Below are 288,358 nucleotides of genomic sequence, written 5' to 3'. Positions count from 1 at the left end.
ATTCATACTTATCACCCTTACCTTTATACAACGGGACCACACAAGCACTTGCCCAGTCAACTGGCACCATACCTTTCACAAAGCACACATTCAACGATCTTAATAACCAGTCAACAATAGTCGCTCCACCACCCTTCAGGCATTCCACAGCACACCCATCCAAACCTGCAGCCTTCCCTGTTTTCATCTCTTTTACTGCCTCCTGCACTTCCTCCATCGTGATCAAAGAATCAATCAATTCTCCCAACACATTTATTCCTTGCACCCTTCCATCCGCCACATTCTCAGCCTCTCTTTCCTCCTCTGCATTTAACAATCTTTCAAAATACTCTGCCCATCTCTTCCTTACTGCATCCATCTCAGTTAACATCCTTCCATTCTCTGCTTTTACTCGCTCTTCATTCCCAAACTCACCCTTTCGCACCCTTTTCACCTCCTTCAAAACATTTTCTTATTCTGTTGAAAATTCTCAGTCAACTGCCTACCTCACCTCTCATCTGCTGTCACTTTAGCATCACGCACAGCCCTTCTCGCCTTATTCCTATTTTCCTTATACCTCTCATATGACACCTCATCCTTCCTCTGCAGCCACACTTCATATGCACGTCTCTTCTCAGCCACAGCCATATTTACTTCCTTGCACCACCATTCACTTCCTTTTCTTACACCACCACCCACACGTCTCACACCACACACCTCTTCCGCATGCCCCACCACAGTACCCTTGAACAACTGCCATTCCTCCTCCACACTGCCATTTTCCTGATCTTCCACTGCATTCCACTCATTTTTCAATTTCTCCTGATACTCTATCATTGTCTCTCTTTTATCCAATTCACTCACTTTCAAAACCTCCCTGCCACACCTAACCCTCCTAGCTCTCACCCATCTCTTACCTACTCATAACTTTCCCTCCACCAGATAGTGGTCAGACATACCTTCACCCTCCCCTCTCAAAACTCTCACATCCAACAATCTTTCTATTATATTCCTGGACACAGCCACATAGTCCATCAATGCTCTATCAACAACCCTTCCACCCTCTTGTCTCACCCATGTATACTTATAAATAACTTTCTTCTCAAATGAGGTATTTTCAATCACCATCTCTCGGTCAACGCACATCCCTATATATATATATATATATATATATATATATATATATATATATATATATATATATATATATATATATATATGGATAGATAGTCATCTAACATTTATATCATAAGTAACGAAAAATTTCAATAGGAAGATATTTTGGGGCAAAGAGCCTGAGTTTGGGTCAGGGCCCCAGGCCCTCCAATAGGTACACCACTGTCTTTCCATCAACATTTCCTCCAGGCTTTGTATAAATTGGGTAAAAAAATAATTCAGCTGATTTTGCAAGGACGACATTTGACCAAATCCTGTGACTTTGACTTGTGACCTACTGTTGAAAGAGAAATGCTGTTTACTCAACAGCTGCCCCTTAACCTTTCCACCATTCTTTGTTAAAACTGGATGAAAACTAAGCTGCTTTGTTTACACACACACACACACACACACACACACACACACACACACACACACACACACAAACGCAGGCACGCACGCACGCACGCACGCACGCACGCACGCAAGCACGCACGCAAGCACGCGCACTGCTCAAATCATTCTGCTCACTTTTGTCCACGAGCGTAAGTGTAAAAGGCCAGTTTCTATATATGTTCATTTTGAGATGCATGAACGCATTGCGTTGAAAAGACGGGGGTCATAGGCAGAGTGATGCACACAGTATGGAAGACAACTCCAGCATTGAACTGTTGCATACATAAAGGGGTGAGAGAATGGGTAAACTTTTGAATTATACAGTTGAACAGAAGAGGAGTGAGTGTGTGCTGCCTGAATCTCATCTCTCCTATGTTGCTGGTCGGAATCGTGGTAAGTCTGTGTTTTGCCCTGCTAAAAACAAATTCATAGTGTTCTGGACTTTCTAAATCGAATTCTTCCCTCTCCTTCTGGCACCTTGCCAAAAACCTTTCTAACAATTTTATCTCATCTCATCATCTTTACCTCCTATTTTCCACTCTGATGATTCTGTAACTATTTCTTCTACTGAGATACCAGAACTCTTCGCTGTGACTTTCTACATCAGTTCCACCCTAGACGATTCTGTTGCTGTTCCTCCATCACTTCCCTCCTCTGACTTCCTTATGGCTGCCATTAACATTTCAATTAATGTATCTTCTGCCATCACTGGCCTCAATGCTAACAAGCCTTATGGGCCTGATGGGGTCTCTCTTGTTGTCCTCAAGATCTGTGCTTCTGTGCCTACACCCTGCCTAGCAAAACTCCTTCACCTTTGTCTGTCAACTTGTACCTTCCCTTCTTGCTGGAAGTTTGGTGTCATTAAACCTATCCCAGTGAAGTGTGACCATTCCTGGCCCTCAAGCTATCGGCCATTTGCTTTAATAGCCTGTATTTTGAAAGGTTTCGAGTCTGTTCTTACCAAAACAAAAACAATGCACCTCTCCTATCACAATAATCTTTCCAAATATCAGTATGGGTTCTGCCAGGGACGCTCCACTGGCCAACATCTCACCGACCTTTAAGACTTTTGGTTATCCTTCTTTCGGAACTTTGATGAAAGCTTTGCCATAGCACTTGAAATTTCAAAGACTTTCCATCGAGTCTGGCTTAAACCTTTAATTTCCAAGCTCCGCTCTTAAGGATTCTATCTTTCAATCACTGCTTCCAACTATAGCTTCTATCTGGTCGTTCTATAGCTGCTGTTGTAGACGGTCACTTTTTGTTCCCCTAGAGCTATCAAATACTGGTGTTCTTCAGGGCTTTGTCATATCACCAAGTCTCTTTCATCTATTCATCAGTTACTTAAGCCGTACAACTTACCCTATCCATTCATACACTGATGACCTCCTTTCACCTTTCACCCTTCCATTTGCATCTCACAGCATCTATCTCAGCAGTTACTTCGACAAACAAGGGATGAGGCTATGGCACACCTATTTCAGACTTGACTCATATCTCTGATTAGGATAAAAGTAATCTTGTTTTTCATGCATCAAAACCTCAGTACTTACATCTTTCAACCCGACAAAATCTTCTGCAGGAGTATTTTCTATTTTTAACAATATCCAACTTAATCCTGCATCATCTTTAAACATACTAGGTGTTTCATTCTCTCGTGGTTAATCTTGGAAATACCATAAAACCTCTCTTGTTAAATGTGCTTCCAAGAGATTAGGCCTAGGTATGTTAAGCAGACTCCATACCTTCTTTACACCTGCACAGTTGTTGACTTTATACACGGGGTCTATTCTATCCGGTGTAGAGTACAAGTCTCATGTGTCGGGAGGCTACGGCTCTGAACAAGGTGGAGTCAAAGGCTTTTCGTCCCATTAACTCTCCTTTTCTTACTAACTCCCTTCAACCTTCGTCTTTTAGTCGCACTGTTGCAACTTTATCCGTTTTCTGTTGCAACTTCAATGGTCACTGCTCCTCTGAACTATCAACTTGCATCCCTGCACCACCACAGCGAGTGCGTAGCACCCGTCTAGCAACAAATTTTCGTCCGTTTTCTGTCCAACTCTCTAATGCAGTAGTTAACTGTTACTCCCAATCCTTCAAGCATGCAATAGGTCTACACTGGAACTGTCTCCCTCTGCCTGTATTTTTTACTGCCTATGATCTCCAGTCTTTCAAACGCAGTGTGTCCAGGCATCTCGAAATCAAAGGATCCTGAATTTTTCTCTCCGTAATCATGTTATCATTTTTCTTGGAGGGAACAGTCTTCCGGACCCCTGGCATTTGGTTCCTTCTTCTTTGGATTGAAAAAAAAAAAAAAATGCGTGCTAGAATCCATTCGTAATGGCGGACGATTGTAGACAGATAGGTCAGAAGAACAATGCCAGTTGTAGTAGTAATAGTAAAGAGATAAAGATGCATCAGTGTGGCAAAGCCATAGAGCTTACATAGGAGTTTATGAGACAAAAAACTTTTAACTCCATCCTGTCTAAAAGAGTTGGATGTGGTGAGCCCACCCATACATGGGTAGTGTACATAGTACAAGGGTAAATTGTTTCCTGTACAGAGTCAATAGTTGTGCTGCGGCAAAGAAATCTATTACTGGGCATAGCATACTCATCCTCTTGGAAGCAGAATTTACATAGAGATAACGTGAGCATTCTACGATAGGTCCCGAGAACGTGAGCCCCCAAAGATACTCAAAGGAAGTTGTAAGTTGTATGCAGTTAAATATATTAACCCACTGGTGCCCAGCGTCCAAAATAATGGACAAAACTGGGCATTTTCAAAATTTAATAAAGAAGGAAACCCCGGGGTAGGGACCTATGAGCTTCGCGACTATGAGCCGATAGGGGGAGGACGGTACGCTTAATACTCATCCAGCAAAATCCCTCTCTCAGGAACTCTGTCCACTAATAAGTTAAAGGATATTCATGTGGTAGATTGTAATTTATGGGTCATATTGTATTAGTATGACATAGCTGTAGAAATGCACAGCGTAGCTGTTGGGAATTACGTTGTGGCTAAAACGGATTACTGGCCAGCACAGCATGATCTGAGATATTCGGAGTTGCTGCTTCTCTCACAGACAGTAGCAAACAATATTCCATACGACACTCACACCTGTATCAGTCAGCTCATTGAATCAAGAAACCCTTGCCTACTGAGTTTGTGTCAGCACCTGCACCTACTTCTGTCTACTCCTGTTACAAAATGGTGACTGGAAAAAGAAATCAATTTTGTTCCTGCAGTCTGACAAGCTTACTACATCCTTAAATACTTTGCAACTCAAGCAACCCTGCCATCACTGTCACTCACTGCAGTGTCTGTGCGTTTCCCGGGAGTCTGTTCCAGGATTTACCATCACTTATCTTGAAATTTCGTAACCTGTATTTTTTTTTCTTTTTTAGCTGCTACAGGTTATTTTTTGTAATTTTTCCTTTGGCCAATGCAGTAATTCATTGTGGTGTCCCTACCAGCCATCTTCAGGCACCCAGATCCAGAATCGCTCCCATGACATAAGAGGTGACGATGTTGTGACGTCACCTCCGCCACACCCATCGCTGCCTAGCAACGTGACACAACCTCATTAGACCGAGACCCGGTGGTGAATCACAGTTCCTGATGTGTATGAGTGCATGTGTGTTGCCAAGCCAGCGCATCTTCGTCCCGAGGACAGCTTTAACTTACAGCGTGGTGTGCGTACATATGTGTGCTCGCCAGCCCCAGTCTGGTATATCAGCGGTGTGTCTCTGCTAGTCATAACACCCTTGCAGGAGTTCATTTTTGAGAGATTCTCAGCTCATTATCACAGCAGTGAAACTTACGCAGCTTGAGCAAGTCCTTATCCTGAACAGTAGTGACAGTTTTAACAAGGAGGTCTCCATTGGCATTTTTTTCTCTTGTTCCACTTCACCAGCAAAGCCATCAATCACCTTGATAATGAAAGGACTGAGGCTGACCAAAGGAACAGAACCTACAGCATGAAGCTGAACAAAAGAAGCATTCTTAACAGAAATTTCAGGAGGAGTACGAGTCTGGGGCTGTTAAGACTGGGGCAGTCAGTCTGTTGAACAGCACTGAGATCGTCAGGACCACCTCCCCCAACAAGAGGGGAGAGACGGCACGGGCGTCCGTCACAGTAACCATGTACCCTTTGCACGGGAAGTGGGAAACAGGAGAAAACGTGCGATGGACAAGACAACTGGGGTAAAAGAGCTATGTCTGAGATTACCCACTCAAACCACTCTCGGGAGGCTGTATCTGTGTCATTTCACACCCAAGAGCGTTCGGTGAGGAGGAACCTCCAGGGGTCAGTAAACAAAGGTACTGTAATCTCTATAAATACATATGACACCTACTACATCTCTAAATAGGGAATCTGAATTAATAGATAAAACAAGTATTGTATCACTAGAGAAGGAAGGGATGGAAATGAGTATTAGCTAGCCTAACTTTACCATAACTCACGCTTAGGTGAACAGAAAATCTAATGCCAGTGGCGCAGTCCGGCATCTAGAGGATAGGAAGCAACACATGTCCACACTCTCCACCACCAGGCATCAAAGTCTGAAATTGTATATAAGTTTTGGTACAAAATTAGTTGCCAAAGATAATATTGATTGAAGGTAATGTTCTCTTAAAAAAAAAAAAATCTTTCACTTTTTTTTCCAGTGGCTTATGGCACAAACGCAGGACAACATATTTTCATGTCTGAATACTTCTAATACCACAGGAAAGGTTAATACTTAACAAAAAATTCAACACTTTCCTTAATCTCTTACAGAATATTATTGTATTTCTATTAAACTGTGTGGGTCTCATAGAGCTGGCCTACCGAAACTCAGCCACTGGGGGGGGGGGGGTCTGCCTATCTAGGGTTAAAAAGATCATGGCGACGTAACAACAGAAGTCACTGCTGCTGCATAAATTCAGACAGAACAATGATATATAACATCATCATCATCAGGACCTCCTTTCCCACCCAAGGGCAGGGTGAGGAGTAGCAATGTCCAAACTGGGCAAAATTGCCCAATCCAATGGGCCAAGCTTCCATTCACTCATCATTCAAGCCCCCGGAATCCTGGCTCTATCGGATAAGCCAAAAACATTCACCACGTTCTGTAGCTTCACATAATCGTATCCCACAGAGTCAATCCAGTCGCTGCCACGTTAAAAAGGGGTGCCAAAAATCCCTGATCATGCGCTTCTCACAAAACTCATCCAGCCAGCTCGATCTCCTGTCAGTTCCCTAGCCACATCGACTTCCAAACCTCTCTTCCTCACACATTCATCCACCATATCTCTCCGCCTTCTCCTTGGCCTACCTTGCCTCCTCCCTCCTTCAAATTCTTCACCACTCTGTTGTTATCCATTCTCTCCACATGACCATACCATCTCAGTACACTCTCTTCAATTCTTGTGTCCACCGACTTCCTCGCTCCACATCTTTCACGAATCACATTATTTCGTATCCTATCCACCCTCTGTACTCCACATACATTCCTATGTCCCATGAGAAGTGCAGAAGCCCGGGGCTAGGTAAGTTGGTACTGACATTTAAGATGAGAGTGACCAGCCTCACACATTCCTGAGCGGCGCTTACTTGAAAAATAAACCCCAACCACATCTTAGATATAAACCTACACACGCTCAATCCGACTGGAGCGCCATAATTACCCATTAATCACCAGGCGCCATAATCTGGTTATGTGGTTGCCAACCAGCATAGAAAATGCTTTCCTGGTGGACAGGAAATCGTTTGGCTTTTCACCCAGTGTCGAGTCACCCATAGGCAGAAGGAAGAGAAAAGAATGAAGGAAAGAATGACACAAGAGGCAAAATCACCCGGAGGCAAAACGAAGAAGGAAAGAATGAAGAAAAGAAAGACAGAGGAAGAAGGAAGGGAGGAAAGGGCATACACTCAAAGCAGCACTACATCGAGTGAGTGAATAGTGTGTGTATATATATATATATATATATATATATATATATATATATATATATATATATATATATATATATATATATATATATATATATATATATTGTTACGGAACAGAGAAAACTGTCCCGCAAAGTTCCAGGGTCAAAACAAAAGAGTTAGGTAAAATTACAAGTTAAAGTTTAATGCTCAAACTAACAACTAAACATTCAGGACTCGTAAGGATAATGTAATGGCAAAAACAGGTTAAATATATGGTTAATTGCAATAGCCGCTATTAACACGAAATTAGCAAGAGTAAATTTATCTAAGTCAGCCCTGATAAAATGAGAAAACCGGATAATGCTCAGTTAATGCAAGATATATTATTACAGATACAAAATATTATTACTACTGGCTGACAGCAAAAACTTTACACTAATCACAAAAACCTCACCAGGCCTACGAATTAACACCTTATGCTATACAGTACAAGAAAAAATGTAATAACACTTATACTCAAATTACACAGCAGCTAGATGGTTGGAGACTTCCTGAGCACTCACAAAAATAATGACAACTGTACAGGGGAGGACAGAGATGTGAACAAAATGAGGAGTAGATCTAAGTGGCCATTAATGCAGAGACTGAGCTCAATATATAGGGGCCGGCAGAGCTTGATACAACTTGTAAGAAGGACGCGCAAATGAAGCCATAGGGGACAAAGAGTTGACACTCCTGCTCTGAACAACAGAAAGAACGACTTTCTCTACTATAAGGGAGGAGGGGGGGAGTGAGGTAGAACACGCACTAGGGAAGCCACGAGGCGAATCGTGATCAAACATGCAGCATACTGTACGTTAGAATTATACAAAGGATGATGAAATCATAGGCTATGTAACACCTCCCCACAAAGAAAAAGAAATTTACAAAGGAAATTTCTTATTACTGTAAAACAATCTGTCTAAAGTCTAGATAAGCAATCTGCAATAACATTTTCTTTCCCCTTGATATGTTGTATGTCTAATGAATACTCCTGAAGAAGTAGACTCCATCTTGTCAATCTCTGATTTTTATCTTTAAACTTACTAAGGAATTTCAGTGGGTTATGATCGGTATAAATGACTATGGGGTCAAAACCAGAACACAAATAAAATGAAAAATGCTGTAAACCCAAAATCAAGGCCAAAAGCTCCTTCTCAATAGTTAAGTAGTTCTTTTGAGGTGGAGTGAACTTCTTACTGTAATAAGATACACGGTGTTCAATACCCTGATCATCCTCTTGCAGCAAAACAGCCCCAGCTCCTGTATCACTTGCATCAACAGCCATCTTAAAAGGCTTAGCAAAATTTGGAGTAGCGAGCACTGGCTGACTTAATAGGATAGCTTTAAGTTTGCTAAAAGAGGATTCACAGTTATCGGTCCAGACAAATTTAACTCCCCTTTTCAGTAGGTCTGTAAGTGGTGATACAAGAATTGAAAAGTTAAGAACAAATCTCCTGTAATAACCTACCAGTCCCAAAAATCTTTGTAGCTCTTTCCTACTTTTAGGTCTGGGAAGATCACTTATAACCTGAACCTTAGCTCCTGGTGGTGCAACATGTCCATCACCAATTACGTACCCAAGGTACTGAACTTTAGCTTGACCAAACTCACACTTCGATAAATTAGCAACAAGATTAGCCTGAACCAAACGCTCAAGAAATTTACTGACATGGCATAGGTGATCTTTCCAGTTGTCACTGAAGATTAATACATAATCAATATAAACAACACACCCTGCCAAACCCTCTGTTACAACATTCATGAGCTTCTGAAATGTGGCTGGTGCATTCTTCATACCATATGGCATTACAGAACATGCAAAAGTCTTTCCTAGTGTTACAAAACATGAGATCTCCCTAGCACGTTCAGTCATAGGTACTTGCCAGTATCCTTTTAACAAATCAAACTTACTTATGTACCTAGCCTTTCCGATCTTGTCTATGCAATCTTCCACGCGAGGGAGAGGGTAAGTGTCTGTTTTGGTTATCTGATTAACACGTCTGTAGTCGATGCAAAGCCGCTGTGACCCATCTGGCTTAGGGACTAGAGTGACAGGAGAACTCCACTCGCTCTGACACGGCTCAATCATCTTGTGGTCCAACAGGTAGCCAAGCTCCTTCTGGATGAGAGGAACTTTCACTGGGTTCACACGGTAAGTAGGCAGTTTAATTGGCCCCGCGTCTCCAACATCGACATCATGCATCAACACAGTGGTTCTTCCTGGAGTGGCACGGAACACTTGCGGGTACTCCTGCAGTAATGCCGAAAACTCCTGCCTTTCCTCGGGAGCTAGATGAGAAAGCTTAGTCTGGAGATCATTCATGATATCAGGATTCTTCCCCAAACTATCACTCAGGCTCATGCTGCATGGGAGAACTTCAGTTGCAGACTCGGGTGGAACAGCTACAGTGCACACTGGGTTATTTTCGTCCCGCCTGTGATATAACTTTAGCATGTTGATGTGACAAAGTTGCTTGTTCTTTCTACGATCTGGTGTGGCGATGACATAGTTGACATCACTGAGTTTCTTCTCCACGAAATAAGGACCACTAAACTTGGCTTGAAGAGGTTGCCCATGCACTGGTAGCAGAATCAAAACCTGATCTCCTGGCTGAAAGTGGCGCAACCTGGACTTCTTATCATACCAAGTCTTCATCTTCTCCTGAGCAGCTCCTAAATTCTCTCTCACCAGCTGTAAAGCAGTGGACAGCCGTTCTTTGAACTTCATCACATACTCCAGCAGGTTAACGTCATCTTCCTCCGACAGCCAGCATTCCTTGAGTAGCTTAAGGGGTCCTCTTACTTCATGGCCAAACAGTAGTTCAAAGGGTGAGAGGCCCAGTGATTCATTTGGAGATTCTCTTGCGGCAAATACGACGAATGGAAGACCTTTATTCCAGTCTTTCTGATGTTCCAAACAGTATTTCCTGAGCATCGATTTGAGTGTTTGATGATATCTCTCCAACGCTCCTTGGGTCTGTGGATGGTAAGCTGAAGACGTGATCTGGGTGACGCCCAACTCTTTCAGAGACTGCTTGAAAACATTTGACATGAAATTACTTCCCTGGTCTGACTGTACCTCCTTGAGTAGACCAAACTTTGTGAAGAACCCTAGCATTTCCTTAACCACGTTCTTTGCTGAGATATTTCTAAGTGGAATGGCTTCAGGATAACGAGTAGCCATATCAATCAGGGTCAACACATAAGAAAATCCTGAAGAAGTCTTAGGAAGAGGGCCCACAATATCCACCAACACACGGGTGAATGGCGCCGCAAAAGGAGGAATGGGAACTAGAGGTGCAACCTTTTCGGTCTGATTACACTTCCCCACAACTTGACAGGTGTGACAAGACTTACAATACCAGGAAACATCTCTGAAGATACCTGGCCAGTAGAAGTGTTTCAAAATGCGTGCCACAGTCTTCCTCACTCCAAGGTGTCCTGCCAAACTGGAATCATGAGCCACTCTAATGATATCCTGCCTACAAACACGAGGGATGACAACTTGATGTACAACCTCCCATTCACAGTCGGCTGATGCTGCTGGGGGTCTCCACTTTCTCATAAGTACTCCTGACTTTATATAATAACAAGTAGAAGCACCAGCTGACTCTTCCTCACTGCAAGCAGAGTTAGCTAGACCTTTCAACTCAGGGTCAGCAACCTGCAACTCAACCAACTCTTGACGAGACAAATTATCAACACTACGGGGTACTGCCTCATCTGGTGAGTGGTCCAAATTAGCAAGAAAAGTATCAGCTAGGATAACATCATCATCATCATTATCCTCTAAGTCGCTGGTAACTTTAGACTTAGTCCTAGTGACAGCACATGCAGAGAACACATCAGGGACATCACAATCCTGGGTCGCAGCCACTGGCTTATTAGACAACTGAGGAGCTGGACACACTTGACTTCCACCAATATCATTTCCAAGTAAGAAAGTTACGCCTGACATTGGGAGTGTCTCAACCAACGCAACCATAAAGGAACCATTAACAAAACCAGACTCTAAATTCACTCTGCACAGAGGGACAGGGAAGTAATTATTCCCTACACCTTGTAAGATTACAGTTTCATCAAAGGAATTAACATTAGAGCCTAGAACACTGGTCAGCATAAGGGATTGGCAAGCACCTGTATCACGATATATTTTAACTGATTTCCTGTCATTACTGTCCAGAGGACTGACAAAACCATCAGACAGGAAATTAGCACATGAACTCTTGAGAGTGTCACCCACGTTACTGCTCAAAAGAGGAGCTTCATCATGAGAATTTAATTTACCCCTCAAAGCAGGTTCAGTTAACTCAGTTAAAGAATTCTAGGAACTCTCAAGGGTGGACACTAGACCAAATGACTGAATATTTAAAGACTCCTCTTTGTTCACATCACGCTGTCTCCTGAAACATTTCTCCGTGGTATGACCAAGCTTACTACAATAAGTACATTTACTTTTCTGAAATCTAGAGGTGAAGCTGGTATTTACTTCCTGAGAAACATCATCTTTATTCTCTTTCCTGTTACCTGTACTCTGAGTAGAGGCAACGTACTTACTCTCAGCTTTCCTTTTTTCTTTAGAATATCTCTTGTGAGTGAGAACATATTCATCAGCTAAAACTGCAGCATCAGACAGATTATCTATTCTTTTCACATCAAGATATAGGCTTACATCATTATTAATACACCCTTTGAAGTCCTCCAGCAAAATCATCTGCTTAAATTTATCAAAATCAGAATCCACATTCTTAGAATTTAACCACTGCTCTAACAGATCTTCTTTGATTTTTGCATACTCAACATGGGATTGCTTATCTTGCTTATAAGTTGTCCTAAATTTTACTCTATAGGCTTCAGGAACAAGCTCATAGGCCTTAAAAATCAAGCTCTTAACTACATCATAATTATCAGATTGATCCTGAGGCAAAGATGCATGTTACTTGAGCTTTACCGGTGAGAACAGTTTGAAGGAGTACTGGCCAATACTTTTTGGGTCAATTAAAACCTGTAGCTTCCCTCTCAAACAACTGAAAATACTTTGTTAAATCAGATTCATTAAAAGGAGGGACAAGTTTAAAATTTTTAGCCACATCAAAATCATCAGAGCTAGATGATCCAGTTCCACATTGTTTCATGCGATACTCATGGTCTGCCTGAATCCTAACAAGTTCAACTTGTGCGTGAAACTCTGCCTCCTTAGCACGAGCCTCCTGTAGAGCTAGCTGTAACTTAGCTAATTCAGTCTGCGTTTGCTCATCTGGAGGAGTTACATTAAACAAGCTTTTATTAATTATGTCAACAATTTGATCTTTAGAATGATAAGAGCGAACAGCAATTCCCAATTGTTGAGCAACAAGCTTAAGTTCATTCTTTGTTCTGTTTTCTACATCACACACTGTTTGCACATTTGACAAAAAATCTTTGGCTTCATCAAGAGTAGTAATAGTAGACATCATGAATAAATCACAGTCACAAAATATCAAGCAATATCCTTATGATAATATCCTGAATATCCTGATAAGAGATCGCCAAATTTATGTTACGGAATAGAGAAAACTGTCCCGGAAAGTTCCAGGTTCAAAACAAGAGAGTTAGGTAAAATTACAAGTTAAAGTTTAATGCTCAAACTAACAACTAAACATTCAGGACTCATAAGGATAATGTAATGACAAAAACTGGTTAAATATATGGTTAACTGCAATAGCCGCTATTAACACGAAATTAGCAAGAGTAAATTTATAAGTATACATGGGAGAGACAGGAGGGTGGAAGGGTTGTTGATAGAGCTTTGATGGACTATGTGGTTGTGTCTAGGAATGTAATAGGAAGATTGTTGGATGTGAGAGTTCTGAGAGGGAGGGTGTAGGTATGTCTGACCACTATCTGGTGGAGGGAAAGTTAAGAGTAGGTAAGAGATGGGTGAGAGCTAGGAGGGTTAGGTGTGGCAGGGAGGTTTTGAAAGTGAGTGAGTTGGATAAAAGAGAGAAAAAGATAGAGTATCAGGAGAAATTGAAAGATGAGTGGAACCCAGTGAAAGATCGGGAAAATGGCAGTGTGGAGGAGGAATGGCAGTTGTTTAAGAGTCCTGTGGTGGGGCATGCAGAAGAGGTGTGTGGTGTAAGACGTGTGGGTGGTGGTGTAAGAAAAGGAAGTGAATGGTGGTGCGAGGAAGTAAATATGGCTGTGGCTGAGAAGAGACGTGCATATGAAGTGTGGCTGCAGAGGAAGGATGAGATGTCATATAAAAGGTATAAAGAAAAGAGGAATAGAGCGAGAAGGGCTGTGCGTGATGCTAAAGTGGCAGCAGATGAGAGGTGGGGTAGGCGTCTGACAGAGAATTTTCAACAGAATAAGAAAATGTTTTGGAAGGAGGTGAAAAGGGTGCAAAAGGGAGAGTCTGGGAAGAAAGAACGAGTAAAATCAGATGATGGAAGGATGTTAATTGAAATGGATGCAGTAAGGAAGAGATGGGCAGAGTATTTTGAAAGATTGTTAAATGTAGAGGAGGAAAGAGTGGCTGAGATTGTGGCGGATGGAAGGGTGCAAGGAATAAATGGGTTGAGAGAGTTAAATGATTCTTTGATCACGAAGGAGGAAGTGGAGAAGGCAGTAAAGGAGATGAAAACAGGGAAAGCTGCAGGTATGGATGGGTGTGCTGTGAAATGCCTGAAGGGTGGTGGAGTGACTATTGTTGACTGGTTAGTAAGATTGTTGAATGTGTGCTTTGAGAAAGGTATGGTGCCAATTGACTGGGCAAGTGCTTGTGTGGTCCCGTTGTATAAACGCAAGGGTGATAAGTATGAATGTACTAGCTTTAGGGGTATAAGTCTGTTGAGTGTTGTAGGTAAGGTGTATGGTTGAGTGTTAATTATGAGAGTTAGAGAGGGTACAGAGGGAGTGATTGGTGATGAGCAGTGTAGCTTTAGGAGAGGGAGGGGATGCGTTGATCAGGTGTTTGCTGTGAGACAAGTGTGTGAAAAGTATTTAGCGAAAGGCAAGGATGTGTTTTGGGGATTTATGGATTTAGAGAAAGCGTATGATAGAACTGATAGGGAGGCTTTGTGGACTGTTTTAAGATTGTATGGACTTGATGGTAGGTTACTAAAAGGGGTGAAAAGTTTTCACGTAAATAGTAGAGTGTGTGTAAGAGTGAGAAATGCTGTGAGTGATTGGTTTCCCGTGAGAGTGGGGCTGCGACAGGGATGTGTGATGTCGCCTTGCTTGTTTAATATTTACATGGATGGTGTTGTAAGGGAGGTGAATGCAAGAGTTTTAGGTGGAGGTCTGAGTCTGGTGAATATTGATGGTGGAGAGTGGAATCTGAAGCAGCTGCTGTTTGCAGATGATACTGCACTGGTGGCTGATTCAGAGGAGAGATTGAGACAGTTGGTAGAGGAGTTTGGAAGGGTGTGTGAAAGGAGGAAATTGAAAGTAAATGAGAATAAGAGTAAAGTGATGAAGTGTACGAGGTTGATAGATGGTAGGGGGATGAATATAGTTTTGAATGGTGAGTTGCTTGAGGAGGTAGATTGTTTTAAATATCTAGGGTCACATGTTGCTGTGGATGGAAGAATAGATGCAGAAGTGAAATTTAGAATAAATGAAGTAGGAAAGGTGCTGGGAGGAATGAAAAAAGTGTTTAAATGTCGTTCGCTTAGAATGGATGTAAAGAGAAGGCTGTATGAGGGTGTTGTGGTACCGACTGCGTTATATGGGGCTGAAACATGGAATATGGGTGTAGCAGAGAGGAAAAGTTTGAATGTAATGGAGATGAGGTGTCTGAGGGGTATGTGTGGAGTGACGCGTATGGATCGGGTGCGAAATGATGAAGAGCGAAGGAGAATGAAGTTGTTCGGGAGATGGCTGGTAGAGTTGAGCAGAAGGTGTTGAGATGGTTTGGGCATATGGAGAGAATGGATAATGAGCGACTGGTGAAAAAGATAACTAGATCTGATGTGAGAGGTGTAAGGCTGAGAGGAAGACCACGAATAGGATGGATAGACAGTGTGAAGAGAGCGTTGGATGTGAGAGGGATGTCTGTTGAGCAAGGAAGAGTGGCTGTGCGTGACAGAAATAAATGGAGAGAAATTGTGAATGAATAAGTGATGAGGCAGACCTGAGGGGATATTCTTCCGCTTTTGGTCTGATCAGCTAGTCAGGTCAGGTGCGGGTAAGGGGATGGGTCTGTTATGATGTGGCAGGGGTAAACCAGCTCTGCTGTCGGGCCCTGCTGCGGATGTCACTGATTGCATTGCGCAGTTGACCCTTGTGCGGTGTGGTGCGGTGAGGATCTGTCCGTTCTCCCCTTTGGGGCTAAGATGCGAATGAATGTGTTTGAATGGATGAGTAAATGAGGAGTGTGTCGTCCTGTCTCGGCTACCTCCCTTTCCTTGGGGGAAGCAGCCTAGGTATATAGATAGATAGAAATTTATCTAAGTCAGCCCTGATAAAATGAGAAAACCGGATAATGCTCAGTTAATGCAAGATATATTATTACAGATACAAAATATTATTACTACTGGCTGACAGCAAAAACTTTACACTAATCACAAAAACCTCACCAGGCCTACGAATTAACACCTTATGCTATACAGTACAAATTACACAGCAGCTAGATGGTTGGAGACTTCCTGAGCACTCACAAAAATAATAACAACTGTACAGGGGAGGACAGAGATGTGAACAAAATGAAGAGTAGATCTAAGTGGCCATTAATGCAGAGACTGAGCTCATTATAATATATAGGGTCCGGCAGAGCTTGATACAACTTGTAAGAAGGACGCGCAAATGAAGCCACAAGGGACAAAGAGTTGACACTCCTGCTCTGAGCAACAGAAAGAACGACTTACTCTACTATAAGGGAGGAGGGGGGGAGTGAGGTAGAACACGCACTAGGGAAGCCACGAGGCGAATCGTGATCAAACATGTAGCATACTGTACGTTAGAATTATACAAAGGATGATGAAATCATAGGCTATGTAACAATATATATATATATATATATATATATCTCCTCAGGGCTGCTTCATCATTTGCTCATTCACAATTTCCCTCCAGTCATTTCTATCACACACAACCACTCTTCCTTGCTCAACAGACATACCTCTCGCATCGAACGCTCTCTTCACACTGTCCGTCCATCCTATTCGTAGTCTTCCTCTCAGCCTTACACCTCTCACATCAGATCTAGTCATCTTTTTCACCAGTCGCTCATTATCTATTCTCTCCATATACCTAAACCATTGCAACATCCTCTGCTCAACTCAATCAGCCATCTCCCAAACAACTCCAGTTCTCTCTCGCGCTTCATAATTTCTCACTCGATCCATATGCGTCACTCCACACATAGGCTACCCCTCAGACACCTCATCTCCATTACATTTAAACTTTTCCTCTCTGCTACACCCATTATTCCATTTTTCTATTCCATATAATGCAGTCGGTACCACAACACCCTCATACAGCCTTATATTTACATCCATTCTAACACATCTAAACACTTTTGATTCCTCCCAGCATCTTTCCTACTTCATTCATTCTAAAGTTCATTTCTGCATCTATTCTTCCATCCGCAGTAACATGTGACCCTATATATTTAAAACACTCTACCTCCTCAAGCAACTCACCATTCAAAACTATATTCATCCTCCTACCATCTACCATCCTCGTACACTTCTACACTTTATCACTTTACTCCTATTCTCATTTACTTTCAATTTCCTCCTTTCACACAACCTTCCAAACTCCCCTACCAACTGTCTCAATCTCTCCTCTGAATCAGCCACCAGTGCAGTATCATCTGCAAACAGCAGCTGCTTCAGATTCCACTCGCTACCATCAACATTCACTAGACTAAGACATTCACTTAGGACTCTTGCATTCACCTCCCTCACAACACCATCAACATAAATATTAAACAACCCAAGTGACATCACGCATCTCTGCCGCAGCCCCACTCTCACGGGAAACCAATCACTCACAGTATTTCCCACTCTTACACACGCTCTACTATTTACATAAAAACTTTTCACTCCTTTTAGTAACCTACCATCAAGTCCATACAATCTTAAAACAGTCCACAAAGCCTCCCTATCAGTTCTATCATACGCTTTCTCTAAATCCGTGAACGCCCAAAACACATCCTTACATCTCGGAAAATACTTTTCACACACTTGTCTCACAGCAAACACCTGATCCACGCATCCCCATCCTCTCCTAAAGCCACAATGTTCATCACCAATCACTCCCTCTGTACCCTCTCTAACTCTCTTAAATAACACTCTACCATACACCTTACCTACAACCCTCAACAGACTTATACCCTTAAAGCTAGTACATTCATACTTATCACCCTTACATTTATACAACGGGACCACACAAGCACTTGCCCAGTCAACTGGCACCATACCTTTCTCAAAGCACACATTCAACGATCTTAATAACCAGTCAACAATAGTCGCTCCACCACCCTTCAGCCATTCCACAGCACACCCATCCATACCTGCAGCCTTCCCTGTTTTCATCTCCTTTACTGCCTCCTGCACTTCCTCCATCGTGATCAAAGAATCAATCAATTCTCCCAACACATTTATTCCTTGCACCCTTCCATCCGCCACATTCTCAGCCTCCCTTTCCTCCTCTGCATTTAACAATCTTTCAAAATACTCTGCCCATCTCTTCCTTACTGCATCCATCTCAGTTAACATCCTTCCATTCTCTGCTTTTACTCGCTCTTCATTCGCAAACTCACCCTTTCGCACCCTTTTCACCTCCTTCAAAACATTTTCTTATTCTGTTGAAAATTCTCAGTCAACTGTCTACCCCACCTCTCATCTGCTGCCACTTTAGCATCACGCACAGCCCTTCTCGCTCTATTCCTCTTTTCCTTATACCTTTTATATGACATCTCATCCTTCCTCTGCAGCCACACTTCATATGCACGTCTCTTCTCAGCCACAGCCATATTTACTTCCTTGCACCACCATTCACTTCCTTTTCTTACACCACCACCCACACGTCTCACACCACACACCTCTTCCGCATGCCCCACCACAGTACCCTTGAACAACTGCCATTCCTCCTCCACACTGCCATTTTCCTGATCTTCCACTGCATTCCACTCATCTTTCAATTTCTCCTGATACTCTATCATTGTCTCTCTTTTATCCAATTCACTCACTTTCAAAACCTCCCTGCCACACCTAACCCTCCTAGCTCTCACCCATCTCTTACCTACTCATAACTTTCCCTCCACCAGATAGTGGTCAGACATACCTCCACCCTCCCCTCTCAGAACTCTCACATCCAACAATCTTTCTATCATATTCCTGGACACAGCCACATAGTCCATCAAAGCTCTATCAACAACCCTTCCACCCTCTTGTCTCACCCATGTATACTTATAAACAACTTTCTTCTCAAATGAGGTATTTCCAATCACCATCTCTCGGTCAACGCACATCCCTATATATATATATATATATATATATATATATATATATATATATATATATATATATATATATATGGATAGATAGATAGTCATCTAACATTTATATCATAAGTAACGAAAAATTTCAATAGGAAGATATTTTGGGGCAAAGAGCCTGAGTTTGGGTCAGGGCCCCAGGCCCTCCAATAGGTACACCACTGTCTTTCCATCAACATTTCCTCCAGGCTTTGTATAAATTGGGTAAAAAAATAATTCAGCTGATTTTGCAAGGACGACATTTGACCAAATCCTGTGACTTTGACTTGTGACCTACTGTTGAAAGAGAAATGCTGTTTACTCAACAGCTGCCCCTTAACCTTTCCACCATTCTTTGTTAAAACTGGATGAAAACTAAGCTGCTTTGTTTACACACACACACACACACACACACACACACACACACACACACACACACACGCAGGCACGCACGCACGCACGCACGCACGCACGCACGCAAGCACGCACGCAAGCACGCGCACTGCTCAAATCATTCTGCTCACTTTTGTCCACGAGCGTAAGTGTAAAAGGCCAGTTTCTATATATGTTCATTTTGAGATGCATGAACGCATTGCGTTGAAAAGACGGGGGTCATAGGCAGAGTGATGCACACAGTATGGAAGACAACTCCAGCATTGAACTGTTGCATACATAAAGGGGTGAGAGAATGGGTAAACTTTTGAATTATACAGTTGAACAGAAGAGGAGTGAGTGTGTGCTGCCTGAATCTCATCTCTCCTATGTTGCTGGTCGGAATCGTGGTAAGTCTGTGTTTTGCCCTGCTAAAAACAAATTCATAGTGTTCTGGACTTTCTAAATCGAATTCTTCCCTCTCCTTCTGGCACCTTGCCAAAAACCTTTCTAACAATTTTATCTCATCTCATCATCTTTACCTCCTATTTTCCACTCTGATGATTCTGTAACTATTTCTTCTACTGAGATACCAGAACTCTTCGCTGTGACTTTCTACATCAGTTCCACCCTAGACGATTCTGTTGCTGTTCCTCCATCACTTCCCTCCTCTGAATTCCTTATGGCTGCCATTAACATTTCAATTAATGTATCGTCTGCCATCACTGGCCTCAATGCTAACAAGCCTTATGGGCCTGATGGGGTCTCTCTTGTTGTCCTCAAGATCTGTGCTTCTGTGCCTACACCCTGCCTAGCAAAACTCCTTCTCCTTTGTCTGTCAACTTGTACCTTCCCTTCTTGCTGGAAGTTTGGTGTCATTAAGCCTATCCCAGTGAAGTGTGACCATTCCTGGCCCTCAAGCTATCTGCCATTTGCTTTAATAGCCTGTATTTTAAAAGGTTTCGAGTCTGTTCTTAACAAAACAAAAACAATGCACCTCTCCTATCACAATAATCTTTCCAAACATCAGGATGGGTTCTGCCAGGGACACTCCACTGGCCAACATCTCACCGACCTTTAAGACTTTTGGTTATCCTTCTTTCGGAACTTTGATGAAAGCTTTGCCATTGCACTTGAAATTTCAAAGACTTTCCATCGAGTCTGGCTTAAACCTTTAACTTCCAAGCTCCGCTCTTACGGATTCTATCTTTCAGTCACTGCTTCCAACTCTAGCTTCCTATCTGGTCGTTCTATAGCTGCTGTTGTAGACGGTCACTTTTTATTCCCCTAGAGCTATCAATACTGGTGTTCTTCAGGGCTTTGTCATATCACCAAGTCTCTTTCATCTATTCATCAGTTACTTAAGCCGTACAACTTACCCTATCCATTCATACACTGATGACCTCCTTTCACCTTTCACCCTTCCATTTGCATCTCACAGCATCTATCTCAGCAGTTACTTCGACAAACAAGGGATGAGGCTATGGCACACCTATTTCAGACTTGACTCATATCTCTGATTAGGATAAAAGTAATCTTGTTTTTCATGCATCAAAACCTCAGTACTTACATCTTTCAACCCGACAAAATCTTCTGCAGGAGTATTTTCTATTTTTAACAATATCCAACTTAATCCTGCATCATCTTTAAACATACTAGGTGTTTCATTCTCTCGTGGTTAATCTTGGAAATACCATAAAACCTCTCTTGTTAAATGTGCTTCCAAGAGATTAGGCCTAGGTATGTTAAGCAGACTCCATACCTTCTTTACCCCTGCACAGTTGTTGACTTTATACACGGGGTCTATTCTCTCCGGTGTAGAGTACAAGTCTCATGTGTCGGGAGGCTACGGCTCTGAACAAGGTGGAGTCAATGGCTTTTCGTCCCATTAACTCTCCTTCTCTTACTAACTCCCTTCAACCTTCGTCTTTTAGTCACACTGTTGCATCTTTATCCGTTTTCTGTTGCAACTTCAATGGTCACTGCTCCTCTGAACTATCAACTTGCATCCCTGCACCACCACAGCAAGTGCGTAGCACCCGTCTAGCAACAAATTTTCGTCCGTTTTCTGTCCAACTCTCTAATGCAGTAGTTAACTGTTACTCCCAATCCTTCAAGCATGCAATAGGTCTACTCTGGAACTGTCTCCCTCTGCCTGTATTTTTTACTGCCTATGATCTCCAGTCTTTCAAACGCGGTGTGTCCAGGCATCTCGAAATCAAAGGATCCTGAATTTGGCTCTCCGTAATCATGTTATCATTTTTCTTGGAGGGAACAGTCTTCCGGACCCCTGGCATTTGGTTCCTTCTTCTTTGGATTGAAAAAAAAAAAAAAAATGCGTGCTAGAATCCATTCGTAATGGCGGACGATTGTAGACAGATAGGTCAGAAGAACAATGACAGTTGTAGTAGTACGAGTAATAGTAAAGAGATAAAGATGCATCAGTGTGGCAAAGCTATAGAGCTTACATAGGAGTTTATGAGACAAAAAACTTTTAACTCCATCCTGTCTAAAAGAGTTGGATGTGGTGAGCCCACCCATACATGGGTAGTGTACATAGTACAAGGGTAAATTGTTTCCTGTACAGAGTCAATAGTTGTGCTGCGGCAAAGAAATCTATTACTGGGCATAGCATACTCATCCTCTTGGAAGCAGAATTTACATAGAGATAACGTGAGCATTCTACGATAGGTCCCGAGAACGTGAGCCCCCAAAGATACTCAAAGGAAGTTGTAAGTTGTATGCAGTTAAATATATTAACCCACTGGTGCCCAGCGTCCAAAATAATGGACAAAACTGGGCATTTTCAAAATTTAATAAAGAAGGAAACCCCGGGGTAGGGACCTATGAGCTTCGCGACTATGAGCCGATAGGGGGAGGACGGTACGCTTAATACTCATCCAGCAAAATCCCTCTCTCAGGAACTCTGTCCACTAATAAGTTAAAGGATATTCATGTGGTAGATTGTAATTTATGGGTCATATTGTATTAGTATGACATAGCTGTAGAAATGCACAGCGTAGCTGTTGGGAATTACGTTGTGGCTAAAACGGATTACTGGCCAGCACAGCATGATCTGAGATATTCGGAGTTGCTGCTTCTCTCACAGACAGTAGCAAACAATATTCCATACGACACTCACACCTGTATCAGTCAGCTCATTGAATCAAGAAACCCTTGCCTACTGAGTTTGTGTCAGCACCTGCACCTACTTCTGTCTACTCCTGTTACAAAATGGTGACAGTGGAAAAAGAAATCAATTTTGTTCCTGCAGTCTGACAAGCTTACTACATCCTTAAATACTTTGCAACTCAAGCAACCCTGCCATCACTGTCACTCACTGCAGTGTCTGTGCGTTTTCCGGGAGTTTGTTCCAGGATTTACCATCACTTATCTTGAAATTTCGTTACCTGTATTTTTTTTTTCTTTTTTAGCTGCTACAGGTTATTTTTTGTAATTTTTCCTTTGGTCAATGCAGTAATTCATTGCAGTGTCCCTACCAGCCATCTTCAGTCACCCAGATCCAGAATCGCTCCCATGACATAAGAGGTGACGATGTTGTGACGTCACCTCTGCCACACCCATCGCTGCCTAGCAACGTGACATAACCTCATTAGACCGAGACCCGGTGGTGAATCACAGTTCCTGATGTGTATGAGTGCATGTGTGTTGCCAAGCCAGCGCATCTTCGTCCCGAGGACAGCTTTAACTTACAGCGTGGTGTGCGTACATATGTGTGCTCGCCAGCCCCAGTCTGGTATATCAACGGTGTGTCTCTGCTAGTCATAACACCCTTGCAGGAGTTCATTTTTTGAGAGATTCTCAGCTCATTATCACATCAGTGAAACTTACGCAGCTTGAGCAAGTCCTTATCCTGAACAGTAGTGACAGTTTTAACAAGCAGGTCTCCATTGGCATTTTTTTCTCTTGTTCCGCTTCATCAGCAAACCCATCAATCACCTTGATAATGAAAGGACTGAGGCTGACCAAAGGAACAGAACCTACAGCATGAAGCTGAACAAAAGAAGCATTCTTAACAGAAATTTCAGGAGGAGTACGAGTCTGGGGCTGTTAAGACTGGGGCAGTCAGTCTGTTGAACAGCACTGAGATCGTCAGGACCACCTCCCCCAACAAGAGGGGAGAGACGGCACGGGCGTCCGTCACAGTAACCATGTACCCTTTGCACGGGAAGTGAGAAACAGGAGAAAACGTGCGATGGACAAGACAACTGGGGTAAAAGAGCTATGTCTGAGATTACCCACTCAAACCACTCTCGGGAGGCTGTATCTGTGTCATTTCACACCCAAGAGCGTTCGGTGAGGAGGAACCTCCAGGGGTCAGTAAACAAAGGTACTGTAATCTTTATAAATACATATGACACCTACTACATCTCTAAATAGGGAATCTGAATTAATAGATAAAACACGTATTGTATCACTAGAGAAGGAAGGGATGGAAATGAGTATTAGCTAGCCTAACTTTACCATAACTCACGCTTAGGTGAACAGAAAATCTAATGCCAGTGGCGCAGTCCGGCATCTAGAGGATAGGAAGCAACACATGTCCACACTCTCCACCACCAGGCATCAAAGTCTTCAGATGAAACGCTTTTATATTTCCTATATTGTTAGTGAATGCATTGTGTAATACGAGACGCAAGCAGGCCATACCTAATGACCACAGGCGATATAAGAAAGGGTAAAATTAAACAAAAGCATTAGGAGGCCGAATACTAATCACCCGCCAAAATATCCTGTTAGCTAAGGTACAAGTTATCTGCAAACCGAATTTTAAGAAAATTAGCAAAATATAGAAATCAGTTAGTGCATTTCACAAAAAAACCATTCATATTGAATGAAATAAAAGCATTTGGAAGCAGAATCCTTATTGCCCAACAAAATAGGTTGTTTGCTAAGGAACAAACTACTTACAAATCAGATTTGAATATGAGATAGTTTGGCTACACACACACACACACGCACACGCACAAACGCACTCGCTTGCGTGTGTGTGTGTGTGTGTGTGTGTGTGTGTGTGTGTGTGTGTGTGTGTGTGTGTGTAATAGTTCATAATCAGACAGAATAAAATGAGTTCCTCCTTACCCCCCTCTCTCTGTCGTCACTACTTCCCTCCACAGTTCCCTTCCTTTCTTCCTCCTCTCCTTCCCCCCTTCTAATACTCTCTCTCTCTCTCTCTCTCTCTCTCTCTCTTACAGCGATTGATTGATTATTTAAATATAGTAAAAAAAAAATGATGGTGTAACCGCCAGAATCATATGTCGCCAGGCAACAAGGTAAAAGAAACAAAAAATGCATAGTCAAAACAAAGTTAATATTCTGTTGCGGAAATATATACTTAAAATGACAACAGAATAGTTAATTAAATATCAACTACCTATAAAAGTGGTAAAAAGCCCGTCTTCTGAAGAAATTTAAAAACATCAGAAAAATCGCCGTTGGCTCCTCGAAGCATCGAGGACAGACGTCTTCCTTCTAATGCCTATAAGGAATCACTGACGTAGGTCCCCCAGACTTGGGCACTCGACCAACACGTAACGGACAGTAAGGAGAACAATGCAGCAATCAAAATACGGCTGAATCCCACCACACATTAGGAACCCATGCATATGCCGTGAGTGCCCAATGCGAAGCCAGGCAAGAGTCACCTCCAATCGCAGAGGGAAGGAGGGAAGAACCCTCAGTACAACAACTCTCTGAAAAAATTATTTAATTTATTATGAGCAACAGCATCCCGCTGTCTCTGTCAACAAGTATGAATCGCGTACTTCAAGGAAGGTGTCATATCGGACGCGGGAAACGGGTAATTGGTAGGGGTCCATCGAGAAGACGTAGCTTTAGCTACTGTATCTGCCCTCTCATTGCCCTCCACACCAGCATGTGCGGGAACTCAACAGAAGTCCACACGACGGTCACGACGATCGAGGAGAAAAAGCCACTCAAAAATCGTTTTCAGCAAAACATGAACACCATTCTGTTCTTGTAATTGAACAACTTATGCATTATAAGATATCCAGAGTTTAACATTGAATGTTTTATTTAATTACTCCAATTAGAATAAGATGCAGGAGTGTTACACTGACACTTGAGAAATACAAAAGAGCACGAAAGGAGTACAGGAAATTGTGGGAAACACGTATTGTGTGCACAAGTGACAGTGTAAAAACAAACAACGGTAACCTTGTGTAGACATGCATGAATAGTTAATCTTTGAAAAGTCGATGTTTTCTACTGGCCGCATAATATAGCCTCGCATTACTGGGGATTAATTATGAAGATCTTGTGCATGGTAAATCAAAATTGAATGGTCTTTTTACATGCAGACCAAAAATTGATAACAATTTGTGAAAGTTTGGAGATACGAAGGTATACGAAGTATTTTTAAGAACATTTTTACTCTCAAATGCAGTGTTGCACCGTGCATTAAACTTCCTATATACTTAATAAAATAATAGTTGATGAATCAGCACTTTGCATCCTTTGGGATTATTGGTTCGATCCCTGTGTTTTTAGGAGGAAAGTGATGATTTAAATTTCGATACCATGATTTTCAATTCTACTGAAACAGCTTCTTTTACGGTGATTGTGGATCACTTCCACTGGCGATTTGTTATCAATGGAACGATCAAAAACCCAAACAGAGTAAACTTCACCTCATAATGCCATGGTAATTTTTCAAATAATATGAAAATAATGGGTCCTGTGTTCCACAACCTTATTGCGAAATATGACTGGGCTTCATAACATTGGAGTGAAGGATAAACATCATAACAAAAATAGATTTGACCATGTAAGTGACCTATTATTACAGTCTCTAAATGTCTAAGATAAACTGAATTACACCATTTCCATTGTCATGTCTGCTGTTGATCAGCTACTGGTACTGTGTAATCGAATTGTACCTGCTTGCATGGGCAAATCATCAGTGAATAAACCGACAACCGCACTGCTCCTGGCCAGGGAGGAGGGTGAATAAATACCCAGCAGGACGAAAAACAAGACCCGACAATGGGTAGATTAGTTTCTTAATCCAATTGGCCACAAGTTGGGATAGGTGGAGCTTGATAACATTGGTTGGCGGGCCATCTAGGAAAAAATCTCTGACTTCAAACTAGAATAGCCAGTCCTTATGCCCAGGTTCCCACACGTCTGTCCATAGGCTGGTTGATCCCTCCTCTGATTTGGGATGTTGAGTAGAAGTTTGCCTCTCCTCCATGTAAAAAACAACACCGTCATCATCACCAGGGAAAAAAGGAGAAAAGCTAAGGTCAGATGGTCTCGGGGGATCCCTCCACGAGTACTGGTGCGGCAGGACTCCTCAAGGTCTTGTCAGGCTGACACCAATCTTGAAGAGTTCCACAGGGATTACAGTAGCCGGTTGTTTGAGTAGGGTGGACCGCCTAGTCCCTCTTAATTTTTTAATGGATGCAATGGTGGTGCAGAGGTCATATGGATCCAAAGTTACACGGTTTTCCCCTCAGAGGGCTCTTCGGTTAGGGGCTTGGAACATCATAAGCATCTCAGAGGATGAGTCAGTGCCTTTGGTGTGGCGAGAGTTATGACTACAGGGTATTAGCATATCTGCATTAACTGAGATGAGGTAATTAGGCCATGGCAAGATCAGTAGCAACAGTTACACATACTAATGGCCTGGTTGTGACAATGATGTCCATCCTGGAGATACTGTTTTTTTTTTTTTTTTATGTGCACGACTCTGGGCATAGGCTTCACAGCCTGCTCCCAAGGTCCACTAGTCCTCCTACATATACACCTCTACATGTCACCACTTCGGCGCTAACACCCACCGTCCATATTGAATAAATGCTAGGGCTGTTTCATACAGGACTGGTGTATTGGTATCAGCGGGGGTAATTTTACGTGTTGGCGGGTCTTCTGGTAGATCGGTAAAGTCTGGTTTACATGAAATTCAAATCCTTAAACTGTTCCCTGCCCCAGCAGGGATTTGAACCTGGGTCCGGCAGGACTGCAGGCCACCTCTCTACCGATAGAGCCACCGCCTGTGTTGGGTTCTGCCTGCTTTACCTCTCCCATCAACAAGGTTACTTCGTTTGACAAGGCTGATGCATATATTGGGTTTCATCTCTCATAGTACTATGCACATTCTACTGAGATGAATGATCTCAAAGAAAAGAGTTGAACTATGCCAAACTCGACTCAGTTAGAAAACAATGCTCCTTGCAGAATGCAGAACTGATGTTAGGAGATATCATTGCAGTTAGTGCCACTGCCAAGGAAATCTTCAATGAATGTGTAAGTCCCCATTGCTCTGTGATCAGGAATTCCAAAAGTTATTATTTTCCTGGTCTCGTAGGTCAGTAAGCAGATCATCATTAGATCCTGTTTATAGTGGCCCGATCTTCAATATAGGACTTGGTATTCAAAAGTTAGAGGGGTTGCTTTGGAGATCTATTACATCGTTGCAAATACTCAGTGAATAATACTTTTTTTCTGAACCACAGGGTTTTCAGGAGCACAGAGATCTTTATTACGAATAACATATTTGTTGTTACTACTCTAAGGCTGCAATAAAACTGACAGCTTCCGAATTACTTCCTGTAACGGTTTCATCTTGAGGAACATATAAATGATGAGTGTGCATGTGATTATGATACAGTGTTAGTCTCGAAATGGTTTGTTGTGTTCAGTGGTGTTGAGGATTTTGTTGACAAATGGAATAACATACCTATTAGCATTTTATTCAGGCCGTAGGTAATGAACATGTTGTAGACTGCTTGATATGAAGGGAAAAAATTGCCTCACCGATGATGCCGTGTAATGCTGCCAGTCTGGCAGGGGACCAGGACCTGCATAGGCCTCTATCTTAAGTAGGAGTTTTGTTCAGACGCTCTACTTCAGACACACCTCTCAAGTGAACCATCAAGGTAGCAAATGTACTGTACGACTTGTGTCAGGGAGAGGCAAGTATAGAGCTCGCTGGCTAAGTATTTTGAGCAACTGTATATTGCAGAATTCCCCAGTGGGGAGCTTCTGCTTGCTATTATGCAACCAGTATCTGTTATCATACCAGTCAGTGATGCCGTGCTTTCTCTAGATGAAATCAGGAAGGCATTAGCTAGGTTGAAAATATTTAAGTGTCTGGTATGTTTTTATCACTGTGAAACCAATTTAAGTCGGCGGCAAAGGCATTACATGGTGATTACATGCAGTCATAGGAGATGTTTGTGGCCTGATATCATTTCTCCTAGCAGCAAAAGGAGCATGATCTTCCATGTTTGGAAAGAGAAAGAAACCAGTATGACTGTAATAACTACCCTAGTGTTATAGTCGTTTGTGATAAAAGGAAGGTTCTTGCACACATGGTAATGGATAGTATCCAGAACTATTTGCTAAACTTGCACAGTCCATAGCACACCAGATTCACACCCAGGTAATCTACAGTTGACCAAATCCCAGCACCTCGACTTCTTGTGGAACGTCGTTCTGAGTTTCAACAAGAACTGTCTGCAGCCTGCATCATTCTCACGAAGGTGTTTGAGTCTTTAAAATGGGAGGCACTATGTGAACTTCTCTGACTCAGTGGGATTCCCGCAGGTATTATCAGGCTGACAGCTGGTCTGTACTTAAAAATTAGGAGTATTGTCAGGTGTCAGGGGGGAAATTGGAATGCAGCGGGGATGTGTAATTATCCCCATACTTTTCTTGTCAACTAGTGCATGGATTATCTACTCGGCCGGGCTGTCAGAAAAAACTGACAGTCTTATGGTTTCTGATCTCACTTTTCTAATGACATAGTTATCCTCACAGAGTTGCATGACACACTCATGAGTGCTCACGTGGCATTTCACGTGTAGACAAACCCACTGGGATATAGGTCTCCTGGGCCAAGACGTAGGGTCAGAAATTTGATGGTGGGTTCTTGGATGACGATGTAGTTTGTTAAGGGATATGGTGAGAAAACAAAAGTCTTGGAAAGATTCACTTATCTTGGTAGTGTGATCCATAACATTTGTAGGTAATACGATAAGATCTCGCTTCGCATTGGCCAGACGTATGGTGTAATGATTCACCAAGTTTGAGTATTTGGGATTGCTGATATCTCAGGGTGCTGGTTCTCCCTGTCTGACTTTATGGTTAAGACATGGACACTAGACAGTCGCTTGGAGTAGTAAATTTATTTAAGATCATGAGATAACATTGGGACGCTCGGATACCTAACGAAGAACCGCATTTTGAGACTGAGTTAAGGCCCACTACATATGTAATATGTAAACACCAAATCTGGTTACATATATGTGGCACCTTTCCCCGAGACTGATAGGACTCACGAGGTGATTTCCATAAGAGTCATCGTAAGGTGAGGGAGACCAAAGAGAAGAAAGCAAAACCCACAACTAGAGCAAGTCGATCATTCCTACTGGAAGATCCTCAGAGGTGGTGAGTCATTGCTTAAACGATTGCAGGTGGACCTCCTCTGGGTGGAGTCGAAGGGCGAGTGCGGGTATGCAATGCGCGGCGTTCACCCAGAGTAATTCAGTCTAACTGAAATCCCACTAGCAGGTGACAACACAGGTGGTGAGTGTTGGTACCAAAGTCATCATCATCATCATCATTATCATCCGGACCTCCTTTCCTGCCTTAGGGCAAGGTGAGGACATTTAACTCGTTGATCTGATTATATTTCCTACTGCCTATAACTTCTAGTCTTTTAAAAGCAGTGGGCCCAGGCTTCTAGAAATGAATATCTTGAATTTGGCCGTCTTTTTTTCATGAAGGGAACAATCTTGAAGGATTCTGGCCTTTGGTTCCTTCTTCCCTGCCCTAAGAAAAGATGACTATAATCAGTTCAGAACATTCTTTTTAAGCTAAAAGGATTTTATGTACAGCTTTCACCAACTCTGTCACTACAGAATGTTTCCACTGATGTAAATGAAATGTCGGCAGGAGATAGTAAAATTAAACCAGTAGAACACGCCACCTGATTCTGGGAGTTAAGAGCTAATGAGAATTACTCCACATTGGCGTGTGGTAGGTTGTTTGCTGAACTCATGGCGCTACTCTCTCTGCCATGAAATTCGTGCATCTTCTTGCATAGGAATTTAATGTGCATATTAAATAATAACATTCAGCCGCATGTTATGTCACCGTATCCAGCAGAGACATAGCTTTCCTTAGGGCTTCACGTAAGACACCAATTGCAGAGGAAAATGATCACAGAATAACTACTTGAAAAATCATAATCCAACGAGAACACTGCCTTTAGCCTTTATCGCAACACAGGAGAGGTCTTTCACAGCTTTAGCTGTTCAGTCCTGCTACACTATTATATTTTATTCTTTGGTCTTGTTATAAGCATATTCCTTCCTCTCAGCAAATTTCTTGCCAGCCATATAATACCTCTGTTTATCTGATATCTTGTCTACTGAAATATAACTACTCTTGTCCATGTTTCTTTTCCTCTACGTGTCTATGTGATTGTAATATATTTTAAGTTTGCCTCTTATCTGACATCATTATGAAACATCACATCTAAATATTCCTTTATAGGTTTTACTAACTGCAATTTCAAATGGATATGTTTGAATAGGTAGGATACATATATATATATATATATATATATATATATATATATATATATATATATATATATATATATATATATATATATATATATATATATTGTTACATAGCCTATGATTTCATCATCCTTTGTGTAATTTTGACGCACAGTTGCTGCATGTTTGATCACGAGCGTGTTCTGCCTCAGTCCCCCCCTTCTACCGTTATAGTAGAGTAAGTCGACATCTCTGTTATACTTTGCGGGATTGTCATCTCTTTGTCCCCATGGCTTCATTTGCGCGTCCTCTTACAAGTTGTATCAGGCTCTGCTGGCCCCTATATAATGAGCTCAGTCTCTGTATCATTGCCACTTAAATCTGCTCCTCATTTTGTTCACATCTCTGTCCTCCCCTGTACAGATATTATTATTGTGAGTGCTCAAGAAATCTCCAGCCATCTAGCAGCTGTGTGTAATTTGAGTATAACTGTTGTTGCATTTTTTTTTGTACTGTATAGCATAAGTTTAATTTGTAGGCCTAGTGAAGTTTGTAATTTATGTAGGGTTCTTTGTCAGCCATTTTTGATAATAGTTTGTATCTGTAATTATTTATCTGGCATTCACTGAGTATTATCTGGTGTCTCATATTATCAGGGCTAACTTAGATAAATTTATTCTTGCTAATTTCGTGTTAATAGAGGCTATTGCAGTTAACCATATATTTAACCTGTTTATTTGCCATTACATTATCCTTATGAGTCCTGAATGTTTTGTTGTTAGTTTAAGCATTAAACTTTGACTTGTAATTTTACCTAACTCTTTGTTTTGAACCTGGAACTTTACGGGACAGTAGTGATTTTTAGTATTCTCACTTAAAGTGTACATTATCTTTCTCTGTTCCGTAACATAAATTTGGCGACCTCATATCAGGATATTCAGGATATTATCATAAGGATATTGTTTGATATTTTGTGACTGTGATATATTCATGATGGCTACTATTTCTACACTTGATGAAGCCAAAGATTTTTTGTCAAATGTGCAAACAGTGTGTGATATAGAAAACAGAACAAAGAATGAACTTAAGATTGTTGCTCAACAATTGGGATTTGTTGTTCGCTCTCATCAGTCTAAAGATCAAATTGTTGGCATGATTAATAAAAGCTTGTTTAATGTAACTCCTCCAAATGAGCAAACGCAGATTGAATTAGCTAAGTTACAGCTAGCTCTGCAGGAGGCTCGTGCTAAAGAAGCTGAATTTCAAGCACGTGCTAAGGAGGCTGAATCTCAGGCTAAGGAGGCGGAATCTCAGGTTCGGATTCAGGAGGCACAGATACAGGCTCAGGCACAAGTTGAACTTGCCAGGATTCAGGCAGACCATGAGTATCGCATGAAACAAGGTGGAACTGGATCATCTAGCTCTGATGATTTTGATGTGGCTAAAAATGTTAAACTTGTCCCTCCTTTTAATGAATCTGATTTAACAAAGTATTTTCAGTTGTTTGAGAGGGTAGCTACAGGTTTTAATTGGCCTAAGGAGTATTGGACAGTACTCCTTCAAACTGTTCTCACCGGTAAAGCTCAAGTAACTTATGCATCTTTGCCTCAGGATCAGTCTGATAATTATGATGTAGTTAAGAGCTTGATTCTTAAGGCCTATGAGCTTGTTCCTGAAGCCTATAGAGTAAAATTTAGGACAACTTACAAGCAAGATAAGCAATCCCATGTTGAGTATGCAAAAATCAAAGAAGATCTGTTAGAGCAGTGGTTAAATTCTAAGAATGTGGATTCTGATTTTGGTAAATTTAAGCAGATGATTTTGCTGGAGGATTTCAAAAGGTGTATTTATAAAGATGTAAGCCTATATCTTGATGAGAGAAGAATAGATAACTTGTCTGATGCTGCAGTTTTAGCTGATGAGTATGTTCTCACTCACAAGAGATATTCTAGAGAAAAAGGGAAAGCTGAGAGTAAGTACGTTGCCTCTACTCAGAGTACAGGTAACAGGAAAGAGAATAAAGATGATGTTTCTCAGGAAGTAAATACCAGCTTCACCTCTAGATTTCAGAAAAGTAAATGTACTTATTGTAGTAAGCTTGGTCATACTACGGAGAGATGTTTCAGGAGACAGCGTGATGTGAACAAAAAGGAGTCTTTAAATATTCAGTCAATTGGTCTAGTGTCCACTCTTGAGGGTTCCCAGAATTCTTTAACTGAGTTAACTGAACCTGCTTTGAGGGGTAACTTAAATTCTCATGATGGAGCTCCTCTTTTGAGCAGTAACGTGGGTGACACTCTCAAGAGTTCATGTGCTAATTTCCTGTCTGATGGTTTTGTCAGTCCTCTGGACAGTAATGACAGGAAATCAGTTAAAATATATCGTGATACAGGTGCTTGCCAATCCCTTATGCTGACCAGTGTTCTAGGCTCTAATGTTAATTCCTTTGATGAAACTGTAATCTTACAAGGTGTAGGGAATAATTACTTCTCTGTCCCTCTGTGCAGAGTGAATTTAGAGTCTGGTTTTGTTAATGGTTCTGTTATGGTTGGGTTGGTTGAGACACTCCCAATGTCAGGTGTAACTTTCTTACTTGGAAATGATATTGGTGGAAGTCAAGTGTGTCCAGCTCCTCAGTTGTCTAGTGAGCCAGTGGCTGCGGCCCAGGATTGTGATGTCCCTGATGTGTTCCCTGCATGTGCTGTCACTAGGGCTAAGTCTAAAGTTACTGGTGATTTAGAGGATAATGATGATGATGATGTTATCCTAGCTGACACTTTTCTTGCTAATTTGGACCACTCACCAGATGAGGCAGTACCCCGTAGTGTTGATAATTTGTCTCGTCAAGAGTTGGTTGAGTTGCAGGTTGCTGACCCTGAGTTGAAAGGTCTAGCTAACTCTGCTTACAGTGAAGAAGAGTCAGCCGGTGCTTCTACTTGTTATTATGTAAAGTCAGGAGTACTTATGAGGAAGTGGAGACCCCCAACAGCATCAGCCGACTGTGAATGGGAGGTTGTACATCAAGTTGTCATCCCTCGTGTTTGTAGGCAGGATATCATTCGAGTGGCTCATGATTCCAGTTTGGCAGGACACCTTGGAGTGAGGAAGACTGTGGCACGCATTTTGAAACACTTCTATTGGCCAGGTATCTTCAGGGATGTTTCCTGGTATTGTAAGTCTTGTCACACCTGTCAAGTTGTGGGGAAGTGTAATCAGACCGAAAAGGTTGCACCTCTAGTTCCCATTCCTCCTTTTGAGGCGCCTTTCACCCGTGTATTGGTGGATATTGTGGGCCCTCTTCCTAAGACTTCTTCAGGATTTTCTTATGTGTTGACCATGATTGATATGGCTACTCGTTATCCTGAAGCCATTCCACTTAGAAATATCTCAGCAAAGAACGTGGTTAAGGAAATGCTGGGGTTCTTCACAAAGTTTGGTCTGCCCAAGGAGGTACAGTCAGACCGAGGAAGTAATTTCATGTCAAATGTTTTCAAGCAGTCTCTGAGGGAGTTGGGCATCACCCAGATCACGTCTTCAGCTTGCCATCCCCGGACCCAGGTAGCGTTGGAGAGATATCGTCAAGCACTCAAGTCGATGCTCAAGAAATACTGTTTGGAACATCAGAGAGACTGGGATGGGGGTCTTCCATTCGTTGTGTTTGCTGCAAGAGAATCTCCAAATGAATCACTGGGCTTCTCACCTTTTGAACTACTGTTTGGCCATGAAGTAAGAGGACCCCTTAAGTTACTCAAGGAATGCTGGCTGTCGGAGGAAGATGACGTCAACCTGCTGGAGTATGTGATGAAGTTCAAAGAACGGCTGTCCACTGCTTTACAGCTGGCGAGAGAGAATTTAGGAGCTGCTCAGGAGAAGATGAAGACTTGGTATGACAAGAAGTCCAGGTTACGCCACTTTCAGCCAGGAGATCAGGTTTTGATTCTGCTACCAGTTCATGGGCAACCTCTTCAAGCCAAGTTTAGTGGCCCTTATTTCGTGGAGAAGAAACTCAGTGATGTCAGCTATGTCATCGCCACACCAGATCGTAGAAAGAGCAAGCAACTATGTCACATCAACATGCTAAAGTTATATCACAGGCGGGACGAAAATAATCCAGTCTGCACTGTAGCTGTTCCACCCGAGTCTACAAGTGAAGTTCGCCCATGCAGCATGAGCCTGAGTGATAGTTTGGGGAAGAATCCTGATATCATGAATGATCTCCAGACTAAGCTTTCTCATCTACCTCCTAAGGAAAGGCAGGAGTTTTCGGCATTACTGCAGGAGTACCCGCAAGTGTTCCGTGCTACTCCAGGAAGAACCACTGTGTTGATGCATGATGTCGATGTTGGAGACGCAAAGCCAATTAAATTGCCTCCTTACCGTGTGAACCCAGTGAAAGTTCCTCTCATCCAGAAGGAGCTTGGCTACCTGTTGGACCACAAGATGATTGAGCCCTGTCAGAGCGAGTGGAGTTCTCCTGTCACTCTGGTCCCTAAGCCAGGTGGGTCACAGAGGCTTTGCATCGACTACAGACGTGTTAATCAGATAACTAAAACAGACACTTACCCTCTCCCTCGTGTGGAAGATTGCATAGACAAGATCGGAAAGGCTAGGTACATAAGTGGGTTTGATTTGTAAAAGGGATACTGGCAAGTACCTATGACTGAACGTGCTAGGGAGATCTCATTTTTTGTAACATTAGGAAAGACCTTTGCATGGTCTGTAATGCCATATACAGATTGTTTTAGAGTAATAAGAAATTTCCTTTGTAAATTTCTTTTTTCTTTGTGGGGAGGTGTTACATAGCCTATGATTTCATCATCCTTTGTGTAATTTTGACGCACAGTTGCTGCATGTTTGATCACGAGCGTGTTCTGCCTCAGTCCCCCCCTTCTACCGTTATAGTAGAGTAAGTCGACATCTCTGTTATACTTTGCGGGATTGTCATCTCTTTGTCCCCATGGCTTCATTTGCGCGTCCTCTTACAAGTTGTATCAGGCTCTGCTGGCCCCTATATAATGAGCTCAGTCTCTGTATCATTGCCACTTAAATCTGCTCCTCATTTTGTTCACATCTCTGTCCTCCCCTGTACAGATATTATTATTGTGAGTGCTCAAGAAATCTCCAGCCATCTAGCAGCTGTGTGTAATTTGAGTATAACTGTTGTTGCATTTTTTTTTGTACTGTATAGCATAAGTTTAATTTGTAGGCCTAGTGAAGTTTGTAATTTATGTAGGGTTCTTTGTCAGTCATTTTTGATAATAGTTTGTATCTGTAATTATTTATCTGGCATTCACTGAGTATTATCTGGTGTCTCATATTATCAGGGCTAACTTAGATAAATTTATTCTTGCTAATTTCGTGTTAATAGAGGCTATTGCAGTTAACCATATATTTAACCTGTTTATTTGCCATTACATTATCCTTATGAGTCCTGAATGTTTTGTTGTTAGTTTAAGCATTAAACTTTGACTTGTAATTTTACCTAACTCTTTGTTTTGAACCTGGAACTTTACGGGACAGTAGTGATTTTTAGTATTCTCACTTAAAGTGTACATTATCTTTCTCTGTTCCGTAACAATATATATATATAGTGTTACGAAACAGAGAAAGATAATGTACACTTTAAGTGAGAATACTAAAAATCACTACTGTCCCGTAAAGTTCCAGGTTCAAAACAAAAGAGTTAGGTAAAATTACAAGTTAAAGTTTAATGCTCAAACTAACAACAAAACATTCAGGACTCATAAGGATAATGTAATGGCAAAAAACAGGTTAAATATATGGTTAACTGCAATAGCCTCTATTAACACGAAATTAGCAAGAGTAAATTTATCTAAGTCAGCCCTGATAAAATGACAATACACTGGATAATGCTCAGTTAATGCAAGATAAATTATTACAGATACCAAATATTATTAATAATGGCTGACAATAAAAACCTAACATAAATTACAAAAACCCCACTAGGCCTAAGAATTAACCTTATGCTACACAGTACAAGAAAAAATGCAATAACACTTATACTCAAATTACACAGCTGTTAGATGGTTGGAGACTTCCTGAGCACTCACAATAATAACAACTGTACAGGGGAGGACAGAGATGTGAACAAAATGAGGAGTAGATCTAAGTGGCAATAATGCAGAGACTGAGCTCATTATACAGGGGCCGGCAGAGCTTGATACAACTTGTAAGAAGGACGCGCAAATGAAGCTATAGGAGACAAAGAGTTGACAATCCTGCTCTGAACAACAGAAACAACGACTTACTCTACTATAACGGTAGAAGGGGGGACTGAGGTAGAACACGCTCGTGATCAAATATGCAGCATACTGTACGTTAGAATTACACAAAGGATGATGAAATCATAGGCTATGTAATAATATATACAGTGTCCCTTTAGGTAACTCCCACTTTATTCTTCACCATGTTCGACTGTTTACAGCAAGTCACTATTTACATCAAATTTTGTTTTATATCGTTACAATTAACGAATGATTTTCTAATTACTATATTTAGGTCAAAACAATTTCAATGCATGTTGCACTTATTCCTTTCTTCTGTTGGCATGAACCATTTTCTGAGAACTTCCAAGTGGCTTGCTATCTTCATCGGATCCATGGAATTGTCTCAGGCCAGGAAATGTTATTGAAGAATTACAAACCAGTTATATATTGTCCATTTCTCTCGATCAGATATGAAGGCTGATGAACTGAAGGGGTTGGTGGAATATGCTGGTGTTGGGCCTGTTACTGAGTGATGGTGTTGGGTATAAGCCATTTTTTTCATTTTTTGTTTCGCTTGCGCAGGTGTGCTTTCGTACTAATATGAAACTATGTTTCACAGGCAGGAATGGAGGTACTGTGTTTTACTGTGGGACGTCAATGAATCAAGCCAAATAATGATGCCGAGTTGACCAGAAGTAAAACGTGGCATTATAACCACTTCATTGTGATGGCATCCTTTATTAATTTGTCCTTATCATGAAACGATTTTATTCTGTTTTGGAGACGTATCTAATGTCTTTACCATCCAAGTCGGTTGAATATTGTCGTTTGGAGGTAGCAAGAACTGTTAAAAAATTGATCTCATTGACGGTGTTAATATGATATTAATAAAAACACACTGGTTATCAAGATGCCTGTAGGTACTTTTTCCCTACCACCAGTAAAGACTGGCTTGCATATGGTATTGTTGCTATATTAAGCTAGACTAAGAGTACGAATGAATCCTCACTCCTGTTTGCCTGTATGCCCAGGTTACATTGTCTGTAATCGGTCATACTCTTATTTTACTTCAGCGGCACTGCACCATATACTACAGAAATCAATGGGGAAAAGAAACACTCTGAAGGAACAATATACACAAATAACCATACGGATAAACTCAGTGTACAGTATAAGATGGGTCTCTGCAATGGCATACGTAGAACGTCACTGTATTTTTCCCGCTTTCGGAGGGTGTGGATGGTTTCTTCACGACCTGCTTTCATAAGTTATAGATAGTTAGAAATATCTCTGAACTGACCCTTCTGGGAGGGGATTAGGGTGTTATTCTTGGTGGACCCTGTTGGACAATAGTAAAAGATGCTGGTGGTCCTAATGCAGTTTGTCAAGTCATACCGTCGGTGCAGAACACAATGCGACTCTAGACACCATGCATATATTGTTTTCCTTCTGTGCCTTTTTCAGAAGATGTCTCAAGGTTCTGAAGATTGACCATTTGGGCTCAGGGGGACCAACTGGACATTCCCGGCAATAAAGGGTGCAATATGGCTGACATCAGCCAGCAAGTATACTTCTTTTCCAGTGCCTCCATCAATTGCAATAATAATACTGAGGTTAGACTCAAATTGTTTATGCTTGGCTATGAAGAGCTTATGTGGGTTAGTAACTGTCTGTGTCGCGGCAATAGAGTTGATGGGGCATCTCTGCTGCAGAGGGCAGATGCGACCTGCTTCTCATATGGGTCAGTAAGCTTGCTCAGTCTGTTCCCCGCAGCTCCTCTGGCTTCATTTATACCTACAACACAGTCCTGCTCTTTGCTCAGTCAAATCAGGTTCATACCATGGGGGCTCTGACATAGCTCCTTACACCACAACTAATTTATCCTAATACAAGGAGCTGTTGAAAAGAACGTCCTCATTTATCATCCATCGTATCCTACAGCTATCTCGTTCCTTGCCTTCCCCTTAAATTAGCTCGTACACTACTTAAAAGCTGGAGTCAGAATGGCTAGGATTTCCAATGCAGCTATCTCAGTGTCAAACCTTTATTCACCCCCCTGTCAGGGTGGAGAAGAGTACCTGTTGTAGATCTCCCATGAACAATGGAGTATAAACTCAATTTTCACTACACTGGTCCCTTCCCATTAAACGCCACTCACAACCTTTTTCAGGTCATTATGTATAAAAAGAATGGGCAGTTGGAAACACTGTGTAACCGTTACATATAAATGATATGCGCACAGAACTCTAAACAGAGATCCATGAACTAAACTAAAAAGCCACCCTTCCGCAAACCTCCCTATCCATCCAACCAGTCTCCAGTCAATGTAAAGCCCCTTGACTGACCTCCACGCCTATCCCACACGAAGTCCAGGGAATTGTACTTAACCACCACTGTATCAATAACACAAAACGGTAATGGGCAGATTAAGAAAACTGATGTATAGTTTATTTCACTTTGCCTCCCGTGTGCCGCATGAAATGATTAACGTGAGGGAGAGGGCAATTATTCCTCCCTCATCTTTCACCATCCATCATCTCTGATCTCTCTGGTCGTCCATCATTCCACCCCATAAACCAATAATTATCCTCTACCTTCATTTTATGTGGCCCTACCCTTTTACCTCCTGGGAAAATATGTAGAGAAATGAGAGGAAAGCAGAGTGATCATGAGAATGAATTTGTGCGAATCTGAGTAATAGAATGAAAAGAAATGAATTAGTGCAAGTCAGTATGGTTTTATGTATATGTGCATGTACTGCATGCATGAGAGAGAGAGAGAGAGAGAGAGAGAGAGAGAGAGAGAGAGAGAGAGAGAGAGAGAGAGAGAGAAATACATAAAACAAAAATAGTTTCTGATAAAAATAAAAATAAAAAATGTAAAAAGACTTCAGCTTTTCCTGTAGAAATGAATAGTTGAGAAAGCCTGAACTTAGACTCATACTCCCGTTGATTAAGGATGCTTCCTAACACCTTTTTCTTTGTGATTTATTTTGCTTACTGCATCGTACCGGTACTACTTTCTTGTAAGCAGTCTATATATACATACATACATACTTACACACACACATTATATATATATATATATATATATATATATATATATATATATATATATATATATATATATATATATATATATATATCAGCCGCTGAGGTCCACTGCAGGACCTGCCTATACCTACCGAAGCAGGGACGATACAGCCAATGTATCTCTACCCAGTGGCTTAGGCTGTCTGGTAGAGACTGTATGTAGGGTGAGAAGTGCTTGTGAGTGTGATTGTAGTGTTGTAATGGCTTTGGATGTGTGTGTAGTCAGTGAACCAAGTGTAATCGGCCCGCCTTAAGCCGACTGGGTGCAAGCATACTAGTATGCGACACTGGTTCAACCACAGCACCCCTTGTGTCCGCCAAAGTAGCAAGTGGCTAGGTGAACGCTTCCCAAAGTTTTTACAACACTGGTGGGAGGCGAACGCGTGCTCACCAGAGTGCGAAACACACACTCTACCACTGTACCACAGAGGCTCATATACATATATATATATATATATATATATATATATATATATATATATATATATATACGAGCTATGTACTGAAAAAAACGGCTAAGGAGTAAGTGTTTATGAGCTTCCCCATCTGACGAAATTATGGTCCTAGATCTGTGAGCTTCTCTCTGAACCTTTTTTATACTAACCTGGATATTGCTGATGATGTTTGCTTTCGCAGTATGTTTCCGCTGTCCAAGGCGAGAGAGAGGGAGTATGAGAAAAAAATTAATTTATGACAAACTAGGTTTTGAAACATTTTCATCCCAACTGAAATGCGGTCTGCTCAGATGTATGCAAGGGGTTTGTTGACAGAGACTCCGTCTTTGAACCTCGTGAGTCCGGATTACATAATTTTCTCATTTTCTTATTGCTACAAGGCGATTTTTTGCAATTAAGGAACTTCCTTCCTCTTTGAAGTGATTACTTAGGCTAAATCTGGTCTTTTCATTTGACACAGTCGATCGTCGTCCTAAGATAGTAAGAAAAAAGTCACTGGACTTATGGGAATAAAGAATCATGTATTTAAAAAACACTGACCAATGTAAGAATGTTTAAAAAAAAATTTGGCACTGACAGCAGGACTGTCAAAGTATTATACTTGGAATTAAAAACACCACATAAATGTAAACGCAGATCCGTTAACAGTTTAATAAGTCTAGAAATCTTATAATATCCGAGTTATCAGTAGGCGCAGTACCATTTACTATGCAGGGATAGCCCATTTGCAGGAAAGTCACTTACATTAGGCATAGGGACCCACACAATAAAACGCTTGCGAATCCCAGTTTTATGCATAAAAACTAAAAGATTTTTGCTATTTATGTTCAGCCTTACTCCAAAAAGTCCAGCTAACCATAGTACGAGTCGCGAACGCTGGAATAAATATGTTGATTTTGTTTGTCTTTGTTTTTTCTACTTTATCCGTTATAAATCCATAACAAGAAGTCGTACACGAATGTGTTAAGCACCAAAACACTTCGTAGCAACTATAGGTGTTTCCTACTTATTTAGAGCAGCATTAGAGTAATAGTATGAGTTACTGACTAAAGCAATCTATATCACTCGCATGTCTTTTGAGATATGTAAAACTCCATGGATTCCTGTTACTCTGATCCATGTAAGAAGAATGAGGGTCAAACGGTTCCGTGGTGCAACATTGGTCGACGATGAAATATACCTCTTTGGGAAAAACATGTTCATGTCCATCGGAAACAAAGGTATATGGGAAAAAAAAGACCTGTGAGAGAAAAATTGGTCCATGAGAAAAATAGATTAAATGCGGGAATAGTTCCACAAGGGAAAGTAGGCATGAGCTCTGTTCAGAAAGTATCCGAAATTGGTCTCTAAAAAAATAAATAGCTAACCTGTTGAACTAGGACACTCTTCCCTCTCAAAGTAGCTCCTTCTGACTTGACACACGTAGCCCACGCTCTTTCTACTGCATGAAACATTTTTCAAAGATGATTTTCAGTATCTCCTGCAGGTGTTTCGTCATATACGCCATGCTCTCGTCTCTCGGATGAATGTTACTCAAGTCATGTTGGAGTGTGGGAATCGTGATCCAGACTTTCTGAAGACTATTATCACTGGAAATGAGACAGGTGTACTGGTATGACCTAGGAACTAAAGCACAGTCATCCCAATGGAGGCATGGCAAAAAAAAAAAAAAAAAAAAAAACACGAAAGGTCTGCAGGAAGGTGAAATGCAGCCGCATGTGGACAGCTTTTTCCCGACCACCCTGGTGTTGCTCATCATCTATACACACCAGCAGGTAAGACTGTAAACACACATTACCACCTCAACGTTAACCGTCGTCTTCATGATGGAGTTTGGCAGAGGAGCAAGCTGGAAGCTGCACCATGACAATGCCCGTGCCCATTCTTCTCAACTGATTTAGGAATTATTGGCCAAACACAACATTCCGCAGGTCCAGCAGGCTTCCAACTCACCAGACTTGGATCCGTGTGACTTTTGGTTATTCCCCAAACACAAAACTCCATTGAAGGGTTCCCGATTTCAGACAAGAGAAGAGATCATGACGAATGCGATGATACACCTGCAGGGGATACTAAAAACCGACTTTGTAAAATGTTTCAGGCAGTGAAAAGAATGCTGGGCTACTTGTGTCAAGTCAGAAAGGGCCTACTTTGAGGGGGATTAGTGTCCTAGCTCAACAGGTAGCTACTTAATTTTTTAGAGCCTAAGGTCGGATACTGTGTGAACAGACTCACGGGGAGGGGAAATGTGTCATTCATAGACGATAGGTCCATGGATAAGAATAGGTCCATAGGAGAAAATAGATCCAAGGATGAAATGCACGTAGGTCCACGTGGAAAATAGTTTTATGTGGAAAAATAGGTCCGATGTAGAGAATAAGTTCACTGGGGGAAAAAATGATATAGAGGGGAAAAGTTTGTCAAGGAAGTAATATATCCTGGGGGAGGGAAGTGGTAGGTGGATGTTGGGAATCAGAGGGTGTAGCTGGAAATGGGTCTATGAACTAGCAGTAATTAATACATATTTGGCAGGGGGCATCCATTAAAATATGCCAAAAACTAGGGAAAAAAATCTAAAATTACTGTTAACATGCAGAGATTAAAATGAAAAGAAGAGACGTAAAAAGAACAGAATAAAGAAAGCATAAGGGATAGGAGGATATTGAGTGTTTCGTACCCATTACCACATTCCACCAGTAACAAATGGTTTCTGTTGACATGTAGAATGTAGTAATTGGTGTGGAACTCTAAATCTCCTCAAAGCCCAAATGCTTTTTTTGTTTCAGTGCATTTTCTTTTCTTATTTCTTTACTCAAATTTTTTACATCTCTAAATGTTAACAATCATTTAATATATATATATATATATATATATATATATATATATATATATATATATATATATAATCATCAGCCGTTTGAGTATCCATTGCAGCACCGGCCTATCCCGACCGAAGTCGGGACGATACAGCCAATGTATCCCTACCAAGTGGCTTAGGCTGCCTGGTAGAGATTGTATGTAGGGTGACAAGTGCTTGTAAGTGTATTTGTAGTGTTAGAGTGTCTTTGGATGTGTGTTTAGTCTGTGAACCAAGTGTAATCGGCCGCATAAGCCGACTGGGTGCAAGCATACTTTACAGTAAGCGACACTGGTTCAACCACAGCACCTCTGGTGTCCGCCAATGCAGTACGTGGCCACGTGAACACTCCCAAAGTTTATTACCCTGGCGTGGTGCGAACCCTGGACCACCTGTGTACGAACCGCACACTTTACCACTGTACCACAGAGGCTCCTTATATAAATATATATATATATATATATATATATATATATATATATATATATATATTGTTACATAGCCTATGATTTCATCATCCTTTGTGTAATTTTAACGCACAGTATGCTGCATGTTTGATCACGAGCGTGTTCTGCCTCAGTCCCCCCTTCTACCGTTATAGTAGAGTAAGTCGTCCTTTCTGTTGTTCAGACCAGGATTGTCAGCTCTTTGTCCCCTATGGCTTCATTTGCGCGTCCTTCTTACAAGTTGTATCAAGCTCTGCTGGCCCCTATATAATGAGCTCAGTCTCTGCATTATTCCCACTTAGATCTACTCCTCATTTTGTTCACATCTCTGTCCTCCCCTGTACAGTTATTATTGTGAGTGCTCAGGAAGTCTCCAACCATCTAGCAGCTGTGTAATTTGAGTATAAGTGTTATTGCATTTTGTTCTTATACTGTAGAGCATAAGTTGTTAATTTGTAGGCCTAGTGAGGTTTTTGTAATTCATGTAAGGTTCTTATTGTTAGCCATCATTAATAATATTTTGTATCTGTAATAATATATATGGCATTCACTGAGTATTATCTGGTATCTCATTTTAACAGGGCTGACTTAGATAAATTTACTCTTGCTAATTTCGTGTTAATAGAGGCTATTGCAGTTAACCATATATTTAACCTGTTTTTGCCATTACATTATCCTTATGAGTCCTGAATGTTTTGTTGTTAGTTTGTGCATTAAACTTTAACTTGTAATTTTATCTAACTCTTTTGTTTTGAACCTGGAACTTTACGGGACAGTAGTGATTTTTAGTATTCTCACTTAAAGTGTACATTATCTTTCTCTGTTCCGTAACATAAATTTGGCGACCTCTTATCAGGATATTCAGGATATTATCATAATGATATTGCTTGATATTTTGTGACTGTGATTTATTCATGATGTCTACTATTACTACGCTTGATGAAGCCAAAGATTTTTTGTCAAATGTGCAAACAGTGTGTGATGTAGAAAACAGAACAAAGAATGAACTTAAGCTTGTTGCTCAACAATTGGGAATTGCAGTTCACTCTCATCATTCTAAAGATCAAATTGTTGGCATGATTAATAAAAGCTTGTTTAATGTAACTCCTCCAACTGAGCAAACGCAGATTGAATTGGCTAAGTTACAGCTAGCTCTGCAGGAGGCTCGTGCTAAAGAAGCTGAATTTCAGGCAAATGCTAAGCAGGCGGAGTCTCAGGCTCGTATTCAGGAGGCTGATTTTCAGGCAAAGGCTAAGGAGGCGGAGTCTCAGGCTCGTATTCAGGAGGCACAGATACAGGCACAAATTGAACTTGCCAGGATTCAGGCAGACCATGAGTATCGCATGAAACAAGGTGGAACTGGATCATCTAGCTCTGATGATTTTGATGTGGCTAAAAATGTTAAACTTGTCCCTCCTTTTAATGAATCTGATTTAACAAAGTATTTTCAGTTGTTTGAGAGGGTAGCTACAGGTTTTAATTGGCCCAAAAAGTATTCGCCAGTACTCCTTCAAACTGTTCTCACCGGTAACGCTCAAGTAACTTATGCATCTTTGCCTCAGGATCAATGTGATAATTATGATGTAGTTAAGAGCTTGATTCTTAAGGCCTATGAGCTTGTTCCTGAAGCCTATAGAGTAAAATTTAGGACAACTTCTAAGCAAGATTAGCAATCCCATGTTGAGTATGCAAAAATCAAAGAAGATCTGTTAGAGCAGTGGTTAAATTCTAAGAATGTGGATTCTGATTTTGGTAAATTTAAGCAGATGATTTTGCTGGAGGACTTCAAGAGGTGTATTTATAAAGATGTAAGCCTATATCTTGATGAGAAAAGAATAGATAATTTGTCTGATGCTGCAGTTTTAGCTGATAAATATGTTCTCACTCACAAGAGATATTCTAGAGAAAAAGGGAAAGCTGAGAGGAAGTACGTTGCCTCTACTCAGAGTACAGGTAACAGGAAAGAGAATAAAGATGATGTTTCTCAGGAAGTAAATACCAGCTTCACCTCTAGATTTCAGAAACGTAAATGTACTTATTGTAGTAAGTTTGGTCATACTACGGAGAAATGTTTCAGGAGACAGCGTGATGTGAACAAAAAGGAGTCTTTAAATATTCAGTCAATTGGTCTACTGTCTACTCTTGAGAGTTCCCAGAATTCATTAACTGAGTTAACTGAACCTGCTTTGAGGGGTAAATTAAATTCTCATGATGGAGCTCCTCTTTTGAGCAGTAACGTGGGTGACACTCTCAAGAGTTCATGTGCTAATTTCCTGTCTGATGGTTTTGTCAGTCCTCTGGACAGTAATGACAGGAAATCAGTTAAAATATATCGTGATACAGGTGCTTGCCAATCCCTTATGCTGACCAGTGTTCTAGGCTCTAATGTTAATTCCTCTGATGAAACTGTAATCTTACAAGGTGTAGGGAATAATTACTTCTCTGTCCCTCTGTGCAGAGTGAATTTAGAGTCTGGTTTTGTTAATGGTTCCATTATAGTTGGGTTGGTTGAGACACTCCCAATGTCAGGTGTAACTTTCTTACTTGGAAATGATATTGGTGGAAGTCAAGTGTGTCCAGCTCCTCAGTTGTCTAGTGAGCCAGTGGCTGTGTCCCAGGATTGTGATGTCCCTGATGTGTTCCCTGCATGTGCTGTCACTAGGGCTAAGTCTAAAGTTACTGGTGATTTAGAGGATAATGATAATGATGATGTTTTCCTAGCTGACACTTTTCTTGCTACTTTGGATCACTCACCAGATGAGGCAGTACCCCGTAGTGTTGATAATTTGTCTCGTCAAGAGTTGATTGAGTTGCAGGTTGCTGACCCTGAGTTGAAAGGTCTAGCTAACTCTGCTTGCAGTGAGGAAGAGTCAGCTGGTGCTTCTACTTGTTATTATGTAAAGTCAGGAGTACTTATGAGGAAGTGGAGACCCCCAACAGCATCAGCCGACTGTGAATGGGAGGTTGTACATCAAGTTGTCATCCCTCGTGTTTGTAGGCAGGATATCATTAGAGTGGCTCATGATTCCAGTTTGGCAGGACACCTTGGAGTGAGGAAGACTGTGGCACGCATTTTGAAACACTTCTACTGGCCAGGTATCTTCAGGGATGTTTCCTGGTATTGTAAGTCTTGTCACACCTGTCAAGTTGTGGGGAAGTGTAATCAGACCGAAAAGGTTGCACCTCTAGTTCCCATTCCTCCTTTTGAGGCGCCTTTCACCCATGTGTTGGTGGATATTGTGGGCCCTCATCCTAAGACTTCTTCAGGATTTTCTTATGTGTTGACCCTGATTGATATGGCTACTCGTTATCCTGAAGCCATTCCACTTAGAAATATCTCAGCAAAGAACGTGGTTAAGGAAATGCTGGGGTTCTTCACAAAGTTTGGTCTGCCCAAGGAGGTACAGTCAGACCGGGGAAGTAATTTCATGTCAAACGTTTTCAAGGAGTCTCTGAAAGAGTTGGGCATCACCCAGATCACGTCTTCAGCTTACCATCCCCAGACCCAAGGAGCGTTGGAGAGATATCATCAAACACTCAAATCGATGCTCAAGAAATACTGTTTGGAACATCAGAAAGACTGGGATAGAGGTCTTCCATTTGTTGTATTTACCGCAAGAGAATCTCCAAATGAATCACTGGGCTACTCACCTTTTGAACTACTGTTTGGCCATGAAGTAAGAGGACCCCTTAAGTTACTCAAGGAATGCTGGCTGTCGGAGGAAGATGATGTCAACCTGCTGGAGTATGTGATGAAGTTCAAAGAACGGCTGTCAACTGCTTTACAGCTGGCGAGAGAGAATTTAGGAGCTGCTCAGGAGAAGATGAAGATTTGGTATGATAAGAAGTCCAGGTTACGCCACTTTCAGCCAGGAGATCAGGTTTTGATTCTGCTACCGGTTCATGGGCAACCTCTTCAAGCCAATTTTAGTGGTCCTTATTTCGTGGAGAAGAAACTCAGTGTCAACTATGTCATCGCCACACCAGATCGTAGAAAGAACAAGCAACTATGTCACATCAACATGCTAAAGTTATATCACAGGCGGGACGAAAATAATCCAGTCTGCACTGTAGCTGTTCCACCCGAGTCTGCAAGTGAAGCTCTCCCATGCAGTATGAGCCTGAGTGATAGTTTGGGGATGAATCCTGATATCATGAATGATCTCCAGACTAAGCTTTCTCATCTACCTCCCGAGGAAAGGCAGGAGTTTTCGGTATTACTGCAGGAGTACCCGCAAGTGTTCCGTGCCACTCCAGGAAGAACCACTGTGTTGATGCATGATGTCGATGTTGGAGACACAAAGCCAATAAAACTGCCTCCTTACCATGTGAACCCAGTGAAAATTCCTCTCATCCAGAAGGAGCTTGGCTACCTATTGGACCACAAGATGATTGAGCCCTGTCAGAGCGAGTGGAGTTCTCCTGTTACTCTGGTCCCTAAGCTGGGTGGGTCACACCGGCTTTGCATCGACTACAGACGTGTTAATCAGATAACCAAAACAGACACTTACCCTCTCCCTCGCGTGGAAGATTGCATAGACAAGATCGGGAAGGCTAGGTACATAAGTAAGTTTGATTTGTTAAAGGGATACTGGCAAGTACCTATGATTGAACATGCTAGGGAGATCTCATGTTTTGTAACACTAGGAAAGACTTTTGCATGTTCTGTAATGCCATATGGTATGAAGAATACACCAGCCACTTTTCAGAAGCTCATGAATGTTGTAACAGAGGGTTTGGGAGGGTGTGTTGTTTATATTGATGATGTATTAATCTTCAGTGACAACTGGAAAGATCACCTGTGCCATGTCAGTAAATTTCTTGAGCGTTTGGTTCATGCTAATCTTGTAGCTAATTTATCAAAGTGTGAGTTTGGTCAAGCTAAAGTTCAGTACCTTGGGTATGTAATTGGTGATGGACATGTTGCACCACCAGGAGCTAAGGTTCAGGTTATAAGTGATCTTCCCAGACCTAAAAGTAGGAAAGAGCTACAAAGATTTTTGGGAATGGTAGGTTATTACAGGAGATTTGTTCTTAACTTTTCAATTTTTGTATCACCACTTACAGACCTACTGAAAAAGGGAGTTAAATTTGTCAGGACCGATAACTGTGAACCTCTTTCAACAAACTTAAAGCTATCCTATTAAGTCAGCCAGTGCTCGCTACTCCAAATTTTGCTAAGCCTTTTAAGATGGCTGTTGATGCAAGTGATACAGGAGCTGGGGTTGTTTTGCTGCAAGAGGATGATCAGGGTATTGAACACCCTGTATCTTATTACAGTAAGAAGTTCACTCCACCTCAAAAGAACTACTCCACTATTGAGAAAGAGCTTTTGGCCTTGATTTTGGGTTTACAGCATTTTTCATTTTATTTGTGTTCTGGTTTTGACCCCATAGTCATTTATACCGATCATAACCCACTGCAATTCCTTAGTAAGTTTAAAGATAAAAATCAGAGATTGACAAGATGGAGTCTACTTCTTCAGGAGTATTCATTAGACATACAACATGTCAAGGGGAAAGAATGTTATTGCAGATTGCTTATCTAGACTTTAGACAGATTGTTTTAGAGTAATAAATTTCCTTTGTAAATTTCTTTTTCTTTGTGGGGAGGTGTTACATAGCCTATGATTTCATCATCCTTTGTGTAATTTTAACGCACAGTATGCTGCATGTTTGATCACGAGCGTGTTCTGCCTCAGTCCCCCCTTCTACCATTATAGTAGAGTAAGTCGTCCTTTCTGTTGTTCAGAGCAGGATTGTCAGCTCTTTGTCCCCTATGGCTTCATTTGCACGTTCTTCTTACAAGTTGTATCAAGCTCTGCTGGCCCCTATATAATGAACTCAGTCTCTGCATTATTGCCACTTAGATCTACTCCTCATTTTGTTCACATCTCTGTCCTCCCCTGTACAGTTATTATTGTGAGTGCTCAGGAAGTCTCCAACCATCTAGTAGCTGTGTAATTTGAGTATAAGTGTTATTGCATTTTGTTCTTGTACTGTATAGCATAAGTTGTTAATTTGTAGGCCTAGTGAGGTTTTTGTAATTCATGTAAGGTTCTTATTGTTAGACATCATTAATAATATTTTGTATCTGTAATAATATATCTGGCATTCACTGAGTATTATCTGGTATCTCATTTTAACAGGGCTGACTTAGATAAATTTACTCTTGCTAATTTCGTGTTAATAGGGGCTATTGCAGTTAACCATATATTTAACCTGTTTTTTGCCATTACATTATCCTTATGAGTTCTGAATGTTTTGTTGTTAGTTTGTGCATTAAACTTTAACTTGTAATTTTATCTAACTCTTTTGTTTTGAACCTGGAACTTTACGGGACAGTAGTGATTTTTAGTATTCTCACTTAAAGTGTACATTATCTTTCTCTGTTCCGTAACAATATATATATATATATATATATTTTATATATATATATATATATATATATATATATATATATATATATATCTCTATCTATCTATATATATATATATATATATATATATATATATATATATATATATATATATTTATCTCTCTCTCTCTCTCTCTCTCTCTCTCTCTCTCTCTATATATATATATATATATATATATATATATGTATATAAGTACTCCCTCCACTATCCGATGTAATTGAGCCAAAGGCATGTCCGGAAAGTGGGCCTCTGACTGGTGGACTGATACTTATGACCCTAACCCAGCCTAACTTTGAAAGCCACCTAAGTAACTCCCTACTGGACATGCATAGCACTTATTTAAACCTATTTAAGACCCTGTTCACACCAATAATGGACATAAAGCATGAAATAAATAAAAATGAACCAGAGAATGAGGAATTAGAAGTGAGTATGGAAAATACTTAGGCCTAGCAGTGTACAGGATACTGTACTTACAGCACATCTGTGGCCACCTCCTCTAACTCTCTAAGGCTCTGGTAGTTGTGAAAATGCTCTTGAAGCACATACAGTAATCCAGTGTTGTGCTACACTTAATTCCTTGCATTGTGAGTTATAATTGTTTAACACTGCACATTCTTCTTAATTGAACCACGCCAGTTTCAACCGCCACTTTGCACTCCACACTCACTCCACACTTAATCCTTTGCATTCTAAATTCTAATTTCTTAACACTGCACAACACTGTATATTCCCATTTGGTCTAGTGGCGAGGTATTGCTGTTTATTCACAGTTTATTCATAAAAAACGAGCACATGCGGCATCCATTACGATGGACGTCTTCCCTGAATGAAGGTTAGGCAGTAACTGGGGACAGGGTTGCCAGATTTGAACTTGGCCACATTACCAAACTCCCCAATTTTCATTACCAAATTTAATTTTTCATTGCCAAATTCTTAAAGGAAGCATTTTTTCATCACTAATTGTATGTACAAACCACTTAATTTGATGTACAAATGGAAATAATCACTCTCCTTGTAATCAGCAGCCTGTTTATTTTTGTCCTTTGTATACTAGCAGATTAATCAAAGAAAGCAGACAGTCCACCATCTCCATTCTCTATATCTTCATATATGTGAAAAATTTGTTTGGTAATGGATCATGCTGATTCACTACCATACAAACGTTTCAGTACCAAATTGGCCCACATTTGGTAATGAAAAATACCAAATGGCAACCGTGACTGTGGAGGGGGGGAAGGGGGAGAAAGGAAGGGGTGAAGGGGCAGTGGTGTAAACGGCTGCTTGGCGCCGAGCAGCACCGCGCGGCAATGTGAAATTACGGATGGGAAAAAAATTGGGTTTGGAGGGGATTTTTTTTTTCTTTTTTTGGCCATTTCTGGGTTCCGAAGGTCCAGGCCCACAATGTCCAGTAAGTGGGGAGTCCGGACAGTGGGCGTCCGGAAAGTACAGTGATTACTGTATATATATATATAGATAGATAGATAGATCTAGATAGATAGATAGATAGGTATAGATACAGATAGATAGATATAGATATATAGTTCTCCACTGAATATAACGAATAATGTGGCACAAAAATTACATTTCACCAGAAACTCTGTGGCAGGGAGGTGAGATTATTTGCCACAATCCTCCCAACCAAACATGAGTTCTAGTGCAAATGATCTGACGGGCGTTCCTGTTGGATCATTGTCTACTAAAGGTCCAACCTTACTGCCACCTGAGCTTACGGGCAGTGTGCCACCAAAAAAAAACAGGCACCATGTTGGCAAGTTAGAGACTGGGATATTAAACAATTTGAAATCCACAAAGATCTATGCATACAATGTAAGATGTCTTGCAGATGATTACAAACTTGATAACTTAATGACTGAACTGGAAAACATTATTTGGGATATTGTAGGTTTGAGTGAGACACACAGAAAGAAGAAAAAGTAATTAAGCTCGATGACAGCAACTACCTATTTTACTACAGAGGAAAGCAAAAGAGTTAGTGCTGCAAGATTTCTAACAAACAGATATCTTGCAGACAAAATTGTTAAATTCAGCAGTGTATCTGACAGAGCAGCACTGGTGGAAATTGGACTGCGTAAAAAATATACTCTGAAAGCAATACAAGTGTATGCACCAACTTCCCAGAGCTCAGATGAAGAAATTGAAACATTCTATGATGACATCTCCCAGATTATAGAAGAAGAAAAGACCATCTAATATACTATAGCAGTTGGCGTGCGTGCGTGCGTGTGTGTGTGTGTGTGTGTGTGTGTGTATTGGGCAGCCGAAACTACACATTCAAATAGCACCAAAATTGACACAGGAATCGCAAAAAAATCAATGATGTGAAAAAACTTGATCCCATCACGATTGTAAAACTTTTACTATATTTAATAAGCGATCACATTTTGACCAAAAAACTCTGCTCCCGAAGTGAGGCATTGGATCTCCGTAGAATTTTTTGCCCAGAGTTAGAACTAAAATAACCTGGGTTCCATTACTGAAGCTGCAAATAACGCGATCAATTGGTTAGATGCAAAAAAAACAAGTGACAATGGTACACTAGAACAGCACATAAACGCAGGAGCCCTCCACAGGAGCAAATGAGAGGGGCCCGAAGGGCCGACGAGCACTTGTATATACTATACTCATGGGAGACTTCAATGCAAAAGTTGGGAAATAAAAAAATGGAGAAGCATGCTTGGGAAAATTTGGAGTGGGAGAAAGGACCGAAAAGAGGAGAAATGCTGTTAAACTTTGCTGAAAAGTATACCATGAGAATAATGAACAAATCCTTTCAGAAAAGAACAGGGAGAAAGTGAACCTGGAGAAGCCCCAATGGATAAAAAGAAAAATGAAATCGAGTTCATTATAGCAGATAATAATAACCCTATTACAAAATGTAATAGTGTTAGATAGATAGATAGATAGACCATAGAATGGTGGGTTGCACAGCCAGATTCAATGTCAAAAAGTGAATGAAAGAAGATGATTATAGATAATAAGATAAGCCCAATAAAAGTTAACAAAAATAACGCAGCCTTTCAGTTGGAAGCAAGGAACAGATTTCAGGTTCTAAGTAATATTGAATGTGACATTGATCAGCTGAATGACAGACTAACAAAAGTGCTAAGAGAATCAGCGGAGGTAGTAGGAAAACCTAATAGGCTACAACCAAAGCCAAGAGTTATTCAGAAGACACTCGAGCTGCTTGAAAAAAAAAAAAAAAAAAGGAAATGAAAGTAAAAACAAAGAAAGACGAAACAGAGCGAGCGAAGTTAAATAAGCTTATCAACAAAAGACAAAGAGAAGAAAAAAGAAAGAGAAACATGGATCAGATAAGAAAAACATTAAAAGGGGAAAAAGTCCGACGTAAAGTGACACTAGGAAAGCAACAAATTACATCACTGAAAGACAAAAACGGTGGTCAATAAATCCAGAGATAAGATGTTGAAGAGAGTTGAAGAATTTTACAAAGAACTGTATGCATCAAAGACGGTAGTACCAATAGTTAACCTTGTAGTTGACACAAGTCAAATATCTGATGTAACACCAGACGAAGTAAATATTTGTCTTAAAACTAATAAAAGAGGGAAAGCTTCAGGAGAAGATGCAATAGTAGCAGATTTACTGTTGGATGCAGGAGTAGAAGTACAAAAAAGGGTTGCTCATGTATTTACTCAATGTATAGAAAAGAAGGAAATTCCCAAAAGATAGTGTAATGCAATAGTTATTTTACTTTACAAAAAGGTGACTCAAAAGATCTTAGTAACTATCTACCCTTTATCTTATTATCACTCATTTACAAACTCTTCAGTAAAGTCCTTACAAACAGAATAACTACAGATTTGAAGGAAAACCAACCTCGTGAACAGGGAGGATTCCGAAGCGGATATTCGACTACTGATTATCTACACACAGTTGATCAGCTCATTGAGAAAATTACAGAATATATTAAACATCTGTGCTTACGTTTTGTTGATTACGAAAAGGCTTTCGACTCAGTGAAACACATAGCAATTATTAATTCATTGCGAGAACAAGGAGTGAATGAGAACATTGTAAAACTGCTCGAAAAGCTATATAAAGAGGGAACTGCTGCAGTTAAATTATATAAGGACTCAGAGATTATTAAGAATGAGAAGGGCGTGCGTCAGGGAGATACAGTTTCACCAAAATTATTTACAGCATGCCTAGAAAGTATTTCCGGAAAGCTAGACTGGGAAAACAAAGGAGTGAACATAGATGGAGAAAAGTTAAACCATTTAAGATTTGCAGATGACTTTGTCCTAATCTCAGAAACAGCAGAGACACCGCAAAAAATGTTAAATGACTTGAACAGAGAAACGTCTCAAAGTAGGACTAAAGATGAACCAGAGTAAAACTAAACCAATGTTTAACCTACAAACACCAAAAAGCGTCATCAGAATAAGAGGAGAAATTCTTGAAGAAGTCGAGGAGTACAATTACTTGGGACAAACACTAAAATTAACGAAAGATAATGCCACGTTGAGTACACCGCTTCCCGTTCGATCAGCGAAGTTAAGCAAAGTTGGGTCTGGTTAGTACTTGGATGGGTGACCGCCTGGGAACACCAGATGCTGTTGGCATCCCTACATCAAGTGGGGTTGGTGGAGGATTAGTGCCCCTCCCTGTAAAACAATTAACTCTAAGCCCTTGGCCACCCTGTCTGGGATACATGGCGTCTGGCAATGGATGGATGGATAATGATAGCGAAATAAAAAGACGCATTATAATTGGATGGAAAGCTTTCGGTAAACATAGAAACATTATGAAAACTAGCTTGCCAGTTTATATGAAACGAAAAGTATATAACGAATGTATAATTCCAGCTAAAGGTGAATGTAGGGAAGAGTAAAGTGATGGTCTTTGAGAGAGGTGAAGTCAGTGAATGTACAGTGAGGTTGGATGGTGAGGAAATGGAAAATGTGAGTGCGTTTAAGTACTTGGGGAGTATGATGAGTAAGGATGGAAGATTGGAGGGTGAAGTGCTTGAAACGGTACAACAAGGAAGGAAAGTTGCTGGTTCCATGAAAGCAGTGATAAGAAACAGGGAAGTGAGCATGGAAGTGAAAAAGTTACTACATGACAGTATTGTGATACCAACCCCAACGTATGGAAGTGAAGCTTGGACGCTGTTGGAAGGACACAAGTCAAGAGTGAGAGCAGTGGAAATGAGTTATTTCAGAGGAGCCTGTGGAGTCACATGGAGAGACAGGCTGACAAATGAGGATATAAAGGAGTGTTGTGGTGTGGATGTGGATGTGATAGGATACGTTAAGAGGAACACATTGAGGTGGTTTGGCCATGTGGAGAGGATGTAGGGTGAGAGACTGACGAGGAGAGTGTATGTGAGTGAGGTGGAGGGGGGGAGAGGGAGGGGAAGGCCGAGGATGAGATGGAGGGATGGAGTGGAGAGGTATATGAGAGAACAGGGGTGTGAGTTGGGAGCAGGCCAGTGAAATGTCGGGGGACAGGGCGACGTGGAGGCGATTTGTTTGTGGCCACCCCGTGCAGGATTAAGGCGTCTGGCAATAGATAGATAGATAATTCCAGCTATGACGTATAGTTGTGAGTCCTGGAAGCTGACAGAATCGATGGAAAATAAATTAATCCGTTCTCAGAGAACCATGGAAAGGTCAGTGTTGGGAATATCTTTAAGAGACAGGAAAAAATCAACTGAGGCGAGAGAGCAGACTAAAGTCAAAGAGATTATGGAAGTTATAAAGGAACAGAAATGGAGGTGGGCAAGCCATGTAGCAAGAATAAGGGATAACCGAAGAAGCAAGAGGTTGATTGACTGGGCACAAAGAGATTGCAAGCGTAGCAGATAAGGGCCAGACAGGAGGTGGAGAGCTGGGATAGATAATTGCAGGGAAAACGTGGCAAATTGGCTTAGTCAAAGAATTAGTGGAGAAAGTTGGGGGAGGCCTTTGTTCAGCTGTGGACTTGTAATGGCTGATGATAATGATTATATATATATATATATATATATATATATATATATATATATATATATATATATATATATATATATATATATACTACTATCTATCTACTGCCAGACGCCATAATCCCGTAAGGGGTGGCCATTTGACTTTCAGTTAGTTGTTTTACGGGGAGGGACACTAACCCTCCACCAACCGACTTGCTGACACGTAGGGAACACGTATGGTTTGTGTTCCCTACGTGTCAACAAGTGGGTTAGTTATATGGTTACCACCCAGCGTTGTAAATGGTTTCTTGGCATACAGGAAACAATTTGGCTTGTCACTCAATGTAACGCCACCTGTAAAGGAAATAAAAGCAATAAGAAGTGACAGGAAAGATGGAAGAAATAGGAAGAGAGGAGGGCAGGCACAGAAAAAGAATGATAAAGGCTAAGGAAGGAGTAGGCAGCACTACATCAAGTGAGTGGATGATGGTCGCCACCACCTACCACAAAAGAAGAAAGTATATATATATATATATATATATATTGTTACGGAACAGCGAAAGATAATGTACACTTTAAGTGAGAATACTAGAAATCACTACTGTCCCGTAAAGTTCCAGGTTCAAAATAAAAGAGTTAGGTAAAATTACAAGTTAAAGTTTAATGCTCAAACTAACAACAAAACATTCAGGACTAATAAGGATAATGTAATGGCAAAAACAGGTTAAATATATGGTTAACTGCAATAGCCTCTATTAACACGAAATTAGCAAGAGTAAATTTATCTAAGTCAGCCCTGATAAAATGAAAATACACCGGGCAATGCTCAGTAAAGGCAAGATAAAGTATTACAGATACAAACTATTATTAACAATTGGCTGACGAGAAACTTTACATTAATCACAAAAAAACCTCACTAGGCATAAGAATTAACCCTATGCTACACAGCACAAGAAAAAATGCAACAACAGTTATACTCAAATTACACAGCTGCTAGATGGTTGGAGACTTCCTGAGCACTCACAACAATAACTGTACAGGGGAGGACAGAGATGTGAACAAAATCAGGAGCAGATCTAAGTGGCAATTAATGTAGAGACTGAGCTCATTATATAGGGGCCAGCAGAGCTTGATACAACTTGTAAGAAGGACGCGCAAATGAAGCCATGGGGACAAAGAGCTGACAATCCCGCTCTGAACAAAAGAAAGGACGACTTACTGTACTATAACGGTAGAAGGGGGGGACTGAGGCAGAACACGCTCGTGATCAAACATGCAGCATACTGTGCGTTAAAATTACACAAAGGATGATGAAATCATAGGCTATGTAAGAATAATATATATATATATATATATATATAGATATATAGCTATATATATATATATATATATATCTATATATTCATCATCCAAACCTTCATTGCCCCATGAGGAGCGTAGGAGCCCGGGGCTATGCAGGTGATCCTGACATTTAAGATGAGTGACCAGCCTCACTCATCCCTGAGTGGCATTACGTGAGCAATAGACCCCAACCATCCCTTGGATATAAACCTCCACCGGCTTAATCCGATTGGAGCACAATAATTACCCACTAAACCACCAGGCGCCAAAATTTGGTTATATGGTTACCACCCAGCGTAGTAAACGGTTTTCTGATGTACAGGAAACCATTTGGCTTGTCACTCAGTGTAGAGTCACTCACAGGCAGAAGGACGAGGAAAGAATGAAGGAATGAAGGACAGAAGAGGGAGTGTAAAGTCACACGTAGGCAGAAAGACGAAGAAAGACTGAAGGAAAGAAAGACAAGAAGATGGAAGGAAAGAAGAACGGAGCGGAAAGGGCAGACACACAAGAGCAGCACTACATTGAGTGAGTGGACGGTGAGTGCCCCCACATACAAATATATATATATATATATATATATATATATATATATTTGTATATATATATATATATATATATATAAATATATATATATATATATATATATATACACCCTCTCGCGCATGACAAGTTTCAGTAAGTTTTCTGGCGCACTTTTTTTGCGAAGTCGCCCAGCCCGGCTGCCCATGCGTGGCAAATAACACGTATTCTCTCCTTATTTTCGCCACCCAAACATCAATATACTGCCATGAAACCTATCTCATATTATTCATTGATGTTTGTTCTAGCTGATAAGCACCGCAAAAAAAAAAAAAAAAAAAAAAAATGGAAAACACGAATAAAACAACAGAAGGTGACTGTGAATAAACATTTTGCTACGTCACGTTCACTTCCCAACATCACCATTCGAATGTTTTCCATCATACAGGAAAATGTTATTAAAATTTTTGATAGAGAATTTCATCAGCTTTCTAGAGACAAATCCAGTTGTGATACGATTTGTAGTTTTCGAGAAAATAGCCAAAAACGAAAATCATTTTTGAAAAAAAATTCTAGGAGCTCTGATTCTGAACTTTTCCAGCACGTTATGTTTTTATTGCATAATATTATGCAGAATATCACCAGCATTCTAATGAGTTAAAAATGGTTTCGATACGCCTCATAGTTTTCAAGTAAACAGCCTAAAACGACTGGGAACTCACCTCCATACGTCACTTTCATGATGTGCACATAGCATATGCAATATTCCCGCCTACATAACGAATTCTTATCATAGATATTACATTGTTAGGTCTTGTACATACGTAGAATTTACTGCTCTTTATCATGGTTCTTACAGGAAATCGATATGTCCAATAGTTTTCGAGTAATTGGCCGATCAAGTGAGATTTTTCCTCGGAGCGCTTGCGAATTTTACCTCAAGCGAGGAAAAAAACATAGTCTGTTTCCCCGCCTTTTCCTACAAAATAATGCTTCCAAAGGCTTATAGTCTGGTAATGAACATACATAGAATTTACTGCTCTTCATCATGGTTCTTACTGGAAATCGATACGTCCAAAAGTTTTCAAGTAATTGGCCGACCAAGTGATATTATTCCTCCGAGCGCTTTCGACTTTTACCTCAAGTGAGGAAGAAAACAGTCTGTTTCCCCGCCTTTACCTACAAAAAAAATGCTCCCAAAGGCTTATATTTTGATACTGAACATACGTAGAATTTACTGCTCTTTATCATGGTTCTTACAGGAAATCGTTATTTCCAATAGTTTTTGAGTAATTGGACGACAAACGTAGAATACTCCTCCTCACCCGCACACAAGATAAAAAAACATTCTTTCCCTGCCTCACCCACGCGTACATATTATCGCTCGTTACGTTTAATATTTTCTTTTTTTACTCAAAGTGTACACGTAAAATATCATAAGGTTTTTGATGGTGCCCTCAGAAACTCGACATGACCACTAGTCTTTTTGTTAGGTACTGATACTGAAGCTGAAATTTCTTCCATCTCATGTGTGTATGTAAAAAACATTACTTATTCTTGTAAAAAATATTGAACTATAGAAATAGGTCAATATACAAATCAACAAAATACGGATAACTCATTTCCTCCAGAGATGTTGAGATACTGGCAGGAGACTGAACGAGTTGCTGAAAGATGAGGAGTTATGTAGTGTGTGTGTGTGTGTGTGTGTGTGTGTGGATGAATGTGCATGCGTGTGTGTGTCTGTCTGTGGCAGTGGCGTATTTTCTCCTCTCCTTGCGATACATTTGCCTAATACACATGCGATGCACACAATAGATTTCTCCACGAACATTCACTGCATGACATATTATATATATATATCTGGCTGTGGCATATTTCTTGTCTCTGATACTTGCACTATCTTTTCGCTAAGTCAGTCACTGCATTCAGTATTTCTCGGTGAACACTCGCTGCACTATTTTATATGTGTGTTTCACACTAAACCATATGCAATAACAAACGCTATCATATGGTTCCATCCCAACCTCCTCTCTTATTCCCTTCCCGACTGTATGGCGTACGTGACAGCCTATTTCCTTAGCGACTGTTGCATATCTCTATGGCATACATAATGCCAGCTATGGTAGGTCAGTTGTTTCATCAATCCAGGTACTATATGTTTCACAAATATAAGTATTGGCTTTACTGTAAAAAGGTAAGCTACTCACCATTTACGGGCAGGGTGAAGGAGAGTGGAAACCCCAGTATAACAAATCAGACTCCTGCCTGTATTTTTAACGGCTCATAACAGACCCCGATGCTTTACAAACAATATACCTATGTTCCATAGACACAATCACTTCACATTATAGTAAAAAAAACACTGTACAATCACAATAATTCAGTAATGGCTTCTGCCTCGGGTGGGAGGGGGGAAATGGCGGGTGTAAAAGGACAACTGACAGCCGCACAACCCTCCAGCCTGGCTACTCGTGAGATACTGAGGTTTTTCTGTTACGCAGAGTCTCATCAGAGCAGTCACAGTGCTGCAAATGCCTTACCACGGGAAAGCATGGCACTCGCCAGAACGCATCAAAATTTGACGCAAGTCGCCCAGAAACTTAATTTCTGGCAATTTTGTTTTGTGCTTAGGAATGCAATTCGTGTGACTATGATTCTTTAGAACAATCCACATGGAACGCAAATCGCGTGACTGTGCCTGAGAGGGTATATATATATATATATATATATATATATATATATACTTTACAGTGGTAAAGTGTGTGTTCGTACACTGAAGGACAAGGTTTCGCACCCTGCTAGGGTTATAAACTTTGTGAGCATTCTTCAGGCCACGTACTGCATCGGCAGACACAAGGGGAGCTGTGGTTGAACCAGTGTCGCATTCTGTAAAGTATGCTTGCACCCAATCGGTTCGCACGGGGCGATTACACTTGGTAAACGAGGTAGATCACGTGTAAAGTTTCGCTACTTTTAACTCTTTATATTTTTTCCCGTCCTCGTGCTGGAGGGTCTCGGGGGCGGGTATTGTTTTCATTCGTTTTTTTTTTTTTTTTTTTATCTGTCTGTCTGTTAACAACTTTACGTGAAAGCTACTGGTGTGATTTTGACTAAAATCACAGGGATAATATGCTATGACTTTCTAAGCACCTCATTAAATTTTGGACCATATTGGGTCAAGACCCAGGCTGTTGGCCAAAAAATGTAAAAAGAAAAAAACAGGTAAAAAATCGTTTTTCTGCCATAATCCCTTTCAGAATCATCATATGGACATGAAACCAAAACCTAAAGGAGCATCTTTCAAATCTGCAACCTACAACACGCCTCATTACATCAGGGGGGCACCCCCTAGTTAGCGGTTGGGGGGTCAATATCAGGTGGGTCGGGTATAAAATTTCAAATGGATATAAAATCGTAAATTGTCATCCGATTTACTCCAAATCTGATATGCGACATCTTTGACTAGATATTCTGTTGTGTTTACATGTTAACTCTGAAATGACTGCCAGGGACAGGTTTGCTGTGCCTTAACACCGCTTCTTGTCTTTACTATTAAAGCCAATGTGGTCAAATTTGGTCACAGTGTAGTTTAAGGTGTCTACTTTTATACAACAATGTGAAAGTCACTGAAATTCGTAAAAAGTAATGAGTATAGTTTAGAGTTAATATTGTGTCGAATAGTCAAAATTAGTGCCAAACTTTGAGAGCGATTTACCGCACAGCATAATAATAAAAAAGTATGGTATACTTACTGTTGCTGGTGTTTACCTAGTGTAATCACATAGAACATAATTCCCACCTAATTACTGAATGGCAAATAGATACAAATTTGATGATAATGATGGAGAATGATACCTGGAAATGGTATAAGCATAATACTACCACTACTTTGATAATAATAATGATAATCATCATCATCATCATCATCATAATCATCATCATCATCATAAAATACTATGTACAGCTACTCTCTACAACCTAGAATAGTTAATTTTTGACACTAGTAACAATATTATTATTTCCGGTATGAATGTATTGGCAATGGAATCATCATTTTAGATTGCACAGACTGAATAATGCCAGTACTCACCACCTTGTACTGCAGTGTAGTGTTGTGTTGTATTCCATAATCCATAATCATAGTCCATAATCGATCAAGGTCGTCATCAGGGAATGCTTCATTTACGCCGCCGCCTGCTAGCCCGGCAGCTAATCAGAGAGCACTGCACGACTGACTGAGTTATCATTGGCTCAGGCCGTACTGGCTGACAAAAAACTCGCGCTCAGGATGCTGGGAGATAGCATCGCTACTATACGCATACCAGACTAGGCACACGGGGTCAAAAACTTGTTAGAGTGAAAGAGTTACCTTGCTTCACGAGCGTTACAACATAATTTTCAGTGTTGTTTTGATAGAACAACCAACAACAACCTTTAGAGGAAGGGTCAGTAGGGATAAATGTCATATAACTAATTTCACGGTAAATGTTGGTTAGCACTGTTACCATGCTCAGCCCCTATATTCCTAGGTATGCATTTGAACTATTAAATTTGCCTTAAAAATTATCAGCTTTTATTGGGAACAGTAAAAAGCAGTTCCAGACCTATTCTACAGGAGCTTATAATCCATATTTTCTAGGTTAGTACAGCATTTTAATATAATGTAGTATCTAATAATGGCAGAAAAACTAGCCAAGCAGTTTACATTTGGGTGCTCGTGCCTCTTGGCCGAAAAAGAAGTCCCCCCCCCCCCCAACCTCCACATCCCATGGCCTAAGATTGTAAATATCCCACCTCATGAATTTCACTTAATGACCATCACGATTCCTAAGTTATTTATTAACATTCTCAACTAAACATGCTTTATAAGTATACACTAATTCATATTCATACAGACTCTTGTAAGTATGGAACTTACATAAAAGACCTACAAACTACACTTTACTAATTTTTACTTCAGCCCTATTCATCAGGTATAAGTATGAAAAAAAAATCAGTTAAATAATCTTTGTGAATATACATCAAGTTAAATAAAATCATCTAGGGGGTCCAAAGAAAGCACCTGCATCAGTCATGTAGGCTGTAGGGGACGGCAACTGACTTATTTCATATTTCCTCCTCATAAGTCAGGATGTAATTCATTGACACTGAATCTTCTAGACCAGCCAATAAGATGTCCCAGCTATAAGAATTATGACAGTTTATGAATGACTTATTGCATTACTGAATAGAACTTCACTTGGAATTTGGAAACTAGATGAGCGGTCAACTCTCAACTCTGTATCTTTCAGCATTTCTTTTGCAACACATTCTTATTTTTAGTTTTTACTCGGACACTAATTCCAGGGGTAACATCTATAACCCATTGTATCATGCTCTAATTCCTCCATCTATGTCACATTCTCTGTTCCTACGCAGTTGTTAAGCCGTTGATCTTTATGCCTAACCACGTATCACTAGGTTCTCCATAAGTCAGTTATGAGACCCTGATTCCAATCATTTTTGCATCAATAGCATAACAGTATTTGGCTCTTAATCCACCTGTATTACAAGTATTTTTTTTTTTTTTTTATCCACATCACTTTCTGGTCTTATACATACGTAATTTTCCGTTAGTTCTTCTAATCCCTGTCGGTACCTTCAATGAGTAGTAATAAATAAGCAAATAATACATCTGATAAATAATATGTTCCTTTTATTTATTTATTCATTTATTTGTCTATGTTTTCATTTTGTTTTATCATCATCATTATTTGATGTTTCATTCCTTTAATCACTCTGTCTCTTCTGTTCAGCTTTACCCTCCTCCCTTTCTGCTTTATTTACACAGGAACTTTCCTTCCCTGTTTGTTCCCTCCATTGTCCTTCACTGCTTTTCTCAACTACAGCTCTCCTCTCTTCCCCCTTTCCATCGTTGAAAACACTGAACCAGTTACTCATCAATATTCCCCTTTCCCTCTCACCCTCATACAGTCATATTCAGTACCTCCATGCAACATAACTACAGTGCAAGTGATGGGACATTTTAAGTCCTTAAATTACTTTTGCTGGAAGCAGCGAGTCGAACCATATTCTTTTATATACGTCATGTTCACTCTGCATGCTGTTCAAATGTCATTAACTATCACGCAAATTCCCGTGTTCTCTCTAGCTTACCATATTCATTTTACTATTTAAAATTACCAAAATACACTTTACTGACTCCTGTAAAGCAGTTTGCAAATTGAATTTCCTGGGTCACAGTTTGTTTTATAAGTACATGTCAAAATTCCTTGGCAACCTTCTGTTTATTGCAGGTCCACCTAGTCAGATGCTTTACCATCATTTTTCCTCAACAAATAGCACGTGAAATCTTCATTCCTTTGGATTAATTGCCTTTCCTTTATCACAGTCACCTTTCCCCAGACCTCTTCCCTCCTCAGACAACCTTGTCCCTCCCCAAGTTACTTGGTCCCTATCCTTACATATAGGTACTTTCTTTGACGCTGTGACCCTTTCATTGTTTCTCTTAGTTCTTCTATGACCTCCTGGATCATCTCCTGACACTCTGATGCCTCCCCTGACACTCGGTCCCCTTCTTTGACTCTCGGACCTTCCCCTGACACCCTGGTTCCTTCTGCTACACCCTGGTCTCTCTCTTGACACCTTTGGTCCTCTCCTGACAAGTTGATCTTGCCCCTGACACCTGGTCCCTCCTTTGTACCTCTGATTCCACCTCTGACACCCTCGTTTCTCCCCTGACACCCTGGTCCCTAACCCGATATCCTGGCGTCTCTTCTAATACCCTGGTCCCTCCCCTGACACCCTGCTCTCTCCCTTGACACCATCCTCCCTCACCTGTAACATGGGCCCCTCTCCTTAGGTACTGGTCCCTCTTCTGACACCTGATCCTTCTCCAAACACCCTGGTTCCTTCCCTGATACCCTGGTCTCGACCCTAACACCCTGTCTGGACCCTCCCCTGACAGCCTTGGCCCTAACACTGACACCCTAGTCCCTCCTTAAACACCTTGGTCTCTAACACATTGGTCCCTACCCCGATACATTGGCATCTGCTCTGACATCCTGGTTCCTCCCCTGACATCCTAGTTCCTCTTCTGACACCCTGGACTCTCCCTTAATACCCTGGTGCCTCCCCTAGAACACGATTTCCTTCACTGACACCCTGGTTCCTCAGCACCCTGCTCCATCCTCTGTAACCTGGGTTCTATTCCTGACATCCTGGTCCGTTTTCTGACACGCTGATCCCTCTCCTGACACCCCAGTTCCTCCCCTGACACCCTGGTTCTGGCCCGTCCCTGACAGCTTGGTCCCCTACTACGAGACCCTGATCCTTCCTTCAACACCCTAGTCCTTACCGTGGCAGCCTGGTCCCTCCCCTAACATCCTGGTCTCGCCGCTAACAGCATGGTTCCTCTCCTAACAATCTGGTCCCTCCTCTTACACCCTCATTAATCATCTGAAAACCTCTGGCTCTCCGCTGCCATATTAGTGACTTATTTCATTAAACCAGCAACAAGTAAGTTCCTCACAAATCATAGCATGTGACCTTTTTCGGTTGAAAGGGAATTTTTTATAAAAGAATATTACACTGCTTCTCGTCTATATACACCTAGCGTGAAACTAAATAAAGTTCCTGCATAGAGGAGCTCGACAACGGAAGGCGGTATTTCTTTCCCCACACCTTTCACCATCTATCATCTTACCTTTCCCCTCGTCCATCATTCTGTCCCATACTTCATTCTATTCATCACCACTGACTGGGTTCCTCTCCTCTTGCCTTCCGTTTACATCTCCTCCATCTTGATATCATATCCATTTACAGTACACTTTAGCTTCATTAATGCCTTTTTTACACATAATTATTATGTGGTAAACATAAAATAAATGTAAAAAGTCTTCATCTATTTATTACATAAACAAACTTCAAAAAAAAAAAAAAAAAAAAGCAAAATACGGATGTTCATGGGCAGCTAGATCACTACTCGTTAGAGAAACAGAACTTCAAAAACAAAAATAGTTTTCTTTTAATTCGGTTACTAAATCGGTGTGTAATCTTGGCAAAGAAATACAAAATGTCACAAGGGTTTCGGTGGCAACTCCGTCCTATGCAGTGTTTGTGTTAAGTGGGTGCATAAGAGATGAAGAGGTATTAAAAGTAAACTGCGAGTTATGCTGATTTCGTGTGTGCAGTGTATTGGGGAATGACTATAGAGATTATCAGGCATTAAGGGATTGATATTGCTGGTGAGTCTTCTGAGTATGTGGAAGTTTTGTTATTTAGGGAACATGTTATATGCAGGAGAGGGGGAGGGAATTAGTTCTGTACCAAGAAGGAATGGTTGGAAGAAGTTCAAGGAGCTGTTGCCTCTCTTGACAATGAAAGGATTTCCCCTCCGTGCTAAGGGATGTTTATATGCGGCATGTGTTACGAGTGTAATGCTGTATGGTAGTGTGACCCGGACAGAAAAGGAAGAGGATATTATATTATGTTGGTTCAAACGACAAGAAATGACAAAGATTAGATGGATGTGTAGTGCGTCCTTGAATGCGAAACCTGGAAGGACAAGGTTGGTGACTGAAGAGTTGAGAGGTCGGATGGGACCGGAGTGAACAGGTGCTCTGATGAGGGGGAGCAGATGGAGATGATACTGGCATGTGGAGAGGATGCACGATGACAAGAGGGTGAGGAAAGTGTGAAGCGTTGACGTCAGGGGGAGGGTTTCAAGAGGTAAACCGAGAAAGAGCTGGGACGATGACATAGAGTGTGACCCCTCAGGGATAGGGGACTGAAAAGGGAGGCTGTGAGGTAACCAGCAGCCAGAGAGACGCCATTAAGTGACCAAGGCCGACGCATGGAAGTATCTTGAAGCCATTATAAACGATAAGAACGGTATGAACAGGTCTTTTGTATCACATCTGGCTGCTTTTTATTATAGCAGATAACATGCATGCAACAGCTTTACTCAAATGATGGTTTGCAATAGAATGCACCTTTTTCTTAATAACTATTTATTCATTAACAATACACTTGCAGTTTGGATTTTTATGAATTCCCAACGTGAACTGAGGTACACTCTTGACTGCGGTCCACATCTCTCTCTCTCTCTCTCTCTCTCTCTCTCTCTCTCTCTCTCTCTCTATTTCCTGAAACCACTAATCCTGAATACTAATTACATAAGATTCTCTCTCTCTCTCTCTCTCTCTCTCTCTCTTCTCAAACCACTAATACTGAATACTAGTTACGTGAGATGCTCTCTGTCTCTCTGTCTGTCTGTCTGTCTCTCTCTCTCTCTCTCTCTCTCTCTCTCTCTCTTTCAGACACACACACACACGCGATCCACTGAGCCTCTCTACAAAGAGAGCTTCATTAATTACCGTTGATTAATTTTTGTAATTACCTCAACTGAATTACGTTGCTCATTATAATTTTTTTTTCTCCTGACAAGCGTTTTATTCAAACCTACGTTATTATGGAGTAATGGCAGGAAATATTAACATGCCTTATCAGCAAATAAAAATTGATGTTATGTGATCCTAGAGAAAGTATGTTTCTAATCTGTCAACAACATTTTATTGCATAAAACCAGAAGAACCACTTAAACAGTGCAACACTCGGTGCCTGCCCACTAACTCTTCCAATGGCCGAATATTTCATTGTACAGTCATGGTCATAAATAATCACTTATCATCGTTTACCCCGTACCTCAAGCTGGCTCCTTTATGCACGGCAAGCCACAGTGGAGTAAGAGGGGCTGAGAGGGAAGACCCCGAGAGAGAAGGGGAGGTAGGTGCGGAGACAAGTGATATTGCTGGGGTGGAGTGATGGAGTGGAGGGAGGGTAGCTACGGGGGAAGGAGGAATGAAATGTGAAGTGGTGGTCACATGATTTGTCTATTTTCATTCATTCAAGGCATGATATAAAGGAATTACTATTCGGTAAATAATGTTGCTTTACCCCTTGTATACCGGCGTCAGATAAACTTTAGATAGGTGGTGATATCAACGGCTGGCTCATGAGAGAAATATCCTGATGTGACACATCAAGTATTAGTTCAGAGCCATAGAGTCTGTGTGGGCCCAGACTGTCAACGCGGGGACGCCAGAGAACAAGAGGACACGGGCCCACCTCCTCCAACACAACACGGACAAGTGAGAGCTGTTCAGACGAAACCACCAAACCATCAACAGCATTGTTTCCTCGCTGCCGCGAAGACTGCAAGAGGTTACTAAGGCAGGAGGCCTCTGGACTACTTTCTAAAGCTTTCCAGGTTGCTTAATTGATGTATTGGCTTGAGATTGGCTACCTGCCGTGCTGAAAGTCATATATTACGTCCTCATCGACTCGAAATCCTAAAATGTGGTTGATTAATGATTTGATGACACATGGACGCAGAGACGTCGCTTTGCCTTATCCTCTTCAATTGATATAGATTTGTTTTTCGTTCTCGAAGCATCCATATGATTTTGCAGTTTAGGAAACACTGTTCGGAACCGGTATTTTAGATATAGATTTCACTGTCCCCTGCACTACACAAGTTCTCCAGTAAGATAAAGCTACCGCGAAGAGACCAGCAAGAAACCTAAAAAAGTCACGATGTTACCATTTCCGGACTACTGTAGAACCTTTGTTACTTACACCTCACATGGGTACCCAACATCATCATTATCATCATCACCACCGTTACTCTGTTTCCACAAGAGTTCCAGCAAGGACTAGAAACAATCACTTACTCAAGCACGTGTTTATCTTACCAAACAAGTGACAGGATAAATGACACCTTCTATCAGATAACACATTCGTTTTTAATTTGGCTGCTACCAGATAAATTTATATCGGAGAGCACCCATTTAGTAAAGATGTTACAGCACTAAGACCCAATGAATCATATAAGGGTTATATTAAGGAGGGCTCCTCTAATCTACTGTATATAAAAGGGTCTGGCGGCAGCAAGGGTATACTGACAAAACTCGGACTCAGTGGGTTGACAGATTCACTCATCCTTAACATTCCAACGAACTTTATTCTGTTCATTTTAAAATGGTTTCACATATTGTCCTTATCACCGTTTCCTTAATCCACTGACCACTAGGTAGTTCTCATGGTTAGTATATTCATCCAGCGTTATCCAAGATTATATTCTAACTAGAACAACTACTGTATATCAGAGCAAAGTAATTGTCTATCTATCTATCTATAGCCCGATGCCTTAATCCCGAAAAGGGTAGCCGCAGACGAAACGCCTCCAAGTCGCTCTATCATCCACCATGTGACTATTCTTCCCCCAATTCACCCTCCCCCTTCATATACCTCTCAACTCCATCCCTCCACCTCGTCCAAGGTCTACCCCTCCCTCTCCCTCCCTCCACCTCGCCTACATACACCCTCTTAATCAGTCTTTCATTCTCCATTCTCTCCAGATGTCCAAACCACCTCAGTGTATTTCTCCTAATCTTCTCAACCACATCCACATCCACCCCACAACGTTCCTTCACTTCTTCATTCGTCAACCTGTCCCTCCATGTCACTCCACATGCTCCTCTCAAGTAACTCATTTCCACTGCTTTCACTCTTGACTTGTTCCCCTCTTGCAAGGTCCACGCCTCGCTTCCATACGTCAGGGTAGGGATCACAATGCCATCATGCAGTGACTTCTTAACTTCCATACTCACCTCCCTATATCTCATCACTGCTTTCAGTGAACCAACAACCTTCCTTCCCTGCTGTACCCTTTCATCCCCCAAAGTTCCATTCTTACTCATCACACTACCCAAGTACTTGAATGCACTCACACTCTCCATAGCCTCACCATCCAACCTCATTGTACATTCTGTGACTTCATTACTCTCAAACACCATAACTTTACTTTTGTTTACATTAACTTTCAGCTTCCTCCTCCTACACACTGTCCCAAATTCATTCACCAAACCTTGCAACTCCCATTCATCTTCACTCAACAATACTGTACCATCAGCAAACAGCAACACCGGAATCATCCAAATCTCATCCTCATTCATTAGAGCCACCCCCACATCCACTGCCCTACTCTGCACCTCCTTTACAACCCCATCCATGTATATATTAAACAGCCATGGAGACATCACACGACCCTGTTTCAGTCCCACATTGAGATCAAAGAATTCACTCAGCTCACCATCCACTCGTATACAATGTGGCAGCCATTTGTTAAACTCATGATGAAAGTAAAATGAATTTGGTTTATCTACCAGTATCTGTAACCGATCTGCCTCTTAATATGCAGGCTATCGGCATCTGATGCTCGCAGTTGTCACATGCATGGCGGTGAGAAATGGATATTTGCGAACATGTTATAATAATACGGCTGAGAGTCTCCTTTCTTTACTTCCTCCTCTCTCTCCTTCGGCCATGCCTCTCCTTCTCGTTCACTTCCTTTGTATTTCAGTTTTTATTTGTTATCCTCACATTCTAACCAATTACCTTCTATTAATAATAGAAATGAGGATATTAACCATTTCGCTAGAAATTACCAATCAGTTTAATGTATTCTTGCTACCTCAGATGATAATTTTTATTCAACTTAAGGAAGACTTGTAATAATAAAGGGTTAATGAAAGTTTTATAAACCACTCCCGTTTGAAAATTAACAAAATCATCTGAAGAGAACAAAAATAAAACAAAACGCGCATCTTTGGCCTGATAGGTTGAAAGGGTTAACATGAGTATTGGAGAATCGAACTCGTGAAGGAAGTGGAGTTACGAAGCCAAGTCAGCCTAGGGGATTAAGGCTCAGTGGTTCTCAGTATGGTAACCGCCTACCAGAACATGGCTCAGTAGCTCCTAGTTCCGTAACCGCCTGTGGGAATATGGCTCCGTTGCCCCCAGTGTCGTAACCGCGTACAGGGATATGTCACAGTAACTCCCAGTGTCGTAACAGCCTGCGGGAATAGGGATCAGTGGCTGTCAGTGTCGTGACTGTCGCGGGAATATGGCTCAGTGACTCCCTCTGCCGTAAACACCATAGGGAATGACTCACTGGCTCTTATTGTTGTAATCGGCTACGGGAATACGTCTCAGTGGCGACGGAAATGAATTAGTACAGATAAACCACTTGCAGACGTGGGAATCGAACCCAGGCCTCGTGGGATCTAAATGAATAGCATAATCAATTAGCCAAGAGATGCGTATATCTCTTACTGCCAGGGACCATATTCATAATCAACTGTGATGAATTCATTTTCATGGATTAGATTTGTTTTTAGTTGGAATGGTCAAAATGAGAGAGAGAGAGAGAGAGAGAGAGAGAGATTACTGACGAATCGCTAAGTGCGAGGACACCCTCTTAGTTTATTCTTAATATGCATTCAGTGAATGTGATAACATTATGTTAGCTTGTTCTTGATGTGTCCAGGTACTTTCATATAGGTTACAACTTCCACTTGCCTCCCCCAATGTATTAGTGGTAGCAATAAAATATAAATAATTTAACAAATAAATAATTAAGTAAATAAATATAAATTAACATCATCAAATGATTGGGATAAGTGAAGGAGGTATCTTACTTCTTAATAACAAAAGGTCTTCAACAAATGTAATAAAATTATGTGTCAGTAGCAGGAACTGAGTGAATATCTCTGATGGTAAAGAAAGGGATATAGTTGTCTCATCCCTTTAAATTAAACTTATGCTACAGTCTAACAATTTTATTCATCATACGCAGGCCCTCTCGTACTGAAAGGTGAGCTCTGTGTCTGTGCTGACGTAGTCTTGGTGGTTAGTGTGTGTCTGTCTTGTCATATTCTTGGTGGTTGGCGTGTGTCTGTGTTGTTGTAGTCTTGGTGGTTGGTGTGTGTCTGTGCTGACGTAGTCTTGGTGGTTGGTGTGTGTCTGTGTTGTTGTAGTCTTGGTGGTTGGTGTGTGTCTGTGTTGTCGTAGTCTTGGTGGTTGGTGCGTGTCTGTGTTGTCGTAGTCTTGGTGGTTGGTGTGTGTCTGTCTTGCCGCAGTTTTGGTGATAGGAGTGTGATTGTGTTGTCGTGTTTCTGCTGCCGTATTCTTGGTTGTTGGAGTGCGACTGTGTTGTCGTAGTCTTGGTTGTTGGTGTGGGACTGTGTTGTCGTAGTCTTGGTTGTTGGTGTGGGACTGTGTTGTCGTAGTCTTGGTTATTGGTGTGGGACTGTGTTGTCGTAGTCTTGGTTGTTGGTGTGGGACTGTGTTGTCGTAGTCTTGGTTGTTGGAGTGCGACTGTGTTGTCGTAGTCTTGGTGGTTGGTGTGGGACTGTGTTGTCGTAGTCTTGGTTGTTGGAGTGCGACTGTGTTGTCGTAGTCTTGGTTGTTGGAGTGCGACTGTGTTGTCGTAGTCTTGGTGGTTGGAGTGCGACTGTGTTGTCGTAGTCTTCGTGGTTGGAGTGTGACTGTGTTGTCGTAGTCTTGGTGGTTGGAGTGCGACTGTGTTGTCGTAGTCTTGGTGGTTGGAGTGTGTGTTGCCCTGTGCTGGTATTGCCGTAGTCTTCTTGGTTGGAATGTGTCTACTTTGTCCTATGTTTGCATTGTCGTAGTCTTGGTGGTCGGAGTGCGACTGTGTTGCAGTATTCTTGGTGGTTGGAGTGTGTAAATGTGTCAATGTTGCCGTGTGTTGGTGTTGCCGTAGTCTTGGTGGTTGGAGTTGTCGGTGTCAGCGTTGCCGTGTGTTGATCTTGCCGTAGTCTTGGTGGTTAAAGCATGTCCGTTTTGCCGTAGTCTCTCTAGTTGGGGTGTGTCTGTGTTGCCGAGGTCTCTGTGGTTGGAGTGTTTCTGTGTCGCCTTGTGTCTGTGTTGCCGTAGTCTCTCTGGTTGGGTTGTGTCTGTGTTGCCCTGTGTCTGTGTTGCTGTAATCTCTCTGGTTGGGGTGTGTCTGTGTTGCTGTAGTCTCTCTGGTTGGGGTGTGTCTGTGTTGCTGTAGTCTCTCTGGTTGGGGTGTGTCTGTGTTGCTGTAGTCTCTCTGGTTGGGGTGTGTCTGTGTTGCTGTAGTCTCTCTGGTTGGGGTGTGTCTGTGTTGCCGTAGTCTCTCTGGTTGGGGTGTGTCTGTGTTGCTGTAGTCTCTCTGGTTGGGGTGTGTCTGTGTTGCTGTAGTCTCTCTGGTTGGGGTGTGTCTGTGTTGCCGTAGTCTCTCTGGTTGGGGTGTGTCTGTGTTGCTGTTGTCTCTCTGGTTGGGGTGTGTCTGTGTTGCCGTAGTCTCTCTGGTTGGGGTGTGTCTGTGATGCCGTAGTCTTGGTGGTTCGAGAGTGTCTGTCTTGCCAGAATTTGGTGGTTCAAGTGTATATCTCTGTCCATCTATCTATCTATCTATCTACCTATCTATCTATATCTATCTATCTATCTATTTATCTATCTATCTATGTGTGTGTGTGTGTGTGTGTGTGTGTGTGTGTGTGTGTATAAAAGGTAGGGAGGAAAGGAGCAAGAGGAAGTTTGTGGTTGATGTGTGAAAAATTGATTGGGGTTGAGAGGTGGGGAAGAGGATTGACGTCCTCGTCACCGTCTGGTAAATACCCTGCCGTCATCTCTCTCTTTAATCTGGCCTCAAAAAATAAAGCCCTGCAATTTAACTTCTGCCCCACCGCGTCGTCTCAACGTCACTTAATAAGCTTCCGCAGTTTTAAGTCCCTGCCAGGTCGGTGAAATAAGGCATTCTGATATTCTGCCTGATATTATACTTGCAATTATCTTTTGCCTAAGGATTCTCTTCTTCTTTTTCCTGGTAATAGATTTTTCCTCCACATTTTTCGATAACCAAGCTGTTCCATATTTGTTCAACTCGTTCATATTAGGTCTCTGCATCAAAGTATGGAGTCCTACTGTATTTACTAAGATTCTGTTTCCTTCTGCTTATTCCTAACTTCGTGCAATGCAGTTTTTATATAGGTGTCATTCATTTCTTTCTTCACTACATCCCTTCAAACTTGGCACAGTTGTTCCTCAGGCAGATAGTCCAAGACCTCATTCCCATTTATTTCTTTATTTGGGTCTTTCTTATGGACTTACGGGGTCAAACGTCACACCATTCAAGCTAATATTTTCGGATGGAATGTTCTTGTATTTTCATAAACCATCATGGTAATTTGAACAAAACCATGTTAGTGTACCGAAGCTGTCTGGAAACACTCTTCCATTCCATTGATTTATTGCATCTTTGAAGTTTTTCTTCTGTTTTTCAGAATACTCATAAATATTTTCCCCATCATTCAACCATTTTCCTTGTGTTTAGGATTCTTTGTCACTTAGAATTAATCAGCTCTGCCAGCCAGCAATATCTCTTTACTGAAACCGTGGCTGTATTGTTAATGTGGAAGTGAAGGCAATGACTGGACACTGTAATGATTTAATTAATGGGAAAAGATTAAGATGTAGTAAATGCAGAGAGCGAAGTTTGCGTTGGGAAGGGTTTGAAAGGGTTTAACGTAGAGAGGAAATAAGTGGAGTATAAAAGGAAGTAGTGAGATGGAAAGGGAAGAGCTAAACGATCAGAAGGGAGAGTGAAGGAAGGAGTGAGAAAGTGAGGAATGATAGGAAGTTAAGGTTTTCTGCAGTACTGACGACCTAGACGATAATGTTGTGCCTTTGTCTCCTCATGTGTTAATTTCAACACATGCCATTATGAATACTATATCATTTAGGCTTATTACTGGCAGTCTTTCTGAGATTAATTTATCACTACAAGGCGCTGGATTAATAATATCTCCGTTGATTCTCGATTCGCTTTAGAAGGGCTGGAATTTATAATTTGGTCACCATCAAATACTTGTGTTCGAATGAAGGAGATTCCAAAAACCAGTGAATTAAAAATAATTTTGTTCAAATGAAAGAAACCGTAAGGTCAAAGATGCATATAAACAATATTCATCACCGCCATATCTCACATTCCTGAATGAGACAGACCTGGCATATTTCACCACAAACGACGAAGAACATAGGAAGTAGAGATAAAATGGCAGAAAAACTAGAAAAGCAGTTTACATGTGGGTCCTCGTGCCTCATGGCCGAAGAAGTCCCCCCGTCCCCCACGCACACACCGCAAGGCCTTAGATTGTAAATATCCCACCTCGTGAATCTGACAATGATCACGATTCCTAAATTGTTTATAAACATTATCAACTAAACATTCTTTATGATTATACACAAATTCATATTCATACAGACTCTCGTAAGTATGGAACTTACATAAAACACCTACAAAGTACGCTTTACTAATTTGTACTTCAGCTCCATTCATCAAGTGCAAGTAAGTATGAAAAAAAAAAATCTGTTAAATAATCTTTGTGAAAATACATTAAGTTACTGGTCATCATCAAGGGGTCCAAAAAAGGCACCTGCATCCGTCCTCTAGACAGTAGGGGACGAATACTGACTTATTTCAAATTTTCATCTCAGTAGATCAGAATGTAACTCAGTGATATTGAATCTTCTAGGTCGGCCAATAAGAGGGCCGAGTGATAAGACTTATGACAGTTTATGAATGACTTATTGAAGGGAGAAACCTGTACTGTACACAGGAAAAATCATCTGATAAATTACCAATATGCTGGGAATCGAACCAGGGACTCTCAGGTGAGAGCCAGGCAGCATACCACTACACCACGACCAGGTAAAACTTAACTCACGTTGTCACAATCTTGTAACCAACGTCCCTCCGCCCCCACTGTGGGCATCAAGAGGATGAGTTAACCCCCTGGCACTCGGGCAAGTAGATGCTTTTAATCTATCCCAAGCACTTACGGCAAGTCAGAATGAAGGGAGAAACCTGTACTGTACACAGGAAAAATCATCTGATAAATTACCAATATGCTGAGAATCGAACCAGGGACTCTCAGGTGACAGCCACACAGCATACCACTACACCACGACCAGGTAAAAGTTAACTTACGTTGTCACAATCTTGTGCCCACTCTTGATGCCCACAGTGGGGGCGGAGGGACGTTGGTTACAAGATTGTGACAACGTGAGTTAACTTTTACCTGGTCGTGGTGTAGTGGTATGCTGCCTGGCTCTCACCTGAGAGTCCCTGGTTCGATTCCCAGCATATTGGTAATTTATCAGATGAATGACTTATTCCTTTACCGAATAGAACTTCACTTGCATTGTGGAAAACAGATGAGCGGTCAACTATAAACATTTTGTCTTTCAACATTTCTTTTGCAACTCATTTATTGTTTATAGTTTTTACTCAGACATGAAATCCAGGGGTAACATCTATAACCGCTAGTATCATGCTCTAATTCCTCCATCCATGTCACATTATCTGTTCTTACACAGTTGTTAATCCGTTGATCTTCATGCCTAACCACTTATCACTAGGTTCTCCACAAGTCAGTTATGGGACCCTGTTTCCAACATTATTTGCATCTATAACACAACAATATTTGGCTCTTACATCCATCAGTAATACAAAATTTTTTCGCCACTTGTAACTATGTTTGTACAGCACTTTCTGGTGTTATGCATAAATAATTTTCCCTCATTCCTCCTAATCCCTGTCGGTACCTTCACTTAAGAACTTGTATGAGTAGTATTAAATAAGCAAATAATACATCTGATAAATATGTTCCTTATATATATTTTTTTTTTCACTTTGTTTCATCTCCCTCATTGTTTGATATTTCATTCCGTTCATCATCCTGTCGCTTCTGTTAAGCCTTAACCTCCTCCCTCTCTGCTTTATTTACACAGAAATTTTCCTTTCCTATTTGCTCCCTCCATTCTCCTTCACTGCCTCTCTCAGCAACATCTCTCCTCTCTTCTCCCTTTACCTCGTTGAAAACAATGAACCAGTTACTCATCAGTCTTCCTCTTTCCCTTTCACCTTTATATACTCATATTCAATACTTTCATGCAACATAACTACAGTGCATGTGTCCGGACATTGTGAGTCCTTAAATTACTTTTCCTGAAAGCAACGACTCCAGCCATATTTATATTTATGTACTGTATATGTATTCTTCATTCTGCTTGCCATTCATATATCATAATTATACAATTTCCTTGTCCCCTCTAGCTTACTGTATTCATTTTACTATTTATTAGTGCCAAAATACCCTTTAGTTACTCCTGGTAAGCAGTTTGCAACATAAATTTCCTGGGTCATAATTTGTTTTATATGTACATGTCAAAATTCCTTGGCAACCCTCGGTTTATTGCTATTCGTCCTAGTCAGATACTTTCCCATCACTTTTTCTCAACAATCAGTATCTACTAAATCTTCATTCCCTTGAATTGCCTTTCCTTTATTTCAGTCATCAGCCCCACACACCATCTTCCCTCCTCAGACAACCTTGTCCCCCCCCCCCAAGCTACCTGGTCCCTATCCTTAAATATAGATTCTTTCTGTGATGCTGTGGCCCTTTCATTGTTTCACTGGATTCTCCTGTGATAACCTGGTTCCTCTCCTGACACTATGATGCCTCCACTTACACTCGGGCCCCTCCTCTGACAGTCAGACCCTCCCCTGACATCGTGGTTCCTTCCCCTACACACTGGTCTCTCTCTTGATACCTTGGGTCCTCTCATGACAACTTGCTCTTGCTCCTGACTCCTGGTCCCTCCATTGTAACATTGATTCGACCTTTGACGCCCTCGTTCCTCCCCTGACACGCTGGTCCCTAACACATTGGTCCCTAACCCGATATCGTGCCATCTGTTCTAATACCCTGTTCCCTTCACGGACACCCTGCTCCCTCCCTTGACACCATCCTTCCTCTCCTGTAACATGGGCCCCTCTCCTAAGGTACTAGTCCCTCTTTTGACACCATGATCCTTCTTCAGACACCCTGGTTCCTTCCCTGATACCCTGGTCTCGGCTCTAACACCCTGTCTGGACCCTCCCCTGACAGCCTTGGCTCTAACACTGACACCCTGGTCCCTCCTCAGACATTTTGGTCCCTAACACACTGGTCCCTACCCCGATACACTGGCGTCTCTTCTGACATCCTGGTTCTCCCCTGACATCCTAGTCCCTCCCCTGACACCTTGGATTCTCCCTTGATATCCTGGTGCCTCCCCTGGAACATCAGTTCCTCCACTGACACCCTGGTTCCTCAGCACCCTGCTCTGTAACCTGGGTCGTATTCCTGACGTCCTGGACCGTCTTCTGACACGTTGACCCCTCTCCTGACACCCTGGTTCCTCCCATGACACCTTGGTCTCTCCCATGAAACCCTGGATCTGGAGCGTCCCTGACAGCTTGGTCCCCTCATACGAGACCCTGATTCCTCCTCCACCACCTTAGTCCGTCTCCAGGCAGCCTTGTCCCTCCCCTAACTTCCTGGTCTCACCGCTAACAGCTTGGCTCCTCTCCTAAAAATCTGGTCCCTCCTCTTACACCCTGATCCCTCCCATAACACCCTCATTAATCATCTGAAAACCTCTACGTCTCCGCTGCCACATTAATAACTTATTTCATTAAACCAGCAACATTAAGTTCCTCACAAATCATAGCATGTTACCTTTTTCGGTTGAAATGGAATTTTTAATAAGACAATATTGCACTGCTTCTCGTTTATATACACCTAGCGTGAAACTAAAGAAATTTTCTGCATAGAGCGGCTCGACAAGGGAAGGATTATTTCTTTCCCCACACCTTTCACCATCTATCATCTTACCTTTCCCCTCGTCCATCATTCAGTCCCATACTTCATTACTCTTATTCTATTCATCACTGACTGGGATCCTCTCCTCTTGCCTTCCGCTTACATCCCTTCCATCTTGATGCCATTTCCACATACAGTACACTTTTGTTTCATTAATGCCTTCTTTACACATTATTCTTATTATGTAGTAAACATATAATTAATTTATAAAGTCATCCTCTATTTTTTACATAATTAAAACTTTAAAAAAAAATGTAAAATGCGGATGCTCATGGGCTTCTATATCACTAGTCGTTAGGGAAACGGAACAGCAAAAACAAAAACAGTGTTTTCTTTTAATTCGGTTACTGAATCAGTATGCAATATTGGCAAAGAATTACAAAATGTCACAAGGGTTTCGGTGGTAACTCCGTCCTGTGCAGTGTTTGTGTTAAGTGGGTGCATAAGAGATGAAGAAGTATTTGAAGTAAACTGCGAGATATGTTGATTTCGTGTGCACACTGTATTGGGGAATGACTCTAGAGATTATCAGGCATTAACAGGGTGATATTCCTGGTGAGTCTCTTGAGTATGTGGAAGTTTTCTTTAATTTACGGAACATGTTATGTGCTGGTGGTGGTGGTGGTGGGGGTTAGTTCTGTACCAAAGGTAAGGTGTTGTTGGAAGAAGTTCAAGAAATGACAAAGATTACATGGATGTGTAGTGCGTCCCTGGAAGGTGGTGGTAGGGGGGGGGCGGGAGTTAGTTCTGTACCAAAGGTAAGGTGTTGTTGGAAGAAGTTCAAGAAATGACAAAGATTACATGGATGTGTAGTGCGTCCCTGGAAGGACAAGGTTTATGATTAAAGAGCTGAGAGGTCGGATGAGACTGAGTGCATAGGTGCTCTGATGAAGGGAAGCAGATTAAGATAATTTTGGCATGTGGATAGGATGGAGGAAGACAAGAGGGTGAGGAAAGTGTGAAGCGTTAACGTCAGGGGCAGGGTTTCAAGAGGTAAACCGAGAAAGAGCTGGGACGATATCATAGAGTGTGACCCCTCAGGGATAGGAGACTGAATAGGGGGGACTGTGAGGTAACAAACAGCACAGAGAGACGCCATTAAGTGACCAAGGCCAACGCATGAAAGTATCTTGAAGCCATTATAAACGATAAGAACGGTATGAACAGGTCTTTTGTATCACATCTGGCTGCTTTTTATTATAGCAGATAACATGCATGAAACAACTTTACTCAAATGATGGTTTGCAATAGAATGCACCTTTAGCTTAATAACTGTTTATTTCATTAACAATACACTTGCAGTTTGGATTTTTATGAATTCCCAACGTGAACTGAGGTACACTCCTGAATGCGGTCCACATCTCTCTCTCTCTCTCTCTCTCTCTCTCTCTCTCTCTCTCTCTCTCTCTCTCTCTCTCTCTCTCTCTCTCTTCTCTCAAACCACTAATCCTGATTACTAGTTACATGAGATGCTCTCTCTCTCTCTCTCTCTCTCTCTCTCTCTCTCTCTCTCTCTCTCTCTCTCTCTCTCTCTCTCTCTCTCTCTCTCTCTCTTCTGAAACCACTAATACTGAATACTAGTTACGTGAGATGCTCTCTCTCTCTCTCTCTCTCTCTCTCTCTCTCTCTCTTTCAGACACACACACACACACACGATCCACTGAGCCTCTCTACAAAGAGAGCTTTGTTAATTACCGTTGATTAATTTTTATAATTACCTCAACTGAATTATGTTGCTCGTTATAACTTTTTTTTTTTCCTGACAAGCGGCTTATTCAAACCAACGTTATTAGGGAGTAATGGTAAGAAAATGTTAACATGCCTTATCAGCAAATGAAAATTGATGTTATGTGATCCTAGAGAAAGTATGTTTCTAATCTGTCAACAACATTTTATTGCATAAAACAAGAAGAACCACTTAAACAGTACAACACTAGGTGCCTGCCCACTAACTCTTCCAATGGCCGAATATTTCATTGTACAATGTAACCATTGTCTTCCACAGATTACTCATGAGATCGAATTATTTCATTTTCTAACGCTTAATCCTTCCACCAACTTTCGTTCAAATCACCTCAGTACTGTTTCAGCTTATACCGTCCTGTAACCTTAACATTTGTCACATCCCTGTGATCTTGACCTTTGATTTACTGTTCTAAGAATCGAACGCGTTTATGCTTGTTTGAAGGTGGACTCTCCCACAACATTTAGTCCACGTAAGATAAAAGCCACTTAGCTGATCTTGCCATGTGACCATGACATGAGCTTTTGATGTAAAATATATATATATATCCTCTTGGGTGAGCTTCAGCTCATCCATCGTCTGATCCAAATCAGATCAAAATTGTTTTAATTATTTTATTCATGCAAGCATTTGTGCTGAAAACAGACCTTTTCCTGTAACCTTCACCCTTGACTGATTGTACACAAACGTGAATCCCTTCTTCCTGCCTAACCCTTAACCCTTCCACCAGGCTTGATTCAAATCATTTCAAAGATGAGTTGAGCTTGACCTGTAACCTTGGAATCTCATCTGCCACTGTTACCTTGATCTTTCAATGATTGTGCTGAAATTATTTACTTATTCTTGCCTTATCTACAACTCATCCAGAAAAGTTTGGTACCAGTGTACAAGAACTATGCAAGTTGAACTTGACAATCGACCTTTATATTTGCCCTATTGTTATTAAAAAAAAAAATAAATAAAGTTAATCTCTCAGCACAACCTCTATCATTCCGCATAGTTTGGTCACAATCGGACGATTCCGGACAGAAACATGAAAAATATGTGATTCAGGGGTGGTTTGATTCTGGTACCTTTTATAGGCCCTTTCCTTGTTGCAGACAGCATTAGAACAAACGCAATTAAACCAAGGCTTTCCTGCATTAGTCAAAGGATATGAGAAAGGAATGTATGCTTCCATGCCCAAGAGAATAACCTCTGTAATGCAAAAGACACACTCAGATGGCTCCTGGCCACGGAAGCAATAATCATTCCAGGGAAAATCAAAGAAGTATTGCCTAAGGGCCTCCCAATCCGCAGCTAAAAAATGCCACAGTTGACGTTTCTTTGGAGGGTCTACAGGCCGTACCGGAGCGATAGGGCAGTTTAAGGTAATAAGGTTGTGATCAGAGGAGACCCACAGGGAGGAAAGATTAACAGCATAAGCAAAAGGATTAGTTTTAAGGAAGAGGTCAAGTATGTTGGAGCTCTCTCCAAGGCGGTCATGGATCCAGGTACGGTGCTGAACAAGCTGCTCTAAGTCATTAAGGATAGAAAAGATGTAGGATTGTTCACCTGGAGGATCAGTGAAAGGAGAGGAGAGTCATAGGTGGTGGTGGACAATGATATCTCCTAGAATAGAGATTTCAGAGAAAGGAGAAATAGGTAGAGCGTGTTCCACTGTACAAGCAGGATTGTCGAAGAATTTTTCATAGTCAGTAGAATTAGGGGATAAGTAAACAGAACAGATATATTTTGTCAGACAATGACAGGATAGCCGAAGCCAGAGAGTAGAGAATTCAGAAGAATCAAGTTCAGGAACACGAGAGCAAGATAAGTCGTTGAGTACGTATTTACAACAGCCACCTTTGGCTTTGAAATGAGTATAGAGAAAGTAGGAGATAGAGAAAAGAGTTTGCTGTCGGTTGCCTCAGACAGCTGAGTCTCTGTAAGGAAAAGACGGTGAGGTTTAGAGGAGGAGATGTGATGTTCAAAAGAGAGAAAGTTAGAGGAAAGGCCGCAAATGTCACAGAAATGAAGAAGAAGTGAGACAGAGAGTGATTCCAAGCAGCTCTTAGAGTCGTCACCGGGAGAGGGGCGGATGGTGGGGGCACTAATGATCCCCCCCCCCCGGGGACTCCGGGGCATCATTAACATGCGCCATTTTAATTATTTTTCAGTTTTGAAAACGAAATGTAGTGTGTACTGTTCATGTAGTTTAGTGCTGGCAGTTAGAGAAATATGTATTAGAGAGGACGCTGGCCTACTGTCTGTGTTACTGAAACACTGAAAAAGTTCAGTAAAGGGGGATTGTCAGCAACTAGGCTGATGAAACCGGAGCTCCAGCTCTCCCTGTCATCAGCTTTCCACCCTCCTTGGGGGTACTACCCTGCTCGACTAGTGCTACAGTCAACTCCTGCCTTTTACTTACTGTTTTTAAAAATCAGTGGGTTTAGTTTTTGGCCGAGACCTAACATTTCCGCGAAGTTTAGCTAAGATGAATTCAGAGTGGTCAAATTATTTTATTAACAAGAAATGACATGGGTCGAAATTAGACCTTGCCCTGAGACCTTGACTTTTGACTAAATGTTCTCAAAACTGAATCATATCATTCTTGCTTTGCCATTAGCGCTTCCTCTTGGTTTTTATTTAATTGAAAAAAATATATTTAAGTCGATTTTGCTAGATCAAAGTTCAGCCCGGCCCAGTGACCTTGACCTTTGACCTGCTGTACTATAAAACATTGCTCATGCACCGATTGCCAAACCTTCCATCAAATCTGATAAAAAACGGATAACAATTAGTTCAGTCATTTTGCTGAAACAGTGACAAGGGGACACACAGACAGACAGACAAGCAGACAAACAGACAAACCGGAACACACACACACACACACACACACACACACACACACACACACATAGATCGCGGCATAACACCCGACCTCAATTCGCGTGCTTAGGTGGTAAGAAAATGAGACACATAGGATAACAAGAAGGAGCTCATAAAGGGCGCAACAACTGCGCCCAGTAAGTGGTTTAGTGATGAACTATCTGAATATACCCTGTAAACCTGATATTCATCAATTACTCTTAAAAACAAGAAGTGCAGAGAAGGGACCCGTTTCATTAAATGCTTCGCCAAGCCAGCTTCTTCAGGAAAGACATTTTTTTTCTCTCTCTCGACTACTGGCCCAAAGGCCAAAGTCATTGTCAATTTTTTTTAATTCGTAATTTTTTTAAATTTATATTCTATCAAATACTGATATTTATAAATGACACCATTACCTAATTAACACACACACACACACACACACACACACACACACACACACACACAAATCTAAAAACCTAACAATACCTACCTTACAAACCGCTACCCTACACTAAAGCCATATTTGGATGCCAGCAACTAGCTACGGTCACTGAGTAATCTGTATCAGACTGAACAGGATATTAAATAACTCAACGTCATCATTTATCAGGAGGCCCCTTAGCTAACAGTAATATACACAAGTTTTCAGAATCTGTTTTACCAAGTGACCACTATTAGTAAACGTTTACAATATTGCTCAGTCAACATTCATTTCTTCCCCTTTCCTATCCATCTTCATCCCCCTCCCCACCACCACCATAATGCCAGATCATTCCCTATACCTTACCACTTCACCCCACCACAACCCAAGACCCCCCTACCCTCTCTCTGTGTGTCTCTGTCTCCGTCTCTGTCTGTCTGTCTGTCTGTCTGTCTGTCTCTCTCTCTGTCTCTCTCTCTCTCTGTCTCTCTCTCTCTCTCTCTCTGTTGGAAAGTCTAGGTGTGCTGTTAATAAGGTTGTTATCCACGTCTCGCTGTACCATGATTATCACCCATTCCTGCGGTGTCCTGTGTGCTTTGATTAAATTTATGTTCCATGCGAAACTTACGATATTAGTAACTCACTTATACGTTTCCATACAGTTATATCTATCTATCTATCTATCGATCGATCGATAGATAGATAGATAAGAACGTTAAGAAGCACCCCTTATGTAGATAAGACTCGATATTATATGCAATCTGCTCAATATTAAGATCATTTATGTTAAACTACTCAGGTGCAAGTTTGTACACTGTTACATAGCCTATGATTTCATCATCCCTTATATAATTCTAACTTATGATACAGTTTTGTTCGTGATTGCATCATCCTTTGTATGATCCTAATGTACAGTATGCTGCATGTTTCTTCACGATTCGCCACGTGGCTTCCATAGTGACCAGGCTTGCGTGTTTTACCTCACTCCCCCCTTCTCCCCCTTATAGTAGAGTAAGTCGTTCTTTCTGTTGTTCAGAGCAGGACTGTCAACTCTTCGTCCCCTATGCCTTCATTTGCCCGTCCTTCTTACAAGTTGAATCAAGCTCTGCCGGCCCCTATATAATGAGCTCAGTCTCTGCATAAGTAGCCACTTAGATCTACTCCTCATTCTGTTCACATCTCTGTCCTCCCCTGCACAGTATATTATTATTTTTGTGAGTGCTCAGGAAGTCTCCAGCCATCTAGCTGCTGTATAATTTGAGTATAAGTGTTATTACCACTTTTCTTGTACTGTATAGCCTAAGGCGTTAATTTGTAAGCCTGGTAAAGTTTTTATGATTCATATTGGTTCCATATTGTCAGCCAGTATTAGTAATATTTTCTATCTGTAATTATATTATATCTTGCTTTAACTCAGCATTATCCGGTTTTCTCATTTTATCAGGGCTGACTTAGATAAATTTGCTCTTGCTAATTTCGTGTTAATAAAGGCTATTGCAGTTAACCATATATGTAACCTGTTTTGCCATTACATTATCCTTATGAGTCCTGAATGTTTAGTTGTTAGTTTGAGCATTAAACTTTAACTTGTAATTTTACCTAAGTCTTTTGTTTTGAACCTGGAACTTTGCGGGGCAGTGATTTTGGTATTCTCACTTGAAGTGTTCATTATCTCTCTCTGTTCCGTAACATTAATTTGGCGACCTCTTATCAGGATATTCAGGATATTATCATAAGGATATTGCTCGATATTTTGTGACTGTGATTTAATCATGATGTCTACTATTACTACTCTTGATGAAGCCAAAGTTTTTTTTGCCAAATGTGCAAACAGTGTGTGATGTAGAAAATAGAACAAAGAAGGAACTTAAGCTAGTTGCTCAACAATTGGGAATTGCTGTTCACTCTCATCATTCTAAAGATCAAATTGTTGGCATGATTAATAAAAGCTTGGTTAATGTAACTCCTCCAGATGAGCAAACGCAGATTGAAATAGCTAAGTTTCAGCTAGCCCTGCAGGAGGCTCGTGCTAAGGAGGCAGAGTTTCAGGCACGTGCTAGGAGGCTGAGTCTCAGGCTCGTATTCAGGAGGCACAGGCACAGGCTCAGGCACAAATTGAACTTGCTAGGATTCAGGCAGACAATGAGTATCGCATGAAACAAGGTGGAACTGGATCGTCTAGCTCTGATGATTTTGATGTGGCTAAAAATGTTAAACTTGTCCCTCCTTTTAATGAATCTGATTTAACAAAGTATTTTCAGTTGTTTGAGAGGGTAGCTACAGGTTTTAATTGGCCCAAAAAGTATTGCCCAGTACTCCCTCAGAGTGTTCTCACCAGTAAAGCTCAAGTAACTTATGCATCTTTGCCTCAGGATCAATCTGATAATTATGATGTAGTTAAGAGCTTGATTCTTAAGGCCTATGAGCTTGTTCCTGAAGCCTATAGAGTAAAATTTAGGACAACCTATAAGCAAGATAAGCAATCCCATGTTGAGTATGCAAAAATCAAAGAAGGTCTGTTAGAGCAGTGGTTAAATTCTAAGAATGTAAATTCTGATTTTGATAAATTTAAGCAGATGATTTTGCTGGAGGACTTCAAAAGGTGTATTAATAAAGATGTAAGCCTATATCTTGATGAGAGAAGAATAGATATTTTGTCTGATACTGCAGTTTTAGCTGATGAATATGTTCTCACTCACAAGAGATATTCTAAAGAAAAAAGGAAAGCTGAGAGTAAGTACGTTGCCTCTACTCAGAGAACAGGTAACAGGAATGAGAATAAAGATGATGTTTCTCAGGAAGTAAATACCAGCTCCACCTCTAGATATCAGAAAAGTAAATGTACTTATTGTAGTAAGCTTGGTCATACTAAGGAGAAATGTTTCAGGAGACTGCGTGATGTGAACAAAAAGGAGTCTTTAAATATTCAGTTAATTGGTCTAGTGTCCACTCTTGAGAGTTCCCAGAATTCTTTAACCGAGTTAACTGAACCTGCTTTGAGGGGTAAATTAAATTCTCTTACGAAGCTCCTCTTTTGAGCAGTTACATGGGTGACACTCTCAAGAGTTCATGTGCTAATTTCCTGTCTGATGGTTTTGTCAGTCCTCTGGACAGTAATGACAGGAAATCAGTTAAAATATATCGTGATACAGGTGCTTGCCAATCCATTATGCTGACCAGTGTTCTAGGCTCTAATGTTAATTCCTCTGATGAAACTGTAATCTTACAAGGTGTTGGGAATAATTACTTCTCTGTCCCTCTGTGCAGAGTGATTTTAGAGTCTGGTTTTGTTAATGGTTCCGTTATGATTGGGTTGGTTGAGACACTCCCAATGTCAGGTGTAACTTTCTTACTTGGAAATGATATTGGTGGAAGTCAAGTGTGTCTAGCTCCTCAGTTGTCTAGTGAACCAGTGACTGCGACCCAGGATTGTGATGTCCCTGATGTGTTCTCTGCATGTGCTGTCACTAGGGCTAAGTCTAAAGTTACTGGTGACTTAGAGGATAATGATGATGATGATGTTATCCTAGCTGACACTTTTCTTGCTAATTTGGACCACTCACCAGATGAGGCAGTACCCCGTAGTGTTGATAATTTGTCTCGTCAAGAGTTGGTTGAGTTGCAGGTTGCTGACCCTGAGTTGAAAGGTCTAGCTAACTCTGCTTGCAGTGAGGAAGAGTCAGCTGGTACTTCTACTTATTATATAAAGTCAGGAGTACTTATGAGGAAGTGGAGACCCCCAACAGCATCAGCCGACTGTGAATGGGAGGTTGTACATCAAGTTGTCATCCCTCGTGTTTGTAGGCAGGATATCATTAGAGTGGCTCATGATTCCAGTTTGGCAGGACACCTTGGAGTGAGGAAGACTGTGGCACGCATTTTGAAACACTTCTACTGGCCAGGTATCTTCAGAGATGTTTCCTGGTATTGTAAGTCTTGTCACACCTGTCAAGTTGTGAGGAAGTGTAATCAGACCGAAAAGGTTGCACCTCTAGTTCCCATTCCTCCTTTTGCGGCGCCATTCACCCGTGTGTTGGTGGATATTGTGGGCCCTCTTCCTAAGACTTCTTCAGGATTTTCTTATGTGTTGACCCTGATTGATATGGCTAATCGTTATCCTGAAGCCATTCCACTTAGAAATATCTCAGCAAAGAACATGGTTAAGGAAATGCTAGGGTTCTTCACCAAGTTTGGTCTGCCCAAGGAGGTACAGTCAGACCGGGGAAGTAATTTCATGTCAAATGTTTTCATGCAGTCTCTGAAAGAGTTGGGCATCACCCAGATCACGTCTTCAGCTTACCATCCCCAGACCCAAGGAGCGTTGGAGAGATATCATCAAACACTCAAATCGATGATCAGGAAATACTGTTTGGAACATCAGAAAGATTGGGATAAAGGTCTTCCATTCGTTGTATTTGCCGCAAGAGAATCTCCAAATGAATCACTGGGCTTCTCACCCTTTGAACTACTGTTTGGCAATGAATTAAGAGGACCCCTTGAGCTACTCAAGGAATGCTGGCTGTTGGAGGAAGATGACGTCAACCTGCTGGAGTATGTGATGAAGTTCAAAGAACGGCTGTCCACTGCTTTACAGCTGGTGAGAGAGAATTTACGAGCTGCTCAGGAGAAGATGAAGACATGTTATGATAAGAAGTCCAGGTTACGCCACTTTCAGCCAGGAGATCAGGTTTTGACTCTGCTACCAGTGCATGGGCAACCTCTTCAAGCCAAGTTTAGTGGTCCTTATTTCGTGGAGAAGAAACTCAGTGATGTCAACTATGTCATCGCCACACCAGATCGTAGAAAGAACAAGCAACTTTGTCACATCAACATGCTAAAGTTATATCACAGGCGGGACGAAAATAACCCAGTCTGCACTGTAGCTGTTCCACCCGAGTCTGCAAGTGAAGCTCTCCCATGCAGTGTGAGTCTGAGTGATAGTTTGGGGAAGAATCCTGATATCATGAATGATCTCCAGACTAAGCTTTCTCATCTAGCTCCCGAGGAAAGGCAAGAGTTTTCGGCATTACTGCAGGAGTACCCGCAAGTGTTCCGTGACACTCCAGGAAGAACCACTTAGTTGATGCATGATGTCGATGTTGGAGAATGTCACGGGGTTTTTAAAATAAATGCAAATATTATTTAAAATTATAGTGTTCAATAATATTCAAGAGTAGGGACAATGATTGTCTTGCTAAATCAACCAATGATTGCTTTATACCGGCTTGCTTCGCCGGACTCTCAGAACGAGAATTTATAAACTTTCTCAACAGTACACAGCAGAGACTAATTACTCACAAATGCTGATTATTAGTACGTTAGCCTCTGGAGAAAGTTACTTCACCCTTGACAGTAAATAACTAATACTATTAATAATATCAGGTTCTTGCTGATGCTTAACTCCTAGAAGGCACAACGGATTTTAAGCTTAATACAACAAGACTGGGCTAAGTACCAGTTATGAATAGCAAACGCTTATGCAAGCTAGGAGCTATAAGGGAAATAAGCTTAATTATGGTGAAATGAAACAAGAGTTTACATTACATTAAGCTCAAGAAAAAGAACTGTTAAATTTATTGATTACAAAATAAATTTAACGTTACATCTCAAAATGAATTCAAATAAATAGATCGTACTCACTCACTCACTCAAAAGCTAAATTATTACGCCTAGAGAAAAAAAAAACATGCGGCACAGCCGGCCAGCATGTAAGGAAACAGCACACTTAACCAAACTCTTAAACCTAGGAAAATACAAAAAGGAAATATTGGTCAATGAATGTGGTGTATCACCCAAAGAAGGGTGGGAGCCTTGAGAACTGCAGTCTAGTGGAGTCTGGGTGCTAGCTGACCTCTCACTCTCCACTGCTGGAACACAGAACCTCTCTCCGTCACAACAGACACTTGACTAAATAAACTCGTGGGAAAAAGGGAGCGTTAGGGACCGCATTTTTAACGGCTAGAGTGAGCAAAACGCACCCAAAACAAATCGCTCAGCAGAAGCGCTAATGTCTCACACAAAGACGATAACTTATGACACTGAAAAATTGATTTTAAAGGACTCCCGGCGATGAGCGGTTAACTGAATGATAAACTGGGATTCCACTTGAGTTCGTGGTTTCCCACAAAAGCCAATGTCAGTAGCCGACTCGTGACAGAGACGCAAAGCCAATTAAACTGCCTCCTTACCGTGTGAACTCAGTGAAAGTTCCTCTAATCCAGAAGGAGCTTGGCTACCTGTTGGACCACAAGATGATTGAGCCCTGTCAGAGCGAGTGGAGTTCTCCTGTCACTCTAGTCCCTAAGCCAGGTGGGTCACAGCGGCTTTGCATCGACTACAGATGTGTTAATCAGATAACCAAAACAGACACTTACCCTCTCCCTCGCGTGGAAGATTGCATAGACAAGATCGGAAAGGCTAGGTACATAAGTAAGTTTGATTTGTTAAAGGGATACTGGCAAGTACCTATGGCTGAACGTGCTAGGGAGATCTCATGTTTTGTAACACTAGGAAAGACTTTTGCATGTTCTGTAATGCCATATGGTATGAAGAATGCACCAGCCACTTTTCAGAAGCTCATGAATGTTGTAAAAGAGGGTTTGGCAGGGTGCGTTGTTTATATTGATGATGTATTAATCTTCATTGACAACTGGAAAGATCACCTATGCCATGTCAGTAAATTTCTTGAGCGTTTGATTCAGGCTAAACATGTAGCTAATTTATCAAAGTGTGAGTTCGGTCAAGCTAAAGTTCAGTACCTTGGATACGTAATTGGTGATGGACACGTTGCACCACCAGGAGCTAAGGTTCAGGTTATAAGTGATCTTCCCAGACCTAAAAGTAGGAAAGAGCTACAAAGATTTTTGGGAATGGTAGGTTATTACAGGAGATTTGTTCTTAACTTTTCAATTCTTGTATCACCACTTACAGACCTACTGAAAAAGGGAGTTAAATTTGTCTGGACCGATAACTGTGAATCCTCTTTCAGTAAACTTAAAGCTATCCTATTAAGTCAGCCAGTGCTCACTACTCCAAATTTTGCTAAGCCTTTTAAGATGGCTGTTGACGCAAGTGATAGAGGAGCTGGGGCTGTTTTGCTGCAAGAGGATGATCAGGGTATTGAACACCCTGTATCTTATTACAGTAAGAAGTTCACTCCACCTCAAAAGAACTACCCAACTATTGAGAAAGAGCTTTTGGCCTTGATTTTGGGTTTACAGCATTTTTCATTTTATTTGTGTTCTGGTTTTGACGCCATAGTCATTTATACCGATCATAACCCATTGAAATTCCTTAGTAAGTTTAAAGATAAAAATCAGAGATTGACAAGATGGAGTCTACTTCTTCAGGAGTATTCATTAGACATACAGCATGTCAAGGGGAAAGAAAATGTTATTGCAGATTGCTTATCTAGACTTTAGACAGATTGTTTTAAAGTAATAAGAAATTTCCTTTGTAAATTTCTTTTTCTTTGTGGGCAGGTGTTACATAGCCTATGATTATATCATCCCTTGTATAAATCTAACTTATGATACAGTGTTGTTCAAGATTGCATCATCCTTTGTATGATCCTAATGTATAGTATGCTGCATGTTTGTTCACGATTCGCCACGTGGCTTCCATAGTGACCAGGCTTGCGTGTTCTGCCTCACTCCCCCCTTCTCCCCCTTATAGTAGAGTAAGTCGTTCTTTCTGTTGTTCAGAGCAGGATTGTCAACTCTTCGTCCCCTATGCCTTCATTTACCCGTCCTTCTAACAAGTTGAATTAAGCTCTGCCGTCCCCTATATAATGAGCTCAGTCTCAGCATTAGTTGCCACATAGATCTACTCCTCATTCTGTTCACATCTCTGTCCTCCCCTGTACAGTATATTATTATTTTTGTGAATGCTCAGGAAGTTTCCAGGCATCTAGCTGCTGTGTTAAAAGAGGCTATTGCAGTTAACCATATATGTAACCTGTTTTGCCATTACATTGTCCTTATGAGTCCTGAATGTTTAGTTGCTAGTTTGAGCATTAAACTTTAACTTGTAATGTTACCTAAGTCTTTTATTTTGAACCTGGAACTTTGCGGGACAGTAGTGATTTTAGTATTCTCACTTGAAGTGTTCATTATCTCTCTCTGTTCCGTAACAACAGCCTACTGGATACTGTCACAGAAAGTGACCCGCGGTTCAGTAAGGCTGCAACTGCCCTTTCACCCTTCACCTCGAGTGTACCCCTCGAACTTCTGTCCGGAGGTGTACCTACATGGGGACCCATGGAGGTTATTCTGTTTTTGTCTGGGGGGAAAGAGTGAAAAAGTCTCGGAACCTCTGATCTAGTAGTTTGAAATATGCGAGTTGATGTATTGGCTTGAGATAGGCTACCTGCCGTGCTGAAAGCCATATATTACGTCCTCATCGACTAGAAATCCTAAAATGTGGTTGATTAATGATTTGATGACACAGGGACGTAGAGAAGTCGCTTTGCCTTATCCTCTTCAATTGATATAGATTTGTTTTTCGTTCTCGAAGCATCCGTATGATTTTGCAGTTTAGGAAACACTGTTTGGAACCGGTATTTTAGATATAGATTTCACTGTCCCCTGCACTATACAAGTTCTCCAGTGAGATAAAGCTACCGCGAAGAGACCAGCAAGAAACCTAAAAAAGTCACGATGTTACCATTTCCGGACTACTGCAGAACCTTTGTTACTTACACCTCACATGGGTACCCAACATCATCATCATTATCATCATCACCACCGTTACTCTGTTCCCACAAGAGTTGCAGCAAGGACTAGAAACAATCACTTACTCAAGCAGGTGTTTATCTTATCAAACAAGTGACAGGATAAATGACACCTTCTATCAGATAACACATTCGTTTTTAATTTGGCTGCTACCAGATAAATTTATATCGGAGAGCACCCATTTAGTAAAGATGTTACAGCACTAAGACCCAATGAATCATATAAGGGTTATATTAAGGAGGGCTCCTCTAATCTACTGTATATAAAAGGGTCTGGCGGCAGCAAGAGTATACTGACAAAACTCAGACGAACTTTATTCTGTTCATTTTAAAATGGTTTCACATATTGTCCTTATCACCGTTTCCTTAATCTACTGACCACTAGGTAGTTCTCATGGTTAGTAAATTCATCCAGCGTTATCGAAGATTATATTTTAACTAGAACAACTACTGTATATCAGAGCAAAGTAATTGTCTATCTATCTATCTATAGCCCGACGCCCTAATCCCGCAAAGGGTGGCCGCAGACAAAACGCCTCCAAGTCGCTCTGTCATCCACCATTTGACTACCCTTCCCCCAACTCACCCCCCTCTCCCTCATATACCTCTCAACTCCATCCCTCCACCTCGTCCTAGGTCTACCCCTCCCTCTCCCTCCCTCCACCTCGCCTACATACACCCTCTTAATCAGTCTTTCATTCTCCATTCTCTCCACATGTCCAAACCACCTCAGTGTATTTCTCCTAATCTTCTCAACCACATCCACATCCACCCCACAACGTTCCTTCACTTCTTCATTCGTCAACCTGTCCCTCCATGTCACTCCACATGCTCCTCTCAAGTAACTCATTTCCACTGCTCTCACTCTTGACTTGTTCCCCTCTTGCAAGGTCCACGCCTCGCTTCCACACGTCATGGTAGGGATCACAATGCCATCATGCAGTGACTTCTTAACTTCCTATTTCTCATCACTGCTTTACGTGAACCAACAACCTTCCTTCCCTGCTGTACGATTTCATCCCCCAAAGTTCCATTCTTACTCATCACACTACCCAAGTACTTGAATGCACTCACACTCTCCATATCCTCACCATCCAACCTCATTGTACATTCTGTGACTTCATTCCTCTCAAACACCATAACTTTACTTTTGTTTACATTAACTTTCAGCTTCCTCCTCCTACACACTGTCCCAAATTCATTCACCAAACCTTGCAACTCCTATTCATCTTCACGCAACAATACTGTATCATCAGCAAACAGCAACACCGGAATCATCCAAATCTCATAATCATTCATTAGAGCCACCGCCACATCCACTGCCTTACCCTGCACCTCCTTTACAACCCTATCCGTGTATATATTAAACAGCCATGGAGACATCACACAACCCTGTTTCAGTCCCACATTGAGATCAAAGAATTCATTCAGCTCACCATCCACTCGTATACAATGTGGCAGCCATTTGTTAAACTCATGATGAAAGTAAAATGAATTTGGTTTATCTACCAGTATCTGCAACCGATCTGCCTCTTAATATGCAGGCTATCGGCATCTGATGCTCGCAGTTGTTACATGCATGGCGGTGAGAAATGGATATTTGCGAACATGTTATAATAATACGGCTGAGAGTCTCCTTTCTTTACTTCCTCCTCTCTCTCCTTCGGCCTTGCCTCTCCTTCTCGTTCACTTCCTTTGTATTTCAGTTTTTATTTGTTATTCTCACATTCTAACCAATTACCTTCTATTAGTAATAGAAATGAGGATATTAACCATTTCACTCGAAATTACCAATCAATTTAATGTATTCTCGCTACCTCAGATGATAATTTTTATTCAACTTAAGGAAGACTTGTAATAATAAAGGGTTAATGAAAGTTTTATAAACCACTCCCGTTTGAAAATTAACAAAATAATCTGAAGAGAACAAAAATAAAACAAAACGCGCATCTTTGGACTGATAGGTTGAAAGGGTTAACATGAGTATTGGAGAATCGAACTCATGAAGGAAGTGGAGTTACGAAGCCAAGTCAGCCTAGGGGATTAAGGCTCAGTGGTTCTCAGTATCGTAACCGCCTACCAGAACATGGCTTAGTAGCTCCTAGTTCCGTAACCGCCTGTGGGAATATGGCTCCGTTGCCCCCAGTGTCGTAACCGCGTACAGGGATATGTCACAGTAACTCCCAGTGTCGTAACAGCCTGCGGGAATAGGGATCAGTGGCTGTCAGTGTCTTGACTGTCGCGGGAATATGGCTCAGTGACTCCCTCTGCCGTAAACACCATAGGGAATGACTCACTGGCTCTTATTGTTGTAATCGGCTACGGGAATACGTCTCAGTGGCGACGGAAATGAATTAGTACAGATAAACCACTTGCAGACGTGGGAATCGAACCCAGGCCTCGTGGGATCTAAATGAATAGCACAATCAATTAGCCAAGAGATGCGTATATCTCTTACTTCCAGGGACCATATTCATAATCAACTGTGATGAATTCATTTTCATGGATTAGATTTGTTTTTAGTTGGAATGGTCAAAATGAGAGAGAGAGAGAGAGAGAGAGAGAGAGAGAGAGAGAGAGAGAGAGAGAGATTACTGACGAATCGCTAAGTGCGAGGACACCCTCTTAGTTTATTCTTAATATGCATTCAGTGAATGTGATAACATTATGTTAGCTTGTTCTTGATGTGTCCAGGTACTTTCATATAGGTTACAACTTCCACTTGCCTCCCCCAATGTATTAGTGGTAGCAATAAAATATAAATAATTTAACAAATAAATAATTAAGTAAATAAATATAAATTAACATCATCAAATGATTGGGATAAGTGAAGGAGGTATCTTACTTCTTAATAACAAAAGGTCTTCAACAAATGTAATAAAATTATGTGTCAGTAGCAGGAACTGAGTGAATATCTCTGATGGTAAAGAAAGGGATATAGTTGTCTCATCCCTTTAAATTAAACTTATGCTACAGTCTAACAATTTTATTCATCATACGCAGGCCCTCTCGTACTGAAAGGTGAGCTCTGTGTCTGTGCTGACGTAGTCTTGGTGGTTGGTGTGTATCTGTGCTGACGAACTCTTGGTGGTTGGCGTGTGTCTGTGTTGTCGTAGTCTTGGTGGTTGGTGCGTGTCTGTGTTGTCGTAGTCTTGGTGGTTGGTGTGTCTGTCTTGCCGCAGTTTTGGTGATAGGAGTGTGATTGTGTTGTCGTGTTTCTGCTGCCGTATTCTTGGTTGTTGGAGTGCGGCTGTGTTGTCGTAGTCTTGGTTGTTGGTGTGGGACTGTGTTGTCGTAGTCTTGGTTGTTGGTGTGGGACTGTGTTGTCGTAGTCTTGGTTGTTGGTGTGGGACTGTGTTGTCGTAGTCTTGGTTGTTGGTGTGGGACTGTGTTGTCGTAGTCTTGGTTGTTGGTGTGGGACTGTGTTGTCGTAGTCTTGGTTGTTGGAGTGCGACTGTGTTGTCGTAGTCTTGGTGGTTGGTGTGGGACTGTGTTGTCGTAGTCTTGGTGGTTGGAGTGCGACTGTGTTGTCGTAGTCTTGGTTGTTGGAGTGCGACTGTGTTGTCGTAGTCTTGGTGGTTGGAGTGCGACTGTGTTGTCGTAGTCTTGGTGGTTGGAGTGTGACTGTGTTGTCGTAGTCTTGGTGGTTGGAGTGTGTGTTGCCCTGTGCTGGTATTGCCGTAGTCTTCTTGGTTGGAATGTGTCTACTTTGTCCTATGTTTGCATTGTCGTAGTCTTGGTGGTCGGAGTGCGACTGTGTTGCAGTATTCTTGGTGGTTGGAGTGTGTAAATGTGTCAATGTTGCCGTGTGTTGGTGTTGCCGTAGTCTTGGTGGTTGGAGTGTGTCGGTGTCAGCGTTGCCGTGTGTTGATGTTGCCGTAGTCTTGGTGGTTAAAGCATGTCCGTTTTGCCGTAGTCTCTCTAGTTGGGGTGTGTCTGTGTTGCCGAGGTCTCTGTGGTTGGAGTGTTTCTGTGTTGCCTTGTGTCTGTGTTGCCGTAGTCTCTCTGGTTGGGTTGTGTCTGTGTTGCCCTGTGTCTGTGTTGCCCTGTGTCTGTGTTGCCGTAGTCTCTCTGGTTGGGGTGTGTCTGTGTTGCTGTAGTCTCTCTGGTTGGGGTGTGTCTGTGTTGCCGTAGTCTCTCTGGTTGGGGTGTGTCTGTGTTGCTGTAGTCTCTCTGGTTGGGGTGTGTCTGTGTTGCTGTAGTCTCTCTGGTTGGGGTGTGTCTGTGTTGCCGTAGTCTCTCTGGTTGGGGTGTGTCTGTGTTGCCGTAGTCTCTCTGGTTGGGGTGTGTCTGTGTTGCACTGTGTCTGTGTTGCCGTTGTCTCTCTGGTTGGGTTGTGTCTGTGTTGCCGTAGTCTCTCTGGTTGGGGTGTGTCTGTGTTGCCGTAGTCTCTCTGGTTGGGGTGTGCCTGTGTTGCCGTAGTCTCTCTGGTTCGGGTGTGTCTGTGTTGCACTGTGTCTGTGTTGCCGTAGTCTCTCTGGTTGGGGTGTGTCTGTGTTGCCCTGTGTCTGTGTTGCACTGTGTCTGTGTTGCTGTAGTCTCTCTGGTTGGGGTGTGTCTGTGTTGCCGTAGTCTCTCTGGTTGGAGTGTGTCTGTGTTGCCGTAGTCTCTCTGGTTGGGGTGTGTCTGTGTTGCCGTAGTCTCTCTGGTTGGGGTGTGTCTGTGTTGCCGTAGTCTCTCTGGTTGGGGTGTGTCTGTGTTGCACTGTGTCTGTGTTGCCGTAGTCTCTCTGGTTGGGGTGTGTCTGTGTTGCCGTAGTCTCTCTGGTTGGGGTGTGTCTGTGTTGCCGTAGTCTCTCTGGTTGGGGTGTGTCTGTGTTGCCGTAGTCTCTCTGGTTGGGGTGTGTCTGTGTTGCCGTAGTCTCTCTGGTTGGGGTGTGTCTGTGTTGCCGTAGTCTCTCTGGTTGGGGTGTGTCTGTGTTGCACTGTGCCTGTGTTGCCGTAGTCTCTCTGGTTGGGGTGTGTCTGTGTTGCCGTAGTCTCTCTGGTTGGGGTGTGTCTGTGTTGCCGTAGTCTCTCTGGTTGGGGTGTGTCTGTGATGCCGTAGTCTTGGTGGTTCGATAGTGTCTGTCTTGCCAGAATTTGGTGGTTCAAGTGTATATCTCTGTCCATCTATCTATCTATCTATCTACCTATCTATCTATATCTATCTATCTATCTATTTATCTATCTATCTATGTGTGTGTGTGTGTGTGTGTGTGTGTGTGTGTGTGTGTGTGTGTGTGTGTATAAAAGGTAGGGAGGAAAGGAGCAAGAGGAAGTTTGTGGTTGATGTGTGAAAAATTGATTGGGGTTGAGAGGTGGGGAAGAGGATTGACGTCCTCGTCACCGTCTGGTAAATACCCTGCCGTCATCTCTCTCTTTAATCTGGCCTCAAAAAATAAAGCCCTGCAATTTAACTTCTGCCCCACCGCGTCGTCTCAACGTCACTTAATAAGCTTCCGCAGTTTTAAGTCCTGCCAGGTCGGTGAAATAAGGCATTCTGATATTCTGCCTGATATTATACTTGCAAATATCTTTTGCCTAAGGATTCTCTTCTCCTTTTTCCTGGTAATAGATTTTTCCTCCACATTTTTCGATAACCAAGCTGTTCCATATTTGTTCAACTCGTTCATATTAGGTCTCTGCATCAAAGTATGGAGTCCTACTGTATTTACTAAGATTCTGTTTCCTTCTGCTTATTCCTAACATCTTGCAATGCAGTTTTTATATAGGTGTCATTCATTTCTTTCTTCACTACATCCCTTCAAACTTGGCACAGTTGTTCCTCAGGCAGATAGTCCAAGACCTCATTCCCATTTATTTCTTTATTTGGGTCTTTCTTATGGACTTACGAGGTCAAACGTCACACCATTCAAGCTAATATTTTCGGATGGAATGTTCTTGTATTTTCATAAACCATCATGGTAATTTGAACAAAACCATGTTAGTGTACCGAAGCTGTCTGGAAACACTCTTCCATTCCATTGATTTATTGCATCTTTGAGGTTTTTCTTCTGTTTTTCAGAATACTCACAAATATTTTCCCCATCATTCAACCATTTTCCTTGTGTTTAGGATTCTTTGTCACTTAGAATTAATCAGCTCTGCCAGCCAGCAATATCTCTTTACTGAAACCGTGGCTGCATTAATGTGGAAGTGAAGGCAATGACTGGACACTGTAATGATTTAATTAATGGGAAAAGATTAAGATGTAGTAAATGCAGAGAGCGAAGTTTGCGTTGGGAAGGGTTTGAAAGGGTTTAACGTAGAGAGGAAATAAGTGGAGTATAAAAGGAAGTAGTGAGATGGAAAGGGAAGAGCTAAACAATCAGAAGGGAGAGTGAAGGAAGGAGTGAGAAAGTGAGGAATGAAAGGAAGTTAAGGTTTTCTGCAGTACTGACGACCTAGACGATAATGTTGTGCCTTTGTCTCCTCATGTTTTAATTTCAACACATGCCATTATGAATAATATATCATTTACGCTTATTACTGGCAGTTTTGCTAAGAACATTTTATCACTACTAGTCGCTGGATTAATAATATCTCCGTTGATTCTCGATTCGCTTTAGAAGAGCTGGAATTTATAATTTGGTCACCATCAAATACTTGTGTTCGAATGAAGGAGATTCCAAAAGCCAGTGAATTAAAAATAATTTTGTTCAAATGAAAGAAACCGTAAGGTCAAAGATGCATATATACAATATTCATCACCGCCATATCTCACATTCCTGAATGAGACAAACCTGGCATATTTCACCACAAACGACGAAGAACATAGGAAGTAGAGATAAAATGGCAGAAAAACTAGAAAAGCAGTTTACATGTGGGTCCTCGTGCCTCATGGCCGAAGAAGTCTCCCCGTCCCCCACGCACACACCGCAAGGCCTTAGATTGTAAATATCCCACCTCGTGAATCTGACAATGATCACGATTCCTAAATTGTTTATAAACATTCTCAACTAAACATTATTTATGATTATACACAAATTCATATTCATACAGACTCTCGTAAGTATGGAACTTACATAAAAGACCTACAAAGTACACTTTACTAATTTGTACTTCAGCTTCATTCATCAAGTGCAAGTAAGTATGAAAAAAAAAAATGTTAAATAATCTTTGTGAAAATACATTAAGTTACTGGTAATCATCAAGGGGTCCAAAAAGGGCACCTGCATCCGTCCTCTAGACAGTAGGGGACGAGAACTGACTTATTTCAAATTTTCATCTCAGTAGATCAGAATGTAACTCAGTGATATTGAATCTTCTAGGTCGGCCAATAAGAGGGCCGAGTGATAAGACTTATGACAGTTTATGAATGACTTATTGAAGGGAGAAACCTGTACTGTACACAGGAAAAATCATCTGATAAATTACCAATATGCTGGGAATCGAACCAGGGACTCTCAGGTGAGAGCCAGGCAGCATACCACTACACCACGACCAGGTAAAACTTAAGTCACGTTGTCACAATCTTGTAACCAACGTCCCTCCGCCCCCACTGTGGGCATCAAGAGGATGAGTTAACCCCCTGGCACTCGGGTAAGTAGATGCTTTTAATCTATCCCAAGCACTTACGGCAAGTCAGAATGAAGGGAGAAACCTGTACTGTACACAGGAAAAATCATCTGATAAATTACCAATATGCTGGGAATCGAACCAGGGACTCTCAGGTGACAGCCACACAGCATACCACTACACCACGACCAGGTAAAAGTTAACTTACGTTGTCACAATCTTGTGCCCACTCTTGATGCCCACAGTGGGGGCGGAGGGACGTTGGTTACAAGATTGTGACCACGTGAGTTAACTTTTACCTGGTCGTGGTGTAGTGGTATGCTGCCTGGCTCTCACCTGAGAGTCCCTGGTTCAATTCCCAGCATATTGGTAATTTATCAGATGAATGACTTATTCCTTTACCAAATAGAACTTCACTTGCATTGTGGAAAACAGATCAGCGTTCAGCTATAAACATTTTGTCTTTCAACATTTCTTTTGCAACTCATTTATTGTTTATAGTTTTTACTCAGACATTAAATCCAGGGGTAACATCTATAACCGCTAGTATCATGCTCTAATTCCTCCATCCATGTCACATTATCTGTTCTTACACAGTTGTTAATCCGATGATCTTTATGCCTAACCACTTATCACTAGGTTCTCCACAAGTCAGTTATGAGACCCTGTTTCCAACATTTTTTGCATCTATAACATAACAATATTTGGCTCTTACATCCATCAGTAATACAAACTTTTTGCGCCACTTGTAACTATGTATGTATAGCACTTTCTGGTGTTATGCATAAATAATTTTCCCTCAGTCCTCCTAATCCCTGTCGGTACATTCACTTAAGAACTTGTATGAGTAGTATTAAATAAGCAAACAATACTCCTGATAAATGTGTTCCTTATATTTTTTTTCACTTTGTTTCATCGCCATCATTGTTTGATATTTCATTCCATTCATCATCCTGTCGCTTCTGTTAAGCCTTAACCTCCTTCCTCTCTGCTTTATTTACACAGGAATTTTCCTTTCCTATCTGCTCCTCCATTCTCCTTCACTGCCTCTCTCAGCAACATCTCTCCTCTCTTCTCCCTTTACCTCGTTGAAAACAGTGAACCAACTACTCATCAGTCTTCCTTTTTCCCTTTAACTTTTATATAGTCATATTCAATACTTTCATGCAACATAACTACAGTGCACGTGTCCGGACATTGAGTCCTTAAATTACTTTTCCTGAAAGCAACGACTCCAGCCATATTTTATGTTTATATATATGTCATCTTCATTCTGCTTGCCATTCATATATCATAATTATCCAATTTCCTTGTTCTCTCTAGCTTACTATATTCATTTTACTGTTTATTATTGCCAAAATACTCTTTAGTTCCTGGTAAGGAGTTTGCAACATAAATTTCCTGGGTCATAGTTTGTTTTATAAGTTCATGCCAAAATTCTGTGGCAACCCTCGGTTTCTTGCTATTCGTCCTAGCCAAATATTTCCCATCACTTTTTCTCAACAATCAGTATCTACTAAATCTTTATTTTCTTGAACTGTCTTTCCTTTATTTCAGTCATCAGCCCCACACACCCTCTTCTCTCATTAGACAACCTTGCCCCTCCCCAAGCTAGATGGTCCCTATCCTTACATATAGCTATATTCTATGATGCTGTGGCCCTTTCATTGTTTCACTGGTTTCTCCTCTGATCACCTGGTTCCTCTCCTGACACTATGATGCCTCCCCTGACACTCGGGCCCCTCTTCTGACGCTCAGACCCTCCCCTGACATCGTGGTTCCTTACCCCACACCCTGGTCTCTTATCCTGACATCTTGGGTCCTCTCCTGACAACTTGCTCTTGCTCCTGACACCTGGTCCCTCCATTGTAACTTTGATTCCACCTCTGACGCCCTCGTTCCTCTCCTGACACGCTGGTCCCTAATACACTGGTCCCTACCCCGATATCGTGCCATCTCTTCTAATACCCTGGTCCCCTTCACGGACACCCTGCTCCCTCCCTTGACACCATCCTTCCTCTCCTGGAACATGGGCCCATCTCCTAATGTACTGGTTCCTCTTCTGACACCATGATCCTTCTTCAGACACCCTGATTCCTTCCCTGATACTCTGGTCTCGGCTCTAACACCCTGTCTGGACCCTCCCCTGACAGCCTCGTCCCTCACCCTGACACCCTGGTCCCTCTTCAGACATCTTGGTCCCTAACACATTGGTCCCTACCCTGATATACTGGCGTCTCTTCTGACATCCTGGATCTCCCCTGACATCCTAGTCCCTCCCCTGACACCTTGGATTCTCCCTTGATATCCTGGTGCCTCCCCTGGAACATCAATTCCTCCACTGACACCCTGGTTCCTCACCCTGCTCTGTAATCTGGGTCGTATTCCTGACATCCTGGACCGTCTTCTGACACGTTGACCCCTCTCCTGACACCCTGGTTCCTCCCATGACACCTTGGTCTCTCCCATGAAACCCTGGATCTGGCGTGTCCCTGACAGCTTGGTCCCCTCATACGAGACCCTGATCCCTCCTCCACCACCTTAGTCCGTCTCCAGGCAGTCTTGTCCTTCCCCTAACTTCCTGGTCTCACCGCTAACAGCTTGGCTCCTGTCCTAAAAATCTGGTCCCTCCTCTTACACCCTGATCCCTCCCATAACACCCTTATTAATCATCTGACAACCTCTTCCTCTCCGCTGCCACATTAATAACTTATCTCATTAAACCAGCAACATTAAGTTCCTCACAAATGGAATTTTTTATAGGAGAATATTGCACTGCTTCTCGTTTAGATACACCTAGCGTGAAACTAAAGAAATTTCCTGCATAGAGTGGCTCGACAAGGGAAGGGGGTCTTTCTTTCCACACACCTTTCACCATCTGTCATCTTACCTTTCCCCTCGTCCATCATTCAGTCCCATACTTTATTACTTATTCTATTCATCATCACTGACTGGGTTCCTCTCCTCTTGCCTTCCGCTTACATCCCTTCCATCTTGATGCCATTCCCACTTACAGTACACTTTTGTTTCATTAATGCCTTCTTTACACATTATTCTTATTATGCAGTAAACATATAATTAATTTATAAAGCAACGTTGGGTCTGGTTAGTACTTGAATGGGTGACCGCCTGGGAACACCAGATGCTGTTGGCATCCCTACGTGTCAAGTGGGGTTGGTGGAGGATTAGTGCCCCTCCCTGTAAAACAATTAACTCTAAGCCGTTGGCCACCCCATTTGGGATACATGGCGTCTGGCAATGAATGAATGAATGAAATCCTCTATTTTTTACATAATCGAACCTTTAAAAAAAAATGTAAAATGCGGATGTTCATGGGCTTCTATATCACTACTCGTTAGGGAAACGGAACAGCAAAAACAAAAACAGTGTTTTCTTTTAATTCGGTTACTGAATCAGTATGCAATATTGGCAAAGAAATACAAAATGTCACAAGGGTTTCGGTGGCAACTCCGTCCTGTGCAGTGTTTGTGTTAAGTGGGTGCATAAGAGATGAAGAAGTATTCAAAGTAAACTGCGAGATATGTTGATTTCGTGTGCACAGTGTATTGGGGAATGACTATAGAGATTATCAGGCATTAACAGGTTGATATTCCTGGTGAGTCTCTTGAGTATGTGGAAGTTTTCTTTAATTTACGGAACATGTTATGTGCTGGTGGTGGTGGTGGTGGGGGTTAGTTCTGTACCAAAGGTAAGGTGTTGTTGGAAGAAGTTCAAGAAATGACAAAGATTACATGGATGTGTAGTGCGTCCCTGGAAGGTGGTGGTGGGGGGGGGGAGTTAGTTCTGTACCAAAGGTAAGGTATTGTTGGAAGAAGTTCAAGAAATGACAAAGATTACATGGATGTGTAGTGGGTCCCTGGAAGGACAAGGTTGGTGACTGGAGAGCTGAGAGGTCGGATGGGACCGGAGTGAACAGGTGCTCTGATGAGGGGGAGCAGATGGAGATGATACTGGCATGTGGAGAGGATGCACGATGACAAGAGGGTGAGGAAAGTGTGAAGCGTTGACGTCAGGGGAGGGTTTCAAGAGGTAAACCGAGAAAGAGCTGGGACGATGACATAGAGTGTGACCCCTCAGGGATAGGGGACTGAATAGGGGGACTGTGAGGTAACCAGCAGCCAGAGAGACGCCATTAAGTGACCAAGGCCAACGCATGAAAGTATCTTGAAGCCATTATAAACGATAAGAACGGTATGAACAGGTCTTTTGTATCACATCTGGCTGCTTTTTATTATAGCAGATAACATGCATGCAACAGCTTTACTCAAATGATGGTTTGCAATAGAATGCACCTTTTTCTTAATAACTATTTATTCATTAACAATACACTTGCAGTTTGGATTTTTATGAATTCCCAACGTGAACTGAGGTACACTCTTGACTGCGGTCCACATCTCTCTCTCTCTCTCTCTCTCTCTCTCTCTCTCTCTCTCTCTCTCTCTCTCTCTCTCTCTCTCTCTCTCAAACCACTAATCCTGATTACTAGTTACATGAGATGCTCTCTCTCTCTCTCTCTCTCTCTCTCTCTCTCTCTCTCTCTCTCTCTCTCTCTCTTCTGAAACCACTAATACTGAATACTAGTTACGTGAGATGCTCTCTCTCTCTCTCTCTCTCTCTCTCTCTCTCTTTCAGACACACACACACACGCGATCCACTGAGCCTCTCTACAAAGAGAGCTTCATTAATTACCGTTGATTAATTTTTATAATTACCTCAACTGAATTATGTTGCTCGTTATAACTTCTTTTTTTTTTTTACTAACAAGCGGCTTATTCAAACCAACGTTATAATGGAGTAATGGTAAGAAAATGTTAACATGCCTTATCAATAATTAAAAATTGATGTTATGTGATCCTAGAGAAAATATGTTTCTAATCTGTCAACAACATTTTATTGCATAAAACAAGAAGAACCACTTAAACAGTGCAACACTCGCTGCCTGGTCACTAACTCTTCCAATGGCCGAATATTTCATTGTACAATGTTACCATTGTCTTCCACAGATTACTCATGAGATCGACTTATTTCATTTTCTAACGCTTAATCCTTCCACCAACTTTCGTTCAAATCACCTCAATACTGTTTTAGCTTATACCGTCCTGTAACCTTAACATTTGTCACATCCCTGTGATCTTGACCTTTGATTTACTGTTCTAAGAATCGAACGCGTTTATGCTTGTTTGAAGGTGGACTCTCCCACAACATTTAGTCCACATAAGATAAAAGCCACTTAGCTGATCTTGCCATGTGACCATGACATGAGCTTTTGATGTAAAATATATATATATATATATATATATATATATATATCCTCTTGGGTGAGCTTCAGCTCATCCATCGTCTGATCCAAATCAGATAAAAATTGTTTTAATTATTTTATTCATGCAAGCATTTGTGCTGAAAACAGACCTTGCCCTGTAACCTTCACCCTTGACTGATTGTACACAAACGTGAATCCCTTCTTCCTGCCTAACCCTTAACCCTTCCACCAGGCTTGATTCAAATCATTTCAAAGATGAGTTGATCTTGACCTGTAACACTGGAATCTCATCTGCCACTGTTACCTTGATCTTTCAATGATTGTGCTGAAATTATTTACTTATTCTTACCTTATCCACAACTCATCCAGAAAAGTTTGGTATCAGTGTACAAGAACTATGCAAGTTGAACTTGACAATCGACCTTTATATTTGCCCTATTGTTATTAAAAAAAAAAAAAAATAAAGTTAATCTCTCAGCACAACCTCTATCATTCCGCAAAGTTTGGTTACATTCGGACCAAACTGTTTGAGTTATTTTGCAACTGTGTGATAAACATCGACCCTTGCATGAGATTTGAACATTTTTGACTCATTGTTCTAAAAAATTGATCATTACCTCCGCCAAGGAGGTTATTTTTTCACCCCTGTACGTTTGTTTGTTTGTCGGTTGGTTGGTTTGTGGGCAAGATTACACAAAAACTACTGGACGGATTTCCACGAACCTTGGTAAAAGAATGGGCCTTGGCCCAGAGTAAACTTCATTAAATTTTGGTGCGGATCCGAATAAAGATGCGGATCTAGGAAATTTTTTCGCTTTGGTTAAGATTGCGAGATACAGCGTTTTTCGACATTTTCGCAAATTTTTCAGTGAATATTGCGTAGATCTTGATTTTAAAAATCAGGCATATTTAGGATATTGGTATCTACAAATGTGTACAGTTTGGCGAGGATCCATTTAAAATTCCTGATCTAACGGATTTAAATATGCTTTTATAGGGGGGTAGTCTTTTTCCAGCTGCCGTACAGTAACAAATAGTCCTTCACTGAATTAAAAGTAGCTGTATGTTGGGCCCTGGGGTAGGTATGCACTCTACTGAGTGCCATTCTAGTGTTATTCATGCAATACCCTCAACCCTTCAACAAATTTTGGCTTAGGCTAAATCAGCTGAAAACTTTCATATGTTGACCCTGCCCTGTGGTCTTTTCCTTTTTTTTTTTAATGAGAGTAAGAAGGAACCAAAGGCTAGGAGCCCGCAAACCATTCCTTCCAAGAAAAAAAAATGCAAACGTGAACCAAGTTCAAGACCTGTTCATTTCGTGATGCCTGGACACACTGCGATTGAAAGAATGGAGACCTTAGAAAGTAGGAAATACAGACAGAGGAGGACAGTTCCGGAGCTGACCTATTGCATAAATGAAGGATTGGGAGTAACGGTTAACTGTTGCATTAGAGTTGGACAGAAAAGGAATGAGAGTTTGTTGCTAGACGGGTGCCACAAGCCCGTCGTAGACGTTGAGGGATGCAAGCAGACAGTTCAGAGGAGCAGTGACCATGGAATCAGCGACAGAAAAGAGATAAAGAGGCAACAGTGCAGCGAGGAGACAAAGGTTGAAGGGAGCCAGTAAAAGGAGGAGAGTTAATGAGATAGAAAGCCTTTGACTCCACCCTGTTGAGAAGAGCTGTATGTGGGGAGTCTCCCCAAACATGAGAGTTGTACTCTACACAGGGGGGTATAAAACTCGTGTTTAAAGCCAACAACTGTGCAGGGGTAAAGAAGGTACAGAGTCGGCTTAGCACACCCAATCTCTTGGAAGCTGATTTTACAGGAGACGTATTATGATCTTTCCAAGATAAATCCCGAGTAAATAAAACCCCAAGCATGTTCAAGGATGATGCAGGCTTGAGCTGGATATTATTAATCATTAGTGGGTACTCCTGTGGAAGATTCTGTCGGGATGATAGGTGTAAAAACTGAGTCTTTGATGCATTAAAAACAAGATGATTTTTACCCTAATCAGAAATACAAACCAAGTCAGACAGTAGGTGTGCCATAGCCTCATCCCTTGTTTGTTGAAGTACCTGCTGGGATGGACGTTGCGGGAACAAGTCAGACGTTAGGTGTGCCATAGCCTCATCCCTTGCTTGTTGAAGTAACTGATGGGAAGGACGTTGCGGGAACCGAATGGAAAGGTGAAGGGAGGAATCATCAGCGTACGAGTGGATAGGGTTAGATGTACAGCTTAGAGATCATTGATGAATAAAAGGAAGAGAGTTGGCTATAGGACAGAGTCCTGAGGAACACTACTGTTGAAAGATCTAGGAGAAGAATGATGTCCGTCTACAACAGCGGCTATAGAATGACCACAAAGGAAGCTGTCGATGAAGGCACTGACAGAAGGATAGAAACCGTACGAGGGCAGTTTGGAAATTAAAGATTTATGCCAGACTTAATCGAAAGCCTTTGAGATGTCAAGTGCGATGGCAAAGCTTTCGCCAAAGTCCCAAAAGGAAGGTGACCAGGAGTCTGAATGGTAGGCGAAAAGATTGCCAGTGGAGCATCCCTGACGAAACCCATACTGATGATCGTGATAGGAAAGATGATTTAAAATTTTTCTGTTAAGAATAGACTCGAAAACTTTTGAGACACAGGATGTTAAAGGAATTGGACGATAGTTCGAGGGGTTGGGAATGGTCACCCTTCTTTGCTACTGGGTGAATGAGAGCAAACTTCCAGCAAGAAGGTAAGGTATGTGTTGATAGACAAAGGCGAGAGAGTTTACCTAGGAAGGGTGTAAGCACAGACACACAGTTCTTGAGGACAACAGGAGGGACCCCATCAGGCCTTGTTAGTACTGAGGCCAGTGATGGCAGAAAATTCATCAGCAGAAGAAATTTTAATGTCAGCCATGAGGAAGTCAGAGTGAGGAAGTGATGGAGGAACAACTCTGGAATCGCCTAAGGTGGAATTGGAGGAGAAGTCTGAGCAAAGAGAGCTGCTTTATCAGTAGATGACATAGCTACAGAGCCATCAGAGTAGAAAAGAGGAGGGGAGAATGATGAGGTAAAGTTGTTAGAAAGGTTTTTGACAAGGTGCCAGAAGGAGTGGGAAGAATTCGTGTTCGAGAACTGAGAGCATTTAGTACAGATGAAATTATTTTTAATATAGCGAAGAACAGACATAGCACGATTCTGGACAGAAACATGAAAAATATGTGATTCAGGGGTGGTTTGGTTCTGGTACCTTTTATAGGCCCTCTCCTTGTTGCAGACAGCATTAGAACAAACGTGATTAAACCAAGGCTTTCCTGCCTTAGTCAAAGGATATGAGAAAGGAATGTATGCTTCCATGCCCAAGAGAATAACCTCAGTCATGCAAAAGGCACACTTAGATGGCTCCAGGCCACGGAAGCAATAATCATTCCAGGGAAAATCAAAGAAGTACTGCCCAAGGGCCTCCCAATCCGCAGCTCCAAAATGCCAGAGTCGACATTTCTTTGGAGGGTCTACAGCCCGTACCGGAGCGATAGGACAGTTTAAGGTAATAAGGTTGTGATCAGAGGAGTTCCACAGAGAGGAAAGATTAACAGCATAAGCAAAAGCATTAGTTTTAAGGAAGAGGTCAAGTATGTTGGAGCTCTTTCCAAGGCGGTCAGGGATCCGAGTACGGTGCTGTACAAGCTGCTCTAAGTCATTAAGGATAGAAAAGATGTAGGATTGTTCACCTGGAGGATCAGTGAAAGGAGAGGAGAGTCAAAGGTGGTGGTGGACATTGATATCTCCTAGCATAGAGATTTCAGAGAAAGGAGAAATGGGTAGAGTGTGTTCCATTGAACAAGTAGGATTGTCGAAGAATTTTTCATAGTCAGTAGAATTAAGGGATAAGTAAACAGAACAGATATAATTTGTCAGAGAATGACAGGATAGCCGAAGCCAGAGAGTAGAGATTTCAGAAGAATCAAGTTCAGGAACACTAGAGCAAGATAAGTCGTTGCGTATGTATATACAACAGCCACCTTTGGCTTTGAAATGAGTATAGAGAAAGTAGGAGGATACAGAAAATGGTTTGCTGTCAGTTGCCTCAGACAGCTGAGTCTCTGTAAGGAAGAGACAGTGAGGTTTAGAGGAGGAGATATGATGTTCAACAGAGAGAAAGTTAGAGGAAAGGCCGCGAATGTCACAGAAATGAAGAAGAAGTGAGACAGAGAGTGATTCCAAGCAGCTCTTAGATTCGTCACCGGGAGAGGGGCGGATGGTGGGGGCATTAATGCCCCCCTCCCCCCGGGGACTCCGGGGCATCATTAACATGCGCCATTTTATTTTTTTTTCAGTTTTGAAAAGGAAATGTAGTGTATACTGTGCATGTAGTTTAGTGCTGGCAGTTAGAGAAATATGTATTAGAGAGCACGCTGGCCTACTCTCTGTGTTACTGAAACACTGAAAAAGTTCAGTAAAGGGGGATTGTCAGCAACTAGGCTGATGAAACCGGAGCTCCAGCTCTCCCTGTCATCAGCTTTCCACCCACCTTGGGAGTACTCCCCTTCTCGACTGGTGCTACAGTCAACTCCTGCCTTTTACTTACTGTTTTTAAAAATCAGTGGGTTTAGTTTTTGGCCGAGACCTAACATTTCCGCGAAGTTTAGCTAACATGAATTCAAAGTGTTCAATTTATTTTATTAACAAGAAATGACATGGGTCGAAATTAAACCTTGCCCTGAGATCTTGACTTTTGATTAAAATGTTCTGAAAACTGAATCGTTTCATTCTTGTTTTGTCATTAGCGCTTCCTCATGGTTTTTATTTAATTGAAAAATGTATATATATTTAAGTCGATTTTGCTTGATCAAAGTTCAGCCCGGCCCAGTGACCTTGACCTTTGACCTGCTGTACTATAAAACATTGCTCATGCACCGATTACCAAACCTTCCATCAAATCTGATAGAAAACGGATAACAATTAGTTCAGTCATTTTGCTGAAACAGTGACAAGGGGACACACAGACAGACAGACAAGCAGACAAACAGACAAACCGGACCACACACACACACACACACACACACACACACACACACACACACACACACACGCATCGATCGCGGCATAACACCCGACCTCAATTCGCGTGCGCGGGTGGTAAAAAAAACATGAAACACATAGGATAACAAGGAGGAGCTCCAGGAGGGCGCAGCATCTGCGCCCAACAAGTGGTTTAATAGTGAGCTATCTCAATATGCCCTGTAACCCTGATATTCAACAACTACTCTTAAACACAAGAAGTCCAGAGAAGGGACCCGTTTCATTAAGTGCTTCGCCAAGCTGGCTTCTTGAGGAATGACACATTTTTTTCTCTCTCTCTCGACTACTGGCCCAAAGGCCAAAGTCATAGTCATTTTTTTTTCAATTCGTGATTCTTTTTTAATTTATATTCTATCAAATACTGATATTTATAAATGACACCATTACCTAATTAACACACACACACACACACACACAAATCTAAAAACCTAACACTACCTACCTTACAAACCGCTACCCTACACTAAAGCCATATTTGGATGCCAGCAACTAGCTACGGTCACTGAGTAATCTGTATCAGACTGAACAGGATATTAAATAACTCAACGTCATCAATTATCAGGAGGCCCCTTAGCTAACAGTAATATACACAAGTTTTCAGAATCTGTTTTACCAAGTGACCACTATTAGTAAACAATTACAATATTGCTCAGTCAACATTCGTTTCTTCCCCTTTCCTATCCATGTTCATCCCCCTCCCCACCACCACCATAATGCCAGATCATTCCCTATACCTTACTACTTCACCCCACCACGACCACAGACGTCCCTCCCCTCACTCTGTGTGTCTTTGTCTCTGTCTCTGTCTATCTGTCTGTCTGTCTCTGTCTCTGTCTCTGTCTGTCTGTCTGTCTGTCTGTCTCTGTCTCTCTCTCTCTCTCTCTCTCTCTCTCTCTCTCTCTCTCTCTCTCTCTCTCTCTCTCTCTCTCACCTTCCCTGTTGGAAAGTCTGGGTGCGCTGTTCATAAGGTTGTTATCCACGTCTCGCTGTACCATGATTATCACCCGTTCCTGCGGTGTCGTGTGTGCGTTGGTTAAATTTATGTTCCATGCGAAACTTACGATATTAGTAACTCGCTTATACGTTTACAATACAGTTATATCTCTCTATCTATCGATAGATAGATACTTAGATAGATAGATATGAACGTTAAGAAACACCCCTTACGTAGATAAGACTCGATATTATTTGCAATCTGCTCAATAATATGATCATTTATGTTAAACTACTCAGGTGCAAGTTTGTACAGCCTACTGGCTGCTGTCACAGAAAGTGACCCGCGGTTCAGTAAGACTGCAACTGCCCTTTCACCCTTCACCTCGAGTGTACCCCTCGAACTTCTGTCCGAAGGTTAGCCTACATGGGGACTCATGGAGGTTATTCTGTTTTTGTCTGGGGGGAAAGAGTGAAAAAGTCTCGGAACCTCTGATCGAGTAATTTGAAATATGCGAGTTGATGTATTGGCTTGAGATAGGCTACCAGCCGTGCTGAAAGCCATATAGTACGTCCTCATCGACTCGAAATCCTAAAATGTGGTTGATTAATGATTTGATGACACAAGGACGTAGGGAAGTCGCTTTGCCTTAACCTCTTCAACTGATATAGATTTATTTTATCATTCTCGGAGCATCCATATGATTTTGCAGTTTAGGAAACACTGTTCGGAACCGGTATTTTAGATATAGATTTCACTGTCCCCTGCACTATACAAGTTCTCCAGTGAGATAAAGCTACCGCGAAGAGACCAGCAAGAAACACGATGTTACCATTTCCGGACTACTGTAGAACCTTTGTTACTTACACCTCACATGGGTACCCAACATCATCATCATTATCATCATCACCACCGTTACTCTGTTCCCACAAGAGTTGCAGCAAGGACTAGAAACAATCACTTACTCAAACAGGTGTTTATCTTATCAAACAAGTGACAGGATAAATGACACCTTCTATCAGATAATACATTCGTTTTTAATTAGGCTGCTACCAGATAAATTTATATCGGAGAGCACCCATTTAGTAAAGATGTTACAGCACTAAGATCCAATGAATCATATAAGGGTTATATTAAGGAGGGTTCCTCTAATCTAGTGTATATAAAAGTGTCTGGCGGCAGGAAGAGTATACTGACAAAACTCGGACTCAGTGGGTTGCCAGATCCACTCATCCTTAACATTCCAACGAACTTTATTCTACTCATTTTAAAATGGTTTCACATATTGTCCTTAACACCGTTTCCTTAATCTACTGACCACTAGGTAGTTCTCATGGTTAGTATATTCATAAAGCGTTATGCAAGATTACATTATAACTAGAAACACTACTGTATATCAGAGCAAAGTAAATGTCTATCTATCTATCTATAGCCCGACGCCCTTATCCCGCAAAGGGTGGCCGCAGAGAAAACGCCTCCGAGTCGCTCTGTCACCCACCATTTGACTATCCTTCCCCCAACTCAGCCCCCCCCTCCCTCATATACCTCTCAACTCCATCCCTCCACCTCGTCCTAGGTCTACCCCTCCCTCTCCCTCCCTCCACCTCGCCTACATACACCCTGTTAATCAGTCTTTCATTCTCCATTCTCTCCACATGTCCAAACCACCTCAGTGTATTTCTCCTAATCTTCTCAACCACATCCACATCCACCCCACAACGTTCCTTCACTTCTTCATTCGTCAACCTGTCCCTCCATGTCACTACACATGCTCCTCTCAAGTAACTCATTTCCACTGCTCTCACTCTTGACTTGTTCCCCTCTTGCAAGGTCCACTCCTCGCTTACATACGTCAGGGTAGGGATCACAATGCTATCATGCAGTGACTTCTTAACTTCCATACTCACCTCCCTATTTCTCATCACTGCTTTCAGTGAACCAGCAACCTTCCTTCTCTGCTGTACCCTTTCATCCCCCAAAGTTCCATCATTACTCATCACACTACCCAAGTACTTGAATGCACTCACACTCTCCATAGCCTCACCATCCAACTTCATTGTACATTCTGTGACTTCATTCCTTTCAAACACCATAACTTTACTTTTGTTTACATTAACTTTCAGTTTCCTCTTCCTACACACTGTCCCAAATTCATTCACCAAACCTTGCAACTCCCATTCATCTTCACGCAACAATACTGTATCATCAGCAAACAGCAACACAGGAATCTTCCAAATCTCACCCTCATTCATTAGAGCCACCTCCACATCCACTACCCTACCCTGCACCTCCTTTACAACCCCATCCATGTATATATTAAACAGCCATGGAGACATCACACAACCCTCTTTCAGTCCTACATTGAGATCAAAGAATTCACTCAGCTCACCATCCACTCGTATACAATGTGGCAGCCATTTGTTAAACTCATGATGAAAGTAAAATCAATTTGGTTTATGTACCAGTATCTGTAACCGATCTGCCTCTTAATTTGCAGGCTATCGGCATCTGATGCTCGCAGTTGTTACGTGCATGGCGGTGAGAAATGGATATTTGCGAACATGTTATAATAATACGGCTGAGAGTCTCCTTTCTTTACTTCCTCCTCTCTCGCTCCTTCGGTCTTGCCTCTCCTTCTCGTTCACTTCCTTTGTAATTCATTTTTTATTTGTTATCCTTACATTCTAACCAATTACCTTCTATAAATAATAGAAATGAGGATATTAACCATTTCACTACAAATTAGAAATCAATTTAATGTATTCTTGCTACCTCAGATGATAATTTTTATTCAATTTAAGGAAGACTTGTAATAATAAAGGGTTAATGAAAGTTTTATAAACCACTCCCGTTCGAAAATAAACAAAATCATCTGGAGAGAACAAAAATAAAACAAAACGCGCATCTTTGGACTGATAGGTTGAAAGGGTTAACATGAGTATTGGAGAATCGAACTCGTGAAGGAAGTGGAGTTACGAAGCCAAGTCAGCCTAGGGGATTAAGGCTCAGTGGTTCTCAGTATCGTAACCGCCGACCAGAACATGGCTCAGTAGCACCTAGTTCCGTAACCGCCTGTGGGAATATGGCTCCGTTGCCCTCAATGTCGTAACCGCGTACAGGGATAAGCAACAGTAACTCCCAGTGTCGTAACAGCCTGCGGGAATAGGGAACAGTGGCTGTCAGTGTCGTAACTGTCTACGGGAAAATGGCTCAGTGACTCCCTCTGTCGTAAACACCATAGGGAATGACTCATTGGCTCTTATTGTTGTAATCGGCTACGGGAATACGTCTCAGTGGCGACGGAAATGAATCAGTACAGATGAACCACTTGCAGACGTGGCAATCGAACCCAGGCCCCGTAGGATCTAAATGAACAGCACAATCAATTAGCCAAGAGATGCGTATATCTCTTACTACCAGGGACCATATTCATAATCAACTGTGATGAATTCATTTTCATGGATTTGATTTGTTTTTAGTAGGAATGGTCAAAATGAGAGAGAGAGAGAGAGGGAGAGAGAAAGAGAGAGAGAGAGAGAGAGAGAGAGAGACAGACAGACAGACAGACAGACAGACAGAGACAGAGACAGAGACAGACTACTGACGAATCGCTAAGTGCGAGGACACCCTCTTGGTTTATTCTTAATATGCATTCAGTGAATGTGATAACATTATGTTAGCTTGTTCTTGATGTGTCCAGGTACTTTCATATAGGTTACAACTTCCACTTGCCTCCCCCAATGTTTTAGTGGTAGTAATGAAATATAAATAATTTAACAAATAAATAATTAAGTAAATAAATATAAATTAACATCATCAAATAATGGGATAAGTGAAGGGGGTATCATACTTCTTAATAACAAAGGTCTTCAACAAATGTAATAAAATCATGTGTCAGTAGCAGGAACTGAGTGAATATCTCTGATGGTAAAGAAAGGGATATAGTTGTCTCATCCCTTTAAATTAAACTTATGCTACAGTCTAACAATTTTATTCATCATACGCAGGCCCTCTCGTACTGAAAGGTGAGCTCTGTGTCTGTGCTGACGTAGTCTTGGTGGTTAGTGTGTGTCTGTGTTGTCATATTCTTGGTGGTTGGCGTGTGTCTGTGTTGTTGTAATCTTGGTGGTTGGTGTGTGTCTGTGTTGTCATAGTCTTGGTGGTTGGTGTGTGTCTGTGCTGACGTAGTCTTGGTGGTTGGTGTGTGTCTGTGCTGACGTAGTCTTGGTGGTTGGTGTGTGTCTGTGTTGTCGTAGTCTTGGTGGTTGGTGCGTGTCTGTCCTGACGTATTCTTGGTGGTTGGTGCGTGTCTGTGTTGTCGTAGTCTTGGTGGTTGGTGCGTGTCTGTGTTGTTGTAGTCTTGGTGGTTGGTGTGGGACTGTGTTGTCATAGTCTTGGTGGTTGGTGAGTGTCTGTGCTGACGTAGTCTGGGTGGTTGGTGCGTGTCTGTGTTGTTGTAGTCTTGGTGGTTGGTGTGTGTCTGTGCTGACGTAGTCTTGGTGGTTGGTGTGGGACTGTGTTGTCGTAGTCTTGGTGGTTGGTGTGGGACTGTGTTGTCGTAATCTTGGTGGTTGGAGTGCGACTGTGTTGTCGTAATCTTGGTGGTTGGAGTGCGACTGTGTTGTCGTAGTCTTGGTGGTTGGAGTGCGACTGTGTTGTCGTAGTCTTGGTGGTTGGAGTGAGAATGTGTTGTCGTAGTCTTGATGGTTGGAGTGCGACTGTGTTGTCGTAGTCTTGGTGCTTGGAGTGCGACTGTGTTGTCGTAGTCTTGGTGGTTGGAGTGCGACTGTGTTGTCGTAGTCTTGGCCGTTGGAGAGCGACTGTGTTGTCGTAGTCTTGGTGGTTGGAGTGCGACTGTGTTGTCGCAGTCTTGGTGGTTGGAGTGCGACTGTGTTGTCGTAGTCTTGGTGGTTGGAGTGCGACTGTGTTGCAGTAGTCTTGGTGGTTAGAGCGTGTCTGTGTTGCCGTAGTTTTGGTGGGTGGAGTGTGTCAGTGTTTCAATGTTGCCGTGTGCTGGTGTTGCCGTAGTCTTGGTGGTTGGAATTTCTCAGTATGTCAATGTTGCCTTGTGTTGGTGTTCCCGTAGTCTTGGTGGTTGGAGTGTGTCGGTGTCAGCGTTGCCGTGTGTTGGTGTTGTCGTAGTCTTGGTGGTTAAAGGATGTCCGTTTTGCCATTGTCTCTCTGGTTCAGTTATGCCTGTGTTGCCCTGTGTCTGTGTTGCCGAGGTCTCTGTGGTTGGAGTGTCTGTGTGTTGCCTTGTGTCTGTGTTGCCCTGTGTCTGTGTTGCCCAGGTCTCAATGGTTGGAGTGTGTCTGTGTTGCCGTAGTCTCTCTGGTTGGGGTGTGTCTGTGTTGCCGTAGTCTCTCTGGTTGGAGTGTGTCTGTGTTGCCGTAGTCTCTCTGGTTGGGGTGTGTCTGTGTTGCCGAGGCCTCAGTGGTTGGAGTGTGTCTGTGTTGCCGTAGTCTCTCTGGTTGGGGTGTGTCTGTGTTGCCCTGTGTCTGTGTTGCCGTAGTCTCTCTGGTTGGGTTGTGTCTGTGTTGCCCTGTGTTTGTGTTGCACTGTGTCTGTGTTGTCGTAGTCTCTCTGGTTGGGGTGTGTCTGTTTTGCCCTGTGTCTGTGTTGCCCTGTGTCTGTGTTGCCGTAGTCTCTCTGGTTGGGGTGTGTCTGTGTTGCCCTGTGTCTGTGTTGCCGTAGTCTCTCTGGTTGGGGTGTGTCTGTGTTGCCCTGTGTTTGTGTTGCACTGTGTCTGTGTTGTCGTAGTCTCTCTGGTTGGGGTGTGTCTGTGTTGCCGTAGTCTCTCTGCTTGGGGTGTGTCTGTGTTGCCGTAGTATCTCTGGTTGGGGTGTGTCTGTGTTGCCGTAGTCTCTCTGGTTGGGGGGTGTCTGTGTTGCCGTAGTCTCTCTTGTTGGGGTGTGTCTGTGTTGCCGTAGTCTCTCTTGTTGGGGTGTGTCTGTGTTGCCGTAGTCTCTCTTGTTGGGGTGTGGCTGTGTTGCCGTAGTCTTGGTGGTTCGAGAGTGTCTGTCTTGCCAGAATTTGGTGGTTCAAGTGAATATCTCTGTCCATCTATCTATCTACCTACCTATCTATCTCTATCTATCTATCTATCTATCTATATATATATGTGTGTGTGTGTGTGTGTGTGTGTGTGTGTGTGTGTGTGTGTGTGTGTGTATAAAAGGTAGGGAGGAAAGGAGCAAGGGGAAGTTTGTGGTTGATGTGTCAAAAATTGATTGGGGTTGAGAGGTGGGGAAGAGGATTGACGTCCTCGTCACCGTCTGGTAAATACGCTGCCGGCCTCTCTTACTTTAATCTGGCCTCAAAAATAAAGCCCTGCAATTTAACTTCTGCCCCACCGCGTCGTCTCAAAGTCAGTTAAAAAGCTTCCGCAGTTTTATGTCCCTGCCGGGTCGGTGAAATAACGCATCTGTTATTCTGCCTGATATTAAACTTGCAATTATCTTTTGCCTAAGGATTCTGTTCTTCTTGTTCCTGGAATAGATTTTTCCTCCATATTTTTCGATAACCAAGCTCTTCTATATTTGTCCAACTCGTTCATATTAGGTCTCTGGATCAAAGTATGGAGTCCTACTGTATTTACTAAGATTCTGTTTCCTTCTGCTTATTCCTAACTTCGTGCAATACAGTTTTTATATAGGTGTCATTCATTTCTTTCTTCACTACATCCCTTCAAACTTGGCACAGTTGTTCCTCAGGCAGATAGTCCAAGACCTCATTCCCATTTATTTCTTTATTTGGGTCTTTCTTATGGACTTACGGGGTCAAACGTCACACCATTCAAGCTAATATTTTCGGATGGAATGTTCTTGTATTTTCATAAACCATCATGGTAATTTGAACAAAACCATGTTAGTGTACCGAAGCTGTCTGGAAACACTCTTCCATTCCATTGATTTATTGCATCTTTGAAGTTTTTCTTCTGTTTTTCAGAATACTCATAAATATTTTCCCCATCATTCAACCATTTTCCTTGTGTTTAGGATTCTTTGTCAATTAGAATTGATCAGCTCTGCCAGCCAGCAATTTCTCTTTACTGAAACCGTGGCTGCATTGTTAATGTGGAAGTGAAGGCAATGACTGGACACTGTAATGATTTAATTAATGGGAAAAGATTAAGATGTAGTAAATGCAGAGAGCGAAGTTTGCGGTGGGAAGGGTTTGAATTGGTTTAACGTAGAGAGGAAATAAGTGGAGTATAAAAGGAAGTAGTGAGATGGAAAGGGAAGAGCTAAACGATCAGAAGGGAGAGTGAAGGAAGGAGTGAGAAAGTGAGGAATGAAAGGAAGTTAAGGTTTTCTGCAGTACTGACGACCTGCACGATAATGTTGTGCCTTTGTCTCCTTATGTTTTAATTTCAACACATGCCATTATGAATAATATATCATTTACGCTTATTACTGGCAGTTTTGCTAAGAATATTTTATCACTACTAGTCGCTGGATTAATAATATCTCCGTTGATTCTCGATTCGCTTTAGAAGGGCTGGAATTTATAATTTGGTCACCATCAAATACTTGTGTTCGAATGAAGGAGATTCCAAAAACCAGTGAATTAAAAATAATTTTGTTCAAATGAAAGAAACCGTAAGGTCAAAGATGCATATATACGATATTCATCACCGCCATATCTCACATTCCTGAATGAGACAGACCTGGCATATTTCACCACAAACGACGAAGAACATAGGAAGTAGAGATAAAATGGCAGAAAAACTAGAAAAGCAGTTTACATGTGGGTCCTCGTGCCTCATGGTCGAAGAAGTCCCCCCGTCCCCCACGCACACACCGCAAGGCCTTAGATTGTAAATATCCCACCTCGTGAATCTGACAATGATCACGATTCCTAAATTGTTTATAAACATTTTCAACTAAACATTCTTTATGATTATACACAAATTCATATTCATACAGACTATCGTAAGTATGGAACTTACATAAAACACCTACAAAGTACACTTTACTAATTTGTACTTCAACTTCATTCATCAAGTGCAAGTAAGTATGAAAAAAAAAAAAATCTGTTAAATAATCTTTGTGAAAATACATTAAGTTACTGGTCATCATCAAGGGGTCCAAAAAAGGCACCTGCATCCGTCCTCTAGGCTGTAGGGGACGAGAACTGACTTATTTCAAATATTCATCTCAGTAGATCAGAATGTAAGTCAGTGATATTGAATCTTCTAGATCGGCCAATAAGAGGGCCGAGTGATAAGACTTATGACAGTTTATGAATGACTTATTCCTTTACCGAATAAAATTTCACTTGCATTGTGGAAAACGGACGAGCGGTCAACTACTGTATAAACATTTTGTCTTTCAACATTTCTTTTGCAACTCATTTATTGTTTATAGTTTTTACTCAGACATTAAATCCAGGGGTAACATCTATAACCGCTAGTATCATGCTCTAATTCCTCCATCCATGTCACTTTTTTTTTTTTTTTTTTTTTTTTTTTTAATGTGTCCGACTCTGGGCAGCCTGCCCCCAAGGCCCAGTTGTCCTCCTACACATCATACTCCTCTACATGTCACCACTTCGTCGCTAACACCCACCGTCCATATTGAATACATGCTAGGGCTGTCTCATAAAGGACTGTATTGGTATTAGCGAGGTTATTTTTACATGTCGGCGGGTCTTCTGGAAGATCGGCAAAGTCTGCTTTTTCATGAATTCAAATCCTTACTCTTCCCTGCCCCAGCGGGGATTTGAACCTGGGACAGGTAGGAACGCAGGCCACCTCTCTAACGATTGAGCCGTTCTTAAGCAGTTGTTAATCAGTTGATCTTCATGCCTAACCACTTATCACTAGGTTCTCCACAAGTTCAGTTATGAGACCCTGATTCCAACATTATTTGCATCTATAACACAATAATATTTGGCTCTTACATCCATCAGTAATACAAAATTTTGCGCCACTTGGAACTATGTATGTACAGCACTTTTTGGTGTTATGCATAAATAATTTTCCCTCAGTCCTCCTAATCCCTGTCGGTACCTTCACTTAAGAACTTGTATGAGTAGTATTAAATAAGCAAATAATACATCTGATAAATATGTTCCTTATATATATATATTTTTTTTTTTTCACTTTGTTTCATCTCCCTCATTGTTTGATATTTCATTCCATTCATCATCCTGTCACTTCTGTTAAGCCTTAACCTCCTCCCTCTCTGCTTTATTTACACAGGAATTTTCCTTTCCTATTTGCTCCCTCCATTCTCCTTCAATGCCTCTCTCAGCAACATCTCTCCTCTCTTCTCCCTTTACCTCGTTGAAAACAGTGAACCAACTACTCATCAGTCTTCTTCTTTCCCTTTAACTTTTATATAGTCATATTCAATACTTTCATGCAACATAAATACAGTGCACGTGTCCGGACATTGTGAGTCCTTAAATAACTTTTCCTGAAAGCAACGACTCCAGCCATATTTTATGTTTATATATACGTCATCTTCATTCTGCTTGCCATTCATATATCATAATTATACAATTTCCTTGTTCTCTCTAGCTTACTGTATTCATTTTACTATTTATTATTGCCAAAATACTCTTTAGTTCCTGGTAAGGAGTTTGCAACATAAATTTCCTGGGTCACAGTTTGTTTTATATGTACATGTCAAAATTCCTTGGCAACCCTCGGTTTATTGCTATTCGTCCTAGTCAGATACTTTCCCATCACTTTTTCTCAACAATCAGTATCTACTAAATCTTCATTCCCTTGAATTGCCTTTCTTTTATTTCGGTCATCAGCCCCACACACCCTCTTCCGTCCTAAGATAATCTTGCCCCTCCCCAGGCTACCTGGTCCCTATCCTTAAATATAGATTCTTTCTGTGATGCTGTGGCCCTTTCATTGTTTCACTGGATTCTCCTGTGATAACCTGGTTCCTCTCCTGACACTCTGATGCCTCCCCTGACACTCGGGCCCCTCCACTGACGCTCAGACCCTCCCCTGACATCGTGGTTCCTTCCCCTACACACTGGTCTCTCTCTTGATACCTTGGGTCCTCTCATGACAACTTGCTCTTGCTCCTGACACCTGGTCCCTTCATTGTAACATTGATTCGACCTCTGACGCCCTCGTTCCTCCCCTGACACGCTGGTCCCTAACACATTGGTCCCTACCCCGATATCGTGCCGTCTCTTCTAATACCCTGGTCCCTTCCAGAACACCCTGCTCCCTCCCTTGAGACCATCCTTCCTCTCCTGTAACATGGGTCCATCTCCTAAGGTACTGGTTCCTCTTCTGACACCATGATCCTTCTTCAGACACCCTGGTTCCTTCCCTGATACTCTGGTCTCGGCTCTAACACCCTGTCTGGACCCTCCCCTGACAGCCTCGTCCCTCACCCTGACTCCCTGGACCCTCCTCAGACATTTTGGTCCCTAACACATTGGTCCCTACCCCGATACACTGGCGTCTCTTCTGACATCCTGGTTCTCTCCTGACATCCTAGTCCCTCCCCTGACACCTTGGATTCTCCCTTGATATCCTGGTGCCTCCCCTGGAACATCAGTTCCTCCACTGACACCCTGGTTCCTCAGCACCCTGCTCTGTAACCTGGGTCGTATTCCTGACATCCTGGACCGTCTTCTGACACTTTGACCCCTCTCCTGACACCCTGGTTCCTCCCATGACACCTTGGTCTCTCCCATGAAACCCTGGATCTGGAGCGTCCCTGACAGCTTGGTCCCCTCATACGAGACCCTGATCCCTCCTCCACCACCTAAGTCCGTCTCCAGGCAGTCTTGTCCTTCCCCTAACTTCCTGGTCTCACCGCTAACAGCTTGGCTCCTCCCCTAAAAATCTGGTCCCTCCTCTTACACCCTGATCCCTCCCATAACACCCTCATTAATCATCTGACAACCTCTTCGTCTCCGCTGCCACATTAATAACTTATCTCATTAAACCAGCAACATTAAGTTCCTCACAAATCACAGCATGTTACCTTATTCGGTTGAAATGGAATTTTTTATAAGAGAATATTGCACTGCTTCTCGTTTATATACACCTAGCGTGAAACTAAAGAAAATTCCTGCATAGAGCGGCTCGACAAGGGAAGGAGGTAATTCTTTCCCCACACCTTTCATCATCTGTCATCTTACCTTTCCCCTCGTCCATCATTCAGTCCCATACTGCATTACTCTTATTCTATTCATCATCACTGACTGGGTTCCTCTCCTCTTCCCTTCCACTTACATCCTCTCCATCCTGATGCCATATCCATTTACAGTTCACCTTTGATTCATTAATGCTTTCTTTACAAATTATTATTATTATGATTATTATTATTATTATTATTATTATTACTATCATTATTATTATTAATATTATTATTATCATTATTATTATTATTATTATTGTCCAGTAAACATGTAATAAAATTTAAGGCATCTTCTATTTGTTACATAATCAAACCTTCAAAAGAAGCATGCAGAATAACGATGTTCATGGGCTTGTATATCACTACGGGTTAGGGAAACGGAACACCGAAAACAAAAATAGTGTTTTCTTTTAATTCGGTTACTGAATCACTATGCAATCTTGGCAAAAAATTACAAAATGTCACAAGGGTTTGGGTAGTAACTCCGTCGTATGCAGCGTTTGTGATAAGTGGGTGCATAAGAGATGAAGAAGTATTCAAAGTAAACTCCGAGATACGTTGATCTCGTGTGCGCAGTGTATTGGGGAATGACTATAGAGATTATCAGGCATTAACAGGTTGATATTGCTGGTGAGTCTCTTGAGTATGTGGAAGTTTTCTTTAATTTAAGGAACATATTATATGCTGGAGGGGGGGCGGAAGCTAGTTCTGTACCAAAGGTAAGGAGTGGTTGGAAGAAGTTCAAGGAGCTGTTGCCTCTTCTGACAATGACAGGACCCTCCCTCAGTGCTAAGGGATCTTTGTATGCGGCATATGTTACGAGTGTAATGTTGTATGGTAGTGTGACCTGGGCAGTAAAGGAAAACAATATATATTTTGTTGGCTCAAACGTCAAGAAATGACAAAGATTACATGGGTGTGTAGTGCTTCCCTGAATGTGAAGCCTGGAAGGACAAGGTTTATGATTGAAGAGTTGTGGTCGGATGGGACTGGAGTGTTTAGGTGCTCTGATGAGAGGGAGCAGATTGAGATGATTTGGCATGTGGATAGGATGGAGGATGACAAGTGGGTGAGAAAAGTGAGAAGCGTTAACGTCGGGGGGAGGGTTTCAAGAAGTCGACCGAAAAAGACCTAGGACGATGTCATAGAGTGTGAGGGTAGGGGACTGAATAGGGAGGCTGTCAGGTATCCGGCAGGGCAGAGAGACGCCATTAAGTGACCAAGGCCGACGCATGGAAGCATCTTGGAGCCAATGTAAACGATAAGAACGGTATGAACAGGTCTTTTGTATCACATCTGGCTGCTTTTCATTAGAGCAGATAACATGCATGAAGTATCTTTACTTAAATGATGGTCTGCAATAGAATGCACCTTTTTCTTAAAAACTGGACATTTCACTAATAATACACTTGCAGTTAGGAGGTTTATGAATTCCCAGCGAGAACTGAGGTACACTCTTGAATGCGGTCCACATCTCCCTCTCTCTCTCCCTCTCTCTCTCTCTCTCTCTCTCTCTCTCTCTCTCTCTCTCTCTCTCTCTCTCTCTCTCTCTCTCTCTCTCTCTCTCTCTCTCTCTCTCTCTCTCTCTCTCTCTCTCTCTCTCTCTCTCTCTCTCTCTCTCTCTCTCTCTCTCTCTCTCTCTCTCTCTCTCTCTCTCTCTCTCTCTCTCTCTCTCTCTCTCTCTCTCTCTCTCTCTCTCTCTCTCTCTCTCTCTCTCTCTCTCTCCCTCTCTCTCTCCCTCTCTCTCTCTCTCTCTCTCTCTCTCTCTCTCTCTCTCTCTCTCTCTGTCTTTCTCAGACACACATACACACACGTGATCCACTGAGCCTCTCTACAAAGAGAGCTTTGTTAAATACCGTTGATTAATTTTTATAATTACCACAACTGAATTATGTTGTTCGCTCTAAGTTCTTTCTTTTTTTTCCTGACAAGTGGCTTATTCAAACCTAAGTTATTATGGAGTAATGGCAAGAAAATGTTAACATGCCTCATCAGCAAATAAAAATTGATGTTATGTGATCCTAGAGAAAGTATGTTTCTAATCTGTCAGCAACATTTTATTGCATAAAACCAGAAGAACCACTAAAACAGTACAACACTCGGTGCCTGGCCACTAACTTTTCTAATGGCGGAGTATTTCATTGTACAGTCATGGTCATAAATAATCTCTTATCATTGATTACCCCGTGCCTCAGGCTGGCTCCTTTATGCACGGCAAGCCACAGTGGAGTAAGAGGGGCTGAGAGGGAGGACCCCGAGAGAGAAAGGGAGGTGGGTGCGGAGACAAGTGATATTGCTGGGGTGGAGTGATGGAGGAGAGGTAGGGTAGCTACGGGGGAAGGAGGAATGAAATGTGAAGTGGTGGCCACATGATTTGTCTATTTTCATTCATTCAAGGCATGATGTAAAGGAATTACTATTCGGTAAATAATGATGCTTTACACCTTGTATACCGGCGTCAGATAAACTTTAGATAGGTGGTGATATCAACGGCTGGCTCATGAGAGAAATATCCTGATGTGACACATCAAGTATTAGTTCAGAGCCATAGAGTCTGTGTGGGCCCAGACTGTCAACGCGGGGACGCCAGAGAACAAGAGGACACGGGCCTACCTCCTCCAACACAACACGGACAAGTGAGAGCTGTTCAGACGAAACCAGCAAACCATCAACAGCATTGTTTCCTCGCTGCCGCGAAGACTGCAAGAGGTTACTAAGGCAGGAGGCCTCTGGACTACTTTCTAAAGCTTTCCAGGTTGCTTATTTGATGTATTGGGTTGAGATTGGCTACCAGCCGTGCTGAAAGCCATATATTACGTCCTCACCGACTCGAAATCCCCAAATGTGGTTGGTTAATGATTTGATGACACAAGGACGTAGGGAAGTCGCTTTGCCTTAACCTCTTCAACTGATATAGATTTATTTTATCATTCTCGGAGCATCCATATGATCTTGCAGTTTATGAAACACTGTTTGGAACCGGTATTTTAGATATAGATTTCACTGTCCCCTGCACTATACAAGTTCTCCAGTAAGATAAAGTTACCGCGAAGAGACCAGCAAGAAACCTAAAAAAGTCACGAAGTTACCATTTCCGGACTACTGTAGAACCTTCGTTACTTACACCTCACATGGGTACCCAACATCATCATCATTATCATCATCACCACCGTTACTCTGTTCCCACAAGAGTTGCAGCAAGGACTAGAAACAATCACTTACTCAAGCAGGTGTTTATCTTATCAAACAAGTGACAGGATAAATGACACCTTCTATCAGATAACACATTCGTTTTTAATTTGGCTGCTACCAGATAAATTTATATCGGAGAGCACCCATTTAGTAAAGATGTTACAGCACTAAGACCCAATGAATCATATAAGGGTTATATTAATGAAGGCTCCTCTAATCTACTGTATATAAAAGTGTCTGGCGGCAGCAAGAGTATACTGACAAAACTCGGACTCAGTGGGTTGACAGATCCACTCATCCTTAACATTCCAACGAACTTTATTCTGTTCAATTTAAAATGGTTACATATATTGTACTTATCACCGTTTCCTTAATCTACTGACCACTAGGTAGTTCTCATGGTTAGTATATTCATCGAGCGTTATCCAAGATTATATTCTAACTAGAACAACTACCGTATATCAGAGCAAAGTAACTGTCTATCTATCTATCTATAGCCCGACGCCCTAATCCCGAAAAGGGTAGCCGCAGACGAAACGCCTCCAAGTCGCTCTATCATCCACCATTTGACTACCCTTCCCCCAACTCACTCCCCCCCCTCCCTCATATACCTCTCAACTCCATCCCTCCACCTCATCCTAGGTCTACCCCTCCCTCTCCCTCCCTCCACCTCGCCTACATACACCCTCTTAATCAGTCTTTCATTCTCCATTCTCTCCACATGTCCAAACCACCTCAGTGTATTTCTCCTAATCTTCTCAACCACATCCACATCCACCCCACAACATTCCTTCACTTCTTCATTCGTCAACCTGTCCCTCCATGTCACTCCACATGCTCCTCTCAAGTAACTCATTTCCACTGCTCACTCTTGAATTGTTCCCCTCTTGCAAGGTCCACGCCTCGCTTCCACACGTCAGGGTAGGGATCACAATGCCATCATGCAGTGACTTCTTAACTTCCATACTCACCTCCCTATTTCTCATCACTGCTTTCAGTGAACCAACAACCTTCCTTCCCTGCTGTACCCTTTCATCCCCCAAAGTTCCATTCTTACTCATCACACTACCCAAGTACTTGAATGCACTCACACTCTCCATAGCCTCACCATCCAACCTCTTTGTACATTCTGTGACTTCATTCCTCTCAAACACCATTACATTTACATTAACTTTCAGCTTCCTCCTCCTACACACTGTCCCAAATTCATTCACCAAACCTTGCAACTCCCATTCATCTTCACGCAACAATACTGTATCATCAGCAAACAGCAACACCGTAATCTTCCAAATCTCATCCTCATTCATTAGAGTCTCCGCCACATCCACTGCCCTACCCTGCACCTCCTTTACAACCCTATCCGTTTATATATTAAACAGCCATGGAGACATCACACAACCCTCTTTCAGTCCTACATTGAGATCAAAGAATTCACTCAGCTCACCATCCACTCGTATACAATGTGGCAGCCATTTGTTAAACTCATGATGAAAGTAAAATGAATTTGGTTTATCTACCAGTATCTCTAACCGATCTGCGTATTAATATGCAGGCTATCGGCATCTGTTGCTCCCAGATGTTACATGCATGGCGGTGAGAAATGGGGATTTGCAAACATGTTATAATAATACGGCCGAGAGTCTCCTTTCTTGACTTCCTCCTCTCTCTCGTTCAGTCTTGCCTGTCCTTCTCGTTCACTTCCTTTGTATTTCAGTTTTTATTTGTTATCCTCACATTCTAACCAATTACCTTCTATAAATAATAGAAATGAGGATATTAACCATTTCACTAGAAATTACAAATCAATTTAATGTATTCTTGCTACCTCAGATGATAATTTTTATTCAACTTAAGGAAGACTTGTAATAATAAAGGGTTAATGAAAGTTTTATAAACCACTCCCGTTCGAAAATTAACAAAATCATCTGAAGAGAACAAAAATAAAACAAAACGCGCATCTTTGGACTGATAGGTTGAAAGGGTTAACATGAGTATTGGAAAGGGTTAACATGAGTATTGGAGAATCGAACTCATGAAGGAAGTGGAGTTACGAAGCCAAGTCAGCCTAGGGGATTAAGGCTCAGTGGTTCTCAGTATCGTAACCGCCTACCAGAACATGGCTCAGTAGCTCCTAGTTCCGTAACCGCCTGTGGGAATATGGCTCCGTTGCCCCCAGTGTCGTAACCGCGTACAGGGATATGTCACAGTAACTCCCAGTGTCGTAACAGCCTGCGGGAATAGGGATCAGTGGCTGTCAGTGTCGTGACTGTCGCGGGAATATGGCTCAGTGACTCCCTCTGCCGTAAACACCATAGGGAATGACTCACTGGCTCTTATTGTTGTAATCGGCTACGGGAATACGGCTCAGTGGCGACGGAAATGAATCAGTACAGATAAACCACCAGCAGACGTGGGAATCGAACCCAGGCCCCGTAGGATCTAAATGAACAGCACAATCAATTAGCCAAGAGATGCGTATATCTCTTACTACCAGGGACCATATTCATAATCAACTGTGATGAATTCATTTTCATGGATTAGATTTGTTTTTATTTGGAATGGTCAAAATGAGAGAGAGAGAGAGAGAGAGAGAGAGAAAGAGAGAGAGATTATTGACGAATCGCTAAATGCGAGGACACCCTCTTAGTTTTTTCTTAATATGCATTCAGTGAATGTGATAACATTATGTTAGCTTGTTCTTCATGTGTCCAGGTACTTTCATATAGGTTACAACTTCCACTTGCCTCCCCCAATGTATTAGTGGTAGCAATAAAATATAAATAATTTAACAAATAAATAATTAAGTAAATAAATATAAATTAACATCATCAAATAATGGGATAAGTGAAGGGGGTATCATACTTCTTAATAACAAAGGTCTTCAACAAATGTAATAAAATCATGTGTCAGTAGCAGGAACTGAGTGAATATCTCTGATGGTAAAGAAAGGGATATAGTTGTCTCATCCCTTTAAATTAAACTTATGCTACAGTCCAACAATTTTATTCATCATACGCAGGCCCTCTCGTACTGAAAGGTGAGCTCTGTGTCAGTGCTGACGTAGTCTTGGTGGTTGGTGTGTATCTGTGTTGTCATAGTCTTGGTGGTTGGTGCGTGTCTGTGCTGACATAGTCTTGGTGGTTGGTGCGTGTCTGTGTTGTCGTAGTCTTGGTGGTTGGTGTGTATCTGTGTTGTCGTAGTCTTGGTGGTTGGTGCGTGTCTGTGCTGACGTAGTCTTGGTGGTTGGTGTGTGTCTGTGTTGTCGTAGTCCTGGTGGTTGGTGCGTGTCTGTGTTGTCGTAGTCTTGGTGGTTGGTGCGTGTCTGTGCTGACGTAGTCTTGGTGGTTGGTGTGTGTCTGTGTTGTCGTAGTCCTGGTGGTTGGTGCGTGTCTGTGCTGACGTAGTCTTGGTGGTTGGTGTGTGTCTGTGTTGTCGTAGTCTTGGTGGTTGGTGTGTCTGTCTTGCCGCAGTTTTGGTGATAGGAGTGTGATTGTGTTGTCGTGTTTCTGCTGCCGTATTCTTGGTGGTTGGAGTGCGACTGTGTTGTCGTAGTCTTGGTGGTTGGAGTGCGACTGTGTTGTCGTAGTCTTAGTGGTTGGAGTGCGACTCTGTTGTCGTAGTCTTGGTGGTTGGAGTGCGACTGTGTTGTCGTAGTCTTGGTTGTTAGAGTGCGACTGTGTTGTCGTAGTCTTGGTGGTTGGAGTGCGACTGTGTTGTCGTAGTCTTGGTGGTTGGAGTGCGACTGTGTTGTCGTAGTCTTGGTGGTTGGAGTGCGACTGTGTTGTCGTAGTCTTGGTGGTTGGAGCTCGACTGTGTTGTCGTAGTCTTGGTGGTTGGAGTGCGACTGTGTTGTCGTAGTCTTGGTGGTTGGAGTGCGACTGTGTTATCGTAGTCTTGGTGGTTGGAGTGCGACTGTGTTGTCGTAGTCTTGGTGGTTGGAGTGCGACTGTGTTGTCGTAGTCTTGGTGGTTGGAGTGTGTGTTGCCCTGTGCTGGTATTGCCGTAGTCTTCTTGGTTGGAATGTGTCTACGTTGTCCTATGTTTGCATTGTCGTAGTCTTGGTGGTTGGAGTGCGACTGTGTTGCAGTATTCTTGGTGGTTGGAGTGTGTAAATGTGTCAATGTTGCCGTGTGTTGGTGTTGCCGTAGTCTTGGTGGTTGGAGTGTGTCGGTGTCAGCGTTGCCGTGTGTTGATGATGCCGTAGTCTTGGTGGTTAAAGCATGTCCGTTTTGCCATAGTCTCTCTAGTTGGGATGTGTCTGTGTTGCCCTGTGTTTGTGTTGCCGTAGTCTCTCTGGTTGGGGTGTGTCTGTGTTGCCCTGTGTCTGTGTTGCCGTAGTCTCTCTGGTTGGGGTGTGTCTGTGTTGCCCTGTGTCTGTGTTGCCGTAGTCTCTCTGGTTGGGGTGTGTCTGTGTTGCCGTAGTCTCTCTGGTTGGGGTGTGTCTGTGTTGCCGTAGTCTCTCTGGTTGGGGTGTGTCTGTGTTGCCGTAGTCTCTCTGGTTGGGGTGTGTCTGTGTTGCCGTATTCTCTCTGGTTGGGGTGTGTCTGTGTTGCCGTAGTCTCTCTAGTTGGGTTGTGTCTGTGTTGCCGTAGTCTCTCTGGTTGGGGTGTGTCTGTGTTGCCGTAGTCTCTCTGGTTGGGTTGTGTCTGTGTTGCCGTAGTCTCTCTGGTTGGGGTGTGTCTGTGTTGCCGTTGTCTCTCTGGTTGGGGTGTGTCTGTGTTGCCGTAGTCTCTCTGGTTGGGGTGTGTCTGTGTTGCACTGTGTCTGTGTTGCCGTAGTCTCTCTGGTTGGGGTGTGTCTGTGTTGCACTGTGTCTGTGTTGCCGTAGTCTCTCTGGTTGGGTTGTGTCTGTGTTGCCGTAGTCTCTCTGGTTGGGGTGTGTCTGTGTTGCACTGTGTCTGTGTTGCCGTAGTCTCTCTGGTTGGGTTGTGTCTGTGTTGCCGTAGTCTCTCTAGTTGGGTTGTGTCTGTGTTGCCGTAGTCTCTCTGGCTGGGGTGTGTCTGTGATGCCGTAGTCTCTCTGGTTGGGGTGTGTCTGTGTTGCCGTAGTCTCTCTGGTTGGGGTGTGTCTGTGTTGCCGTAGTCTCTCTGGTTGGGGTGTGTCTGTGTTGCCGTAGTCTCTCTGGTTGGGGTGTGTCTGTGTTGCCGTAGTCTCTCTGGTTGGGGTGTGTCTGTGTTGCCGTAGTCTCTCTGGTTGGGGTGTGTCTGTGTTGCCCTGTGTTTGTGTTGCCGTAGTCTCTCTGGTTGGGGTGTGTCTATGTTGCCGTAGTCTCTCTGGTTGGGGTGTGTCTGTGTTGCCGTAGTCTCTCTGGTTGGGGTGTGTCTGTGTTGCCGTAGTCTCTCTGGTTGGGGTGTGTCTGTGTTGCCGTAGTCTCTCTGATTGGGGTGTGTCTGTGTTGCACTGTGTCTGTGTTGCCGTAGTCTCTCTGGTTGGGGTGTGTCTGTGTTGCCGTAGTCTCTCTGGTTGGGGTGTGTCTGTGATGCCGTAGTCTCTCTGGTTGGGGTGTGTCTGTGATGCCGTAGTCTTGGTGGTTCGAGAGTGTCTGTCTTGCCAGAATTTGGTGGTTCAAGTGTATATATCTGTCCATCTATCTGTCTATCTATCTACCTATCTATCTATATCTATCTATCAATCTATTTATCTATCTATCTGTGTGTGTGTGTGTGTGTGTGTGTGTGTGTGTGTGTGTGTGTGTGTGTGTGTGTGTGTGTGTGTGTGTGTGTGTGTGTATAAAAGGTAGGGAGGAAAAGAGCAAGAGGAAGTTTGTGGTTGATGTGTGAAAAATTGATTGGGGTTGAGAGGTGGGGAAGAGGATTGACGTCCTCGTCACCGTCTGGTAAATACGCTGCCGTCATCTCTCTCTTTAATCTGGCCTCAAAAAATAAAGCCCTGCAATTTAACTTCTGCCCCACCGCGTCGTCTCAACGTCACTTAATAAGCTTCCGCAGTTTTAAGTCCCTGCCAGATCGGTGAAATTAGGCATTCTGATATTCTGCCTGATATTATACTTGCAATTATCTTTGCCTAAGGATTCTCTTCTCCTTTTTCCTGGTAATAGATTTTTCCTCCACATTTTTCGATAACCAAGCTGTTCCATATTTGTCCAACTCGTTCATATTAGGTCTCTGCATCAAAGTATGGAGTCCTACTGTATTTACTAAGATTCTGTTTCCTTCTGCTTATTCCTTTCTTCTTCCAATGCAGTTTTTATATAGGTGTCATTCACCTCTTTTTTCACCTCATCCCTTCAAACTTGGCGCAGTTGTTCCTCAGGCAAATAGTCCAAGACCTCATTGCTATTTATTTCTTTATTAGGGTCTTTCTTATGGACTTACGGGATGAAACGTCAAGCTATTCAAACTAAAATTTTCGGATGGAATGTGTCTGACTCTGGGCATAGGCTTCACAGCCTGCTCCCAAGGCCCAGTAGTCCTCCTACATATCATACTCCTCTACATGTCACCACTTCGGCGCTAACACCCACAGTCCATATTGAATACATGCTAGGGCTTTCTCATAAAGGACTGGTGTATTGGTATTAGCGGGGGTATTTTTACGACATGTCGGCGGGTCTTCCGGAAGATCGGCAAAGTCTGCTTTTACATGAATTCAAATCCTGAAACTGTTCCCTGTCCCAGCGGGGATTTGAACCTGGGTCCCCTAGGACCGCAGGCCACCTCTCTACTGATTGAGCCGTTCTTACACAGTTGTTAATCAGTTGATCTTCATGCCTAACCACTTATCACTAGGTTCTCCACAAGTCAGTTATGAGACCCTGATTCCAACATTTTTTGCATCTATAACACAACAATATTTGGCTCTTACATCCATCAGTAATACAAACTTTTTGCGCCACGTGTAACTATGTATGTACAGAACTTTCTGTTGTTATCATAAATAATTTTCCCTCAGTCCTCCTAATCCCTGTCGGTACCTTCACTTAAGAACTTGTATGAGTAGTATTAAATAAGCAAACAATACTCCTGATAAATGTGTTCCTTATATTTTTTTTCACTTTGTTTCATCTCCCTCATTGTTTGATATTTCATTCCATTCATCATCCTGTCGCTTCTGTTAAGCCTTAACCTCCTTCCTCTCTGCTTTATTTACACAGGAATTTTCCTTTCCTATCTGCTCCTCCATTCTCCTTCACTGCCTCCCTCAGCAACATCTCTCCTCTCTTCTCCCTTTACCTCGTTGATAACAGTGAACCAACTACTCATCAGTCTTCCTTTTTCCCTTTAACTTTTATATAGTCATATTCAATACTTTCATGCAACATAACTACAGTGCACGTGTCCGGACATTGTGAGTCCTTAAATTACTTTTCCTGAAAGCAACGACTCCAGCCATATTTTACGTTTATATATATGTCATCTTCATTCTGCTTGCCATTCATATATCATAATTATCCAATTTCCTTGTTCTCTTTAGCTTACTATATTCATTTTACCATTTATTATTGCCAAAATACCCTTTAGTTACCCCTGGGGGTAGAGGGGTTTTTCAAGAATACTCCCCCAGTATCCCTGCTTGTCGTAAAAGGCGACTAAAAGGGTTGGGGAGGGTTAGTGCCCCTCCCCGGAAAACAACTAACTAAAAAAACAAACAAGAAGCCTCGGACAAGGACTGACCTAACCTAGGACCGGACAAAGGACTTGGTAATGGCTACATGGAATGTAAGAGGAGCGAATGATGAGGTGAAAGAGAGAGAAATTGTCCAGGTGCTTGAGGGTGCGAAAGTGGATGTATGTGGAATAACTGGAACAAAATGGAGAGGAGAAAGTGTGAGAGAATGGGAGTATGGATGGGGTATATGTGCAGGACTAGGTGAGAATGAGAGGGCAAAGGAAGGAGTATGTATAGTTGTGAGTAAAAGATGGAAGAAGAGCATAACAGAGTATGGATAAGTTGGGTCAAGGATTGTGTGGGTAAAGTTGAAAGTTGGAATACAAATGTGGGCATTGTGTGTGTGTATGCGCCAACGCAAGATCGTGCTAGAAGAGTGAGAGAAGAGTTCTGGACAAATGTGAAAGTGTGCATGGAAAAGTTTGGAAGCAATGAGAGAGTGTTTTTGATCGGTGATATGAATGGTAAAATTGGGAATGTGGAGATGGATGAAATAGTTGGTGAGTGGGGTGTGCCTGCTGAGATAGATGAGAATGGGAGTGCATTAGTGGACATTAGTGCTGGGAGAGGGTTGGTGATAGCCAATACCCTCTTCAGGCATAAAATGATCCAAAGGTATACATGGCAAGTGATGAGAAGGGTGGGTGGTGAACTGAATGAAAGGAAGGCAATGATTGATTATGTGTGTGTGGATGAAAGGATGCGAAGATGTGTAATGGATGCAAGAGCTTATAGAGGTTGGGGGAGTGGACTTTCTGACCACTACTTGGTGGTGGCCAGAATTAGGATTCAAGTAAGAGGGAGGAATAGAAGAAGGGAAAGACGAGATGAAGGAGTTGTTGCAAGGAGAATGGAAAGGTTACAAGAGGATGAGAAAAAGGCAGAGTATAAGACAGAAGTGGAGGAACGATTGGGCAAATATGAATTGGAGTAGATGGGAGACGTGGAAGGTGTGTGTAGGATATTTACAGAAGAAATATGTGCAGCATGTGATATGGTGTGCGGAAGGAAGAGAAGACAGAGGGGGGTGCAAGGAATAGCGTGGTGGTCTGAGGAGGTGAGACAGGCTGTGGCATAAAAGAAGAAAGCATACAATAAATGGATAAGAAATAGGGGCGTGGGAGAAGTTGAGAGGCGGAAGAGAGAGTTATATGTAGAAAGAAAGAGGTGAAAAGATTAGTAAGAGAGTAAGAAGAGAATGGATGAAGAATTTGGAAGGAATTTGAGTGTAAAGTGGAGGGACTGTAAGAAAATGTTCTGGAAAGAGGTAAAAAGATTAAGACAGGGTGGAAGTGAAGTTAGCAGGGGAGTGAAAGATAAAAATGGTAGATTTATAGTGGAGAAGGGAGAAAAAGTGAGCAGATGGAGAGAGCACTTTAAGGAATTGTTGAACATAGAGGATAGAAGTAATGCGAGTATAAGTGGCTGGGGAATGGCTGGGAGAAAGAGGGAGGTGAGAAGACAGGAAGAAATCAGTAGGATAGAAGTTCTGGAAGCAATGAAGAAAGTTAAATCGGGGAAAGCCCCAGGAATTGATGGAGTGTGTGGTGAAATGCTGAAGCATGGGGGAGCGATAGTAGTAGAATGGATGTGGAAGATGTGCAGATTGGCCTGGGAGGAAGGTAGAGTCCCGGAGGATTGGAAGTCAGGTAAAATTATTCCCTTGTACAAAGGAAACGGGAAATAAGAAGTGTGTGGTAATCATAGGGGCATTTGTCTTCTTAGTATAATAGGAAAAGTGTATGGTAGGATACTTATTGACAGAGTTAGAGAAAGAACAGAGGAATTAGTTGGAGAAGAACAGGGAGGCTTTAGAGGGAAGAGGTTGTGTAGATCAGATATTCATTCTTAGATCTTTAGTGGAAAACTTTCTAGAGAAGGGAAAGAAGTTGTATTCTGAGGCAACCGACAGCAAACCCTTTTCTGTATCCTCCTACTTTCTCTATACTCATTTCAAAGCCAAAGGTGGCTGTTGTGTATACATACGCAACGACTTATCTTGCTCTCGTGTTCCTGAACTTGATTCTTCTGAATTCTCCACACTCTGGCTTTGGCTTTCCTGTCATTCTCTGACTAAATATATCTGTGCTGTTTACTTATCCCCTAATTCTACTGACTATCAAAAATTCTTTGACTATCTTACTTCTACGATGGAACACATTCTGTCCATTTCTCCTTTCTCTGAAATCTCCATTCTTGGAGATTTCAATGTTCACCACCACCTTTGGCTCTCCTCTCCTTTCACGGATCCACCTGGTGAACAAGCCTACATCTTTTCTATCCTTAATGACCTAGAGCAGCTTGTACAGCACCCTACCCGTATCCCTGACCGCCTTGGAGAGAGCTCCAACATACTTGACCTCTTCCTCACAACTAATCCTTCTGCTTACTCTGTTAATCTTTTCTCTCCGTTGGGCTCCTCCGATCATAACCTTATTACCTTAACCTGTCCTATCACTCCGGTACGGCCTGTGGACCCTCCAGAGAAACGTTGTCTGTGGCACTTTGGAGCCGCGAACTGGGAGGCCCTCAGGCAGTACTTCTTTGATTTTCCCTGGAATGATTATTGCTTCCATGGCCGGGAGCCATCTGAGTGTGCCTCGCGCATTACGGAGGTTATTCTCTCGGGCATGGAAGCATACATTCCTTTCTCATATCCTTTGACTAACGCAAGAAAGCCTTGGTTTAATCACGCTTGTTCTAATGCTGTCCGCAACAAGGAGAGGGCCTACAAAAGGTACCGGAGCCAACCCACACCTGAATCACATCATCTTTACGTTTCTGCCCGGAATCGTGCTAAGTCTGTTCTTCGCTCTACTAAAAATAATTTCATCCATACTAAATGCTCTCAACTCTCCAACTCGAATTCTTCCCGCTCCTTCTGGCACCTTGCCAAAAATCTTTCTAACAACTTTACCTCATCATCCTTCCCTCCTCTTTTCTACTCTGATGGTTCTGTAGCTATTTCTTCTACTGATAAAGCAGATCTCTTCACACAGACTTTCTCCTCCAATTCCACCTTAGACGATTCCGGTGCTGTTCCTCCATCACTTCTCCCCTCTGACTTCCTCATGGCTGACATTAAAATTTCTTCAGTTGATGTATTTTCTGCCATTACTGGCCTCAGTACTAACAAGGCATATGGGCCTGATGGGGTCCCTCCTGTTGTTCTCAAGAACTGTGCTTCTGTGCTTACACCCTGCCTAGGCAAACTCTTTCGCCTTTGTCTGTCAACTTGTACCTTTCCTTCTTGCTGGAAGTTTGCTCTCATTCAGCCAGTCCCAAAGAAGGGTGACCACTCCCAACCCTCCAACTATCGTCCAATTGCTTTAACGTCCTGTATTTCAAAAGTTTTCGAGTCAATTCTTAATAGAAAAATTTTAAGGCATCTTTCCCTATCACAACCTTCTTTCCGATCGTCAGTATGGGTTCCGTCAGGGACGCTCCACTGGCGATCTTCTCACCTACCTTTCAGACTCCTGGTCATCCTCCTTTCGGGACTTTGGCGAAAGCTTTGCCATTGCACTTGACATCTCAAAGGCTTTCGATCGAGTCTGGCATAAATCTTTAATTTCCAAACTGCCCTCCTACGGTTTCTATCCTTCTATCTGTGCCTTCATCGCTAGCTTCCTTTCTGGTCGTTCTATAGCCGCTGTTGTAGACGGCCATCGTTCTTCTCCTAGATCTATCAACAGTGGTGTTCCTCAGGGCTCTGTCCTATCACCAACTCTCTTCCTTTTATTCATCAATGATCTTCTAAGCTGTACATCTAACCCTATCCACTCATACGCTGATGACTCCACCCTTCACCTTTCCATTCGGTTCCCGCAACGCCCATCTCAACAGTTACTTCAAGAAACAAGGGATGAGGCTCTGGCACACCTAATGTCTGACTTGGCTCGTATCGCTGACTGAGGTAAAAATAATATGGTTGTCTTTAATGCATATAAGACTCAGTTCTTACACCTATCAACCCGACAAAATCTTCCACAGGTATACCCATTAATGTTTAATAATATTCAGCTTAATCCTGCATCATCCTTGAACATGCTTGGGGTTTCATTTACTCGGGACTTATCTTGGAAAGATCATATTACATCTCTTGAAAAATCTGCTTCTAACAGATTGGGTGTGCTAAGCCGACTCCGCTCTTTCTTTACCCCTGCACAATTGTTGACTCTATACAGAGGTTTTATCCGCCCCTGTGTGGAGTACAACTCTCATGTGTGGGGAGGCTCCCCACATACAGCTCTTCTCAATAGGGTGGAGTCAAAGGCTTTTCGTCTCATTAACTCTCCTCCTCTTACTGACTCCCTTCAACCTCTGTCTCTTTGCCGCACTGTTGCATCTTTATCTCTTTTCTATCGCTACTTTAATGGTCACTGCTCCTCTGAACTGTCTGCTTGCATTCCTCCACCTCTACGACGGGCGCGTAGCACCCGTCTGGCAGCAAACTCTCATCCCTTTTCTGTCCAACTCTCTAATGCAAGAGTTAACCGTTACTCCCAGTCTTTCATTTATGCAACAGGTCAACTCTGGAACTGTCTCCCTCTGTCTGTATTTCCTGCTGCCTATGATCTCCAGTCTTTCAAACGCAGTGTGTCCAGGCATCTCAAAATGATCGGATCTTGAATTTGGCTCTCTATTGTATTTTGTTTTTCTCTTGGAGGGAACTGTTACTGCGGGCCATGGCCTTTGGTTCCTTCTTCCTCGCATAAAAAAAAAAAAAAAAAAATCGGCTTTCATGGATTTGGAGAAAGCATATGACAGGGTGGATAGACAAGGATTGTGGAAAGTGTTAAGAATATATGGAGTAGATGGGAAGTTGTTGAATGCTGTGAAGAGTATGTACGATGGTGCGAAGGCTGCAGTGCATGTGGATGGTGAACTAAGTGAATTTTTCTCTTTGAAAGTTGGGATGAAACAGGGATGTGTCATGTCTCCATGGTTGTTCAATTTGTACATGGATGGGGTAATAAAAGAGGTACAAGGTAGGGTAGTGGATGTTGGAGTGGCCCTGGTGTACTGTTGTTTGCAGATGATACTGTGTTGTTGAGTGAAGACGAAGGGGAGCTGCAAGGCATGGTGGATGAGTTTGGGAGAGTGTGTAAGAAACGGAATCTAAAGGTGAATGTAGGGAAGAGTACAGTGATGGTCTTTGATAGAGGTGAAGTCAGTGAACGTACAGCGAGGTTGGATGGTGAGGAATTGGAAAATGTGAGTACGTTTAAGTACTTGGGTAGTGTGATGAGTAGGGATGGAGGTTTGGAGGGTGAAGTGCTTGAAAGGGTACAGCAGGGAAGAAAGGTTGCTGGTTCTTTGAAAGCAGTGATAAGAAACAGGGAAGTGAGCATGGAAGTGAAAAAGTTACTACATGGCAGTATTGTGATACCAACTCTAATATATGGAAGTGAAGCTTGGACGTTGTTGGAAGGACACAAGTCAAGAGTGAGAGCAGTGGAAATGAGTTATTTAAGAGGAGCCTGTGGAGTCACATGGAGGCTGACGAATGAGGATATAAAGGAGCGTTGTGGTGTGGATGTGGATGTGATAGGAAGCGTTATGAGGAACACACTGAGGTGGTTTGGCCAGGTGGAGAGGATGGAGGGTGAAACACTGAGGAAGAGAGTGTATGTGAGTGAGGTGGAGGGGGGAAGAGGGAGGGGGAGGCCGAGGATGAGATGGAGGGATGGGGTGGAGAGGTATATGAGAGAGGGGGGTGTGAGTTGGGAGCAGGGGAGTGAAATGGCGGGGGACAGGGCGACTTGGAGGCGATTTGTTTGTGGCCACCCCGAACGGGATTGAGGCGTCTGGCAATAGATAGATAGATAGATACTCCTGGTAAGCAGTTTGCAACATAAATTTCCTGGGTCACAGTTTGTTTTATATGTACATGTCAAAATTCCTTGGCAACCCTCGGTTTATTGCTATTCGTCCTAGTCAGATACTTTCCCATCACTTTTTCTCAACAATCAGTATCTACTAAATCTTCATTCCCTTGAATTGCCTTTCCTTTATTTCGGTCATCAGCCCCACACACCCTCTTCCCTCCTCAGATAATCTTGCCCCTCCCCAGGCTACCTGGTCCCTATCCTTATATAGATTCTTTCTGTGATGCTGTGGCCCTTTCATTGTCTCACTGGATTCTCCTGTGATAACCTGGTTCCTCTCCTGACACTCTGATGCCTCCCCTGACACTCGGGCCCCTCCACTGACGCTCAGACCCTCCCCTAACATCCTGGTTCCTTCCCCTACACATTGGTCTCTTATCCTGACATCTTGGGTCCTCTCCTGACAACTTCCTCTTGCTCCTGACACCTGGTCCCTCCATTGTAACATTGATTCGACCTCTGACGCCCTCGTTCCTCCCCTGACATGCTGGTCCCTAACCCGATATCGTGCCGTCTGTTCTAATACCCTGGTCCCTTCCCGAACACCCTGCTCCCTTCCCGAACACCCTGCTCCCTCCCTTGACACCATCCTTCCTCTCCTGTAACATGGGCCCATCTCCTAAGGTACTGGTCCCTCTTCTGACACCATGATCCTTCTTCAGACACCCTGGTTCCTTCCCTGATACCCTGGTCTCGGCTCTAACACCCTGTCTGGACCCTCCCCTGACAGCCTTGGCCCTAACACTGACACCCTGGTCCCTCCTCAGACATTTTGGTCCCTAAAACATTGGTCCCTACTCCGATACACTGACGTCTCTTCTGACATCCTTGTTCTCCCCTGACATCCTAGTCCCTCCCCTGACACCTTGGATTCTCCCTTGATATCCTGGTGCCTCCCCTGGAACATCAATTCCTCCACTGACACCCTGGTTCCTCAGCACCCTGTTCTGTAACCTGGGTCGTATTCCTGACATCCTGGACCGTCTTCTGACACGTTGACCCCTCTCCTGACACCCTGGTTCCTCCCATGACACCTTGGTCTCTCCCATGAAACCCTGGATCTGGCGTGTCCCTGACAGCTTGGTCCCCTCATACGAGACCCTGATCCCTCCTCCACCACCTAAGTCCGTCTCCAGGCAGTCTTGTCCTTCCCCTAACTTCCTGGTCTCACCGCTAACAGCTTGGCTCCTGTCCTAAAAATCTGGTCCCTCCTCTTACACCCTGATCCCTCCCATAACACCCTCATTAATCATCTGACAACCTCTTCGTCTCCGTTGCCACATTAATAACTTATCTCATTAAACTAGCAACATTAAGTTCCTCACAAATCACAGCATGTTACCTTTTTCAGTTGAAATGGAATTTTTTATAAGAGAATATTGCACTGCTTCTCGTTTATATACACCTAGCGTGAAACTAAAGAAAGTTCCTGCATAGAGCGGCTCGACAAGGGAAGGAGGTAATTCTTTCCCCACACCTTTCATCATCTATCATCTTACCTTTCCCCTCGTCCATCATTCAGTCCCATACTGCATTACTCTTATTCTATTCATTATCACTGACTGGGTTCCTCTCCTCTTGCCTTCCACTTACATCCTCGCCATCCTGATGCCATATCCACTTACAGTTCACCTTTGATTCATTAATGCTTTCTTTACACATTATTATTATTATCATTATTATTATTATTATTATTATTATTATTATTATTATCATTATTACTATTAATATTACTATTATCATTATCATTATTATTATTATTGTTATTATGTAGTAATAATGTAATAAAATTTAAGGCATCTTCTATTTGTTACATAATCAAACCTTCAAAAGAAGCATGCAGAATAACGATGTTCATGGGCTTGTATATCACTACGGGTTAGGGAAATGGAACACCGAAAACAAAAATAGTGTTTTCTTTTAATTCGGTTACTGAATCACTATGCAATCTTGGCAAAAAATTACAAAATGTCACAAGGGTTTGGGTAGTAACTCCGTCCTATGCAGCGTTTGTGATAAGTGGGTGCATAAGAGATGAAGAAGTATTCAAAGTAAACTCCGAGATACGTTGATCTCGTGTGCGCAGTGTATTGGGGAATGACTATAGAGATTATCAGGCATTAACAGGTTGATATTGCTGGTGAGTCTCTTGAGTATGTGGAAGTTTTCTTTAAATTAGGGAACATATTATGTGCTGGAGGGGGGGTGGAAGCTAGTTCTATACCAAAGGTAAGGAGTGGTTGGAAGAAGTTCAAGGAGCTGTTGCCTCTTCTGACAATGACAGGACCCTCCCTCAGTGCTAAGGGATCTTTATATGCGGCATATGTTACGAGTGTAATGTTGTATGGTAGTGTGACCTGGGCAGTAAGGGAAAACAATATATATTATGTTGGCTCAAACGTCAAGAAATGACAAAGATTACATGGATGTGTAGTGCTTCCCTGAATGTGAAGCCTGGAAGGACAAGGTTTATGATTGAAGAGTTGTGAGGTCGGATGGGACTGGAGTGTATAGGTGCTCTGATGAGAGGGAGCAGATTGAGATGATTTGGCATGTGGATAGGATGGAGGATGACAAGTGGGTGAGAAAAGTGAGAAGCGTTAACGTCGGGGGGAGGGTTTCAAGAAGTCGACCGAAAAAGACCTAGGACGATGTCATAGAGTGTGAGGGTAGGGGACTGAATAGGGAGGCTGTCAGGTATCCGGCAGGGCAGAGAGACGCCATTAAGTGACCAAGGCCGACGCATGGAAGCATCTTGGAGCCAATGTAAACGATAAGAACGGTATGAACAGGTCTTTTGTATCACATCTGGCTGCTTTTCATTAGAGCAGATAACATGCATGAAGTATCTTTACTTAAATGATGGTCTGCAATAGAATGCACCTTTTTCTTAAAAACTGGACATTTCACTAACAATACACTTGCAGTTAGGAGGTTTATGAATTCCCAGCGAGAACTGAGGTACACTCTTGAATGCGGTCCACATCTCTCTCTCTCTCTCTCTCTCTCTCTCTCTGTCTTTCTCAGACACACATACACACACGTGATCCACTGAGCCTCTCTACAAAGAGAGCTTTGTTAAATACCGTTGATTAATTTTTATAATTACCACAACTGAATTATGTTGTTCGCTCTAAGTTCTTTCTTTTTTTTCCTGACAAGTGGCTTATTCAAACCTAAGTTATTATGGAGTAATGGCAAGAAAATGTTAACATGCCTCATCAGCAAATAAAAATTGATGTTATGTGATCCTAGAGAAAGTATGTTTCTAATCTGTCAGCAACATTTTATTGCATAAAACCAGAAGAACCACTAAAACAGTACAACACTTGGTGCCTGGCCACTAACTTTTCTAATGGCGGAGTATTTCATTGTACAGTCATGGTCATAAATAATCTCTTATCATTGATTACCCCGTGCCTCAGGCTGTCTCCTTTATGCACGGCAAGCCACAGTGGAGTAAGGGGGCTGAGAGGGAGAGAGAGTAGGGGACGTGGGTGCGGAGACAAGTGATATTGCTGGGGTGGAGTGATGGAGGGGAGGTAGAGTAGCTACGGGGGAAGGAGGAATAACATGTGAAGTGGGGGTCACATTATTTGTCTATTTTCTTTCATTTAGGGCATGATATAAAGGAATTACTATTCGGTAGATAATGCTGCATTTCACCTTGTATACCGGCGTCAGATAACAAGCTTTAGATAGGTGGTGATATCAACGGCTGGCTCATGAGAGAAATACTGTATACTGATGTGACACATCAAGTATTAGTGCAAAGCCATAGAGTCTGTGTGGGCCCAGACTGTCAACGCAGGGAAGCCAGAGAACAAGAGGACACGGGCCCACCTCCTCCAAAACACCACGGACAAGTGAGAGCTGTTCAGACAAAACCAGCAAACCATCAACAACATTGTTTCCTCGCTGCCGCGAAGACTGCAAGAAGTTACTAAGGTAGGAGGCCACTGGACAACTTACTAAAGCTTTCTAGGTTGCTTTGGCTTGACCAGCGTCAGTAAACATTGACATACTTATATTTTGGGAGTTTTGGTAGGATTTTGTTTAATTTTCCTTCAAAAAGATTATGAGAGATATCATTATTATATACACTGATGTGCACAGACATCAAATATATTTACCTTTCATGCAAAATTATTTTAAATGGCCTTTTCAAATAGAGATGCCATAGAATAGTTGACATGATGGTGACTATATTCAGGGAGTGTATACAGAGAAGATGACCATATTTACTGTGGACACAGCCATACCAAAGATTACATATGATATTTAGTTCCAAAAACAGAGGACGTTCCTTACACAAACATTACGAAAGTCAAAGCCATCTAGATTCCATTCTGCATCCAAGGTAAAAATACATGGATAAACACAAATATCTCACTCCGCACTAATGTTTGATCTGTTACATCAGTATATTACTCTCACGAGCCAGTCATTAATATCACTAAAGCTTGTTATCTGACGCCAGTATACTCGTACAAGGTGTAATGCAGCATTATCTAGATAAACAGACAAATAATGTGACCACCACTTCGCTTTTCATTCCCCTTCCTGTACCTACCCTCCCTCATCTCCCTTACTCCACTGCAACATCATCACTCATCCCCACAGTCACCTTCCCTTCTCTCTCGAGCCCCTCCCTCTCAGCCCTTCGTACTCCACTGTGACTTGCTGCGCATAATGGAGCCAGCCTGAGGCACAGGGTACCAGAGGATAGGTGGTTATTTATGACCACGATTGTACCATGTAACCGTGGCCTTCAACAGATTACTTGCGAGATTGAATTATTTCACTCTTTCCTAACACTTAATCCTTCCAGCAACTTTCATTCATATCGCCTCAAAGCTGTGTTAGCTTATACCATCCAGTAACCTTGACATTTGCCATACCCCTGTGATCTTGCCCTTTGATTTACTGTACTTAACCCACCAACTCCCGTTGACATGTATATAAGTCCAAACGTTTTGTCACTGTTATTCCCTTTGACGTATATAAAAGCGCTGGAATTGCAAGGTCCAACATTTGCACATTTTTCAAATTTTGTGCATGATTTTTGGTACGTATACACGGGACACCTTCCTCTACCAGATGCAAGGCAGGGACAACACCTTACCCCGCATGACCTCCCTCCCTCCGCACGCCATTGTCTCTGCAATTCACCTGTTACCAGAGACCTGGCCAGTAAAGACATGTTGCGCCACGGTACGAAATTCAAGATCAGAATGATTCCCCAATTGATGACAATGTGGAAGACAAAGTTTACATAGCATTAGAGGAAGAAACAGTCCGAAATGAAGATTAGGTAATGTCACCAAAAAAGGTGAGGTATGTTGATGTGTTTGGCAAGTGAAACAATGCATATATCGTCTATACCACTGTGTGAAAACCAATGTACTCTTGTACTACATATAAATTCGTACCAAATAAATAAATAAAATCCGTATATGAATGTTGTAGAATAGTTACCCCTCCCATAGAACTTGTTTTCTAAGGAGCCTGCCTCATAGAAAATACAGTAAGGTAAGAGGTACTGTTACCTGTATCTGGTATTTTAAACCTCAGGTGACCGATTACTCTATGAATTATCAATGTTTCTCAACAAAAGCGGAGGCTTGAGCCAAAAAAAAAAAAAAAAAAAAAAATCCAGAATCTGTCGGGATTTGGGGGGGCGTCAGTGGTGGAAAATCGGTTGGGACGGGGCGGGTTAAAATTGAATGTTATATGCTTGTTTTAAGGTGAACGCTTCCACAACATTTAGTAAGCCACTTAGTTGATCTTGCCATGTGACCATGACATGAGCTATTGATGTACAAAAAAGTAATCCTCTTGGGTGAGCTTCAGCTTATCCATTGTCTGATTCAAATCAGATCAAAATTGTTTTAATGATTATAGTCACACAAGCATTTTTGTTGAAAACAGACCTTGCCATGTAATCGTCACACTTGACTGTCGTCAAAGCTGAATCCCTTCGTTCCTGCCTGACCCTTAACCCTTCCACCAGGCTTGATTCAAATCATTTCAAAGATGAGTTGAGCCTGACCTGTAACCTTGGAATCTGACCTGCCACTGTTACCTTGATCTTTGATTGATTGTGCTGAAATTATCCATTTATTCTTGCCTTATCCACAACTCATCCAGAAAAGTTTGATATCAGTGTACAAAAACTATGCAAGTTGAACTTGACATTCGACCTTTACATTTGTCCTATTTTTAACAACAAAAGTAGGTTCATATCTCAGCAAAACCTTTATCATTCCGCAAAGTTTGGTTACAATCTGATCAAACTGAGTTATTTCACTAAAAACACACTGTAATAAATTTCGACCGTGACACGAGATTTTGACATTTTTAACTGATTGTTCTAAAAAATTAATTATGTTATTCATGCAATACCTTCAACCCTTCCACAAATTTTGACTTAAATCAGCTGAAAACGTTTATGTGTAGAAAATGCCCTGTGGCCTTTACTGTATACCTATTGTGTTTAATAATCAATGGGTTTACCTTTTGGTCGGGACCCAACACTTTCACAAAGTTTAGCTAAAATAAATTCAAGGCGTTCAAATTATTTTATTAACAAGAAAAGTCTTGGGTCGAAGTTAGACCTCATCCTGTGACCTTGACGTTGGAATGAATGTTTTTAAAACTGAATCATTTCATTCCCGCTTTATCCTTAGCGCTTCCTCTTGGTTTTGAAAAAATTAAAAAAAAAAAAAAGTTATTTGTCAATTTTGCTAGATCAAAATTCGGCCTGGTCCAGTGACCTTGTCCTTTGACCTGTTGTACTATAAAACATTACTCATGCACCGATTCCCGAACCATCCATCAAATTTGATAAAAAGCGAAAAACAATTATTTGGGTCATTAATTCAAACAGTGACAGAGGGACACACATACAGACAGACAGACAAGCAGCCAACAAGCAAACCGGCACACACACACACACACACACACACACACACACACACACACACACACACACATACACAACGAACACGGCATAACAACCGATCTCAATTCGCGTGCGTAGGTGCTAAAAAAATGAAACACATAGGACAACAAGGAGGAGCTCACAAATACTAAAACTCAAGGTCATCATTCACCAGGAGACCCCTCAGCTAACAGTAATATACACAAGCTTTCACAATGTTCTAAGAAGTGAGCACGATTAGTAAACAATTACTATATCACACAACATTCGTTTCTCCTTTCATGTCCATCTTCACCCCCCCCCCACCCTACCACCACAATGCCAGATCACTCTCTCCCCCATACCTTACCACTTCACCCCACGACAACCCCAGACACCCCCCTCTCTCTCTCTCTCTCTCTCACTCTCTTTCTCTCTCTCTCTCCCACACCTTCCCTGTTGGAAAGTCTGGGTGCGCTTTTCATAATGTTTTCCACTCCTCGCTATACCATGATCATCACCCATTCTTGCGGTGTCGTGTATGCGTTGGTTAAACTTACGTTCCATGCGAAACTTGCGATTTTAGTAACTCGCTTATACGTTAACATACAGTTATGATATATATATATATATATATATATATATATATATATATATTGCAGTTTGCCGATTTCTTCTGTGCTGTATAAAAACTGTGGTTAGAGCAAAATTACTGAGTTTTGAACACTCTATCAAGTTACATAAATTTTATCTTTTACTCTTGTAAAAGTCATTTTTGTCACTGAGACCTTAGGATTTCACTGAACTTCTTCATCACTGCGATGAGGCGACACTGTCAAGCGAATAGAATTCGTGTAACACCTCAATAGTTAAAAAACGTTCCATAATTGCGGCTGTCAGAGCGCGCACAGACAGGCAGACGGACAGAACCGTCATCCCAGTTAACGCCCACTCAGGCCCTCTACTTCGTCCTCGGGAGTTTCCATGCATGTTCTCGCTATGAAGCAAGATGTTTTAGTAACTTTTTTCTTCTCTTTTCTTTGCCTCATGATGTGGAATTGGGACAGCCTTCCTCTTTTGTGTTCTTTTCTCTTTCACCTTGGTTGGATCTTAGTGTTTTTATTTTATTTTTTATATATCGAACACATAACCTCCCTATGGAGCAATAGCCTCTCTGTCATCTGTACTTCCTATGTGCTTCCACGTCTGTAGTGAAGTATGCCAGGTCTGTCTCATTGAGGAATGTGATATTACAGTGATATGCATAACAATTTGACTTTACTGTTTCTTTTATTTGAAAAAAAATATTATTAATGCACTGGCTGTTGGAATCTTCATTTAAACAAAATTATTTGATGGTGACCAAATTAAAATTTCCAGCCGTTCTAAAGCGAATCGAGAAACAACGTAAATATTATTATTAGTCTAGATACTCGTTGTGTTAAATTAAGCTCAGCAAAACAGCCAGTAATAAACCTAAATGATATATTTTTCTTAATAGCGTGTGTTGAAATTAAAAAATGAGGAGACAGAGACACATCATTACCGTCTAGGTCGTCAGTACTGCAGAAAACATTAACTTCCTATCATTCCTCTCTTTCCCTTTCCTCCCTTCACTCTCATTCGTGATTCTTTAGCTCTTCCCTTTCCATCTCTCGATTTCCCTCCATACTTCTTATTTCCTCTCTACTTTTAACCCTTTCAAACCCTTCCCAGTGCAAACACTTCCCATCATTCTTCGCCTTTCCTTTCCTCCCTTCACTCTACTTCCTGATCCTTTAACTCTTCCCTTTCCATGTTTCGATTTCCCTTTATGCTCCTTTTATAACCTCTCTACTTTTAACGTTTCAAACCCTCCGCTTCCTGCATTCACCACAACTTAATCTTTTTCCCATCAAAAAATTACAGTGTCCAGTCAACGTCTTCAGTTCCACCATAACAATGCAGCCACGTCTTCAGTAAAGTAAAACTGCTGACTGGCAGAGCTGATCAAATGTACGTGACAAAGAATCCGAAACACAAGGAAAATAGTTGAACGACGAGGAAAATAATGATGGGTATTCTGAAAACCAGAAGAAACCTTCAAAGCTGTTGCAAATCAGTGGAATGCTAGAGTATTCCCAGACAGCTTCGGTACACTAACATGATTTTATTCATATTACATTGATGGTTTATGAAATTACAAGAATATACCTGGCTTGACGTTTAACCGCGTAAGTCCATAAGAAAGGCCCAAATAAAGAAATAACAAAGTGGTCTGGGACAATTTGCCTAAAGAACAACTGTGACAAGTTTGAATGGATGTGGTGAAGAAGAAAGGGAATGACACCTAGTGAGAAATTTAATTGGAAGGAAAGAAGGAATAAGCGGATGAACACAAATGCTGAGGAAGTACAATAAGACTCCATACTTTGATGCAGAGACTTAACATGAAAGAGTTGGATCAACATGGAAGAACTCGGTTGTCCAAAAATGTGGAGGAAAAATCTCTTCCTAAGAAAGGGGAGGTAATGGGAAAAGATAAGGGAATTGCAAGTTTAATATCAGGCAGAATAACAGAATGTCTTATTTCACCGACCTGGCAGGGACATAAAACTGCGGAAGCTTCTTAAGTGAAGTTGAGACGACGCGGTGGGGCAGAAGTTAAATTGCAGGGCTTTATTTTTGGGGGCCAGATTAAAGTAAGAGAGGACGGCAGGGTATTTACCAGACGGTGACGACGACAACAATCCTCTTCCCAACCTCTCAACCCCAATCAATTTTTCATGCATCAGCCACACACCTCTTCTTTTTTCTTTCCATCTCACCTTTCATGCACACACACACACACACACACACACACACACACACACACACACACACACACAAATGCTAATGAATGTGCATGTGTGTGGATGTGTAAATTAGAAGTGTGTCGTCCTGTCTCGGCTACCTCCCATTCTTTGGGGGAAGCAGCCTAGGTATAAATATAATTATTAATTTATATATATATATATATATATATATATATATATATATATATATATATATATATATATATATATATGCTCATTCATCCATTCAACATCCAAACCTACGCTGCCCCATGAGGAACGTAGGAGCCCGGGGCTAGGCAAGTTGAGCCTGACATTTACGATAAGAGTGACCAGCCTCAATCATCCCTGAGTGGCATTAAGTTTGAAATAAACCCCAACCATCCCTTGGATAAAAACCTTAAAGGGCTAAATCCAACTGGGTATATCTATATCTATATCTATCTATGTATATATATATATATATATATATATATATATATATATATATATATATATATATATATATATCCATCCATCCATCTTCAAATCCTACACTTCCCCAAGAGGAACGTAGGAGCCCGGGGCTAGGCAGTTGGTCTCGAAATTTAAGATGAGAGTGCCCAGCCTCATCATCCCTGAGTGGCATTACATGAGAAATCAACCCCAACCATCCCTTGGATATAAACCTTCACTGGCTCAATCCGACTTGAGCGTAATAATTATGTTGAACATAGAGGATGGAAGTAATGCGAGTATAAGTGGCTGGTGAATGGCTGGGAGAAGGAGGGAGGTGAGAAGACAGGAAGAAATCAGTAGGATAGAAGTTGTGGAAGCAATGAAGAAAGTTAAATCGGGGAAAGCCCCAGGAATTGATGGAGTGTGTGGTGAAATGCTGAACCATAGGGGAGAGATAGTAGTAGAATGGATGTGGAAGATGTGCAGATTAGCCTGGGAGGAAGGTAGAGTACCGGAGGATTGGAAGTCAGGTATAATTATTCCCTTGTACGTAGGAAAAGGGGAAAAAGAAGTGTGTGGTAATCATAGGGGCATTTGTCTTCTTAGTATAATAGGAAAAGTGTATGGTAGGATACTTATTGACAGAGTTAGAGAAAGAACAGAGAAATTAGTTGGAGAAGAACAGGGAGGCTTTAGGAAGGGAAGAGGTTGTGTAGATCAGATATTCATTCTTAGATCTTGGTGGATAGACAAGGATTGTGGAAAGTGTTAAGAATATATGGAGTAGATGGGAAGTTGTTGAATGCTGTGAAGAGTATGTACGATGGTGCGAAGGCTGCAGTGCGTGTGGATGGTGAACTAAGTGAATTTTGCTCTTTGAAAGTTGGGTTGAAACAGGGATGTGTCATGTCTCCATGGTTGTTCAATCTGTACATGGATGGGGTAATAAAAGAAGTACAAGGTAGGGTAGTGGATGTTGGAGTGGCCCTGGTGAGAGAGGATAGTGTTTGGAAACTCCCTGTACTGTTGTTTGCAGATGATACTGTTTTGTTGAGTGAAGACGAAGGGGAGCTGCAAGGCTTGGTGGATGAGTTTGGGAGAGTGTGTAAGAAATGGAATCTAAAGGTGAATGTAAGGAAGAGTAAAGTGATGATCTTTGAGAGAGGTGAAGTCAGTGAATGTACAGCGAGGATGGATGGTGAGGAATTGGAAAATGTGAGTACGTTTAAGTACTTGGGTAGTGTGATGAGTAAGGATGGAGGTTTGGAGGGTGAAGTGCGTGAAAGGGTACAGCAGGGAAAAAAGGTTGCTGGTTCTTTGAAAGCAGTGATAAGAAACAGGGAAGTGAGCATGGAAGTGAAAAAGTTACTACATGACAGTATTGTGATACCAACTCTAACGTACGGAAGTGAAGCTTGGACGTTGTTGGAAGGACACAAGTCAAGAGTGAGAGCAGTGGAAATGAGTTATTTAAGAGGAGCCTGTGGAGTAACATGGAGAGACAGGATGACGAATGAGGATATAAAGGAGCGTTGTGGTGTGGATGTGGATGTGATAGGAAACGTTATGAGGAACACACTGAGGTGGTTTGGCCATGTGGAGAGGATGGAGGGTGAAAGACTGACGAAGAGAGTGTATGTGAGTGAGGTGGAGGGGGGAAGACGGAGGGGGAGGCCGAGGATGAGATGGAGGGATGGAGTGGAGAGGTATATGAGAGTGTGGGGTGTGAGTTGGGAGCAGGGCAGTGAAATGGCGAGGGACAGGGCGACGTGAAGGCAATTTGTTTGTGGCCACCCCAAACGGGATTGAGGCGTCTGGCAATAGATAGATAGATAGATAGTCTTTGATGCAAACAGTTCTTTGTAAATTTTTTTAACCCTTATCCTAATTTTCTCTCTGCACCTAATAACTTCATCACTGTTGTCTTTCAATGATAAATTTGGTGTTTCATAATGTTATTTTGCTTGGGACCTGTTTCAGTCTCCCCCCCCCCTTTTTTTTATGGTTTCTTTTTGATCTGATCTATGTTTGTCTTTCGATTTTTCCCTTTGTCTTTTTTGATGAGTTAGTTTAATTCTGCTCTTACTATTTCATCTTTCTCTGAATTACTTTCACATATTTTCTTTTCATGTGTTCGAGAGCCGTTTTTGAATACTTCTTGGGTCTGGTTGTATTAGTTTTCCTTACTTCGTCCGTTGATTCCCTTGACACTTTTGTTCGTCCGTCATTCATCTCATCAGTGCCACACTTAGCAAAAATTTGAGCCTGAAATCTATTCTTTATTTCTAATTGAACGACGGTCTTGTTTTTGCTTACTTTTATTGGACATATCTTTTCCCTTTTAATCAGCTTCATTCTTTCAATTCTGAAATTAAATCCAGCTGTGCAACCTAACATTCTATGGTCAATTCCTTTATTTACGTTGTTGATAACTGTGGCATTAGAGATCATGTTGCTGTTATCTGCTATATTTGACTCGTTCTTTGTTTCTCCTTTTGGGCTTCTCCGGGTTTATTTTCTTGTTTTTTTATGGAAGAATATATTCACAACTCTCATGTTATACATTTTAGGAAAATTTACTACAGTTTTTCCTCTGTCGCTCCTTTCTCCTACTCCGAATTATCCCATACATGCATCTCGATTTATGGATTTTCCAACTTTTGCATTGAAGTATTCCATGAGTATATTATATCTGGACTTTCATTCTTCCATAATCCGGATGATGTCATCATGGAATGTTGATTTCTTCATATGTTCTTCCAGTGTGGGGTGCATATACTTGTGTTATTTTCAGGGTGTATTTTTGGCATAGGTAAATTACAGTCCATACTACTTTGTCGAAGACACAGCGGAATTTAACATGTTCTTTGCATGGTTTTTGTTATTTAGAAATGCTACACAACACTTTCATTCTGCCTTCCTCTGTAGTAAAACAGTTGGTTGTTGTCTTGAAGCTTAACCCAAGGCGTCCCGTTGACATATGGATAGGTTACCACATTTTGTCACGGTGACACCCGATGACTTATCCATATGTTTTGCAATTGCGAGGTCCGTCATTTGCACATTTTTCAAGTTTCGTGGGTGATTTTTGGTAAGCATATGCGGGACACCTTCCTATATCCACCGTCAGGTAGGGATACCGGCTGGCCCTACCTGACCCCCCTCCCCCCCGCACGCCATTTTCTCGGCAACTCACCTGTTCGCAGTGACCTGGCCAGTAAAGACATGTCGCGCCACGGTCTCTCCAATGACGAAATTCAAGGCGAAAGTGATTCCCGAGGTGGAGGACAAAGGAAGAAACAAGCCAGAGGAAGAAAGAAGCAGAAGTGATGAGGCGGTAACGTCATAAAAGAAGGTGCCATATGTACAGTAGATGTGTTTGGTGAGTGATCAACACTTATATCGCCTATATTATTGTGTGAAAACCAATACACTCTTGTACTACATGTAAATTCGTATCAAAAAATAAATATTTAACTATTATGAGTGGTTTGGAATACTTACCTTTCCCATAGAAAACGTCTTCTCTGGAGCCTGGCCTGAGAAAACACGATACCAAGGTGAGGGTACGGTTACCCGTATCGGTATTTCTAAACTCAACTGAGCACTTTCTCTCTGAATTTTCGATGTTTCTAATAAAAAGTGGAGGTTATAGCCATTTTTTTTTTTAATCTGCAAGGATGGGGGGGGGTCATTGGTGAAAAATTCCGGAGATGCGGTGGATTAAATGAAATTTCGTCTTTCCTGTGGATCTGGCTAAGACCTATGATAACTAATGTTTTCCAGTTCATTCATTAAAGTATCAAATTTGTAATCTTCTGTGAGGCTTCTTGCACTGTATATGTAAAAATTATGCAGTTCAGTTTGTGTAATGTCCCGGTCTCTGATTAGTCAATGCTGTGCCTACATACTTTCGGTGGCATACTGCTTGTAAGCACAGGAGGCAGAGCGGTTGGACGTTTAAAAGACGATAATCCAACTGGCATGCTCAAACATTCATTACCAATAGAATTCATGTTTGGCTGAGGGATTGTGGCAAATAACATTACCTCCCTGCCACATAGCTTCTGGTGAGATGTAATTTTTGTACCATCTTATCCAGTATATTCGGTGGAGCCCCATATATCTTATAAGAGGTCCCTTTGTCCTTCCCATTAATGACGGTATCTTATGAATCTGTGAGGCACGCCCATTGATATATATATATATATATATATATATATATATATATATATATATATATATATATATATATATATATATTGTTACGGAACAGAGAAAGATAATGTACACATTAAGTGAGAATACTAAGAGTCACTACTGTCCCGTAAAGTTCCAGGTTCAAAACAAAAGAGTTAGGTAAAATTACAAGTTAAAGTTTAATGCACAAACTAACAACAAAACATTCAGGACTCATGAGGATAATGTAATGGCAAATAAACAGGTTAAATATATGATTAACTGCAATAGCCTCTATTAACACGAAATTAGCAAGAGTAAATTTATCTAAGTCAGCCCTGATAAAATGAAAATACACCGGGTAATGCTCAGTTAATGCAAGATAAATTGTTACAGATACAAACTATTATAAAAAATGACTGACATAAAACCCAACAGTAATCAAAAACCTCACTAGGCCTAAGAATTAACCTTATGCTACACAGTACAAGAAAAAAAATGCAACAACAATTATACTCAAATTACACACAGCTGCTAGATGTTTGGAGATTTCTTGAGCACTCACAATAATAATAACTGTACAGGGGAGGACAGAGATGTGAACAAAATGAGGAGCAGATCTAAGTGGCAATGATGCAGAGACTGAGCTCAATATATAGGGGCCGGCGGAGCTTGATACAACTTGTAAAAAGGACGCGCAAATGAAGCCATGGGGACAAAGAGTTGACAATCCTTCTCTGAACTCCAGAAATGACGACTTACTCTACTATAACGGTAGAAGGGGGGAACTGAGGCAGAACACGCTCGTGATCAAACATGCAGCATACTGTGCGTTAAAATTACACAAAGGATGATGAAATCATAGGCTATGTAACACCTCCCCACAAAGAAAAAAGAAATTTACAAAGGAAATTTCTTATTACTCCAAAACAATCTGTATATGGCATTACAGAACATGCAAAACTCTTTCCTAATGTTACAAAACATGAGATCTCCCTAGCACGTTCAGTCATAGGTACTTGCCAGTATCCCTTTAACAAATCAAACTTACTTATGTACCTAGCCTTTCCGATCTTGTCTATGCAATCTTCCACGCGAGGGAGAGGGTAAGTGTCTGTTTTGGTTATCTGATTAACACGTCTGTAGTCGATGCAAAGCCGCTGTGACCCACCTGGCTTAGGGACTAGAGTGACAGGAGAACTCCACTCGCTCTGACAGGGCTCAATCATCTTGTGGTCCAACAGGTAGCCAAGCTCCTTCTGGATGAGAGGAACTTTCACTGGGTTCACACAGTAAGGAGGCAGTTTAATTGGCTTTGCTTCTCCAACATCGACATCATGCATCAACACAGTGGTTCTTCCTGGAGTGGCACGGAACACTTGCGGGTACTCCTGCAGTAATGCCGAAAACTCCTGCCTTTCCTCGGGAGGTAGATGAGAAAGCTTAGTCTGGAGATCATTCATGATATCAGGATTCTTCCCTAAACTATCACTCAGGCTCATGCTGCATGGGAGAACTTCACTTGCAGACTCGGGTGGAACAGCTACAGTGCAGACTGGGTTATTTTCGTCCCGCCTGTGATATAACTTTAGCATGTTGATGTGACATAGTTGCTTGTTCTTTCTACGATCTGGTGTGGCGATGACATAGTTGACATCACTGAGTTTCTTCTCCACGAAATAAGGACCACTAAACTTGGCTTGAAGAGGTTGCCCATGAACTGGTAGCAGAATCAAAACCTGATCTCCTGGCTGAAAGTGGCGCAACCTGGACTTCTTATCATACCAAGTCTTCATCTTCTCCTGAGCAGCTCCTAAATTCTCTCTCGCCAGCTGTAAAGCAGTGGACAGCCGTTCTTTGAACTTCATCACATACTCCAGCAGGTTGACGTCATCTTCCTCCGACAGCCAGCATTCCTTGAGTAACTTAAGGGGTCCTCTTACTTCATGGCCAAACAGTAGTTCAAAAGGCGAGAAGCCCAGTGATTCATTTGGAGATTCTCTTGCGGCAAACACAACGAATGGAAGACCTTTATCCCAGTCTTTCTGATGTTCCAAACAGTATTTTTTGAGCATCGATTTGAGTGTTTGATGATATCTCTCCAACGCTCCTTGGGTCTGGGGATGGTAAGCTGAAGACGTGATCTGGGTGATGCCCAACTCTTTCAGAGACTGCTTGAAAACGTTTGACATGAAATTACTTCCCCGGTCTGACTGTACCTCCTTGGGCAGACCAAACTTGGTGAAGAACCATAGCATTTCCTTAACCACGTTCTTTGCTGAGATGTTTCTAAGTGGAATGGCTTCAGGATAACGATTAGCCATATCAATCATGGTCAACACATAAGAAAATCCTGAAGATGTCTTAGGAAGAGGGCCTACAATATCCACCAACACACGGGTGAAAGGCGCCTCAAAAGAAGGAATGGGAACTAGAGGTGCAACCTTTTCGGTCTGATTACACTTCCCCATAACTTGACAGGTGTGACAAGACTTACAATACCAGGAAACATCCCTGAAGATACCTGGCCAGTAGAAGTGTTTCAAAATGCGTGCCACAGTCTTCCTCACTCCAAGGTGTCCTGCCAAACTGGAATCATGAGCCACTCTAATGATATCCTGCCTACAAACACGAGGGATGACAACTTGATGTACAACCTCCCATTCACAGTCGGCTGATGCTGTTGGGGGTCTCCACTTTCTCATAAGTACTCCTGACTTTATATAATAACAAGTAGAAGCACCAGCTGACTCTTCCTCACTGCAACCAGAGTTAGCTAGACCTATCAACTCAGGGTCAGCAACCTGCAACTCAACCAACTCTTGACGAGACAAATTATCAACACTACGGGGTACTGGCTCATCTGGTGAGTGGTCCAAATTAGCAAGAAAAGTGTCAGCTAGGATAACATCATCATCATCATTATCCTCTAAGTCACCAGTAACTTTAGACTTAGCCCTAGTGACAGCACATGCAGGGAACACATCAGGGACATCACAATCCTGGGACACAGCCACTGGCTCACTCGACAACTGAGGAGCTGGACACACTTGACTTCCACCAATATCATTTCCAAGTAAGAAAGTTACACCTGACATTGGGAGTGTCTCAACCAACCCAACCATAACAGAACCATTAACAAAACCAGACTCTAAATTCACTCTGCACAGAGGGACAGAGAAGTAATTATTCCCTACACCTTGTAAGATTACAGTTTCATCAGAGGAATTAACATTAGAGCCTAGAACACTGGTCAGCATAAGGGATTGGCAAGCACCTGTATCACGATATATTTGAACTGATTTCCTGTCATTACTGTCCAGAGGACTGACAAAACCATCAGACAGGAAATTAGCACATGAACTCTTGAGAGTGTCACCCACGTTACTGCTCAAAAGAGGAGCTCCATCATGAGAATTTAAGTTACCCCTCAAAGCAGGTTCAGTTAACTCAGTTAAAGAATTCTGGGAACTCTCAAGGGTGGACACTAGACCAATTGACTGAATATTTAAAGACTCCTTTTTGTTCACATCACGCTGTCTCCTGAAACATTTCTCCGTAGTATGACCAAGCTTACTACAATAAGTACATTTACTTTTCTGAAATCTAGAGGTGAAGCTGGTATTTACTTCCTGAGAAACATCATCTTTATTCTCTTTCCTGTTACCTGTACTCTGAGTAGAGGCAACGTACTTACTCTCAGCTTTCCCTTTTTCTCTAGAATATCTCTTGTGAGTGAGAACATATTCATCAGCTAAAACTGCAGCATCAGACAAATTATCTATTCTTTTCTCATCAAGATATAGGCTTACATCTTTATAAATACACCTCTTGAAATCCTCCAGCAAAATCATCTGCTTAAATTTACCAAAATCAGAATCCACATTCTTAGAATTTAACCACTGCTCTAACAGATCTTCTTTGATTTTTGCATACTCAACATGGGATTGCTTATCTTGCTTATAAGTTGTCCTAAATTTTACTCTATAGGCTTCAGGAACAAGCTCATAGGCCTTAAGAATCAAGCTCTTAACTACATCATAATTATCAGATTGATCCTGAGGCAAAGATGCATAAGTTACTTGAGCTTTACCGGTGAGAACAGTTTGAAGGAGTACTGGCCAATACTTTTAGGCCAATTAAAACCTGTAGCTACCCTCTCAAACAACTGAAAATACTTTGTTAAATCAGATTCATTAAAAGGAGGGACAAGTTTAACATTTTTAGCCACATCAAAATCATCAGAGCAAGATGATCCAGTTCCACCTTGTTTCATGCGATACTCATGGTCTGCCTGAATCCTAGCAAGTTCAATTTGTGCCTGAGCCTGTATTTGTGCCTCCTGAATCCGAGCCTGAGATTCAGCCTCCTTAGCATTTGCTTGACATTCAGCCTCCTGAATACGAGCCTGAGACTCCGCCTCCTTAGCCTGAGACTCCGCCTCCTTAGCCTGAGACTCAGCCTCCTTAGCACGTGCTTGATATTCAGCCTCCTTAACACGAGCCTCCTGCAGGGCTAGCTGTAACTTAGCTAATTCAATATGCGTTTGCTCATTTGGAGGAGTTACATTAAACAAGCTTTTATTAATCATGCAAACAATTTGATCTTTAGAATGATGAGAGTGAACTGCAATTCCCAATTGTTGAGCAACAAGCTTAAGTTCATTCTTTGTTCTGTTTTCTACATCACACACTGTTTGCACATTTGACAAAAAATCTTTGGCTTCATCAAGTGTAGTAATAGTAGCCATCATGAATAAATCACAGTCACAAAATATCAAACAATATCCTTATGATAATATCCTGAATATCCTGATATGAGGTCGCCAAATTTATGTTACGGAACAGAGAAAGATAATGTACACATTAAGTGAGAATACTAAGAGTCACTACTGTCCCGTAAAGTTCCAGGTTCAAAACAAAAGAGTTAGGTAAAATTACAAGTTAAAGTTTAATGCACAAACTAACAACAAAACATTCAGGACTCATGAGGATAATGTAATGGCAAATAAACAGGTTAAATATTTGGTTAACTGGAATAGCCTCTATTAACACGAAATTAGCAAGAGTAAATTTATCTAAGTCAGCCCTGATAAAATGAAAATACACCGGGTAATGCTCAGTTAATGCAAGATAAATTATTACAGATACAAACTATTATCAAAAATGACTGACATAAAACCCAACAGTAATCAAAAACCTCACTAGGCCTAAGAATTAACCTTATGCTACACAGTACAAGAAAAAAAATGCAACAACACTTATACTCAAATTACACACAGCTGCTAGATGTTTGGAGATTTCTTGAGCACTCACAATAATAATAACTGTACAGGGGAGGACAGAGATGTGAACAAAATGAGGAGCAGATCTAAGTGGCAATGATGCAGAGACTGAGCTCAATATATAGAGGCCGGCAGAGCTTGATACAACTTGTAAGAAGGACGCGCAAATGAAGCCATGGGGACAAAGAGTTGACAATCCTTCTCTGAACTCCAGAAATGACGACTTACTCTACTATAACGGTAGAAGGGGGGAACTGAGGCAGAACACGCTCGTGATCAAACATGCAGCATACTGTGCGTTAAAATTACACAAAGGATAATGAAATCATAGGCTATGTAACAATATATATACACTCGTGCATACATGGTGTTATGGTATAATGTAAGACAATGAATCAGATCCTCCATATGCATGTAATAACTTTATAACACATAAAAGATTTTATTCCTGGAGAGAACTCCAAGCTGATTAATGAAAATGCTATTTACAAAAGTACTGATGATGGAACTGAAGTAGAAAATTTATCGTGTAAATTATCTCTAATGAAAAAAAGGAGGAATATAATAAATGTTGAAGAATCTGCTAGTATCATATCAATAATGAAAAGGTTGTGGAATACTTGGTATCTCTTAACTTATCAGCACAAGGGAATATAAGTAAATCACACACACACACACACACACGCACACACACACACACGCACACACACACACACACACACACACACACACACACACACACACACACACACACACACACACAATATATACATTATATCGTAGTAGTAGTAGTAAGTCAGCATCATGACATGAAAAATATTATTATATACTCAGTTAAGACGAGTATGCTGCAGTTGAATGGAACCGACACTACACACACACACACACACACACACACACACACATACACACACAACACACAGCACACACACACACACACACACACACACACACACACACACACAAATACAACATAAATCATTGGCAACACTATGCAGCTGCACCCTCCAAATGACCAAGCACATACCCTCCACCTCCCTGGACACCTAACCAAGAGCATAAAGGCCCTCACTCCCCTCCCATCTGTATAGCAGAGAAACATTAAAGCCTAAGAATATCAGCAGTTTATCCATGGTAATAATGAAGTTATGAGCAGATTTGATGAAATTGTTTTTTTTTTTTTTTTTTTTTTTGTCAGCCATTTTTTTATGATTATATAATATGTACCGTCATGAAACTTCATACATAATTAGATAGTCATATAATCATTTATCATATAGAATTTTTGCCTCCTTGGTGTAATAGTTGTAATAGAAAATGCATTAGAATAATTAGTTTCACGTATTTTTGCAGATTCATAACATTATATAATCTCATGGCATTCTGACTACCAAAGGGTACCAAAAGGCATATTAAGACATATTCATGGAAAGTTAGAAGCCTCTACATGTATTAGTTTCTGAGTCCTAGCCCGGAAATGAAAAATTATTTTCTTTTTTCATTATTAAAAAAAAAGGCACCAGTTAACTATAGGATAAATAACTATGTGAAATTTCATAACTCTATAGTTAATACTTTCTGAGTTCTGGCTCAGAAACTAAATCTCCATGCCCGGCCAGCCTCCCTGACATCCAACTCTACGGATGGACACCTATTGATCCCAGTGATAACAACACCCTCCTCTGACTTTGTCAGGTGGAGAGTAAAAATAAAAATAGTAGAAACAGTATAAGAGTATGCGTGCATTAACTGCATGATTTAAAAAGAGTGGCTGAAAGGACTGAATACACGTGGCTGAAATGACTGAGTACGCAGTAAAAAGAAGAGAGAAGAAATAGAAGGGATGCAATAAAGTTACATAACCATATAAAAAGGAAGGGATGAAATTTACGTGGGGCCAGAATACCCACAACAGACTAACAGGACACAGCTGGAAATTACGTAAGGTAGGAGATCATAATGATATTTAAAAATAAGCAACTTACATATTATCAGTGCCCTCTGGAACAAGCTATCTGATGACGTTGTGTGTGCCAGTATCACGAATAAATTTAGAAATATGTATCACAGAGTGATAATAGAACACACGAGTGTAAGAACCTGATTGACATCTGCAGCTATACAGTCAGGTATTCGAACAATTACGAAAACACAGCAACACTCCAACCATCTAGGGGAAAAAAAGATACACTTCAACCAGAAAGACTACGGTAGCACAGACACACTCCAACCACCAAGACTCCGGCAGCACAGGCACACACCAAGCACCAGGACTATGGCAGCACAGACACACAACCAGGACTACGGTAATACAGACACACTCCAACTAGAAAGACTACCACACCCCAGACACACTCCAGTCACTAAGACAACGGCAGCACAGACGCACTCCAACCACCAAGACTACGGCAACACAGACATATTGCAATCACCAAAACTACTGCAACACAGACACACTCCAATCAAAAAGACTATGGCAACGCAGACATACCCCAAACACCAAGACTAGACTATGGCAACACAGACACACTCCAACCACCAAAATTACGCAACACAGACATACTGCAATCACCAAGACTACGGCAAGACAAACACACTCCAGCTATTAAGACTACAGCAACACAGACACACAATTCCCTTTAAGTACGAGAGGTCCTTCAAATGTTAATTATTGGTTTAGCGGCAGAAAAAATAAAATTTGAAATAGAACGGCTTAACTCCTTCCATAAGATCACGCATTTTCAGTTTGTTCTTGCTACTGCCAAGCAATTTATTACATTTGACGAAGACTTTTTTGTTTTATGAAGAAGTAAGATACTCTTTCCATTGATTACCATAATGCAATGACGCTTAGTTATGTGTTTATTGATTATTTAATTTTATTGCCACCACTAAAAATTAAGAAGGCAAACGGAAGTAGCTTTGAGTAAATATAGAAACCAAAAATCTTTGCTAAACTGCAGAAAATTATCTGTTGGCATCGTGAATAAACTATCATGTCATCACAGTCGGAGGATTGTAAAGTAAAAATAAACTAAGAGGGTATCCTTGCTTTCAGCGATTGAGCAGAATTCTCTCTCTCTCTCTCTCTCTCTCTCTCTCTCTCTCTCTCTCTCTCTCTCTCTATCTCTCTTTCATTTTTGTTTTTTCCAATCTGGAAACAAATCTCAGCCATGAAAATGAATTCATGACAGTTTTGAGAATTTGTAACCTAATAGTAAGTGGTGTACGCACCCCTAACCTCAGTGCTTAAGTTGTGGACTCATATCCCACGTCCAGCTGTGGTGAATCTCAGCTAATTTATTTATGTTTCCCAGTTAAGAGCCACTGAGCCATATTCCCATAGGCGGTTGCGACACTGAGAACCACCGACGTATATTCCCATAGGCAGCTACTTGGTTTCATGGCTCCACTTTACCTGTTCCATTCTGCATTACCCATGTTTACAGTTTCTACATATTAGTCCAAAGATGTGCTCTACATTTTATTTTTGCTGCCATGATATGATTTTATTGATTTTCGAAACTGGGATGTTATATATGGCTTTCATTAACCCTTTAATAAAAGAGGTCTTTCTTAAGTTAAAAGAAAAATAATCGCCTGAGCAATCGAGAATAAATTAAACTGATTTGTTATTACAGTGAGGCAATTAATATTGTCTTTCCCATGATTTATGCAAGGGAATTGCGTTGAGGATGAGGACGACGGAGAGACACCAAACAAAAGAGTAATGAGTGAAGAGGTGAGGCAAGACCGAAAGAGATAGGACGAAATAAAAGAAAGGAGAATCACAGTTGTATTATGATTATAAGATGTGTACAAATCCCGCTTGCTCATTCTCATGCATGGAACAATTGTGAGCACTAGATGTGATTAACCTGTATATGAAGGTAGGGCTTGCTTTCAGAGGTTGGGTAGATCAGTCAAATACGCTTTACTCTCTTCCTGGCGTTAACAAATGTCCGTCACACTGTGTAATTCTGCTTACCTCTTTTGCCTTAATAATATGTTATCATTTTGCTATGATATACAGTAGTCGCTTTAGTTATGTAGTTTTGGATAATGCTGGATTTATACAGTTTTGGACAATGCTGGATGAATTTACTAACCAATGAGAACTACATTTTGGTCTGTAGATTATGGAAACGGCTATAAGGATTATACTGGAAGTCATTATAAAATGAACAGATTAAATTAGGTAGGATTGTTAATGATGATTGGATCTGTCAACCCATTCAGTCTGAGCAAAGTTTGTCAGTATACTCTTGCTACCTCCAAACGCTTTAATATAGGTTAGAGGAGCCCTCATTATTTTAGCCCTCATTAACCCCTTTACTGACAGGGTGATCTCCAATATAGAATAATATTAACTAGTAGCAACAAAATTAAACACAAAAATGTTATCTGATGGAAGGAGTAATTTATCTTGTCACTTGGTTTTCTGACAAGATATGTACCTACTTGTGTGCGTGATTGTTTCTAGTTCTGGTTGCAACGATTGTAGGAACAGGGTAACGTTGATGATGATGATGGATACCCACGTGAGGTGAAAGTGACAGGGGTTATGCTACAGTAGTCCAGGAATGTTAACCACTTGATTTCATTTATTTTTATTCCTGGTCTCTTCTCGGTAACTTTATCTTACTGGAGAACTTGTGTAGTGCAGGGGCCAGTGAAAGCTGTATCTAAATCCTCTGTTCCAACCAGTGTTTCCTAACCTGCAAAATCATATAGATGCACCAAGAATTTTTAAAAATGTCATCAGTTGAAGAGGTTGAGGCTAGGAGGCTGGCGTACTTCCCTCTTTCATCTAATCGCTATCATTTATCCGGCCACCTTTTAGGATTTCGAGTCGATGTGGACGTGACATAAAGCTTTCAGCACGGCAGGAATCTCCGACCACTACACCATCTCACATACAGTATTTCAAATAATTAGATCAGTGATTTAAAAACTTTTTACCTCTTTCCCCCCGGACAAAAATAGCATGACTTCCATAGGCCCTATCTGCAATTTATGGGAATACTGTAGCTCAAATCGAACAGGGTGGTGCTCCCGAGGTGGCTGGCAAGCTGGTGACAGGGAAAGCTGGAGCTCCCGTTTCACCAGCCATCGGGATCTGTTCCTGACCATCTCCCTTTGCTGATCATTTCCATTGTTCCAAGGAACACGGAGAGCATGTCAATATACTCTCATCAGCATCTACCTACATCTGTGTACACCATACTACATGCACATTAAACATCACACTTTCTATTCCATCCCCCACTTAACAGTAGCCGCTGCAGTATTAAAAGCAACTTCGGTGGTACCTAGGATTGTCATCACTGGTAGGATAGGGCTAGCAGTACATGGCTCTACTGGTCGTCAACAAGCGATTGTGCTGGCCCATCAGAGGAGAAGTGCAGGTATGGCCTTATATTTTACCAACATCTGTGGTCTTAGTACCACATCTTCCTTGAATCCATTATCCTCTTTAGCTCTATTCCTCACAGAAACCCAAGTCTCTCCCTATTCAGACTTATCACCATAAAGTTTTCTTGGTTTTTACCACCCGTAACGTTCCTTCCTTCAATTTGACTTTGGATAATCAGCTGGTACCTTTTGAAAATTCTGTAAACTTTTTGAACTTACATTTTGATCGACAATTAAACCTAAAATTTCATGTTAATAACTTGGTTATTTATTGTGATAAAACATTAAATGTTAATTATCTAGCGGGTACTGCTTGGGGAACTGACAGAAAATTTTTATTAGTGATGTATAAGTCTGTTACCAAAATAAGCTGGACTATGGCTCACGGGTGTATGGGTCGTCATCTGATGCCACATTGATGAGGTTGGATATGATACAGAATAAATGCTTGCGAATATGCCTTGAAGCCCTGAGGTGTACGCATGTAACCTGTAAGGAGTTGGAGGTGAATGTCTTCCCCACCCCTTTTATCCGTCGGGACCATCTTCTTTTATTGTAAGGTGTTAGGACCGATGCGGGAGGTTCATCGTCCACGTGCCATTTGCCTCCGCTTACTGACTTGGAAACAACCTAACCTCACTGTTGATGTTTCGTGGCTCACAGCATCGAAGACCAAGAAGCCGGGGCCGGAGGTGCACTACCAGTTCCGTAATATCATCGTGCTTCATTTGGGGTCTCACCAACAGTGCACCGATGGATCCTTGTTGATTGAATGTGTAGGTGCTAGTGTGTGGTCGACTGAATGCGCCCTCACGATTCGATTGCCAAGTTACACAACCCTGAATTTTTCACCTCTGACTTTTTTGCCATTGACAAAGACAGAGACTATGCTGCAACTCTTGACATAGCTTACTTGTCATATTTTCGAAATCTGTCAGTCCTTAAAGGCAACTATTTCTTGCACTACTGATTCTCATGAAATTAAGGGCCGCACTGTAAACAAACTGCATTCGTGCAACAAGTCATTCATGCTGATCTGGGTGTCTGGTCATTGTCGTATTTACGGCAATGATCAGACTGACTTACTTGTGGAGTCGGCTGTAAAGCTTGAGAAGACTTGGGACATTCCTCGTGATCAACGGTAAAGTCGATCTTTCGAAAGGTAAGAACTAGATATTCTGTGGCAGGGTCAGCGGACCAGAGTGAATATTTTGACTGTAAGCCCCTCCTTGGTAACGGAGATATTGCATATCTTCCCAGTCGCCTGGAAGAAAGATTCTGGTACAGCTGCAGATGAACTGCACACATATCATCCGAATGTTGCCATGTATTAAAAAACGACTTCAAGCACACTGTGACATAAATCAGTCATGTCATCCTGCGCTGTCGGCGGTTTATGCGTGAATGTCGCTTCACTTAAAAATTACTGCAGTGCAGCAGGTGTCCCCATCAGCCTTTCCACCACCTTGGGTGTTGGGGAACTTGTTGTGGCTCATCAATTGATGGCTTTCTTCAGCAGACCAGATAGATCAGAATGTTTTTTTTTTTTTTTTTTTTTTTTTTTTTTACTGAATTTGGTTATGTGTTTGGTTGAGCGTAAATATGTAAATATTGTCTACCAATACTATAACCAGGGTAAACAGCTGATTTATTTGAAATAGTGCCTGCTTCTGACAGTTCTGTTTCTTATACTGATGTCCCCTATATTAAACCACGTGCCTTGCCTAACAGTGCCCAGTTGATGAGTGCTATTGTGCATTATAAAGAGGTATTGGGCACTTCCAGCCGATGGTGTTCTGTTGGGCAAGGTATTTCACTTTTTTACATATGTAAATTATTCCCCTCTGCTTTTATAGGTTTTCTTCATCAGGATCGACAGTTGACGTACATGGAATAGTTCCCGACTCATCTGGTTTCTCTTTCTTATATACTGATGTCCCCAGTATTATTACGTAGCCTATGCTACGTCTGATAGTCAGCAGCAGATTGGTGCAAGTTTGTAATGTAAAGAGGCATTGCACATTTGCAGTCAATGTTGTTCTGCTGGTCTAGGTATTTTACTGATTAATGTAAGCTAATGTTACTATTTAGTTAGGTTAAACTTTTTGTATCTTAAGGCCTTAGTAAAGGATGGTGATTTGTAAGTTAGGTATATGAGTGGTAGGTTCTTAAATTTTTTTAGTATGAATTATTTAACAGTATCATTTAGAAATATCAATAAAAATAAATAATGAATTTAAAATACATGAAATATTAAAAAAAAATATATATATATAAAATGACTTAAAAAAGAGTGTGACATTCCTGAAGAAGCTTGCATGGCAAAATCATTGAATAAAACATGTCCCTCCTCTACACTTGGTGTTTTCGGGAGGAACTGTTGAAGATCAGGGTTACAGGGCATATTAAAATATTCGTCCTTTAAATAACTTGCTGCCCGCAGGTGTTGCACCCTCTGTGTGATCCTCTTTGTTAGGTTGCTTTCACACGAGGCCACCGGTGGCCACAATTAGTTGCCTCCCATAGTTTTCAATGGAGCCTTTCATACAAGGCCACTGTGGTCGCCCGGCCGGCAACCAGCTCCTGGTGGTGGATCGCTCGTGCAACTAGTGTCCGCCACCGGCGGTTGCTGCCACTCTCTGTAAAGCATTGTTTCAAATCGGAGCTTTCATACGGCGCCAGTAGTTGCTGCCAGCAAGGCAAGGAGAAAGAGCTCTTCCCGTGACGCCATTCTTTCAACTGAGAACCATGCCAAGGAGTGGCGTGAGTTCAGTGGAGGACACTAGTTGCCGGACCCTTGAAGCAGCCACTGGTGGCCTCGTGTGAAAGCGGCCTTATCCTATGTGTTCCATTTTTGAGATCGTTTGTTATGATGTGTGTGTGTGTGTGTGTGTGTGTGTGTGTGTGTGTGTGTGTGTGTGTGTGTGTGTGTGTGTGTGTGTGTGTGTGTGTGTGTGTGTGTGTATCTGTCCCTCCGTCTCTGTTTGAACAGTGTGACTGAAACAGTTTATATCCCATTATAACTAAATTTGGTGGAAGGGCTGACAGTTGATCAAAGAGGAAACAATTGTTTTGTAGAACAAGAGGACAAAGGTAAAGGTCAATGAGCCTGGCCGAACTTTGATCTAGCAAAAACGATTTTTTTTTTTTTTCAATTTAAATCAGATTCAGAGAAAGTGATAAGGGTGAGACAGGAATGACGTGATTTGGTTTCTAGAACATTCAGTCACAGGGCAAGGTCTAACTTCGACCCGTGTTTTTGCTTGTTAATAAAATAAGTTGAACACGTTTAGTATATCTCAACCAAACTTCTCGGAAGTGTTGGGAATCTGCCAAAAACAAACCCACTGATTATTATTTTTTTTTTTTAACAAGAGGTAAAGACCAAGGACACAGTTTTTTGACGATTTAAGACAAAGTGTGTGGAAGGTCTTTGAGAGAGGTGAAGTCAGTGAATGTACAGCGAGGTTGGATGGTGAGGAATTGGAAAATGTGAGTACGTTTAAGTACTTGGGTAGTGTGATGAGTAAGGATGGAGGTTTGGAGGGTGAAGTGCTTGAAAGGGTACAGCAGGGAAGAAAGGTTGCTGGTTCTTTGAAAGCAGTGATAAGAAACAGGGAAGTGAGCATGGAAGTGAAAAAGTTACTACATGACAGTATTGTGATACCAACTCTAACGTACGGAAGTGAAGCGTGGACGTTGTTGGAAGGACACAAGTCAAGAGTGAGAGCAGTGGAAATGAGTTATTTAAGAGGAGCCTGTGGAGTCACATGGAGAGACAGGCTGACGAATGAGGATATAAAGAAGTGTTGTGGTGTTGATGTGGATGTGATAGGAAGCGTTATGAGGAACACACTGAGGTGGTTTGGCCATGTGGAGAGGATGGAGGGTGAAAGACTGACGAAGAGAGTGTATGTGAGTGGGGTGGAGGGGGGGGAAAGAGGGAGGGGGAGGCCGAGGATGAGATGGAGAGATGGGGTGGAGAGGTATATGAGAGAGGGGGGTGTGAGTTGGGAGCAGGGGAGTGAAATGGTGGGGGACAGGGCGACTTGGAGGCGATTTGTTTGTGGCCACCCCAAACGGGATTGAGGCGTCTGGCAATAGATAGATAGATAGATAGTGTGGAAGGGTTGTGGGTATGGCATGAATGAAATAATTCGGTTCTGAGAACAGTCAGTCAAACTGGTAGATCACAGACCAGGGTCGAATTTAATCACTGTTTGCTGTCAACAGAATAACTCGAACAAGTTGTTCCAACATTAACCAAACGATGCGGAATGATATTTAGTTGAGAAGAAACTTATTGTTTTTGATAATAGTGGAACACAGGTGAAGGTCGCATGTCCAGTTCAACTTGCAGTTTTTGTACACTGATATCAAACTTTTGTGGATGGGTTGTGGATGAGACAAGAATAAAAAGATATTTTCAGCACAATCATTCAAAGATCATGGTAACAGGGCCTAGTTAGATTCCAAGGTTACAGAGTAAGCTTAATAAATTGAACTTTGATATGGGTTGAACCAAGCCTGGTGGAGATGTTAAGAGTCAGACAGGGAAGAAGGAATTAAGTTTTGAGGACAATCAGTCAAAGGTGAAGGTCACAAGGCAAGGTCTATCTCCCCCCACCACCAAATGTTTGTGTGTAAATGAAATATTTCAAACACTTTAGATCTGATCTTGATCAGTCTTGGTGGATGATCTGGCGCTCGCTCAAGAGGATGGCTTTTTTTTTTTTTTTTTTTTTTAATAACAGTATCTCATGTCATGGTCACATGGCCAACTAAATAGTTTTTATCCTATGTAGACATAATGTTGTGGAAGGGTCCAGCTTAAAGCAAGCATAAACGCTCTCGTTATTACGGTAAGTACAATCAGTCAAAGGTCAAGATTACAGGGAATTTATAAATAAACAGTTTAATGCTGATTTGAACCTAGGTTCGTGGAGGGATAAGCTTTAGGAAAGAACGAAGTAATTCGATTTCGTGAGTAATGTGTGGGAGGTCATCGTTACATAGCAAAATCAATTATTCTACCCTAAGACCAGTTGGTGACGTAGGTGTCGCACTCTCTGAATGGTTCTTCTTCTTCTACGTAATGCCGAATCAGGGCGCGAAAACATAGAAACATTTCCTCTTGAATCAAATTACGTCATTCATGATTTACTGAAAAGGCGTGTTAAAATATTCTTGCCATTACTCCATAATAAAGTGGCTTGTCAAGAAAGTGACGATGAGAAACGACATTCAGTTCAAATGAACTTTAAAAATAAATTTATGGCAATAAACGAAGCTCTCTTTATTATGCTGCATCACAGAAAATTGATTTAGGCTCAGTGGTTTGAGAGAGAGAGAGAGAGAGAGAGAGAGAGAGAGAGAGAGAGAATATTAATACACGATTAGTGGTTTGAGAACGATGAGAGAGAGAGAGAGAGAGAGAGAGAGAGAGAGGTGGGAGGGGGGGGAATGTTCACCGCATTCCAAAATGTAGCACAGATTTTGACTGGTATTCACAAAGGTCCTGTCTGCAAGGATGTTATCAGTGCAATGCTAAGTAAATCTGAAAAAGTGCATTAATGCAAACCATTTAAAAGTAAAAGTTGTTTCATGCATAACATCTGCCATATTGAAAAACATCCACAGATGATATGAAAAAAGTTGTGATATTTTAATTAATTTGCCCAGATAGCATACCGGCGCAGAAACCGAATAAATAAACATTATCTTTTTGTTGTTCTGTTTCACAAAATTGTTATGGTATAGATACCCATGAACATCTGTATTTTTCAAGCTTTTTTTCAAGATTTGATTATATGATAAAAATAAGCTGATTTTCTTGTACTGAATGTTTCATACATTATAATAATTATGTGTAAAAGGGACATAAATGAAACAAAAGTGTAATGTGAGTAGAAATGACCTCAAGGGGGAGGGAATGTAAGCGAAGAAAAGAGGAAAGGAACCTGTCAATGATGATGAACAGAATAATTAATGAGGTATGGAACAGAATGATGGACGAGAGAAAAGATAAAATGATGGATGGTTGAAGCCGTGTTGAAAGAAATACCATATTCCCGCGTCGAGCCCCTCCATGCAGGAACCATATTGGGCTTCACGGGAAACAGTGTAATATTCATTGTCCAAGAAACATTCTCTATTACCCGTAAAAGACAACATGCTTTGATTTGTAAGAAACTTGTATGTTGTTGGTTAAATGAACTGGTAACTAATGATGTGGCAGCCGAGGGCTAGAGTGAACTGAGCATCATAGGGGCCATCATTCGTGAAGGAGGTGTCAGATGAGTAATAAGTGTGTCATAAGAGGAACCAGGACGTCTGAGAATGAACCAGATATATTGTCAGGGAAGGAAACAGGCTTTTAGGAGAGGGACCAAATTGACAGTAGAGGGACCAGGCTCCCAGGGAAGATACTAGTGTGTTAGGGGATGGCCCAGGTTCTCATGGGAAGGACCAGTGTGTCAGGAGAGGGGCCAGAGTGTCAGAAGAGTGGCCATGGTGTCAGGGGAGGGGACGTGATGTTAGGGGGGGACCAGGGTGTCATGGGAGGGTCTAGGGTGTCATGAGAGACTCCATGGTATTGGTGGAAGAACCAATATATTAGGGGAAGGACCAACGTATCGAGGTGGAACAAAAGTTACAGAGGAGAGTCAAGGTATCAGCGGCCAGACCAGAGTATCAGGGGATGAACCAAGGTGTCGGAAGTGAGACCAGAATGTTTAAGAAGACACCAGATTGCTAATGGGGAGGCCACAGTGTTAGAGGAGGAACCGGAGTGTTAGGAGAGGAACAAAGAGGTCAGAGGAGAAAATCGGTTTAAAGAGGAAAGGACCACAGCGTCAGAGAAGGTACCAAAATGTCAGACGAGGGACGAGGTTGCTTGGGGAGGGACAAGGCTGTCTGAATAGGGAAGAGGTTGTCTGGGGGGAGACGACTACAGTAAAGGAAAAACAGTTAATGGTGAGGAATGAAAATTTAGGAACTATTGTCTTATGAGAAATATATGATAAAGTAAATATCTGAGTGAATGGAAGAGCAATAAACATAGGGTTGTCTGTTAATTTTGATAAATATTTATAAAACACAAGTTGAACCTGGAATTTCAAATAGCAAACTGTTCAATATGGGTCATTAAATTGTATTAGATTATACGGTATTAAATGGTAAAAGGAATTTAATAAGCACGAGAGAAAACTGAAACAGTTTAATATTTAATGATGGTAGAATACCAGGCAGAGTGAACAAGGCAAATGTAAAGATCATGACTGGCATCGCGACAGCAAGGGAAAGGAATTAAATAACTCACAATGTCTGGGCAATGCACTTTAGTTATGTAGGATGGAGATCTGAAATATGACTATACAAAGGTACGAGGGATCAAGGAAGACTGATGACTAACCGGCTCATTGATTTCAACGAGAGAAGAGGTGAGGAGACGGTAGGTGTGGTTGTGAAATGCTGGAAGAGAGAAAGAGTAAATAGTGAAGGAAAATTCTGTGTAAATAATTGGGAAAGGGATGATGTTAAGGCTTAGCAGAAGAAAGAGAATGATGAAGGAAAGATGTGCCAAGTAATGATGATGATGAAACAAAGACAAAATATAGATAAACAGAATATATTATGTAACAGGTATATTACTTAGTATTACTAACAGAGGTTCTTAATTGAAGGTATGGGCGGGAATAAGGAGAACTAACGGAGAAAGACATGGGTATTGGAGTTGGAAAGTTCTATACATACATAGATACAAATGGAGCAAAGAAGCAGAGTGAAGTTTGTGCTATAGACAGATTTAGCACCATAACTATGGTAATTTATTGCTGCAAAACGGATTGGAATCAGCTTCTCATAATAGATTTGTGGAGGGTCTAGTAATAAGTTGTATTGTATAAAGATCCACGAATTAACAGCTGTCTAAGAACAGAGATGGATAGAAAAATTACAGCTTGGGTCAAGGGACGGAGATGATACTGCTGGAAAAAATGAATAAAAAATACAGAACAAAAAATCGATAACTAACCGAAATACTGCGTTAAAAAACTACGATGTTTCCACACTGCAAGTAAAGCATTTTTCAAAAAACAGAAAATCATTCATAGGAGGGGGTAGAGTAGCACCAGTCCAGCAGGGCAGTACTCCCAAGGTGGATGGAAAGCTGATGACAGGGAGAGCTGGAGGTCCCGTTTCATCAGCCTTCGGGACTAGTTCCTGACCATCCCACTTTGCTGAACCTTTTCAGTGTTTGAGTAACAAAGAGAGTAGGTCAGCATGCTCTCCAGTACAAGTTTCTCTTAACTGTCAACACCAGATTACATGTACATGACGCACTACACTTCCTTTTCAAAATTAGAAAAGAAAAATGGCAACTAATAGCCAAGCCTCGGAGTCCCCAGTGGAGAGAGGACCAAAAATGCCCTCACCATCCGCCCCTCTCCAGGTGACGACTCAACGAGCTGCCTGGAACCACTGTCTGACTCACTTCATCTTCATTTCTGCAACATTCGCGGCCTTTCCTCTAACTTTCGCTCTGATGAGCACCACCTCTCCTCCTCTAAACCTCACCTTCTCTTCCTAACTGAGACACAGCCGTCCGAGGCAGCTGACAGCAAACAATTTTCTGTATCTTCCTACTTTCTCTATACTCATTTCAAAGCCAAAGGTGGCTGTTGTGTATAGGTACGCAATGACTTATCATGCTCTCATGTTCCTGAACTTGATTTTTCTGAATTCTCTACTCTCTGGCTTCGACTTTCCTGTCATTCTCTGACTAAATATATCTGCGCTGTTTACTTATCCCCTAATTTTACTGACTATGAAAAATTCTTCGACCATCCTACTTGTACGATGGAACACATTCTATCCATTTCTCCTTTTTCTAAGATCTCCATTCTAGGAGATTTCAATGTTCACCACCACCTTTGGCTCTCATCCCCTATCACTAATCCACCCTGTGAACAAGCATACATCTTTTCTATCCTTAATGACGAGAGCAGCTTGTACAGCACTGTACCAGTATCCCTGACAGCCTCGGAGAGAGCTCCAACATACTTGACCTCTTCCTTACAACTAATCCTTCTGCTTACATGGCTAATCTTTCCTCTCCGCTGGGCTCCTCCGATCACAACCTTGTTATCTTAACCTGTCCTATCACATCTGGTACGGCCTGTGGACCCTGCAAAGAAACAACGATTGTGACACTTTGGAGCTGCGGATTGGGAGGCCCTCAGGCAGTACTTCTTTGATTCCCTGGAAAGATTATTGCTTTCATGGCTGGGAGCCATTTGAGTGTGCCTCGTGCATTAAGGAGGTTATTCTCTCGGTCACGGAAGCATACATTCCCATCTCATATCCTTTGACCAATACAAGAAAGCCTTGGTTTAATTATGCTTGTTCTAATGCTGTCCACAGCAAAGGAGAAGGCCTATAAAATGTACCAGAGTCAACCCACCCCTGAATTACATCTTTTTTATGTTTCTGCCCAGAATCATGTTAAGATTGTTCTTCTCTCTGCAAAAAAAAAAAAAAAAAAAAAAAAAAAAAAATTCATCCATGCTAAATGCTCTCAACACTCCAACTCAGATTCTTCCTGCTCCTTCTGGCACCTTGTGAAAAAACTTTCTAGTAAATTCATCTCATCATCCTTCCGTCCTCTTTTCTACTCTGATCACTCTGTGGCTATTTATTCTACTGTCAAAGCAGATCTCCTTGCTCAGACTTTCTCCTTCGATTCCACCTTAGAAGATTCCAGTGCTCTTCCTCCATCACTTCCCCCCTCTGACTTCCTCATGGCTGACATTAAAATTTCTTCATCTGATGTATTTTCTGCCATCACTGGCCTTAATACTAACAAGGCATATGGGCCTGATAGAGTCCTTCCTGATGTCCTCAAGAGCTGTGTTTCTGTACTTACACCCTGCCTAGGCAAACTCTTTCGCCTTTGTCTATCAACTTGCACCTTTCCTTCTTGCTGGAAGTTTGCTCTTATTCAGCCAGTCCTAAAGAAGGGTGGCCACTCCGAACCCTCTAACTATCGTCCAATTGCTTTAACATCCCGTGTCTCAAAAGTTTTCGAGGCTCTTCTTAACAAAAACATTTTAAAGCATCTTCCTTATCACAACTTTCTTTCTGATTGTCAGTAGGGGTTCTGTCAGGGATGCTCCACTGGCGATCTTCTCATCTACCTTTCATCTTCCTTTCTGGACTTTGGCAAAAACTTTGTTATTGCACTCGACATCTCAAAGGTTTTTGACCGAGTCTGGCATAAATCTTTAATTTCGAAACTGCCCTCTTACGGTTTCTATCCTTCCATCTGTGCCTTCATCTACAGCTTCCTTTCTGGTCATTCTACAGCCGCTGTTGTAGACGGCCATTGCTCTTCTTCTAGATCTATCAACAATGGTGTTCCTCAGGGCTCTGTCCTATCACTAACTCTCTTCTTTTTACTCATCAACGACCTTCTAAGCTGTACATCTAATCCTATTCACTCATATGCTGATTATTCCACCCTTCACCTTTCCATTCGGTCCCCGCAACGTCCATCTCAGCAGTTACTTCAACAAACAAGGGATGAGGCTATAGCACGCCTAATGTCCGACTTGGCTGGTATTTCTGACTGGGCTAAAAATAATCTTGTTGTTTTTAATGCATCAAAGACACAGTTCTTACACCTATCAACCCGACAAAATCTTCCTCAGTACCCACTAATGTTTAATAATATTCAGCTTAATCCTTCATCATCCATCAACATGCTTGGGGATTCATTCATTCGGGACTTGTCTTGGAAAGATTCTATTACATCTCTTGTAAAATCTGCATCCAAGAGATTAGGTGTGCTAAGCCGACTCCGTACCTTTGTTATCCTTGCATAGTTGTTGACTTTATATACGGGTTTTATTTCCCCTGTGTAGAGTACAACTCTCATGTTTGGGGAGGCTCCCCACATACAGCTCTTCTCAATAGGGTGGAGTCAACGCTTTTTTTCTCATTAATTCTCCTCCTCTTACTGGCTCCTTTCAACCTCTGTCTCTTCCCCGAAACTGTTGCTTCTTTATCTCTTTTCTATCGCTACGTCAGTGGTCACTCTTCCTCTGAGCTCTCTGCTTGCATCCTTCCACCTCTATGACGGGCGCGTAGCACCCGTCTAGCAACAAACTCTCATCTCTTTTCTGTCCAGCTCTCTAATGCAAGAATTAACCGTTATTCCCAGTCTTTCATTTATGCAACGGGTCAGCTCTGGAACTGTCTCCCTCTGTCTGTATTTCCTACTTCCTATGATCTCCAGGCTTTCAAACGCAGTGTGTCCAGGCATCTCGAAATGAATGGATCTTGAATTTGGCTCCTATTTGTATTTCTTTATTTTTTTGAAGGAATGGTTTGCGGGCTCCTGGCCTTTGGTTCCTTCTTCCTTGCATTAAAAATAATAATAATAAATTAAATAAACTGGCATAATTATTATTGCTGGACCCTGGTACTGAGGATGACCTAGAGGAGCATAAGCCAACGAGTTACCGACCTACTAAGGGACATATTTGAAATTTGCCAGTTACCGCCCCTATAGCCTACAGCACAGATACAAGTGCTTTCCTTGGAGCCCCTTTGATGATTCCCAGGGACTTCATGTAAATGTGCAAAAATTATGGGGTTGAATTTTCTATAGGTTACTTTATGATATTTTTGAATATGAGAAATCAGAGTTAGTAAAGTGGCCTTTTTAGCTCATTTATTATAACAGTGTGTCTAAATATGACTTACTGCATACTCTTATAACAATTTTAAGTTGAGACTTTTTATCAATACATTATTATTTTTTTTTTAAGTATTTCACCAAACTCATGATGAGGCATTTTTATGATCTTTGACCTTTGCGGGGATATTTTTCAGCAAAAGACTCGGGGACTCAATTGTAATCCCTCGAGTGTTGTAGGTTTCGGTAACGATCTACTGCATTATACTAAAACGTTTTATTAGTCTTCAAGATGCTCTAGAAATTTTTACTAGGTCATCTAGATCAGGTCTGGTACTGCTTCCTTACTGATGCTAATAGAACTTGATAGTTTTATGGCAAAACAAAATAATCCTTATATTTAGTAGAAAAAATATAAAATTATTAACATGTACAGACGGATAAGTGCTGTACAGAAACGCGAGATGAGAATGCACAGAAACAAGAGAGCATATGAGCTTGGAGGAGGATTTCGAGTTCTGCTCTTGTTACTACATTCCGCACACTACACACAAAACGTCTGTAGCAGATGGAAAGTAGTACTGGGTATAGAAGTCTGAAATCCTCCCAGCCCCAATGTATTTTTTTGTTTTTATGCTTGTTTCTGTACTTTTTCATTGCTACATGTTATCAATAAGTTCAGAAAAAAAATTCTCTTTCTAGTTTATGATATTTTTTATAAAGGATGTACATACGATTCCCCGTACATACAATTTACTATTTGCTCATAAACCCATCTCTGGCTTCAGACATATGTTCCTGCTTTGAATATTTTCCTCCCTGGATCCATTTCCTCCCATTAACCTGTTTTGTGAACGGGCATACTTTCACCATGAACCAATTGCCCCTTTGGACCTCTTTCACTCTTGGGCCCATTTTCCCCGTGGACCTATTTTTACCCATTGGATTATTGTCTCATTGATTTTTTTTCCCCCGTGGACCTTCTTTACCCCGTGGGCCTACTTTTCCCCATCATCCTTTTTTCGCCATAGACCTACTTTTCCACCATGGGTAAATTTTCCCTCTATCTGTATTACGTGGAATAGAGTAACAGGAATCCGTGGAGTATGACATATCTGAAAAGACGTTCAAGTGTTATACTTATTTTTTAGGCTGCAATTCGCATACCGTAGCTCTAATGCTGCTCCAAAAAATGTAGGAAACATCTCCATTTGTTAAGAAGTGTTCTGATGCTTAACACGCACGCTCGTGTACGAATTTTTGTTTTGGAATTCGACTTAAGAAAAAGAATGATTCAGAAAATCGATGTTTTTACGACCAGCGTCGCGATTCCTACGAAGGTTAGCTGGACTTTGCGAGTAACTTTACACTTAAATAGCGAATGTCTTTTAGTCTGTATGCATAGACCTGGGATTCACAAGCGTTTTACTGCATTGGCCTCTATGCTTTATATACGTCACGTAATTGAAATTTGGATCATCCCTACATTGTAAACGCTTCCGCGCTAAATGCTAAATGTGATAGTTTTATAGGATTTTATTGTATCTGCGTGTATCCTTTCCTAATCGTTTAAATTTCTATCTATCTATCTATAGCCCGACGCCCTAATCCCGCAAAGGGTGGCCGCAGACAAAACGCCTCCAAGTCGCTCTGTCACCCACCATTTGACTAACCTCCCCCCAACTCACTCCCCCCTCCCTCATATACCTCTCAGCTCCATCCCTCCACCTCATCCTCGGTCTAGCCTTTCCTCTCCCTCCCTTCACTTCACCTACATACACCCTCTTAGTCAGTCGTTCATTCTCCATTCTCTCCACATGCCCAAACCGCCCCAGTGTATTTCTCCTAATCTTCACACAACATAATTAGGTTGACAATCCTGCTGTCAGTGCTGTTAAGATACGTGTAGAACATTCTTACACTGGCCTCCTTTTTCTAAATCCAAGAGCCATGCATCCCTGCAAAGACTGACGTTTTTATTGTACTACCTTAGGACGACGATTTACTCTATGAAGTGAAGGGATTAGACTTCAGCATAATAACACCTCTTCACTCTGAAAAGAATTTCTTAATCGAAAGAAAACCGTCTTGTAGGAACAAGAAAACTGTAAAAAATGTGTCATTCGGTCTCAAGGGGTTCAAAGTCGGTGTCTCTGCCAACAATTCCTTTCCATAAGTTTAAAGAAACTTCATTAAAATTGGGATAAAAATTATTAAATGCCTCAGTTTTCTGTCAAAAATGTATTTCTTCTCACCCTCACCTTCACGTAGGCTACCCGAGACATCCTGACAAAAAACTTTTACCAGCGGTATCGAGGTTAGTATAGAAAGGGTTCTCAGTGAAGGTCACTGATCTTGACCTATATTCTTGATGGTTAAGGAAGCTCCCTAACACTTCAGCTTTAGCGCTTTTTTTTATATAGCTCGTTACTAATCACTTCTGTTACTTATGTAATTTTTCTTATATACAGTATATATATATATATATATATATATATATATATATATATATATATATATATATATATATATATATATATATATATATACAATATATATATATATATATATATATATATATATATATATATATATATATATATATATATATATATATATATATATACAGTATATAGATAGATAGATAGATAGATATAGTGTCAGTATAGAAGATATAGAAGAGGGCAACAAAGTGTAGTCAGCAAAATAAATCGCTGAGGAAAATGTGCTAAGGAGCGTCGTTAACCGACAAGAATACGAGCCCAGGTTCTGGCGTTCTCAGATATGCCTTTACTTTACAATAACTAAAAATTGCGTAAGCCTTTTTTTTTTTTTTTTTTTTCCCCGTTAGCTCCCAGAGTTCTTGACCGAGAAATTTTGGTGCGAAGGGCACTAAGCGTACCACCCTCCACCTATCGGCTCATAGTCGCGAAACTCACAGGTCCCTACCCTGGGATTCCCTTCTATACTAAATTTTGAAAATGCCCGCCTCCGTCCTATGCTGAGGACGCTGGGCGCAAATGGGTTAAGAAAAACAAGCTTGACTTTAAGGTATTCTCTCTCTCTCTCTCTCTCTCTCTCTCTCTCTCTCTCTCTCATTCATACAGTCCATACACATCCACATAAATACCTACTCACTCGCACTAGTTCATTACCTTTCATTTTTTACTCATTCATATTCACACACACTCATTCTCACGATCACTCTCCATTCCTGTCATTTCTATACATGTTTTTCCAAAATGGAAAGAGTAGGGCCACATATAATGAAGGTAGGTAGGTTAATTATTGGTTTATGGGGTGGAATGATGAACGACCAGAGAGATAAGGGATGATGGATGGTGAAAGGTGAGGGAGGAATATTTTCCCTCTTTAGTCCCTTAATTAATGATTGGGTACGCGGTTAGGACATGTAGCCAGCTGTCAGGACTCCATATCATAATGATACAACTCATAGCATGAGAGATAGATAGATACAAGCATCGGCCAAGGAATTGGAATAGGAAGTGTGTCAGCAAGAATCGACCAAGGGAAATGAGTTCAGCAAGACTTAATCAATAGTATGCCAGTGGGCACCGGAATCACTACATACACACAGACATACAGGTTTCTAGAATCTTCCAACGACAGTGTAGCCCACGGGACACGAGCCCTGCTAAACAAGAATTCAGGGATTAGAGATGAGAAAGGGGCTAGCCATAGAAGCGAAAGGTCGTGGAGAGAGGAAATAAGAAGAGGCGTACGACGAGACTTAGTAAATTACGTTCGTGTGTAATACATACACTGCTCAAATTAAACTTTCCTTGAAGATAATAAATCAAGATCAACTCCCGGTATTCATTTAAACTTCTCCTGTCTTCGAATAGCTCAATAACTAAAACCAAATCTCAAGATTAACATATTACAAGACCAAAGATTAACATATTACGCCAGGTTCCTATTCACTGTATAGGTAACAGGGGCTACAGGTGTTAGGAGACCACCCATCCGCCTCGTCCCGCCCAGGATTCGAACCCAGGTCCTTTTGGCTGTGAACCGAATGTGCTGACCACTGCGCCACAGGCTACCCGCTTTTTTTATATATCTTGTTTTGGTGGCTGCGGTAATTAGGGTGTACTAACCTGATTAATCACAAAATTTACGTGCACCCAGACACATCACCGATTTTCGTACCTTCCTATCGAATCCCACAATCTCAACGTACACTCGCGAACTGGTATGTCGATGAAATGTTAAAACTTGGAATTATTGAGCCATCAGTTTCCCCGTGTAATGCCCCATTATTCTTCGTGCCCAAACGAAATGGAGAAATGCGTGCGGTAGTAGATTACCGTAAACTAAACAATCACACAATCCCAGACCGGTTTCCCATGCCATTGCTAAGTGACGTCCTACAGAACATTGAACCAGAAACTAATGTATTTTCCACGATAGATTTGCTTATTAGATACTACCAAATCCCATTAGATGAAGAGTTACATAAATACACTGCCTTTTCCACAAATACAGGACATTATCAGTACAAGACATTGCCAGTGGAACTGAAGTCAGCACCAGGCACATTCCAGCGTCTTGTGAATTACGTATTGTCCGGAATTTTAGGACAAGGAATATTTGCTTATCTTGATGACATAATTGTTGCAACGAAAGATATCACAGAACATCTCCAGAAATTAGACCTGCTCCTACAAAAGCTTGGTGATGCTGGTTTAAGAATTAAGCTTTCTAAATGCAAATTTGCATTAAGGAAATAAAATTCTTAGGCCACAAACTAAATGCTGAAGGTATTCACACCTCCGATGACAAAATACAGGCAGTGAGAGACATCCCTGAACCCACTACGACAGACGAAGTTAGACAATTTTTTGGTCTAGCAGGATCTTATAGGTCATTCATACAACAATTCTCTCATATAGCTTTTCCTTTCTTCCAACTGCTCAAAAAATATGCTATATTCCACTGTGGAGAACAAAAACAAGCATTTAACAAATTAAAAAATAAACTTACAAATGCACCATGTTTGGTATATCCGGATTCCACAAAACCATTGATTATTTTCAAAGATGCATCAGTTAAAGGATTAGGGGCTGTACTGATGCAAGAAGATAAGGGAGGAAAGAATCAACCAATTGCATTTGACAACAGACAAATAAAAGGTGCAGAGAAAAATTATTGCACTACAGACTTAGAGGCACTTGCAGTGGTTTTTGCATTACAAAATTTTCGAGATTTGGTATATGGTTATGAAATACACTTATTCACCGACCACATACCGCTAGTGGGTATGTTTAAAGAAAAACTCCTCTCTGGAAGGAGAGCAAGATGGAAATGTACAGTCGAAAACTACAATGTACACATTCATTACATACCAGGCAAAATGAATCTAGTAGCCGATGCATTATCTGGGAATCCCAAAAAAATTCATGTCGCGGCATTAGATCTCAAATGAAACATCCCAAACCACGATGAAATCGTGCAAGCACAAAGACTTGATCCAACATGATCTAAAGTTATATACAAGTTAGAAAGTGGAGATGGTATACAATTACCCAAACTACATGTACCACTAGAACAATTCACAATAATCAATAATGCCTTATACAAGATCAACCCAGGACAATCAAAACGCCGAAGAAATAATAGACAATTAGTGGTACCTAATGACATGATACCCCAAGTATTACGAACGATACACGATAGCCCACATACAGGACATCCTGGAAAGGCTAGGACATTCAAACAAGCCCATTTGTTATATTACTGGCCATCATTACGAAAAGATATAAATAACCATATAGACAGATGAGAATCATGTGCAAAAAAAAAAAAAAGGATATCCAATCACACCTGCACCGATGGGTAATTACCCTGTACCACATCAACCATGGGAGTTGTCGCGGTTGATTTACTCAAGATGCCATTATCATACAAGTATAACCAATACCTCTTCGTAGCAACGGATCATTTCTCCAGTTATGTAATTTTAGCTCCAATTAAGGATAAAACAGTAAAGACAGTAGCAAAGACAATAATAGATAATGTAATATGTCGCTTTACTACCCCAAATGTACTAATAAGCGATAATGGAAGTGAATTTAATTCTGATATTTTACGAAAAATATGTAAACAATAAAGTATCAGAAGGTTAACGTTTTAGCCAATCACCCAGCATCCAATGGGTTAGTAGAGAGACAAAACAAAAAAGTATTAGATGTACTACGACACATTCTCAATGAAAATTATGCAAGCTGGGATGATTGGATTCCCAGAGTAGAAGCATCAATTAATGGATCTATAAATAAATCCATAGGTGACACACCACATTTCATTATATATGGGACAGATAAAAAACTACCATATGAGCTCCTAGATTCTAGAAGGTGACATTCTGCCCATATACAATTACGATGATTACTCTAAACTCCGTTTACGTGAATTCCAGGACATACACTATCTATCTATCTATATACCTAGGCTGCTTCCCCCAAGGAAAGGGAGGTAGCCGAGGCAGGACGACTCACTCTCCATTTACTCATCCATTCAAACACATTCATTCGCATCTTAGCCCCAAAGGGGAGAACGGACAGATCTTCACCGCATCACACTGCACAAGGGTCAACTGCGCAATGCAAGCAGTGACATCCACAGCAGGGCCCGACAGCAGAACTGGTTTACCCCTGCCACATCATAACAGACCCATCCCCTTACCCGCACCTGACCTGACTAGCTGATCAGACCAAATGCGGGAGAATATCCCCTCAGGGCTGCGTCATCACTTATTCATTCACAATTTCTCTCCATTTATTTCTGTCACGCACAGCCACTCTTCCTTGCTCAACAGACATCCCTCTCGCATCCAGCGCTCTCTTCACACTGTCCATCCATCCTATTCGTGGTCTTCCTCTCAGTCTTACACCTCTCACATCAGATCTAGTTATCTTTTTCACCAATCGCTCATTATCCATTCTCTCCATATGCCCAAACCATTGCAACACCCTCTGCTCAACTCTACCAGCCATCTCCCGAACAACTCCAGTTCTCCTTCGCACTTCATCATTTCGCACTCGATCCATACGCGTCACTCCACACATACTCCTCAGACATCTCATCTCCATTACATTCAAACTTTTCCTCTCTGCTACACCCATATTCCATGTTTCAGCCCCATATAACGCAGTCGGTACCACAACACCCTCATACAGCCTTCTCTTTACATCCATTCTAAGCGAACGACATTTAAACACTTTTTTCATTCCTCCCAGCACCTTTCCTACTTCATTTATTCTAAACTTCACTTCTGCATCTATTCTTCCATCCACAGCAACATGTGACCCTAGATATTTAAAACAATCTACCTCCTCAAGCAACTCACCATTCAAAACTATATTCATCCCCCTACCATCTATCAACCTCGTACACTTCATCACTTTACTCTTATTCTCATTTACTTTCAATTTCCTCCTTTCACACACCCTTCCAAACTCCTCTACCAACTGTCTCAATTTCTCCTCTGAATCAGTCACCAGTGCAGTATCATCTGCAAACAGCAGCTGCTTCAGATTCCACTCTCCTCCATCAACATTTACCAGACTCAGGCCACCTAAAACTCTTGCATTCACCTCCCTTACAACACCATCCATGTAAATATTAAACAACCAAGGCGACATCACACATCCCTGTCGCAGCCCCACTCTCACGGGAAACCAATCACTCACAGCATTTCCCACTCTTACACACGCTCTACTATTTACATAAAAACTTTTCACCCCTTTTAGTAACCTACCATCAAGTCCATACAATCTTAAAACAGTCCACAAAGCCTCCCTATCAATTCTATCATACGCTTTCTCTAAATCCATAAATGCCCAAAACACATCCTTGCCTTTCGCTAAATACTTTTCACACACTTGTCTCACAGCAAACACCTGATCAACGCATCCCCTCCCTCTCCTAAAGCCACACTGCTCATCACTAATCACTCCCTCTGTACCCTCTCTAACTCTCATAATTAACACTCTACCATACACTTTACCTACAACACTCAACAGACTTATACCCCTAAAGCTAGTACATTCATACTTATCACCCTTGCCTTTATACAACGGGACCACACAAGCACTTGCCCAGTCAATTGGCACCATACCTTTCTCAAAGCACACATTCAATAATCTTACTAACCAGTCAACAATAGTCACTCCACCACCCTTCAGGCATTCCACAGCACACCCATCCATACATAAAAGTCAAAACAATTTTTGACAAAAGTCAAAAAACAATTAACGATGTCCAAGAAAGAAAAGATGGAGGCATTTAATAAAAAGGCAAGAGACTCGTCTATCAGCTTAGGAGACATTGTCTACGGTATTATTCATATTTTTTTTTTATAAATAACAGAACGGAGGAAGGAAAAACAAATGGGTAAAAAAAAAATAATCCATACACCAGATTATTGGTGTCCTCTGTTCATAAAATATCTGTAACAGTTAGACTTGAACAGTTGTGGGTTGAAATTTGGAGGAAAACAAACTCTGGGGAAGCGAGTTCCAGAGAGATGCAGTTCGGGGAATAAAAGAATTCTGATAGGCAGAAGTTCTGCAGTATGGCTGAGTGACATTCCAGTCATGAGCGCTACCTGATGCCCGTGTAGCACGAGGGAAGGCATGGAGAGGTGGCACCATGGACGCAACTTCGTCTGAGCATTTGCCAAAAAAAATATCTGTAAAATAATGCAAGAGAAGCAACATTCCTTCTTACTTGCAGGGGAGGTAGTTTATATGTAATGGCAGGGTTGTTAATGATTCTAACAGCTTTATTCTGAATTATCCCCGAAATTTGAGAGACCATACAGAGTAATTAACATAAAAGCAAACAGTCATAATTAGGTCACTGTCAAGTAGCGAAGAGAAACAAGTTCATATTGACCATTTAAAACGAGTTTCAAGGGAACTATCCAATCATTATACAACCTCGGATACCACCGAACAACCGAACGTAACTCATGAAATCAATCAAGAAAACAACAATAATTACAAAAATAAATTAAGGTCATATACCAAACAATCAAACATAGGTAAAACTGTTCCAAAAAAGTCTACAGTACATCATTTACATGATTTAAATATCGATTTAAACTCCTTCTATAAATGAAATAACAGTCAAGTTATTGTTCTCCATTAGTCAACCGTAACGCACATCATCACTATCATCGACCACAGCATGATCATATTAGAAAATTAATAGATTTTTTTTGTCGGTAGGTAACGATAAAGGGACTTATGCTATGGATTCTCCTCTACATAGCAAGAGGATATGCTCACTTAGACCCTCAACACATAGTACGGCAAGGATGCCTCATAGTTCCAATGGCCACGACGTCAATCGTAAAAGATGTCATGAGTACTGAAATCAGTTTGGACTACTTATATAAATTACCTTCTTATATAGAGAACATCCCCAAACCCATGAGGACCCTGGACTTCATGACAGGAGGCTATGTTTCACAAACACATAACACAAAGGAAGTGGATGAAATAGTGAAGTTAGGGATACAGAAGATAGAACAGGCGAAGTCAGCTATGCTCATCATGATCCAAGATCTCCCATCTCATGGAACGGAGGTACTGAGCGACACAAACAACATTGCACGTACTCGCCAAAAGCGTAGTTTGTTTGACCTGGGTGGTGCAATTCTTGGAAACATCTTTGGATTAGGTACAGGGGAAGACCTTCAAGAAATAAACAACAAATTTAATGAAATAGCCCAGGTACTAACATGCTACGATATATACATCGCCGGACATAACTCAGCAATGAAGCCAATCGTGAAAAATCTAAAAAAAGGCGGAAAACGTAGCTCTCGAAAGTGTAGATAAAATAAATGCCCTGGAAGGTAACATAACACTTTTCCAAAAACTTCTCCATCATCACGGAACACATTGACACAATTCTACTCCAATTAGACAACACTAGAGTTCGTTACAGGGCACTTATGCAAGGAATTTCGAATGTCGGGAAGGGCAAGATCACAACTGATCTACTTCCAGTTCATGAGCTACGTCAGACAATTAGTTAAGGCATACACAAACATAAATTGAAGTCTTTGTTCCGAAGTAGGGATTTCATGCAATATTATCCATATTTAGAAGCAACGCTAACACCAACATCAGTGGTAGCTCATGTACTATTCATAACTGACGACCTGTTCACAGTATACGAAATACACCCCTTCCCTTCCAAGAATAATAACATTTTGGTCATCACCAACATTAACACAGACACCGAACTCATCATGGTCTGCAAGGGACAGAACACTGTCACTTTCACCAGTGAATCAACGATTGAACGAAAGTGCCGCACATCCTTACATGCTGTTCACCTTTGTCCTACGTACATCTTCACGTTTCAGCCTAATGGAACAGTCTCTTGTGAAATGGCTATCATAAGAAATCTCAACATTCATCATCACTGCAACTTCACTTTTGCTCCAGATAAGCTTGTACACCATCAACGCATCGGACATTCACAGTTTTTTTTTTTATTTCACTCATAACACATCAGTTAACATAATCTGTCCAGATATACCACCATCTCATACTTCGGCATCAGGATTATACATAGCACCAGACTACTGTGCAGTACTTACACCATCCATGTCCACTTTATCCACCATCAATCACTATGCCATTCTCAATCATACACGCAAACAAATCCACCCACTACCTAATATGGACTTAAACATGAGCACAGGTATTAAGTTGACTTCACCTAAGTTTGAAACTATGCAACTAATCAATGAAACAATGAAGCCCTGGGAAGATTTGAGTTTGAGTATGTTCAACCGATATTATGTGTGTACCCAGCACCTACTGTCTTTATAATGTTCTCTATTGTATCTGCAGTAGTGCTGTTCTCAATGCACAGAATGCATGCAAGAATAGCAAACTTGGAGTCAGTATTTAGTGGGGGCAGAGTACGAATTCAAGTAAACCCCCCCTGCATAAAGTGTACATATTTTGTATACAGTATCAATTTTATATTTTAAAAAACGGAATGACACATGATATAAAAGTATACCAGTATCATTATCTCTGTATAAAATATTAATAGCTCTTACTATAATCTTAACTTTGAACTATTTTTTTTTTTTTTGCATATATGCATATGACTGTTATACATATTGTACACATCTTACAATATGTCATACAATATTCTATAACCAATTTAACCATATTGCATTTGCTCAGTTATGTATACAACTTGTTTAAAATGTAATATTACTGGATCATTGCAATATTAACATGAATATTATATCTATGCAATATCAATCAATGCAATCAATGTTATGTATTAATAGATTAATAGATTAGCTTATGTCAGTGATGATTGCTGTCAGAGGACCGCCAGCTGGCGTGACCAAGCGATGTCAGGACTCCATATTATAATAATACAACATATAGCATGATAGATAGATAGATAGATTAAAGCACCAGCCAAGGTGAGGGAATAGGAAGTGTGTCATAGAGAATCGACCAAGGGAAATGAGTTCAGCAAGGCTTAATCAACAGTATACCAGTGGGCACCGAAAGTACTACATACACACAGAAACACAGAGTTCTAGAATCTTTCAACGACGGCGTAGCTCACGTGACATGAGCCCTGCTAAACAAGAATTCAGGGATTAGAGATGAGAAAGGGGCTAGCCATAGAAGCGAAAGGTCGTGGAGGAAATAAGAAGAGGGGTCTGACGAGACTTAGTAAATTACTTTCCTGTGTAATACATACACTGCTCAACTTTGGCTTTCCATGAAGATAATAAATCAAGATCAACTCCTTGTCTTCATTTTAACTTCTCCTGTCTTCGACTAGCACAAAAACTATAGCCATATCTCAAGATTAACATATTACAAGACCAAAGATTCACACAGCAAACATAGATGTGCCAGCCCTGCACAGTCACAGGTTGCCTCGGGCAAAAATACAGCAGTCTGTTAGCCCAACAAAAGGGAAATAGGTTCGTGATTACCATCGTCCGAGGGGGTACTACCATGGGAAAGACGTGGTGCCAAGGCTGGGTATCTAGTCATGCACCACACTCCCAAGCTGGCATTTAACCACGTTTACTGAAGTGCAGCCTGAGATTAATACTCATACATGTTTTTTTTTTTTTATGCGAGGAAGAAGGAACCAAAGGCCATGAGCCTGCAGTAACAGTTCCCTCCAAGAGAAAAACAAAATACAATATAGAGCCAAATTCAAGATCCAATCATTTTGAGATGCCTGGACACACTGCGTTTGAAAGACTGGAGATCATAGGCAGCAGGAAATACAGACAGAGGGAGACAGTTCCAGAGCTGACCTGTTGCATAAATGAAAGACTGGGAGTAACGGTTAACTCTTGCATTAGAGAGTTGGACAGAAAAAGGATGAGAGTTTGCTGCCAGACGGGTGCTACGCACCCGTCATTGAGGTGGAGGAATGCAAGCAAACAGTTCAGAGGAGCAGTGACCATTAAAGTAGCGATAGAAAAGACATAAAGATGCAACAGTGCGGCGAAGAGACAGAGGTTGAAGGGAGTCAGTAAGAGGAGGAGAGTTAATGAGACGAAAAGCCTTTGACTCCACCCTATTGAGAAGAGCCGTGTGTGGGGAGCCTCCCCACACATGAGAGTTGTACTCCACACAGGGGCGGATAAAACCCCTGTATAGAGTCAACAATTGTGCAGGGTTAAAGAAAGAGCGGAGTCGGCTTAGCACACCCAATCTCTTGGAAGCAGATTTTACAAGAGATGTAATATGATCTTTCCAAGATAAGTCCCGAGTAAATGAAACCCCAAGCATGTTCAAGGATGGTGCAGGATTAAGCTGAATATTATTAAACATTAGTGGGTATACCTGTGGAAGATTTTGTCGGTTGATAGGTGTAAGAACTGAGTCCTAGATTCGTTAAAGACAACCATATTATTTTTACCCCAGTCAGAGATACGAGCCAAGTCAGACATTAGGTGTGCCATAGCCTCATCCCTTGTTTTTTGAAGTAACTGTTGAGATGGGCGTTGCGGGAACAGAATGGAAAGGTGAAGGGTGGAGTCATCAGCGTATGAGTGGATAGGGTTAGATGTACAGCTTAGAAGATCATTGATGAACAAAAGGAAGAGAGTTGGTGATAGGACAGAGCCCTGAGGAACACCACTGTTGATAGATCTAGGAGAAGAACGATGGCCGTCTACAACAGCGGCTATAGAACGACAAGAAAGGAAGCTAGTGATGAAGGCACAGATAGAAGGATAGAAACTGTAGTAGGGCAGTTTGGAAATTAAAGATTTATGCCAGACTCGATCGAAAGCCTTTGAGATGTCAAGTGCAATGGCAAAGCTTTCGCCAAAGTCCCGAAAGGAGGATGACCAGGAGTCTGAAAGGTAGGTGAGAAGATCGCCAGTGGAGCGTCCCTGACGGAACCCATACTGACGATCGGAAAGAAGGTTGTGATAGGAAAGATGCCTTAAAATTTTTCTATTAAGAATTGACTCGAAAACTTTTGAAATACAGGACGTTAAAGCAATTGGACGATAGTTGGAGGGTTGGGAGTGGTCACCCTTCTTTGGGACTGGCTGAATGAGAGCAAACTTCCAGCAAGAAGGAAAGGTACAAGTTGGCAGACAAAGGCGAAAGAGTTTGCCTAGGCAGGGTGTAAGCACAGAAGCACAGTTCTTGAGAACAACAGGAGGGACCCCATCAGGCCCATATGCCTTGTTAGTACTGAGGCCAGTGATGGCAGAAAATACATCAACTGAAGAAATTTTAATGTTAGCCATGAGGAAGTCAGAGGGGGGAAGTGATGGAGGAACAGCACCGGAATCATCTAAGGTGGAATTGGAGGAGAAAGTCTGTGCGAAGAGATCTACTTTATCAGTAGAAGAAATAGCTACAAAACCATGAGAGTAGAAAAGAGGAGGGAAGGATGATGAGGTAAAGTTGTTAGAAAGATTTTTGGCAAGGTGCCAGAAGGAGCGGGAAGAATTCGAGTTGGAGAGTTGAGAGCATTTAGTATGGATGAAATTATTTTTAGCAGAGCAAAAAACAGACTTAGCACGATTCCGGGCAGAAACGTAAAGATGATGTGATTCAGGGGTGGGTTGGCTCCGGTACCTTTTGTGGGCCCTCTCCTTGTTGCGGACAGCATTAGAACAAGCGTGATTAAACCAAGGCTTTCTTGCGTTAGTCAAAGGATATGAGAAATGAATGTATGCTTCCATGCCCGAGAGAATAACCTCTGTAATGAGCAAGGCACACTCAGATGGCTCACTGCCATGGAAGCAATAATCATTCCAGGGAAAATCAAAGAAGTACTGCCTGAGGGCCTCCCAGTCCGTGGCTCCAAAATGCCACAGACGACGATTCCCTGGAGGGTCCACAGGCCGTACCAGAGTGATAGGACAGGTTAAGGTAATAAGGTTGTGATCGGAGGAGCCCAATGGAGAGAAAAGATTAACAGAGTAAGCAGAAGGATTAGTTGTGAGGAAGAGGTCAAGTATGTTGGAGCTCTCTCCAAGGTGGTCAGGGATACGGGTAGGGTGCTGTACAAGCTGCTCTAGGTCATTAAGGATAGAAAAGATGTAGGCTTGTTCACCAGGTGGATCCGTGAAAGGAGAGGAGAGCCAAAGGTGGTGGTGAACATTGAAATCTCCAAGAATGGAGATTTCAGAGAAAGGAGAAATGGATAGAATGTGTTCCATCGTAGAAGTAAGATAGTCGAAGAATTTTTGATAGTCAGTAGAATTAGGGGATAAGTAAACAGCACAGATATATTTAGTCAGAGAATGACAGGAAAGCCGAAGCCAGAGTGTGGAGAATTCAGAAGAATCAAGTTCAGGAACACGAGAGCAAGATAAGTCGTTGCGTATATATACACAACAGCCACCATTGGCTTTGAAATGAGTATAGAGAAAGTAGGAGGATACAGAAAAGGGTTTGCTGTCAGTTGCCTCAGACAGTTGAGTCTCCGTTAGAAAAAGGTGAGGTTTAGAGGAGAAGAGGTGGTGCTCAACAGATCGAAAGTTAGAGGAAAGGCCACGAATGTTGCAGAAATGAAGAAGAAGAGAGTCAGACAGTGGTTCCAGGCACCTTGAGTCGTCACCGGGAGAGGGGCAGATGGTGGGGGCATTTATGGTCCCCCCCCCTGGGGACTCCGAGGCTTGATAAATCGACGCCATTTTTGGTGAATTTTGAATAGGAAGTGTAGTGTGTACTGTGCATGTAGTTTGGTGAAGATAGAGAAATTTGTACTGGAGAGCATGCTGGCCTACTCTCTGTGTAACTGAGACACTGAAAAAGTTCAGCAAAGGGGGATGGTCAGGAACTAGTCCTGAGGGCTGATGAAACGGGAGCTCCAGCACACCCTGTCATCAGCTTTCCATCCACCTCGGGAGTACTGCCCTGCTCGACTGGTGCTACAGTCTACTCATATTCTTGGGAGCTATGCCTCCCTCATTTCTCTTGCACCACGGCATGTGGAGGGACTTTGTTCCGATACTTGTGAGGTCCTGCTTGCCATAAAAAAGGCGGCTGCTTGTTTGTGGTCAGTAGATCTGCTCGGTTAGACAGACCAGGGTGAAACAACAGCAGAATTCCCTTCAAGAATGAGAGGAAAAATAAAATTACTTGATCCCGCTTAACACGAAGGGGAGGTACAATAGTCAACACATATGTTTCGACACGTCTAGTAGTGGCTGGCAACTCTGAGTGTGTTTTTTGCTCCACCATAGAAGCTTCAGGATTGTCAGCGTGATATCAGTGGGAAAGCTTTAATAATTGGTGAGCAGCAAATGTTAAAGTATTTTAGCAGTTGTTGATAATATTCATACAATAAATATTTCAACAGTGTTAACAAAATGCACTACATTTGTATGGGAAACTACACACACACACACACACACACACACACACAGCTTCAGCACTATTTGTTAGCTGCATTCTTCACTACGTCTTCCATGTCGCTGTTCCGACATCCTTTGTTGACGAGATCTTGCGCAAGTCATTCCAACTCTGAATGAACACTACTTCATATGAAACAGTGAGTGAGGGCACGGCTGACGTAGGCACTGATGGTGGGCTGTAAATATCGCTGTGGGCATTCATTTTTGCCGTTGAGACAGTGTTGGATGTTTATGCATAGACCGCAATTGTGAATCCAGGATCACAGTCGTTCACTTTGTACTACTGAAACTACATGTCTTTGAGTGTAAAACTGACGAGAGAATAATGAAAAATATCATTCATAAAAATGTCAAATGCTCAGATCCTAAAAAAAAGGAGGAGGGGGGATCGTGTTAATCACATGCTACAAGACCTTCAAAACCTCCCTTTTACTGGTAAAGAACTGACCTGCTCTGAAAAGCACTCCCATGCAAGAAGACCACGCCATCTACCGAGATATTGCCTCAACTAAGGACTGTGGGCCTCATACCTAAGTAGCAATGACGAGGATTAAATTGTCAACGCGTCTCACATGTCAGTTACAGAACGGATTGATTAAAAAAAAAAAAATCATTATAGAACTAGTCACAAAACATCCCTCACCCGTCAACACCCCGAAAAATGTACTAAGATAATTGACTGCAAAAAAGACCCACGTAGGTTTATATTTCTGGAAGTACCATATATTTCCGAAATGAAATCTGCAATCAACTTACAAGTGGAAAATTTGCAAGTTCTCCCAACATGCAAAAGATCACAGACATCGGTGTGCTAACTCATTCCACCAGTGAGGAAGCTAGACACGTTTCATCTCACACTCTTGGCTGACCAGTCAAGTAGTCCGTTATATAATGAACAGTGACCAAAAATTAAATAACACAGAAACAGCAGTTCCACTCAACCTTGTTTGATTACAAGAAAATACCTCACGTGGATATACAAACATATATATATATATATATATATATATATATATATATATATATATATATATATATATATATATATATATATAGTATATCTATCTATCTATCTATCATCCAATCCTACATTGCCCCATGAGGAGCGTAGGAGCCCGGGACTAGGCAGTTGTATATATATATATATATATATATATATATATATATATATATATATATATATATATATATATATATATATATATATAATGTGGGCGCACTCACTATCCACTCACTCGATGTAGTGCTGCTTTGGGTGTCTGCCCTTTCCTCTCTTTCATCCTTCCTCTTCTGCCTTTCACTCTTTCCTCTTTCTTCTACCTATGGGCTACTGTACACCCCCTCTTCCGTCTTTCTTTCGTTCATTCTTTGCTCTTCCTTCTGCCTATGGGTAACTCAATACTGAGTGAGAAGCCAAATGGTTTCCTGTACACCAGGAAACCATTTACTAAGCTGGGTGGTAACCATATAACCAGGTAATGGCGTTGGTGGTTTAGTGGGTAATTAAAGTGCTCCAGTTGGACTGAGCCTGCGTACGTTTTTATCCAAGGGGTGGTTAAGGTTTACGGCTCGCGTAATGCCACTCAGCGATGAGTGAGGTTGGCCACTATCATCTTAAATGTCAGGACCGACTTGCCTATAACGCCGAGTTGCTACGCTCCTCATGAGACGACATAGGATTGGACGATGGATATATATATATATACTGTTACAGAACAGAGAAAGATAATGTACACTTTAAGCGAGAATACTAAAAATCACTAGTCTCGTAAAGTTCCAGGTTCAAAACAAAAGAGTTAGGTAAAATTACAAGTTAAAGTTTAATGCTCAAACTAACAACAAAACATTCAGGACTCATAAGGATAATGTAATGGCAAAAAAGGTTACATATATGGTTAACTGCAATAGCCTCTATTAACACGAAATTAGCATGAGTAAATTTATATAAGTCAGCCCTGATAAAACGACAATACCAGATAATACTCAGTGAACGCAAGATATATTATTACAGATACAAATTATTAATAAATGCTGAAACCCAAAACACATGAATCACAGAAACCTTACTAGGCCTAATAATTAACACCTTACGCTACACAGTACAAGAAAAAATGCAATAACAGTTATACTAAAATTACACAGCTGCTAGATGGTTGGAGACTTCCTGAGCACTCACAATAATAACAACTGTACAGGGGAGGGCAGAGATGTGAACAAAATGAGGAGTAGATCTAAGTGGCAATTAATGCAGAGACTGAGCTCATTATATAGGGGCCGGCAGAGCTTGATACAACTTGTAAGAAGGACGCGCAAATGAAGCCATAGGGGACAAAGAGTTCACAATCCTGCTCTGAACAACAGAAAGAACGACTTTACTATAAAGGAGGAGGGGGGGAGTGAGGTAGAACACGCTCTTGATCAAACATGCAGCATACTGTACGTTAGAATTACACAAAGGATGATGAAATCATAGGCTATGTAACACCTCCCCACAAAGAAAAAGAAATTTACAAAGGAAATTTCTTATTACTCTAAAACAATCTGTCTAAAGTCTAGATAAGCAATCTGCAATAACATTTTCTTTCCCCTTGACATGCTGTATGTCTAATGAATACTCCTGAAGAAGTAGACTCCATCTTGTCAATCTCTGATTTTTATCTTTAAACTTACTAAGGAATTTCAGTGGGTTATGATCGCTATAAATGACTATGGGGTCAAAACCAGAACAGAAATAAAATGAAAACTGCTGTAAACCCAAAATCAAGGCCAAAAGCTCTTTCTCAATAGTTGAGTAGTTCTTTTGAGGTGGAGTGAACTTCTTACTGTAATAAGATACAGGATGTTCAATACCCTGATCATCCTCTTGCAGCAAAACAGCCCCAGCTCCTGTTTCACTTGCGTCAACAGCCATCTTAAAAGGCTTAGCAAAATTTGGAGTAGCGAGCACTGGCTGACTTAATAGGATAGCTTTAAGTTTGCTGAAAGAGGATTCACAGTCATCGGTCCAGACAAATTTAACTCCCTTTTTCAGTAGGTCTGTAAGTGGTGATACAAGAATTGAAAAGTTAAGAACAAATCTCCGGTAATAACCTACCATTCCCAAAAATCTTTGTAGCTCTTTCCTACTTTTAGGTCTGGGAAGATCACTTATAACCTGAACCTTAGCTCCTGGTGGTGCAACATGTCCATCACCAATTACGTACCCAAGGTACTGAACTTTAGCTTGACCAAACTCACACTTTGATAAATTAGCTACAAGATTAGCATGAACCAAACGCTCAAGAAATTTACTGACATGGCATAGGTGATCTTTCCAGTTGTCACTGAAGATTAATACATCATCAATATAAACAACACACCCTGCCAAACCCTCTGTTACAACATTCATGAGCTTCTGAAAAGTGGCTGGTGCATTCTTCATACCATATAGCATTACAGAACATGCAAAAGTCTTTCCTAGTGTTACAAAACATGAGATCTCCCTAGCACGTTCAGTCTTAGGTACTTGCCAGTATCCCTTTAACAAATCAAACTTACTTATGTACCTAGCCTTTCCGATCTTGTCTATGCAATCTTCCACGCGAGGGAGAGGGTAAGTGTCTGCTTTGGTTATCTAATTAACACGTCTGTAGTCGATGCAAAGCCGCTGTGACTCACCTGGCTTAGGGACTAGAGTGACAGGAGAACTCCACTCGCTCTGACAGGGCTCAATCATCTTGTGGTCCAACAGGTAGCCAAGCTCCTTCTGGATGAGAGGAACTTTCACTGGGTTCACACGGTAAGGAGGCAGTTTAATTGGCTTTGTGTCTCCAACATCGACATCATGCATCAACACAGTGGTTCTTCCTGGAGTGGCACGGAACACTTGCGGGTACTCCTGCAGTAATGCCGAAAACTACTGCCTTTCCTCGGGAGCTAGATGAGAAAGCTTAGTCTGGAGATCATTCATGATATCAGGATTCTTCCCCAAACTATCACTCAGGCTCATGCTGCATGGGAGAACTTCACTTGCAGACTCGGGTGGAACAGCTACGGTGCAGACTGGGTTATTTTCGTCCCGCCTGTGATATAATTTTAACATTTTGATGTGACAAAGTTGCTTGTTCTTTCCACGATCTGGTGTGGCGATGACATAGTTGACATCACTGAGTTTCTTCTCCACGAAATAAGGACCACTAAACTTGGCTTGAAGAGGTTGCCCATGCACCGGTAGCAGAATCAAAACCTGATCTCCTGGCTGAAAGTGGCGTAACCTAGACTTCTTATCATACCAAATCTTCATCTTCTCCTGAGCAGCTCCTAAATTCTCTCTCGCCAGCTGTAAAGCAGTGGACAGCCGTTCTTTGAACTTCAACAGGTTGACTTCATCTTCCTCCGACAGCCAGCATTCCTTGAGTAGCTTAAGGGGTCCTCTTACTTCATGGCCAAACAGTAGTTCAAAAGGTGAGAAGCCCAGTGATTCATTAGGAGATTCTCTTGCGCCAAATACAACAAATGGAAGACCTTTATCCCAGTCTTTCTGATGTTCCAAACAGTATTTCTTGAGCATCGATTTGAGTGTTTGATGATATCTCTCCAACGCTCCTTGGGTCTGGGGATGGTAAGCTGAAGAGGTGATCTGGGTGATGCCCAACTCTTTCAGAGACTGCTTGAAAACATTTGACATGAAATTACTTCCCCGGTCTCTCTGTACCTCCTTGGGCAGACCAAACTTTGTGAAGAACCCTAGCATTTCCTTAACCACGCTCTTTGCCGAGATATTTCTAAGTGGAATGGCTTCAGGATAACGAGTAGTCATATCAATCATGGTCAACACATAAGAAAATCCTGAAGAAGTCTTAGGAAGAGGGCCCACAATATCCACCAACACACGGGTGAAAGGCGCCTCAAAAGGAGGAATGGGAACTAGAGGTGCAACCTTTTCGGTCTGATTACACTTCCCCACAACTTGAGACGTGTGACAAGACTTACAATACCAGGAAACATCCCTGAAGATACCTGGCCAGTAGAAGTGTTTCAAAATGCGTGCCACAGTCTTCCTCACTCCAAGGTGTCCTGCCAAACTGGAATCATGAGCCACTCTAATGATATCCTGCCTACAAACACGAAGGATGACAACTTGATGTACAACCTCCCATTCACAGTCGGCTGATGCTGTTGGGGGTCTCCACTTCCTCATAAGTACTCCTGACTTTATATAATAACAAGTAGAAGCACCAGCTGACTCTTCATCACTGCAAGCAGAGTTAGCTAGACCTTTCAACTCAGGGTCAGCAACCTGCAACTCAACCAACTCTTGACGAGACAAATTATCACCACTACGCGGTACTGCCTCATCTGGTGAGTGGTCCAAATTAGCAAGAAAAGTATCAGCTAGGATAACATCACCATCATCATTATCCTCTAAGTCACCAGTAACTTTAGACTTAGTCCTAGTGACAGCACATGCAGGGAACACATCAGGGACATCACAATCCCGGGCCGCAGCCACTGGCTCACTAGACAACTGAGGAGCTGGACACACTTGACTTCCACCAATATCATTTCCAAGTAAGAAAGTTACACCTGACATTGGGAGTGTCTCAACCAACCCAACCATAACGGAACCATTAACAAAACCAGACTCTAAATTCACTCTGCACAGAGGGACAGAGAAGTAATTATTCCCTACACCTTGTAAGATTACAGTTTTATCAGAGGAATTAACATTAGAGCCTAGAATACTGGTCAGCATAAGGGATTGGCAAGCACCTGTATCACGATATATTTTAACTGATTTCCTGTCATTACTGTCCAGAGGACTGACAAAACCTTCAGACAGGAAATTAGCACATGAACTCTTGAGAGTGTCACCCATGTTACTGCTCAAAAGAGGAGCTCCATCATGAGAATTTAATTTACCCCTCAAAGCAGGTTCAGTTAACTCAGTTAAAGAATTCTGGGAACTCTCAAGGGTGGACACTAGACCAATTGACTGAATATTTAAAGACTCCTTTTTGTTCACATCACGCTGTCTCCTGAAACATTTCTCCGTAGTATGACCAAGCTTACTACAATAAGTACATTTACTTTTCTGAAATCTAGAGGTGAAGCTGGTATTTACTTCCTGAGAAACATCATCTTTATTCTCTTTCCTGTTACCTGTACTCTGAGTAGAGGCAACGTACTTACTCTCAGCTTTCCTTTTTTCTCTAGAATATCTCTTGTGAGTGAGAACATATTCATCAGCCAAAACTGCAGCATCAGACAAATTATCTATTCTTTTCTTATCAAGATATAGGCTTACATCTTTATTAATACACCTTTTGAAGTCCTCCTGCAAAATCATCTGCTTAAATTTGTCAAAATCAGAATCCACATTCTTAGAATTTAACCACTGCTCTAACAGATCTTCTTTGATTTTTGCATACTCAACATGGGATTGCTTATCTTGCTTATAAGTTGTCCTAAATTTTACTCTATAGGCTTCAGGAACAAGCTCATAGGCCTTAAGAATCAAGCTCTTAACTACATCATAATTATCAGATTGATCCTGAGGCAAAGATGCATAAGTTACTTGAGCTTTACCGGTTAGAACAGTTTGAAGGAGTACTGGCCAATACTTTTTGGGCCAATTAAAACCTGTAGCTACCCTCTCAAACAACTGAAAATACTTTGTTAAATCAGATTCATTAAAAGGAGGGACAAGTTTAACATTTTTAGTCACATCAAAATCATCAGAGCTAGATGATCCAGTTCCACCTTGTTTCATGCGATACTCATGGTCTGCCTGAATCCTAGCAAGTTCAGTTTGTGCCTGAGCCTGTGCTTTTGCCTCCTGAATACGAGCATTTGCCTGAAAATCAGCCTTCTGAATACGAGCCTGAGACTCCGCCTCCTTAGCCTGAGACTCAGCCTCCTTAGCACGAGCCTGAAACTCAGCTTCCTTAACACGAGCCTCCTGCAGAGCTAGCTGTAACTTAGCTATTTCAATCTGCGTTTTCTCATTTGGAGGTGTTACATTAAACAAGCTTTTATTAATCATGCCAACAATTTGATCTTTAGAATGATGAGAGTGAATTGCAATTCCGAAATTGCTGAGCAACAAGCTGAAGTTCATTCTTTGTTCTGTTTTCGACATCACACACTGTTTGCACATTTGACCAAAAATCTTTGGCTTCATCAAGTGTAGTAATAGTAGACATCATGAATAAATCACAGTCGCAAAATATCAAGCAATATCCTTATGATAAATTCCTGAATATCCTGATAAGAGGTCGCCAAATTTATGTTATGGAACAGAGAAAGATAATGTACACTTTGAGTGAGAATACTAAAAATCACTACTGTCCCGTAAAGTTCCAGGTTCAAAACAAGAGTTAGGTAAAATTACAAGTTAAAGTTTAATGCTCAAACTAACAACAAAACATTCAGGACTCATAAGGATAATGTAATGGCAAAAAAGGTTACATATATGGTTAACTGCAATAGCCTCTATTAACACGAAATTAGCCAGAGTAAATTTATCTAAGTCAGCCCTGATAAAATGACAATAACAGATAATACTAAGTGAACACAAGATATATTATTACAGATACAAAATATCATTAATAAGGGCTGACACCCAAAACACATGAATCACAAAAACCTTACTAGGCCTAAGAATTAACACCTTATGCTACACAGTACAAGAAAAAATGCAATAACAGTTATACTCAAATTACACAGCTGCTAGATGGTTGGAGACTTCCTGAGCACTCACAATAATAACAACTGTACAGGGGAGGACAGAGATGTGAACAAAATGAGGAGTAGATCTAAGTGGCAATTAATGCAGAGACTGAGCTCATTATATAGGGGCCAGCAGAGCTTGATACAACTTGTAAGAAGGACACGCAAATGAAGCCATAGGGGACAAAGAGTTGACAATCCTGCTCTGAACAACAGAAAGAACGACTAACTCTACAATAAGGGCGGAATGGGGGAGTGAGGTAGAACACGCTCGTGATCAAACATGCAGCATACTGTACGTTAGAATTACACAAAGGATGATGAAATCATAGGCTATGTAACAATATATATATATATATATATATATATATATATATATATATATATATATATATATATATATATATATTATATTCATCATCTTAAGCCGCTTGAGTGTCGAAAGCAGGAGCTTGAGTGTCCATTGCAGGACCGGCCAATACCGACCGTTGTTTTTTTTTTTTTTTTTTTAATTTTGTCTAGGATAGGCATAGGCTTCTCAGCCTGCTCCCAAGGCCCAGTAGTCCTCCTACATATTGTTCACCTCTGCATGTCACCATTTCGGCGCTAACACCCACCGTCTTTATTGAATACATGCTAGGGCTGTCTCATACAGGACTGGTGTATTGGTATTAGCGGGCGTATTTTTACATGTCGGCGGGTTTTCTGGTAGATCGGTAAAGTCTGCCGTGGGAACGATATAGTCAATTTATCTCCACGAAGTGGCTTAGGCTGTCTGGTAGAGATTGTGTGTAGGGTGAGAGGTGCTTGTAAGTGTGATTATAATGTTGGAATGGCTTTGGATGCGTGTGTAGTCTGTGAACCAAGTGTAACTGGCCCAGCCAATCCGACTAGGTGTAAGCATACTTTGTAGTATGCGACACTGGTTGAACCACAGCACACCTTATGTCCGCCAAAGCAGTACGTGGCCGGGTGAACACTCCCAAAGTTTATTACCCTGGCTGGGAGCGAACCCTCATTCTCCCATGTACGAAAATTGATTGACTGAATCGGGACCATAATACACCCGTGAAAACAAAAGCATAGCGCCTATAACCATAATCCACCGTCAAGAAACAAAACCAGCTTTATTGGATGAAATGTAAGCATCCGGCCAGCACAGGTACACATTAATAACCCCACAATATCGTTTTTTTTTTTTTTATTTGTGGATGAATCGTCACACAAGTAAGTTGACTTAGAACTGTGCAACATACTGTTTCCCGCGATTATTTTTTAGGGATATGGTGTTGTGGTTTTGTAACATTATCCAATACTTCATTTTACCTTTTCTATAACACTGAAGTAACTTTGGCCACGGTCACTAAGTTTTGCCCTCACCTGACTCAACTTGATTCATTTACAGTGATACAGTTAGTGTTGTTCCACACTAAAGGTGCAGTTTCACTCACCGAGGCTGGTTTTCATATACCTCATATCTATAAAACACCTCATTCCACTCTCTCTATTGCACCAAATCTTTTCTGCATTCATCTCATCAGCACCTGCTGTGCTCTCATTCTATCGAAGCATCAAGCATTCTTCAGCATCAGAATCAAATTTTCTGACTCAACACTCTTTTTCTGTGCACTTCTAAAACCTTTGATGTTCTTTACTGCCGTGGTCTCAGCACTTCCATTCATCAGCCTTTCAAACTATTCTTTCTATTTGGTCCGTACCTCATTTCCATTGATTAGTATTCATACACTTTCATTACTCATACCTTCAAATTTCTTTCCACTTTTACATTTTCACACCTTTTTATGAATAGTTTCCTTTTATCAAAGTAATTAATATTTATTGTTCTTCCTCGATCATCATTTACATTCATCTTTTTCCTCTTTACAAGTCTCATTTTCTGAGTTCTTTTATTTTTTCTTTCACTTGAACCCCTTTCCTGCTTCCAGTCTAGCCACTTCCCTTTTCTTCCACTGCTCCTCCAACCTCTTTACCCCAAGAATCTGTACCTTTCTTATTATTTGCTATTATGTTGCTGTCTTGTTGGTATTCCAAATTAAACGTTACCTATATGCATTCCATTAGTTGTCCAGATCACTGACTTGTACTCTTCTACTAATTTAACCATGTATTCCTCTTCTACTCTTGTTTTCCAGCTTCTCGTCTTTCAGTCTTTCGCTTCGACTGTTCATCCCTCACTCTATCAGCCTTGCTTCTCTCAGCTTACTGCTGCTTATAACAATCATGAGATCGGGTAGACTCCCAAACGTCCTCTTAACGCCCTCGTATCAACAACTCTCCCAGTCATCTTTGTACAAAAGCATCGTCAATCAGACTCTTTTATTTCAGTTCAGAACTCTCCTTTCCTCTTCCCCATGGACATTTCTGTTCATCTTAATGTTCAAATTTAACTCACATATTCATGGACTCCTTGCCCGATACATGGCCCTCAGTCGTTTTCCATTAACATTCTCCCCTGGTATACAAATTCATTAACTCCTTGCCTGATAGATTACTCCCAGTCGTTTTCCATTAGCGTCCTCCCATGGTGCGCCAGACTGTTCCACTCCATCATTCATAGGACCAGTGTCAGCTCTCCTGTTCATAGCACCCAATACAAAAACTTTACAACTTCTGGGCATCTATCACGTTAGCCGGCTGATCCCAGAAATTATCCTTTTCTATCTCACCCGTATCGTCGCAGGACACATACCCAACAATCACTGACAGTTTCAGCTTCTGAAAATGGAACATGACATATACATATCGAGATGACACATTTATAATTTTTCATTTCATCTTCCATTCATCATTCATCAACGCTAAATCTTCTTCCTTGAAACATCCATGTGGTCGAGTGGCGATCTGCTTTTTTAAGTGGACCAGGGAACATTTTAAGGATTTGAATTTCGTTAAAACAAATTTTACTGATGTACCATAAATCCCACTGACATATCATAAAACGTCCTGGACAATACCAAAACGCTAGTCTAATATGAGAGAATCGAGTATGTATTCAGTATTGGTTGTGTGGGGGGTAGAAGAACCGGAGCCATGACTTCAGGTGTATGATACGTGGGAGGATTGCTTTGCCTTGGCAATGAGATGCAATGCCTATCGCCAGAGCTGGCCAAATAAGGAAAGCGAAATAATTCCAAAAATCCATCTTTCACACATCCCACCCCTCAACTTCCCACCATATATTCTTCACATCATTCCATCGTGTCATACCCAGTACAAACACATTAACCGCTTTCACTGCCTTACTCTCCTCATTCACGCCCCCAACATTCCACAAGAACATATGAAGCTGCTCATTTTTCCCGGGTCCTGGGCAGGTACTGGATCCTCCAAGGTTCCCAGCAAGTTAAAGTTTGTGAGGTACGGTAACCCAAGCCTAAATCCCCTCGTATTTTTTACACCCGCAGGGAATGCATGGTTATATGTTTAACACAGCACAGCAAGTGGTTTCCTGGGTTCTAGGAATTTATTTGACTTGTCTCTCAGTGTAGGTTTCACTATACATAGACCGACACTGGGCGAGTGCATGATGGGTGCCCCAAACTCATATAATAATAATAACAATAATAATAATAATAATAATAATAATAATAAAAATTACGATAATAAAATAATCCATTTACCTGTCTATTGCCAAATGCCTTCATCCCACAATGGGTGGCCACAAACAAATAGCCTCTGTCACCCTGTCCCCGGCCATTTCTCTGCCCTCCCGCCAGTTCACACACCGTTTCTCATATACCTCTCCACTCCATCCCTCTATCTCAGCCTCGGCCGCTCACTTCCTCACCCCTACTGCACCTCACTCACATACACTCTACCCGTTAGTCTTTCACTCTCCACCCTCTCCACATGGCCAAACCACCTAAGTGTATTTCTCCTAACGCTTTCTATCACAACCACATCCATACCACAATGCTCGTTTACTTCATTTGCCAGTGTGTCTCTCCACGTAATTCCACATGCTCCTATCAAATAACTCATTTCCACTGCTCTCACTCTTGATTTGTGCCCTTCCAACAAGATCCAAGCTTATCCATACGTTAGAGTTGGTATCATCATACTGTCATGCAGCGACGTTTTTACTTTCACGTTCACTACCCTTCTTCTTCTCGCTCCTTTCAAATAACCAGGAACCTTTCTTCCTTCTTGTTTCCTTACATGCACTTCATCCTCCAAACTTCCATCCTTATTCATCACGCTACCCAAGTACTTAAATGCACTCACATTTTCCACTTCCTCATCACGCAACCTTACACTGCATTCAGTGACTTCAGTTCTCTCAAAGACAATAACTTTACTTTTCCCTACATTCACCTTTAGATTCCGTTTCTTACACACTCTCCCAAACTCATCCACCAAGCCTTGCAGTTCCCCTTCGTCTTCACTTAATAATTCAGTATCATCTGCAAACAACAGAACAAAGTTTCCAATTGACCTCTCTCATTAGGGCTGCTCCAACATCCACTGCCCTTCCTTTTGTCTATTTTATAACCTATCCATAAACAGATTAGACAGCCCTGGAGACATGGCACCTACCTGTTTCAATCCAACACTCAGACAGGAAAATTCACCCAGTTTGCCATCCACATGCACTGTAGCCTTAGCACCCTCATACATACTCTTCGCGGCTTTCAACAACTTCTAAGTTTCTCCATATATTCTTAATACTTTCCACATTCCTTGTCTATCCACTCTGTCATATGCTTTCTCCAAATCCAGGATGGCCACACAAATTCTTTTCCTTCTCTAGAAACTTTTCCACTAAAGACGTAAGGATGAATATTTGAAGTACACAGCCTTTTCCCTTCCTAAAACCTCCATGTTCTTCTCCAACTAATTCCTCTGTTATTTCCCTAACTCTGTCAATAAGTATCCTACGACATACTTTTCCTATTACACTAAGAAGACAAATGCCATTACGATTACCACACACTTCTTTTCCCCCATTTCCTCTGAACAAGGGAATAATTATACCTGACTTACAATCCTCCGGGCCAATCTGCACATCTTCCACATTCTTCCAGGCCAATCTGCACATCTTCCACATCCTTCCAGGCCAATCTGCACATCTTCCACATCCATTCTGCTGCTACCCCTCCCCCATGCTTCAGCATTTCACCACACACTCCGTCAATTCCTCTGGCTTTCCCTATTTTGAGTTTCTTCATTGCTTCCACTAATTCCATCCTACTGATCTCTTGGTGCCTTCTGCCCTCTCTCCTTCTCCCAGCAATTCCCTTGCCACTTATTCCCACATTACTTTTATTTTCTATTTTAACAATTTCTTTAAGTGTTCTCACCATCTCTTCAATTTTTCTCTCTTCTCCACTATTAATCTACCATTTATATCTTTCACTCCCTACTAATTTCCTTATCATCCTGCTAACTCTCCTTACCTCCTTCCAGAACATTTTCTTATATTTCCTCCACTTTACACTCCAACTCCTTCCAAATTCTTCATCCATTCTCTTCTCACTCTCTCTTAGTAATCTTCACCTTTCTTCCCCTCTACACATAAAGGGGTTATCACGCGGTACCCCGTATTAGATGTGCCGAGGAAGCGGGAGTAAATCGCCACAATAACGTGGTAAATGTCAACGGAATCCTCCGTGCTTGGAATCCGTTTGGACGGATTCCTGTCCGTCGTACAGGGTACAAAACGGTGTGACTAACTAGGCGACTATCTATCTATCTATCTATTAACTAGGCGACTAACCAGAAATTATTTCGTGTTTTATTACTGAACATTTACTAAATATTTCTAAATAAATATTAATAATTATGAAAGCTTTAAAGAGTGAATATTCTATGCATTGATGAAAAGTGTGATGTCAATGCAATAATCATGTGTTTAATTTGGAGACTTGGCAGCCAGAGCGAACACAACACAGGAAAATGCAATAGCCACCTCCTACAATTCTTTCTCAAGAGCTACCACTGTTAGGGCCATAGTGGCAATTGCTCTCGCCTCTAGAAAGTCTGAGAAAGCCAGTTTAACTGATGGGGTCACTGGATAATTTCGGTTGTATACAATATTGCTTCTCCTCTACTGCGTCACGGATTGCATTCTCCAGTGACTTTGGCTGGGTACAAGCGAGATGTTCACTGGCAACAGTGTGAAAGGCGTCGTCGTCGCCGACAATACGAGGAACATGTGTGATAAAGTCTGTGCTTGGTTCCATGGAATTTTCCTCAGCAAACCTCATACGAGGTACTGAGTGATACTGCGTTAACTCCCTCTTTCGTCTCTCAACTTTCTCCATGCCTCTGGTTCCCATCCACTCACTATATGCTTTCTTCTTTTGCTCCACAGCTTGTCCCACCTCTTCATTCCACCATGCTGGTCCTTGCACCCCTTCCGTCTTCGCTTCACCCTACACACCACCTCATATGCTGCTTGGATTTCTTCCGTGAATAACTGGCACACACCTTCCACCTCCCCCATCTGGTCCAAATCATATGTACCAAATCCCTCCTCCACTTCTCTGTTATATTCTGCCTTTTTTTCCATCCTCTTGCAACCTTTCTACCCTCCTTGTATAGACTATTTCCCTATGCCCTTCTCTCCTTTTATTCATTCATCACATTTGTATCTTGAGTATCACCCCACTAAGTGGTGGTCAGAGAGTCCACTCCCCCAACCTCTGTATGCTCTTTCATCGATGACATACCTTCTCATTTTCTCATCCACACACATATAATCAATCATTGCCTTCCGTTCAATCAGTTCACTACCCATCCTTCTCATCACTGGCAATGTATACCTGTGGATCATTTTGTGCCTAAAGAGGGTAATGACTATTACTCCCTCCCCGTACAAATGTCCACTAGAGTACTGTCATTCTCATCCACTTCAGCAGGCACACCCCATTCACCAACTACTCCATCCACCTTAACATTCCCTACTCTTCCATTCATATATCCATCCAAAAACACTCTCGCATTCCTCACAAACTTCTCCATGCATGCTTCCACATTTGCCCAGAACTATTTTTTCATTCTGTTTGCATGGCCTTCCATTGGCGCAAATGCACACACAACCGCCCTTGTTTGTAATTCCACTTTCAGTCAAACCCACACAATCCTTGAACCAACTGGTCCATACTTTCTTATATTCTCCTTCCATCTCTAACACACAATAATACATACACTTTCTTTGCCCTCTCACTCTGACCTACTACCACATACATAACCGTCCATACTCCCACTCTCTCACTCTCACCGCATAATTTGGTTTCAGTCGATCCACATACGTCCATCTTTGCACCTTCAAGAACCTGGACAATCTCTCTCTCCATCACCTCATCATTAGCACCCCATACATACCATGATGAAATTCATACAGTGTTGTACAGTCCTTGAACGTCACCTGTTGGTCTGTCCTGGTCCAAGGCACTGTGTATTTCTTTTATTATTATTATTATTATTAACACTATTATTATCAATTCTGTTTTATTACCAATCCTGCAAATAGGATGGAATCATTTTCGGCACCTCGCCCTGCAACGTTACACGAAATTCATCCTGTATGATTGTAAGTGTGTGTGTCTGACGGATCTGAATGAAACCCCAGGTGAGTTGGTCTGGTTATTCCAGGGGTCTTCCACTAAATATAAATTTCAAATCATTATTATTAGGGGATCAGCCCCATCACAAAGATAAATTTCTCAGAAACAGTGAAATGTGGGCAGATGTGGCTATGGTATTTTACTGTAGTAAATGTTATAAAATGGAATCTCATCTACTGTATAATGCGATATTTGTGTAATGTGACCCCCCCCCCCTCCCCGAATGATTCTTGGTGAGTCAGCCTCGTTCCCTTAAATAAAAAACGATCTGAAATAAGTGAAAGAACTCATGGGTTTTAGTTTCAATTTAAAAAAAAAAGCTGCTCAGCTCAATTAGCACTTTGCAGGCTTTGGACGCGGATCTGTGTCCAACCTGAAAATGTCCAACCCGGTTTTGAGACGTGAATCCACGTCCAAAGAAATATTCAACATAAACCAGGAATTGCGTCTAGTATCCTGAAATTTGGTCTGGTATTAGCCTGACTAAATTTCCAGTTAGGTGATACTATCTTCTTTCTTGAGATAATTTAAAATCGTGACCAAACAAAGCTTAGAAAAAAAAATGATATAATTCTTATGCACTCTTTCAACATATACTCGTCATAACTATCTTACTTTATGCAGTATCATATTCTGTTTTGTTTCATCTTATTGTACAATGTCTCAGCTTTCTAACGGTGTAAAAACATATCCACTAATCCAAATATTTTTGGGTGAAAAATCAATCGGAATAGGCAGACATCACTTTTATATCTTAGCACATGTAGTAGGATCGGCTCCCAGATACTAATACTACTATTGGTGGTATGTAGTGGCGACTGTTATCCACTCACGATGTAGTGCTGTCTTCTTCCTTTACTTAAATCATTCTATATCTGTGTCTTCCCTCCTTCTTATATCTCCCTTATCGTCCTGTCCCTTCTTATTACTATTGTTTCCACTTCAGACGGCTCTGCACTGACAACAATATGGTTACCTGTAAGTCCGGAAACCATTTGGAACCCTGGGTGGTAACCAAGTAACCAAACAACGGGGTGATGTGAATTCTGTTATGGTGCCCCAGCAAACTGGATACAGCGACGGATATGTGGCATCCATCTAGGAAACAATTCTCTGCCTCGCTGTCGTGGAGCGCTGTCAGCCACAAGATAATATAGGTTCACTGCGTGGGAAACTCTTGCAGGAGAAGTTGCATTTCTGTGGCTGATGGGTCTGCTCGACCAGACAGACTGATGTTGATTAATAATAACGACAACAACAACAACAACTTGTACTACTACTACTACTACAGCTATGACTTGCTGAGTGTGTCTTGGAATATCACCTCTTTGCATGTGCCACAAGTGCGATCATACGGCTTTTGCCTCCAGATACTAGCTTCGTTCATGACACAATAATATAATTTTGGTATTGTTTCAGTTCGGCACATATATTGCAGAAATGGGTAAGCAGTTTCCATGTTTTCTTTCAGCACACAGGAAGAAACTGCATATCTACTTATCGACTATAAGGCATACGGGAAAAACATCTGATAGTCAAGCAGCTACTAGGACGGTTTTCAAAGCAGAATGAGGGGAAATGGAATTAGAAATGATTTCGGTAACTGCAACTATTATTCAAAGAACATTTTGCCTGGTCATAAATCAGACTGGGGGGTAGCTTAGTAGCAGGCTAATGTTTTGTTGATTTTGAAAAGGCTTTTGATAGTGTTTCGAGAGAGACTATGGGGAAGATCATGAGACATTATGGAATACCAGAGGAGTTTGTGAGGGTCATTATGAACATGCATGAGGACACATTTTGTAAAGTGATGGTTGATGGTTGTCTGAGTGATTCGTTTGAAGTCAAGTCCGGAGTAATTCAAGGTGGTGTTCTATCGCCTTTACTATTTATATTGGTCATTGATTACATTATGAAACGCGTTGGAACAGAAACCGGTGCAGGTATACTTTGGGGAGAGAACAGGAAACTTTTGGATTTAGATTATGCAGATGATATAGTTTTGATTTGTGATGGGCCAGAAGAGATGCAGAGAGTGTTGGACTGTTTGGTGAGTGAAGGTCGCAAGGTGGGTTTGGTTATTAATTGTGGAAAAACTGAAATAATCAATATGAATATGGAAAATGCACAGGAATGTGTAATTGGAGGTATGGTTGTAAAGCAAGTTGATAGGTTTAAATATTTAGGTACTTACTTAGCCAAGGATGGTTCTTTGAACTTTGAATTCGAGGAAAGGTTAAAGAAGGCTAATCAGGCAATGGGAATGCTTAAAAATATTTGGAATAATAACAATTTCTCTGTGCATACAAAAATCAAACTTTATAAGGTAATGGTTAGGAGTATCTTAATTTATGGACACGAGTCTTGGTGCAGCACAGTGACTATGGAAAATAAATTCTTGGTGTTTGAAAATAAAGCACTTAGAAGAATATTAGGAGTTAAGTGGTGGGAAAGAATACCAAATAGTAGAATTAGAGAAATAACGGGAGTGCAGCCGATCGATGAATATGTTAGATTCTCACGATGGAAGTGGCTAGGACATGTGTATAGGAGACAGGGAATAGTACGAGGTACACCAGGGTGGGTGGCACTTGGTAGGAGAGGTAGAGGAAGGCCTAAAGAGACGTGGGTGAGGACAATGAGACGGGAAGCTGGAGATGAGTGTTGGGGAGATCTTGAGGAGTTAGCACAAGATAGGATGTGGTGGTGTGAGTTCATCGAGGCCCTATGCATCCCCGAGGGTGCCACAGGAAATGATTGATTGATTGATATATATATATTTATATATATATATATATATATATATATATATATATATATATATATATATATATATATATATATATATATATATATATATATATATATGTATTATGGTGCACTCTCAACCCTTATATAATCACCAAAGCGGTAAGGTAAAGCTCACAAGAAAATTAACTTATTTTACTTTACACTATAACATACACACACCAAAGAAGAAACCAGGCTTCGTTTTACAAAAGTTCAATTCAAAGGGCCTCAGAATACAAATATAGAACGAGTTACTTCTTACCTAACCAGATTACAATCAGTGAAGGCTGCGTACTCAATGTGCTCGAGGAACAAGGAGAACTCATCGGTGATATAATCCAGATATAAACCACACACTAGTGTAAATAGAGAAGTGTACGAAAAATTGGAAACGGTGCACAAACAATGTATTTTGTAATCAAAGTAACGTTTTTAGCAATGTGTGAAAGTAATTGGAAAAGTACAGCAAAATGTGACAAAAATGTAACATGACATTAAGCAACAAAATGTGCCAAAATGTGTGAAAATGTCTCTCTCTCACATGGTCCTTGAGCTTATAAAATAGCCTTACTCCGCCTCTCCCAGCTAACTAGCCACTAGGCTGTCAAAAGTGTAATCTCCAGCCATACACAAACAATGGAGGCACCTGTTACCAATGGGGGCGTTACACATCTCACACACAACCATTAGCGAGCAGCCAAGCAAACATTTTTAGACTCTATTGGCAAATACTCTCATTTTGCTCCTCGCACACTATAAGTCAGACCCACTAATGGTCAAGGACAAAAGGGTCTCTGCTTAATTTCTGGGAAAAACAACCAGAGTTATCTGCCCAGAAGCAGAAAAACTGAAGCTATGCAAACACAGCGAAGATAGTGAGGTCTAGGGTTATACCCTTACAGGCAACAAAACTAATAACACAAAAGATTTAACGTTCTTGATGTCTCGCATATCTGCTTACATCTTATATTCCATTTCACCCATTCACTACTTGGGTAACTACGTCAGTGACTATATATATATATATATATATATATATATATATATATATATATATATATATATATACCCTGAAGATTGGGTCTATGAATGTGCGTGGATGTAGTACAATTGAGGCTAAAAGGGAGGAGATTGGGAGAATGTTTGTGAGAAGAAAGTTGGATGTGTTAGCTTTGAGTGAAACGAAGATGAAAGGGAAGAGGGAATCTATGTTTGGAAGTGTGAATGGAAGATTGTCAGGTGTTGATAGAGGAAGGGCAAGAGAAGGTGTGGCCTTGTTAGTGAGTCCGGAAGTACAGAAATGTGTGACTGAATGAAAGGAGGTGTCATCGAGACTGATGTGGGTGAAAGCGAAATTTGAACGTGAGTTGTGGGTGTTTGTGAGTGCATATGGGCCTGGTAGTGAAAGGGATGAACAAGAGAGGGAGTCTTTCTGGAATGATGTGGATGAGTGTCTGCAGAGTTTTGGAGCGAATGTGAATGTGGTAATGATGGGAGATCTGAATGCTAGAGTGGGAAATGTAGCGGTTGAAGGCGTAGTTGGTATGCATGGTGTGCCTGGAAGAAATGATAATGGGGAACAAATGATAGCGCTGTGTTGAGCGAGAGATGGTGATTGGGAATACGCTGTTTGAGAAGAAAGATATTTATAAGTATACATGGGTGAGACAGGAGGGTGGAAGGGTTGTTGATAGAGCTTTGATGGACTATGTGGTTGTGTCTAGGAATGTAATAGGAAGATTGTTGGATGTGAGAGTTCTGAGAGGGGAGGGTGGAGGTTTGTCTGACCACTACCTGGTGGAGGGAAAGTTAAGAGTAGGTAAGAGATGGGTGAGAGCTAGGAGGGTTAGGTGTGGCAGGGAGGTTTTGAAAGTGAGTGAGTAGGATAAAAGAGAGAAAAAGATAGAGTATCAGGAGAAATTGAAAGATGAGTGGAACGCAGTGAAAGATCGGGAAAATGGCAGCGTGGAGGAGGAATGGCAGTTGTTTAAGAGTGCTGTGGTGGGGCATGCAGAAGAGGTGTGTGGTGTGAGACGTGTGGGTGGGGGTGTAAGAAAAGGAAGTGAATGGTGGTGCGAGGAAGTAAGTATGGCTGTGGCTGAGAAGAGACGTGTATATGAAGTGTGGCTGCAGAGGAAGGATGAGATGTCATATGAAAGGTATAAGGAAAAGAGGAATAGAGCGAGAAGGGCTGTGCGTGATGCTAAAGTGGTAGCAGATGAGAGGTGGGCTAGGTGGCTGACAGAGAATTTTCAACAGAATAAGAAAATGTTTTGGAAGGAGGTGAAAAGGATGCGAAAGGAAGAGTCTGGGAAGGAAGAACGAGTAAAAGCAGAGGATGGAAGGATGTTAATTGAAATGGATGCAATAAGGAAAAGATGGGCAGAGTATTTTGAAAGATTGTTAAATGCAGAGGAGGAAAGGGTGGCTGAGATTGTGGCGGATGGAATTGTGCAAGGAATAAATGTGTTGGGAGAGTTAAATGATTCTTTGATCACGAAGGAGGAAGTGGAGAAGGCAGTAAAGGAGATGAAAACAGGGAAAGCTGCAGGTATGGATGAGTGTGCTGTGGAATGCCTGAAGGGTGGTGGAGTGACTATTGTTGACTGGTTAGTAAGATTGATGAATGTGTGCTTTGAGAAAGGTATGGTGCCAATTGACTGGGCAAGTGCTTGTGTGGTCCCGTTGTATAAAGGCAAGGGTGATAAGTATGACTGTACTAGCTTTAGGGGTATAAGTCTGTTGAGTGTTGTAGGTAAGGTGTATGGTAGAGTGTTAATTATGAGAGTTAGAGAGGGTACAGAGGGAGTGATTGGTGATGAGCAGTGTGGCTTTAGGAGAGGGAGGGGATTCATTGATCAGGTGTTTGCTGTGAGACAAGTGTGTGGAAAGTATTTAGCGAAAGGCAAGGATGTGTTTTGGGCATTTATGGATTTAGAGAAAGCGTATGATAGAATTGATAGGGAGGCTTTGTGGACTGTTTTAAGACTGTATGGACTTGATGGTAGGTTACTAAAAGGGGTGAAAAGTTTTTATGTGAATAGTAGACCGTGTGTAAGAGTGGGAAATGCTGTGAGTGATTGGTTTCCCGTGAGAGTGGGGCTGCGACAGGGATGTGTGATGTCGCCTTGCTTGTTTAATATTTACATGGATGGTGTTGTAAGAGAGGTGAATGCAAGAGTTTTAGGTGGAGGTCTGAGTCTGGTGAATGTTGATGGTGGAGAGTGGAATCTGAAGCAGCTGCTGTTTGCAGATGATACTGCACTGGTGACTGATTCAGAGGAGAGATTGAGACAGTTGGTAGAGGAGTTTGGAAGGGTGTGTGAAAGGAGGAAATTGAAAGTAAATGAGAATAAGAGTAAAGTGATGAAGTGTACGAGGTTGATAGATGGTAGGGGGATGAATATAGTATTGAATGGTGAGTTGCTTGAGGAGGTTGATTGTTTTAAATATCTAGGGTCACATGTTGCTGTGGATGGAAGAATAGATGCAGAAGTGAAGTTTAGAATAAATGAAGTAGGAAAGGTGCTGGGAGGAATGAAAAAAGTGTTTAAATGTCGTTCGCTTAGAATGGATGTAAAGAGAAGGCTGTATGAGGGTTTTGTGGTACCGACTGCGTTATATGGGGCTGAAACATGGAATATGGGCGCAGCAGAGAGGAAAAGTTTGAATGTAATGGAGATGAGGTGTCTGAGGAGTATGTGTGGAGTGACGCGTATGGATCGGGTGCGAAATGATGAAGTGCGAAGGAGAACTGAAGGTGTTCGGGAGATGGCTGGTAGGGTTGAGCAAAGGGTGTTGCGATGGTTTGGGCATATGGAGAGAATGGATAATAAGCGATTGGTGAAAAAGATAACTAGATCTGATGTGAGAGGTGTAAGGTTGAGAGGAAGACCACGAATAGGATGGATGGACAGTGTGAAAAGAGCGTTGGATGCGAGAGGGATGTCCGTTGAGCAAGGAAGAGTGGCTGTGCGTGACAGAAATAAATGGAGAGAAATTGTGAATGAATAAGTGATGACGAAGCCCTGAGGGGATATTCTCCCGCATTTGGTCTGATCAGCTAGTCAGGTCAGATGTGGGTAAGGGGATGGGTCTGTTATGATGTGGCAGGGGTAAACCAGTTTTGCTGTCGGGGCCTGGTGCGGATGTCACTGATTGCATTGCGCAGTTGACTCTTTTGCGGTGTGGTGCGGTGAGGATCTGTCCGTTCTCCCCTTTGGGGCTAAGATGCGAATGAATGTGTTTGAATGGATGAGTAAATGGGGAGTGTGTTGTCCTGTCTCGGCTACCTCCCTTTACTTGGGGGAAGCAGCCTAGTTATATATATATAGATATATATATATATATTTATACTGTATATATATATATATATATATATATATATATATATATATATATATATATATATTATATATATATATATATATATATATATATATATATATATATATATATATATATATATATATATATACAGTATATCTATCTATCTATCTATATATGTGTTGCAGTTGAAAAATATTACTTAATTACCGTGTAGTATATCATACATCTATCTTATCTTGCTAATCTAGTTACTATCCCAACGTTTCATATCCCGACGCTCACCTATGTTTGATTGTCTGGGGATGTCTGGAGCCATTGCTCCAAACATCTCCATTTTCCTGAATGCCTCTTCCTCCTCACCAGTTTTAGTTCATATGTCAACACGGGGTTCACTTTCATGGAGGGAGTAGTGGACTGCCAATTTTAAATGTACCAGCTGGAAGTCCTCGCTGGGGTATATTGTTGTGATGTTAGGGGTGTAGCGTACCTGTGTTCACAAGTGTCAGTGATGAGGAATGTGGTGGTGGATTTAGTTGAAATAACCGGTAGCCTTTTGTCCTCTACCCATGCCTGAAGTGTACTGAGGCAATCTTATTGCAGTGAACAGGCTGTCCCTGCGATGTGGGATATAGTTGTTGTGGCAAAATAATTTGCGTAAGAAGCTATGTTTGTGGGTCACTGCAGTGTGGGAGTTAGGCATGTAAAGGATGAAGAGTGGAGGTGAGAGAACGAAACCCAGGAACCCCTTTAGAGAAGCTATATGTTCGTGATGACTTGCCACAGAAGGTGTTGTGTGCTTGACATGCTGAATGATAGTTGGTAAGTCAGAGTTTGGGGATTGGGGCTGTTCTCCATGTTTGTGTTGTAGATGCTGGAGATTTGTTTCCTTCTGGGATAGCATGAAAAGCTGTGCTGACGTCTATTGTAAATGGTTTATGTTGTGTTGGTCTCATGGAGTTAATGATGTCAGATGCATGGTGTGTGACGTTAGTTAATAACGTGTTTGTGGACTGCAGTGCTTTCAAGTGTTGTGTGGGATTAAGGGGAATATAATGTGTAACTTGGTTAAGAATCCGACTCTCAGTTATTTTGAACGGTATGCGGAGATGCTTTATGAGTCTGTATGAAGAAGGATGTCTGGGTCTTAGCTGGCTGGAGTAAAATAATGATTGTTCCATGTTTCCAAATGTTGGGAATGCTAGAATGTACGTATGAGTTGTTGCGAATGTTTATGAGGGCCTGGATGCCGTGTGGCCCGAAATGTTTCAGCTGCAGCTTGGTGATTTCATCCGACCCTGTGCTTGTAGAAATCCTTTATTTTCTTTTTAATGTTGTAGCTCTTGTTTTGGAGTAAAAGATGTTAAGTTGGAGTGGAACAGAACGGACTGTTTGTGCAGAGAGGATTGTTTTTCAGACTTTGTACACATGTGATGTATAATTGCTTTCTGTGGCTGTTAGTGCTAATGATCGGCGTGTTGGTTTGTGTGCTGCAATGTTGTTCCGTTTCTGCAGGGATTTTTTTTTTTTCGATTCTGCTGTCTTGTAGTTTGTGTATGCGATGTGTAATCAGCATGGTTTATAATAAGCACATTCCCGTGGTTATAATGACAGCAAGGTGCAATGAAGAGAAGTCGGGCACTCTATTAACAGGTGGTGGTTAAACTGTGGGCGAATAAAGTATGATGTCTCTTTACAAGTGGGAGTGATGTGCTTTGTATGGGATGTAAAGATATTATGATGTGTCACTGATGATGTACAAAACATGTTGTTCAACTACAATACGGTGTGGAAACCACTTCTGTTGTTACCTCCTCCAATGGAGCTGGAGGAAGTTATGTATTTAGTCCTATTTGCCCGTTTGTTTGTTTGTCCACACTATATCTCAGATTGTTATTAATGGATTTCAAAGAAAAAATGAGCATAAGTGGGTCATGGTCGAATAAGAGATGTTCAAAGTTTGGTGTGTCTTAGTCGTCTGGTATAGGCGTTGGTGGAGGTATGCATGTTGTCAAGTGTTGGGTTTCTTCATTCCAGTCAGTGCCTTTATGACTGAAGTTACCAGAAGTGATACAGTTAGACGTCTGTGTTGTAGGGCAGAGCTAAGGTTTGGATTTTCCCGGTACCGCATGGGAGGTGTCAGGTGAATGCAAATGTAAAAAAAAAAAAAAAAAAAAAAAAAAGTGATTTCTTGTTTGTGATCGGATTTGATAGAGAGATTGCTTTTCCGGTGTGGTGTCATTTTAAAAAGTGATTGTATTGTTTATGCTGTGTATTTGTATGAAACAGATGTCTTTATGTAGGTGGACTCTCTATGGCCATCTGTTTTGTATGTGTGGATATGTTAGTAGTTTTTTTTGTTTTGAGTCTTGTGACGGCATGTGAGGTTTGTTCCTTGCAGTAGTGCATTAACCATCTCGTGCTTGATATACAGTGTTCAATTCGTTTTTGGTGTTGAGGCCATCTTCATTTGGTTGTAGCACCTATAAACTATATATCTGAGGTGGTGTGCATCTAGTGAGGTTCTGTGCTGCAGGTATTTATATGTATGTAACAGGGTTAATTTGTGGCAGTGGTTGTGTGCTATGGAGTTGTTACGGGGAGTGAGGGAAATTGTGTTTGGTGTGTCAGAAGTGTTTGTGAAACTATTGCATAAATTACATACCTATTTGCTGCTTTTTTTTTTTTTGTAGGTGTAGTGCTTGTTGAGTGGATCCAATGTTTGCAAGAACTGCAGTGGACAAATCCATGTCTTCATTTAGTGCTTATGATGTTCAGGTAGCAAGCTAGGCTAATGTATTGCATTTGAGGCCCGGGATTGCTTACAGTGTCTCTGGCACTAGATAGGAGGCAGAACAACAAAAAGAGAGGGTAAAAGTAGCCAATGCTCTTATTTTATGGAATCATGTAACTGAAACAGTTTAGGGTGGTGGTCACCCTCAGACACCATATGTATGGTCACCAGATTTCACTTAGTGGTGTCCCTATGTAATGCTGAACATAAATTTCGTTTCATTATAAATGACCAAAAAAACTCTACTACATTTGATTTCATGTCTGCAACATTCCTATCAGGTATGAAACAATATTGTAACAGGGGATATCAGACAGCGAAAGAAATATTGTGCAATACAAAATTGTTCATCAAACAAAATGAAATGATTCAGTGGGAAATATGTGAAAACGTCTGCGTCTTTGTAATACGAGAAGTTACGTTCTCTATTATAATCCTAAAAAAAAAAGCATGACCCACATTCATACATGAACACATAATTACACAGGATGAAGCAGGAAGCGACACAAAAATTTCAAAGCATATCAGAAAGCAGAAATATAAATTTCCCATGAAAAAAATATTGAGGAATAACTACTTCCAAATTTTTCTATATTTTATTATTTTTTAGCTGAATCTCTTGCAATCCATAGTTAACAATATGCAATTTACATTACCCTAAACAATGTTATCCGAAATAAAAAGAATACAGTAGATACTTAAGCAGATTTTGAATCTTGAGCTAGTCAAACTCTTCTTCATCACAGGATTCTGTCATGGGGGCACTTAGTGGATTCTGACACACATTCACATTACAGCTACTAGCACTGAGGCACCCAAATGAGTTTTTTATGCAAGTGCAACTCTTTGATTTGCACTGTGTTTCATATTTGAATGTTTGCAAGAACCCACATGCTTTTGGCACAGGATCTTTGGTGGGCCATATGGGTAGATAGTGTCCATCATTTCCCAACTTCCATCCAAAAATATTCCAGCTGAAAACAATCTGATTGAAGATAAGCGAAAGTGAGGTCTACCATGTGCTTGCTTGAAGGTGAGCTCGCCTGATATGCTGAACTAGTGCATCCTTTGTAGGCGGAAGTGCTCCACGATTCTTCTGTCTGAAGAGTTTTGCTCTCAGAGAATCTATTAATGATTCTGGTGAGTCTCGTTTGTAAATGTGTATAACAAACTTCTCAGCATCTGCGATGGTTTTCGTGTCAAGATCACCTCTTCCCAAAGTCTTTAGTTGACAAGGGTTGTCCACAAAAGCATGCCATGTAATCTTCTTGCCACGTCCAGTGAACTGGTTTGTTGTATGACAGTCTGCCAGTGCATGATATGCCTACAAATATCTGCAAATGTCTCCCGGCAGTTCTTTGCGAATATCATGTATTGGAATATCCTTGGGTTTGCTTTTCATGCTAGCACTCATCTATATCTCTTGCAGAAATATGATCAAAGTACTGTATCAGAAGGAAGAGGACATCTGTGTCCCTGCACAGGACAATCAGCCGATCATACCCAACCTGGACTGCATGTATGACATGGAGAATGATTATCTTTTGTTTGTTTCCTCATGTAATAAACACAAACCCTCCGGAACGACACCACACTATGCATGTTCCATGGTGAGATCACTGAACCCACCAGACGTGACTACAACATTTGGATCAGTCAAATGGTGTTGTGATTGATCATTCAGCTCATAAGAAAGGAAATCTAAGAGATCTAATTTTTCTCTGAGAGATCAGTGAAAGCATGCCAGTGGTGTGGTAGTTACATCTCTATTCTGAATCATTGTTCGAAATGTTCGATGTTGATATTTTGCACTTGTCCTGGTTAAAGCCTTAAATGAGCCTTTCTGTTAATGGTACAGCACAATATCAACTTGCGTACAAGTGTAACTGAAATGACTGTGTACACTTATAACGAGGACGTCAGTAAGGTCACCAAATCATTTACATCCTGTTGGTATTCCAGTACTCTGTACAATGCCCATCCCATCAATGATGCAACAGGTCTTCACATTCTGGTTTACTGTCATGTTCAACTGACCATGAGCACGTGATCCTTCTAGTCTGTGGCAATGCTAATTTATTTGTTGGTCCCAAACTACCGTCTGCATTAGCAAGTGAATGTGGAACATCTGTCAGCTCATGCTGCAACACCTCCTTAAGCTTGATAGCCCTCCCACCCTCTGTAACCACAATCAGGCTCCTAAATGTATCTCTGTGCTATTTAACACTTTTCCTCTTCCTTTCACATAATGATGGCTGAATGTACATCTTTGCAAAAGCTTGCAACATGTTTTTTGCAATCGTTTCATACAGCTCTTTGTTTGCTTGGCCTGAAAGACGTTCCCCAGTAAACTTTGTCAGCATTCTCATGCCACATTCTTCTGCATGAAGCAAATCATGGGTAACTGCAAGCCCTTTGTTGAAATGCAAACAAGTTTTGGTTCATTTTCCTCAAACACCATGAATTTTTTAAATTGCTCTAGTAGATGGCACACGTCATGTTCATCCCTCCTCGGTCTATTCTAATCCATCTGGTGCTGAGTTGCCTCCCTGTTGGACAAACCAAACATGCTCCTCGTGTCATCAGCCAGGGGAACCTTATCGTTATAGGTTAAACACCACCTGTCACATGAGGTGTCTGTTCTGGTGATCCCAGTGATGCCATCAGCTACTTTTCCCAACTTATTAACATGCTCCAGAGCCATATCTAGAGAAACTTGGTTGAATTTCCCCACACTTTACTTGACAACAAAATTGTCATTTTTTAACTCACTGTATACCTCTGCTATTGTATGTTCAAGCTGCTTCATGTCATTAAGATAAACTGATCACCACCGGAAGTAGAGTATGGGGTCATAAGCTTTCATCCACTGCAGCATCCTTGCAAATGATGAGAGGTGTAAATCCCAAAGATCTTCTCTTTCTACCCGAATGAACTGTAGCAGCAATTCAACCAGTACCATATACTACTTCCAGTATGCAAATGTAGGACTGACGACACTGTCTTTGCCAAATTCCTTGAGGAAAGGTCTTCATTGCATCAACACATGCAATTTGCTCCTGGTGGGCAGTGGGCATTGCTTTTTCATAATTTCCCTTGAAACATTTCACCACATTTCTTGTTTCGCCTAGCAGCTGAGGAGATGAGTCAAGCCATTGTACAAATTTCTACCAACATATTCCCCAGAGACTTTCATATACCAATTTGTGGCATATGGCTGTTCGATTCCACTGCATCCCAGCAAGGATGCTTGCCACTGTAGACTGACTGTAGAGACCTGACTCAACCAAGACGACATCAGCTGACTTCATAATGTTGACCACTGACTTTTAAGAAATTCAGAGAAATGCAAAATTCAGAGAAAATTCCAAGAAAATATTGTGCTGACCGAGGAACTTTGATATCTCTTGGCACTGGCGAATTATGGTCCAGAATGTGTCATATTCAATTGCTGGAGCTGGAATGATTGGCATGTACACAATGGTTGTCACTAATGGTGATCACTCAGACAATCTTTGACTGGATGACGTCCATACAGGAATTACTTGTCCATCACTTTGTTCTGTAGTGCTGCCTGCTGACTAACCAGGAAACACTTCTAGGATCAAAGGATACTGGCTGTCTTGCCATCAGTCCTTCTACTTGAGGAGTTGTGAAGAACTTTACTGCAGGCCTTGATGATCTGTTGTAACTAGAGGTTTCAAGCTTGTTGAATTCAGGTAGGATGGAGATCACAACCTTGATCATTCCTATCAAATGATATCTCTTCTCAATAATCTGTTGTGGACCTCTTTGGAATATGGTCACATGCGCTCCATGAAAAGTGTACTTCCCGTCAATTGTCTCCTACAGACTGTCAACGTTGTCTGCAGCGAATTGCAGAAACCTCTCAGGAAGAATTGATTATCGAACAAAATTGTACTGATTTACAACAAATTTGTCAATTTGCTGTTTAGCAATGAATGTATCTATTTACCTTCTCATAGCTAACTGTATGCCCTGCAGTCCACAATAACTGAACCGGTGACTTTGAACGTGTTGCCTGGTGGATGGCTACACCCAGTCCAAAGTGCTTTGAGTTTTTTTTTTTTTTTTTTTTTTTTTTTTTTTTGATGCTACAAAAATTATGTCCTGTGCAATGCTTGTGACTTTGGTGGTTTGTGGAGGATTGAGGGCCCCCTCATTTTCTTCACATCTATGAAGCAGTAACTGCAGAAACAAAAAGAGACTGTCTGGAATTACAGCTTTCATATGTTGCATGTCAACTCCTTCATAACTTGTGTCCAGGGGTGGCCTTTATATCAAATCTTATTTTTGCAGCTACAAGGCTGGCTGCTTTTATGAAGGTATCTTCTATATCTTCAATTCATCTTCAATAGGAGCAGCATTCACGCTGGTAGTCGTTTCGTCCAAGCCTTGAACAGCAGTTTCAGTTATTATTGTTGGGAAAATGAGAAGTGATTTCCTCTGGTCGAGTGGACGGGCCTACCAAATCTGACGTCCATAATGACGGGCTAGTTTTTCTTTCATTTGGTGTTGTGCAACTTGATGCTCATATTCTGCTGTGTTAAAAAGACATACATAATGGTGTGTTATGGCTGATAATGAGTCAGTATGTCCTTCGTCAAAATCATTATCACGCTCCCCCACTAAGGATGCAAATGCCCGGTTGCATTTGACTTTTTGAGATAATTTGCCCTTGGACACTCAGTTCTATCTCAGCATGCACTTGGAATGATATTTTATATCATATGCAGTGAGATCAAGCACACCAGTTTTGCATTTTATATCATATGGAATGAGATCAAGTGCACCAATTTTGCACTTAAGGTTTGGTTCAGAGTCTGCAATACTGTATATTCTGTTTCCACAATCATCTGTTTGTGCCTGATGTACAGGTACACACCTGTTGGTGCAGTTTGTCTTTTTTCTTTTTCTTTTTTTTCAAAATATACACTTGTCTATGTCAACACCTGGAACAACTCGTCATGCATTAATGTCACTGGTACTCTGCCTAGGTTGCTGCTCGTCAGAATATGTAGTACTATCACGAATATCCTGCTTCTTTTGAAGTCATTAAAAATTTGTTTTACTGCAGACAAATGCGTAACAAAATGTTGTGTGCCACTTGGGATTTTTCTTCTCCAGTTATCACTATATGCAAACGATCCAGAACACCTCTTTTCTCCTCCCCACAATTTCAGTGAGTGTTAAAGGCTTCCTTGACTTTTGGATCCCATCGTTTGATGCACTTGTAAGTGGAGGTGTGCCTTGCTGACAGAAAACGCACAACTCCCAGTCTCACTCGTTCGCCGCCTCTTGACAGCGAGCACTGCCACTGGTTCTATGTTGTCTTTGGAAAATTTTCAGGCACTCTGAAAGCAGAATAAATCCTATAGGCTGACTTTTAAAAAGTAAATGGTACATTTTAAAAATATGGCGCTCAAATGTTCGCGTAGCACTGAAATGAGGACAAAGTATGAATGATATTAGTTTCGAAAGACTATTTTCTACTTTACGTCACAAAAAAATCTAATACCTAATTCAACATAATCTTGTTATATTGTTTGTAATAGAAGTCGTACAGTGTACATGACATAATGCTACACGACAAACATATTCATCAAAGAAACATGCACATGACAACCAAAAATAAGTATTTATATATAAATATGGCCCAATGCATTCAGTGACCCCTGTAGGTTATGGTATAATGCATGGTCTGTGGAGGCGACCACCACCCCAGAATTAATCAGTGGCATATTTTAAAATGAACTGGCACATTGGTAGCTTTTACTCTCTCGGGTCGCATGAAAAGTGCGTAATGTCAGATCTGCCGTGAGACAAGAACATATTACTGATACTGTAATTGTGATCTGTTATCCAGCTAATTTTCGTCTATAAATTGCTTAAAGGGTCAGTGATACCGGTGTTAAATCTTAAGTAAAAACTATAATTTTTTGTTGTACTCACATGCATATCGATGAGGCAGGTGTTTGTTTGCTTGTGTGTGTGTGTGTGTGTGTGTGTGTGTGTGTGTGTGTGTGTGTGTGTGTGTGTGTGTGTGTGTGTGAGAGAGAGAGAGAGAGAGAGAGAGAGAGAGAGAGAGAGAGAGAGAGAGAGAGAGAGAGATGAAGCCCAGTTGAAGAGAAATATTGGGTAGGATTCACGTCCTTTTTCAAGCTTTAAAAGTTTTCTTACTTGCCATGTTCTTATCTTCTCTAATTGGTGTGTTCTTAAATCTGCTTTGTCAGGCTTCGTGATAAAATCTTGGTCATAGAAATCTTTCCTAATTAACGACAAGTAATAACAGGGCTGATCAACAATATCCTTTATAAATTTCATTCCTTGCATAATTTTCCAAGTTCATTTAACTCTAATTCTTCGTACAATTTTTCCATTTTTAACCGATGTGTAAAATATTTCTGACAAACTCTTTTTACTTATTTTTTGCAATACATCCTACCATCAGAGCACTGTGATGAACCATATGTAGCAAAAATATTTTCCTATGATGCTCAGCAAATGTTTGTGTCATAGATTTCATTTAAATAGAATGCAACTTTCCTTCTCTATGTATTTTTATGAATTTGAATATAGGGTGTTGAAACGGAACAACATATACAACTGCAGATTATGTTGTTATTCCAAGTGCGTGTAAATATTGGGAAAACATACTGTCTATCCGTCAGCCAACCCCTCTTTGCGCTATCGGTAGTGTAGGGGCCCAAGGCTAGGGTTATCAGGCCTAACATTCAAGGCGATGTTGACCAGGCTGCTATCACTTGAGTGGCAGTTATGTCAACAATAAATCTCAACATACTTTGGACGGAAACTCTTATGGGTGCACATCCATTTAGATAATGCTAATCTATTAGGCCATCTGGCTTACATTTAATTATAAGGTTACCATCCAACGTAGTAAATGGTTGCCTGGATTACAGGAAAGTATTAGGCTTATGATCAGTATATGTAGTCATGGAAATATAGCCTACGCCAAGTTAGTGCGCCCCATCTAACCCCCCTTCCCCCCAACACACACACAAATCTTCCTACTAAAGTGAATATTCCTAATCGTGCATCCTGAGTTTTCATACTCGGAGAATCAAAGAGGAATACTTGGAAGAGATGGACAGCGACTTTCAGGAGCTAAATAAGGAGCCTACTCTTCACAACACTGTATACCTCAGGTAACGAGGTGTGACAGTGATAGTAACATCGACTTATGCCTGGGGGACCAACACTCCCTCCTTGCCGCGAGAATCTGTCAGCCTGGCGGGGCATCGTCTGCATGTGGGGGCGGCTGCTCGCAATGCTGGCTTCTGTATAAAGGAATGTACTCGTAAGTCTCTGACAGTAATGTCTCTCGTCTTTGCACGTGTAGTCTGGAGGCAGTCATGTCTTCAAAATACTATTAGAATGTTTATAAATAGTAGCCTATATTTTTAAATGAATAAAAGGGGACAATCGAACCAGACACATGGTAAACGAAAAGAAAAAATAATGATATCACAAGATGATGATGGCGTAAGTCGAGACAGGGTGAGGAAATAGTAAGGTGAGGGAGAGGCAGTGGTAAGAGCTAGAAAATGCAGTGGTAAAGACAATGTGAGGCAGTGGTGAAGTCAGGAAGAGGCAATTGTGAGGGTTGGGTGAGGCAATGATGAGGGTCAGGCGATTCAATGTTGAGGTTTAGTGAGGCAGTGGTGAAGATCATCTGAGACATTGGTGAAGGCAGGGTGAGACAGTGATGCGGACTGGGCGAGGCAACAGAAAGAATGAGACTGATAAAGGTAGAGAGTAAAGCACTACTGAGGTCTGAAAGAAGCAAAGGTGAGGATAGCGTGAGTTCAGATGTGAGGAAAGGTGAGGATGTGTTGTACAGTAGGGGGGTGATGACTGAGGATGGAAGAACACTGCTGGAAAATGATGGAGTGGTAAGAGACTGGCAAGCTGGTATCACCCCTTCCTGAACTATATCACCTGACAATCATTGCATTCATTATTGCACTTCCTGGTCCTAACCTCAAGAAAATACGATCAACCAACTGCCAGACAACAGACCCTTCTCTCTGAAATATTTAAAAGCAATGCTATTTAATCACTTTCTTCCTTCCTTAATGAGAAACGTAATAAGCGGCCTTGAGGGATAAATTGAACGAGGTGAAACTAGAGGACTGGACAAAAATTCCTCACTGCATCATTCAGTATTTATACTGAACTAAATATCATGCTAACTTCTTATATTTTCAAGCCAATTTCTTATATTTTCAAATTTTTCATATGCTTCATATAACTAGTGATAGTCTCCAATTTAGAAGACAGAGGTAGGACATATTTATCTCTTTATTTTATCAGATCATCCACTGTTATATTACATATATAATTTTTGAAATGAAACACCTATTCCATTCAACTGCGTAAAATTTTCTACCACGATTAAAGTTACATGTAATCGTGATACATTTTTGCATCATATCATACCCACTTTCTTTTCTCTGCAGAAGGTAATTTTCGTTCCCAGATAAAAATAAAATTTTTGCTCACTCTTCCCTCGTGGCAATTCTTGAGACTGAGGGAGCTGAGGGCGAGGGGAAAGTAATGAGGTGGAGGAGAGGTGCGGGGAAAATATGAAATGAAATTCCCTGAGGCAGTAAAATTTTGGGGGAGGACGAAGTGAGAAAAATGTGAGAAAAAACATCTAAGAATGTATACATTGGAAAAATATATAAATTGGTTATATCATGTGATTTATAGATTTTTTAGGAGACATAATTAAAAATGAAAACATTTTTCTCCATCATGCAAATTTTTTTTCTCAAAACATTTTTTTTTCTTTTAGTTTTCAGCTGTAGTTTTTTCTTATCATCTTGCACTATATAATTTTTTAAATATGGATATTTTATTACAGTGGTAATGTGTTTTTGTGATAGGTGGGGGCGCTCACCATCCACTCATTCGATGTAGTGCTGCTCTCGGGTATCTGCCCTTTCCTCTCCTCCATCCTTCTTTCCTTCCATCCTCTTCTTTCTCTCCTTCATTCTTTCCTTGTCCTTCTGGCTACGAGTGACTTTACACTCCCTCTTCTGTCTTTCTTTCCTTCATTCTTTCCTCTCCAGTCTGCCTGTAGGTGACTCTACACTGAGTGACAAACCAAATGGTTTCCTGTACAACAGGAAATCATTTACTAAGCTGGGTGGTAACCATATAACCAAATTTTGGTGCCTGGTGGTTTAGTGGGTAATAAAGGAGCTCCAGTCGGATTGAGCCGGTGAAGGTTTATATCCAAGGTGTGGTTGGGGTTTATTGCTCACGTACTGCCACTCAGGGATGAGTGAGGCTGGTCACTCTCATCTTAAATGTCAGGACCAACTTGCCTAGCCCCGGGCTCCTAAGCTCCTCATGGGGCAATGTAGGATTGGATAATGAATGAATGAAATGGTAATATGTTTGAAATTAGTGTTTCCTGTAAGCCAAGAAACTATTTACAACGCAGGGTGGTAACCATATAACCAAACCATACGCGCTCCCTACGTGTTAACAAGTGGGTTGGTGGACGGTTAGTGCCTGTCACGAATTGGCGCGATTCTGTATCTAAAACTCGTGACATTGAATTTTAGTGGGAAACTCAGTTTAGCCGTCCCCGTAGTCACCCGATCGGGAGTGTTTTCAGAACATTTTTCACTGTTTCATAAGTGATCGTCTTTGCGCGCGACATTGGTGCTTTCGCTGAGTGATATGTTGTGGACATGTATTACTCACATTAATTCCGTTGGCCGTTAGCAAGCGGCCGGCACTCGCCCCTCTCTCACAATTTGAAGTCAGTCAGACTTTGTCCGCCGTGAGAGCAGGTCGTTCTTCAGTGAGTTCCTGAAATCTCCACTCAGTGTGATACGGCGTAGAGGTTCAGCGTGGTGGCAGTGTCCTTCCTACGTAACGACGCCCAGTTCTTCCTGCCTAGCCCCCCCTTTTCTGACCAGTATTTCTTTTCGTTTTTCCTAGGCTTAAGAGTTTAGCTTTTGAGTGAGCAAGTGAGTGTGTTCTCCTTATTTTGAATTCATTTGAGACTCATGTAATGTAAATTTATTTCATTGAAATTAATAAATTACAGTTCTTTTTTTGAGCTCAATGTAATATAAACTCGTATTTTATTTCTTCACATTAAGCTTATTTTAGTTGCCGATCCTAGTTGCACGAAAGCTTTGCATTATTCATAACTGGTACTTAAGCCAGTCCTTTTCTATTAAGCTTAAATCCGTTGTCCAACCAGGAGTTAATGCACCGGCAAGAACCTGTTTATTATTATTAGCATTAGTTATTGATTGTCAGGGGTGGAGTCACTTTCTCGTGAAACTAGCAGTACTAACAAAGAGCATTTGTGAGTAATTAGTCTCTGCTGTGTATTGCTGAGAAAGTAAATAAATTCTCGTCCTTAGAGAATCGGCGAAGTAAGCCGGCATAAAGTAATCATTGCTTGATTTTCACAAGTCAATTCTTTGTCCATATTTACAAGCAATATTATAAAGTATTATTTAATATAAATTCACAAAACCCCATGACATCTGGCTACCTCATTCCAGGATATTAACACCTAGCTCTAAAGTTATTCACGAGATAATACTCACTCACTCATACTTAGGTATTTATCATTAAAGTCTATAGGCACTATCTTACTGGTGATTATTGATTCATTTCTATTAATTTTACGTAATAGTTTTCACAGTCAGTTGTTGTTTAATTTTCTGTCTTTATCAGTTTATCTACATAAAACTGGTCACCACTAACCTGTGCCTATATTCTTCATTCTTGATTATTGGCATTTCTTTGCAAAATAACAGTCAGTACTTAGTCTCTAGTTCACTCAGACTGAGTTAGCATCATGTCTACCGACGTCTATGTACAGGAACCTAAAGATATGGGCTTACCGACCCCAAAGAAGTTAAAGAATATGTCCTCTCTCGGTTTAGTTACGTGCAGCAACGTGAGAATTATGCTCGCGAAGAGCATCGAATTCAGCGTAAGGAACGCAAAAGAGAAAGTGAACACGACCAAAAACAACGTGAATGTGAGCAAAGACAGTTCGCGAGTTAGAACAACGTGAGAACGTCAACACGAGCGAGAACAACGAGAGAGAGAACGTCAACACGAGCGAGAACAACGAGAGAGAGAACGTCAACACGAGCGAGAACAACGAGAGAGAGAACGTCAACTCGAGTTAGAACAACGTGAAAGAGAACGCGCACATTAGTGAGAACAGCGCGAGGAACGCGAGAGAGAACATCAATACGAGCTAGAACAATGAGATAGAGAGTGAGAACACGAACGTGCTGAGCGAGAGGCACGTGAAAAACATGAACTTGGGATTCTGAGGCTCAAGCGAGATTCCTTGGCTTCAGACACATCTGGTGCAGCTGGCCCAAGCTCAAGGAACGCTCTCCCTTCACATATTATGGCGACCCCACACATCTAGCTTCCTCCATACAAGGATGGCAAGCGAATCGAGCCATTCATAGCTCGTTTGAAGACATGGCTCATCTGTACCAGCTGGATGATGTAGCTAAGCAGCTCAAGTTCCTTAGTTTGTTTGAGGGCCCTGCTCTCGATATTCTCCACAGAATTCGTGGAGACAATCTCACGTATGAGATGATGAAGGCTGCGCTTGTCAAAGCATACAGTCTCACAGTTGACGACGCCAAGAGTCAGTTTATGAGGGCGCTTTTACAAGAAAAAGAGACTGCCGTTCAGTTTCTTGACCAGCTTACTGCTTACTTAGATAAGTGGATCGAGAAAGATGAAACTCCTGCCACACAAGAGGGGATAATTGACCTTATGCTGTGCACGCAGCTAGAAAAGTCATGGCCTGCTGAACTTATGGCTCAGCTTAAAATCTGCCAGGTAAGGGATGCCAGCCAAATGGTGGAGAAGGCTGATGCATTCTTCACTGCATACGGGTATCAAACTCGTAAGTAGCATACCTGGGACAGGAAAGCTGATAAATCTGGGAAACCGTCTCAGACTGAACCCCACTAACAAGGCCGTTCTCAGAATAATGGCCAAGGTCCAAGCAAATCGCAGAGGAAGGACCAGGGGCAAAATACCCAGAAACCTGAGTGGAATTGGTATGACAAGCAGAACCCTAACCAGCAGCAGTACCGGTATTTCAAGCAGCAGCAGGTAAAGGACAAACCATGTAACTCTCAGTCAGGGCAATCCACTCTAGTGTATTAGAGGCAGGATGCAAATGCAGCCTTCATTCCACAACAAGCGCACAGTGGTGCCAACCCCACCAGTACAGGTACTTTTCCACAGTTCACTGGTCCCCCAGTGAGAGTGAACTCTCCATCTCAGGTGATCAATGCTCCAACTCCTCAGATGGTGGGCACGACCCCTCAGGCATCTAGTTCTCAGGGCGCCACATTTGCTGCATCGTTTGTTCTGCAGTCTCACCAATGACTGGCTGCTACCTCCTCAGACCCTTCCACCACTTACACTGCCTTTCTTGTTCAGCCAGGGTTTGTGGGAGGTGTTTCTGTAAATGTCCTGAGAGATAATGGTTCCTCAGGTTGCTCTGTCAAGCAAAGTTTAGTTCGGCCTGACGAGTACACGGGTAAGCAGATCCAAATTTGACTTATTGATGGATCAGTGAGATTGTTCCCTGAGGCACGTATCCAGGTGGCATCTCCTTTCTACACTGGCTTGACAGCTGCTGTTGTCATCCCAGAACCCCTGTTTGACCTCATTATCGACAACATACCGGGGGTCAAAAACAGTTCCACCGTAGATGTTGCTACTCAGACTTCGGCTGTTGCAGTAACACGAGCCATGGCCAAGGCTCCAAATCATGTCACCTCGTTGACCGTTGCAATGCCGCAAGATCTGATTCGTAGTCAAGATGTTGTCCAAGAACAACAGTCTGACCCGACACTTGCCTCAGTGCGTAAGAAGCTGAAGGGTAAAGTGATTAAGTATTCACGGGGAGGTCAAGCCAGGTTTCTTCGCAAGTGAGGACGGCTATACTGTGAGTCACAAACACCCCAGGGTGAGGTTCGACTGCAGTTCGTCGTTCTCGCGAAGTATCGCCGGGCAGTGTTCGAATTAGGTCATTGTTCAGTGATGGGAGGTCACATGGGCCAAAAGAAAACCTCTGACCGCATCCATGCTGACATTTTCTGGCCAGGAATGGGACGGGAAATAAAAAGACTTGTGCGTTCCTGTGATGTGTGTCAGCGTATCACTGACCAGGGATCTGTCCATCCTGCGCCATTGAAACCAATGCCTGTAATCTCTGAACCGTTTGAGAGAGTTGCAGTTGACATTGTTGGGCCAATCTCTCCTAGGGCAAGTGATGGATCAAGGTATATCCTCACTATTGTTGATTTGCTGCACATGGTGGCCTGAAGCCGTGGCCCTTAAGAATATAGAGGCCGTCACTGTTGCTGAGTCATTGATTGAAGTGTTCTGTCACGTAGGTATCCCCAAGGAGGTCTTAAGCGACCGGGGTTTGCAGTTCACCTCCGCAATGATGAACGAAGCATTCAGGTTGTTGTCCATCTGAGGCCTGCGAACTACGCCTTATCATCCCATGTGTAACGGGTTGTGTGAGAGGTTCAATTGGACTCTCAAGAAGATGTTAAAGCGCATGGCCGCTGAACATCCAAAGGAATGGCCGTGGTTCATTGCTCCTCTTCTATTTGATTATTGAGAGGCCCCACAGCATTCCTTGAAGTTCTCACCTTTTGAACTGGTGTATGGAAGGTCGGCCCATGGACCACTTCAAGTCCTTCGTGAGTTATGGGACGATGAAGAACCCGACCCTGAAGTCAAGACCACCTACACCTAAGTCCTTGATCTAGCTCAGTGGTTCCCAAACTGGGGGCCATGGCCCCCTTGGGGGCCATATATCAGAATGTAGGGGGCCATAACCTGAACCGAAGGAGTTTAGCGAGTAGGTAGTCAGTGGAGAGAACTTACACAGGTTCAGTACAGGTTTGTGCAATGCCTTGCTGCCAGACACCTTTTTTTTTTTGCCTGTGTAATTACCTTTTTTTTATCTGATTCTGTGTTGTTGACATAAAATAAGGCATAGAGATGTATTAGGGGAGTAGATAATTTAACTCAATCTAATTCTAAGGCTTCCTAAACTATGGATTCTGTATGATAACCTGGTCTTGAATCTTGAGTATCAGCAAGGATGTTCACATTTTTCAGTTAACTATCCATTCACAGTTGCAACATTGATCACCGTGTGCGCCTCTCCATATATTCAGTTTGTGCCCACCTGTGAATACTTCAATAATTATATATATATAAGATTCAGCTAATACAAAATACACATTTCTTTATTAATACTTAACAAAAGAGAAAATAACAAATGGAATCAATAAAATTACAGGATTTGCTAGAGTGAGTTTTATATGACATTGATGAGTGTAGGACTGTAGTGTAGACAGTCACTGTCGTCATGGGTTATGGTTGGGGAAGGGGGGCCATGGACAAGGATCATGTATGAAAAGTGGGTAATGACCAGAAAAAGTTTGAGAACCACTGATCTAGCTGATCGCCTCTAGTCGACGTGCGAGTTAGCTAAGGAAGAATTGATCAAGGCGCGCGAAGTTCAGAAAGCCTATTATGATAAGAAGCCAAAACTTCGGAAGTTTAGTCCAGGCGATAAGTGCTTGGTGTTACTCCCCACTGTCCAGAACAAGTTGTTGGCACAGTGGAAGGGTCCATTTGATGTAGCAGAGCACATTTCAGACCTCAACTACATATTCAGATGGGGAATCTTCGCAAAAGATTCCACGTTAACATGTTGAAGGCTTATCATGAGTCAAGCCTTGAGGAGACTGGCCTACAAGTAGCTGATGATAGTGACCAGCCACTGCAAGAAACTGGGGCAGCCGCGGTGATCCCAGCTGATGACCATGATGACGAGCCCTTAACCGTTCAGTCCCGTCAGGAGGAGATTGTCGGAGATGTTTTACTTAACACTGACTTAGCAGTAGGTGACCAGGATGCCATAAGGTCATTGGTCCGTCAGTATGCTGATGTCTTCTCTGACCAACCTAGACTTACAAAGGTTGATTGTCACACAATTGAGTTGACTAGCAATACTCCCATACAGGTTAAGCCATATCCGATTCCCATGCGACTACTGGATGCAGTAGACAACGAAATTGCTGACATGGAGACTGCAGGTATTATTGAAAAGTCCTCATCTCCTTGCTGTAGTCTAATGGTAGTAGTCCGCAAGAAGGATGGCGGGGGTCAGGATTTGTGGTAACTATAGGAGGCTAAATGCAATCACCAAAGTGGATGCTGAGCCGATGGGTGACCACATTGCCATCTTCTCCAAGCTGGCAGGGTCACGATATTTCACAAAGCTCGATTTGGCGAAGGGATTCTGTCAGATTCCCCCTTCACCCCGAGAGCCGTCAGTTCACTGCCTTTGCTACTCCTAGGGGGTTGTATCGTATAAAGTCCTCCCATTTGGACTTACCAATTCCCCAGCAGTATTCAATCGTGCCATGAGACAAGTACTCCATGGTATCGTAGGAGAAGAGATGTTCGTTGACGATGTCCTCGTTCATTCTGCTACGTTGGAGGAGCACCTCAGACTCTTGGAAATTGTCTTCAGTAGATTCCAGAGTTTTAACATGACTGTGAAGCCTAGCAAGTGTAAAACTGATCACAGTGAAGTTCCTCAGACACATTGTTGGCAACAATCACTGCAGGTGTCAGGGTGACAAGATTAGGTAAGTTAGAGAAGCCCCGAGACCCGTGACCAAGAAGCAGGTTAGGGCATTCCTTGGCCTAGTGGGGTATTATAGGAGTATTATCCCCAACTTTGCTTTCATTGCCCAACCGTTGTACGAAGTACTACGAAAACATGCTCCAAACACCACTGAATGGGGAGAAGCGCAAGTGAGATCTTTTGCCACCATTAAGAATATGCTGTGTAAGAAGCCTATCTTGCAGTTGCCTGATTCCAACAAACGTTTCATACTGCGCACTGATGCTTCACAAGCTGGAGTAGGTGCTGTATTAATGAAAGAATCGGAAGGTGGAATCTTTCCAGTGGCATACCACAGCCGTAAGCTAAAACTCGCAGAGAGGAATTACATTTCCGTTGAGAAGGAACTCTTGGCCATGGTTGATGGTATTAAGATATATTACTATTATTTATATAGAGCACCATTCATTCTGGAAACTGATCATATGCCACTCACTAGTCTCAGCACGACTAAGACGGCTAATGCAAGATTAACACGCTGGACACTGTATTTGCAACAGTTTAACTTTGTTGTGAGTTACATCAAGGGAAGTGACAATGTAGGTGCAGACCTGATGTCTCACCTGCTAACTGCTGACTAACACAGGCAACTGTTGTATGCTGGGTTCCTTAAGACAGGTGTCCTCAGAGATTTGATTAATCCAAGGACCAGCCTGGTTCCCAGTTAACCCGCCCCGTCCCGACGACGTATGGGTACGTCACCACGATTTGCATTTGCCAGTCCCGGCGACGTACCAGTACGTCGTGCAATTGCAAAGTACCTAATTTGCACAATTTTCAATTTTCGCACGTGATTTTTCGTATGTATACACGGGACACCTTCCTCTATTCCTGTACAAGATACCAAGCAGGGACAATGCCTTACACTGCATAACCTCCCCCCTCCCCCCCTCACGCCATTGTCTTGGCAAAGGACCTGTTACCAGTGACCTGGCTAGTAAAGTTATTCAGGGCCAGATTGATTCCCCAATCGATGACAATGTGGAGGACAATGTTTACATAGCATTAGAAGAAGAAACAGCCAGAAATAATGATCAGGTAGTGTGGCAAAAATAGGTCAGGTATGGTGATTAGTTAGTGAGTGAAACAATGCTTATAATGCCTTTATTACTGCTTGAAAACCAATATACTGTCATACTACATATACATTCGTACCAAGTAAATACATAAATACCGTTTATGAGTGGATAAAATAGTTACCCTCCCATAGAACTCGTTTTCTTTGGTGCCAGCATGTTAGAAAACCCACTCAGGTAAGGAGGAACTCCTACCTGGATTGGGCACTTTAAACCTCAGGTGAGCGATTTCTCTATGAATTTTCGATGTTTCTCACCAAAAGCGAAGGTTTTAGCCAAAAAAAAAAAAATCGAAAATACCTCGGGACTGGGGGATGTCGGAGGTGCGGAAAACCTCGGGACGTGACGGGTTAAAAGTGTACCAGTAATTGCTGACGTCTCGCCTGTTGGTCCCACAGGACACGTTATGTCCAGGACCTGTATATACATGTATACCATAGGTTAAGGGAAAGTTTGAGACCCCCGTAAGGACAATCTGAGGCTGTGTATGAATTACCTTGTGGTGTCTCGAGCTGTGGGCCTTCTCAATAGGATTCCTGGAGAATGCACATTATCCACATGAGTGTTCACACCCACGGTGGGTGTTAAAATGTGATCTGCTGAGATTGCGTAGGGATTCTCTGCTTCCTAATGTTAAATGTCAGTGTAGAGTTGGGTTAACTAGTAAACTGCCCATTCTGAGAAATTTGAGCAATTCAAGAACTGGCACATTTCCTGGTTAATATTGTTAGGTTAACCAGTAAACTGCCCATTCTGAGAAATTTGAGCAATTCAAGAACTTGTACGTTTCCTGGTTAATAATGTTAGGTTAACCAGTAAACTACAAGGGTCCAAAGAGATTTATGAATCCTAAGACTATATTTCCTGGTTGATAATAAACATAAGTACTGATTGCTAGGCAGAAAGAGAGAGAAATGACACTGTTGATGCTCCACCTTGATTCCTTTCGCAGGTGCAGCTGGAGGGTACAGCATTGTCGTGCAGATCAACTGATCATCCCTGCCGCATGCTGCCACCTCTTCTTTTCTGCCTCGTCGTCTCTTTACTATTTATTTGTATTACTGTATATCATTTTACATGTAGGTATAGTTACACCACAGCTGTCACACCTACACTGTGTATTACATACATCATGCTACATAACAATTAGTTGTTAATGTAAATGTAGCGAACTTTTCACTCAGTTTGACCTGAGTACAGGATTTTTCACCGTCGTCACGGAGTTTTTTCCTCAAGCTTGCCTCTATTAACGTAAATACGAGTTTTGTTTTTTTTTCGCTCACTGGCGACTGTGACTTTCTCCTGTAGCAGGATAGCACACACATCACAGTGTGAATCTTGTGTGACTGAGTTAGGATTTATGTGTATGTATATTGTTTTTTTTTTTTTTCCTGAAGGAAAACAAAAATTGATTTTGACAGGACGTAATGTCATGAATTGGCACTATTCTGTATCTAAACAAACTCGTGACATTGAACTTTGGTGGAAAACAACTAATTCTAGTGGAATTCCCACTGTTTATCACTCAGTTTAACCCTCCCCATATTCACCCGATCGGGAGTGTTTTCAGAACATTTTTCACTGTTTCATAAGTGATCGTCTTTGCGCGCGACATTGGTGCTTTCGCTAAGTAATTTGTTGTGGGCATGTATTACTCACATTAATTCCGTTGGCCGTTAGCAAGCGCGGCCGGCACTCGCCCCTCTCTCACAATTTGAAGTCAGTCAGACTTTGTGCACCGTGAGAGCAGGTCGTTCTTCAGTGAGTTCCTCAAATCTCCACTCAGTGTGATACGGCGTAGAGGTTCAGCGTGGTGGCAGTGTACTTCCTACGTAACGACGCCCAGTTCATCCCGCCTAGCCCCCCCTTTTCTGACCAGTATTTCTTTTCGTTTTTCCTAGGCTTAAGAGTTTAGCTTTTGAGTGAGTGAGTGAGTGTGTTCTCCTTATTTTAAATTCAAGTAAGACTCATGTAACGTAAATTTATTTCATTGTAATTAATAAATTTACATTTCTTTTTCTTGAGCTTAATGTAATGTAAATTCGTGTTTTATTTCTCCACATTAAGCTTATTTTAGTTGCCGATCCTAGTTGCACGAAAGCTTTGCATTATTCATAACTGGTACTTAAGCCAGTCCTTTTGTATTAAGCTTAAATCCGTTGTCCAACCAGGAGTTAATGCACCAGCAAGAACCTGTTTATTATTATTAGCATTAGTTATTGATTGTCAGGGGTGGAGTCACTTTCTCGTGAGGCTAGCAGTACTGTGAGTAATTAGTCTCTGCTGTGTACTGCTGAGAAAGTAAATAAATTCTCGTCCTTAGAGAATCGGCGAAGTAAGCCGGCATAAAGTAATCACTGCTTGATTTTCACAAGTCAATTCTTTGTCCATATTTACAAGCAATATTATAAAGTATTATTTAATATAAACTCACAAAACCCCGTGACAGTGCCCCTCCCCGTAAAACAAATAACTCAAAGTCAAGTGGCCATCCCTTACAGGATTATGGCGTCTGGCAATAGATAGATAGATAGAGTTTCTAATAATGAAATCTATTTAAAACAGCACAGAGTTTTCATTTGATAATTGGCCAGAATATAGCTGGGACACAACACAGTGATGAGTCATACCAGTGTTGGAGTGCACCAGACATATGTCGGTGTGACTCGGCTGACTAGTGGGCTTGTAAATTACATTCAGTAGAGTGTTTCTTTCTTTTATCACAGTGATATTTATTGAAAATAGTGAGGTTAATTAAGAAGCGATGATATTTATTGATTTTTTCTCTTACAGATAAATGTAAATTTTGTTGTACTGTTAACGATCATATTATGGCATCTAGAGGTTGTGTGAACAGTCCTGGTCTCTTCTTGCTATGGATAATATGTAGTGAAAAAAACAGACACAGAACATAACAGTTTTGTTGAAAAAGCTTACTATGCATACTTCTGAATAAAGCTTCAGGACAAAAAGTGGGCCCCTCACAGCACCTGCTATGTTTGGTTTGAGGAATTATGACAATGGACAAAGAGTAAAAAGAAGGCTCTTGCTTTTGGCATTCCACTGATATGGTGGGAGCTCAAAAACATACAGTAACGATTGTTATTTTTGTTCTTGCAAAATAAGAAAGAAACTGTTTATCCTACTCTTCCATCAGCAATAAGATCTGTACCACATGGACCTGATCTACCAATGCCCATTCCGCCTGATAGTCTTAATTACGTAGAAACTCACTCAGAGGAAGAAAGTGCTGCAGTAGACGATGAATAATTTGTGCCAACGTGTTCAAGCAATAAGCCACAGCCATTTTCTCAGGATAAAGTTAATGATTTAGCAAGGGACATCAGTCTCCCAAGAGATGCTGCAGAGCTCAAGGGGTCCCGATTAAGAGATAAAAACTTATTACATCCAGACACAATTTTCTCTTGGTACCGAAATAGAGAAAAAGAGTTTGCACCATATTTCACGAATGATGGATTTTTTTTTTTTTTTTTTCACTGACGTAAGTGGCCTAGTGCAGAAATTTGGCAGAATTATAATATAATGCAGAAGAATGGAGAGTATTTATGGATTCATCTAAAAGAAGCCTGAAAGGGGTACTCTTTCATAATTATAATAAATAAAGATATATGTTGCTTATTCTGTGCATAAAAAAAAAGTACCAGAATTTGGCAAATCTCTAGAAAATCAACTACATTGAACACTGTTGGTTCATTATGTGGTGACCTGAAGGTTATGTGCCTCCAGCTAGGTAAGCAGTCAAGATATACGAAGTGCCTATGTTTTTTTCTGTGAGTGAGACAGCAGATCCAAGGATTTACACTGGTTTCAGAAGGAATGGCCAAATAGAAAATATAGGCTAATTTATGCTGTTGCAATCCTCCATATGACCAAGCACATAACCAAGTGCATAACTGCCCTCACCTCCCTCAATCTTTTCCTTTAAAGGTGGGCGTATGGGGAATGCCTTGAGGACACATTGCCTGGGCACGTAAGATTCCTTGTGCAGGTCACACTGAAATCTCAGGGTTTTTTTTCCATAAAAATAAAAAAAAAATTAAAACACAACATTCTTCCTATTAAAAGACACCAGTTCACTATAAGGCACGTAACTGTGTGAAATATCGTGACTCTATAGTGAACACTTTCTGAGTTCTGATTCGTAATCGAAATATTTATGCCAGGCAAGCTGACCTGCCCCTCTGCCACCCAACTCTACAGATGAACATCTGCTGATCCCAGTGATAACAACACCCTCCTCTGTCTCTGTCAGGTGGAGGGTAAAAATATACAGCTTGGTGCCAAAACCATAGTCAGACCGAGCTTGGTGAATCCAGATAAAGTGCTGGTACCACCGCTTCATATTAAGCTTGGACTAATGAAGCAGTTTCTCAAAGCCCTATGAAAAGGTGGAACATGTTTTATGTATTTTTGCCAAAAGTTTCCTGGTCTGTCTCAAGCTAAACTGAGAGAGGACTTATTTACTTGAGTTGGCATTTGAAAACTGAACTTTGATGCAGTTGGTGGTGCAATGAGCGACCTGGAAAGAGAGGCTTGGGTATCATTCAGAGAAGTAATTTCTAAACTTTTAGGTAACAGTCAGGATCCAAATTACAAAGGAATTGTGAGAATTTTGTTGGTCAAGCTTAAGGAACTGAGTTGCAACATGAGTCTCCAAGATCACTTTTTGAATTCGCATTTGGAATTTTTTCCGAAAATATTGGAGTGGTCAGTGAAGAACAAAATGAAAGATTCCATCAGGATGTCAAAGAAATGGGGAAAAAAAAAAGTACCACGGACGTTGGGATGTCAGTATGACGGCAGACTACTACTAATGATTCATAGGGATGCATCAGGAAATGTGCACAAACGGCTGGCCATAAAACAGAGTTTTTAAGCAAAATAACTGAGAAGTTACAAAGACTAGAATATGTGTGTTATGGGATATAGTGTGAAGTTTGCTTAATGTACGTGTTTAAAAAATTACTAAAACATTGACTAAATATTTTGAATTTCAATTAATTTAGAACAGTATTGCATATATCGAATGAAGTTTAAAATCTGCACGACTATTTTAATTTTCTTTTTAATTTTGTATTAAAATATGATGTTATGGAAACATTCTAAATGTAATTTTTATGATGTTCATAAATGCAATAAAAATAACTACTCAGAATTAAAACAATTTATAATATTATATAGACCTGTGTAATGCGTTACTTGTCCCCCCAAAAAATAGTGGCTAGTCATGACACAATCAACTGTAAGTCGAGAAAATAATATACTGTATATATATATATATATATATATATATATATATATATATATATATATATATATATATATATATATAATACTTAATTCAAATCTATGGTTGGGCAAGGGCTCAAAAAAAAAAAAAAAAATGTTCTCACTCACATGATACTGAGGTGAAGACTAACAGTTGTCAGTAGTAATGTGTAGAGTAAATGCCAATAAATGCTAGAGTCACTACCCTACTCGGGCCAGAAGCATGCGGTTATATGAAACGGTTCTGGCGAGTATTCCAGCAGACAGCCCAGGAAAAACCAGTAGGCTATTGGATTAGGTGGGAAGAAGGTGACCAGAAGGAGGAGGAGGAGGAGGAGGAGGAGGAGAAGGAGGAGGTGATGATGATGATGGTAATGATGATGATGAAGAGAAGGAGGAGTAGGAAGAGAAGCAGGAGCAGTAGCAGCAGAAGAAGAAGAAGAAGAAGAAATATTTGGTTGGTTCCTATTATCTTTAGAGGGGACATTTAGGCATTTTTTTTCTTTTGGTCACAACTATCCCACACACAATCTGCAACATGCAATATTGCATCAACCTCCCAAAATAATAATGTTGGCTGAAATAGGGTCAAGGAAGAAACTAACGGTGCACGATACCCTAAATGATACTAGAGTCGAAGCCAGGTTCATTTAACTATGAGCTAAATATGCTAATTAACTCATCACTGGCTTCCCCAGAGTGCACAAGTGTAATTCATGTGTCTGGAAGGAGGAGAAATGGTGTGTGAGAGAGGAGAATATCGGGAAGAATTTCGTTTCTTCCTCCCTGAAAATTTTGTCTTATTGATATGACAGTAGATTGCTGCTACACATAAGGACTGTATATATATATATATATATATATGTATATATATATATATATATATATATATATATATATATATATTTATGCGAGGAAGAAGGAACCAAAGGCCATGAGCCCGCAGTAACAGTTCCGTCCAAGAGAAAAACAAAATACAATAGAGAGCCAAATTCAAGATCCGATCATTTTGAGATACCTGGACACACTGCGTTTGAAAGACTGGAAATCATAGGCAGCAGGAAATACAGACAGAGGGAGACAGTTCCAGAGCTGACCTGTTGCATAAATGAAAGACTGGGAGTAATGGTTAACTCTTGCATTAGAGAGTTGGACAGAAAAGGGATGAGAGTTTGCTGCCAGACGGGTGCTACACGCCCGTCGTAGGGGTGGAGGAATGCAAGCAGACAGTTCAGAGGAGCAGTGACCATTAAAGTAGCGATAGAAAAGAGATAAAGATGCAACAGTGCGGCGAAGAGACAGAGGTTGAAGGGAGTCAGTAAGAGGAGGAGAGTTAATGAGACGAAAAGCCTTTGACTCCACCGTATTGAGAAGAGCTGTATGTGGGGAGCCTCCCCACACATGAGAGTTGTACTCCACACAAGGGCGGATAAAACCCCTGTATAGAGTCAACAATTGTGCAGGGGTAAAGAAAGAGTGGAGTCGGCTTAGCACACCCAATCTCTTGGAAGCAGATTTTACAAGAGATGTAATATGATCTTTCCAAGGTAAGTCCCGAGTAAATGAAACCCCAAGCATATTCAAGGATGATGCAGGATTAAGCTGAATATTATTAAACATTAGTGGGTATACCTGTGGAAGATTTTGTCGGGTTGATATGTGTAAGAACTGAGTCTTAGATGCATTAAAAACAACCATATTATTTTTACCCCAGTCAGAGATACAAGCCAAGTCAGACATTAGGTGTGCCATAGCCTCATCCCTTGTTTGTTGAAGTAACTGTTGAGATGGGCGTTGCGGGAACCGAATGGAAAGGTGAAGGGTGGAGTCATCAGCGTATGAGTGGATAGGGTTAGATGTACAGCTTAGAAGATCATTGATGAATAAAAGGAAGAGAGTTGGTGATAGGACAGAGCCCTGAGGAACACCACTGTTGATAAATCTAGGAGAAGAACGATGGCCGTCTACAACAGCGGCTATAGAACGACCAGAAAGGAAGCTAGCGATGAAGGCACAGATAGAAGGATAGAAACCGTAGGAGGGCAGTTTGGAAATTAAAGATTTATGCCAGACTCGATCGAAAGCCTTTGAGATGTCAAGTGCAATGGCAAAGCTTTTGCCGAAGTCCCGAAAGGAGGATGACCAGGAGTCTGAAAGGTAGGTGAGAAGATCGCCAGTGGAGCGTCCCTGACGGAACCCGTGCTGATGATCGGAAAGAAGGTTGTGATAGGAAAGATGCCTTAAAATTTTTCTATTGAGAATTGACTCGAAAACTTTTGAAATACAATTGTGTGTTTGGATGAGTACATCATCGCGTTTTTTTATTTCTATCTAGCTATCTATAGCCCGACGCCCTAATCCCGCAAAGGGTGGCCGCAGTCAAAACGCCTCCAAGTCGCTCTGTCACCCACCATTTGACTACCCTCCACTCAACTCACTCCCCCCTCCTTAATATACCTCTCAACACCATCCCTCCACCTCATCCTCGGTCTACCCCTCCGTCTCCTTCCCTCCACCTCATCTACATACACCCTCTTAGTCAGTCTTTCATTCTCCATTCTCTCCACATGTCCAAACCACCTCAGTGTATTTCTCCTAATCTTCTCAGCCACATCCTCATCCACCGAACAACGTTCCTTCACTTCTTCATTTGTCAACCTGTCCCTCCATGTCACTCCACATGCTCCTCTCAAGTAACTCATTTCCACTGCTCTCACTCTTGACTCGTTCCCCTCTTGCAAGGTCCACGCCTCGCTTCCATACGTCAGGGTAGGGATCACAATACTATCATGCAGTGACTTATTAACTTCCATACTCACCTCCCTATTTCTCATCACCGCTTTCAGTGAACTAACAACCTTCCTTCCCTGCACTTCATCCCCCAACGTTCCATCCTTACTGATCACACTACCCAAGTACTTGAATGCACTCACATTTTCCATATCCTCACCATCCAACCTCACTGTACATTCTTTGACTTGATTCCTCTCAAACACCATAACTTTACTCTTGCTTACATTAACTTTAAGCTTCCTCCTCCTACACACTGTCCCAAATTCATTCACCAAACCTTGCAACTTCCTTTCATCTTCACTCAATAATACTGTATCATCAACAAACAGCAACACCAGAATCTTCCAAATCTCACCCTCAGTCATTAGAGCCACCCCCACATTCATTGCCCTACCGTGCACCTCCTTTACCACCCCATCCATGTATATATTAAACAGCCATGGAGACATCACACAACCCTGTTTCAGTCCCACATTGAGATCAAAGAACTCACTCAGGTCACCATCCACTCGCACGGTACATACTCTTCACAGCACTCAACAATTTTCCCTTCACTCCAAATATTCTTAATACCTTCCACATACCTTGCCTATCTATTCTTTCATAAGCTTTCTCCATGTCCATGAAGGCAGCATACATTTTCTTTCCCTTCTCTAGATCCTTCTCCACTAATCATCTTAGAACAAATATCTGATCAACACACCCTTTTCCCTTCCTAAATCCCCCTTGTTCTTCGCCATCTACCTCCTTTGTCATATGCCTAACCCTATCAATGGTTGTTCTACCATATATTTTTCCAGTCACACTAAGAAGGCAAATACCCCTATTGTTACCACATACTTCTCTCTGCCCTTTTCCTTTGTATAAAAGAACAAGTATACCTGATTTCCAGTCCTCTGGAACCCTTCCCTCTTCCCAAGCCAATCTACACAACTTCCATATCCACTCCACAACAATCTCACTCCCATACCTCAGCATTTCACCACACACTTCATCAATTATATTTCACCTGTGCAAAATGCACGTGAAACTCGATATCACTTATTTATCACCTACGGTTGAGTATGTATCGTTAAATCGTCCACTCTGTCCCACCACAATATACTCACAAGTTTTGATCACTCTGCGTCCCATGACACCAGTCCCATCCACTGTATGCTGAGATACTCTTGTGCTATTTGTTGGAACATACGTTTACTCATAAGTAGTTTTGTGCAGTGTATACTGTGGGTTAGTGTAAAGCATTCATGAATTTCAAAGTCGTTAATTTAATTTCATGATGCAAAGAGAGGAGCGTCCTAGTTCTACTGAGCGTAAAACATTATTTTTAATAGTAGGCTATGCTCTCATTCTCGCTGCTGTCTGCAACTAATAATTTTAACCTTGTATGAGTCGGCTGCTGGAGACTGCGACTTACCTCATATTGGTGGGATATTTGGCAGTGAACCATAAAATTTCTCATAGCAGCAGTGTCATGCAGTTTTTTAATGGGATATTTGCTATGTATTATTTCTGATCCCCCACCCCTAAGGTTGAATAAAAAAAAATAAAAAAAAAAGTTCCCACTATGAATGGAAGTCATCCACTTACCATGACATATCACCTTAGAAAGGCTTAGTCTCTAGAAAAAAAAAAATAAACGAAACTGGTTGTTTATTAAAAAAAAAATAATAATGCAAAGCTGACAGCTGCTGACAGATGAGAAGTAAAGAATAAATAAAATATCGAAAGTAGCATAGTGTTCTCAAGTTATGGCTTATTCGACCAACTGGCAATTCATTTTGGCTTTGACTGGAATGTGTCACGCTCATGTAGTTGCCAGTTTCCAGCCAACTGGAAAATTTCTGGCCACAGTAACTATAAGTATTGTGCGATGAGTTAAAATTTTTTCACAGTTAAGTGTGCCATACTATTTTCAAGACAATGATGTACAGTTTTCCTGTGGTTGCCAAATTGACCATAATACCAACCACAGAACCTGGTTTGCAACACTCCTGATGCAGACCAAGTATTAATGATAATATATGTCAGGGTATTTGTAAATTGGATTATCTCTCTCAGGAAAGAAATGGCAGAATACAAAGACCCTTCATCAGCACTCACGATTATTTTACAGGAAAATTCAAACACCATATATATAACTGGTAAAAAGGATGAAAAGTGGAAAAGCAAGTGAGGAACCTTGTGGTACACATATCTAATTTACTAAAGGAACTGCAATTACGATCAACCAACACACGACACTGTCTACTGTCTAAACAATGCAAGGACTATAATAGTCCTTCTGGAAGGACTGTTCAGGTGGCTGCAACAATGCTTCCAAAAGACTGGAGAAAGTTTTGTATTTTTTGTGCTCAACTATCCTCAGGTACCTCCTGCTTATGCTCAATGAGTGGGTCATGTGGAGCCCCCCCACGCTGCCTAAAGGTGCTGCACCACTCAGCCATTCACTGACAATCATAAAGTGAGGCCGTTGCCCTGTTTCCATCAACTACTTCTAATCTCTCTCGCCCACCTTGGTGGAAAGTGCATCCATTCACCCAAGTGGCGCCACTTACCACCCACTTATACCACTGAAAGTGACTCCACAGGGGAGGAGGTGGAACTGAGGAGAAAAAGGATAAAATGGGAGTATGTGTGGAGTGCAAGGTTGTCTTTTTATGGGAGAGTTTCCATGCACATTAGTAACCGCACCTCCAAACACTTCAAAGTGTCAGAAATGATTGGAATATGTGTTCTATTATAGTATGTACAGAATTATAACGTTTGTGTACTAATAAATCAGGGAGCAACAGCCAGTGACAATGCAGTGCACACTAATGTAATATGATCAGGATGCTCATTACGACGTCATTCTAGATTGTTATCGTTTTATATGACCAAAGATAAATACACAGACAGAAAATAACATTGTAAGTGCAGAACTAATAATAAGTAATAGACAAGTAAGTAGATAAGTGTCTTATTTTGGTGGCCATGTGCATCAATTTTGTCACCTTGTGACTTTGTTGTAGTGAGTAATAATGGATAGAAATAAGTGAAATAGTGAGAAAATGCAAAAAAAAGAAAAAGAAAAAAGAAAACTTGAGGAAGAATGTCACACCTACTGTATGTATGTGTGCCTATTTCAAGGTTGGCCTTTGTATGGGTGAGCGTTTCCATGCCATCCACACATCCAAATGCTTCTGAGTGTCTGAACCTATTGTAAACATGATTAAGTACTCATGTTTAGTATATATAAAAATAAATAATTAGTGTGAGTATGGAGACAAAGGTAGATAACATTTCAGTGTGCTACACACTAGTGAAGGGTGAAAGTGATGTTGGACTGCACTATAAAGACCAAGACTTCAGACAGTCGAATGTTAATATAACAGCTTAGAATGGGCTAATGATGTGTCTGGTTTATTAAACACAAGAAACATTAAGAATTCGCGCACTGTTAACGATCATGCAGCGCATTCTTGCCCAAATCAGGTGACTGTCACGGCATTCAAATTCTTGAACTGGGTTTCACCAAGACAGACGGTCCAGATTTCTTTTAGTACGAATGACATGCTCAGAAACGTCTAACGACTGAATGTCACCATTTGACTGTCTGAAGTCTCAGTCTTTATAGTAGAGTCCTTTGTAATGAACGTCACTTTCACTTTCACTAATGTGTAGCACATTGAAATGTCATCTACCACTGTCTCCATACTCACATTAATTATTTATTACTATCTATCTATCTATATACCTAGGCTGCTTCCCCCAAGGAAAGGGAGGTAGCCGAGACAGGGCGACACACTCCCCATTTACTTATCCATTCAAACACATTCATTCGCATCTTAGCCCCAAAGGGGAGAACGGACAGATCCTCACCGCACCACACCACACAAGGGTCAACTGCGCAATGCAATCTGTGACATCCGCAGCAGGGCCCGACAGCAGAGCTGGTTTACCCCTGCCACATCAAAACAGACCCATCCCCTTACCCGCACCTGACCTGACTAGCTGATCCGACCAAATGCGGGAGAATATCCTCTCAGGGCTGCGTCATCACTTATTCATTCACAATTTCTCTCCATTTATTTCTGTCACGCACAGCCACTCTTCCTTGCTCAACAGACATCCCTCTCACATCCAACGCTCTCTTCACACTGTCCATCCATCCTATTCGTGGTCTTCCTCTCAGCCTTACACCTCTCACATCAGATCTAGTTATCTTTTTCACCAGTCGCTCATTATCCATTCTCTCCATATGCCCAAACCATCGCAACACCCTCTGCTCAACTCTACCAGCCATCTCCCGAACAACTCCAGTTCTCCTTCGCACTTCATCATTTCGCATCTGATCCATACACGTCACTCCACACATACTCCTCAGACACCTCATCTCCATTACATTCAAACTTTTCCTCTCTGCTACACCCATATTCCATGTTTCAGCCCCATATAACGCAGTCGGTACCATAACACCCTCATACAGCTTTCTTTTTACATCCATTCTAAGCGAACGACATTTAAACGCTTTTTTCATTCCTCCCAGCACCTTTCCTACTTCATTTATTCTAAACTTCACTTCTGCATCTATTCTTCCATCCACAGCAACATGTGACCCTAGAATTTTAAAACAATCCACCTCCTCAAGCAACTCACCATTCAAAACTATATTCATCCCCCTACCATCTATCAACCTCGTAAACTTCATCACTTTACTCTTATTCTCATTTACTTTCAATTTCCTCCTTTCACACACCCTTCCAAACTCCTCTACTAACTGTCTCAATCTCTCCTCTGAATCAGTCACCAGTGCAGTATCATCTGCAAACAGCAGCTCCTTCAGATTCCACTCTCCACCATCAACATTTACCAGACTCAGACCACATAAAACTCTTGCATTCACCTCCCTTACAACACCATCCATGTAAATATTATTCAACCAAGGCGACATCACACATCCCTGTCGCAGCCCCACTCTCACGGGAAACAAATCACTCACAACATTTCCCACTCTTGCACACGCTCTACTATTTACATAAAAACTTTTCACCCCTTTTAGTAACCTACCATCAAGTTCATACAATCTTAAAACAGTCCACAAAGCCTCCCTATCAATTCTGTCATACGCTTTCTCTAAATCCATAAATGCCCAAAACACATCCTTGCCTTTCGCTAAATACTTTTCACACACTTGTCTCACAGCAAACACCTGATCCACGCATCCCCTCCCTCTCCTAAAGCCACACTGCTCATCACCAATCACTCCCTCTATACCCTCTCTAACTCTCATAATTAACACTCTACCATACACCTTACCTACAACACTCAACAGACTTATCCCCCTAAAGCTAGTACATTCATACTTATCACCCTTGCCTTTATACAACGGGACCACACAAGCACTTGCCCAGTCAATTGACACCATACCTTTCTCAAAGCACACATTCAACAATCTTACTAACCAGTCAACAATAGTCACTCTACCACCCTTCAGGCATTCCACAGCACACCCATCCATACCTGCAGCTTTCCCTGTTTTCATATCCTTTACTGCCTTCTCCACTTCCTCCTTCGTGATCAAAGAATCATTTAACTCTCCCAACACATTTATTCCTTGCACCCTTCCACCCGCCACAATCTCAGCCACCCTTTCCTCCTCTACATTTAACAATCTTTCAAAATACTCTGACCATCTCTTCCTTACTGCATCCATCTCAATTAACATCCTTCCATCCTCTGCTTTTACTCGTTCTTCCTTCCCAGACTCTCCCTTTTGCACCCTTTTCACCTCCTTCCAAAACATTTTCTTATTCTGTTGAAAATTCTCTGTCAGCCGCCTACCCCACCTCTCATCTGCTGCCACTTTAGCATCACGCACAGCCTTTCTCGCTCTATTCCTCTTTTCCTTATACCTTTCATATGACATCTCATCCTTCCTCTGCAGCCACACTTCATATGCACGTCTCTTCTCAGCCACAGCCATACTTACTTCCTCACACCACCATTCACTTCCTTTTCTTACACCACCACCCACACGTCTCACACCACACACCTCTTCTGCATGCCCCAGCACAGCACTCTTAAACAATTGCCATTCCTCCTCCACGCTGCCATTTTCCCGATCTTTCACTGCGTTCCACTCATCTTTCAATTTCTCCTGATACTCTATCTTTTTCTCTCTTTTATCCAACTCACTTTCAAAACCTCCCTGCCACATCTAACCCTCCTAGCTCTCACCCATCTCTTACCTACTCATAACTTTCCCTCCTCCAGGTAGTGGTCAGACATACCTTCACCCTCCCCTCTCAGAACTCTCACATCCAACAATCTTCCTATTACATTCCTAGACACAACCACATAGTCCATCAAAGCTCTGTCAACAACCCTTCCACCCTCCTGTCTCACCCATGTATACTTATAAATATCTTTCTTCTCGAACAGCGTATTCCCAATCACCATCTCTTGCTCAACACACATCGCTATCATTCGTTCCCCATTTTCATTTCTTCCAGGCACACCATGCATACCAACTACGCCTTCAGTTGCTACATTTCCCATTCTAGCATTCAGATCTCCCATCATTACCACATTCACATTCGCTCCAAAACTCTGCAGACACTCATCATCATTCCAGAAAGACTCCCTCTCTTGTTCATCCCTTTCACTACCAGGCCCATATGCACTCACAAACACCCACAACTCACGTTCAAATTTCGCTTTCACCCACATCAGTCTCGATGACACCTCCTTCCATTCAATCACACATTGCTGTACTTCCGGACTCACTAACAAGGCCACACCTTCTCTTCCCCTTCCTCTATCAACACCTGACAATCTTCCATTCACACTTCCAAACATAGATTCCCCCTTCCCTTTCATCTTCGTTTCACTCAAAGCTAACACATCCAACTTTCTTCTCACAAACATTCTCCCAATCTCCTCCCTTTTAACCTCAATCGTACTACATCCACGCACATTCATAGACCCAATCTTCAGGGTACGGGGATAACTCCATCCCCCATCCCTTTCTCTGGCCTGTCTCTTTTTAGGAACTAAAAAACAGAGGATGGGGTCCCTAGTCCTCTCACCCCGCCCCTTTTAGTCGCCTTTTACGACACGCAGGGAATACGGTGGCAATATTCTTACTAACACAACCTGGCCGCAGAGTAGTATTACCACCCCATAGTGCGGCCAGGTTGTGTCCCCCCCACCACAGAGGAAAAACTATAGCAAGATATTTAAAAACTGAAAGAACAACTGTGACAGTACACACATCTGATTACTTACATTTTCCAACTTAGTCTGCTGGTCATGGCTGGATGATAGGTGTGCAAAGAATAGTATGAAAAAAATGGAGAAATGTTATTGCATCCCTCATGTGTTGGTGCTGCAATGAATGTCACCCTTCATCCAACTATGTAAAGGAGCTAAGCAGTCTCCATGCTAAAAAAAAAAAAAAAATAATAATAATAATAATTCTGTAATAGCTATGTGATGACATCTTGTAAGGTAAATTGCGGAACATATAATGTACTGATCCATGAGTTGAGGTGCATATGTCACGAATTCGCGCGATTGTGTATTTATACAAATTCGTGACATTGTACTTTGGTAAGAAAACCACAAACTCTAGGGGAATTCCAGCTAGGCATCACTCAGTTCAACCGTCCTCGTATGCACTTCGATCGGAATGGTTTTCAGAACATTTGTCATTGTTTCATAAGTGACCATTCGAATGCACGACATTAGTGCTTTCACTGAGTGATTTTATTGCGTGTGTATATCGTTCACCCTCTCTCTGTTGACCGTTGAAGTTAGGCCACGCCTACGTCCGGTGAACACAGCCATCCCCTACCCCCCTACTCAGTTTGAACTTAGGCAGCTTTGGACCATCTCAAGGATAGGATCATTTGTGCCCAGCATAGAGAGGAGCATCTCCATTGTACAGCGATTTCCTGGATCTCTACCTAGACGGTGATCGGTGAAGTGAGCTTAGCAGTGACTAGCAGCGCTTGGTGATCATCACGCAGATGCCCAGTCTTTCATAGCTTCAGCTCCATTCCCTCCACTGACCAGTATTTCTATTCGTTTTTCATGGCTTAAGTTCGATTAGCTTTTGAATGAGCAAGTGAGTGTATTTCCTTTGTTATTTGAATTCATGAGTCCCTCTGTGACCGTGAATTCCCCTTTTGAATTCATTTTGAGATTCATATAATGTAAATTTATTTTATTGTAATCAATAAATTTACAGTTCTTTCTTTGAGATTAATGTAATTAGAATCTTGTTTTATTTCTCCACATTAAGCTTACTTAAGTTGCTGTTCCTAGTTTGCACAAACTCTTTACATTATTCATAATTGGTATTTAAGCCAGTTTTTCCATATTTAAACTTAAATCCGTTGAGCCAGGGAGGAGTTAGGCACTGGCAAGAACCTGTCCATTATTGTTAGTATTAGTTATTGATTGTCAGGGGTGGAGTCACTTTCACAAGATGCTAACAGTACTAACAACCAGCAATGGTGAGCGATTAGTCTCTGCTGTGTACTGTTGAGAAAGTTTATAAAATTCTCATCCTTAGAGAATCGGCGAAGTAAGCCGGAATAAAGGAAAACTCGCTACTTGATTTTCACAAATCAATTCCTTGTCTCTACTTTCAAGTAACATCTAAGCATTTTTAATTCTTAAATTCACATCCCCCCCATGACATCTGGCGACATCGCCAGGATATTAACTCCTAGTTCTAAAGGTATTAATGAAATAGTACTCACTCACTAACACCTAGGTATTTGTTATCATTAAAGTCTATAGGTACTATGTTACTGGTGGTTATTGATTCATCTCTTTATTTTATGTAATAGTTTTCCCAGTCAGTTGGATTTTTTTTGTTATTTTCTTTATCAGTTTAACTAGATAAAACTGGTCACCACCAACCTGTGCCTATATTCTTTACTTTTGATTATTAGTATTCCTCTGCGGAACAGCAGTCAGTACTCAGTCTGTAGTGTACTCAGCCGTAACTGAACTATCATCATGGCTACTAATATATATGTACAGGAAGCCAAAGATATGGGGGTTACCGATCCCCAAGAAATTATAGAATATGTGCACTCATGGTTTAGTTATGAACAGCAGCGTGAGAGTGATGACCATGAAGAGCATAGATTTCAAAGCGAACATGAGCGATAACAGCGTGGAGAACACAAGAGAGAGAACTTGAACATGAGCAGAAACAATGCGAACAATGCGAGAGAGAATGTGAACATGAGCGAGAACAACATGAGAGAGAGCACGAATATGAGCGAGAACAACGCAAGAGAGAACGTGAACACGAGTGAGAACAACATGAACACGAACATGCCAAGCACGAGGCACATGAGAAACACGAACTTGAGATGCTGAAGCTCAAGCGAGACTCCTTGGCTTAAGGCATATCTGGTCCAGCCGACCCGAGCTCCATGAGTGTTCTTCCTGCCCATGTTCTGGTAACCCCACGCCTCAAGCTTCCTTCATATAAGGAAGGCGAGCAAATTGAGCCATTCATAGCTCGTTTTGAAGACATGGCGCGGCTGTACCAGCTGGATAAGGCAGCTAAGTGGCTCCAGTTTCTCAGCTTGTTTGAGGGCCCTGCCCTCGATATCCTCCACAGAATTCGTGGAGACAATCTCACGTATTATATGATGAAGGCCGCACTCATCAAAGTGTCGGTCTCACAGTTGACGATGCCAGGAGTCAGTTTATGAGGGCGCGTCTACAAGAAAAGGAGACTGCTGTTCAGTTCCTCAATTGGCTTACTGCATACTTAGATGAGTGGATGGAGAAAGATGAAACCCCTTGCACACGAGAGGGGATAATTGACCTCATTGTATCAGAGGCAGGAGGCTAACGCAGCCTTCATTCCACAACAAGAGCACAGTGGTGCCGTCCCCCCCATGCAGGTACTTCTCCACAGTTCACTAGTCCCCCAGCGACAGTAAACCCTCCTCCACAGGTGGTCAATGTTCCATATCCCCAGACGGTGAGTACGACCCCTCGTGCATTTAGTTCTCAGGGCACCATGTTTGCTGCATCATTCATTCAGCAGCCTTATCAGTGGCTAGCTGCTTCCTGCACAGGACCTCGCACAGGTAACAGTGCCTTCCTTGTTCAGCCAGGGTTTGTGGGAGGAGTTCTTATAAAGGTTCTGAGAGACAATGGTTCCCCAGGTTGCTCTGTCAGGCAGAGCCTAGCTCAGCCTGAAGAATATACGGGTCGACAGATCCAAGCTCAGCTTATTGATGGATCAATGAGATTGTTCCCTGAGGCATGTATCCAGGTGGCATCTCCATTTTACACTGGTACGGCAGTTGCCAGCAGTACGGTGGTGTCGTTCCTAGTTGTCATGCCAGAACCCATGTTTGACCTAACAATAGGCAACATACCAGGTGCCAAGTATAATAGATGACGCTACTCAGACTTCAGCTGCAGTAACATGAGCCATGGCCGAGGCTCCAAACTGTGTCACCCCGGTGACCACTGCATTGCTGCAAGATCTGATTAGTAGCCAAGATGTTGTTCAAGAACAACATTCTTACCTGACATTTGCTGCCGAAGAAGCAAAAGGGTAGAGTGATTAAGTATTCATGGGGAGGTCAAGCCAGGTTTTCTTCGTAAACAAGGACGGCTCTACCGTGAGTCATGAACACCCAGGGGTGAGATTCAACTGCAGCTTGTCGTTCCCGCTAAGTATTGCCGAGTAGTGTTAGAATGGGGCCATTGTTCAGCCTCAGGAGGTCACTTGGGCAAAAGGAAAACCCAGGGCCGTATCCGTGCTGACTTTTTCTGGCCAAGAATGGGACAGGAAACAGATAGATTTTGCATTCCTGCAATGTGTGTCAATGTACCAGCCGGGATGTGTCCTTCCTGCACCGTTTGAATCCACGCCCATAATCTCTGAGTCAGCTGAAAGAGAGGGCAGTGGTAATGTGGGTGCAGACCTGATGTCTTGCCCGTTGGCCCCACAGGACACATTATGTCCTGGGCCTGTACATACGTAGGTACCATAGGTTAAGGGGAAAGTTCGAGCCTCCCGTAGGGGTAATCTGAGACTGTGTCTGAATTACCTTGTGGAGTGTCTCGAGCTGTGTGCCTTTCTGAGGATTCCCGGAGAATGCACATTTTCCACATGAGTGTTCACACCACATCAGGTGTTAAAATGTGACCTGCCCGAGATTGCGTAGGGATTCTCGGCTTGCCAATATTAATCGTAAGTGAAGAGTTAGGCTTAACCAGTAAACCACCCATTCTGAAAGACTTGAGCAATCCAAGGACTACGTTTCCTGGTTAATAATGTATCCATTAAGAAAATAATGGTGTACCTTTTGTAGCATATGTACTGACTACTAGGCAGAGAGAGAAATTGTAATTTAATAAAAATTGCATGTCGCACTGACACTTTTGATGTTCCACCTTGATTGATGTCGCAGGTGCAGCTGGCAGGTGTAGCAGTTTTGTCTTGCACATCAGCTGATCATCTCTGCCGCATGCTGCCGCCTCTTCCCTTCTGCCTCGTCGTCTTCATTTACTATTAATTTGTATCATATCATTTTACACTTAGGTACAGTTACACTACAACTGTCACATCTACTCCATGTATTACATACACCACGCTACATAACAATTAGTTGTTAATGTAAATGTAGCAAACTTTTCGCTCAGTTTCACCTGAGTACAGGATTTTTCACTGTCGTCATAGAGTTTTTTCCTCCAGCTTGCTTCTATTAACGTAAATATGAGGTTTTCTCGCTCATTGGCGACTATGATTTTCTCCTGTAGGAGGATAGTAAACTCACCACAGTGTGGATCGTGTGTGACTGAGTTAGGATTTATATATGTGTATATATCATAAAATTTTTCCTAAGAAAAATGTGATTTTCATGGGGTGTAATGTCACAAATTCGCATGATTGTGTATTTATACAAATTCGTGACACAAACGCTAGTGGAATTCCCACTTGGCATCATTCAGTTCAACCATCCTCTTATGCACTTTGATTGGGATGGTTTTCAGAACACTTGTCACTGTTTCATAAGTGACCATTCAAATGCACGACATTAGTGCTTTCACTGAGTGATTTTATTGCGTGTGCATATCGTTCACCCTCTCTCTGTTGACCGTTGAAGTTAGGCAAACACGCCCATCTCGTACCCCCCTTCTCAATTTGAACTTAGTCAGCTTTGGACCGCCTCGAGGATAGGATCGTTTGTGACCAGCGTAAAGAGGAGCGTCTCCGTTGTACAGCGATTTCCTGGATCTCCACCTAGACGGTGATCAGTGAAGTGAGCTTAGCAGTGAACAGCAGCACTTGGTGTTCATCACGCAGACGCCCAGTCTTTCGTAGCTTCAGCTCCATTCCCTCCACTGACCAGTAATTCTGTTCGTTTTTCTAGGCTTAAGTCGATTAGCTTTTGAATGAGTGAGTGAGTGTATTTCCTTTGTTATTTGAATTCATGAGTCCCTCTGTGACCGTGAATTCCCCTTTTGAATTCATTTTGAGATTTATGTAACGTAAATTTATTTTATTGTAATCAATAAATTTACAGTTCTTTTCTTTGAGCTTAATGTAATTAGAATCGTGTTTTATTTCTCCACATTAAGCTTACTTAAATTGCTGCTCCTAGTTTGCACAAACTCTTTACATTGTTCATAACTGGTATTTAAGCCAGTTTTTCCATATTTAAACTTAAATCCGTTGTGCCAGTGAGGAGTTAAGCACCAGCAAGAACCTGTCCATTATTATTAGTATTAATTATTGATTGTCAGGAGTGGAGTCACTTTCACAAAAGGCTAACAGTACTAACAACCAGCACTGGTGAGCGATTAGTCTCTGCTGTGTACTATTGAGAAAGTTTATAAAATTTTCGTCCTGAGAGAATCGCCGAAGTAAGCCTGAATAAAGTAAAATTTGCTACTTGATTTTCACAAGTCAATTCCTTGTCTCTACTTTCAAGTAATATCTAAGCATTTTTAATTCTTAATTTCACATCCCCCCCTGACAGCATATAATCAGGATATGCTGATGCGTATAGTTCCTGCTTGATGGGCTGTTAGGAAACATACCATGGACGTCTATGAAGTGTACAATAATACATTTACTTCTTAGTATAAATTCAAATCTAGATATTGTCAACAGATATTTAATTATATATAATGGTATAAGTAGACAGAATCACATATCAGGCAGAGCTTGTGCAAATTACTGGATTATGTTCGTAAAAATATTCACATTTGCGTTCAGCCATCAAATTTTATGAATTCATATATATATATATATATATATATATATATATATATATATATATATATATCATCATCATCATCATCAGCCATAACTAGTCCACTTCTGAACAAAGGCCTCCCTCAACCTATTCCATGAATTCCTTGACTGAGCCAATCTTTGCCACGTTTTCCCTGCAAATTTCTTTATCTCATCTCTCTATCTCCTATCTGGGCTTTTTCTGTCATGCTTACATTCTCCTGGTGTCCAGTCCGTCAGCCTCTTACTCCATCGGATATCCCTTATTCTTGCTATATGGCCTGCCCACCTCCATTTCTGTTCTTTTATAACTTATATAATATCTTTGACATTAGTCTGCTCTCTCACACAAGTTGATCGTTTCCTGTCTCTTAAAGATATTTCCAACATTGACCTTTCCATTGCTCTCTGAGAACGGATTGATTTATTTTCCATTGATTTTGTCAGTTTCCAGGTTTCACAACCACACGTCATAGCTGGAATTATACATCCGTTATATACTTTTCATTTCATACAAACTGGCAAGCTACTTTTCATAATCTCTCTCTCTCTCTCTCTCTGTATATATATATATATATATTCTATCTATCTATATACCTAGGCTGCTTCCCCCAAGGAAAGGGAGGTAGCCGAGACAGGACGACTCACTCTCCATTTACTCATCCATTCAAACACATTTATTCGCATCTTAGCCCCAAAGGGGAGAACGGACAGATCCTCACCGCATCACACCGCACAAGGGTCAACTGCGCAATGCAATCAGTGACATCCACAGCAGGACCCGACAGCAGAACTGGTTTACCCCTGCCACATCATAACAGACCCATCCCCTTACCCGCACCTGACCTGACTAGCTGATCAGACCAAATGCGGGAGAATATATATATATATATATATATATATATATATATATATATATATATATATATATATATTGAGTGTGTGTGTGTGTGTGTGTGTGTGTAGGGGGGGTTGGTGGGTGGGTGGGGTGTATAATACAGGTATATGCACCAACTTTTCAAAGCTCAGATGAAGAAATTGAAACATTCTTTGACGACATCTCCCAGCTTATGGAAGAAGAAAAACCACATATGCTATACTCATGGGAGACTTCAGAAGCATGTATGGGAATATTTGGAGTGGGAGAAAGGAACGAAAGAGGAGAAATGCTGGTAAACTTTGCTGAAATGTATAACATGACAATAATGAACACATTATTTCACAAAAGAACAGGAAGGAAGTGGACCTGGAAAAGCCCAAATGGAGAAACAATGAATGAAATCGACTTCATTATAGCAGATAAGAATAACACGGTCACGAATGTCACAGTTACCAGCAAAGTAAATATCGGGAGTGACCACAGAATAGTGGGTTGCACTGCCAGATTCAGTTTCAAAAATGAAAGAAAGATGATGAAATATAAACAGATATACCCAATAAACGTAAATGAAAACAAAGCCTTTTAGTTGGAAATAAGGAATAGCTTGCAGGCTCTAAGTAATGCTGAATGTGACACTGATGAGCTGAATGACAAACAAAAGTGCTAAGGGAATCAGCTGAGGTCGTAGGAAAACCTAACACAACCAAACCCAAGAAGTATTCAGAAAAGACACTCGAGTTTATAAAAAAAAGAATGGAAATGAAAATAAAAACAAAGAAAGATGGAACAGAACGTGCGGATTTAAATAAGCTTATCAACGAAAGACAAAGAAAAGAAAGAAGAGAGAGAAACAGGGATCAGATCAAAGAAACCATCAAGAATGGAAAAAGTCGGAAAGGGGTCCGATGTAAAATGACACTAAGAAAGGAACAAATTACATCACTGAAAGACAAAAACGGTGAAGTCATTTAATGCAGGGATAAGATGTTGAAGAGAGCTGATGAATTTAACAAAGAACTGTATGCATCAAAGACCGTAGTACCAATAGCTAGCTTTTCTGTGTACACAAGTGAAATGCCTGAGGTAACACCAGACGAAGTAAATATTTCTTTTAAAAATATGAAAAGAGGGAAACCTCCTGGAGAAGATGGAACAATAGCAGATTTACTGTTGGATGCAGGAGTAGAAGTACAAAAAAAGGTTTGCTCACTTATTTACTCAATGTATAAGAAAGAAGAAAATTCCCCAAACATGGTGTAATGCAATAGTTATTTTACATTACAAAAAAGGTGACACAAAATATCTTAGTAACTATCGACCCATTAGCTTATTATCAGTTATTTACAAACTCTTCATTACTTACGAACAGAATAACTACAAATTTGGAGGAAAATCAACCTCGTGAAAAGCGGATATTTGACTACTGATCATCTACACACAATGAATCTGCTAAGTGAGAAAACTACAGAATATAATAAATCACTGTGCTTAGGTTTTGTTGATTGTGAAAAGGCTTTCGACACACTGGAGCAAATAGCAATTATAAATTTATTGGGAGAACAAGAAGTGAATGAGAACATTGTAAAACTGCTCAAAAACATATATAAAGCTGGAACTGCTACAGTTAAATTGCATAAGGACCCAGAAAAAATTAAGATTGAAAAGGAAGTGCATCAGGGAGATACAAAATCACCAAAATTATTTACACCATGCCTTGAAAGTATGATCAGATAGCAAGACTGGGAAAACAAAGGAGCGACCAATAGATGGAGAAAAGCTAAACCTTTTAAGATTTGCGGATGATATTGTCCTAATCTCAGAAACAGCAGAGACATTGCAAGAAATGTTAAATGACCTGGACAGGGAAAGTCTCAAAGTAGGGCTTAAGATGAACAGGAGTAAAATTAATGTTCAATCCACAAACGCCAAAGAGTGTCATTAGAATAAGCGGAGAAATTCTTGATGAAGACGAGGAGTACAATTACTTGGGACAAATACTAAAAGTAACGAAAGATAATGTTAATGAAATAAAAAGACGCATTACAATTGGATGGAATGCTTTCGATAAACATAGAGACATTATGAAAAGTAACTTGCCAGTTTGTATGAAGCGAAAAGTATATAACGAATGTATAATTCCGGCTATGACGAATGGTTGTGAGACGTGGTAACTGACAAAATCGATGGAAATTAATTAATCCGTTCTCAGAGAGCAATGGAAAGGTCAATGTTGGGAATATTTTTAAGAGACAGGAAAATATCAGCTTGGGTGAGAGAGCAGACTAAAGTCAAACATATTATAGAAGTTATAAAAGAACAGAAATGGAGGTGGCAGGCCATGTAGCAAGAATAAGGGATAACCGATGGAACGAGACTGACTGGACACCAAAAGATTGTAAACCTAGCAGAAAAAGGCCCGACAGGAGGTTAAGAGATGAGATAGAGAAATTTGCAGGGAAAATGTGACAAAGATTGGCTCAGTCAAGGAATTCGTGGAGAAGGTTGGGGGAGGCCTCTGTTCAGCAGTGGACTTGTAATGGCTGATGAGGAGGAGAATAAGATTGAGGATGATGATGATGAGGATATACGAGGTGCTACCCAAAATTTCCAGGAATTTGAATATTGTAGGAAAATAAGTTACATTATATATATATATATATATATATATATATATATATATATATATATATATATATATATATATATATATATATATATATATATTGACATATTCAATCTCTTAACTCATATAATCCATCAATCAATTGATCTTTTTGGAGAAACTCATGCAGTAGCTCTTGATATCTCTAAAGCTTTCGACAGAGTATGGCACCGTTCCCTGCTGTCCAAACTCCCTTGCTATGGACTAACGTCTTTTGTTCCTTTGATTTCTTCATATCTTAGGGACAGGAAAATAAGAGTAAAAGTAGATGATGTATATTCCAATTTCCACTCAATTAACGTCGGCGTGCCGCAGGGATCAGTTCTGGCGCCAACCCTATTTCTGGTTCGTATTAATGATATCTTATCTGTCACCCACAATCCCATTCACTCATATGCGGATGACTCAACACTTCATAGTTCATTCACACTCAGACATCCATTTACAAAGTCTAATATCTCTACCTCTCAACTCAGTACAGCCATCTCCATAAATCAAGATCTATCTACAATCAGTGAATGAGGACAAAACAACCTTGTCTCTTTTAATGCTAGTAAAACTAAATATATACAGTTTACTAATAGACAGATATTGCCAGATTCGTATATTACCTTCAGTGCTACTAATATTCCCATCCCCAAAAGTATTGAAATTCTTGGCGTCTCACTTAACAGTGCCCTCAGCTGGACCTCTCATGTCAGATCACTTGCTAAAACCGCCTCAAAGAAACTTGGATTATTGTACAGAGTCCGTAACTTCTTCACCAATGAGCAGTTAGCTATAATTTATAAGAGTCATGTGCACTCTCAGCTTGAATATTGCTCACCTTTGTGGAATGGCTGTGGAGAGGTTGCATTAAGACAAGTAGACAAAATTCAGAACAAAGCTGTTAGAATCATTTACAACCCTGCCATTACATTTAAACTACCTCCCCTGCAAGTAAGAAGGAATGTTGCCTCCCTTGCATTATTTTACAGATATTTCTTTGGCAAATGCTCAGACGAAGTTGCATCCATGGTGCCACCTCTCCATGCCTTCCCTCGTGCTACACGGGCATCTGGTAGCGCTCATGACTGGAATGTCACTCAGCCATATTGCAGAACTTCTGCCTATCAGAATTCTTTCATTCCCAGAACTCCATCTCTCTGGAACTCGCTTCCCCAGAGTTGTTTCCCTCCAAATTTCAACCCACAACTGTTCAAGTCTAACTGTTACAGATATTTTATGAACAGAGGACACCAGTAATCTCGTGTATGGATTATTTTTTTTTTACTCATTTGTTTTTCCTTCCTCCGTTCTGTTATTTATAAAAAAAAAAATCTATATATTATATACACTGTATATCTATCTATATATATATTATATACACTGTATATCTATCTATCTATCTATCTATGTATATATACATATATATATATATATATATATATATATATATATATATATATATATATATATATATATATATATATATATGAAGCCCCTGTGGTACAGTGGTAAAGTGTGCATTTTCGTACACTGAAGAACGAGGGTTCGCGGCCTGCCAGGGTAATAAACTTTGAGAGTGTTCTTCAGGCCACGTACTGCATTGGCGGACACAAGGGGTGCTGTGGATGAACCAGTGTCACATACTGAAAAGTATGCTTGCACCCAGTCAGCTTGCACGGGCCGATCACACTTGGTTCACAGACTACACCTACATCCAAAGCCATTCCAACACAACAATTACATTTACAAGCACTTCTCACCTACATACAATCTCTACCAGCTAACCTAAGCCACTTGGTAGAGATACATTGGCTGTATCGTCCGCACTTCGGTCGGAATAGTCCGGTCCTGCAGTGGACACTCAAACGGCTGATGAGATGAGATGATATATATATATATATATATATATATATATATATATATATATATATATATATATATATATATATATATATATATATATATATATATATATATATATATATATATATATATATATATATATATATATATATTACCATCTCATTACACTCTCTTCGATTCTGGTGTTCACAGACTTCCTCACTCAGCATTTTTCACGAATCACATTATTTCGTATCCTATCCACACTCCGTACTCCACATACATTCCTCAGCAGACCCATCTCTATTGCTTTCACTCCTGACTTTTCATTTTCATGCCACACCATAGTCTCACATCCATATGTTAAGGATGGCACAAACACTTCTTCATGTAAGCCTCGCGCAGCTGCAACACTCAAGCCTCTGTTTCTTATCAAGGCCTTCATTGCACCAGCTACTTTCCTTCCTTGCATCATTCTACTCTCCACTTCTTTTGAACTTTTTCCTTTCGTTTCCATTACTATACTCAGGTATTTGAACTCTCTCACTAATTTCAGTCTCGCCATTTATTGTAACATCACACTGCGAGTCACTTACTCTCTCAATTACCATCACTTTACTTTTTTCTAAGTTTACTCTCAAGACAAGACGCTCACAGACAACAGCAAAACTCTGCACTAGTCTACCACGTTCTTGTCCGGTATTTGCTAGTAACACTGCATCATCAGCTTATAACAAACTTAGATATTCCGTCCATCACCATTCATTACTAGCGCCATCCCTCATTCCAGTACTGCTGTTTTTACTTCTCTCATCACCCCATCCATATACTGCTTATATTGAACAACCATGGGGACACCACACAGCCTTGTTGCACTCCCACATTGATCGTGAACTATACGCTTAGATGCCCATTTACCCTTACACATGCCTCACTACCATCATAAAAATTCTTGACGGTGACCTAGCAGCTTACCATCTACACCATACATGCGCAAACTTTCCACAATCCTTTTCTGTTTACTTTGTCGTATGCTTCTTCCAGATCCATAAATGCCATAAACACTTTATTGACCTTTTCACAAGCTTTCTCCATTAACTGTCTCACTGCAATTATTTGATTCACACGTTCACTGCCTTTCCTAAAGCCACCCTGTTCATCACACACTAGAACTTCTGATATCTCCCTTACTTTCCCTATAATAATTCTTCCATATACTGTACCTTCCCTACAACGCTTATTAAACTTAAGCCACGATAATTCTTGCACTCACTTCGTTCACCTTCATTTTTTTTACAGGGATACAATCGCAGCCTTCTTCCACTCTGCTGGCACAATTTCACTTATCCATGCTTTCTTACATATCTCCAACAAGCATTTCATTCCACTCTTTCCACTACACTTAATCATCTCTGCATACCCCTCATCAACCACAGCTGCTTTCCCATTTTTCAGCCACTTCACGGCGTTCTTCATCTGTGAGGGTGTCGCGTTTTCTGGCACTGCTTTCCTTCTCTGCACACCCCCAAATCCAGTCATGTTTGCAACCGCTCTGTTCTTTCTATTGCCATTCATCAGGCTTTCATAATACTTTTTCCATCGAGTTCTTATTTCATCCCCATGGGTTAACAATCTACCACTTACATCCTTCACACCTTCACATTATTTTCCGCTACAACTACTACATTTCCGAACCCCTTTCCAGAATAACTTCCTTTTTTCAGAGCAAATTGCTTTCATTTTTCGTCCTAGATGTTCATTTACCTCCATCTTCTTCCTCTTCACTAGTCTCTTTACATGTTTCTTGCTGTCAATATATTCAGTTGTTATTACAATTGAACTCTTGTCCTGTAACCACTCTAGCCACTTCTTCCTCTTTTCCTTCTCTGCTATCTTAACCTGTTCATCCCACCATGCCGTGCCTGTCTTCCTTGCTGTTACTCCTGCCACACCACACACCGCTTTAGCATTCCTAACTAAGCAATCACTATGTGTATTCCGCAGGCTCCAGATCCATTTCATTCCAGTTCACTGATTCTAACTCCTCCTCTATTTGGTCCTGTAATCATCTGCCATTTCTTTGATCCTCAGCTTCTCAACTTCCAGTCTTTCTCCATGACTACTCCTCTCTCTCCTGATCCACCTCACTCCTCTCAGCTTGATCTTGCATTCCAAAATTATAAGATTTGACAGACCCCTACAGCGTCCTCTCGCGGCCCTCGTATCAGCAACCATTCTCAGCACTGACTTCTCTACGAGCACGTTCTGTACAATATATATATATATATATATATATATATATATATATATATATATATATATATATATATATATATATATATATATATATATATATATATATATATATATATATATTGTTACATCCCTGTTCCACACGACCACAGGCTCCAAGAGCATTAGTTCAGTATAGGAAGGATCTTTCCCAGTGAGTTGTTCTGCCTATGGTCTGCCTTTTGATGTGCATCAACGAAATCAGCTGAGGCACAAATAAACACTGGCTATTAAGTTCGCTCTCTTTATTCACCAGATAATTACATTTATTGCTTGCCAACTACAGTTCACCGTCCTCTCAAGTACCGGAGCTGTACAACTTCATTAACTGCACTGACACTGCACTGACATTGAATTAAACTCAGATTGAACTGAAACTCCTCTAGTCTCTTCCCCATCCTTATATAAGCTTCCTATATTCTAGAATGATCTACATTCTTAAAGAAGGAAGAGTTACCAACTTGGTGATATCCAAAATATCCAGAATTTCCTTACACTACTTAACACTCTAAATTATTTAGCATAAAAACTGGAATAGAATTCCAAAAATTAACAATCACATAAATAAAACATTATAAAAAATGAACAAAAAAATAAAGTACGACTTACCAAATAACACCCCTCACAATAGCAGGCTAACTGGCAACTCTGACATGTTATGAAAAATGCAAGAAGTACTGAAAACCCTCCAGTACTTCCTATCTAGCAAATACCACTTCTCAACAATACCCCCTTCATAGTCCTTTGTCGTCTCGACAAAACTCCACAATGTATACAAACATGACTCTTAATCCAAACTGAGCATTTAATTATACACAAAATGATCCTTCAACTTAGGTCTTCTCCTATGCAGCTTCCGACGATGTCCTTGCTCCTCCACAAAGTCCTCTTCTCCTGGAATATCATGGTCCTCTTCCTGATGTACTTCTCTTGGAAAACAGTCACAGTCCTCTTGTACTTCAGCTCCATGGTCCTTCCCAACATCCTCGGTTGCAGGAGAGCATCATTCCTTGGAGACATCCCAGCTGTACTATCTTGGCCCATGGTAATGCCACAGACTATTTACGTCTACCACCTTTGGGCGAGACTTCCTGCCTCCCTAAATGCAGTACGTTATGTCTGATAGGTTGTCCAACACAGTGTAAGGCCAGTCCCATGGGCTCTGCAGCTTCGGTGGCTGTCTCTTCTTCCACTGAGGATTGTATAACCAAACTTTGTCACCATCCTTGAAACTCACCTCACTTGCCTTGGCATCATACTTGCACTTCATCACTTTGCCTGAAAACTTTAAAGCTTCTTGCACTTGACGATGTGCCTCAGCCAGCCTTTCTTGAAGATTCATCGCATAGCTGGAGGTGTGTGTTGAAACTCTTCACCAGGTGGTCTTCCCATTAACAAGTCAACTTGTAAATGTAACTCATGGTCCAGCATCAGTTTTGCAAGGGGGGGGGGGTAACTAGTAGACTCGTGTGATGCAGACCGATATGCCATCAGCAACGCAGGTAATTTCTGGTCCCATTCTGTTTGTCCCTCTATGCAGTATTTGGCCAATTCTTGTCCCAGGGTCCATTTGAATTTCTCCATCATCCCATCTGACTGTGGCCTTAGTGGGGTAATCCTGATCTTGATCCCCAGTAACTTGCAGCACTCACGGAGCAGAGCAGACTCATAGTTTCTACCCTGGTTTGAACGTGGCTCCTGTGGCATCCCAAAACAACAGAAGAATTGGTCAACCAACACTGAGCAACAGTCGCAGCCTCTTGATCAGGGATAGCATAGGTTTCTGCCACTTTGTGAAGTAGTCCACAGCAATACATATATACCAGTTTCCTCTGTCAGTGAGTGGCAAAGGTCCAGCAATGTCCACCACCACTCTTTCCATCAATGCACCCACCTGGTACTGATGGAGTGGGATGCAACCACTTCTCTTGGGTCCCTTCTTGATACAGCATACATCACAGGATCAACACTACTCTTCAACATCCTGATGCATGTCAATCCAGTAGAACCTCTGTCACAGCCGACTTAGAGTTTTCTTCACTCCCAGGTGCCCACTAGTGATATGGTTATGGGACTCATCCAAGATCTAGGACCTCATTTTCTTCGGAATCACCAGTTGCCAATACTTGCTGAGGCCATTGGGTGACTCCCACTGATGCTCCAATAGTCTGTTGTTCAAAGAAGGTACCACTGACTCCAGTAGCTCTTGGTCACAGGGCTGAATCTGGAAACCTCTTCCCAAGATGGTCGCACTGTACTCTGCTGCAGCCACTCTAGCACTAGTTGTAAATCTGCATCCTTCATCTGCATGCTCCTCAGGCCTTTTTCATCTGAAGCTAGCCCTGTTACTGCAGCACGGCTCCATTTCTTGCTAAGATTCCTGTTCCTGCTGCACTGCTTGCCATCTGTTCTTCCGTCTTCTCACACAGTATAAATCAAGGTTCTCTTGCACTTCATCTTGGGAAAAACTGACTGGTTGTTGCCTCTTGGCACCAGCCTTTACTAATTTACCCTCATCCTTCTCGTCTTCTGCAGCCTTGTTCTTGCCCTTCTTTTCATTTGGACAATAAAAGCTGAAGTGTGGCACCTCACCACATGTCCAACACCCATTTGTTGCAATCGAGGGTTTCCTTGCACTGCTCCATTCTTGCTCTTTCTTCCATTTGTAACAATCCATCTTCTTGCATCCTGGCTTCTTGCAGAACCAGCAACCTCCTCTGATGTTCTCCTGTTCTCTCTTCCACTTGTAGCTGTCCTTTTTCCTATATCCCTGCTTTTCACAGTACCGGCAACTTCCTTCAAATTTTCGTGCTTCATGTACCTGCCCCTTTCTTGCCATGTATTCAGCACTACGACCTGCCTGAAAAGTAGATTTGCTGGACTTTTTGTAGGACTCAAATTCTAGAGCCCTGGTCAGTGCTTCTTGCATGTATCTCGGTTGTGTCTGCTTCACTTGCACTTTCAACTCTGCACTATCAAGAGCATCGATGACCTGGTCCCTCAGAAGTATAGTCAACATGTTAGGTCCTGCTCCAGGGTACGCCTTGTGTGCCATACTCTCCAGGTCATGAGCAAGCTGCTGTAGGGATTCGTCTTGAGTCCGTGAATGGCTCCAGAATCTTGCCCTGTAAACCTCAGACTGGTACATGGTCCCACATCTGTGCTCCAGTATGTCTGCTAAGGTCTGATAACTGTTCCTCTCCTCTACTGACATCTGGCCCCGAATTTCCACTGCAGCACCCTTGAGGCTACTAACCAGCTGCACTGCCCTGTACCTCTCATCTTACCAATTCTGATCTGCAAGTAACTCAAACTGCACACAATAAACTTCCAAAGATATTTTGTCATCAAATTCCTGAGGTTTCTTTTTAACTGGACCCGCATTATAGATATGTACTCCACTGGTTTTGGGCCTAAAACCAGGGGCATCATAATTTAAGTCCAGGACTTAAAACTCAAACATTCTGATTATTCAGCCTTGTAATCCTACCTTTATATGCTTGAGATTCGTCAAGATCCACGATACACTGTCCATTCTTTTCATATGATCCCTGCACACTAACCTGAAGCTCAGCAGTGCAATATTTCTCTACAGCCTCAATTTTCTCACTAATCATTTTCACATGGTCAGTTACATGCTTCAGCTGGTTATGTACATGCTGTCTGCACTCCATCACTATTCCTTCACTAATCTTCAGCTGGTTGTCTACATGCTGTCTGCATTCTTTTACATGATTGCCTACCTCATAGTTCTGCTGTCATACCTTAGCATATACTTCCTCCTCCAACTGTTGTTGTTCTTCATTTCCCCCATAAAAACATCTAGTTGTCCTTGCATCCTCAGTTGTAACCCCCCCTCTGTTTGCCTCTGTAATGCCTCTTGACGTCTTTCATACTGCATTCGGGGAGGCAGGAAGCCTCGCCCAAAGGTGGTACATGAGAGTCGTCTGCAGCAGCACCATGGGCCAGGACATTACAGCTGGGACGTTCCCAAGGAATCATCCTCACCTGCAGCCAAGGATGTTGAGGAGGACCAGGGAGCTGAAGTACAAGAGGATGGTGACAGTTTCCCAAGAGAAGTGCTTCAGGAGGAGGACCAAGACATTCCAGGAGGAGTGGACTATGTGGAGGAGCAGGGACATCATCGAAGGCAGCAAAGGAGATCTGATAAGTTGAAGGATTATTTTGTGTATAAATAAATATTTACTTTGGATTAAGAGGTTTGTTTGTATACACTGTGTAGTTTTGTCAGGACGACAAAGGATTAGGGAGCTGGTAATGCTGAGAAGTGGGAATTGCCAGATAGGAAGTACTGGAAGGTTCTCAGTATTTCTCGCAATTTTCACTTATGTGTCAGAGTTGCCAGTTAGCCTGCTATTTGTGAATGGAGGTATTTTGTAAACTTATACATTAAGGCTGTGCCCTTTTTCTCTATAACGTTCAATTTATGTGATTGTTGTTTTTTGGAATTTTATTTTAGATTCAATGCTAAATCATTTAGAGTGTTATGTAATGTAAAAAAAAAAATGGCATGTTTTGGATGTCTCTAATTTGGCAACCATGGTAGCTAGAGTATACTCGAAGGTTCGAGTGTAATGCAAATTTAATAAGGATGGAGGAGAGAATAGAAGAGTTTAAGTTTAGTTTGGCTTGTGGCCTTGCAAAGTTAGTGTAGCTCTGGTACTTGTGAAGCGTAGTTGGTGAGCATACCGTGTAATTACTTGGTAAATGAAGACAACGAAAGTGAGAAGCTTGTTTACATTCAATGCCTGTGCTGATCTGTGTAGTTGTACACTGAAAGGCTGCCACTAGGAATAACAACTCACCTGGCAACGTCCTTCCTATACTGTACTACTGCTGTTGGAGCCTATGGCAATGTGGGACGTGGACACAACAGTATTACTTGGCCCAGCAAAGTGCCATGACCCATAATGTTAGCAACCACTGCTGTTGTTGCTGGAATCAACTAAACACTTAAACAGTTCTGCATGTCTCATACATTTCTCATATATTTTCTAAATATTTTCTAAACAGTTTTGCATTTCTCATGTAGCCTGCCAAGGAATATTTTGTTCTTGAATTATTCCATGTTTACAAATTGAAAAATCACCTACCGTATTTAAGTTTGTTACACAAGAGGGGGGATCTCTGGTGGCGTCTATGCTTCGGTGACATTCCAATGCTATTTTACGCAATAACCAAGTGACGAACGTCTGGCATGAACTAAAAATGTACTAATGGTAAGAAAAGTAAGAATGTAAGGCGCTCACGTTCGTCAATACTAGCATTTAGTTTCTTATAGTATGGACCAAAGTTATTCTAAGTTATTTTTATAGTTTTATAAGACCAAAGGACAATAAATGACCCTGTAAGTGCATATCTAGTAATAAGTGATAGAAAAATAAGTAAATGAGTGACTAATTTGGCGAGGTCAAATGCTACATTTCTTTCTCTTATGTGGCAACTCTACCCAACTGTTATTTAAAAACCTCGTACTGGCCTGTAGTAATAAATGAAAATATTAAGAGATATATATCATGAGAAAAACAAAAACCTATAAGGAAAAAGTTGTGTTTTCAACTCATTAATTATTACACTTTCATAACAGTAAGTGTAACACTTTTGGTTATGCCATTGTAAACTCCATTCATACCACAGTACAGTGCAACAAGTGTATTTATATCTGAAAATTTGTGAATTACTTGCTTTATGTGTCATAAAGCACAGACGTCTTCTCCCAAACTTTGTCCCATGCTTAGAGTGACAGTCACTTTCAGCCGTGTCAAAAAATCTAAACATGTTTGGTATGTATAAGTGGATGAAATAGCTTGAGAAAACACTCCTTTTTTCCGTATTTGGTGCACCAGCGATTATGGTTTAGAAAACACGATGCTGCAGCCAAGAAGTTAAAACATACACACCAATCCCAACGGAACTTGGTTTGACTAAATTGCATTATTATTAACAACATAAAAGTCAGAACTAAACCCACGAGTAATTATTAGTTTAAGCTTATACCCATGATAAAATTATGCCTCGAGAACATGAGTGAGAACCAAAAGAGCACCTTGGGAATATAAGCCCTTCCTAATCGAAAATGATTTTGGTGGCATCGAATCAAATTTTTCAGCAAAAAGGATCACACACGCAGTGCAACACCCATGTTCAAAATTGGTCTAGTAAGTGACTTTACCCTGTGACCTTGGTCTTCCATGGGTTATTTTTCATTCTCTCCTGACCCTGCCCCAAGCTTAATGAAAGCTGTTTTTAGATGACCTCAACTTATGACCTTGACTTTGGACTTATTTTCCAAAATGATTCCCTTCATCCTCGGCTGACTAAATCCTCTCAACTAGTTTGATCCAGGGTGAAAAGAAAAAAAATTCAAGATGTAGGGCCAACTGCTTGACCTTGTTTTGTGACCTTTATCTCTGATTGACGATTCTCAAAACTGGATCCCTTAATCTGTGCTCACTTTGAATACTCTCATAAAGTTTGGCATAAATTGGATAAAAATGATTTAACCTGACTTGTCATGTGACCGTGATCTTAGATATGTTATTCTCAAATCTTTCACACAAGTTTTGATAAATCGGATAAGAATTAATTTAGTAGTTTTGTCCACACACACACACACACACACACACACAACAGGTCGAATTTCCCCTTGTGGTCGTGGCTTTTGACTGATTATTCATAAAATTGAATATCTTCTTTCTTTCCTTATCTTCAAACCTTCCAACATGTTTGGTAGCTTATATGTTGACTTTGTTGCGTAACGACCTTTGACTTTTCCTTATCACCTTGACCTTTGACTGATTGTTCCCAAAGTTATATCCCATCATACTTGTCTTACTCTGAAAGCTTCCATTAAGTTCGGTATAAGTAGGATAAAAAAAAAAAATACTTCATAAGTTCAATATGCAGTGTGACCTTGATCTATGACCTGTTGTTTTTAATAATCATTGTCCCTCTTGGCCATTTTCAATTTTTTCCAAGAATGCTCCCCAGCTTGCTCTGAATATATGAAAACAATATTGGTTCAGCGGATAAATACTTCAGCCGGATTCGATTCACTCTGACCGACCAAAACATGAGTCCCCCCCCCCCTCCCCGCAAAAAAGCGGTTTCCATACACATTGGCTTAGATTTATGTCTTTCTATTATTTACACGAGGATCATTAAAACAATCAGTTTCTCCGGCTGAAATTTTTCTCCAGAATACAACCAATAGTAGTTCATGTTACAACTATGCACCTGCTACGGTTCTGGGTGAACCGGAATAAGAAGGAAACAGATTTTACACAAGAGATTGACCGGCACGAAATAAGGAGCAACCAAAAATCGCACTGTACCAAAATCAGTGTGTCGTAAGCACATAAAGTTTGTACACTCTCCTTAGCTGTAGAAAAAAGAACATTATTTAGCGATATATTTCCATGGTGTTAAATGTAGGACCAATAGGTAGTACACTTTCGGAACATCATATCTGCTGCAGCTCAACACTAGTAATGAGTTGCCTTTTGTACCTGCGATAATCTTGGCTCTTACTACTAACCGTATGGATCCAAACATGTATATAAATACTCTGCTAAGTAAGCTACATGTAAAACACGAGTTAATGATACTTTAAAATATGGAAAAATTTTAAGTATTTTGATCCCAACTCTTTTTTCAGTTTTCTCTACACGCCTCGCCCTCGATATTTGTGTGTGTGTGTGTGTGTGTGTGTGTGTGTGTGTGTGTGTGTGTGTGTGTGTGTGTGTGTGTGTGTGTGTGTGTGTGTGTGTGTGTGTGTGTGTGTGTGTGTGTGTGTGTGTGTGTGAGTAATCTATCTCCAATGCACGTCGTAAAGAGTAGAAACTAATTAAATACCTGGTTCGAGATGTTTTTATTGGTCACATCCTAACGACACTATAAAATGTATTTCGGTCGTTCAGGCATGGAACTAAGCAATACAATGTAAAGAATACTGAGAATACAACATGCTATTTCATATTCTGGGTAAATTTCAGAGTAGCATGCCAGTGTAAGACTAATTTTACTTTCTTCGTCTGATAGACTATCTATCTATCTATTGCCAGACGCCTCAATCCCGTTCGGGGTGGCCACAAACAAATTGCCTCCACGTCGCCCTGTCCCCCGCCATTTCACTGTCCTGCTCCCAACTCACACACCCCTCTCTCATATACCTCTCCACCCCATCCCTCCATCTCATCCTCGGCCTCCCCCTCCCTCTTCCCCCCTCCACCTCACTCACATACACTCTCTTCGTCAGTCTTTCACCCTCCATCCTCTCCACATGGCCAAACCACCTCAGTGTATTCCTCCTAACGCTTCCTATCACATCCACATCCACACCACAACGCTCCCTTATATCCTCACTTGTCAGCCTATCTCTCCATGTGACTCCACAGGCTCTTCTTAAATAACTCATTTCCACTGCTCTCACTCTTGACTTGTGTCCTTCCAACAACGGCCAAGCTTCACTTCCATACGTTAGAGTTGGTATCACAATACTGTCATGTAGTAACTTTTTCACGTCCATGCTCAATTCCTTGTTTCTTGTCACTGCTTTCAAGGAACCAGCAACCTTTCTTCCCTGCTGTACCCTTTCAAGCACTTCACCCTCCAAACCTCCATCCTTACTCATCACACTACCCAAGTACTTAAACGTACTCACATTTTTTTAATTCCTCACCATCCAACCTCACTGTACATTCACTGACTTCACCTCTCTCAAAGACCATCACTTTACTCTTCTCTATATTCACCTTCAGATTCCGTTTCTTACACACTCTCCCAAACTCATCCACCAAGCCTTGCAGCTCCCCTTCATCTTCACTCAACAACACAGTATCATCTTCAAACAACAGTACAGGGAGTTTCCAAACACTACCCTTTCTCACCAGAGCCACTCCAACATCCTCTACCCTACCTTGCACCTCTTTTATTACCCCATCCATATACAGATTGAACAACCATGGAGACATGACACATCCCTGCTTGAACCCAACCTTCAATGGGAAAAATTCACTCAGTTCACCATCCACACGTACTGCAGCCTTAGCACCATCATACATACTCTTCACAGCATTCAACAACTTCCCATCTACTCCATATATTCTTAATACTTTCCACAGTCCTTGTCTATCGACCCTGTCATATGCTTTCTCCAAATCCATGAAAGCCGCATACAACTTCTTTCCCTTCTCCAGAAACTTTCCACTAAAGATCTAAGAATGAATATCTGATCTACACAACCTCTTCCCTTCCTAAAACCTCCCTGTTCTTCTCCAACTAATTCCTCTGTTCTTTCTCTAACTCTGTCAATAAGTATCCTACCATACACTTTTCCTATTATACTAAGAAGACAAATGCCCCTATGAATACAACACACTTCTTTTTCCCCTTTTCCTTTGCACAAGGGAATAATTATACCTGACTTCCAGTCCTCCGGTACTCTACCTTCCTCCCAGGCCAATATACACATCTTCCACATCCATTCTACTACTATCTCTCCCCCATGCTTCAGCATTTCACCACACACTCCATCAATTCCTGGGGCTTTCCCCAATTTAACTTTCTTCATTGCTTCCACAACTTCTATCCTACTTATTTCTTCCTGTCTTCTCACCTCCCTTCTTCTCCCAGCCATTCCCCAGCCACTTATACTCGCATTACTTCCATCCTTTATGTTCAACAATTCCTTAAAGTGTTCTCTCCATCTGCTCACTTTTTCTCCCTTCTCCACTAGTAATCTACCATTTTTATCTTTCACTCCCCTGCTAATTTCACTTCCACCCTGTCTTACTCTCTTCACCTCTTTCCAGAACATTTTCCTACAGTCCCTCCACTTTACACTCAAATTCCTTCCAAATTCCTCATCCACTCTCTTCTTACTCTCTCTTACTAATTTTTTCACCTCTCTCTTTCTTTCTACATATAACTCTTTCTTCCGCCTCTCACCGTCTTCCACGCCCCTATTTCTCAGCCATTCATTGTATGCTTTCTTCTTTTGTGCCACAGCATGTCTCACCTCTTCAGTCTACCACGCTGTTCCTTGCACCCCCCTCCGTCTTCTCTTCATCCCACACACCACACTGCTGCACATATTTCTTCTGTGAATATCCTGCACACACCTTCCACGTCCCCCATCTGCTCCAATTCATATTTGCCCAATCGTTCCTCCCCTTCTCACTTATATTCTCCCTTTTTCTCATCCTCTTGTAACCTTTCCACTCTCCTTGCAAATACTCCTTCTTCCCGTCCTTCCCTTCTCCTATTTCTCCATCTTATTTGGATCTTTATTCTGGCCACCACAAGTAGTGGTCAGAAAGTCCACTCCCTCAACCTCTATAAGCTCTTGCATCCATTACACATCTTCGCATCCTTTCATCCACACACACATAATCAATTATTGCCTTCCTTTCATTCAGTTCACCACCCACCCTTCCCATCACTCACCACGTATACCTGTGGATCATTTTGTGCCTGAAGAGGGTATTGGCTATCACCAACCTCCTCCCAGCACAGATGTCCACTAACGTACTGCCATTCTCATCTATCTCAGCAGGCACACCCCACTCACCAACTATTCCATCCACCTGCACATTCCCTACTTTACCATTCATATCACCGATCAAAGACACTCTCTCATTCCTTCAAAATTTTTCCATGCACACTTCCAGGTTTGTCCAGAACTCGTTTCTCACTCTACTTGCACGATCTTGCGTTGGTGCATATACGCACACAATCGGCCACATTTGTATTCCAACTTTCAATCTTATCCACACAATCCTTGACCCAACTGATCTATACTCTCTTATGTTCTTCTTCCATCATTTACTCACAACTATACACACTCCTTCTTTTGCCCTCTCATTCTCACCTACTTCTGCACATATACCCCATCCATTCTTCCATTCTCTCACACTCTTACCTCACTATTTAGTTTCAGTTACTCCACATACATCAACTTTCGCACCCTCAAGCACCTGGACAATCTCTCTTTCACCTCATCATTCGCACCTCTTACATTCCATGTTGCTATTACCATGTCCTTTGTCCGGTCCTTGGTCGTCATCTTTTGGTCATTCCTTGTCCGAGGCTTCTTGTTCGTCTTTTTAGTTAGTTGTTTTCCGGGGAGGGGCACTAACCCTCCGCCAACCCTTTTAGTCGCCCCGTACGACAAGCAGGGATACTTGGGGAGTATTCTTGAAAAAAAAACCCTACCCCCAGGGAGGTAGACATGGCAGTAAATTAGGTAGGAAGTAGGTTTTCTACAGCCAGAGAATGTTTTGTTAATTGTTAAAAGAGAGGTAGGCGGGTGCGCCCACCATCCACTCACTCGATGTATTGCTGCTCTCGGGGGTCTGCCCTTTCCTCTCTTCCTTTTTTTCTTCCTTCCTCTTCTGGCTTTATTTTCTTCATTATTTCCACATCCTTCTGCCTACGAGTGACTTTACACTCCCTCTTCTGTCTTTCTTTCTTTCTTTCCTCCTCCTTCTGCCTGTGGGTGACTCAACATTGAGTGACAATCCAAATGGTTTCCAGTACACCAAGAAACCGTTTACTGCGTTGGCTGGTAACCATATAACCAAATTATGGCGCCTGGTGGTCCAGGGGGTAATTAAGGCGCTCCAGACGGATTGAGCCTTTGCAGGATTTTATCCAAGGGGTGGTTGGGGTTTATTGCTCACAGAATGCTACTCAGGGACGCGTGAGGCTTGTCACTCTCATGTTAAATGTCAGGACCAATTTGCCTAGCCCCGAGCTCCTACGCTCCTCGTGAGGCAACATAGGACTGGATGATGGATGGATGGATGGATGTTACAAGAGAGAAATTAGTGAAATATTAAGTAGATTAGAAAGAAACGAGGTACGTTGGGGTATGTTGTTTCCTAATGACACTGTCTTGTGAATGACAAGGGAATGGGAGGAGGAGGAAGAGAAGCTTTGGTATAAAGAAAAGTGAAGATTGGAAAATAGGTGGAATATAAGATACTGACATAACCTGGAGAGAAAGAAATTGATATCAGTACGAGACGTTATACAGAAAGTGAGTTTTAAGTATTAAGGGTTATTGACAGAGGTAAAGGTTGGATTAAAGGCGTAGCTGAAGACCAGAAGTAATTAGGATAGAGAAAATGGAAAGAAATCGAAACATTTGTTGCATTGTTTGTTAAATACTGAGCTGAGCACAAGGCGGTGGCAAGGCAAGTAATATCATCCGGCACAGATAAATCGACCATAAACAGAATCGTAGAGAGGAAGATGGAAGTTATGGAAGCGGAAATACTTCGTTGTATGTGAATATCACCCAAAAGAAATTTATTGATAGACAGATAGACAGACAGACAGACAGATAGACGGATAGATAGATAGACAGATATACAAGTTTTTTCGGTACTGATGAGTACATGAAGGAGGAGTGGCCATGTTAAAAAAAATAAAAAATGAAGATGAATATATGAGTAGGCGTATGCAGGACGTGGAGGTAACTGGCACAAACAGTAAAGCGAGGCCAAAGTTAATTATGAAAGAAACGTTTTGGAGAGACATGAAAGATAAGAGAGAGGTAAAGATAGCTGCCATGGATAACAAAGTGTGTAAGCGGTAGATGTGCAACATCAACTCCACAATGTAGTGGGATATAATAAGCGGCGGAAAAAGACAACGAAAAGGAATGCAGAAGATAATATAGACTACCAGGGATATACTCAAAGTAAAATTAGATTTGGGAAGATATTCTGAAGTCAGGCTAAGAAGGGTTAACATACGCGAAGTATTTTTACAAGATAGGCTAAGGATCTATGGAGACAGACTTACGCAGGTATATACATAAACTATCCGGTCCTCAGTCTCTGCTCTTCCTCTGGCAAACGAGCTAACTAGGGAGATTTTCCCTTCAAGGTATCCCGCGTAGCTCTTGTAATTTATCCAGCTAGTTATTACATGCATGGTAGTCTGGGGTGAGACAGGAAGAAGTGAGACTGTAAGGTATGGCAGGGTAAGGTGTGCCAGTGTGAAGTTTGGCGGAGTGCGGTGATGTGAGGTGCGTCAGTGTGCAACGTAGTATGGTAGTATAATTTACCTTTTTAGCTTCCTATGTGTCATTGTCTAAAAACAATTCGGCAGGCAGGACAAAGCAAGTTTCCTAAGTTCAGGGAAACATGCAGCAGTTAAAAAATTTTAAGATAAACGAAAGCCTTAGAGAAAATTTCTCCTTGCCTGGGAAATTTCACCTCTGAGGAAACTTTAGATTTAAAGTGGGTAACTTATGACTGGAAGAAAAATATATTAACTTAATCGTGTGTCTATCAGCATCATAAGGGAAACCAGCATCACTCCGATGCTAGGTGAAAGCAAAAACATTAATTTGGAGCCCGGGCTGGTCCTGAGGAAGTTCAGTGCTATAAAGAGTGGATGGACTGCGAAATACGGATGACCAAACACAGTGGAGCCGTCATAAACTTCCCCCCCCCCTCCCTCCTCCCACTCTCCGCCCTCAGCACCAGAGTTATAGGGACATAAATTTGGTGCATCTGAGACTGACATAGGAGCCTGGATGTGACGCTCTGCCACGGCGAGGAGGGAGGAAAACAATACGGCCGGGGGGGTATGCCATCAGTCAACACTGAACCACTGACACTGGCAAAGAAAATTGTATATCCATTGGCAGAAAAGAAATGTGACTTTCCTTTACAAAACATCTAAAATTATTCAAAAGGGTATTGTTATAGCATCAGCTTCAAAATCAACTGTACTTTGACTGAATATTTTAGATACAAGTGGTTGTTCAGTCCCTTTCTACCATACCGCTACATGACTGATACAACTACCCTCACCTTTCTGAAATCTGAACTTTTTCTCAGCACATCAACTATACCTAGACTAACTTCTCAGACCACTAGATCACCAGGCGTTCAAAATTATATCCAAAGTAAAGCAAGAAAATATTAGACCCACATGGCGAGTATTGAGAAATTGCCTTATGTGCATAAAACTATTTTTTTAACAACTAGTCTAATGTCGATCTATCTATCTATTGCCAGACGCATTAATCCCGTAAGGGGAGACCACAAACAAATCACATCCATGTTGCCCTGTCCCCCGCCATTTCACTGCCCTGCTCCCAGCTCACATCCCTGTCTCTCATACTGTATACCTCTCAACTCCATCCCTCCATCTCATCCTCGGTTTCCTCCTCCCCTTCCCCCCTCCACCTCACTCACATACACTCTCATCGTAAGTCTTTCGCTCTCCATCCTCTCCACATGGCCAAACCACCTCAATGTGTTTCTCCTAACGCTTCCTATTACATCCATATCTGCACCACAACTCTCCTTCTCTTCCTTATTTGTCAGGCTGTCTCTCCATGTGACTCCACATGCTTCTCTCAAATAACTCATTTCCATTAATCTAATGTACTGTGGATTAATTAAAAGACAACGGAAAAAGAGGTATAGCCGAAACTCTGTCCAAAAATACCATTTAGGCTAGGGAAGGAAAGTCCTCCACTTCATCATCCTCCACACAGGAGGGTTTCTGGTGTAGGACCTGACAAAAGTCCCATATACACTATTGCACATCAATGATATTGCTTCAGCAAAGATGACAGTTATCCTGCAAAGTGTGCAGTCATGTCCACATTGCATTAGTCACGTGATTGCTGGACGATGACCATGCAATCCGTTATAAGAGTCTTATGCGCGGTCTGCCAGTGTTTGTAAGGCTTCAAAATTGTTGAAGCAATACTTTTCTAATTCATCACGAGTGAGTGGACAGTTATCCACCATGGAGTTGGCTACAGACTTGAGTTTATTCTACTGATCTTGTAGTATATAATGGTCTTTGAAATATTGTCCCAGGTGAAACCATGCTTGTGCTAAGGTTATGATTTTCAGAACATGGTCGCAAAATTTGATTTGCAGTATTAACTATGACACTCGCACCAAGTATGAGGGTTGACGAGGAGAAGTGGTGAAATCCGCATCACTCACTCATCTTTTTGTCTCAGTTTCTTACTTCTGTTCTCGTCCAGCATTACTTAAAGGTAACCTGCAAAAAAGAGAAAAAAAGTTAAAGGTGGAGTCACATCATCGCAGTGCTCAACTCCTTAATTTATGCCTTTGAGCCTAATGCGAGTTATTCATCTCCTATTATGTAATACAAAGGTATTGTTCATGAAGGTACCATAGATGTGGACAACTCGTTCCACTACTAAATAGGACACCTGGCGTAGACGCACATTTATGTACCCCTACACAAACTTATGGAGTTCATCCACATTTTCCCACTTCAGATTTTACTAAATCTGCATTCACATTTCCGTTATTCCTCCCTGAAACGTGAGCTAACATTACGAGAGTGTACGGACGGACCTGCTCATGTGCATGTTTAAAATGGATCCTCGTACCAGGTTCACTCTTTGCATATGTTTGTCTGACGAGATCTGAGGAAGTACTGAGCATGTCACCAACCACAGAGTGGCGATTCCCTCTTATTCTGGCATCCCTTTTGGCCCTGTGCCTATGTATGTGAAAGACTACTTTGGCTTTGAACATGTGTATTTGGTACCAAACTTGTTTTTTTGTATAATTAAGTCCAATGATCTTTTCACTTCATATATGTCCATATTGGGTAATGTTCACGCATGATTTCATATGCACTCTCTTCCTCTTACCAATTTCATCCTACTCATCAGCTTGTTTTCTAAAACGATTTTATCATTAAAATTGCTTAGATTACGGTAGGACATTCAGTGATAAAAAGCTACCTGGGTCCACAACGATGAAAAAAAGTATCGTGCGAGAGCAGAGACTAAAATCTAAAGATGAGTATCATGACGGCGATGTTTACCTAACGAAGACTTTTTCACCCGATTATTATTTTTTTTTTCCATAAAACACATTCCTAATTTGTAGTTGTCACAACGTATTTGTTTCCTTGACTGAATAAGGCATCCTTTTCGGTGAAAGGAATAAGTAATAATCAGGCAGAATTTTGTGAAGCTGAAAACAGTTTAGTTTCTTCTCTTCAAAATGATTGTGCTTTAATCATGGTCGTAAAGAAGTTGGACAACCTTTCTGTGGCCCCCTACTTAGACGAATGGACGTGAGCCTTGGTCCCATTGGAAGGACAAATAAAGAGCACAAAAGTGGAAATGACCTATATGACAGGGGTATATACTGTACAGTTACATGGAAGGAAATAGAGAGATAAATAAAATAAAAAAAGTAAAGGAGCATTGTGGTGTTGATGTGGTTGTGCTGAAAACTGTTGCGAAGTAGAGTTGTTAAGAAATACGATTAGAGTTAGCTTAGAACTTACTGTTGTATGAGGAAGAACGATGACTCCTTAGATCTGCGTTGACGTGGTTGGTAAAGGTAGCCATCTTACTTGGTTGGATGAAGGCACTACTCTACCATCTTTTATGATTAGTATTATCTTAAAGGCTTACTTAAAATAAGAGATAAACACTGGGCTATGGTGCTATTTAATATAAAATGGTTTGAGGCCTTAATATGGTTTTATTCTGGAATCTAGTTAAGGATAATTTATTGCAAATGAAAAGCGGCAAGAGAGAGAGGGGGGGGGGGGACCTCCTTGCAAAATACTCCTGTTTCGTGGAGTAGAATTGTAACTAACGATAATAGAGGTTAGATCTCTCAGTTGTGGTGGCATTTAATCAAATTATAAGATTAAATAATATAAATAGGAATATAAACTTATGATGTGTACAGTTTAGTTTAGTTTTTTTTTTTTTGTGTCCGACTCTGGGCATAGGCTTCACAGCCTGCTATCAAGGCCCAGCAGTCCTCCTACATACCATACACCTCTAGATATCACCACTTCGGCGCTAACACCCACCGTCCATATTGAATACATGCTAGGGCTGTCTCATACAGGATTGGTGTATTAGTATTATCGGGGGTATTTTTATGACATGTCGGCGGGTCTTCTGGTAGATCAGTAAAGCCTGATTTAATGAAATTCAAATCCTTAAACTGTTCCCTGCCCCAGCCGGGATTCGAACCTGGGTCCGTTAGGACTGCAGGCCACCTCTCTACCGATTGAGCCACCGCCGGTAGGGAATGACTAACGGTAGATCCTCACCTCCACCAGACAATTTTATTCCGTTTTGCTGAACCACTAGTAAGGAAAAAAACAATGAAAATAATTTAATCCCTCTAGGGTCCATTAAAATGCTACTAATCACCAGAGCTTAACAAAAATATATGTACGTTAACAGGCTGAAAGGGAAAGCGACTGCTACTACAACTGTTGAGATGTACGTTGTGAAGCACCTGAAAACAAGAGCGTGGCCACTTGACTGTCGGGCCACGCCGTTGCCTCCCTTTCCCAGATAAAAACACCATTACGGCCGGAAAATGGGACCATGAATTTCCAGCAGCCATTGAGGAAATTTTTGAATGAGTGTTTAAAGAGAAGACCTGTGCGCCTGGACTGTGTGCGTGGCGGGGCAAATGACTTGGCAAGCTCGGTCCCCGCTTTACATGTCACCTCGCTTGTTTCACTTTATATGGCACTTCACTTGTTCCACCTCACATGGCACCTGTCTTGTTCTACATACCACCCTACACTGCACGTCTCTTGTTTCACCTTATGTAGCACCTGGCTTGTTCCACCCTGTATAACATCTCGCTTGTTCCACTTCAAACGTTACCCCGCTTGTTCCACTTCGAATCTACGTACTTCCCTTCCCCTTCCATCATCTTCCCTTCTGCATGACTCTTTTCGTAATCCCCACGAACGGACAGTAATTTGCCTTTTGTTTGTTTGTTTTCCCAAAGTCACTTTCTAGTAAAACGAAAGCACCTTGTACATTTTCACTCCTTATGGGGTGTCTGGATCCGTGTCTTACTTTCAGCAGTCTGTGTCACTTAAGGCCCAGGTACTTGCCGTGAATCGACGGGTTAATGATGAGTGGAAGACACACGATCATCGAGAAAGTTATCCCATCTCTGTTTATTATAATTTCTTGACATCAGCTTCACTGTATCGGAAACCCACATTATCAATCCTTGTCTAAGACCAAGGCTTCTTTGGTGACGCCACAATAATTTTATGTATTCAGTATGAAGTCAGCTAAAGAAAATTAGTATAATAAGGGAAATATAATTTAATAAAGGCTGCAGATAAGCTACAGGTAGGGGATGGAATAGAGGGGATAGGATGAAGAGAATGTAAACTTTAACACACAATTTTCTTTCTTTTTAGTTTACTGAACAATTTTCTGTGCTACGATATATCAGGTGTACTCTCTGGGGTATCTTGTATAATAGTTATTAAACATAAACTAATTCTATACTATTTATTGTCAGACACCAAGTCCCAGAGATCATTATGGGTGACCATGTCTAGAATACTTTCAAGCTCCTCTATCACCTTCATCACCACTTATCTCCATTCCATTTTGTTAGCCTCAGCTGCCTTCCGTCGCATGCTGTACTACACAATATTTTCACTTCATTCTTGGATTTCGTCTTTTCCTTCTCATCAACGTTAATTTTTCTTTTCCGTCCTGGTAGTCCCCCCATCATTCTGGTATCAACATTATCCTTTTTCTTCGTTTTTGTTAGTAGTGTGATAATTCTATTATCATTATTCCTTGTCTTCGTTCCTGGTATTTCTCTCATCATTCTGTTATCAACACTGTCTTTTTTTTCTTTGCTTCTGGTGTTCCACTTCTTTTCCTCCTTCCTTAATTCAATTACGAGAGTAATGTTTAATTTAAAAGGTTGCGCCGAGAACATAAGCTAAGGGTCCCCGACTCCCATGAATATAAAGAGAGTGGGCTGTAACGAACTGTCTAGGCAAGTCCAGAATATGGACATTTCGTACCATTGTAGTTGACAACGATTATTTATACATACCTCACTCTTCCGTTATATTATTGCGATTGTTCTCGGACACTAGCGTTTGAAGCCTGGAATGAACAATAAGTGATTAGAGAATGTTGTGACCGAGGTTGACTGGAAGTGAGAACTGTAGAGGAGCGATGGGAATGAGTGGCTGAGTGTTTGTGCAGAGTTTGGAGCAGGGTTTCTCCCTCGGAATCCCGATATGTCAGGATCCCGGCAGCATATAATCCTATGGTTATATCCCAGGAAATGACCGAAATTCCGGTATTTTTTGGTCAGAATGAAGCATGACAGTTTTTAAAGTAATCAAAAGTACGGTTCAGATATAACACTTCTCATAGATGTTCATAAGAGTTTACTTGTACTGCTCTTAATCCCTTCACTTCAGTGACATCATTGATTTAGTCATAAAACCACCAAACCATTTATTTAATTTGGAGAATCCCTTAGTAGAAAGGAAACTAAGGAAGGCTATATTTAGTTCTGTTTCAAGTATCTTCTTATCTGCCGATTCCTCTACTGACTGATATTTTTCATAGGCCATTTTCAAGGTTCATGCAAAGTACACTGTGTATCAGCACGTAGGTGTTTCTATCGTCCTTTTTCCCAGTAATTTAATATGCAAACGTTTGTTTCATAAATTATTACTAAATGCTAATATATGGCACAAACAATGGTTGATTTATCAATGAATAAAGGATCTTCTGCATGGAAGTATAATGAAAAACTGAAAGTGCAGAATCATCAAAATATATGTACAGCGAGACTATGCAGGGGATGGCCGACTAATGACATGGATCTTCATTTGAAAAACAAACATTCTGTTGACAAGACTGAAGCACCTAAACGTTCCACAGTTTCTTATGACAGTCAAGTGAGTGATGTAAAGTGGAAACCTATACATCAAAAAATAACTTTGTTTAAGAAGAAAAAGACCAGGGAGGAAATCGTTAACAAATTGGCAGCTGTCGATGGATTCTCACTAAATACCATAACAGAGTGAGTTTCTCAGACAATCACTACTTGAGAATGGTTTCACATTGCCACGAAACCCATCTTACGTTACGGATCTAGTATACAAACTGTATGAAGATGCTTAAGAAAGGGTAATATTTAAAATAAACACAAGGCGAAAATGAGGAGCCAGGTTTGGTTTATCTCATGAGTACACTTCACTGAAGAACAGGCTTGACATAAACATGAACTTGGATGCATGTCAGACCTTTGGAAATTTTGGAAAGATGCGAATCTTGGGATCACTGCCAGCAGAAACAGTAGCTGAGGCTGTTGTGAGAGGTTAGCTGGATTTCATGTAGACTAGAAAAGGAGAGTGTGGCATGTGCAGCAGATGCAGCAAGTGTCGCGACTAAATTTTGGCAAATTAATTAACACGTAACATCATACGTGTTACCCTAATGGAATACAATTGGCTATCTGTGAAAGCAAATACTGGTAATTAATCAGGGTGCTCTGACTCCTCCTCAGAGCACCAGTCCGATTTACTTTATTTGGATTTGGGGCTACAGGAGAATGAAGAATTCACTACTACAGTAGATATGACAAGAAATTACATGGTAATTGACAGGATTGTTCAATCATTAAATGAAATTCGGAATGTAAAGCTGTCTGTAACCATCAACAAACTTAAGAAAAATTTAAGAATGTTCAGAAAATCTCTCCCCAAAATGAAGAGGTAAAGTAGTATGTTTTAAGTGAGCGTGGGAAAGAATTAATGTTGAAACTTGTCTCAAAAACAACATGGAACAACTTGCTAGATATGCTGGAGAGATTTATTAATCAAAAAAAATCCATTGTGGTACTGAGCAGACTATGACCAGCAGAATAAGTGGTCTTAACCGGCAAAGTAGATGCATTGCAGCCAGTAAAAGTAGCGGCAGAGAAATTAGGAAGCAGAGGGACAACATTTTAAGTAAAGAACGGGTGTTTTCCTTCAGTTTTAATGAGCTGAGTGAACAGAATTCTCCATTCTCGGTGAAAATGAAGAATTCCCTCCACAATGAATCTGTGAATGGAGAAACAAAGATTTGGTAGGACTTATGAAGTACTACGCTAAGGAAAGCTTAACAACAATAATTGTCAAGTAGGACTACCAGCAATGGCATTACACTCAGCCCAGTGTGAGCCAGCCAAAAAGATGTTAGTAGGAATATTTAATGTAGGATCCGAGGAAGATTTAACCAGCTGTCAGACACAACCTGATAGTGATAATGTTTCACTCTGAGGACACACAATGATACTCGCATGCAGCAATAGAACGCGTGTAGACTAGAAGGACACACGATGACGGTAAGTTTAAGCATCTGCAGAAGTAATTTGGTGTGTTTGAGGCAACACGAGAGAGAACACAATCAGGAGCAGTAAATTATAGCCCTCACATTATTGCCACCCGCATTAGTCGAGGCTGAAAGGAATTTCACGTCCACAGGACTATTTATTACAAAACTAACAACAAGACTAAGTGACCATAGCATTGACTGTTTTCCCCGGAAAACAACTAACTAAAAAAACAAACAATAAGCCTCGGACAAGGACTGACCAAACGTTGACGACCCAGGACCGGACAAAGGACTTGGTAATGTGTACATGGAATGTAAGAGGAGCGAATGATGAGGTGAAAGAGAGAGAGATTGTCCAGGTGCTTGAGGATGCGAAAGTGGATGTATGTGGAATAACTGAAACAAAATGGAGAGGAGAAAGTGTGAGAGAATGGGAGTATGGATGGGGTATATGTGCAGGAGTAGATGAGAATGAGAGGGCAAAGGAAGGAGTGTGTATAGTTGTGAGTAAAAGATGGAAGAGCATAAGACAGTATGGATCAGTTGGGTCAAGGATTGTGTGGGTAAAGTTGAAAGTTGGAATACAAATGTGGGCGATTGTGTGTGTGTATGCGCCAATGCAAGATCGTGCTAGAAGAGTGAGAGAAGAGTTCTGGACAAATGTGGAAGTGTGCATGGAAAAGTTTGGAAGGAGTGAGAGAGTGTTTTTGATTGGTGATATGAATGGTAAAGTTGGTAATGTGAAGGTGGATGGAATAGTTGGTGAGTGGGGTGTGCCTGCTGAGATAGATGAGAATGGGAGTGCGCTAGTGGACATTTGTGCTGGGAGGGGGTTGGTAATAGCCAATACCCTCTTCAGGCATAAAATGATCCACAGGTATACATGGCGAGTGATGAGAAGGGTGGGTGGTGAACTGAATGAAAGGAAGGCAATGATTGATTATGTGTGTGTGGATGAAAGGATGCGAAGATGTGTAAAGGATGCAAGAGTGTATAGAGGGTTGGGGAGTGGACTTTCTGACCACTACTTGGTGGTGGCCAGAATTAGGTTGCAAGTAAGATGGAGGAATAGAAGAAGGGAAAGACGAGAGGAAGGAGTAGTTGCAAGGAGAGTGGAAAGGTTACAAGAGGATGAGAAAAAGGCAGAGTATAAGAGAGAAGTGGAGGAACGATTGGGCAAATATGAATTGGAGCAGATGGGAGACGTGGAAGGTGTGTGTAAGATATTTACAGAAGAAATATGTGCAGCATGTGATGTGGTGTGTGGAAGGAAGAGAAGACGGAGGGGGGTGCAAGGAACAGCGTGGTGGACTGAAGAGGTGAAACAGGCTGTGGCACAAAAGAAGAAAGCATACAATGAATGGATGAGAAATAGGGGCGTGGAAGAAGTTGAGAGGCGGAAGAGAGAGTTATATGTGGAAAGGAATAGAGAGGTGAAAAGATTAGTAAGAGAGAGTAAGAAGAGAGTGGATGAGGAATTTGGAAGGAATTTGAGTGTAAAGTGGAGGGACTGTAAGAAAATGTTCTGGAGAGAAGTGAAAAGAGTAAGACAGGGTGGAAGTGAAGTTAGCAGGGGAGTGAAAGATAAAAATGGTAGATTACTAGTGGAGAAGGGAGAAAAAGTGAGCAGATGGAGAGAACACTTTAAGGAATTGTTAAACGTGGAGGATGGAAGTAATGCTAGTATAAGTGGCTGGGGAATGGCTGGGAGAAGGAGGGAGGTGAGAAGACAGGAAGAAATCAGTAGGATGGAAGTTGTGGAAGCAATGAAGAAAGTTAAATCGGGGAAAGCCCCAGGAATTGATGGAGTGTGTGGTGAAATGCTGAAGCATGGGGGAGAGATAGTAGTAGAATGGATGTGGAAGATGTGCAGATTGGCCTGGGAGGAAGGTAGAGTCCCGGAGGATTGGAAGTCAGGTATAATTATTCCCTTGTACAAAGGAAAAGGGGAAAAAGAAGTGTGTGGTAATCATAGGGGCATTTGTCTTCTTAGTATAATAGGAAAAGTGTATGGTAGGTTACTTATAGACAGAGTTAGAGAAAGAACAGAGAAATTAGTTGGAGAAGAACAGGGAGGCTTTAGGAAGGGAAGAGGTTGTGTAGATCAGATATTCATTCTTAGATCTTTAGTGGAAAAGTTTCTAGAGAAGGGAAAGAAGTTGTATGCGGCTTTCATGGATTTGGAGAAAGCATATGACAGGGTGGATAGACAAGGATTGTGGAAAGTGTTAAGAATATATGGAGTAGATGGGAAGTTGTTGAATGCTGTGAAGAGTATGTACGATGGTGCGAAGGCTGCAGTGCGTGTGGATGGTGAACTAAGTGAATTTTTCTCTGTGAAAGTTGGTTTGAAACAGGGATGTGTCATGTCTCCATGGTTGTTCAATCTGTACATGGATGGGGTAATAAAAGAGGTACAAGGTAGGGTAGTGGATGTTGGAGTGGCCCTGGTGAGAGGGGATAGTGTTTGGAGACTCCCTGTGCTGTTGTTTGCAGATGATGCTGTGTTGTTGAGTGGAGACGGAGGGGAGCTGCGGGGCTTGGTGGATGAGTTTGAGAGAGTGTGTAAGAAACGGAACCTAGGGGTGAATGTGGGGAAGAGTAAAGTGATGGTCTTTGGGAGAGGTGAGGTCAGTGAGTGTGCAGCGAGGTTGGATGGTGAGGAATTGGAAAGTGTGAGTACGTTTGAGTATTTGGGTGGTGTGATGAGTAAGGATGGAGGTTTGGAGGATGAAGTGCTTGAAAGGGTACAGCAGGGAAGAAAGGTTGCTGGTTCCTTAAAAGCAGTGATAAGAAACAGGGAAGTGAGCATGGAAGTAGAAAAGTTACTACATGACAGTGTTGTGATACCAACTCTAGCGTACGGAAGTGGAGCTTGGACATTGTTGGAAGGGCACAAGTCGAGGGTGGGAGCAGTGGAAATGAGTTATTTGGGAGGAGCCTGTGGAGTCACGTGGAGAGACAGGCTGACGAATGAGGATATAAAGGAGCGTTGTGGTGTGGATGTGGATGTGATAGGAAGCGTTGTGAGGAACACACTGAGGTGGTTTGGCCATGTGGAGAGGATGGAGGGTGAAAGATTGACGAAGAGAGTGTATGTGAGTGAGGTGGAGGGTGGAAGAGGGAGGGGGAGACCGAGGATGAGATGGAGGGATGGGGTGGAGAGGTATATGAGAGAGGGGGGTGTGAGTTGGGAGCAGGGCAGTGAAATGGCGGGGGACAGGGCGACTTGGAGGCGATTTGTTTGTGGCCACCCCAAACGGGATTGAGGCGTCTGGCAATAGATAGATAGATAGAATTTCATCAATAAGAATTATACATATATATATATATATATATATATATATATATATATATATATATATATATATATATATATATAAATAGATAGATAGATAGATAGACAGATAGATATAGATATAGTATATGTATATATGTATCATTATCACCATCATCCAATGCAAGTCCACTGCTAAACAAAGGCCTCCCCCAACCTTCTCCACGAATTCCTTGACCGACCCAATCTCTGCCACGTTTAGCCTGCAAACTTGTCTATCTCATCTGTCCACCTCCTGTCTGGCCTTTCTCAGCAACGCTTACAATCTCTTGCAGTTCAGTCATTCAGCATCTTGTCCCACAGGTTTTCCCTTATTCTTGCAACAGGACCTGCCCATCTCCATTTCTGATCGTTTACAGCTTCTATACTGTCTTTGACTTTTGATTGCTGTCGCACCCCAGTTGATCTTTTCCTGTCCCTTAAAGATATTCCCAACACTGACCAATCCATTGCTCTTCGTGAACGGATCAATTGATTTTTCATCGATTTTGTCAGTTTCCAGGTCACAAACCGTACTTCATTGTTGGGATTATACATTCATTATGTATTTTTCTTTTCATACATATTGATAGGATACTTTTCATGATGTCTCTATGATTTTCGAGTGCATTCTGTCCAATTGTAATCCATCTATTTATTTCGCTATGATGGTCTTTCGTTACTTTTAATATTTGCCCCAAGAAATTTTACTTCTTCAAATATTTCTTCGCTTATAGCCTATTAATGACGCTCTTTGGTGTATTTGGATTAAACGTTAGTTTTACTCCTGTTCATCTTTAGCCCTACCCTGAGACTTTCAGTCTTCAGGTCATTTAACATTTCTTACAATGTCTTTGCTGTTTCTGGGATGAGGACTATGTCATATGCAAATCTTAAATGATTAATTT

The 288,358-nt window shown here is 41.5% G+C and overlaps 1 pseudogene; it reads left to right on the top strand.

Moving 5' to 3' along the window:
• The first annotated feature begins 54,869 nt into the window (after nucleotides 1-54,869).
• On the top strand, nucleotides 54,870-54,988 carry LOC145412667 (5S ribosomal RNA; annotated as a pseudogene).
• Nucleotides 54,989-288,358: the final 233,370 nt, after the last annotated feature.

The sequence above is a fragment of the Coenobita brevimanus genome, chromosome 93 (genome assembly GCF_032717465.1).
Source record: "Coenobita brevimanus isolate Jiangsu-jjx chromosome 93, ASM3271746v2, whole genome shotgun sequence".
Classification (NCBI taxonomy): domain Eukaryota; kingdom Metazoa; phylum Arthropoda; class Malacostraca; order Decapoda; family Coenobitidae; genus Coenobita; species Coenobita brevimanus.
The sequence above is the reverse complement of the archived record's forward strand: the minus strand, read 5'-3'. Positions and strand labels throughout refer to the sequence as shown.